Here is a 268,697-nt window from a genome sequence, read left to right as displayed (position 1 = left end):
ACATGAATACCAGAGGTACAGGAAACAGGGAGAATCTCTTGTCCTGGCTCAGAGGCACTTTAGCAATATTGGGCATCGCTTGTACCAGTAAATCAGCAAGCGAGACCGCCACTCCTGTGTAGCCTCCACAGAAGCCCTGCCTGTATGTAGTCTGAATTATAAACAAGTCTTTCCTTCTGTCCAAACTTTGTACTTCATAAAATACTTATTCAAACCTTACTAAAGTTTATATGGTCACTGGATGTATTTTAAAGATGTTTGATTCTTCTGTTTGATTTGTTTTTGTTGATGGACTCTGATCCACAGTGCTTATTGAAAATGAAGGAGACATTAATGCCGTTATCTGTAATGTGGTGTTTCCAAGAAAGAGATAAAGGCAGGAAAAGTATTTTCATTTTCTATTTGTGACATTTACAGCTTTAAAACTTGCGGTTATTCACACTAACTGGCAAATTAATACACAATTAAGAATGATACAAAGCCGGGGTGAGGCCGTAATGGATTACATATAATCTAGATAATGTAAAATGGGTAATGATAATCAACTCAAATTACATTATTTAAATGATGTTATTATATAGTTACTTTGTCAAGAATGAGATTTTTGCTTGCGTCTTCAAAATACGGCAATTTTAAAACCATTAAACTTGTTCTTGTCATAATAACCAGTGGTTTATTAGCTCGTGAAAATTGCATCTGACGTACGAGATTTCGTAGACAATTGCCTCATCTTTTAGAGAATAAAATAAACTTTATTGTTTATAAATTGTTTTTTGTCTCACCCAGGAACAAAAAAACAACAATCTTTTAACGAATTATAAAATTTGCCACGTAATTTGCATTAAGTAAATGACAACATTTCAGAGTAATCTAAATCCTGTACGCAGCATCAGGGATGTTGGACCAGGGGGGTTTTGGTGAGGTGGTGGAGGGTGGCCATGTACAGGGCCCAGAATTTTTCGGCTACGCCCCTGCACTTAATATACTTCATATAATTAGTCATATAAATCTGTGTCAGCCAGATGGTGATGATCGTTCTTAAATCAGAATGAGACACTTGAGCTCTAAACCATCCTTGACTATTCACAGTAAGCCGTTCTATCCCTTCAGACAGAGTTGACACTACAAGAGAGAAATGGGGCAACGGAGTGAAAGCTATAAACAAAGTGAATAAAAGATGTCGAGAGAGCGAGGAGGTGTGCGACTGAAACCTGAGCAGTCACCCAGAAGTAGAGCACGCTGGTAGCTTCATCATAAATACATGTAGCCACTACACGGCTCCCTGCTGCGCTGCTATTTAAAGATCGGGTGATTGACCACCTGTACGGAGTTAAAGCGGTTTTGGCCTACACAATTCAGTTCAACTCAGCTTTCTCTGTCCCCGGGGTGCACTTGGTTTAATGGCATAAAAGCTTGCAAAACACACAGCAGGACCTCACCGAAGCTGACGACACATTCCTCCAAGGTCTCTGTTCCCTGCATGCATTTCAAAATATATCTGCAATACATCTCAGTATGCGGTTATTTCACAGAGGAAATCCAGCAAAGACATTTTGGAAATTAAGTTTCAGAATTCACATTTATTCAGTCGACGAAAGGTGATCCCAGAGAGGCACAGATAATGTCACGCAGCTGTAACATCTTGTCTTTTTTTTCTTAGTTTCGTTGCTGTTTTATATCTTTGAAAACTTATCTCAGATTTATATTAGTCAGTACAAAATAACCGATGAAATGTTTACACCACAAGCACACCAGCAACATTCATAATTTATCGTTTCTTCCGAGAGAGACACAATGTCAGAGAGATTTTTAATTTGTCACTTGCGAAACAAATCTTACACTTCAAGTGAAATCGCGAGCACTTCGCTTCCTAGACACAGATCAACTCGCAGCTCAGTCATTTTCTTCCTGCGCAGGATACTACTAAAGGGAATTTTCAGGCCAGTCACAGATGGTTGAAATAAACAGCATACTACTTCCACTTCCATCTCTCATTACAGCCACACTGAACGATGCCAGGCCTAAGATGGGAAATCTGCAAGTGCAGCAGGCAGACATTCAATGCATAAATTCAGTTGACTCAGAGCATATTTACCAAAATGACTTTCTATGTAAGCCTCCGCTATCCCTCAAACTTGGACGTTAGCTATTTTTTATTTAAACTTGGTCAGCTATTTATAATTTGCAAAAGTTAAGACGGGGAAGAAACTTCCGATGTAAGTCGAGATTTTGGAAGAAAAAAGCACACACGGGAGGATTCAGTTGGAAATGAGAGAAACCACCACCAAACCAATCAGCGGAGAGGAAAATTAGGGAGAATGAGGCGTCTGTCAGGTAGGATGTGGTGTTTGGGCAAAGTGATTACAGGTGACATGGCGAAGACACCGCTGATGGCATTATGCCGATTTGATTTGCTGCCAATAGGGAGCCATCAAGTAAAGTGAGTCACTGTGTGATTAGATGGTCTGAAGGCAAGCTGGAAGGGTTTTGTGTGTGTGTGTGTGTGTGTGTGTGTGTGTGTGTGTGTGTGTGTGTGGTTGTTTTGCATAAGAGTTTTGAGAGGAGTGCAGAGAGAGAGAGTGAGCAGTCATCAGTTATATCAGTATGTTGTTTATTCCATATTTGTCACATTTAGCTCTGGTGTCTATATTTAACTAAAAGATCATCGACGTCAGCCCCGTCACGTACTGCAGCATCTCTGCGCTCACGATACAACTGTTATAGTTTGCACAAAGGTGACGACCAAAATGCAGACACAACGGCAGGCAGGTTTAAGAAACAAAAGCGAGCCTTAATAACATACTAAGCTGAAGTCCAAACATCAAAATCCAAAATGCAAGCGACAAAACCGAACAAGGAGAATCCAAGAAGAGTCATACAGAAACAGAGGACAAACCAAGTCCACGGGGAACATGTGAGGACCGGGGAACAGACACAGGAGCTCAGAAGATGCAGGATGAAGACAAACTGACAATGAGTAAGGGGAAAAAAACAGGCTAAGGGCGAATGAACAGATGAAACACAGGGGTACACAGAAAAAAGGGCAAGAAAAAGACAAAGACAGGAAGTGGAAAGTCACAACAAGACAAGAAAGAAGACAGGAAGTGACTAACCAAAAACCCAAACCATGACAACATGTAACTCTCCCTGTGTTGTTACTCGGCAACCTATACTGTATTATTTCACTCATTTAGAATAACGACTGACTGAGCTAAACGGCTAACAGCAGCTACACTAAGCAGCATTTAGCCATTACTCTGGTGATATGCTGCCCCCTATTTGTTTTTAGTATGAATTCGACAGGTGGTCAACTCTTACATATTGCACCTTTAATGCATAAATGTTGCATATAATATCTTTAACTTAATGTTCAAATCCACTCCGTGTGCGAGTATGATGTGTGAAGTGAACAAAACACATTCAAGAAAAAAAGGTGAATATGAAAAAATATCTAATATCTCAAGCTTAGAGAGGCAGGTTGCTGGTGCGATCCCCTGACAAGCAGGATATAACTAAGAGGGTGAAAAAGAGTTGCCCTTGAGCAATGCACTTAATTCCTCCTGCTCCAGTGGAGCCATCAGTATGAGAGTGGGGTTGCACAGCTTCTAGCTATCAATGAGTGTGTCATCAGAAAAGTCCTGCAAAAGGGAAAACTTCTGTGAGGAAAGCAGCAAAATTTGTTAAAAATAATATATATATATATATAATAAAGTTGAGTAAACCATTAAAACAATATGAATAAATACATCAGATATCTCTTAATGGTGCACAGCCTTACTAAGGGCAGATAGAGTTCTTGTGTCCGTGAATGAACCCCACATCTTTTCTTGAAAAATAGATTAGTCTTTTGGAATCATTTATTAATTTATTCAGTCTTTGCGTGAGTACAAAAACAGCCTGCTGATGCTGATGCCGAGTGTCTCAGGAGATCACGGTGAACTCTACTGTCCTACTGAGCAGCCACACTCCAACACCTTCCGATTCTAATGCAATGAGTCATCAATCTTACATGTGTCTTCAAAGACGGCACGGCAAGGTTGTCAGCTTATTACAGACGTCTGCCGATGAACTCATCGTAATTAAGCAACTGGAATGTCTCCGCGATGTTGATCTTCAAATGTAAACTCGTGTGAAGTCCTTGTGGGAATCGGCAACAAGTCCCAACACCCCAGATTTAGTATCAAAACAAGATATTTTTAGCTGATCCCAACAAACACAGAGCCTCTTTCCACTTTTCACTCACATTTGCTACGGGAGTCAGTTAAACTGAGGAAGTAGATCCGGTTGCCTCAAAATCGTCACGTCTCAAACGATACCATCAATATTATGATCTTCAGACAATTGTTTGCTAGAAAGTAATTTCCTCCGTGGCTCAAAACACAGACTAAATGCCAGCAGACTGACAAATTGGGGGCATATTTCTTGTGAATGTTAGAGTGCGATATTCTCTTGGCTACTGAGCAATAAAATTACAAAAAGTTCTGGATTTCTGCCCGTTTCAGCAGGTCAAAAAATGAGTTCCTCTTCGCATTGTGTCGCTTCTCTGCTCTGCTCCTCAACCCCCTCCTCGTCCACTCTCTGCACAGGCCGAGGCAGCTTTCCCTGCTAAACTGGGTCCACTGCTCTCCCTGGAGACGAGGCTATTTAACAGGAAGCCCACTAAACATTACGGGCTTTGGCAGCCGGAGCAGAGCAGGGTGTTGAGGGACGGACCAGCGACTCCTGGAGCCAGGATAAGTACAACCCTGCAAGACACCAGTGAGAGCCAGGAAGTTGAACGTCTCAGCTTGTCTTCTGGCCAGCAGCACAGCAGCAGAGCTGTCATCCCACTCACTAACACTGACTCTGCAGGTGTCTGTGTGTGTGCATTGTGCTGTGTACGGGTTGAAGGCATCAAGAGAGCGGCTGTATCCTTGAAGCCAAGTCTAAATAGAGCAGGGGAGTATGGATCCAAAGTTATTTTGGATGCAGCCAGCCGAGCCAGTAGTTACTCTTGTGTTTATATGTTACTTGTAGTTTGTGGAGCTGAAAAGAGGAATAATGGGCGATGATGGCACAACATAAAGCGCAGACTGTTTCTACAATGTTGTGGTTTGTTTGTGGATTTAGATCAATTTACAAATTTGTTTGGACATAAACAGTGTTTGTTTGACAAGAATGCATTCATGTGTTTTCTTCTTTTTCATTTAAAAATATTTGAAAATTACATAAAAAATATACCATTGTAGACCAAGTGCACCCAGTCATGGAAACAGCACTTCTCGATGGGAGTGATCCACCCCAGTAGGACAGTGTGTCCTGCCACACCGCAAAACCGACTCGGGAAAATGGGCCGAGGATTGCGACAAAGAGGTCAAGTCATCGACATGGCCTCAAAATCCCCCAGATTGTTATCTGATTTGATCGTTGGGAAGTATCGAATCAAATGTGATCAATGGAGGTCCAACCATTGATTGGACTTTGCTCTGACTCGTCGAGGCACGTAAACAGGACCTCTGGAGGTGTCCTGTGGAGCGTGTTGGCGGTGGATCCATGGATGCATCCAAAACGTTTTCTATTCTTTATTTTGTACTTACATTTTTAGACATTCAATTAAAGGGCAGTCGGAATTGGTTATTATGTTCAGTCTTTTACTTATAGCAAAATTATGGAGTAATTGGCATTTTGTGTGATTTGGCGCCCCTGTGTGGTTATTTTTTATTCTTTTTTCACTTCTCAGTTTTGTATTTGCTGGTGTGATGTGGACTAAATGCTGGAAATGCTATCCATTATGAATGACTTCTCTATGCACTCAGACAATTGATCTAAATCAGACTTCCCAACCACTGGGCTTTAGAGCAGTGCTGGGTCTTGGGTAACTCAGCACCGGTTTGCAAAAAACCCAATAGGACGCATGGGGGCTGATGTTATTGCCATATACTGTGTTTAGGCTACTGCGTTGTGTTTTGTCATTTATTTTCCTGGAAATGACAACCTCTTATTACATAGGCTATCACGAAAATGTCCAAGAAACTGATTTTATTGTTGAAAAGTTTAAATGTGACAATGAAAACACTTGTTACATTACGTGTGGGGACTGTTGAAAAAAGGCCCATAGATAGAGAGTCCAGGTGCTTTATCGCAGGCAACTGGACTTACAGTTTCTTGAAGACTCTCATCCAAGGGGCTTCTCCTGGATGAGAGGTTAAATGTCTGACCTGGATGACTGGGAATCTTTGTCAACATAGACAGTAAAAAATAACGTAGACAGTAAGCAGAAAAAAGCTAAATCCAACCGAAAATATGACGACAACTACACAAAATTTGGTTTCTTGGCGACTGGGGATGCAAAGGCTCCAAATCCCTCTAATTACAGCTACTAAAACAGCAACTGGTAATTCATCCATCCATCAATTTTCTAAACAGCTCATCCTGACAAGGGTTGCGGGGGAGCTGGAGCCGATCCAGGCGTGCACTGGGTCGGAGGTGGGTTACGTTTAGGTCACCACCCTGCCACAGGCACAGCTGATTAAGCGGAGGAAAATTACCATTAAAAATCCCTTTACTACGTGCCTTTATTTTTCACTGATATCAGTCCTGTGTGTGTGGGCACATGGTGCTTGAGTCATGATGAGGAAGAAACAAGTAAAGTCATTATCGTCTTTGCAAATCATTTTCTGACAGCTAGCATTTATGTTTTTGCATTCATAATCAAATACCCGACTGTGGCATAAAAAACTATCCGGGGCTGTTAAATGACTTGGTAGAAATAACAAGAACGTGATTGTGCGGAATGATTGCAATGCCCATGGGAGATGGATTGTCACGCAATGATTTTGCCTTCGAGGCTCAGAGATTTGTCTTCAAAGTGTTGGAAATATCAGCAATCAACCGAATGTTATAATAATGTTGTTCAGATTTACTCTTCATTTCTGCAGCAAGATAATTATGGGTTCTAGAAATAAAAGAGAATTGATTAACCGGCAAAATAAGTCTTCATTTCCACATGGAGACAAACAATAATGCTGCTGGAAAGTGATGATTACAGCCAGACCTCTCGTCTTGTTCTTTGCCACTTATTGCCCATTTGCACGCGCGGAGACAATCAAACTTGTAACCGGTGTTTAAACCAGGAGCTTTTTGTGTGTGTCTTACAGTAGCTGGCGTTTGATTCAATTTTCACCATGTGGGACTCGGAAAGCAGTTGGCCAAGATCAAGTTGTGGGTGTAGTGAAAGGATGGGAGGGGGCGGAGGATCTGACAGCTCCGTGAAAAAAAAGAAAAATCTCTCTTCATTTGTTAAAATAAAACATCCATTGAGTCAGAGCGTGTAAGTGTGTACTGACTCATCTTTCTATGTGGACTGGATCAGACACAGATGAGCCGTGATGAGCATGTATGGAGTAACCATTCAGTCAGATCCTTGTCAAATCGTATATACTCAGCGGGTGTTAAACTCTTCCGCCAAAGGACATTTTGTGGTCTCCAGTTCATGAACATGTCACATACTGAAATAAAACACAGTGTACGCGTAATAATGTCTACGTGGGTGCTTTAGGATTCATTTAATATTGAACTCGCTCCACCGTTATTTGTCATTGTGTTGTGTTTGCTGGTGTCTCATTGGAAATTACCTTTGAGCTGTGTTTTTCAGCTGTTGTGGAAATATGGTGACGATGACTCATTTCCACTGTCTCTCATTCAGTCTCGCTTTGGGGATTTAAGCAATCTACGACTATGTGTGGTGCTGACTGATTTATACTTGAACCCAATTAGTTAAATTAACCCAAAATTATAATTAAGAAGAGTGAACTAGCTGGGGAAAAAATCATCTGTCTTTGATCTCTTATTGAGTCCTCGAGTCTTATTTTCTTAAAGGAGATCTATCATGTTTTGGTTTTTTTTGTCTCTCTTTCAGTGTTTTGTGTATGTTCTTGCACGTAAAAGGTCTTGGAAGTTAAAAAGGTCAAAGTCTGCACCAACGGAAGCTCCTCTCTCCAAAAGAAAACACTGCTCCTGAATGCCTCATCAGCAGTCGCGCCTTTAGTTCCCTGACTTTGTGGCATCACACTTCGTCACCATAGGACACATATTTACGCCTGGTGGCTAGTTTGGCACTTAAGATTTAATTTAGCACAGCTGCTCTGTTGTTAGTTAGCGGTGCTGGCAAGGTGTGAGCTGACCAATCAGAGCAGACTGGGTATTCACGCTTTGAATACATTCCCTCAAGTATCAGTTGATATTAAAATTGCCTTGATGCAGGCTGCAATCTGACTTTTAAATCAGAATTTTGACACCACAATTCCTAAAACGAAGAGAAACTGCACTTGAAAGCGGTGCACGGATCACTTCACACTGGCATCCTTTTCCCTGATTTAAGAAGAATAAATCCTGAAGGCTGCAGACTGAGACCAAAAAGGGATTTTTGCCAAGAAGAGATTCGGCCGGCCCGTATGCGTGCCATCCTCTCCATCTCTGAGGCCGCTCCTCGGGGGTGCACAGCACAGTCGAGTTCTCCAAGCCTTCAGGGATCTTGACCCTGTTGATTTGGCGAACCATGCAGATGAGATGTTGCTAAGCACCAGCTCTCCCTCTGCCAGCGTAAAGGCCATGTGGGAACACTGTGAAGGGGTAGATAGCTGTGCTAGTTTACTGCCATAGTCAGCTCTCCTGCGGTGTGTGTTTGCATCTCCGTGAGTGTGTAGGAGTGTGTGTTGGTGTGTGTGTGTGTGTGTGTGTGTGTGTGTGTGTGTGCATGTGTGTGTTACAGCTCAACATCACCTCTCCCCCTCCCTCTCGTATTTTCCGTGCTTCAGTCCCTGGCTCTTGGGATTAAAGGGTGATTTCTGCAGGTCCTCAATGTGTGACAAACCTCTTGATGGGGCCAAATCTCCAAAAGTCCTTACAACTGTAAAACCCCTTTAAAGGTGTAGTATCCAATTTTGCTCTTCAGCTAACACCATCAGCAATTTGTTGTAAAAGCTTTAAAGGATGTTCAGCATACTGGAGGTCTAATGCTGCAAATGTGTTGCTGAATCACGTGTAAACTTAAACACACAATAAACACTCGCCGAATATTGTGTGGGGAGAAGTGGGCAGAGCTGGGGGTCAAAGCCGCTGCCCAGCTGCTCAGAGCCAACCCCACCTTGATGAGAGAGCGGAGTGCAGAGTCAGACTTTCTGGAGAAATAAACACCCAGGATCACATCGCATTCTGCTCTAACTCGGAGCATTTACTGACAGGAGAAGAGGTCGACTCCAGACCGGAGCTGGAGGGGAAATGTATTTATGAACGTAATGTCACAGAGAGAGAACCAGAGTCTCTGGTGAGTGCTGAGTTCAGCGAGAGGTTGAGGTCCATTCAAACACGCAGACACACGCCCTCAGTGCGTGCCGTTGCTTGCTTACGGCTAATGTACAGTAAAGTAATCTGACTGTCTGGAGCAAATAAACACCTGTGCAAGTAACGTAAAGAAACATAAATGAAACATCTCTCTGGGATGTTATAGCAACAGGTGACCAAATGAAACAAACTCATTTTAATGCAGAAATGTTGCACAATATATATTTTATTTAATCTTTTTTCTCTTCATCTGAAATGAATGTGTATGCACTGCTCTACAGATCCTCCTGCTTTTGATCCCTGTTTCTTCTTCACCACTGTCAAACCGAGATACATTACAGCATAAAGTAAAATGAATAAAGTGAGACATCAAGAACTGTATGAAGCTCTCTGCACACACAGTCAGAATTAATAATTTGTAAGTATGAGAAAGTGAAGGCGAAGACGTCGTGAGTCGAAGATGTATAATTGAGCGTGTGGTGGGTCTCTGTTCGCCCCTGCCATCAGTAATTTAATCAGGAAAGCAGAACGTCCAGTGGGGTGTCACCCCAAACAAAGACGAGCGGCGACAGGAATTACAAGTCTCGGTTGTGCTTGATGTTACATTTGCACTTTGAAGTACCTGTGTGCACTGTCAGCAATTCTGAATATCTTCTTTACCCGCGAGGATCATTTTGTGATAATCTTTTTCATCTGTAGTCTCATTTCCTTCTTTTATCTAATCGTCATTGATGGTGTGACATCTCACTGAAATATTACCAGTGCAGCTGGTGTTTATTTGCAGAAAATCTTCCAGTCATCTATTTGTAAAGACAAAAAAGGAAACTTGGTTTCGTGTAATTCCCACATCCTTCTGCAGTGATCTTATACAGTCATTCAGGGAAAAATCCATCATTAAAGGACAGGTATTTAGTCCTCCGTTGACAGTAACCTTAATAATGCAACAATGCAATTCAATTCAAGACAAGACATGTGCATCCAGTGAAAGACACACTGACATGGTTAAGAGAAAAAAAACCACAGCTACAGGCAACGAGATCATACCTTTTCCCGAAGGATTGTCGAAGGGCATTCTGGGAAATAAAGAACAAAGTATAGATAATAGAGGAGGCAGTTTGAGGGAAAGCGGGCAGGCCTACAAAATTGCAACACTTCATCATAACTTGTGAAACTTGTGAAACTGAAATGCGTTAAACATCATTAACCGATGATATAAAACCATGTGAGAGCGTCGGAGGGAGGGTTATCTGGCACTGAAGAGCCAGTCTGACGATCAGATAACGTAAGCTGGCAATTCCACTCGAATCCCCAAGGAAATCTTTGCCTCTTAGTCTTAGACCGACTCTTACCTCTGTCGAATCGTTAGTTTCACTTGGGTGGAAAAACACACTTGGAGAAGATAGGAATATTTCAGATGGTGAGCTTTACAACTAGACTGATAACACTGGCCTTTAATCAGCCTGTACAGATTGATTGAATGTTAATTTATATTAATCACGTGAATGAACATGTTATTGATATTCCTGTTGTTTTAAATAGCAGTAGCACTACAGCAGATGTACTTATGGATTGCAGTATTTTAGATTATGAAAGGAAAATATGGGGGAGACTAAAACCATGCGAGTTTAAAGATATGACATCTTATTCGCTTATTAGCAGCGATCTATCCAAACACATTGATCCTGGCATCAACCTTGACACCGAAATCAATCTCAATTGATCCTTGCATCAACAATTAAAGAACTATGGCATTTTAATTCGAAGATGTTGATACTGCAACCTGGAAATGATATAAACAGCAAACCCCAAGTTGCTGTCTTGTCGAAAAAATATCGACTTTCAACCACATTAGCGAAATACTGCGGCGTAAAAGCCCACTGGACCAAAACTAATTTATGTCCAGCACGACATATCTTATAGTGAGAGGAATCAGTTTGTCCAAACCATGTAACAGAAGTTAGGAGGGCAGGGAAAGTGAAAAGTTGGCAGAGTGGCTGTCGGGGCATAGGATGGAAGAAAAAGGAGAGCCAAGGCCATGCTACTGTTTATAATATGTGACTTATTTTAGGAGCCTCTAAATCTGTTTTGACAGGTAGAACACTCTGTGGGTTGACTGCGTGCTGTCCCTGATGCCAAACAGAGGGAGATAAGACAAGGATGGCAAAACTCCACGGTGCACTCCATCATAAAGCATAGGTCCTGCAACAGGGCGTACTATTTCGGGGTATGAATGAAATTCGACTTATTTACTGCTGCGTGTGTTAATTTTACCTGAAAGATAGACTAAGAAAGGAAGCACGAACATTTTGACCCTGGCCGTTCAAAACATGCTGTTCGGCAAAGATTAGGCGGTATTGTGAGGGGTTTACACATCCAGTTTTAAGCCTCCTGAACTGCTCACATTCCTGGAAATTTATGTAAAATCAGCCTAAAACACCTATCCCAGTCTGGCTCAAGGTACATTCAAAGCTGTTGTTGAACCACTTGGAGTACAGGCATGGTTTTGGGCTCTTTTAAAAGGTTATAAGCTGATTTTTTTTTTTTCCAAGCTGACAGAGGCTCTGTAATCTATAGCCGTTTGAACACACTGAATTATTTATTTTTCTCGCCTAAATATATAAACTTGCATAATTCCCTAGTTTAGTGCTTTAAAAACTAATATAAACCATATATTGCTGGATTTTAAACCTCATTGGCTACATGATGCAGCAACCACCAAGAAGCTGGCGTGTGAGTGGCTTAGGAGAGAGGACAAAGACGAGAGAGTAGGTCACTTGCCATGCGATCACTCGTTGGCTGTTGTAGGCTCTAGGGCGGGCATAGAATCTCATATCTGCTCTAGTGAGCTGTCAATCAAACGGCTGCCGGTGTAGAGACATAGTGGCATCTCCTGTGAAATGAGAGGAGTCTCAAGGCAATAATATCTGTGGAATCTCTTCTTATGTGTGTGACACAACCCGATTTCAAAATGGGTTAGGGTTTTTAAAGTCCTGTGAGCTCAGCTTCAGTCTGCAGAGCCATGAAGCCAGAGCGCTGGAGCCACGCCGCCACTGTTGCACAGAGCGGTGTTCACTGTTTACTGAAACGTTATTAATGTTGAACGTGTTGCATGCACTGCACTTCCAGGGGTCCTCAGCAACACACCTGCGTAGTATGAAGTAGATCGGATGAATGGTTCTTGAGATATGTGAAGGACAGACAGACAGACGGGCACAGAGATTCCCTCGCTGCATAGTTATTCTTTTAATTTAGTGTAGTGTGTATTTGCACATGCTTTTTATCTCTGTTGAGTAGTGCCTCCATTCCAGCACAAATTGCTCAAACTGGTATGATAGCTGAAGAAAACAAAACCACATTTATTTTGAAGGGCAAATGTAGTCTGATTTCAGTCCAACACAGAGTCACAAATGATCATTTGCACCCAAATATAACATTTGTGTCTTGTAGTATCATCACTAGAATGAGATGCATTTTCATGTTGACTATCATTTTGTCGGGAGCTGCTGAATATCAAGTGGGTGGAAATCTCATTTTGGAACAAACAAACTCTTCACAAACTCTTCAGCTGCCGATTGTTATTTTAGTGCTCATGCAGCTCGCTCAGAGTGGAGAAAGGACCCCGCGAGTACCAGATGTCTAATAATTTATGATCTGAGCAGCCGTCATATCAACGGGGTGGCAGGAAATTGAATTAGACGAATTACAGGAATTTATTTGGTCTTGCAAATGCTCTCCTAAAAATACAGCTCTGTGTGTGTGTGTGTGTGTGTGTGTGTGTGTGTGTGTGTGTGTGTGTGTTCGGTGCTCATTCACATGTTCAATTTGTTATGTGCAGAAGGAGCAAAGTCATCTCCCATCTGCGTGTTTGTAGAGGAACATGTAAGATAGCTCGCTTTTTTCCGCTCCCCTCGAGCCTGGAGAGGTGGAGAGAGAAATCTTAATTGAGGGTTCAGTAGGTGGTTGGAGAGGAGGGGTTGCTGCGGTTAAGGAAATTCAGTAGTTTTAATCCACTCATCCACCCAGGCAGTGACAGCAGGATTACAGCAGAGACTTTATAAAAGAAGGCAATTATGACAGCATATGGCAATACACTGCCCTAAATTCAATTACCCTCTCTGGCACTTTTCAATTTTCCTTCATTAAGTGGATTAAGAAGAAAGACATGTTCTTCAAGTTTAGAAATGATTAAAAGTCCAAAGGAGGATGAGAGGCAATGGAGGGGGTGGTCCACTAATCTCTGTACATGATTGGTCATGGGTGTGTGCTGTAGGAATCCATGTTGTGTGTACATTCAATTGATTTTGTTCATCGTGAGCCAGATAAATGATCCATGTCGGTCTTCACAGCTGAAAGGTTTATTAATGATGTTTTTGTTTACAGGGTTTTTTCATATTTTTCTCCCTCCTCAATTTTTCACGTTTAGGAATTTCTTTGTCTGTCCTTCAGCATAACAAGGCACCTGTCATAGGATTGTCTTAGAACAAGCGATTCAACATAAAGGCCGGACTCTGGCTGCCTGGATTGCCTTCAACGGGAAACAAAATGTGACAGATGGCCACAAAGTTTCCCAGCCAGAAATTGTCCTCCTAACTCACGCAACCTTGTTGAGGAGCGGCTTTGTGCAACACTGGCCCAAAGGTTTCTCTTTGTACTTTTTCCCTGAGAGCCATAACTCAATCAGTTTCTCTGTCAAAGAAGGAGGAGGCTGAATATGTCTCCTCTGAATAATGACGATGCTTTCCTCCACGCCGTTCTCCCACTGTATTATTTTCCCCATTTCTCATTCTGTAAAGATTCTGTAACTCCAGGCTGCTGGGAGCAGAGCCAAGTCTGTGTACTTTAGTTCCTTTTCACACGACACCAGTTAATCTACGGCTAAAATACAAACACTTTATCGTTACGGGTGCCGGAGGTGTTTTTGTTTCAGCACTGAGGCAGAAATATTTTCAATAAACTCTCGGTAAGATGCCAAGATAATAGTTTCTACAGATATGACAGAGGTGTGAATTTTCTAGTTTTCATAAAAAGCCAATTTGATCATTCTTTGTTTATCTTCGTCATCTGAATATTTATCTACTTTGTTGTCCCCGTTGGGCTATTCCTTCTGTGCTCCCCTGACTCTCAAAAGATTAAATAGTAGGACAAATCAACAGTGTTTTCTTTTTCTCTTACTCCTCCACATTTGCTCTCTTCCATTCATTACAGGTCAAACTCACATCTGTGATGCTCTCCCTGCCTCCCGTTCCCTACCGTCCCTGTTTCCTCTCGGCAGAGGTCATCAGCCTATTACTCCACATTATCTATCATCATCAAAGAGGATGGATCCTCCCGCAGTATTTGGTTTCGGTGCACTTCTCCCGCACGGGCAGAGTGATTGATCTGCTCCTCTGCCTCCTAATGAAAGAGACTACCTTTGTTCTTGCCGGAAGCTTAGCGCTTGTCCTGTTAAATCACTGTCCGCTCTCTGTCTCTATTTGTTACCATTAGACGCTGGTTTTCACACTCAGCCATGGGTCTCATATCTACATGTTGTGGGCAAAACAGGCAGGAGTTTGAGATGTCAAACAATATCGCTTTGTGTCTAGTATTTGCTTATTAATCATAATCATAAGGAACATTGGACATTTCTAATAAGGACTTATTATGTGTCTTTACACAGCTGCATATGACCTTTAAGTGCTTCATTGATACTTTAATTCCATTGTGTATGCATCACTTTAAAGTCACTTAATAGCCTAGTCCTGTGATATTTGCACAGCATCCGTGGTCTGTACTGCAGGCTAATGCTTTTTTCATGAGGTTAATCCATAACACGAGAACGTCCAAGCACTTCCAAGTGTTTTGACCTTTTAGAAATAGAATATTGCTCCTTCCATAACGTCTCCACACTCTCTGCATAAAAATCAGCATTCAAAATCAGGGAAAAGGACTGCATAAGGACTTTTCTCAAGCACAAGCCTATAACAGTCAGCACTGCAATTATTTCAACCATGAAACTGTACCACGGCGCATACAAATCACGGTACTATTTTTATACATCCAGGCCTCTCCTGTAATGCCACCAGTCGTCTGTAGAATGCGCCAGACCTTTTAGCAAAGTGCAGTTTGTCAGTGTCCCTAACGGCTTCCCGTCGGCTCCTTACCAATCCGGAAGTTGTACCTTTCTCCTGACACGTAGCAACCGCGACCAAGTTGGCAGGGCTGTGGTTTGACTCGTCAAACAACACAGGTATGTCTCAGCTTTTGTGATGCTTTTACATCCCTAGAATAATGATGATGTGATCAAAGTTGAATAGGATATTGGAGACACCGCTGACATGTTGCACAAGATCAGCGAGCGTCCACAGCTGTTGTAGCTAGCATCAGCTAACCAGCTAGCTGCAGAGATAACGGTGCATTAGCCACCCAGAGATTATAAGCTTTTGTTATATAGGTTAATTTATCCTTTAAGGTGATTGTTTCGAGTCATTTGATGCTTAGTGTTAACAGACTTACATTACAACAACGACATCCTTTTTTACGTTTGCTATTTATATGTGGAGCGACGTTAGCTAGCTTGCTTTAGCTAACAGTTGTATTTTTTTTTTTTTCTTACGGAGGTAGCGTTACTGTTATCCCAGCTCGGTGGCGAGTAAATAGTAAGTTAGTGCAGTAAATATTAGTATTACCACTCTCTTAAGATAACGTTAGCTAGTAATTGTATATTATATATAGCCTTAGGCATTTCAATGGTTCACAAGAGACAACGACGTATGTCACGTAACTTGTTAACATGAGCTAAGCTAGCTAATATTTTTGCCACGGACTGCAAGTTTATGAGATGTAACAGGAAACTGTTCCAGATAGATATATATAACGGGATTTAAGCTGTTGATGACCAACTGGACTGTCCTCACGGAGCATAGTTGTTCTATAAAACAGCACTCAAAATTTAAAGTGTAAAAGTAATGCATGTTTATGTTGATTGCCACTGTCGACCAACATAATCACCCTAACTGACGAGTTGTGTTCCTGTTTTTTCCTGTCCCTGTGTCTCTAACAGAGTGAGAGATGTCAGGGTTTGACAACTTCAACACAGACTTCTACCAGTCCAGCTACAGTGTAGATGACCAAAACCAGGCCGGCTATGGCTACAACAATGCTGAAACCCCCTACAAACAGTAAGTGACGAAAGCTGTCCTTACTTTTCTACATTTATATTCTTTTACGTGCCATTTCAGCTGATGGAAACTAACCTACATAACATTTTGTTGCTTGACTGAACACGTTATTTGATTTGACATCTTTTAAGAGAGATTAATCCGATAACCTGATGAAGGTCCGCGTGCCGAAGCGTTGTTATTAAAGTTTTTGATTGCAAAACAGGAGTGCTTGTTTAAAATGAGTTAGAAAAATTTCGTAAGATGAGGAAGTCTTGCAGTGGTTTAATGCTTTTCATAAGTGTATATTACTGCTGACTAACTGTAACAACATGCTTGGTCAGCAACTTGCAATTGTAAGTTGTCATTTCCCTTCACTGAAAAAGTTCTATTAAACACCATTACTCTGTTTTTCCCAGGCCATATGGTCAGTACGACTACTCCCAGCCTATGGCTTACTCTTCCCCGGGGATGATGCAGCCCCAGCAGCCATACACAGGACAAATCTTCCAGCCCACACAGACCTACACTCCATCCGCTTCACAGTCTATGTACAGCAGCAGCTTCGATGACGAGCCGCCACTGCTAGAAGGTAGGTGAACTGCAACCTGGAGGTTATGACTTGCACCGGCCTCATTGGCTTGTATTCAGCTCCTCTCATATCTCTTATAATATTTATTATTTAAGAGAGAGTAGGAATATTGCAAGGGAACTGCCTAGCCCTGCACAGTTTAGCACAGTCAACAATACACCAAGTATGTTTTTCTTAGTCTGTTGTTTACAGTGCTAAAATTGTTGGTTGGTTATTATTTTAACAGTTAATTGGTAGTGAAGTTTTTTATAATGAGTAAAAAGTTTAAGTCATAGTTAGTCACAGCTTTTGAGAAGTGAGGATTTATTTTCGTTTCATATCACTGCAAATTTAATACCATTGTTTGCTCAGCTAATGTGGAGAAATAATCAGTGAATGAACGTAATCAGTAGTTGTTCTGTGAACCAGCTTTTGGAATAATTGCAAGTCACTTTTAAAAGGTTGAATTGCTAGAATATGAAATTATAGTGTTCCTGTTGAAATCGGTCTGCAGAATCACTTCCAGGACATGAACTTAATATCTGCTCTTAAGGCGTGAAATTAAAGTTTCACTCGCCTGTTGCAGTCACTCGCAGAGTCAAAGGTTCATAGCTGCAAGAAAGTTTTGATGGAATAGTAAGGCTGATAGATGAGAAGTTGGCTGCCTGACAAAGTGACTGCAAAATTGACAGTTCTGACATTTCCAAACTTTAGTACTATTTTCCCTCAACCTTATGCACATTCCAAACTTTTCATCGGCATACATGTGGCAAACTAACCAGCTCTGAGGAAAAGATATTCAGTTGAAGCTTAAGAGATGATGGCAGCCCTTAAATAATATAATCTGTTTTTCACTTTTACTGTATGCTTTTTTTTGCTACTGCAGTTAAAATGTATAATTCAAAAAGCTGAACAATGAAGGCATTTTAAATATGTTAAATAAACTGCCTCTATAGAGATATAAGCTCACACAGATGTAAATTATGTAACATGTAATGTTGCTTTACCTTACAGTACATTGGGAGCTCATGAAAAGAGACTCTGTCTGCAAGGATTTGACGCTCCTCATTGTCAACCTCATCATTATAGTAATTCTTTATGTCAAATCTATACTTATGTTCTTATTTTGCAAACACAGTTTTTTGTGTGTAGCCAAATTACCCACTCAAGTTTATTGTCACGCTTTTGCAGAGTATTTTCAGATTCCTTCTCTTATCTGTACACCCTGTATTTATGTTCTAAACTCGAGACTCAAAATTGTTTTTATTCCTGAAACTTGAGTAGACGGAGTAGATTCAACTGAGACTTGATGTGTGCCTTGGTGCAGGTGGAGCTTCACCTGTGTGTGATGTTGAGGGACTATGTCCTTGTTTTTTAGGTTTTGCTACATGCTCATTTGGAGGAAAGGGCTTACAAGTAGGATTTTCTTTGAAAAAAAGCGACAAGAGTGAATATCATGAACTGCGACTGAGGATATAACATGTTAGCAGCCTTGTGTGGAGCACAAACACTGCTGCTTATCAAGTTGTATTCAGTGGTGCTGAAATAATAATTAACCAATTAAAGATATTCTTGATATAAAACACAAATAATTAGAATAGCCTCTTCCAGCTTGCCGTATGCATGTAGCGTGCTGTGTTTCTGTATTGTGTTTGAAAATATTATGAATCGAACATCTTTGAATGTGAAACTGTTGGACTGAGAAAAGAAGCACATTCAAGAAGTCACTGTGGGCTCTGGGAAGAGTGGCATCCTGTAATAGAATCACTCCCCTTGAGACTATAATGAGTGTGACCTAGACAGGTAAAGACACACCTCAGGGCTAGAGACGAAATCACTTTCATCACAGTGGGAGTCTTTTCTGCCTTCATTCTCATGCAAAGGGCTGATTGAAGTCTGACTATTCCTGGAACAAAGATGTTTCTAAACCATCTCTTGGGGCAAAGCGTTGATATAGCAAGCCAGTGCCAGTTTCCCATACAAGTTTGTGTCACCTTTTCCTACCAACTGTGTTTGACCAGATTAAAGTTCTGTTGTGCAGTTTGTCTGATGTGCGTTTTCTCCGTCTCAGAATTAGGAATCAACTTTGACCACATCTGGCAGAAGACCCTGACGGTGCTCCATCCGATGAAGGTAGCAGATGGCAGCATCATGAACGAGACAGACCTGGCTGGCCCCATGGTCTTCTGTTTGGCCTTTGGAGCGACGCTTCTCCTGGTAAATCATTTAGTTTTACATCAGTACCAATATGTATCTGGACAGCTGTCAATATGTAGGTGTATATGTCTGACTGTGCGGATGTTTTATTTTTCCTTTCCATTCACAGTCAGGTAAGATCCAGTTTGGCTACGTGTATGGTATCAGTGCAATCGGCTGCCTTGGTATGTACTGCCTACTCAACCTTATGAGTATGACGGGCGTCTCTTTCGGCTGTGTGGCCAGCGTGCTGGGATACTGCCTCCTCCCAATGATCCTCCTCTCCAGCTTTGGCGTTCTCTTCTCTTTACAGTAAGTACACAGGAAACAGTGAAGTTTATTGATGTTAATACAACCTATAAATTGGAGTTGGGCAAAAAATAAGTATTATGGCAAAATCATTATATAAGATCCAGATATTGTTTTGAAATTCAGATATTGTTATAAGTTATGTAAGTTATGTTTTCCTGTTTTTAAGGGCTGCATTACAGTAAAGTGATGTAATTTGAAGAGCAGCTTATTCATTGTATCCACATTGCTGATGATTATTTAACAGAACTCCTTGGCAGCTTGGCTAAAGTGTGATATTTATGTGTAGGACTGTAACTTTTGTTTCATTTTTCACAAATATCCGTACATTTCACTTAACTGTATGAATGCTGTTTTCATACCAGCATCTGCTAAAATCATCAAAGCTAACTTCCTACTTCCTTCTTCTCCTCTTTAGGGGCATGATGGGAATTATACTAACAGCAGCAATCATTGGCTGGTGCAGTTTCTCAGCCTCAAAGATCTTCATCTCGGCGTTGGCCATGGATGGCCAGCAGCTGCTGGTTGCTTACCCCTGCGCTCTCCTATATGGGGTCTTTGCGCTCATCTCTGTCTTCTAAAAACATAATTGAGTAGAAATTAGTAACTGCGCCTCAGTTTCTGTTATTTCAGTATAATTAGCAACAGTGTAATTAGTGTAATTATTAGCTAATTATACTGTCATTACAGAAGAGTGGGAGCTCCTGTCTAAAATGGCACCAAGGGTTTTTTTTTTTTTTGTTTTTTTTTATATATATAAAAAATGTCTCCACCTCTCACTACATTCTGACTCGACCATCTGCAGGCTGGAGTGTACCGTCTCACTCATGTCGTCTCTCCACCGTGCTCCCCCTCATACTAAAAGGAGAGGACTGTCAAATAAACCTGGTGAAAAATAACTCTCCTGTGGACCATTTCGAGCCTTAAACGACCTGCTACAGTCCTGTGATTTTAAGGGCACGAAGGGGAAGGAAGCAAGCATCTAGTTCACACTATGGAAACCCGAGGAGACAATTGTTTTGGACACAGATGGGAAAAGTACCAATAACCAACCCCGCTGCCAAATTTGGAGCTAATGGAAACAACACGTATCATGATTTCTGCAAAAGCTGTTGTGAGCCATTTTTGGTCTAACAACCTATAAAATCTACAGCTGCAAGACTACTGGAAACACCCACTTTCCTTCTGCACAAGACTACCGATCATTCTTCTCCTCCACCCACATAGGGCGGAGGAAAATGGGAGGGATCTCCTCCCCTTTTTTTTTTCCAGGACTGAGGACCCATAGATCGAATCATTTGCTCATCACAGCAGGGATTTTGATCTTTGTAAAAAACAGCAGCTGTGCTAGATATTCTCATGTATGGTTTTATTATATTCTCTTGAAATTCATTTGATGCCTTTCAAGAAGACAAAAATACAGTTTGCACAATAGCATTGTCTCTAATTTTCCAAACCAAACAAATTTGATTGTTAAGTATTAATAGTCTGAGAGATACTGTATGTTAATAGGTACAGGCATGTCTCTAGGTTGTTGCTATAGTTTGCATTCTTTACATTTTCCTAATCTTTATTTTGCAGTTGACTCACTTTGTATGCTTTGATGTGTCATCTGTTGTTCATGTCTTCTCATGCACATTAAAGTTGTCTTTGAAGGTTATCCGCCTTGTGGTATTAAAAGGTCAAGCAGATAATTTTAAGAAGTGGTTTAAACTTTATTAAAGAGAGCCAGAAACATTTGGCCTGCGGGCCAGTGGCTGGCGTCCGTGTGGCAGAAGAAAAGCTGGCGAGCGGTGGAAAAAGTGGGTGTATGATACATAATGATAGTTTTCAACAACCTGGGAGATTTTATCACAGTTGGGTGGTAGATCAAAGGAAATAATGTGCATACTTTGAGCCTTACTGTTGTCATTTTTATTGTGTCTTAGGCCTGGAAGACCTTCAACGTTTAAAAGGGTTTGCAATTGTAGGAAAAGGTGAGTGTGGACATGTTTGAACTTCCAGCACAGTTAGTCAAGTGAGGGCAGCATTAACCACACACCGCCTTTCCTGACTCACCCGTTGGAATATTTCCCATCCCAGTCGCCAAATTGAACCACAGATGTATTGGAGCTTAGTGTTATTTATATTAAAGCACATTGTTTTGGTTACCTGGTTCTATCCCCACAAACACTGCTGCAAATTGTCCCAACGTTAAAAATCTTCGGATTTGTTGCTACTACAGGGCTTGAAAATGACTTAAAATATCCATTAGTTTGGGGCTTACGATATGAAATGCTGTGTCTGACTTGGAAGCCGTCTTGCCAAGCTGCTGGGGGAAAAAAACTGATTGTGCTTTGGCTACAGTTGTTCCAGTTTCTGCAAAAGCTTTTAGAGTTGCATGCACTGCCCCTATAATAATAATAATAATTTGACTTTTAAAACTTTCATTTACTTTTATGAATCCTTAAACTTTCTGATTATTTCTATATGACAATATTGTAGAATTTCAATGTGGTATATTCATTCATACAACTATTCATATGACACATATGAAGGTCTGGTGTGTAGGGTTGAGTGGCATCTAGCAGTTTGGTTACAGATTGCAACCAACTGAATACCTGTTGTCTTGTGATTGTTCCATTTCTGCCAATAGCTCCCCTTAAAACCTACGCACTGTACCCTTAAGTAACCAGCTGCAAGCCATTACATTTTTCTGTCAATAGTTAATCTGTATATATCTGTATATTATTATATTCAACTCAAGAGTAGCAACCGGCACACCCGCAAATGATACAAGTGCTACTTATTCACAAGCTATCATAAAACGACTGTAATACATATGCTGGCATGATTTTTCTGTCATGGTGTAACGCGATACAACATCAGGATTAACTCTTAAACAGACCAACTTCCTGGTATTACTGAAAATCACAGACAGGACTCTGCAGAGATTACTGTTGCACATTTGTCTAATTTTGTCATCTGGTTTTGTGAAGCCACAGGCCCTCGAGGTCAGTTGTTTTTGGCAGAATTAAAAAACCACAAGTCCCAAAAGCTGGTGGTGTGTGGAGGGAGATTGGCCAACATACAGTAGAACCGCACGGGTTGACTTCCTTTTCTCAGTAAAGCTTTCAAATGCAACAACCCACGTAATCTAAACAGAAGGTTGACAAGAAGAAATACTGAGTTTTATGGTTACAACACAACCCTCTGTTTTTTTCCTTCTCCCTGCTGGGTTTTCTTTGCACTAACATACACAAAACGCATACACAGGGGGGGCCCTTAAATGGACGGTAACCCACTTAGGAGGAATGAATAATTCAAAAATGAAAATGTGGTGCTTTTTCTATTCCAACAAACTCGACATCAAGGAGATACTTTGCATTTCAAGCAAACCCAACAGGAGCAGTTTGCTCTCACGGGCCACTCTCTCATATGGCCATATAAGTGTTTACATAAGCGTCTTCTGTATGTACAAACTGTGTATCAATTTAAAGAGAAAGCAAAATCGACCTGTAATTTCGTGTTGATAACGTTCCTTTTTTCATTCCTTGTTGGTAGTGTTGCACTTTAATCCGGATTCCTCTCGAGATAAGACGTCGCTCGGATGTGTCACAAACTGCTATTTCCACTAATTTCATTCACAAACACAAACTGGCGAGAGTCTGGAGGCTTTCAAATCATTGCAGTTTTGCATCCTCTCAGCTCTTGGGATCTCAGAAACAGTCAAAGGCATTCTGGGTAAGATAGAAGTGAGCAGGATGTTGACATTCTTGCACCACTCGTGTGTGTACAGTATCTGGTCTCAGCCATTTTGCAAACTGGTTTCAGTATCTTGCATCGGAGTTCATTCAGGGGCATCTCATGTTCACACATTTTCCCTCTTGGGCCCAGAGGAGGAATTCATTCCACAATTCCATGTTTTGTTCCTTTTAAAAGAGACCTTTCAAGTCTCCTCACCAGCTGGTTGTCCTAACCTTGGAGTTCATAACGGCTCAGGTGCTGAAGTGAGAAAACTCTTACAACTCTTAATGTGGAAATGTTCGGGGAAGGAAGTCAGGCGGACTCATTCTGTCTGTGTACAATAGTTGGAATCTGTTGAATTTTTAATTTGACTTGAAACTCAAACCACAGCCAAAGTTTGGTTAGCTTTTTCTGCTGTTTTTCATATGAGCAACTTGACTCGACAGAAAATAAATGACTTGAGACTTGGAAGTTAAAGACTTGTGTCTTAAGTAAAATTAAAAAGCTGGCTACAGTGATGTGATCGCTATTCACCACGATGGAAACAACAATCTCCTTTCAATGCCAAGATGAAGGTCTTTGAGTCTGACAAGTGCACCAGCCAGTGATTGCTGCCATTAGTAAAGAAGGAGGCAGGAAGTTAGCTGTGATACCCATCCTTAACTTAGCCATGAAGAGGTTTCGTAAAGTATCTAAAGCTGTGGTGTAGAGACCATTTCTCGCTAACATGCAGTGGTTTTAAGTGATAGTGTATTTACAATACAGTAAAAAATGGACTAGACTGTTTTTGATATACTGACTTGGCCAAAGCACAATTTTTAGAAATAATTTTTAGTGCTGTATTTAAGAGTAGTGCTACATCTGTGAACAAAACTGTCTTAATTAGGCAAATAATATGATTAGCAAAGCTTGTTATCGCTGTCAGTAGAGAGCCTTGATGACTCATTTTCACAGCTATTGCTCTTTAGTATTTTATCCTGCCACGGGGCCAATATAGTTTCAGAATTTGCTGAATGTGCTGCTCTAAGCAAGTCTTTGGCAGCTGCAGGACTTCTTATCCACAGTGTTTTGACAGCATTACCCCTGAAACACCCCCGGTTATTTTTGTTCAACTTAGCTGGATTTCATGGGGTTGACTCATCATCCGATCTTATGATGAGTCAGAGATTCTGCAGTTGTGTTCGCAGCACAGATTTAAAATCATAAAAGAGGCTAGAATAATAAAAGAATGAAGCCAGAACCTCAAAGTAGTTGAAGCGAGGGAAGGGCCGTGTCGCCTCCCGGATCATTTACACCCAGTCGCCTCCAGATGACAGTGTTGAGTTGCAAACTGTGTCTCCTCTTGGCCGGCTGAATATTATTTGTGCTGTGTTCACCGGCTGCAGCCTTGACATTTCCCCTGGAGCAATGACTACATCCCCACTTCTTTTTTTTAAAACTTCCTTGCAGTCATTATCAGGGAAATTTATGGCTCACTGAGGCCCAGATCAGCATCTATGAGGAGCTTCAGCCCCGATCCCACCCAGCTCACTACTCAGCTTGGGTTGTTTGTTTACACATTTGCTTAGCTCTTCTTCTTTTCTTTTTTTTTTTTTTACAGTGCTTAGTTTATAGGCTAACCGCTCATTTTACATAACATCACATCAAGTGGACACACTTATTCAAGTGCCTCAAGTATCCTGAATAGACGTACTGTATTTTTATCATCGGTGGACCCTGGGAAATCCCCAACAGTCCCAACGTTTGTCCCTGTGAACTTCTATTGCATGATATAAGACCATTACGGAGAACATTTGAGTGAGACGAATGGGAAACTATGTTGAAAGCATAAAACAATTCTAACTCATTTTACACCCTGGGAAAAAAAGTTTTATTAATATGAGTCATCATTGGAATAGTATGCTCCTGCTGCTACCACTGTCCCTCCAACCCTGCTAATGCAACTAATCATTAAAGTTATTCTTACCATCAGCTCCAAACTGTTTTAGGAATAGCTGACTAGTTGACTGGTCCGCTTGTCTCCGGGGAATAAGGGCCACCGAACCATCATGTTATCTAATGGAGGATAATCTCACCTCCATCTGGCCGGCCTGAGCCGCAGTCTGTTCTGCCCAGCAAGCTGGCTCAGCTGACTGGTGAGTAGCAGCTAATGATGAAACCGTCTCCTGCTCTGCTAGAGACAGATACATGGAGCGAGGCAAGCTGGAGGGATGGAGGCAGAGGGGAGGAGAGGAAGGAAACAGGCAGGAGTTGTGCTGAAGACTAAAAAAGAAAAAATACAACTTAGATTCTTAGATAGAACAGCATAAAATGAGATGGTGACACTTATTACATAACGAATGGCAAATTTAGTTAATTAAACTCAAGTTATGTCACTTAACAAACGCGTTCTAACCCATTGCTAATGATGGTTGTTATAAGATGTTGCGTTGCACAATAACTGCATTAGAAAATGTGATGAATCGTGAATCTAGCACACGCAGGTTGCCGGTGCCCCCTCCACATAAATAACAAAATATATCATGTCTTTAATGTGTGCATCATACATTAGTCACGAGCTTATCATATAACATAAAGTTATACACCACACCATCACTCCAAATACAAGCCTGTTTATGCTCCAGTGTTAACAAATACAAAATGTAATCATAAATCATATATGCGTATATACATAACTAAAGGAATATAACTAATTATGCTTCTAATAATTAGTCCTTAGAAGTAGTTTGCATTAAGAAATGTCATCTACCAAATGAGAAATACTAATTAATGTTGATCTCAATGTTCTCCCTGCCGTGATTATCTACTCGTTGTTGAAGATCTTTTAAAAAATGTTTCTTCATCTTTGCCCTCATGTCTCCACCACTTCTTTAATGAATGCACAGATTACCATCCATCCTAATATTGTGACTCTTAGTGCAATCTCAATATCTGTCAAACGAATAATTAATGTTTACTGTCACAACAAATTACTTAGAAGTATGTCACAGTTCATCGCGGACATATTGCTTCGAGCATCGTTATATTAAGTACATCGTTATAAGCAAGTCGTGGCTCATTTTAATTTCCATTATAGTACAGTATTTTCTATCAGGTCTTTAGATCTGCATTCATGCACTGAGATTTTTAAAAAAGTTTTTTAATTTATCGAATGCATACATATAATAATGGGCTTGGCAATATTTAAGATGCACTAATCAGTACCGTATATTAGAAATTAATAAAAACTACTGTTCACAGTGAAAGATGTGACTAGTGTCGACAAACCCACATTGAATTGTCACCCAGCGCTGCATTGTTCCACAGTCAGATGGACCTTTCTAGTCTCATTTAGCACACTGTTAGGATTTCCATCCCACAAGCCTTATATGATGACACCATCAGTCTTGTTTCCAGACAGATGTAGTATTTTTAGCCTTTTTTCCTCTGCCTCCAAGTGGCCAAAAAGAATTAATACAGCTGTGGAAAAAAAAGTCACTATCTGTAAAGAAAATTGCTACATATAAAATGAATGGGTTGTAAAACATTGTGGTGCTGTGGGTGTAATTCCTGTCAGTACTGTACATGCTGCTTTATAAAATATAGGGGGTTAATATGTCACACTTGCGTTAAGCTATTATAAAAGAGTAAAGATTCAGTCAGATCTTCTTCTGCAGGGTTTCCAGGTTAGCCCATAACTACAGCACAATCATTTGGTTGGTTAGTATGAGCATGAACTACAAGAAGCTTTTAGCTGGTCATGAAACAGTCTTGTTTTAATACTGATGCATCTACAGTATATAGAAGAAGTCATATAAAATATACTATTTTTTTGCTGAGGATGAAATTGAACCTCTCCTGCAGAATTAACAAAGAAAATAAAGTTCTTTGTCGAGGCTTTAACAGTTTTGCTCACTTGTGTCTCAGAATTAATCCATTGACTTGTTAAAGCCCACTATGTGTATCATGGAATATTTGTGACTTTAGTAACTCGTAGTATCAAAATGTGTAAGAAAAATTGATTTTTGAATCTCACCCCCCGACTTGTCAAGAACTGACGCTTTGGGAGGGGGGCCATCCCGTCCCATAATCCCAAAGCCTCCCAAAAGTTTTTGACGAGTTGGTGAATGAGACTCAAATATCAACTTTTCTTACAAAAAGCACCTTTAACAAAGAAATAATACCATGCCAAAATGCTCAGACATTTTCACAGGGATTGTCTAATATTTCCACGCTTACATGCTATAAAATACTTTAAAAATAACAGACATGAAGGGATTTGACTTTTAAAAAATAATAATTTTAACAGGAGTGATGCATTCACGGTCCAATCTATTCTGTCCTTGTTCTGTGTCTTAATTGTTTTGTTAAAGGTGAAAAGGTGTCTCTGTTTTTAATGGCAAACAGCCGCAGATGCAGCTGGGTAGATTAATAGATGCGGCCTGTGTATGCGATGCACTCCAAAAAGCCTCGCGGCGATGAGGCTGATTAGGATGTTATCTTCACTGAGGGAGCAGACGAGCGACAGGTGGAAATGTAACGATTGGTATTCAGCAACGCAGCGCCGACTTTTAATGCATCTGCAAAGCCAACAGCACATGAATATTCACTGAGCAACTGTTAGCACAGCACTGAGTGTGATTTGCTCCTGCACCTCATTAGGCTAATTGTCCCTCCTCATTGCACTGCGGACTCTTCTAACAGTTGATTCAGAACTCAATGAACTAACGCAAACACTGCAAGGGACGATCAGCAGAGTCCAGATGAGGGAACCGGTGTTTTGTGTGTGTGTGTGTGTACACGAATGCATGCTCATGTGTATTCATGGGTGGGTGTGTATGTAATGTCTGTACTGCTGTACAAGCATTAAATGTTATGTACGTGCTGCTTTGTACAAACAGTATGTCTGGGTGTTTCCGGGTGTGGGTGCACACAGGAAATAATAATAAGAATGTGCAGCTTGTCAGATTATTTTAATGATGTTGATCTTATTCAAAAACAAATATGTGCATGAGCTAAACATGTTAAAAGACACAAAAATGCACGTATGACACATATGTCCAGTGCTTTGCTGTATGCGCAACACAACAGGGGTTGACCAAATGATGGCCCAGCCATATTGATTTCAGATCATCAGTGTACGGTTGCCTGAGCCTGCCATCATGTTGCTCCACTGGTGCGTTCCAGTCACAGCTGGAGGTCGGAATTAGTTGAAATTTCCGACCACGGCAAAAATAAAAAAATCAAACTCTGTGCAGCCTCCTCGCACATGTAGACGAAATAGAGGAACAGACGCCAATTTACATTTAATTTTACGGCACTTTTATTTTTGGAAACGTATCTAAATATTCCACTGTCACCTACAAAAATGAGTTTACAAGTAGAATTTCCAACTTCAAGTGGCGCTCAGTCGCACTTTTTTAGTAGGAGGTTGGAAATGTTCGAGTCATCTGGAATGCAGCATGACTACAGCTGCACCCTACACGCTCTGCACATGGAGGTTTAAGAACAAAAACCCTGCATATGTGGAAAAAAAAACAGAATGGTTGTATTTCTGAACTGACAGCGAAGAAACGGTGCAGCTGTTTGCTCTGCAGATTCATTCATCACAGTTTAGAACTAATCAGACTGCAAAGTGGATGTTTCCTGGAAGCGTTTTTCACAGCAGGCCGTGTGATGCGTCCTAACGGGAAAAAACAGACTCGTGGCTAATAATTTTATCGATGGCTGCATTTAGTTAAGGTGTTTCAGGGGCCCTGTCATTATGACTCACTGGCATTGCTCACTAGGACGTTTAAATGGTATATAATGGTCCTAAGCGCTGTTGCCTTTACACGTGTTTTCCTACTATGTGGTGTCAGAATGACCATCACACAACGTTAGCTTCTGCTGCTCTTCTGTCGCGTCCTTCACAAAGAAATCCCTAATCCACACAGCGTTTAACAACTTAGACAAGTCGTCCACAGACTTGTATAGGCAACTGAGAGAGACGGGAAGGTTCTGATTTTTCACATCACGTTGCAATTCACTCACATACGGCCAATAAAAAAGTGATTAGTACATGTAAACTGCTACAAAATGTGACATCCCTTTAAATCAAACCACAACACCAATTATATAAAATTGGGAAGAGAATATAAACTTTATAAGAAAGAATTGTTGCAGGCAGCACAAAACATATTAAATTATTGATGATTTACCACAAAAACAAACTTTAAGGATGTACTAAGTTTGGAAGGGATTTTTCTAACTGATGAATTCATGCACCAGCTGAATTTCTAAACTCTCAAGAGAAATTCTGAGCAAAAAATGCACTTTTGATTAAGCAAACGAGCACGTCGAAAACATCACTGCACAGGTTCGAAGCCGCAGATCTGTAGCCGTAGTCGGTTCACCTGGACACGTTTTCAGGTGCTCACTCTGCCTTCTGAGGGAGAAATAACAGCGTTTGAGTCTTCACTCCTGAGACACCACTCCTTGAAAGTACTTTCTCTTTCAACTCCGTGTGCCGCCTGGAACCACCTACTTCAGCCCAGGAGAAGAGATACTTCACTGCTTTTGTCAATTCCCAAACCAACATCTCTGCTGCCTACTTTTGATTCTTCACAGGATGTGTTTACGGAGCCTCTGTGTTTGTGTATGTGTGGAAGTGCTCTCCTCCTCGCAAGAGGAAAAGCAAAGAATTATGAAGTGACCATGAACAGATTTTGAATGGATCATTATTTACTCCTTACATAGGAATAAAACCCAAACAGAGGAATAAACAAGGATGGACTAGAGCGCTGTGTACTGTGAGCTGATGCTGAGTAAGCCAAGCAGCGTCTGGTGGATGACAAAGGAATAATTTAAGCACAGTATTACATAATAATTTGTGTAATATAGCTGTATCGTTATGTAATAGCTTTACCCGTAACAATTTATCTTTGACATACATAATGCTAAGTATTCAGTATGAATGACAATAATTCCCCCGTCATTGTCAGTATTTTCCGCTTAACCTCTCATTAATCGGCCTGAATGCCTTTATAAAAGGATTTCACTGCACACTTCGGGCAGTGAAATTGTGTGCAGAGACTGGAAACCCATATGGACTTGCCGGGGGGCGTTCTTATTCAATATGCATGACATAAGCATAATAATTCAGAACATCAGCTTACCACAGCAAGCAGCGACTCAGCTGACATCGTTCCATATTTGTGCTTTCATTAGTGGGAATGTGACTCATCCTTTACATTCCTGTTTTTCTCCCCAACTTTTAGTCTCATGCTCACACCAATGTGAGAAAGTGGCTTGAAGGAAATCAGACGAGCCAAACGTCCAAAATGATTTTATCTCAGGATTTGTATGAGAATAAAGCGCTGCACATGCATATTTTGAAGATAGCGTCTCTATTTTAACTTTATAAGCCACAAATGTCAGCACTATTCATGCCTGCGCCGCTTTTTTCTTGCGCTACACCACGGAATAAAATATAAATTTACTTAATCATCTTGCCTATTTATTTATTAATGGAAGCTATTGCGTCCTATTTATAGACAGGGTTGTGTTTCTCTGTAAATTATGTAACAGCCCCATACCATTACAGCTGAACGATCAAAATCTCAGATACATGCACCGGCTAAACATGTGTCCGGGCAGAACTCACCACTAGTGCACAATCACTTAAGCTTCTGAAGTTAGAAGCAGTCCATAATACATTTCAACATGCCGATGCATCATAACATAATACAGTTTTCATTAACCACATCATACTCATTACGGTATTGGTGTATATGACCCTGAATTAATGTCAAGAGCGTAAGCTATAATGCATCTGCTCTGCGAAGGCTCATAAATGAAATGAATCGCAAAGCACAGAAATTGTATAAAGCACTAAAATTCAGAGCATAAAGCTTTTTTATTCTCTCGATGAATTACTTTTTGTCATTGCCTGTCCATCAATTAGCAGTCTGATTAATTTCTATGCTGCTCAGTGAGGTAAGGATAACAGCATAATTATGAGTCATCGGCTCAGTAGTTAAAAGTAGCACATGCGATGGCAGCAGCAGCAGCAGCAGTAGATTGAGCCACTCCCTCTTCCCCTCCAGGACCCTGGAAGTAATTGGCAGCATGTCAGAGAGCTGCAGAGGGATCTATGGACCTTATTGCAACTAAAAGGGAAGAGCTCAGGCAGAAGAAAAAAATCCTGACAGGGCCTCGTATAACCTTGTGGCTTTTAATTATTTATAAAACGGCCGGCAACAAACTAGCTGGACGAAGGCACATGGCAGGCAGAGAGGAAAAAGACAGAACATAACTCCAAGACCCAACAGGCCCCTTTAATTTCTTTGCAGTGATGTTTACGATTCAGCCTAAGCCAATATCAAATAAAACATGTTTAAATTATTTCGATTTTTTTATTTTGATCTGCATGAAATTGTAGATACCAGCCACCCAGAAACACCAGATTCTTTAACCAAGATTCATGAATTATTCACAAAAACACTATATCTCACAATGTTAAAGAAAAATTCCTGGACCTGTCCCTTTATTCCGATCTGCACCAAAAGTTAAGGGGGTCTATTCTGGGCTGAGACTCATCCTCCATCCAAATTACATGGAAATCCATTCATTAGTTTTTGTGTAATCCTGCTAACAAACCAACCAACCAATAAACAAGCAAACAGACATGGGTGAAAACAGCCTATGGCAAAAAGAGGCGACAAAAACATACTTTTGAGTTTTGAATAATACAGAAAACAGCAATTTAGACTCAACCATCTAGCTCATGCTCTTCCTTGATAGACGTCCCATCACAGCTGTGCAGAAATTAATTTAGAGGGTCAGCAGGGAGAAGGTACAGAGGGTACAGTCAGACCTGCTGCAACTCCATTTTGTCATTCAGCTGATAATAAACAGTATTTCATTCCTCATATTAGTCATTGCTCTGGGGTCCTCAGTTCAGAGCGTGGTAAATCTTGTGGGCATATCACACGGATAGGACCCCTTCACACCTGTCACTGCGTGTCTTTCAAATCCAGATTCCTGTAAATATCATTTAACTAAATAACCTGCACACCTACGCTGGTTGCATATTCCCATTTAAAAAATATCATATTTTTTAATATCAGGAAACCTCATATAGCCGTTAACAAGCACAGCAGCAGGCATTATGGAAATATGACAACCAGTCAAAGTACGTGCTCTGCAGCACTACTACTGAGATACAGACACTACTGAGTTTCCATACTGGAGTGGAAACAGCTCACCGTGCCAGGCAGTTGGCATCCACTGGACTGCTGTGCACCTTGTTTCAGCTTGTTAAGAATTTGTTAAAGGAGACCTATTATGCTTTCTCGTTTTTTCATGTCCCTCAGTGTTTTATATAGTTTCCTTTTCATGTAAAAGATCTTGAAAGTTAAAAAGCTCTAAGTCCGCCCCAACAGAGGCTCCTCTTTAAACACCTCGTCAGTAGTCTCGCCTTTAATTCTGTGACTTTGTGACATCACACAACATCAGTGTCTCACTCATTTGCGTAATTTATGCCTCGCGGCTAGTAAGAATTGATTTAACACAGCTGCTCTGTTGTCGTTAGCTGGGTCAGGCATGTGTGAGCTGGCAAATCAGATGAGACGGGATATTCAGGAGTGGTTGCCTTAAAGAGACAGGAGCTAAAACAGAGTTTCAGACAGAGAGGGAATTACAGTGCTGCAGGAATGGACAGTATGAGAGCACTGGTGTGCTTTTGAGCATTAGAGCATGTAAATCTATTCTAGTACGAACCTAAAATAAAATGAGGAACCTGAAAATAGGCGTAATACGTCTCCTTTAATAGACTTTATGTAATCAGTTGAGTTTTTGGATGAGTTGACTTGTGTACTTGGTGGTATGCTGTTGGACAAGACATTTGTGAAAACAAAATGTATACTACTCAGTATGTATATAAAATGCACACAGATCTACTCTCCATTGACACTGTTAGCTCAATAATACAAGTAAAAAGCCTTTGTTATTGAGCAGATTGCACCGCGTTCATCCCACAGAGAGTTATTCTTCTCCCTGCATTCCACTCAACGTGTGAGGGACTGTGCAAGGTCACTAATTAATGAGGAGAGACAGTGCTGAATAAATGCCTGGTGTTTAGTGAGTAATATAATGTACTAAAATACAAACCAATTATACTTCCTGTTCAGCAGGTTACATGCTTGTCAGGATCTTAGCAAGTAATGTGCTCATGGTGTTTTTTGTTGTTGTTGTTATTGTTTGTGACATGGATGTAACCGACACATGTATATGTTGTACAAGCACCTTTTACTAATATGGTTCCAGATCTGTTAAATGGTCTGGTTAACAGTAAATGTAACACATTTTTTGTCGCAAACAACAAAAAAAGGACAACACAGTGAAATGCTTTTGAAGAAAACAGAGTCGAATACTTATCCAACCAGATTGGCAAGCAAATTTACTTTCGGGCACCAAACTGTGACACAAAATAGATAAAAGTCTTGGGCCAGGAGCTTCCATCCCCTGAGGACATCCACACCATTAGACTCAGGAAAAAGGGTAACAATATTCCCCCTACCTGCTAACCATCGTTTTAGCTTCCTCCATTCTTTTAAAAGACTGAAAAGTACCAGAACCAGGACAGCCAGTTTCTGCACCGACATCTCTTAACTCTTAAATCATTGATGTGCTGCTGTTATTCCTGTCTGTGACACACTATAAGGGTTTGTATACACCATAGCTGGTTGAGGTACTGATAGCTTCCCCATGGGAGGTTAATTATTTACTATTATTACTACCACTTACATTACTTTTATGTCCTAAGGTGTTCGTATAATGTGAGTGGGTTCTCGTTCTTTTTGTTCATAGTTCATTCCTATGTATTGAAATTAGACCTGCAGCGATTGGTTGATTAATCAATTAGTCTTTCAAAATAACATTGTTGCCAACTATTTTAATAATGGTTTAATCATTTCTCGAGTAAAAATGTTTAACATTTGCCGGTTTCAGCTTCTTGCATGTAAGGATTCTCCGCTGATCTTTGTCCGTTATGAAAGTAAAGACTCTTTGGGCTTTGGGACCGTTGGTTGGACGAAAGAAGCAATTTGAAGATGTAATTTTAGGCTCTGGGAAATTGCATTAGACATTTTTGGCATTTTCATGGCTCTATTCGACAGGACAGCCCGGGAAGATGACACGAAATGGAATGAGAGAGGGGATGACATGCAGTAAATGGCCACAGGTCGGATCCGAACCCTGCAGTAAGGACCCAGCTCCTGCACATCAAATGTAAAACATTTTTTACATTTTATGGACTAAATGATTAATCCAAAAATGCCCTATCTCACAACTTTAAAGAAAGTTAGAAAATATTCCTGGATCCAACCCTTTTACCAAATCTGTTCCAGAAGTTAATGGGGTCTCTTCTGGGCCGAGACCCATCCTCCATCCAAGTTTCATGGAAATTCATTCAGTACAGTGTGTGTGTGTGTATACATATATATATATATATATATATATATAGGTGCCCTAAAGTTTAACATTAGCTTGACAAAACATTTACTACCACCGTCTTGCTCTTATAAATGAGGTAACTTTAGATTCAATCTACAACAGCTTAGTGTTGAACTTGCTCTTAATATTCGTCTTAATCCACAAATGCAATCATGGCAATCATTTGACTGTTTTCCTTCCTCATCATTACCACTGTCTCTCTCAGTGCCGTCTCCTCACAGTACTGTACAGGCAGTGCCTGTCTCTGTCTTCAGCCATGCATGCATGATGCACAGCTTAATAGCAAATTAGATCATTGTGCTCTAATTGTTGAGGCACTGATCATCCAGAGAAGAGAACTACTGCCTCTCTAAGATCACAGAAGGCTATTACATGTCCCATGGTACCAGAGTGGTGGACAGTAGGCCACATTGCAACTCCAAAAACTCACTTTTATTGTGCTTGTTTACGGGACTTTTGTATAAAACTACACATGAATGGAGGCAAGTTGAGGGTTGAGGTGAACAAGTTCACTGCACTGACACACTCACACATGACATACTACTTTCAACATATATCCAATGCACCCTTTACTATCTGGCAAGCTATTTAAGATGTTAACGCCCTGTCAAGTCCTATGCTCTGCCGTGTTACGCTGCTGCCGCACTGGTTCTTCCCCAGCTGCGTCTGCTACTGGATACTTGTTGCATTTCAAACGCAAGCTCGTCTGCCAGCAGTCTGATGGTGTTGCTCCAGGAGGGCTTTGAGGAGACAGTATTCTCGCTCGTGCTCCACAGCTATGTCTGTCATATCAGCTGTCGGCCTCTTCAAGCGCTGTGCAGCGAAGATTTCCTGTGCTGCTGTGGGCAGTTTGGGACGACAGTGACAAAGGGTTTATTCTTCGCCGAGTTGTGAGGGGCCGCTGCTTCACTCCACCAAGCTGCTGTCAGTGTCGGTGTTTGTCCTGTTATGCACATTGTGAATCGATGCCTTGGCTCTGTTGATGTTTCTGTTGGTGTGCTTGGCAATGGAAATTGGAAATAAGCTAACACTGCTGCAGGCTGTATTATTGAACTGTTTGGATAGTCTTGGTGTCTGCTGGCTCTTCGTGTTGGCTCTTGTTGTTTTTACACTGGAATTAAAGTATTTTATGTGATGTTGGCTGACTTTTTATTTTATTTAGAATTAATTGCCCCCTTGGTTGTAGCCTTTGTTTGGTGGTGGCGGTTGCTCTTGGTTGTTTCATCAGCTTTCTATTAGAGCGTAATGTAATGTTCCTCTGGGATCACATAGGCAATCTCAGTGTTTAAAACTCATTTTCGTAAAATAGATTTGAACTTGTTTTTATTGTCTGTTATTTATTTATTTATTTATTTATTTATTTACTTCAAACGTGACGTGAAACTTTCTTTTGACAAATGTACTTACTGTAAGTCGCTTTTGACAAAAGCGTCTGCTCAATGCCCTAAATGTAAATGTAAATGTAAATGTAAATGTAATGAATAAAACTTTCATACATTACCTTGTCCCTGAACATTTCTCAATCCAACCGGCAGAATAAATGTTGGCAAAGTACGCTTCTGCAAAACCACAGATATTCTCTCTCTTCTTACAGTCTCTTGTCACAATGCTGTGCTTATGCTCTGGTTATGTTAAGGCACAAAAACGACTTGGTTAGGGTGACGAAAAGATTATGTTTTGGCTTTTAACACCAGTTTTGGTTGCCCCAACAAACTCGGCTGTAAATTGTCCCAAGCTCTCTTTTTATTAAAGATCCAGTGGTGTCACGCTTACAAATGTTGAAACTTGGGAGCTTTTGTCGACTCTAACATCAAGAGATAAGGCTTTTTTCCATTTTGTTAATTTCTCAGTGAATAAAGCATCTTGAAGAAAAAACTCAGGTCTACTTGGCTGTTATCTAAAAGTGAATACAAAAGGGGTCTGTCGGGCCTTTGCGGAGGCATGTGCCTTGCCGAGTGCCACTCCAGGTTAACAATGAAGACAACAACTCCCGTGCTCCCACGCTACTTCACGACCTCATCAAACTCTGTCTCTTGTGTTCATCCTTTTGAATGAGAGACCCCAGTACATACAACAGTCATGTTCACATGACATTCATACACTGTAATTATTCCACTGTTATTTTGCCTGAATAGAATGGCTTTTGCCACGAACAGGAGATTTAATCACATTCAATGTGACATGATTCATGTGAAGAAACTGTCTGCTGCACGACATGATCCTGTGACATAAAAAGTCACTGCTGCTGCTGCTCTACAGTATAGCGGATAAATTGCCGAATTCACCAGGTGTATATTCCCCACCATCGTTGGAGGTGCCTTGTTAGGAATGGCCACATGGCGGCTGGTGTTGTGTGAAATGTACACATACGTATGCCGTATTCACATAGTGCTTTCTTTCTGTTAATATTTGGATTAAGCGCAATAATATCTTCCCCGTCCACTTAACACTCAGATTAGAAGCACTCATCTTTCTATCTTGGGGCAAATTGTGCAACACATCCTTCATAATAGCCGTGTCCAACCTGGAGTAGGCATGGGAACATTCTCTCTGGCTGCATCCTAATGGCAGATTAAAACACCATGGGCCTAATTGATGCTAATTGACACATCTAATTACTCCTCCTAGATAAACAAGCCTCTCATTAGCGCAACAATTAGCCAGGTAATGAAACCCTTGTTTTTGGATGACTTCTCAATGTCATAAATGCAAAAAGGGAAGGGACAGATCAAGATCAAATACTTAGGAAACAGGGACATCTCTGAACAAAGGGCACATGAGGAACATGTAACCTCCAGGGGCCTTAATTGCAAAGCAGGGGTGTTCACTCTTAGACTAAACCCATTTTCAAGAAGATTTCTAAATAAACAGATTCGCCTGCTCGATTTTGCTTGAGTCAACAGAGAGTGTTATATTTAAAATGTTATCTTCTGTGCACCCAGAAATTCTACCTCTGACACAAACATATCAAAGTCCAGAGTCACATCGACAGAATATTTTTGTTTGTTTGTTTTCTGGTGCAAATACGCCCTGACTGCGGCTGGTGTGACCTTCCCCCGTCAGATAAATCATACTGTGTGTTCCTAGAGTATACTTTGCTGATGCTGACTTGAATGAATCATTTTGTTCCGATAAATGTTCTTTAGTAATATCTGGCTGTTGGTTTGCAAAATCAAGGTTCAGCAGTTCACAGTGAAATGCTGTGGTAGCCCTCGCCAAGCTTCACACGCACATGTCCAAACAAATATCAACACTTTTCAATTAAAATAGAAATAAACAAATTGTATAAAATATATAAAAGTAGCACTAAAGGAACAAATTAAAAGAAAAGTAAATTATATTTACAAAGCAGTTAGACAGTTGTGTATCGGTATACACATAGAGAATATGTACAGTGTGTGCAATACCACTGTAATGTGAGTAATTGAAGGTTTGCTGCAAATAAAAAACTTTGGCTTTAGTGGGACTGAAGAACGATGCAATAGATGCAGTATGACAGCTGTTTGATTTGTTTTTCTGTGCTGTTAGCAGAGATTGATTTCAGTTTGTGTTTCCTCTTTAAAGGACATCGTTTTCAGTCTCTTGAGTGTCTTTGTTGTCCTTACACTCTCAAGACATTGACCAACACATAAGAAGAATCAGAGTTATCACTGAGAGACGATCACACTCTGGACCGACCTGACCATTTTTCTATCCATTCATGTTTCATTATTGTCATTTACTGTTTCCATGTCCATAAGAATTTGAAAGTAAAATGGACAATTCTTTGTGTCTGAATTACGGTTGATGACTAAGATATACTGTAATCACCAGCGACAAGTATGCTTTAAGTTTAGTGATTCCACAGATTTTATATGAGACATGTGAGTAGGTTTTCAAAGATCAACCTCTGGTCTACTGAACAAATAGTTAAATTTTAAAGTATTCACAGTTAAATGTAGTTTTAAGGCAGAACTAAGGTGGCTTGTATTGTGGGAAAAAAAAATCACTTCAATCAATGTTGGCCCTTGTGGAGAATCATTTGCCACCAGTATAGAAAGTAAACAGTCGCTAAGAGATGCATGGATTTAGCATTTATCCCTCACATCATGTTTCTCAGAGCTTATCCATTGTAACAGATTTGCCAACATAATCATCTTTACAAATAACCCGCTGAGGGGATGCTCAATTGGAAATAATCTGTTGTGATTATTGTTCTGGTTGTTGTACCGAAATTGTCCAGTGAGCAGGCAAACAATGTGGATATCACTGTACATGAACAGGGTTCATCAATAACAACAGATATCCCTGTTTTTTTAATTATTTTCGTAAATAATAATGTTTTTGTGTGTTTTCAGCAGTGTATCAGTCAAACTGGCGTTGGCATGTACCGATAAGATATCTCTTTTTTTTTGTATTTTCATAAATCGTGTTTTTGTGCATTCAAAGGAGGATCAATCAAAGTGGCTTCGATTTTTTAAGTTTAATGGCGCAATTTGTTGAATATGTCCAGAATTCAAAGGCAGTTCCAAAAATACAGGGGAAAGCATAACACTGCTGGACACCAGACCAGGACTAGGATCAAGTGAGACCAGTTTGATGACAGAGGATACATGTACAGTGCTGAGGTGATCCACAGCGCCTCCATTCAGGACTATGACTCTGTGGATGAGAAGTTACGGAAGTCGAGGCGTGCAGCGGGAGAGTAGTGAGTTTGACAGCAGCTGCGGGTGTAAATGGAGGATTTAATTTGACAAACGCAGAGGAGATTTTTGAAAGACCTTTGAGCTTTATTTCATTCGTGTCAAGTTCGAATGAAGCGTGTTTTACGGTAAGTTAACAAGGCAATTAAGCAAGTCTAAAAGAGAGAGACTTGAATCTTTTGGGTGTTTTAATGGCCATATTTTAATGATTTAACCTTCTTTAAAGGATAAGTACCGTTTTTTACAACCTGGACCTTATTTCTGGCAAAACATATGGTCATTTACTCACCCAGATAACTTTGGTGTCATTCGGCGTCGTTCGGACGAAATTAGATCCAGTGTAGCGGCGATATATCCATATAATGGGAGAGACGGGGCAGCGACACACAGCCTCTATATAACGCATTATCTGCCACGAAACTAGTTCATTTCATCAATATTTTGTTATGAAATGCTAGCGCTATTCCCCTCTGAGTCCGGGCTCGTCCGTTATCAACATCCGGGGTCAAACTAGCAGTAGCAGCTACAGGTAAACAAACCGCGCTGTCGCGGGTGCGCGCGCAGCTCAGAGACGACATCTTCCAGGTCAGAGGTAGTAGATCAGCCTACAGACCCCGGATGTTGACAATAGACGAGCCCGGACTCAGAGGCTAATAGCGCTAGCATTTCATAACAAAATATTGATGAAATGAACTAGTTTCGTGGCAGATAATGCGTTATATAGAGGCTGTGTGTCGCTGCCCCGTCTCTCCCATTATATGGATATATCGCCGCTACACTGGATCTAATTTCGTCCGAACGACGCCGAATGACACCAAAGTTATCTGGGTGAGTAAATGACCATATGTTTTGCCAGAAATAAGGTCCAGGTTGTAAAAAACGGTACTTATCCTTTAACCCCGTTAAGAATGCCATTCATGTGTTTTGGCAAACCAACTCTTATTAGGAATGCATTCAATCCTACAACCCTGTTAAAGGTCAGTCCCTCCCTCGGCTGAAGGACACAGACTGGTGTGACAGGTTTTTTGTCTTGTGGTCCGATTACACTTTCATGCACACTACATTATATACATGCCTATATATTGATTCTGTATGTTGTTGTTGTTCAACATTGCTGTTTAGCTCGAGGCTTCATGAATAAAAGTCATTAACTTATGAAGAGAAGGGACAGAGTCTGGAGGAAACACAGACACATGCACACTCATTTCAGTATTTCCTTCCATTGCTAGCTAGCTCAGCTAATGCATGTGCTGTTGGTATATAGGCTGAACAAAGTCAATAAAGTGGCCGAATTTGCACAGAGGAAACCTGGACAAAGGGAACAAACAAGAAAAAAACAAAAAAAAAACAATTTAAAAGATTACACAACAGAGTCAGGTTGGAAAGCAGTGTGTGATTACCTCATTTAATCCACAGCTGCAGATGAAAAGGACATGTGAATGTATGGGACTGGTGGAGTGTGAGAACAGTTTGATCAATGATGGAAACTGTGGTGTAAAGTTTCAGTTGCGGCGGGTTGGCCACTAGTCTGAGTCATCACAACACATCACCATCATCCCAGAATACCGTTTTCCCATTTGAGTGTGTGCATGCGTGGGCCTGTCTATTTCTGTGACCACCACCAACACCAACCCCTCCCTCCAGCCTGAGTCCCACTCTCTCTTTGATGACTAATATATGAGATCTGCACATTCATAATGGAAAAGATAGCATGGGGGGGGGGACTGTGACATACATAGATCGTTACGAATTTAAGAAATAGGACAAGAGATGCTGCTGCCTCATTACATGATCGTTTAAAAAGATGTTTTCATAATGCGCTGAGTAAAGTTCCTAAAAACTTACATCATGAAGGTGCAGATGAATTAGAACAAGTGTTATGAAAACCCACTCCGATGAAAACAAAAGTAATTACAGAAATCTAACAAGAAAGTAGGTGTTCATAGTTCAGGCACCAAAATAGGACTGCCGTATCGTTCTGTTTCTCAAGGTTTTATTTTCTACGAATTTCAATACACCGCTGAGATGAAAGCTGACTCATTAATACACAATCACAGCTCAGTTTTACCTTTTTGAAGGAATATTCTCTATGTGAACCAACACCCACCTCTTTCCTTTCAGTCGACCCTTCAATGGCACCGAGCTCTTTCAACTACCTCTCATCCTCCTAGCATTAGATGTAGGCAGTGATGTAGAAGAGAATATATATATATATGAGGGTTAGTAAATTGGCCTGAGTGGATGATCAGAAAAGGAAAAGCAATCAAGAGCACAGTTTTAGAAGTATGAATGTAAGATTTACAATGGCAGGATAGCTGTATTTTACTGGGCTGCAACTGATTAAAGATTTTTTTTTTTTAAGCGCTTAATATATAAAATCAAAATATTATTGTAGGGGGCATCCTCAGAGAGTTCAAATGTTGTGTGTGTGTGTGTGTTTCTGTGTCTATTGGAAGTCCAATATTCACTTTCCTTTTAGCTTTGTTTTGGTCTCCACCAACTACTGGGGAAATGAATCTGTAGCTGCTAAATGCTGAGCTAAAGACAGTAAAGTAGGATGCCATCAAACCAAAACAACAAGCTGAAAGAAACTGAAACGCCCAGAGGGACTTGGACGGTAACAGATAATTCTCTGTGGGTTCATCACCATGAGTGACCTTCATTTCAACATTTGTAGACGTGACACCACTGGAAATTTTTAACGAGATGTCGCAAACATTTTCTAGCCAAATAAGCAGGAAAAGCAAAAAAATGTTGGACATAACATCAGGACATTTTCCAGGTCAGTGTCGACAGAACCAAAATATGTTCTTTTATTTCCCAACATTCAACGCCTAAAGTGGCCTAAAGTGTTCCTTGACCCAACCAGACCATGAGCGCAGTGTTTGTCACAACATAAAATTGAAAATTGAGGTGAAGAAACAAAGTTGCAGTTTATTGCAGCAGTTGGTTCCAGTGCATCCATGTTTGTGGCTCAGAATCAGCAGATGCCGAGCTGTCCACCCAAAACTCCTCCAGGGATGAGTATTGAAAAAGTCAGTCCTCTCTCTTTCATTTTGTTTTTTAACATCAAGTCATCTCCTTTGCACACACACACACACACACACACACACCTCTTGTTACATAACTGAAACAGGTTTTTTTTCTAAAATCTGTTTGGTTGTTTGGTTTGGGATTTCTTATAGTTCTTGTGAAGCACGTAGGCTGCATTTTGTAGCCAGTGTTTTTATGTTTCAGAGTCGAGACAAATGCCTCTGACAGAATGCAGTCAACTCGGATCCTTTATTTGGAAACAGTTGTGATCTTTTGTGTCATTTTGTTGTGAAACCTTAGGTTTGCGCTTCTTAAAGGTGCAATATGTGAGATTTTTAGTTAAAAAAATTAAATTATCAACAGAATGTTAAGAAATAAGAGTTATGATGTTATTTTAAAGACGTCTATGTATTGTGTTGCAGAGGTGTCTACTTACGTTAGCAGGATAACCAGCCTGCCCCGGCCCATCCTGTCTTGTAATACCATTTTGAGCTCCCATTTTGGACCACTGCTGCTAACTTTAGCTGCAATCAGATAGTTAGCTGAGTTAGCCATGCAGCTAGTGGCTACTATAATATGTTGCCCCATTTTTGTATGAGTAGGAATTCAAGAGGTGGCCATTTGTTACATATTGCACCTTTAAACTAAATTTGATGGTTTTCAGATAACATCCTGTTGCTTCAACGTCACCGGAAACATTAGTATACAAGGATGACGGTTTACGTTTTTTGCCTACATGATGTTGCTGCAATTGTCCATCTTAATGGAAGCATGTTAGTTAATTAAAACTACTTATTTAGCCTATTAAAACTAAAACAATGAGGTAATGAATGACATCACAACAACCAGGTGCGCTTACAAGCTTGTACAAAACAGGTCATCAGATACTGACGTTTTGGGTCGGTGGCCGGTCCAACCCACCAACCCAAGATATCAGTATTTGTAGACCTGGGAATGAGACTCAACAATCTGCTTTCTTTCTCCAGAACTGCTCTTTGCACCTTTAAACGGATATTTTACTTTTTTGAGTTGCCTAAATATGTTACATCCTTGGTTCCGGTAGTCCTGCCTTCTTCACCAAGGTGGGGGCATGCCAACCTCCATCTACTGTGTGTAACTCATTGACTATGTAGTACCTCATACAACCCCACTTCACAAAACCTGAACTATCCCTTTAAAGCCTGACCTATCTGTGCATCTGTGCATGTGTGTGTGTGTTCCCTTTAGTGTGAACACAACTCTGCACTAAGCCATGTCCTCAGCGCTCAGTGTATACCAGCCACTTAGCACATGATAGGTCGACCCCGAAAGGTCACAACACAGCATGTATCCATGGTGACCGCTTTGCCAGTAGAAAAATGAGCTGGGATCAGAGCTGCAAACTGAACCAAATGAGCACACAAATGTACGTGTGCATCCAAATAAACACAAACATGTGCGCATGCGCGCTGCTGTCAGGAGGGGAGGACATTGAAAACACGGGAGAAGATAGAAGACGGAGGAGAGGAAGATGGAGGAGGCTTCAAGTGGCTGACACTGAAGACCCTGCTGGGATTCATTCTTCACTTTTATCCGGAGCTGCACAGAGTAGAGGCGCTTCGCATCATAGCCACATGGTTTTTTATAGACTTAGGTAATTGAAAAGACATGTCAGTAGCTCCCCAAAATGCTCTTATTCAAGAATAATTTTGCTGTTCCCCTTCGTGATCTCACCAACTGGCCAAGCTTAGCCATCAGACTGGATACACACTGTAGAAGGTTGTTGAGACAGAGAGACAAAGATAGACTCAATTTTCAGGCTTGCTCTTCGCGATGAACGTGCATTATGTTTCCATGGTTACAATTAACTGCTTGGCTTTTATGGTCCCGATCCTGCGGGAAGAGAAAGGTGCAGATCTGCTCAAATAATGTTCACGTTTAGATTGATTTTAAATCCTGGCTGTGTACCATGAAACTGCACAGATTATATTCATATATGCCTTCACTTTCCATGAATTTTCTTTATTTCTTTGCAGATAACTGACAGCGGTTTATTCACCAGCTATCACGTCGCAACAACCTGCTTTTGTCACTGAATCTGGATCATAATTTATCTCTTCATAGTCTCTGGAGGAGACTTATGTGTTGTCAGTAGAAAAGGTCACGCAGGAAATATTTCATCTTAAGCCAGTAAAATCTTCCTACGACGAGGGCAACACATTGAGGATTGCTGTAAATGAAGGCAATGGTGTTTATACAGGCACATTCATCAGAGGAAGTCGCAATACACTTGAAGTTAGCAGAAATCACACAAGCTGATTTCATCCAAATAATTTGCTTTGAAACGCGCACAAGCTCTCCTGTATCTACAGCTCTCTAACAAACACGTCCCTTCCACATCATTTTTTGAGGTCGGTGTTTTGAAAGGATCGTCTTTTTTTAGACGCAGTGGCTGTGAAACCTCTATAATCCATTTACATCGAACTGAGGATTTGTTACCTGATCCTGTTTCACTCTTTCTCTCTTGCATAAAAGAACGAGTGAGTGGGATCTTTCTGTCTCCCTCTTTCTCTCTGTCTCTCTGTCTGTCTCTCAGCTCGCCAGGTGAATGAGTCATCCTGTTAAATAGAACATCTGTGCACCACATATCAGATGTGAAAACAACAGCTGGCTCAACCCTAAAAACAAAATAAGGAGAGGGTTGCACATGTGCGATGGGATCATCTAAGTTATCACGTTTCCTCCTGACGTTATATACACAATCTGTGGATATTTTAGAGAAAACGGATCATTTATTACAAGTATACTTTGTCTTTTCTGTCTTACACAATGCCAGTTTGTTTGCTAGCAAATTACCATAGTTAATATACCGGTGGCCATTTCCAGACACAATGTCCCAAATGACTAATGACAAATTAACTTGTTAGTTCATTGCTCACTGTGCAATACATCAGACAGAACTCTTCTGACATCTGAAACAATGTTTGTCCTGATGAGAAACACCCAGTACTTTGTCTGGATTTAGTTATGCATTAAAAAAACAAGTTGGTAAAACAAATACAGTTGAAACACGTATGTATGTATGTATGTGTGTGTGTGTGTGTATGTATGTATGTACTCATACCTTAACCTCTTGGTTTCTTCCCTGACATGCATCCTGATACAGGTAGGCCTACTTAAGTATCAACACCCTGTATACTAATCACTGATCCTTTTCTCAGTTTCTAATCACAGTTTTCTTGAAATCATTCATTTAGACAACACAATTCCATAAATAGGATGACATGAAAGTCAATTAAACAGTAACATCGACTTGTCAGCCAGCCTTTTGAAATATTACACATTTTGAAAAATTAACACATATTCAGCGAGGACGCCACCCGGTAAGTCTGGATGAGCGTTTGCAGAAAGTGGTTAGTAGAGTAAGTAATCATAACTGACTATTGACACATGAAGCACGTCATTTGTTTTTGGTTTTGCGAGCTGGCGGACGTGCCAGTTGCCACACTGCCAAAACCCAACTGTCAGTTTTGTTTTCACGTCATGTTTTGGTAAAGCAGGCACGCTGAAACCTCTGAAGGCTGTAACGGGTATTGAAGACTGTCAAGCTGAATCTGTTCAGTCATAAACTGCAGTACATCAAAAAGGAAAAAAAAGATAAGTGATGTTTTCTTTGAAGGCATTCCTGTCGTATCTCTGTGAGATTTGTAAAGCAGTCCCTTTAGATTTCCATTTCTCTAGATGACTCGAGGGGATTTTTGACCAGCTAATTTTATGCTGGCCAGAACACAGATGGAAAAAAGTGAATGCACTTCCCAGGGAGCAGTTCACATATTGAAAAGTGCCCAGGGTTTCCCCTCAGAAAGTCTGGTCCTAATAGATAATCAGGTCAAGTAAAACGTAGAGAAAAGTATAAAGTTACTGAAGCTTTACAATAAGGGAGAAATTCAAAGAGGGTCAGGCTGACATCAGGTTTCATTGCTTCATTCATTGTTCATCACATGGAGCTTTAAGCTACAACCTAGAAAGAAGATCAGATAACCAGGCTGAACAACATTTACACTCCAGTATCTCTCCTGTATGGTCATTTAAGCCCAGCATCCAGGTCATCAAGAACGTCTAATGGTTCAAACTGAACGTTTACGACCTCGTATGTGCAAATAATTCATCATTTGATAAACAAAATGCCAGAAACACCAAACTGTGTGGAGAAGATGTGGACTGAAAGCGTGTATTGAAAATTAGGCCCACATCTATTCATCTTTTATAATTTGTATCAACTGTGTAATTACTGTAGGCCTGAATATGGGTCATATACTTTTCTGTTTTGTGCAGCTGATTCTAAAAAAAAGCATATATTACTCACATTTACTCCTACAGACTGGAAGCTCACTTAATAATAATTCGACACGTGTTTTTTAGAGCAGATCCTAAAAGACATATTCTGATGAAGTCCATGCTGCTTGACCCTTCCAAAGGGCCACTATCATATCACCTTTATAGAGTATTTTTTTGTCGCCCTATTAGACAGTTCACAATGAAAAGAAAAGAAAGAATTAAGATGTGAGAATGTAAAGGAGATGATCTCCTGGATTATTAAAGTGACTACATTATTAAGGGCTCTTAAAAGCTGGCTTGCCCTGATTGTGTTGGAGCGAGTACAGGCAAGCTTTTAAGAGCCCGCTAGAGGGATAACGGTGTGAAAAGGGAACACGAAACTTGCACAGCAAAGTCTGTATACAGGTGTGCATAGGCATACTGCATGTGGACAATATGTCGCATAAAAAAGCCTTCTGCAGCTCCAGAGGTTTTGATTTTGCCTCAAGTGATGTCACCTGAGGCAAAATCAGTTGGGGAAGACTGCAAGATCGAAAAAGAAAAACATTTGTGAGCTTACCAGACCTCGGTACCCCGCTACTCATCTCTGCCTATAGCTTGCAGCTCAAGGCTACATTACCTTCCACTAGAAATGAAACACCAGAATCTCCAACTGAACTGTCATTGGCTGAGTTGCATTGTGGTTAATGTAGGCGGCAAGATTTGACAAGGAGGAAGAATGCATGGAATAAAAAAGTTTGAATCGTTGGTTCTGCCGAGCCTGCCCTCATCGGAAAAATGACCATATAGGTCGAAAATGAAAGCAGCTTATTACAACCCATATTTATGTTTATTTTTAGACGGCGACCTCTAGCGGCTTTAGTGGTTATTACAGCTGCAAAAGTGGAAGCGGTGAAGTTCTGTTTTTTGTGTTGATATAATGGTCATATACGCTGTATAGGTACAGGTAGCTGTAATGTATAGGTATGAGGATGTGTTGCTATTTTTTTTTTTTTTTTTTTTTTTTTTTTTGGCTCACCGAACAGGTTCAGTAAGTAAAATGTCCCCTGAAAGACTAATAAAATGGTTCCTTTGACATATATCACTGCAGATGACCGTGCAGCTATTGACACTAGTATCTGTGGCTGTTTTGCTCCACTGAAGGCTCTAAATCCGACCTAACCACAAATAAAATCCTTTGGGGAAATTTCGCCAACAGTCTCTTACTCAACGGGGCTGTTTTGAATGTGCAGCAGCACTGGCAGTTGACTGTTTTTCCCCTCCGGATGCTTCTAATGGTACAGTAGGCATACCAGACTCATTCTTATCTTTTATGTGTTTACCTGCTCACACACTTACCGCTCTGTCGCACTCCCCAGCGGGTGTTTGTGTGTCAGCCTTACGTCACATTTGTATGTTGTTGTTGTTTGCAAATAATTGCGTAGATGCAATTGCAAGAACATGCAAGAACTTTCACAACAATCACATGCATTTCCATTCATAGTCAGATATCAGTAAGGACAAATTGTGTTTTCTTGTTTAGGGGAGTAGAATGGGTGTAACAATTTTGTTCTGATCGAGTTTGATACACTCTTCCTTCTCACTACCTGTTAACTGGCTTCATGCAGACGTGCCACACAGGCCACACTGAGACTGAAACTCATTTTTTTCTTCCTGCTGATGTCACTGCCTCTCTGTCCCTCTTTTGAAGTCTCTTTCTATTTTTTGGCTGTACATCATATCAGATTGAACGTTACACTGGCAGTGGATTCAGTGGTTTGCTCACGGGGAATGTAAACAGCCTCTCCACCTCAGCTAAGGTGACTGGGTGGATAAAACACTTGAGTATTAACCGTGGGGTCGACAAATATAATGATAATAGACCATTTAAGATGTTATTGCATTGTTTTAAAAGCCATTTAGACATACAGCACATGAATGCTGTTGTGATATTGATTTACACTCTTAATCAAATGTGCAGCTCATGATCTTTGCAGCTTTCTTATTCACCTGCAAATTGTTTTCTTTCTTCATTCAATTCACACAAACCCAAAGGGATATGCAGAGAGAAAGATGTGTCCTGGATGCTCTGTGGGTCAATACAGTTTCGACACAACGAGTGTTGACATCAAATAAGATAATCCTGCTTGTGTTGAATCACTAAATGCTGATGACACGTTTTTTTATCATCGGGATTGCATAGTGGAGCAGCAAGAAGCAAAATGCTGGCAAATCAGGCTGGAGATGGTAAAGCTGTCCACTCCGCAGCCACCTTGTTGTCAGCTTGTTGGTGTTTGTGATGATGATCTCTTCTAAAACCCTCTTTTGCCGCCAATATATCATATTGCCTTTTCAACTGTTGAATCCAAAGGTCGCTGTTGTCAGCTGACTTGAAGGTTAGCTTCATGCCTTGCTCGCTGTGCAAAGCAGATACTGAAGATCTAAATCTTTAGACCTTGCTTTTGATGTGTCAAAAGCAAAGTCGCGCTTTGGCGCACTACTGGAACATCTGTTGGAGGGTTGTGGTTTGTGCGGTGACCTTTGCGCCGATGTGGGGCAGATATGTCACAAGAGCAACATACAAAAAAACAAATAAATGAGTGGATCAAAGACTTTGACACTTGGCTGGGTTCATTTACTATATTAGAGTCAGTAGGCGATAGACTATATCTGACTATATCTGTAGTCGTGTCTCCCCTAAAACATTTTGTGACAGAGGTGGTCTGGTCTGTGGGTGTATTTTCAGCATTGCAGATGCCAATGAATGATCAGAGAAAATCAGAATACCACAGTGATACTACAGGCAGCAGTATGTCTCTATGACCCCAATACTCTTCCATGGCCACTAAGTGCTACTTGCCACTTTGATCATGAAGGTGACACTACTCTAACTTAATGATGGGCCACGGGCCAAAATCATACATCAGGTGTCCATTTTTAAGTGACTCTGCCTCCCATGGTGCCCCCATGTTTGAAAAAATGCAGCAGAAGTGCCCCTTGGATGCCCCCAAGGTAGATAAAACATAATAACGTCAGGGTGCCCTCTCTACTATAAATGGTGCCCCACTGCATACAGCTGGTGCCCTTTATATGTGTTTTTCGCCCCTGCCCCTCAAACATCCTGAGTCCGCCACTGGTTTCCTTCTGTCTGGATTATTTTAACACACCCCAATCTATCCATCATGTTTAATAAAAAATTAAATGCTGTTGTACAGGAATCGAAAGCCACACTGACGTCTAGCCATCAGACAAAACACTCAGCTCCCCCTCTGAAAGAAGTTAACTTGTTTTGCTCAGAGAAATCCCTGAAACACTATAACCATCAATTTCTGAGGGATATTATTATAATCCATGTTTTGTGGTTTTTCTTAAGAATGGCCTTGAGTCAGCGGCGGTTAAAGAAGCACGAAGATCTTTTATGAGTAAAAATAGCAACACCACAATAATAAAAAAAATTCTCCAATACAAGTATGTGAAAGTAAAAATATGGAATCTGCAGCAAAATGTAAAACATATAAGTTCCTATTGTGCAAAAGGGAGGCTTGTGTATACATAACAAATGGAAATAAAGTACCTAAAACTTCTACTTGAGTAAAACCATATAGTTACATTCCACCACTGTTTGGAGAAACTTTACCTGAAACAGATTTCCTCCAATTGTCCAAACTTTGTGACACTCGCTGTTAGTCCCTATTTGGCACACCCATCTCATGCCTCCTGTATCTCAGCTTCACAAAACATTTGCAATTACAGTTTTATCCAGATAAGATGAACAGACACTTCCTGTAGCCGTAGAACTGTCTATGGACGCACTTAAGCACTTATATAAGCATAAGTACACTTTTCTTTTGTATGGCAAGGCAGAAATAGGGACAAATGCCAAATGCCATCCAGGAATGGTAACTTATCATCCTGGCTTCCTGTCTGAAAAGGGGCGGTGTCGCTGTGTCAACTATATAAGAACTATAGTACAGAATGTACAAGACTAAATCCGCAGAATACACGAGCAAATTAAAGACATGATTTTTCATTCATTTACACATGTAAATGGCAAATCTTAATGTACATATTGTGTCTACTTCAGGCCCTCGATGCAGATGTTTGTTTATTCTTAAATCGGACATGTGGCCGACAAAATACATCATCCAGTATAAATAAGAGCTCAGTACATGGATCAGCTTTCATACGGCCTTGATTTGGGTCCGATGAGTTCCAGACATTTTATTCCAAGGCGGTACGCTCTTTGGATGATGCTTTCTTCTGCTTCTGTGTTTTTTGGGCTGTTTCTTTTTTTTGCACACACACAAACACAGACTCACACAACGCACAGAGCAATGACTTGTTTGTTTTCAGTCTGTCTAGAAATCTGTCATTTCCATCCTTCCTCCTTTGAATGTTTCCTCCTCATTGTCTTACTCTTACTCAAAGAAGAAATACTGAAGGGTGTGAACTGCCTGTTCAACTTTAAAAAAGAAATCCTTCCTTCCTTTCTGTACTTCCTTCTCAAAAGAAACTCTTCCTTCCGCGCTGCGCTTCCTCCACAACGTCTTACATAACTCAATTGTGTTAGGAAAGTCCTGCTGTGTGAATGTTGTAATCCTATAGGGGGAGAATGTTCTAAATTAACACGACGAAGGTGGGTGAGAAAAATATACTTAATTAATAATTTAGTGCTGTTAGAAGAGCAGTTTCACTTATGTATTAAGTCAATCAATTTAGATTTAAATGGGAGCTCAGCACCAGGGGAGAGTTGGTGTTGTTTACTGCCGGACTGTCACCTCTTGAGGTTGGCTAGGGGCTAGCTGGTTAGCATGCTGACTTTAATAAATATCCCTGCAACAAAATACATAGACATCTTTGAGTTAACGTCAAAACTGGTATTTCTTCACATTCTGTATATAATTTTAGTTAATTTTTGAATGTTTTAAAGGTGCAATATGTAAAAATTGGCCACCTGTTGAACTCAAATGAATAGAGGGGCAGCATATAAGCAGAATGACCCGTGACTGCTGCTAACTGTAGCTGCCGTTAGCTAGTTAGCACAGTTAGCCGTGCAGCTAGCGATCCGGACTGGGTGTTTGGCACACCAGGTGTGTTTACACTGCTAGCACAAGAGCTTTGGACAAGGACAGGCTGGGGCTATCTGACTAGCATGCTAACCTCAGTAGATAACACAATATATAGACTTCATAATGTCAATACTGTTATTTCTTCAGATTTTGTTGATAACTTTGGTTTATTGTTTTTACCAAAGTTCTTACATATTGCACCTTCTGCAATGAGTCAGCTATAGCGACAAATTTCACAAAATTGTTGGTGCAACATTACAAAGACTGAAGATTAATGGGTACAAGGCACTGAAGACAACACCAAACAGCAGTATTCAAAGCTGTGACAGTTGGGGACTAAATGGTCATTTAACAGTAGTTTTGGGCAAAAACACAAATTAATCATGTTGATGATAAAGGGCAAACAAATTACCAACAGAGTGTCCATTTCTGTGCAAAGAAAGACAAAAAAGGAAGGGGGAGGAGGAAATCCAATTCAGTCACTGAATGAAATAAATAAATGTGGACATATAATTTTTCATTAAACACTTGGCAATAATAGCTTTATGAATAACAGCAGCAGCTGCAACAACAAAAACAATAATATTGCCATAATATTTATTTATTTGTTCTAGAGTGGAAACTTACATAATAAAGGGGGGAAAGCTTGAGCCTCAGTGCTCGATCTGCACGTCCCTGCACGTCCCCGCTGCCCAGTTCCAAATCAGGTCTTGAACAAAAGGCCTGTGGACTCACCAGTTGCTTGTTCATTGGGACAGAGCTTGGCAGCCTGTGAGGTTAGAGATTTTTGGCAGAGGAAGGAGTAAAAACAAGTCCAATTCCAACCACCAACATGCACACTTCAAATTAAGTCCATTGACATTAACAAAAAAATTAGTTGGGAAATGTCTCTACCCTCATTTCCTGTCGACCCTCTAAAGTTTTTCTGAGTTGAAATTAATTAACATTTTCAGTGAAAGGATCAGCCTCCATTAATTAACAAAACAACATCCCCATACAAAAATGTTTTACATCTTTTGTGTCTGGAGCACATTGCTATTTAGTTTTATGAAGAATTTCTTAAAGCTGTGAGCACCTCAGATATACTTTTCACATCCAATTTTTATTTGACTGGTGGCAGAAATCTCAGCAATCAATATTTCAAAGCTGCTCAAAAAGCAAACGGGCAGCCAACAGTGTGTGTCTGCTTGGGTCCAGTGACTCTTGAGCCAAAAGTTTAATCCAGGGTTGTTGGTTTTACTTTTTTTTCCAAAGATACAAAGAACATTTGAAACCCAGATTTCAGCCTCTGTCAGTTCCCAGCCCACGTGAGTGCACATCGATCAATGAATATTCACATGCAGTTGCCTCTGCAGTGGCACATTCATGGAAACTGGTGTAACCTACTCTGCATACATAGCGGAGTGTATTACACAAACACGCTAACATACTTTTCCGTGAATACCCAGTTGCTCATACGTGCACATGTAGTGTCACATGTCCAGTGTTTTTATTATTTATTGGTAAATAGGATCGCCCATTGTTACCCGGCATTAAAAACTCACAGTGTTCTCTGAGATGTTTTGAGAACAGTGTGGTTTTCTCTGGCCCTGGGGAGCTCCTGCCTCTCTCCAGCCACGCTAGCTCTTAATGAGACATCCACATGCACAGGACACTCTCTGCTCCCTCTAATCGAACAGCTTGCATGGAGGGCCACACCTGCCCCCTCCCTTTTTCCCCCTCTTTCCCTCCGCCCCTTTACCTTCTCGCTTCTCCTGGCTGTTGGTTTCGCGTCTGCCCATCTTCATTTTTTTTTCTTGCGGATGGAACGGCATGGGCGTCTGCACCTGTCTGCACAGCCTGGACTGTCCACTTCCCTCCTCTTCCCTTCCTCCCCTCTTCGTCTTTACCCTTACCTGACACCGCTGAACAAATTAGTCGTTGCTCTGGTCCGCCGAAGAGCCGTCAGGAAAATGAATTTATAACGAAAGACCTTGTCTGCTGAAGGTGACCGTTGGAGTTGTATAAGTGTTGTAGTCACTGAAAGGTCACTTGTCAGTTCGTGTAGTACTCAAGTCGGCCCTTTAAATGGATAAAATAAGGAATTTCGAACTACATTAAAGGGTAACTCCACCAGTTTTATAAAGTAAAGTGTGTTTATAGGTCTTGGGGAGTATTACTGCATATGTGAGAAAAGTGGTATATAGACTTTTGTGGCTCCAGAGGAAGCTCCATGTAAGTGGGCAAGTTGCATTGTGGGTAAAAACAAATGATCAATATGGATACAACAGAACCACCTTTTTTATTCCATGCATTCTTCTTTTCAAAACCTGACGCCTACATTACCCACAATGCAACTTAGCCAATGAGTGACAGGCAGGCAGTTTATCAAATGACATGCAGCATCCTCTTTATGCTACTTATCCACATATACAGTAGCGCTCCCCATGACCTGTAAACACACTTCATTGTGTGAAATTGGTGGATTTACCCTTTAAAGACATTAGCAAAATCCTTTGTGTTTTATGTCATTGTTAAAAAAAGAATTATCTTTGGCTTAAGGCCTTTCTCATGTAAGAGATTGTAAATCGGGTTTAGCCCTCAGGTCTCTGCAGAGCTGCCCTTTGACCCATCACTCTCCGCTGTATAGTGAAAGGCACTACGCCCAATTACAAATCTGCTTTGTTGAGAGTAGAGAAGGAGCTGGCCAGAGGAATGATTAATGCTCCTGATGTGAAAGTGCTGAAGGCAGTTTTGTTTAGAGGTCCCTGCCTCGAAAAGTTTGCACAAAGCACCGGACTGATGCTGCCCCCTCTTTCTGGAACCATCTCTCCCAACACATCAGACTTTCTCCCCCATTCTGCACTTCAACCCACCTATTAGAATCCACTTTTAACATATGATCCATTAGTCATGCCCTCCTTTTTCCTGTTTGATTGTTGTAGTTGTTGTTTTATAGTATACAGTATATATAAATATACGTTAAATTATGAATATAATTAGTTGATGAGTTATTATGTGTATATAGGATTAAGAAAATGAATGAGTGTATATATTTACGTATAGCCGACGGATATAAGATAGTTAAAGCAACATTATGTAGAAAATGGCATTTTGTGTGATTTGGCACCCCCCACAGTTTCTGAGCGCAACAGCACTGTCGTAAACACAGATCCCAGGTCTGCCAGACCTACCAGTAGGCCAGTACATGCTAACTACAAACAAAACTCATCACGTCATAACAAGGTTATGTGTTAAAGAACATGCATCTTGAAGTAAACATGTTACAGAGTGCAGAAACAAGTGAGTGGCTGTGACAGAGACACCATTCATCATATTACAAATCACCGTACTGTCAAAAAAGCTGTTATTTAAGGTTAAAAAGAGACATAATGTTGCTTTAAATATGTATATAATAAAGATCACTAGTAATTGTTGTATGTATGTGAAGGTATATGTGTAAATAAGACTGAATAAAAAGAGAATTTCATATTTTTGTATACACATTTTTAACTAGTGAGGTGGTGAAAAAGGGGTAGGATTTAGTAAGTGTGTTCTTTCTTCTCCTTTTCAAGCGTGTAAACTGTTTTTTATTGTTTCTTTTTAGAATTTCTTTATTCAATTTGTTTTGTTTTGCTGTTCTTAAATCGTTTTACCCAACAAGCTTTTCTTTCACAGTTTGCTTTCTTTTTGTTTTTACATGTTCAAAATAAAAATAAAAAATCACTCAATGAAACAAACTGTCTCTGTTACTGTCTTTTCCCCCTTTTACCGTGTGAAGTTTCTTCCATTACACAATAAAACGAGGGGTGTAGAATGATGTAACAGTGTTTTGACTCTGGCTTCCTCTTTTCTTCAACAGCTTCATTTTTATCTCTCAATCTCAGTGTGATTCTCAGTCGCTGAAAGTCAATTATGATAATAACAACAATTTTTTTTTTTTTTTTTTACTTACATTTAATACTGTGACTACCACGTGTCTAATAATCATCAGCAGCCAGAGGTCAAAACAATTTAACTTGTCAGTGTGTTGGGAGTGTGGAACCTGGCCTCGTCATGATAAGCTATATGTTTTGGTTGGGGGGGGGGGGGGGATAAACAGACTCCACCTTTTTCTTTTTCCTTTTTTTTTCTGCTCAGGACCTTATTTGACCCCCTAAAGGCGCCCCACATGAGACTTAAACGCTATAAGGGGACTTTGCACGGATGACCCGTGGTTTTGTGGTCGGAGCTGCTGCAGGTCACAGCCTAGAAATGACTCCTCGGCCCCGCCATGCCTGAAGGTTAGCGATCGTGGCCGACGAAGACACGTTTTGACAGATTCCCCAGCAGTGAGAGTTTCACTGGGGAAAGGGGCGTTCACCTGCAAGTGTCAAACTAACAGCTGCGCCAAGCTGTCAGATGTGGACGGACGGTGACAGGAAGCTGGGATATTGCGGCGTAAAGTAAAAGCCGGAGTGAATAAAAAGTGAAGTTAGGCGATCTGTTTTGGCTGAACTTACAATCAATGTGCGTAAATCTGTTTTGAATGAGCCTCCGATGTGCGTTTTCCATCTGTGAGATAACTATGTAAAACATCTTTATCGCAGATGCGTCAACGAGGCTTTTGTTCTGAAAGGACGCGCCGGAAGCGCTCCTCTTGTCCCATTTACTTTGACGCCGTTTCACTAACTGTCCGCCATGCCCTGCCTGAGTTTGCAGTTGAGTGCGCCAGGGCAGCACGGCTGTCTTATATAACTTTAATATTCTCACGGGTTTAATGGCGCTGGAGCGCAACATCGCGCCGCAGATCTGTCCAATCATCGCGGATTTATCGTGATTTTTTTTTTTGTTGCGAGGGATCGATCACTTCTCTCTCTCCCCCCCCCTCCACCACCACCGCCACCCCTCCTGCTGGCGTTAAAAAGTTATCGACAGATCGGCGACACGGGCGCACACGGTGGATCTCTCCCTGCTCCAGATATGTCAGCGGCGCTCGTTGGCTGAAGTTAGAAAATAGTTGATATTTCGGACGATGTTTCGCCGCCGCACGGGGAGAGAGGCGGCAAGAAATCCAGCTGACATTTCACCACGCAACACCGCTGCAAGGAAGGGGTTTATCTGAGGGCTTCACTCACTGGACATTGCGTTATTTCTCACGGGTTTTTTTTTTTTTCGCCCCCCAACTTGGACCGACGGGAGATGACCTAACCGGTGGAGCGCATCCTTCTTTCACTACAGGTACGGTTTACTTTTAGATGCAGCCACTTGTCTTGAGATTTTACTGAGAGAGAGGGTGTGTGTGGTGGTGGTGGTGGTGGTGGTGGGGGAGCTGGCTGTGCCCCCGAGGTAGGCCGACGATGAGCGTCCCCGGCGCCGCGCGTTACAGGCGCGTTGACAGCCGTGCGCCCTGTGACGCGCGTAAAAAATAAAATGACATGTATCACCGCGATCGCTCGGAGGAAGCGTTTTTATTTATGTGCTTGGATGAAAAAATGTTGCACAAACTTGTACGTGACGGCTTCTTATCAGCTTCGTCGGCTGTAGGCGGTGTGATCGCTGCAGTTTCCCATCGCAGCCAACAGGTTGCACTAATGCTGTAATGATGCGCTGAGCCGCTGTTGCGTCGGAAAAGTACAGGAGACTGTGGCAAGTCAGGAAAGCCCAAACTTCTCCAACTTTAACGCGCAGTATCCCCCGTGGACTGAACTCAGTCAACAAACTCGAGTGGACTTGATGATGTCCTGGTCGAGCCGAGTGTTGGTCACACTTCAGAGCCTTCCGTACAGTACTGTGGGCGGGGGGAGGAGGAGGGGTGGGTGACATGTCGAAACCCAAAACGGAAACCTTTCAAACTCCCAATCAGGAGAGTGCGATAAAAACAAAAATCATCCCTCATTGTCGTAGAGAAACTCCGCCAAAGCCCCTCCAGGACCGCCACAGGAGCCCGGACCTCACTTTCAGCCCCACACTGCTGCAAAGGAAGTGCTGCAGGCTAAACCGCTGCCCATATAGCGCCGTATATCCTCTCCTGTATATTTCTATAAGGAGTTGGATGTCTTCTAGGGCGCATGTGACGCACGCTGCCTCAGGCAAACAACAACAACAACAACAGATCAAATACAGCTGATCTGAGAGTCGCATGCATAAGAAAAAAATCACAGGAAACGACCCTGTCGTCATTAACTGCTCAGCAATGCTTTATTTCAAGGTGACAGTCATTTATTTATTTGGCACGAGTTGCGTTCAAGCGCCAGACGAAGTTCCGAATCCGCCGGCCTATTCGTGCGTGTGTGACAGGAGTTTATCTGCCCCCCTCCAGATGTGGCCGTCATTGTTAAAGATTGACAGATGATTTAACCGCCGAATTGCCACATGCAGAAGGCTTTTCTCCGCAGAGCCTCCACATGATTCCACTTGACTCGCATTAGCGTGATTTCAGTACATTTCGTTAAAATGTATCATTTCGTTAATGTAATTTTGACTTGCCCTCCCTCGCGAATGGAGATAGACAGTTATTGGTGACTGCTGCAGTTGCCCTGGAGGCCCATTGTGGGTTATAATCTCTCTCCGCAGATGCATGTTGTTGCACACAGGCTCGCTCGGTAAAGTGAGGCGACTGTCACTGGCAGTGCCTACAACACAAGTTATGCCTGAGCATGCCCTGCACTACTTGACGCTTGAGTTGAGAGGAGGGCATAGTTCACAGAAATAACATGAGCATTATAGGCGTTTATGTTATGTAATGGCTGTGGTCTCCTGTGTTTCTGTACTGATTATTTTTTTCCCCCAGTACTGCTCGGTGCCGTTTGTGCCTCTGCCATATTGTTGCAGTGTGGGTGTGAGGGGATGAGGTGGCCTGTTTGATTCGGCTGCTGTCGTTCCTTGAATCGAAACAATTAATTGAGGAAAGCGTAGGCACGGGAGCAGACGCGAGACTTGCGCTGTGCTTTTTGAGCTGCGCCGTGACACGTTTTTAATACAGATGTTTCAAAACACCTGTAACTTTTTAAGCTCTTTAAATTTGACTGCTCTACTTCTCTGCTGTGTTTGTCATCTTATCTAGCTGTAAAATCAGAGTTTTAAAGCCTGACCTTGTCTCTTTTCTCTCTAACTCTCTGTGTGTTGTGAACTCTTTGTCTCACCCTCACTGTCCTGTCAGGATAAAGAAATGGATCAGGGTGGACTGAAGCGTAACGGTAATCGAGACGACAGTCTGACATTTGGGAAGGCAGCAGCCGGAGTCGGCAGAGATACAGGTGACACAGCTGGTCCGCTGCTCCAGTCTGCGATGCACCTGCCTGGCCCTGGGTCTCTGCCCCTGCCCACAGTGTCCCCAAACGGACAGGGTGGAACCAAAGACCAGGGGGAGCTTGAAGGCCTCTTTGAACCCCCTCAGCATCAGGTCCTGCCAGACATGAAGGAGGGTAAAATAATCATGATGCAGAAACAACAACACCAGGATATAGATTTATTCAACATAGACGACACCTTGCCGTTGTTGAAGCAGAGTATTTCCGAGCTCACCCGGACGTCCACCTCTGTCATCAGCACCTCCGACAGCTCCGTCCTGGGCAACCTTCCTCTGCCCGACCTTTTTCCCCAGCACATCAAGCAGGAGGGGAGTTTTTCTCTGGATAAAGACTTGGAAACTTACAGCGGACACACAGGCGCTGGTCCTAGCGATCTGGATGGCAACAGCGGTCGCATGATCGAGGATACCGAGATTTGGCAAGACCTTGACCTTCCGAGCTCTCTGCCAGAAATCAGTGATTCTGAGTTGAATTCAGAAATGGCACACTTGGATGACATCCTCCATGACAGCAGCGGTGGTGGTGGTCCTGTCAGCGGCTTGCTAAAGGAAACAAAACCTCTCGTGGGTAACGGAATAAACTGTACCAGCGTGAACGGCACGGACCCCCCCATCCAGCATCATCCTCACCAGCAGCAGCAGCACCACCACCTTCTCCAGCACCAGCAGCATCAGCTTCATCATCAGCTTCATCATCAACAGCAGCAGCAGCAGCAGCAGCAGCCCGCGTCGCTTCTCTCCAGCGTTATGATCAAGGAAGAGAAGGATCCCGACAGCTCTTTCATCCACATCCGCACCCCCGGTGTGGTCAAACAGGAGAAGCAGGACAACGCTGGGTTCTGCCAGGCGCAGTGTCTCCAGGGCAGCATGAGCTCTCTACACGGAGGAGGCCCCATGTCCTCGCCCATGGGCTACCACTACAGAGCCAACCCGTCCTCCACAGTGGGCCTACAAGACCAGAAGCCTTTTGGCATGTACTCAGGCCTGCCTCTCGGGGAGGGCTGGGCCAGGGGGAGCAGATATGGAGAGTCGTCCGGGATACAGAGGGGTGACGACGGGCTCCCTTCCGCCGCAGCCTTGGCAACTTTTTCACACAGCTTCTCCAGGTAGGTCTCATGGAATTACTTTACCCTGCGGTTTACTTTGTCCCCTGTGAGTTATTTGGTGCTTGCTTTCATTCATGGTATTTTCTTTTAAAAATATGCAAAAAATGTCTGCGCAAGGAACAGCAGAGTTGAAGATGATTCACACTCTGTCGCTGTCGTAGCTGTGAGAAGTTTTCTCAAGAGTACAAACTGCGATCGAACTCGCTGACTTGTTTTGGGCTTTTGTGGGGCCATTTCTGCTGCTTTTTCTAAACTCAGAACACTTCCAGAACACATCTATCAGCACAGAAGCGGTGCAGTATGAGCCTCAGGGCCGAACTCAGTGGATGTCACCTCTTGATTCAGCTTGTTTGTTGTTCACCACAGTACTCGTAAAAATTAACACACCTTTTTTAAAGAGGCGATGAATGATTGACTGTGAATTACAGATTGTGTTACGAGTATGGGAATCATTGGCTCGGTAATCGATATTCATATTGCTTTTTCTTTTTGCACATACGTGCTGGTCTGTATTGATGCTCCTGAAATCAAATCAAGCTCGGCACAGTGCATCAGGGCACTTCAGCTCCCTGCGGGACACGCTGAGTGTGCGCTTGGGAAATGAAAGCAGTTGTTGCTTTTCACAGCATTTATGACAGAGTATCTGGTGTGACTGAAACATCACTTCAGTAAAAAAAAAAAAAAAAAAAAAAAAGACTGCTCAGGTGTTGTGTGTTCTGTCTGACAGTTTTTTTTGGTCTGGAAATTGCTACAGCTCCTGAGACGGGAGGCATCTGGTGCTTATCATCTACAGTGGGCAGACGCAGCAGGGCACACATTCCTCCAATTTATCCACATTGCATCACAATTTAGGAACGCCATGCATGACATGTGTAGGAATACATTCCGCTTTATTTACGGGATTATTGTCCGAGGAAGCAGATGAGAGGTTGCGGATTGCAACGAGGCAGGAGGGAAAGGAGAAACTGTTGAATATGGAAGTGAAAAAAATGAATTGAGATGCTGTTAAAGGGGCACTACGTAGTTTTCAGACATATTTACAATATCAATGAGGTTTTAATACAAACTCAGAAATATGTATGTTTTTCATAACTGAATAAACAAGATGTTCTCAGAGGAAAATAAGGCCCCAGAACACCATTTGAAGCTAGAAAGGTGGCAGGGTCCGCCAAATATTAACAAAGTAAAACAGTATGAATTTGTGTTGCCCTTTAAGGTCAGTTTGTGTATTCAGTTTATTAAATCATGAAAACAAAAAGAGGTTGTTTATTTAGTTTTTTCAGTCAACGAAGATCTTTCTCTTCTGATTAGAAGTTCTTCCCCAAAGGTACAGAGTGCTCCTTTAATCACCCAGAAGAGATAAAATCATTTGTAATCTTGCATTTTTTCCGTATATCAGCTTTGGTGATTCCATAACTCACAGCAGTTACTGGAAATCAATTTATTTTTGGAAGAAAACAATTGTGAAACGCTTAACTCATCATTATTTGTTCATGCCTCGCCCTCTGGTATTTTTCCAAAACGGTGCTGTGAGACGGCGCTTGTTATAAAGATATCACAGACTCGCTTAAAATGTGTCATCCCAAAGGAAGTGAATCATCGAGAAAACACGATGTTAATGTTTAGTTGATGTTTAATGTGAGGGGGGAAAACGAGTCCTGTGACAAAGTTGCATTCGTGTCTGGTGGACACGCCTCACTTGAGCTTGGAAGCGCTATACCATTCTATATTATATACTGTGACGACTGAATAGGCTGCGAGCGGGAGATCGAGATTGGTTTGCCGTTATATGAGCTGCTTTGTGAACACGGCTTGAATGTGCAGATAGCAAGATGGTGTTTGATTAATGCAAGGTAATAATGTGAGTCAGCATTGTCCCTCTGAAAGAGCCATTGAGGTGATTGGCTCAGTGTCGCTTGCAAACAAGTCAAAGATGAACATGTCAGCCACTGTTATCGCCCCTGCTGTCAGACTGATATGCTCCTGGGCTGTTGTGCTGTTTATACTTTGGTGGAGTCTCTTTGTCATGATGAAATATACAGATGGCAGCCCAATAAGCTGCTATTTTTTTTGTTATTTTCCTTTCCTGCGCAGGCTAATTTGGCAACAACACAGTGTTTGTATCACCTGCTTATTTAGCCAAACAACAATCAGTGTTGTTCTTTGTTTTTTTAAAACTACATGTGGTAATGCCAAGAACCTGTGCCACAGCGCTGACGTGCACAGGCTACTTCCTGGTATGTTACTGCACACTTGCATGGTGTGTGTTTCCATACTGTGCGCCCGTGATGCAGGGCACGCTCTGCATGGTCGAAACAGAAACGGCGCAAAAGCCCTTACAAACAGTTCAACACACAAACAGACTGATGTGCAGAAGGACCAACTGTCAAACATAGTTTCTCAAACTGTCACGTTCTCTGAATTTACCATGATGCACAACGATTTAAATGAATTATTCATAACCAAATATCCCACAGTATAATGTGATGATGCAATAATCAGACTTATTACCGTGCAGCTCAGTTTCACTAACATCAAGTTGATTCATTTAAATGCAATTTTGCAAGATTTATTTCAAAGTAAAATCAGACTTTTGTCACAGTAAGAGTGCAATCAATGATCATTTTCATCATGGATTAATTATTTGAATTTTAAAATGTCAGGAAATGGTGACAAATGGCCATCGCAATTTCCTGAATTTCAGTTACATCTGCAAATTACTTGTTTCGTCAGACCAAAAGCCCAGAGCCCAAATTCATTCAGTTTGCTGTCACACAAAGAAAAGGCAAGAAAAACTGAACTGAAACTGAGGTGAATTAGAACAAGAGCATGTGAAGGGTTTTTGCTTAAAGGGGACCTATTATGCTTTTTTTTCCCTTTCCTTCCGTGTTTTCTATACGTTCTTCTGCATGTAAAAGATCTTGAAAAAGGCCACTTACTGAAGGTCCTCTCTCCCATAGAAAACACTGCTCTTCAAATGCCTCGTCAGTAGTCTCACCTAATTCTGTGACTTTGTGACATCACACCATGTCATCATGTCACATGTTTGCATAATTTATGCCCAGCGGTTAGTTTGGCAGGAAAGATTTGATATAGCGCAGCTGCTATGTTGTTGTTAGTGGTGCTGTGGTCAGGCATGTGTGAACTGACCAATCAGAGGAGACTGGGTATTCGAGAGGGGGGCCTTTAAAGAGACAGGAGCTCTAACAGAGCGTCTCTGGCAGAGGGGGAATACAGTGCTGCTGCACTCGACGGTGGACCTGAACCTGAAAATAAGCGTAATATGTCTTCTTTAAAAAAAATGACAAATGATGAATCATGAAAATAGAGAGAGATTCATTTTCTTCAGATTAATTATTTGATAGATGAATTGTTTCAGTTTTGCAGGAAGAAACAATTGTGTGTAAGTTTCAAGTGTGGACTGTGAACTTCACTGTAATCATAGCAATTGCAATAATAAATATGCATACTACATATTTGCATAAAATATAATAATATATAATTCATAATATTGCAATGTAGTATACCAAGCAAAGGTGAATGTGCTTTACTGTACAATATAAGCTGCTAAAAGCAGTGTTTGGTTGCTCTGCAGTTGCACAAGATTGCGTTATATGATGTATACACATGATGCTGGGTGTATCTCGAAGTATGAATGAAAAATGACCGGCTGCCTGGTTACCACACGAGTAAGCATAGCAACCGACTCCATGTACTGTGCAGTATATCAGTGAGCCCACCTAGCTGTTCTATGGGAATTTTCAGCACACTTGGAACACAAAGTGGCTCCATCACGTTGCTTGGCTCAAGCCTCCAGTTATATAACCGATAATCAAATAGACAAATGTTGTTGCCTCATGCTCAGGGTGAACGAGGCCCCTGAAACATTCTTTGAAATTCTTGAAACAGCATGATACTCCTTTGATTAAGCAGACACTCAGTTTTGTTTAATTGTGCTTTATATACTGCTTCACATCTTTTATACATTGAGCAGATCCTAGTTTAAGATACATAACAACATAATTACTTTCTGAATGTTAGGCTTGTTAATCTTTTCATCTTTTTGGTTGTAAATTTAAAGTCTCATCGTAATTTCTCATTAAATTCGTTCTTGTAAGTTCTTAGTCATACTGACAGTGAAAAGGTTAAAAAGTTAGTGTTAACTGTTCGCTGTTACTGAGCTGCGTGCGTCAGTGTGTGCCAGAGCCGAGCTGCGAATGGCAAGACAGACTGTGTGTGTGTGTGTGTGTGTGTGCGTGTGTGCGTGTGTGTGTGTGTTTGTGTGTACACACAGGGATGCTGGAAGGCCACGTGTACAGATCTGCTCTGGGGTGCTGCTGCCTCTCTCTCCTCTCCTTAAACTGTCATTCAGCCTCTTCTTTATTCTCACCTACTCACCCCTGATGGGCCCCTCAGAGCTCTCCATATTTCACAGAGGCATGTAAAAGCTTCACACACGAAGATGTCACGCAAACACACACACACACACACACACACACGCTCTTATGCCAGAAGTGTGCTGCAGATTAAGGGTGTCAAAGGAGACACTCACAGACGTGTGCATCTACTTTAAGGGATGATTGTGCTTTTCGTTTGATGTTATGAGGGTGAATTGTGTTGAATGCCAAATGAACACCTTTTGCTAATGGTTTATTAAGTGTTAAACATAGAGGTAGGGCTTTGCTGATGCTTGGTGGTAAAACTGGTGATTCAGTCAAAGACTTCATGCTCCTTTTCAAATAACTTTCCAGCATATGTCAGCTTGGCAGTAATTTACATTTCCTCAGGCCCGTCTGTTATTCTGTGTCCTCTGGGTGCAATTAACAACTTTTCATTTAAAGCCAAACCTAACATTGATAGAGGCATCTTAGCACATGAGCAGCTTTAACATTAAATGACACATTATGCTAATTTTCAAGTTTTATTTTGGGTTACTACTAGAAAAGTTTTACATGCTTTTTCTCATACTGTCCAGTGCTGCAGCACTGTATTCCCCCTCTGTATGAAACTCTCTGTTTTAGCTCCTGTCTCTTTAAGGCCCCCCCTTCTCCGGATTACCTAGTCTGCTCTGATTGGTGAGCTCACACATGCCTGAGTGAGCACCACTAACAATAACAGAGCAGCTCTGCTAAACCATTTTTATGTGTCAAACTAGCTGCTAGGCATTAAGTTATGCAAATACGACTCGGTGATGTAGTTTGATGTCACAAAGTCACGGAATCAAAGGCGAGACTACCGATGAGACGTTTCAGGGACAGTGTTTTCCGTGGGAGAGAGGAGCTTCTGTTGGTGCGGATCATGACCTTTTAAACTTTCAAGACCTTTTACATGCACAAGAACATATACAGTATAACGCACCGAAGGAAAGGACCAAAACAAAAAAGCGCAACAGGTCTCCTTTAATATCAAGATGGCAAGATTCTGCAACTACACTATGCATGTATTGTTTGAACATTTAAAAAGTGTTTTGAATTTAGATTGGCTAGACTACAACAATGTGAATATTTGAAGGATATTTCTATGAAGCATTTTATTTCAAAGTGAGTTGTTTACCTTTTGGCGGGAAAACAGCAAAAGAACCAGTGCACAGAAGAGTGCAAGGCACATCTGGACTTCCTCCTGGATAGTTCTGGAGACTGATCCAAGGGGCCGGTAGAAGGGAGAACCTATGCAGCAGAAATATAAACATGAGTTGTTGTGATGGATTCTAGCACCGGAAGGGTCCGTAACTGAGAATTAGCGAGTTAATGAAGATGGTGATTATAATGAAGCATTGGATGAGGAGTATTATTATAATTTCCCCTTAGCTACACTCAGCTAGGTTTGAGTGTAGCTCTCTCGCCTGGCTTAATTCATTGCCACATTTCTTTACATGTCGTTGCTTGTGGAAACTGTAGGTAACAGAAACATCATCATTAATGTCGCTGACAGTTGCGACTATATTGTTTGAGTTGTGGGTGTTATTTTACTGATGAGAAAACACCCTCAAGCAAGACTGGGTGACTCGATTGAGTTGAAACATGATCTGTCACTTAGACATTTGTGAAGACATAATTCTCTAGAAACCACGAGCTGTCATGCTGTGATAATTCCACATTATCGTTCATTTACATTTCAGTGGAGCTGCATCATGACGATGATATTATCGTTAAAATTAATGGACCCAAACCAACTGTAATCAATGCTGATCAGAAATAGTTTTTGGAGGGTTTTCTTGTACATTTGTGAAGACCTTTGTCTGATGTAATTAATAGTATATATTATTTTATTTGTATGGAAACATATACATTTATAAATATATAAATAATACCTTTATTTTGCATTTGTTTATGTGATACTATTTTTTTCCATTAAAATAACAGCAAAACAATTACAGTAAAACTTTGAATCTTACAAAAATGTACATGATTTTCAGAGTATATTCGTTTTTGTATGTCTCCCTATTGCTTAAATGAGAGCATGTGTTCGAGCCTGCATGGACTCCACAAGTTTGTGCTAAACCTGATGACTCACGTTATCCCAGCATTATGTGAGAACGCAGCAAGCTTTGTGGAAGACTCTCACATCATGCTAGGAGTCATCAGGTTTTGAACAAACTTGTGGAGTCCGTGCCGGCTCGATTGCCTGCTGTGATTAAAGCAAAAGGGGGAAATACCAAATACTACTACTACTATTACTACTAATCTTCAGCATCAGTCCTCCTCTTTGATTTCCATTATTTTACAGAAAGTTTCACAACACCAAATAAAAATCACTGCTTTTTTTAACATGCATATAAATGCCTCCAGGGAATTTCAGCTGTCCTACTGTAGGTGTCCTCGACAGTCATTTCAAAACAGGTAGTCGAGCAAAATGCAGATAAAACAAACTGAAGCCAAACTAGGTCAGACTCATGTCTGTTGACTCAGTTTCCTGGATTTGTAATCTCTAAGATTATGCCAACCTCAATCCACATTGTTTGTGTGAGTTCCTGTTGCTTAATAGGCTTAACCTTTTTCTGTATGCAAGGTTACATTTCACTGCTCTTTACCTGTCACTGCATCTTCCTGTTCAGTTACCACTTCGTCGTTCATATCCCCCTTCCTTCGTCAGTAGCAAACACTCAGTTGACTCAGTTTTTTTTTCTTAGGAATAGCCAGTCAGGCATCACATGTTCACATGGGACGTAAACATCTAAACTACATGTTGTATGTTGACAAGCTGTTCTGGAATGATCCGAGCCCTGTGTAAAGTGAGATTCGAAGAGTCTCCAACTTGGTCTTCATTGTCGAACTGAAAGGTCAGGCTGATTCCATATTGGTGCTTCGCCTTTAAAGAGGCTTTATACATGCGGCCTGGAGTCACAGCGGACATGTCAGCTCTGATCATCAGCCAAGACGCTAACAAGATGCTCTTTCATTGACTCAATCTTGTAGCTCTTCTTCCTTCTCCCCGCCTGGGTCACTCTGCCCTCTTTGCAGCCTACTGTACTGAGCCCTTTGATGTAGGTCTCAGTTGGGGTCAGTGCAGTGTAGAGGGCCAAAGGAGGTCTAGGCCTCTTAGCAGCCAAGCTGTTTCTTTTTTAAGGTGCTGTTTTGGTGGCTGCCGGCATGTTTACGCTGGTGTTGGGTGTCGTGAACATATCCAAGGCCACATGATGGATTTAACCTCTTTGCAGGACAAAGGTTGTCTTTTTATTCACTGCAAAGCATGAAAACACGGGCAATAGCCCTGCAATAAGAACTATTTTTGCAAATCTTTGCAGGAAGCTGTGGGATCAGCGCAATTTTCTTACTACAGAAATAAGAAAACTATTCTTTGAAATATCTTTATTTATTTATACAGTGATCAGACACTGCTTAGCTCGCTTCGATTTATTTCAATTCTGTATTTTCTCCACACACACATTAGCTGTATGTAACATATACACACTACACCCACATACTGTGCGCTATGAACAAACAAACATATGCACTCACAAATGCTTCATTGCACATCATGTGATGCCTGTGTATGGTCGCCGGAGCGAGCTGGAAGGCATTTCTTGGTATGGACTAGCAATACTCAGAATAGAGTAAGAGATCCTTGAAGGATAACTCGAGCAGGATTCTTTCTAAACCGTCCTTGTCTGATGAATTATGTGATGGCCATCGGCACTACGCTTTAAAGTTCCTGTGAGTGCATGCATACTGTGTCTTTGCTCAAGTCATATACGCAGGGGCTTACTTAGCAGTGTACCCACGCTCAGCTTGCAACAATTGAACCAGAAATTGACAGCGAGAAGGCGTTAATGGGGTGTGTTTGTTATGGCAGCGGTCCATGTCTTTCTCACTGATGCTTCGCCGGCTCCGTTCATATGAAAAATTCTTCGAGCAAACTGACGGATATGTCAGGAGTGAGCTTCACTGACTTACTGTACTTCATAAACAGAGGATTGTACCTGTTATGTTTGGCATCAGCTTTATCAGGAGACAGGAAGTGCAAAGTCTAGTGGCCATAATGCCCTCTTTGGCTGAAGCACCTTACTGCAATAGAGATATTGTTTTTATTTTCTCGGTGTTTTGCTCAGAGGTTCTGACTGACATGTTTGTTTACCTGAATTCAGAACAATTAACACTCAATTAGCATATGGAGCATCGCTGTCTTGCCTTGTGGTCAGTGTGTTGTCAGTCTCATTCTTCTTGAGCAGTTGCGCTGTTTCTTTCTGTCATGTGACCGTGCACCGAATGGCTTTTTTTCTAGGAAATATTGTGCTTAGCGGAAGTAAAGTAGAAAGAATCCTAAAGAAAGAGAAAAGCAGCAACTCCCCAGCATGTTTAAAAAAAAAAAAAATCAAATTCAAACCCAAACAAAAAGCATAAACGTGTACGCAATTTGCATGAGCTAGCACAGCACATGTCAGGGGTTTCCCCAGGAAATTGGTTAGTGGAGGTGGTAAGCTATGCCCTCCACCGCACACCCCCCCCCAAAAAGAAACATAAAGAAAAACAAACACTTCATTTTCTGCCCTTTGTCTCCTGCATGCACAGATCATCTCCCTATCATTCGATCTTACATTTGGGTGATGAATTAAAGAAAGAAAAACAGAGCCTCCGGTTAGCGTCGAAGCTAGTGATAATCATAACGATGATGGTGGAGAGGGCATGTTGATCCCATAGGTGTTCGTTTGGGTGGAGATCTGGTGAATGTAAATGCCGTAGCATATGATTTGCATCATTTTCATACTCGTCAAACCAGTCAGTGAGGCCTGTATGTACGCATCTACATTTTAACCTTTTCTTTCTTTTTTTTACCTTATTTGTAACCCATCTGTACATCATTGAGCTTAATCCATGGACTCTGTCGACAGAAGTAATGAAATATTCTAAATAAAACAATGTTAAATTAATAAATCATTAATTACAAATGAATTCAAACTCTGAATTTTAATATTTACAATAATAATGCAAACTCAGAAATATTTATCTTTTCCATAACTGAATAAACAAACTGCTCACAGAGGAAAAATAAGGTCTCTGGAAAACTCTCTGAAGCTAGAAAGGTGGCAGGGTCCGCCAAATATAAACAAAGTAAATCAGTATGAAATTGTGTTGTCCTTTAAGGTCAGTTTGTTTATTCAGTCATGGAAACAAAGAGAGTTTGTTTGTTTACTCCATTGGGTCAATGAAGATTGTCCTCCTCTGATTGGAATTTCTTCTTCTTCTTCTCCTCCAGCATCTCTGTGTCCAGTTGTTGTTTTTTGATTCAGTACCAAGCGCCGACACTTTGATGATTTTGTCTTGTTGTTGCTGCGGGAAAACAAAGCGAAATCTCCTGCAGGAGCACAAACAGTATAACAAGTCTCTGGTAGTGCTGTGTTTCACTGCAAGTCCGTAAATATCTCTGATGTGTCACGACTTGTTTTTCGATCGATGAATCAAGTTGGTGGAATTTCCTGCCTTCGCTGCTTTTATTTTCCTGTGCTCTTTACTGTTGCTCTGTTCTTCTGTGTCTGCGCTGTGAGATATTTCAATGCTCTGTTTGCGTTGTGCAGCCCGTCTGCCTGCCTGTCTGCTTGTGGGTCACCATCGCTTTTCCTCCTCTCATCTGACACAGATGCGATCGTCTTTAATTCCTCCGTCTCGAGTCAGCAAGGAGGGGAATGCCCTTAATCTGTAGGAGGGATACACACACATCGTTATGTCCGTGCATCTCTCACCCTGTCAGTGTCCCTGATTGGGCTAGAGGAAGAGTAGTCTGGGCATGCCAGGGATTGACTGCCAAGGTTTAGGGATCACTCTTAGTTCATGTGGTTATCCCGCCCACAAACGGAAGTGGGAAGTTTGGATGCTTAGTCATTTTTGTCTGATTTACTAATCGTCTGTGATTTCAATCCTACTCAAATATTCAGTTATCTGTGTTTTGCGTAGTAAAAATGCCTATCAACGTGATCCAAATCCAAAAATTGGATACTAGTCTATACAAATATTGGGGGAAAGGGGAAAGAACATGTAATGCCTCTGCTCCTCAACTCGGTTACTCCTCAAGAATCTCGAGTGAAGAGCTCTCGCTCTACCTGATCAGTGTCAGCAGGGTGGCAGAGTAACCACGGAGACTGTCAGCAGGAGGCCGCAGGGTCAGACCCCTCCGGCAGCAAGCGTCCAACCTGTTGAAGTGTGAGCCACCTGATGAATCTTCCCAGTCCCAGAGCTGCTGTTCTTTTTGATTTGCTGAGTGCCCTTTAGTTACAGCTAATGTACAATATCACAGACCTGCCAGCTATTGAAGCCTGGAGGTTAGAGGTGCTTGAGAAATACAGGTTAGCCTCCCATTTGAAATACAACAAGTATGTTTTCAGTGCAGTTTCTTTCAAAGACGAGGTCGGAAAGGAGAGGGTGGGGGTTGAATAACTGAGATAAAACAAAATTATTTGTCTTCAGATAACCAAAAAAAGTGTTTTTGGTCCTTCAAAGGGGAAAGAGTTGAATTCACTTTGGACCTTGGGTTGCAACGGTGTGAGATTTTCATGTTACGATAATGTCTCGCTAATGTTAGCGCTGTGTACAGTGTTACACAACTGCTATTATGAGTTACATTGACACTTAAAGGGTTGAACAAACACTTAATTATAATTTCACAAAATGTTGCGTCCCGACTAGAGATGGGACAATAAAAAAATTGATCGCAGCTGATGATAAAAACACTCAAGAAGAGTTGATCGTGGTGAAATTCCATTATTGGGATAATCGTGAATCTGGATAATTGTGAGTATCCTCATGTGAATGGCTTGAAAATATCTGTCCAGCTCAATAATGAATGGTCCTGTCCCAAATGGACCTATGGCAGAAATGAAATCTTAAGCCTGTCACCATGCCTGAAGACACAGCTTTTAAAAATTAAAATTGGGTGTGTTGAACTACTGTGGTTTCCAAACTTAATAATGAAAGGGAGATGTGGTGCCTGCTTGTAGAGGAAGGAGGAAGCTGTCTTCTCCAATACCTCTGTCACCACCATCCAGCTCCATACTCTGCAAAGGATTCTGATTTAAAAAGATGTTTATGCTATCTGTGATGCAATAAAAATATTTATTTCTAAACAAAACGTAAGGTAAAATGATTCCTTTCATATTGTCCCATACCTAGTCCTGACAGACATGAAACTTGACACTAAATACAGTAGATAACTGCCAATTTTCATACGATGGTACACTGTGAAGCTGCAACCCTGTTTGGAACGATGAGATTTTGAGAAGCATCTATAGCAGAAGTGACAGTTTTTGTGGTCGTCAACCCCTGACGGAGGCCTGAGCCATACATTTCACACGACAAGTTGCTCAGCAATGATCACTGGGAGCTATTTGTTTACGATAAGTTTATTCAATATTTGTCATTGAGCTGCTTTTAAGAGCTGTTGTATAATGACACTTGTCCTTGAGGACCCAGGCAGTAGATTCTGTCTTTTTCAGTTGTCAATGCTAATGATGTGAAAGTGGGTGGATTATTATGCTGCCAAGTCAAGCTGAATAGAAAACGCTTGGCAAAATGTACTTGTGTAACATGGTTGATTAGTATAGCGTTACACAGAATCACATTTTATTGCATCAGACCTATTAATGAGCCCTTTTCTTGCCTGAGTATGTGTAGATATGCACCGATGTACACACACGGGGATAATCCTCACTATGCATTTGCAGCCCTGATTGCTGCATGTGTACAGCTGGCTATGTTATAGGTTGTCACCAGACAACGCAGAGGACCTTGTGCCATAGCCCGGTCAATAATTTACCTGACCAAGGTTACTGTACATGTGGAGGCAAACATTCACCCCCCGAAGCTGTCGTTCAGACTTGCACCTTGTGTAATCCTACGATCCATGCCAGCTGGTTCAAGGGAAAAACTTCATAATGGCCTCATTTTGCCTCAGTCAAAACACCATTAATGAGATTCAGTACAGATTCGGCTTTTATAGTCCAAGGTGCCCCACTTCTTGTTGTGTGTCTGCTGAGCGACTGCTGCTCACTTAAATCAAGCGTCATCCAGATATTAAAATACGCTGCTATTAAAAGCTGGTGGCAGGATGTTTTCAGCTCTGTCAGTTGTCAGCAGCGCTGTCATTAATTGTTGGTTACAAAATGACTTTACGAGACATTTTGTTATCTCTTAAAACATTTTTTTTTTTCTAAAGGTCCAGTCTGGAGGATCGAGAGGGATTTGGGGACAGAAATTGAATATAATGTAGGCTAAAAAATATTTACATTGAAGAAGCCGGAGCCATCTAATTCCATCTAAATCTAATCTCAACTCATTCATTTTTTTAATCAAAAACGTTGGCAATATTGGAAAATTTCATTAAAAAAATGTGTTTTTCTCACCTTAGAATTGGCCTTTTATCTACAGAGGGACTGGGCCCTGTTCCACAGGGTGTGCCATGTTAAAGCGCCATGTTTCTGTAGCAATCTTTATCATTTGTAGTGGGAGGGTGGAGACGAGGGGTATCAGTTGGCTGTAATCTGCACCTTCTCTGGCTAGATGCCACTAAAACCTACACACTGGACCTTTGAATTTTTAAAGAAAACTTCAAAAATGGCCTCTTCCCCAGGCATGGCTACACAGCCACCAGGCAGTTTGCTGTAAATATAACTGGCACTGACGGACAAGGCCCATTTTGGTTTTGAAAAGTCAACAGTGGGGAAACACACGAGATGTTGTGGTTTGCTGTGAAAGCACTTTCTCATTTTGCCTGGCATTATAATGCTCCTCCAGTGACTGCACGTTACAGTGTCCACTTGATTCTGCACCTATTTAAATAGCAACAGAAGAAATGGCACATCAAGTAGAAAAACTATGCTACGAGATCACAAAGCGCAGAAGCCTCATGAAGTCATTTGAACTGGCTGAATTTGATTCCAGTTTGAGCAAATGTGAACGCTGCCCTATAAAGATGATGAAGTACAGAATCAAACAACAGATGTTCCTTTTGAAAAGAAGGAATTTTAAAAGAACACAGACTGTGGCTGCACATAGCAGCAGAGTTTGTGAATGGAAAAATGCTCTGTATGTCATGCTGGTCCAGCATGCACCGGTATCAACACTGCCTGAGGTAGAACAGGCATGGACTGTGTTTATCATCCGACTAAGCAGGCATCTGGTTGACAGGAAGGTTGGTGCGTCTATCACTGGCTGGTGTCTGCGTAGGTTAACTGAGGTTGGCTGCAGAGATGCTACAGTGTTGGATCCGTCTGTCTTGACCCATTTCTTTCTCTCTCTGCTGATTTCTCTCATGTTCCTCCTTCTCTATACACCAGAGTATGAAATCAGTGCTCCAAAGTAGAGCTCTTATTTTCGACAATCTTGTATATTGATGTTTTTCTTTTCAGTCCTTGCATCGACCGAAGTGAAAGTAAATTGACCCTGTTCATTTGTGTGGCAATATTGACCCACCTCTCAGCCACCGTGCTGTCATTCTTCAAAATAGAAGCCCCTCTGTGTCTGGAGCTTGTCTATTTTCAGCCGAGCTAATGCTAAGGCCAAACCACTATTTTTAAAGTCGCTTTAGCTCATGATGATAATACGTCGCTGCGAGGCACAGTGGGCCAGCTTTTGTCCCGCCAAAGCGATGTTGGAAATAGACCAGTATGGTGGAAGAGGCAGTGTGTCAGCTAGATTATATGTATTGCTTATTTACCGGGGGGATAATGGATGATTGGCCCACCTCTTTGGTCCAGACTGAAATATCTCAACATCTCGTGGATGGAGGGCTGTTATATGTATTATGCCTGGTGTCCAGAGGACGAATCCTGACATGGACGAGCCCCAGACTTTTTATGTAGCACCACCATCAGGTCAAAGTTTTCACTTATCCAGTTAAATACCACACTGGATGGATTGGCCCAATATTTGCGCACTCAACGATGGTTCCCAGACAATGTATCCCAGTTCCTTCGGCGATGCTCTGACCTGCCAGCAGCAGGTTGACACTTGATTATAAGTGAAATATTATGACAACCATTGGATGCATTACCGTGAACTTTGGTGGTGTCGACATCCATTGTCAAAACCAAAAACAATAGCATGTTTTGTGTATGTTTGTAACCTCTACCAAATTCTAGGTACTGGTCTCAGTATCGGTTTAAATGTGAAAGGTACCCGACCGCACTACTTGGCACATGTGAGCAGGCTAACTTGATAAATTAAGATGGAAATATGCTTAACACAATCGCTGCTACACATCAACAACATGTTAGCATGTAGCTCTAAGTACCACTGTGTCTAATTACAGCCTCACTGATCCGCTAGCATGGCTTTAGACTATCTTGTTCAATTTGTCATTGTTCTCAACATTTTACAAGCCAAACCTTTCTTTTAAAAGCTCTACATGTCACCAACACTCTGCTCCAAGTTGTTTCTGTAAGTATTAGGGCCCCTTGTGTAATGGTTAGATACCTGTCACATCCTCCGCTCATACCCTGGACTCTCTATCTTCTGTGCCTGTTAGAAACAGAGAGGAATTAACACGAGTGTAGGGCTGTGTAACCAACACCCACCCACACACCTTACCCTGCTTCTTTTCCTCCAGACTCCCTTTGATGTCTCCTGCTTAGACTATCTTCCTCTCTAAATGTCTCTTCAAGTATCTCTCTGCTTCATTGCCTTCGGTGACTCCGTCTCTCTCTGCTGCAGCCCTGGCACTGCACTAGAACTCCTCCACTGCTCACAGCTGGGAATAGTGCCCATGTCACTGCCTGCGTCGGTCTGCTTGTCTTTAGTGATGTAGTGGTAAATTGAAAAGTGGGCAAAAAGCGCTCGAGCCTTGAGTTTGATGCTCTGCGTGAGTCAGTGAAAGGAGCGGGGACTTTTTCTTTCACCGCTGAAACTTTCTGTCAAACATGCCGAACGGGTTCACAGATTGCGGGCAATAAATCACACCACATGACATTAACTGCAACAGTACGGTATGGACAGTTTACCCTCCCCACCCCCTCTGTTTTCTTCCTGTAATTTTCATGTGATAAGAAGGAGAGAGCAGGCCCGCGTGAGAGAACGTTGTCAAGTGGAGAACTTTTAGTTAAGTAGGACGCAACTAAAAATGGGATTTTTGGGTCAGATACTGACAGTGAATTGGGCTAGAAAAAAAGCCCAATTTCCTTATTGAAATGCTTTCATGTATTGTATTTTGGATGTAATATTTCCTGCTATGTGCCGGGGCAGTAATGGCTGCCCTGTTGTGTAAATGGTTCAAATGGAAGTAAATATATCCTGAGCTGCTTTGAAGTGGTGCTAGGCCACTGCAACAGGAAAAAACCCACGCATCATTGCGGTCATCACTCCTCTCGCTGGCTCTGTCACCACCTCTAAACTCAGACTCCCATTTGAATAGTGGCCTCGGTTCAGGGACGGACAGGGAATGAAAAATGGCCCTGGACTCTTTGACTCAGCCCCTCCAGTGATACACTAACACCCACACAACCCATGCCACAAGTTATGTAAACAGGATTATTGAATAATGTTCATAACAATAACTTTATTCAAAGAGGTGTGAAATGGAACAGGCCGAACGTGTTGCTCTCAGGTAATGGTGATACAGAAATATCGATAGATCCGACTAATTAAGGGTAAATGTGGATTTTACCATCAACAGGAACACACGAGAAAGTAACTCTGCAATGAACAGAATCTAGTCTTAATAATACCCAGATGACAGGAACTGCTTCTCCTTTAGACTGTGATGTTTTTTCAGTCCTCAGAACAACAGCGAGGCTGCATCATTCGGTGTGTTTGTGAGGACTGTGACGTACTGTGGCAAGAAGCATCTGAGATTGAATCAAAATGAAGAATACGATGAAGTTATGCAGCGATGGTCAGGAGAAGAGGAGACGAAAGGTGCTGGGAAGTCGAGGCAGACTTAATTCAGAGTTTGGGGACTTTTAGTTGTTCTGGCCCTTTGAGACTGTGATTGGTCGGGTCACGAAAAGTGACAATTATTATTGACTTTATTAAAAGTTGAACGTTTCAGCTAGGGCCTTAAAATAATATTGCTATATATTTGTAGGCAACGCAATACACATTGCATTTTAAAATCTTCTCAAACTGGGAAAAGACAGCACTTGTGTCATATCATGATATATTGATATCAAAAATCTTAGATGATATCTAAATTCATGTTATCATAACATGAATCATTATAAGATTCATGTTATCATAACATGGATCTAGATGTGTTGACATAACTTCCAGCCGTAGTTTAATCAAAAGCACAATATAGCTAAATAGCCAGCCAGCCTGCCAAACCCAAAACCTCGTTATTGTTGTCTTACTGCCTCGGCTGCACAACCTGACTGGCTGACAGTTGAACTGGTATCGCTCAGTCGGCTCTCTCCTCTTCTCTGCTCTGCTGTCAGAGCCTTCAGGCTCACTAGGCTAGGCTGATTGACGAGCAAAGGTGCCAAATTAATGATTTATTATCTTCTAACATTTGGTTGCTTCAGCCTCAGGGGACTTCGGCATACTCTCACTCCGATTTTCCGCACCACCTTACTTTCTTTTCTCTTTTTGTTTGTTTATTTTGGACCACTCCACTTTTTACCCAAACTAATAGAGACGGTGCATGTACAGTAGAATCGACTCGACCAAAAGTAATCGGCTGGGAGAGAGAGGCTGACGCATGTAAAATGCGACCACAGGCAGCCCACTTGCTTGCGCCTTTCAGCCACACAGCACTTGGCCATTTTAATGTAGCGTATTACAGGCTGGAGTTATTTAAAGTATGCATTTGCATTGCATCTGCCCCAATTGTCAAACTGCCCAGCCCTTGCCCCAGATGGCCAGAGCGTCATTGGTTATACGCCTGACCTCTGATATAAGCTAATTTGGTCACAGGTGATTTGCTGTCGACAGCAGACTATGCCTCGGTTTCTCAGGCGCTGTAATTACAATGATTTAATTGCAACACAGCAGCTATGCATCAGCTCTCTCTCTCTCTCTCTCTCTCTCTTTCTTTACTCTGTCGTTTTATATCTTTCTCCTCGTTACTCTCATGCTTTCTCTCTTTTGAGAAGGGTATCCTGATTTGGACCGCTGCCCAGCTCTGCTTTGTGTTGTGTAACCCTGGCACATTTCAGGCATCCAGCAGCTAGACGGGTTACCTCGATAGCCCTTAGCTGGTGACCCCAAAGGACCTCATAGGACCTCATTTTCCCCAAGCTTCAATGGGAAAAAATCTAGAGTTAGGCTTTTTCCATTCAATCATGCAAAGTGAAGGCTATATTTGGATATAGTGGTGTTTTTGACTTGCTGTGAGTTGGTTCCTGTTACTTCTCACTTGTTCATCCTCATCCTGCAGCTGAGCAGAAGGCCATTTTTTGAGAAGATTGATGCTTCAGACAGTTTGGACGGAGTTTGATTCCACTGGTTTGGTGTTATTCAAACTTGAAGATGTAAAGATAAGTGAAATCTGCTTTTATTCATCTGTCACGACTGAAGCACATTTACAGAAAAGCTACGGCTACAATTCGATTGAGGATACTGAGAAACGGTTGATTGTTTGGTTGGAACTGTTTGCTAGGAGTTTGGTCACGGACAACAGCTCCGCCATATCTGTTTTTTCACGGGCTTTTTCTCAGGCTTGGAGGCTAGCCAGCAGTGTTATGTAACAGCCATCAGCTGTATTCAAGCAGAATGGAGCAGCTAATTCTTGGAGGCAACATTACCTTGCATGCACCACAGAAGGCCCAGACGGGTCCTTAAATCATAAATGAATAATGTTTTTTTCCAAATGTACTGTAATGTGACTGTGAGGCTTGTAGTGAGTTATGCGCCATAAAAACAATAACTGCTGTATGCACGTCAGTGACTGGCATTTTGCCTCCTAATGAGTAAATAACTCGCTAGTTATTTACAGGAGGTTCTCCTCCTCCTCCTGCCTCCTACCCTACCCAACCCCAACCAGGCCCGGCCCGGCCTGTTGGGTCCAGATAAACATTTTTAAATGACGACATGATGCTTTCTATTATTTATTTTTAGAGAAAACGGTAGTGTAAAAATAGATAAAAGTAGTATATATAAGTATGTATATAGTGGTTAACTCATGGGACTACTCTGTGTTGTGCTGGGGGTTGTTATTTATGTGACAGTGGTATTAGCACAACACAGAGACTGTGTGTTCACTTTCCAGGCGGCAAACACTCATTCCAGTGTCTTTCCGAAGGAAGAAAGTTGATGTTTGGGTCTCATTCTCAGGTTGTCTGTGGTGTTAAGTTTCCTCTCTAATGTGGCTTGAGAAATACTGTTAAAGTATCAGTCAGCTGCCTGAGGCCCCTCTATGGTAAATAAAAGACCGTCAGGCTGCTTAATTCGCTATTTGTCACATGCATACTGAGTGAACTCTTAAAGGCCCACACTGTATAATGCTATTGTATGTACTGCATGATGGCACTAGAAACAAAGTTGTAGTTGTTAAGCGTTCTTGTCAGGAAGTGTCACTGTATCATGCTAAATTAAAACTAATCAGATGGAAAGAAAGTACATTTTCTCATTGTAAAGGTCACAGGATTTCATCTTTGTCTCAGAGGTGGATCATGGGACTTGTGTGGTGTGAAATAGCAGCTTTTCACATTTTCACAGTGTTGGTGGTATCAAGTATATGCTGCTAAACGAAGACGAGAAACTGTCTCCTCTTTTGCTCTCTGCTTTTGAGAAGGGGATCCTGGTTTGGACGGCGTCCCAGCGCTGCTTTGCGGTGTGAAACCTTGGCACATTTCAAGCATCCAGCAGCTAGACTTGCATTGGTTACCTTGATAGATAGCCCCTTTAGCTGTTCACCCCAGAGGACCTCATCTTCCCTCAGCCACAATGGGAATCATCTAGAATGACGGCTATTCCCTTAATCATTTAGAGTGAAAGCTGCATGTTTTGTTGGATTAAGTGTTCTGTGTCTGGCTATCAGTTGGTTCGTGTTACTTCTCACTTGTTCATCCTCGTCCTGCAGCTGAGCTGAAGCTTGATATGCAAGAACCAGGTCATAATGGTGACAATTGATCCTGATGACAGTTTAGACCGTGTCCGGGATGGAATCCCCTGTTAAGAAGGGTATGATCTCACTCAAACTTAAAGGCTTACATATTTACAGAAAGCTCCTCTCACTGTTTGACTCAGGATTCTGAGACGTGGCACTCTGCCTTACTTACTGATTGTGCGGATCTGTTTGCAAGGATTTGGTCACGGATAATTTACCGCGGCCCCAAATCTGGTTTTTCATGTTCTTTCTGTCAGAGTTGGAACCCCGCCAGCTGCGTTATGTAACAACTTCTGCAGCTGTATTTAAGCCAACTGTAAGAGCAAAGGGTACCTTGAATGCACCACAACAGGCGATTAAACTTCAGCTGAAAGGGGCACATGATCACAAATAAACATGTAGTTGGATTATTCTCTTAAGTGGGTAAAGGCAAGTGTTAGGAAAAAGTAGGACGGTCTGGTAAGTGCAGAAAATGACATCACTTTACTGTAATGCAGCCTTTAAAACCAGGAAAAGACAACACTCGTGACACATAGTACGTGATATGACAATATTGAAAATCTCGGGATGGTTTATAGTCTCACATCACGATAACGACACACATTGTTAACATTGCCCAGCCCTCCATAGGACACAACACTGACCCATACTTCAACCTCAGTCTCCTTATACCTTATACTATGTCACATGACATTTATTGGGCACGGTATTTAAAGGGATCTGTTTTCTTCGACTAGCTGCGAGGGTAGCAAGGGCAGGCGTATCACCCTTGTCCTACTTTGGCGCATGTACTGCAAGGTCTAAAGTCAGATTGATGTGACTGGGCTGGTTACTAAGTCGATGAATGTGATGGAACCTTGACTGCCCGATGCTGACAAGTGGTGGTAATGGTGTGATTTTATTAAAACAAACCTACTGTATCCCAGGCTGCCTTGCACACCCTGAAAATCTCTGGCAGTGGACTCCTGTTACACTACTCCTGTTTTTCACACTGATAAATTGATGTGGGATATTTTTAAATGAAAGCAGAGTCCAGGGCAGAGCCTACAGCTGTTCATCAGACTGACATCGAGCTGCCAGCAGCGGGACTGACTGCAGTGAGTCTGTCGCTGTGACACTGACGCAACTGAGAAGAATGAATTATTTTGGTGAAAGAGAAAGCCTCTGGTTTAGCAGTTTTGACTAAATATAACTAATGTCATGTTAAGAGATAGCCAGATTAAAAATATATGTTTTTCAGCTAAAAAAACTTGAAATATTTTAACCATAACAGAATTACTATAACGGCATGCGGCCTTTTCTCTCTAATGCGGCTTGAAAAACAATGTCAAAGTAACAGTCAGCTGCCTGAAGCCCCTCCACGGTCGATAAAGCGATGTTAGGCTGCTTTATTTCCTATTTGTCACATACATACTGAAGCAACACTTTGCGGCCTAGATTGCATAACACCATAATACATTTAATCGCGTGAGAAACAAAGTGTTCAGTTGTGTGTGTGTGTTCCCTGTCAGTGGGCCTGATCACCGTTAATGAACATGAATCGGTAACATGCAAAAGAAAGTACATTTTCCTGTCGTATAGCTCATGTGGTTTCTTTCATATTCACAGTGATGCTGGTGTGACGGGCTGTATGTGCTGCTGCATGAAAACTAGAAATCATTTGTGGACAACCACGGCGGTGACCTCTTAGCTCTGCATGACATCAAATCCAGCAGGCACCGTTGAGTAACAACAGCAGAAATGGTCTAGCCGTGACTATATACAGTATAATGTATATATAATACAGTGACCCAGCCAGTGGTCACAGTTTGCTGACAGTCTTGGCTCCAATGAAGACAAATTCTTCCTAGTTCCGCCTGTAACCGCCGTCAGTCTTGGAGAGGAAGAAGGAGGAGGAGGAGGAGGAGGAGCCCGACAAGCTCTACTGTAAATGAGCCATAATCCAGCTGGGCCAAAGTCTCTCTGTATCTGTCTTCCACTCTTTCTGGAGTTTTCTTTTTCTTTTTTCTCACTCTCCAGCAAGGCGTCCCTTTGAACTGCTTCTTATCTGTCATTTCAGTTTGTTTGTAGCCGGTGTCATTTTTCTGTGAAGCTCCTGTGTACCCTTTGTATCAGACTTTGTTGTCTTTGTTCCCTCAGCAGCTGAAAGTCGGCCAAAGCCCGCCTGTGGAAGGCTCAGTCTTGTTTGTGTACCGCGCTGTGTTTCGTTTGAGAGGCTGCTCTAACTTTGTTGTTGTTCTAAAGCTGCAGACCTGGGCTGATCTCCCCGAGATTCCTGGCAAGCTTTGTATTCGCCACGGTCGGGTCACATTTGTACTCGCAAGCACAGAGGAAAAGACGGTGCACTTTTCTGAGATGATGACCTCGAGGGCTGCACAATTGATCTCAATGTTATCGAAAATAGCAATAAGGCCGAATCACAATAAGCTGCAATGTTCTGATAAAGGTAAAACCTGTTTTCCAGGTGTTTGGTAAAGACCACAACAAATGCCCCATCATCATGATTCTGATTTCTTCAGTCAAAATGATCAAATATGATTTTTTTTTTTTTTTTGAAGAGCCAAGCGAGTGCTCTAGAGGTCCAGGAGGAGGAGTAGAACAACAGTATTACCTACTGTAAATAATGTGGGAAGCAGTGAGTGGTGTGAAAGACTGCTGCAGACCTTTAAAAAAAAAATGGACCTGTGTTAAGAGTTATTGTCTTCTCTAGAGCTGCTTATCGTATAAAATATCAGAATAGATGCGAATGAAACAGGTCCATCACAATTTTGCTGAGCCAAACGTTAACGTCGTCTAGAACGAAAAGAAGAAATTGGGCTTTCAAGTTCAAGTTTTTAATTTGTCACTCTCATAATACACACTTGGCATGTGTGAGCGAAATATTGTTCTCCACGGCAACAACATTCAGCAGACGAGGCCATTAAAAAGGTGTCACTAAAGGAAAGTGAGAGTCCTTCGACATCCTCAGATGTCTTTAACGACATGAAACAAAAAACACGGCAAATCCCGATATTTAGGAAACTCGGCCCAACAGATGTTTGGCCGTTTTATCTGATAAATGACTAACTGAAATGATTATTTGATTATCACATGGTCATTTATGTCGATTGACTGGATTTAAGATTAACTGTCATCTTGCAGAAGTACACCAGTTTCAAGGTATACCGTGGTATGACAACTGATAGTCACCATACCTTGTACATTTTCTTGTCTGCAGTATTGAATTCTTCTGTGTTAGTGTTGTTTAAATATAATATAATATTGTCTGTTTTTCGTTCCTTTAAGAGTCATTGTAAAATGGTAATAATGATAATAATTGTGTAATAACATACCACAATTTTTTTCTGATTTTGAACAATACATTATTTTAACTCTCTACTAGGGATGTTGATGATTAAGTATTGATCGCCAGATAATAATAAAAAATGTGTTACCAGCAATCGAAGATGGGCACAGACACATCGAAAAAAATATATATCTTGTTACAAATTGCAAACATTTGCGTATAAAATATATCAAAATGAAATACTTACTATTACATTTAAATACAATACTAGTAATTTGTAAGTTAAGAAACAGATATAATTGCATTTTAACCGTCTAATAGCCTCAGTATGGGTCGGATTTAGTTGAATAGCAGCAGACAGCAGCTCCACAATTAAAAATTGAGTCAGTGTTTTGTGCTATTGAGTTTCTCATTAAGGTAAATTGGTGTTCAGTTTATCCTCATGTAACCTGCTCTGATTCATCATCACACATAAAAAACGGTAAAAAACGGGTATCTACCGGAAAAACATTTCACATATTCCATTTTCGAGGCAGTCGACTATCAATTAAAGAAATTGCTTAAAAAATGCATCTCTACTCTCTACATCCTGGGGTGACCTGATCAGACCTCCACGGCTGTGTTGACTTGATAATAAATATTGTGTGCGGCCTTTCAAACATAAGACGCAGCTCGAATGCTCTACTGCATCTAGAAATCACAAGCATTAATCAGACCCGCTCAGCTGTGTGTGTCTCACTTTTACAAGTTTGGACTTGGCTGTTTTGTGTCTTTCATGATTAATGGTGCGCCTGCTCACCAATGAGTTTAACTCCTTCTGAGATGGTCTGAGGCCTCGTTCTAACGCCTGCTGTTCCCTTTCCTCCACATTTCCCTCCTCGCTGGTATATCAAGCCTTTTAACCATTAATTACAGATGACACTCTCTCCCCTTTTTCATCAGTCAGCTCTCCACAGTGCTCTCTCACCGCTTTTTGGTCAGTCTTTACTCTCTCTCCACTTCCCTCTTGCATTAGCCTTCGGTCAGCTTCATTCTGCGTGATTTTAGCCGATGAAATGCTTTTACTGAGAAAAAGGTTTCATTTTCTGAACATCATTAACAAGACATCAGCGAAGGACATTGATTTAGAAGGTTTGTAGGTGCTTGGAAAGAATAAAGTTTCCAGGTGCCTCACTTACTGTACATACAGTAGTGATATTCTACATACTCCGAGCTTCACCTCCCAATATTCTTATTTAAAGTAAGGCAGAATAAGATAAATGCCTCAAATATGGTGCCGAATCCTACTCTGAGTGACACGGTGCCAAGCTGATGAGCCGAAGTCATAATTGGTTAGCAGAGATTGTTGTGCTCTCAGACCGCTGGACGTCTGAAGGCTGATGCTGGTGCAAAACACAACACCGCGAGTGCGACAGCTTCGCTGCACTTAGTCATGCTGTTCTCTCAGTGCCGTTGCCATGGAGCTGAACTACAGGGTCAAGTTTTTCACTATAATTCTGAAATCTGATGCATTTCGAGCTGAAGTGAGCACTGAACCATTCAGAATGAGACAGTGATCATTGAATCTTTTTCGTATCTCTGAGGAGGAATCAACGGCGCCGGCCAGCAGCAAAAATTAGTCAGCTGTCTGCGGGCGTAGAGACGCACCAATCCACTTTCATCAGCAGTGATGATTAGCATGATTATTTATGTTTATTACAACTGTGCCTATGTGTTTATTGACCCAAAAGAGCCAGATTACATTATTGTATATTAGCTGTAAACTAGAGAGCAATTGCTTGGTGTTTGTGTGTCTGAATTCAGGTCAACCGCACACTAAACTCGGCACTCACCACTCACTCTCTCTCTTCTTTTTCTCCTCTCTATAAAATGAATTAAAGTTCATTTCCCCTCCGGCTCCAGATTTAAACGAGGCAGGGTCGAGAACACATTAGAGGAAAAGTACATCCAGTCTGTGTTACATCAATAGAAATGCTGTTTGAAACTGTTTCACGAAATTGGAATTTGGAAATCCACCAAGTTTTGGTGCTCTCACTTACTGTTGAAACAGTGAGTACATGCAGACTCTGTTAAACAAATCACGCCGGCTTAGAGGCGACACCTTTTGATTTCCTTCTTCAGTAAGAACATTATTTGGCTGATGAGTCTGCCAAGTGATGTAAGAGGAGAGCTCGCTTATCTGTAGCCGGCCAGATGTGAGAAGGTGTAGGCGGCAGCTGCATTTGGGGAGACATCTGAATACCATGAGGAATTAGACATAAATGCAACGCTGATAACCAGGATATCTGATAACACGTGGGGTGAAATGGCGTTAAGCAGTGTAATAAATACTTGAATGAATGAATGAAGTGTTGACTCAGTCAGGTGGGTGTGTAAGATTAAAGACCTACTTAGTCAATGATTAATATATTAGTTGACGAGTTGTCAGCTGCAAAATAATCTTCGACTTATTTAATAATCGATTAATCGAAGAAAAAATTATCCGATTCCATCTTAAAACTGAGTGTTTTCTGGTTTCTTTACTCCTTTTATGACAATAAACTGACTGTCATTTGGGTCGGCGAGTAAACAAGACATTTGAGCACGTCGGATTGATTTTTGGGGAATACTGCTCAACATTTTACACCATTTTTGAACAGTTCAATCCAGAAAAAAACAGATGAACCGCCAATGAAAATAAGCCTCAGCTGCAGCCCCAGTCACACACTATTGCTTCTCACGCTGTCGATTAAAACCCCCGCTCCAGCATTTCATCATTTTTTAGCTCTATTCAGCTGTGAACGGGTTTAACGGCATGGAAAACAAGTTTTTGATGAGGAGGGGAGGACACAGAATCATTCATTTTTATTCCATCCTTGTCACATTGTTGTAAACACTGTTGCGTGCAAAAAGGTCTGCGCAGGCTGATACTGAAATGTCAAAAAGGGTACACAGAAGCAAAGTGTTAAGATGACGATCTATCAGTAGCCTGGTCTTTATGCCGGCATATCTTCAAAGGTAGATCTGAATCAGTCAGTCACAGCACCTGAGTTACTGCAGTCGGTAGATAAGCCTGATTTGCGGGGTTTCACTTCGGGTTATACGTCACTTTCTCCGATGGATCATCTGCAAATTCTTCCTGAAGGTGCTAGATGTTTTGCAGTTCTCAGTGCACTGTAAGGACCTCGTCTGGTCCCTTTTTAGACCTGAAGCACGCGGTTCGCATTAGACGTCTACGCTTTTGTGCGGCTGCTTTGTGATCTATTTTTAATGGTACAGTATCATCCCAGAAAACACTGCGAAAGCTGACCAAAAACACCCACCGGCGCTCGCTGAGGTCACCTGATGTCAGGAAATAAAGTGCAGCCTGAAAGAAGAAAAAGGCAACTTAACTTTGATCCCACCTGTCATCTATTAAAGTTCAGTCAAATGGAAAAAAAGGATTACGAAACGATAACCCGGTGCTTGTCATTTCTACAAAAAAATTCTCAGTGGGCTGCGGTTAAGGAGCGAGGAGTGGGAGGTTTGGCCTTAAAAGATCTTTACTTGGCCGACATGTCTTGAGTGTGCGCTGAAACGAAAAGAGCACACAGGTGAGCTCCGGTGGTTTCGTCTGAGCATCAGCATGGGAAAAATAGGCGTAAGAAGTGTGTGTGTGTATGAATTAGCACACACATCCTCTCTCGAGCTCACCTCCGTTGCAGTGCTTTATTGTGGTTGCTCCATTAACGCTGACCTGTGGTGAAAAATGCTACTCTTACCACTAATGGTTTTGTTTACTTCCATTAAATCAATGCCGCGGATGCCGTTTTCACTGCTGCTCGGCCTGCAGGAAGACATTTGTGGAGATGAGGACCATCACGTGTATCTAATATTTCCTTTTTCACGTTATTTTTGAAGCTGCCCGTCCGTTCTTCATGTTTCAGCACACATCTGAAACCACTGTCTTTGTGTACTGTATGTTAGCTCTTGCCATTAGGTTTTTGAGCGAGCGCCAACCTTGGGAATCTAATATCGGACCAATCATGTTTTGGTTCTGTTCCAGCAAACATGCACTATTCTTTGCGCTGTTGACAGAGTGGAAGGTAATTTCCCCCCTACATGTTGTACGCCTGTTGTTTGTGCTCGGTCTGCGGTTGTTTGGGTAACAATAATAGGAGGAGGGAACTGAATCACCTCTCCAGAGCTCTTATCAAGCTCTTTATCCTGGCCTGCTCTTTTTATATCAGTCAATGAGTTCACCTGAGTGAAAGCCAACATCTGGAGGATCCCTCCCATCCTCAGGCACGGCCAAAGGCCAGCGTTGAGGTTCATGTTCCACTGGCCTTCTGACAAGGGAACTGAAATGTTGGGGAGAGAGGGCAGTGACCACAGGTTCCTGCCTTTTAGGCCCGTCATAATAATTACATTAGCCACTTATCGTAGATATCTTATCGACATATACTTGACCTTGATATTGCCTGTTGTGTTTACATGTGGTTTTGGTTAACAAAGCCTGGGAGCCAATTTTTTTCTTTATTTTATTGTTTTGATTTTTTTGTAGAGCTGAGTTACATGGCCTTTAAAGGGTAACTCCACCAATTTGAGACATTTAAGTGTCTCTATGACTGTCTTAAGCCTTTTGTGGCTCCGGCAGAAACTGTGTGTAATCTGATCAATTTCCTCTAGTGATGTCACTCTGTGTCTAAGTTGCATTGTGGGTAATGTAGGCACCAGTTTGAAAGCATTCGACTGGTCTAGCTGTAACGATATTGTACTCCTTGTGGGCAGTTGAAATATACTTCATACACGTCATAAATACTAGGACTGGGCGACAAAGTCATATATCACAATATTTTTGCCCAGACATCTCGATGTTCACGGGATGACTATTTGTACTTTAACAAAATGTAATGTGTAATGTGGACATGATGACTAAGTTGGTCAGGACGAGGATTAGAACAAGACGAGCAGTCTGGAGAGTTCAGAAAATTACATCACTAAGACTAAAAGGTTTTTTATTAGGTTGTACTTGCATTATAATGCTATCATGATTATATCAGTGGCATAAAAATGGTCCCTCACTATCATTGAACAAAGTTTATGAAATCTCCAGTTGTGAAATCAGGGAAAAAGTGTGTGCAATCCTGTCCTTTTCCCCTCTAATTTATTTATCTATTCTTATCTTACTGAGTGTTTCACTCTCTCTACTCCTCCCTCTCATCTCCCTTCTGCTTTCTCTCCTGTCATGGAAGAATTTTCCCCTGGTACGATTTCACCTGAGGGAGGAATGTGTGAGGGGTTTCATGAAAAGATATTTAACCTACTTCTCCGGGTTAATGATTGGCCTCTTTCATCGTATGTGGGTGTGTCCCGTGTGCGTGTGTGATAGCGGGAGAGAGGGCAACCTTATGTGCATTAAACCCTGGACAGCCAAATAAAAGCAGTGTTGTGCCCTCATGGACTCAGGGAGAAAGTCTGCTGTGCCTCTGTGATATGGCAGGAGGGTAAAGTTGTGCCAACAGGAGCTGCAGGCAGCTCGGGTCAAACTCAGAGCCCATAAAAATGTAACTGTTTTGCAAAAATATTATAGAGATAATTATTTTTTATTAGGGTGTTGGATTCATGTGTGCGTATGGTTGCTTCTTTATCCTTTAACTGGTATAACTTTCTGAAACGTTTGCTTTTGCAGTTGAAAACAAACATCCCTTCAATTTTGTACTAACTGTTCAATATTTAACAGAGCTGTACTGTTTGCAGTACAACTTGGGCCAAAGTAGAATCAAGTCAAATACTCATGCATACATACCAAGCATACAATTTGCATGCTTTTCTGTCGAGGACAGGTTGTATTTTAGGAGGAGAACGACCTTTTTTAGGCCTGACCTCGACCACATTTCTCCGTTTCATTAGTGGTTTCATTTCTGCCGCGCAGCTTCGCCTGCCTGCAGCACTGTTTTGTTTTGTTTCTGTTATGGTTTGACTGCTCAGCCACTTTGGCCTATATTACTGGCAGCTATAAATAAGTCTGTTACAGATGAGATGACAGTAAAAAATTCATGATTAGTCATGAAAATAGAGAGTTGCCAGAAGGAAAGTACATTTGAGAAGTAGATTGTGTCAGTTTTAGGATTTTGATAATGATCAATGTCATTGTTTTTTTTGAAGGAAATTACATTTCAACATTTCATAGTGTTTTTACATAACAAAGGTATGTCCTGAATTTCTGGGTATGATTCCTGAACTGAGAGGTTTAGATTGCTGTTTTATCATCAATGTGAAGGCTTTACAGATCCAGTATGAAGCGTCTTTAACTGCTCACAGACTCATAGGGGCCACCGTGATAACATCAAACATGTCTGATATTTAAGATATTTTATGTAAATCTGGATGATTACATCGGTACTTTCCAAAGCCGGACCATAACAAACAATGCAAGAGGCGTCTCGGAGCAGCTGACGGTGCTGCAAAGCAATATTCCAGCCTTTGAGGCTAACGTTAGCTAGCATAATTCTGTTGAAAGAAACTTAAAATCTCACCTCCAGTTCTCGCTGAAGAATAGAAAACCAGTGTTGACCACTTATCCAGACTCATGTAACCTTCTAAGCTTTTGTTTTTTTCTCACTGCCAGGCATTACAGCAAGTTGTCGCACCACGCTAATCTCCATTTTGTTTATGTCTGCTTCCCCATGAGATTACATGAGCAGCATCGCGTGTGAGCCCAGCTTCAGTCTGCAGAGCCATGAAGCTGTTTCTGTTCCTTCAGTTCTCAAGACATTTAAATGACATGCAGACAGACAGAGATTCCTTGCTTTACATTTTAGATGCTGTAAGGGTATATTTGTATGTATTGTTGAGGACTTTGATATTTTGTCACCAACTGGTCAAAGAAGTTAACAAAACAAATACACGTGACAGCTTGTGGACAACAAAAGTAAACACCACCTCTGTAGTTGCACTTCAGCAGGCAGCTCGATACATTAGTAGTGTTGTCCCTGTGGTACATCAGTACATTTGAAAGCTGCAGCGATGCAGAAGCTTTTTTTTTTTTTCTTTTTTGTTTTTAGAAAAACCAATAGTTGGGATTTTTGGGTTCATTGCTCCAGTCAATCTCATATCTGCAATGTTTACTTGCATGTTTCCACATCTGTATCATAAGAACCATTACTAACGTCAAGAACATTACCAGAAGTGATGCTCATGTTTACTTGATTTTTTTAATTCAGTGTGACATTTGCTAAGCGCTTTATAGGGAACCGTCACAGGATAAAAAAAAAAAAAGCCATGTGTAATTGAGAGACCCAGTATTTGCTCATGGACTGAAACCTTTCATGCTCATGAGGACATCACAATGCAAAACTTTAGATAAGCAGTACTTCCACGTACATTTTGTAATTTGAGCTTTATTTGGTAACAACGCAGCTGCTCGCCTGAGCTAACATGCCAACTATGTGCTGTATACTGCCTGTGAATATACTTCTCATAAATACAGAAGCCAGCACTGAGAGGCTGCAAAAACAGAATTGCATTTCGATGCTAAATGCTGATAACCAATCAGGAAGGAAGTACAGTTGGGGGGGGGGGGGGGCTTATTCCAATCTACAGTTGCACTTGAATACATCATTCAGTGAGACCCATCAATCAGTCTTCACTTTCAGCTGCATTTACCTGCAGAACTTTGAACAAAAGAAATACAGGAAATTTAGCCTTCTACACCTGCTGCAGTTGTACCACATCGACGTTATTTGATGGCAAACTGAAGCTGATTACCACCTTCCTCTGCTCGGCCGTTGATAAGAGATAAATCTCAGTGTTGGAGGGAAATCATATTGGGCAAAAGGATGAAGTATGGATCAGCTGTTAGGAGAGTTCTAGCTTGTGTATCACAACCGCACAGGGATGTTTAGATTGTGGAGATTCTTATTGACATTCTGCTTATTGATTGTGGTAAATAACATTTTATTTTGGCAGAGTTAGGCTGCCATACACATAACCCAATTCTAATGAGTCACAATGATATGGTAAAATAATGAAAAAATGCAAATATTCATTGTCATTCTCCACCTGGACGTGTTTGCGCTAACTACTTCCGTGCCGTTTGGCTGCATACAGCGCCGCCATCTCCGTCCATGCTGCAGTAAGTGATCTTTCATCTTAGACAGACTTCTGCATGACAGGAAACTAGTTTGGCAAAGGGATTACATTACACAGTAGCGCCGTTCAGAGACACGCTGAGCACTGCCACTGTTCCACTGTATTAAACCTGCGCTGGCACACACATCACAGGCGAGAGAATAAACAAAAATGAGAAGCATGCCCCCGAACAAATGTCCGGTTCTAGTAAATCTGGAACCTGCCCCAATTCAGATCTGGTCTCCTGCTCTCTCATTTCTATCTCCCTGTCTGTCTGTCTGTCTGTCTGTCTGTCTGTATGCATCTACAGCTTCATTAATCTTTTTGCAGACAGAGATGGTGGGCGTATGTAAATTTAACCCTCCATTAGTCAGCTTAAGCCGTCACAGCTCTCCTTTGCCAATCTTGCTGCCGCCGCTGCTGAACATTTTCTCTGCATTCTTGCCTATTAGCTCTGCATGCCCACTTGCCGCCCTGCCTGCCTGTATGCGTGACCTGTTTTTCACCATGAAGAAGCAATACTGACTATAGCAGGGTGAGGCTCAGGGGACACATCTCTGACTACACACTTTGGGGTCTGCATAATACAGAGATACAGTACGGGGGGAGAGAGATACATTTAAACCACAGGTCAGTACCAATTCTATGCATCGGTTGCTGGCGGGCAGGCAGCGATATAATGCCAATTCAATAATGGGACTCAACGGCGTCCGTTTGTTCGATGCGAGCAGCCAGTAATGTTAGCTAGCTGTCGTCTATTTCTCCATTTCCTAGGTCACAAACGCCTATTTTCTTAAGCTTAGTCAGGTCCGACCTCAGGGTGATACCGGGTGCACATATCGAGTTTCAGCCTCTACTGTATTTTGTTTATAGTGGGCTGACATTCAACACTTTGTCAGCTCCAGCCCGCATTCTCTGCTGTGTGTTATGTTTAAACCGCTTATGTGCTTTAGTCCAGTTAATGTAGGCCAAACAGTGGAATGGGTTGTGGACTTTTTTTCTTCTAGCCACAGCAGGGCACTCCTTCCCATTAACTTTATCTTTATTTAGCCTCAATGGCAGATATCCAAATGCTTTAAAAAAGTGTTTTCATTGAAAACTGATTCGCACTGATTCAATATTATTGTCTTTATTGCCTTTTCTTTTTGGAAACAGACTTTGAGTTTTATCCCAGACTGTTGGACGTGATTTTCAGCAGGTAGAAAGCTTTCCCCTCCAACAGTAGGCTGTTTATGTCATTGTGATTTACATGTTTATGGCCTTGATAAATATTTATATAGCCGTGGGCTTTCTGTTACATGATCGCTGTTGGCTCGCAATGCTGCATGTCGCTGCTTCTTGTTCGCAGCAACAAGAAATAAAGTGACAATGCGAGCTAACGGTTACACGCCCTGTCAGATGCCACTTCGACAGCGATAGGATTGATAGTGATATTTATGGAAATAAATGATGAAGTGTTGAAAGAGGAAAGGGGTCGTTTCTGTCAGGGGACGGAGAGAGAGTGGGTGAAAGGGGAGAGAAGACTTTCTTGTGGATAATTTGTGGGGGCCCAAAGCATTAAGGTGCTAAATGAAAGCTAATTACATAAGGGCACCAGGGGAAATGGGTGCTGTGTGCCCTCAGGCCCCGGCCATCTATCTGATTTAAGATACACAATGTGTCAGCAGCAAATCGAATCTGCAGGGAGCAATTGAAGTTTCCCTTCACACACACACACACACACACACTCGGACAGAAACACACACACAGGCTTTATTGCAGCAGTGTTAGACCCATCCTCCCAGGTAGTGGATAAGGGTCCCCACTCACCCACGCAGGATGGGTCAGCATAGTCCCTCCTCATGTTATAAATTAGACGCTGACAGAAGATGAGCTGCAGGTTATGCTGAGCACATGTTCTAACCTCAGTGCTGTGGACAGATGGGATTTACAGCCTCGGTACAAACCAGAAAATGTCCCCTTTTAATGAATGGAAAGTCCAAGTTTAAATGATTGCTTAACTGATCAGTGTCAGTTAATTAATTATCCCACTGCTGTTCTGTCTATCATAATCAAGGAAGATGATCATTTGTTCATTTAGGAAAGAAAATGTCTGCTAGATTTTAGCGGCTGCGCTGAGGAGACTTTGTATTAATTTAGCTGATAATGAGAGTAAGGGATGGGCACTGGTCTTCATTTTTGTATTTGATTATTTTATGGGTCCTTTTGATTAAACAATCAAAGTAATTTCATAAAAAAACATGAATATCTCAGTCAGTAATAATGGTAAAACTATGGTTGGTTGGGAATAAGGCTGCAACCAAAAATGTTCCCTTTAATGTGACAGTGTCTTGATTTTTCTGGAAATGACTGCAGTGACTTAATTGATTACTAAAGTAGTTACCATTAGAATTTCCGGTTGAACAGCCATTAGAACAGATGAGTAATAGTTTCAGTTGAAGTTGCGGTTTGCAAATCAGTCATTTCTTGGTGAGTGTTACCGTCAGTGTCGGCAAAAGCTACTTTGAAAAGCAAAGCTGTGAAAGCCAATCACTTCACACAGGAAGACGCTGAACTAAAGCAAAGCTTCCCGAAGGAGAAACCTAGTTCGGTTAACGAAAGCTACTTTCATAGAATACATAGACATGAAGTTATAACAAACTATGATGCAAAAAATGCCACTCAAGTGAGTTTATTGCAAGTGCCCACTAGTTCACAGATCATACCCGGGGCTTCAGACTTACTACTTTTTACAGTGACTGAACAGGTGCATTTTAATTCACTTTAATGACATATTATGTAAGCGGTTGTAAACGTGAACAAAGTTGCAAAGACGAGAAATTGCGATAACCTCACTTGTTTAAAAAATACACTGCCAAATTTTAGGCACACTGGTGCAATCAATGACAGATTTTTGGGGGCATGTGCGACCAAAATAGTCGCACCCTGGAGCCCTGAAACCAGAAAGTTAGAATATCCCACTGTGGGAAAGTTCAAGGAATGTGAATTAAATTAGCCATGGTAAAATAAATACATACGGTCTAACATTGTTTGTTTGTTTCAGTCGTTAACCACACAGATATACAAACATGAATGTAGTTGAACTACCAGCAGGCTACAGTAGAGCAAAATATGGTTAAACTACTAGTTTAATTAAATGTGAACTACTCCCCAACACTTGTTTCCCTTCTGCCTGCTCACAACAATTAATAAGTCTTTTACAGCATTTCCACAATTTGAGGGTATTTTGGTTAAAGTAACTAAAACCGACACACAACAGGTTGAAATAGCGACAGGACGTATATACACTTGAGTTCAGACAACTCAGAAAGTCTATATTTTCCCAAACTCCACGATGAGCGTGCACTTACAGCGCTGCAGAACAGAAGTGACATTGACTAAAACAGGGATAAACTTGAAAGACTGTGCCATTGCCCTTCATTCTGCTCCCTGTGGTCCGCACCATGTGGCCCAATTTCCTGTAAAGCTCCACATTCCAATACAGCAGAGCTATACACTGGGGATTTAACATGTGACCTCATCTAGCCTAAACCGTACCCTTCTCAGAGAGGAACAGTGGAAGTTGTGTCTCCCGTTTAGCTGCCCTCAACTGCTCTCTCCTGCTCAGGACATCATCAAAGTCACAGAAAAAGGCCTCGCTGTCTGTCCCGTTAACACACTTTCCAAGTTGATTGTCTCTTAAAGTGTCATCTGTTCTTTTTCTGGGCTGATCTGCTTTGCCTACACACGCTCTCTATATATAACTGAAGCTGTGCAAAGAGACAACTGAGCCGCGTGATGCTGTATGCCTGAAATCAATATCACAGTAATGATTTTTATATCATAATACTACGCACACGCACTCGTTAAATAATCACACCGATGTCCATAAAACAGCAAGATAACGTTATATGATGTCGAGCAATCCTCAAATATCGCTTATCAGGGTTCATAACCCCGTACTGTCACTTCCTAAATACAATGCACTTGTTATCGTGTGTTTTGACAGCATAATCGTACATCACAATATCCTCATATCCACAATTTCCTCTGACCTTCACAGCATGGTTCCACTGAAAGAAAATAAACAGAGATATTAAATTATTGTGCAGCCTTGAGGCCAGGTCACTCACAGTTATGAAGCTTCATCTTCTTTCTACTTTTGCGTCTTCTTCTACTTCTTTGCTTCCAGGAAGGGTTGCATATTGGATCCCCAAGCAGTTTTCTAGGTAGTTTATTTATGTTCAGCTGCTCTTATTCGCCCTTAAACAGCAGTTATAGATTCAAATTCGCGCATTTTCAACTTGACTTGTCATGCGTCTTAATGTATTTGTCACGTCCTGTGGGTTGTGTTCATCGTAGATTAGCTTTATTAAGTAACTGGTGAAACTGGGCTATTTGTAAATTTTGAGTTCCTAATGGCAAAATGGCTAACATAACAGGAGCACAGCCTGAAAGGAATAAACGTTTTTGCAGTAACTGTAATGACAACTGTCAGAGGGATGTGTATCATGTTTTGTTTGATTGATAAAATAGCCAGAGTTTGACGCTGTAGGTATCTCTGTAGCATCGCTTGAAGCGGCCTCTCTAGTGCAATAGCACAATGAGCGAGAAAGATCTTTTCCTAACCCTAACTAAGTAGTTTTTGGGGTTTTTTTTTAGTACAATTAGCCAAACTGCGACAGTTTAAAAGTGTTAATAACATTGCAAAAGTCATAATATGCCTTAGAATTACAACCGTTTTTCATCACGCTTTAATTTGAAAGTGTAACCAGATGTTGTGTAATACACATTGTTGCTAACTTGATCGCTGGGCCGTTATTTTAAAAAGTCTAATCAGATGTTGGGTATAATGTATCAGTGTTAACTTGACTGTGGAGCCTTTCACATCCAAAACTGATGCTAGAGGAGCAGGTTGAGCGTCACGGTTTGAAGCTGAAGGCTAAATTTGACGAGCTGGGAGTGAGAACGTGTTTGAAGAAAACGCATGCAGTGTCGAGGACGCAAAGAAGTACCTGTCAAAATGTTAGAAACCATCCGTTTGTGTTTATATTATTATTACAAACAGATAAACCGAGGATAGCACGTAGACTAGGTGTGTTTTTGAGTAATGTTCTGCCTCTCGTCAAAGGACTTCATTTGTGCTCTCTGAACCATTGTACTGCTGTTCGGTTTTACGTTTGCACTTCATGCCACGACGTGTGGTCTAGAGTAAATAAAATCTGAATCTGAGTCAAAAAACGGAAAACTGTGCTCAGGCCAGATGAAAAGAAGGCAGCGGAGCAGAATCTGAATTAACAGTTCCCCAGTTCACTGCCAGTCACAGTGGAAATTGCCATTAATGAGACGTCACCGCGGCTGCTTTGCTAATGATTCTTTATGAGCACCTCTGCCTGCATGTTTCCGGACACAAATAAAACCGAGAGAGAGAGATGCAATACTAATTCTTATAAAAGCAATAGTGAGATGGCGCAGTCATTAACTGTCACTTTGTGCACGAGGGGAAGTCAAAGAGCTCGGCTGAATTATGAAGTTGTTTTTGTTTTTTTCCCCTTTCTGAGCTTTCACTTCTGCTGCAGTATGATTCACCTCATTCGCTCCGGCCTTCAGGGCTCGAAAGAGACCCAGCGGACAAACTCGCTGCTCGGGGGTTGAAAAGATTCTAGTTTGGATTATGAGACTCTATTCGCATCATGTTGTCAAATAAGATGGAATGGAGGAATTTGTATCGCCTTGACCAACGAGTCCTCCAAACCAAGATGACAAAATACTCCAGGCAGTTTCTCGGCGCTGTTGCCCCCGGCGGCATGACAGCATCGTTTGTCAGTCGTTTTTTTTTTTATCTGCCCATGACTAGGGTTCATTTTGAATATGGTAAAGCACAAACACTGCTCGGTTAAGGTTAAAGGAAGGTTGAGCTCCTGCTGAAAAGATACCAAAGTTGACTCATAAGATGTCCAAGTCACATTATTTCCAGTGACGTCTCATCGCTCCAGCCTCACTAACAGCGTTTCTTCTGCCTCTGCTTCTGACAGGCAACGATCATAAATCGATGGCAACAAGGTCCCAGTCAGGTAGTTTTTTTCAGTGAGTCACGCCTGACCGTTGACTCCGCGGGAGAAAATACATTGTGTCGATGGCTACAAACAACTCAAACTGTAGAGAATAAAGAAGGCCGGCGCTGTGAAATGATGATTGAAGTGACAGCGCTCACTGTGTGGGAGACGGAGACACTCGGATGTGAGGACGGGTGGGTGTGTGTGTGTGGGTGGGTGGAGTTTAGCGGGAGAAAAAGGGAGAGAGAGAAGAAAAGAGGGAGCCGTCACACAATCACATGATGATTTCTGAAACAAGGGTAGCTTTATAACTGTGCCCCTCTCTAGCAACCAAAAAGCTCCACTGAGTAATGCAAAGAGCAAATCGACCCAGACACACACACACACACACACACACACACTCGCAGGCAGGGTTCCTATTAGTGACACACATGCAGAAAACGCACACATACGCTGTGCGCGCTTGTCTCCGGGTAGGTGAGTTGGATAATCCCATGACTCGCCTGACCTCCTCCATACTTCTGCCAGTAGTGACACTCGATTGGCTGAGAGGCTGAGCGCGGGGAGGGGAGAGGGAGAGGGAGAGGGGGAGGGAGAGGGAGAGGGAGAGGGAGAGGGAGGAGGCGTCTGCCCCAGCAGCAGTAATACGAATATTATATAACCTTGGCAGATGAGGCGGTGTGAGGGGAAGAGGAAGAGGGGGAATGAGCAACGAGAGAGAGAGAGAGAGGGAGGGTGAGAGAGACGGATGCGATTGAGAGAGAGGAAGTGAGAGTGGAGAAAGGCAGGAAGGGAACAAAGTACAGTAAAACAGTGAAATTACACAATAAAGATTATAAAGTCAGCGAACAGATTTAAAAATATATGTTTTACATAATGGGTAGATAGGCGACAGAGTGTTATATAATTCTACTGCATTTATTTTGTTGCATTTTTATTAAAGAAAAGAAACAATATGAAGAATTTGACTCATTAATGCAGTGGGACTATCAATACTATGAAGGTTAATCAGCAACCATTTATTAATTTATTAATCTTTCATTCTTTAAGTCATTTTTTTTTAAGCTAAAATGCCAAATATTTGCTTGTTCCAGCTGCTCCAAAGTGAGGACTTATTGGGGGGGTTTGTGTTTTGTATCACTGTAAACTGAATACTTTTGGGTCTTGGACTGCTGGTTGGACAAAACAAGATATTTAAAGACTTGGACTCGGTCACGGGGAAGGGAAGTTTTCTGACATTTATGGATTAATATGGGAAACAATCTGCTGAATCTGTGAATATAACTGTTAGTAGAGCTGCAATGATTAAATGAGACCTGTTTTGTTGCTTTTAGAGGTGAGACAAACAATATCACTCAATATTGATAAAAAAATATATATTGTGTAAGCGAAGACTAAGCACCCAGTCCAGTGAATATCAGTTGTGCGGGCAGACCAGGTGAATACGTGTTATATCATCGTCAGTTTTGCTTTTTTGAATGTAGATCACACCACCTCCTCTACGGGTCCCCGATAATGGTCGGCCTTTCAGAGAGCCCACTCACTATCAGTGAGTAGGCAGAACGTGGAGGATGTTTACTGAGGTTGCCATAAAAAAAGGTGGAATTGCATATTTTTGCAGAAACTAGCATGCATTACAATTCATCTCAGATAAATGTGCTTGGAGTATTTAATAAAAAATGTAAATTTATCATTTCTGCCCACTCAGGCTTTATCACCGCATTCAGGCTTTAAAAAGAACTGCCAATTAGAAACAGAAACAATAGATTTCTATTCCAAGACGATGTATTTTTACAACTTTATCCAACGGTTTAAGACAGTTCCCACCAAAATTAAAACGTTAAACAGCTACAGTGGGCGAGACTTTTTACCCAAGAAAGCAAGTCAGAAATTACGCCAAAGCTTACATTAGTTTCCCCCAAATGTCTACTATAATGTGTCTGGCAAAGCAGATCTGTTTCCATGTTTGCGTCACGCCTCTGCGTTATAAATGTTCTCACACTCTGCATGTCTCTGCCGAAAGAAACCACCGCTCTCCCACCGCCCGTCTCATACCGTCTTGCTCCCACATATTGGCCTAAAAAAGCTTTGATCTGAATGGAAAAAGAGCTGTCCTCTCATCGGTTCCCACTGCAGTCACTGGTATATGAGTCCCCTAGCGACACAGCAGGTCAGCCCAGTTCAGTTCTGCCTCCGTAGTTGCTACAGCCGCTTTGTTTGTTGTGGACTGTCATTAGTGCTGATCTGTCTTTTCCACCGCCTCGTCATGTAACGTTCCTCGTTAAGGAAAGGTATAACACATTTATGACTTGTAGCTGCTGCGGTTTGATTGAATAAACAGTCGTCGTGCTCTTGTGATTAATTGAAAATCAACATCCTGGTTGTTGTCAAAACTGATTACAACTTGTCTTGTGAATATGCCGTTTGTGAGGCTTCTTGATAAAATCCTGCAGGCGCGCACTGTCTGTCGCGGCAGGAATTCATTTAATTTATTGTTTCTCTCGAGTCATGTTGCCAAGGCGCTCCAATATACGCTATGCGCCGTCTCTCAGGATTGACACATGCTGCTAGCATGTGCTCACACTCAGGAAGAGATGTTTATAGGTGCTAGAACGCTGATTGGCAGCATGTCTCAGGATGTAAACAGTGTCTGTCCTGGTCAGATTTTTGTTACATTTGCCTTTTATAAGTGCAGTGCAGTAACACACACACACACACACACACACACACAGACACAAATGAGTGCACATGAAGAACAGTGTGGGCGGAGAAAGAGCAGCAAAGGGCAGTGAGCTGCAGCCTGCTTTTATGTGTTTTTTTATTTTTTTATAATTGTGTGCGCAGGTGTGTTTGTTACGCTTCTATTTTCTGCACGTATGTACCAGACTGTTAAACACACGCTGCTCAAACACAAGTCACTTTTGCTGTGTGTGTGTGTGTTTGCAAGAGAGGGAGATCGACAGAGAGAGAGAGAAAGTGCACATGTTTATTGCACTCTGGTCCAGTATGCAGGCGTTCCTAATGAGGCTTGAATCTGCGCTGCATGGCTCAGAGCCACACTTGTTGGCTCAGCGATGGGAGGAGCATGTGAGTTGGAGCAGGAGTAGGGGGGGGGGATTATGAGTGCTTAATTCAAACACCACCCTGTGGCCATTTTACATTACCAGCATTTTAGAATACAATTGTGTATCATGACCTTTTCAAACTCATTTCAAAGAACCAAAAATGGCAATCAAAAAGAAGATGTAGATGTAGATCAACTCTTTCGGTGCAGTTGTAGCTAATACAACCTCAGATGATCTGAAAAAAACCCCAAGTTGCTAAAGCAAACACTGTGCGAATGCCTACACGGGCTTCAATTGGCGTCATGTGATCTCCCGCTTCACTTGGCGGTCTGTCTTTCTTTCCGGTGGCTGAACAAACCTCGAGAGAGCCATCGCAGGTCAAGCGCTGCCCGATAATGAGTGTTCACAGCATCTTCACTCAAATCCAGCCATAGCTGCTTTAAGTTGACAAGTAATGAGAGAGCCAGAAAGATGAGCACATAGCAGGAGGACACCATACTCCTCATAACAGGGGGTGGGAGGGGTGGGTTCAAAGAGGACGGTCCTCTTCTATTAATACCCTACTACTGCCAGACCGACAATCCAGAGTTAAGACCGGTACATATTAGAAAGTATCTGCCAAAATTTGAGGAGTGATAGTGTTGCATTTAAAGTTCAAGCAGAGTGTAGTGTGTACATGTCATGAAGAAGACTGAGCTGAATTTGTTAATTTGTATTTTTTAAAGTTAACAGTGTGTACAGGATCCATCGCACAGCAAGGTGAAAATGACAGTTGGGCACATATCTGGGTTTGAATACAGGTTTTCGTGTCAAATTTGGGTCACAGTTTTGTTGAGGTTACTGTACGTCTATCATATACAGTAAAAAACAGTCATAAGTTGTGGGTTTGATATGTTTCGGAATGAGCCGCGCTTAGTCATTTAGGTGTTAGTCATGCAACCTTGAAGGTCTGTGGTTGAGTTGTGTATTTGTTGTTTGAATAAACTTTTTTGCCTCGCTGTGTTTTTCACCACATTTTTATTCAAGTTCGACTGAGTTGAATTTTCTCTCATGGGGCGAAAATGCACCGGCCAATTTTCAGGGTTTCTGGGCTGTCTGCTTCCATAACATGTTGTGCATATTTAAAGCTGCTGAACAGCAGTAAACTATGTCAGTAAATTCTCTCTGTAAGAACCTTTTACTCTAATATGTCAACTAGAGCACGACCGATATATCGACTGACTGATATTATTGGTCTATATCGGCCTATCAAAGCTATATCTGTATCTGCGTATCTGTCTTTTGATATGATTTTGAACAATAAAGTTTATTGTTAAACTGTAAAATATCCTGCCTGCATTACATATCTCTGTCAGGCTGTTTGATAACCTAATTTCTTTGTATAAAGTCTGAATTTTAAACTCTCTGATATCAGTATTGGCCTTCCTGAATTGTTATTGCAGCATGGTCAATTTATTTTTTTTCTCAAAATTGATGAAATACCAATAAATAATGAAACGTATTATTGGATCCTTGACTTTATACGGTATTATTTTGTTCCGACAATGCACATCTTTTACAGACTATGTCACGCTCCCCTTCCCAGGCTCTGGGAACAAGCTCCCAGCTCTCCCTTCACCCTGTCTGTTTATGCCATCTGCAAAACAGTGTGGTCGTCTACTTTTGACTGCCAAAAGCTAAGATGGCATCGCTTTCTAAATCCCGCTACTATCTTAACCTGTCTGCATGTGTCAGGAATGAGTGTTAAGCTATGGCTAAACTCCTTAGCTGGTCGTCCTCCAAGGATCCACCACCTCTACTCCACCTTGGTCGCTGTCCAATCTGCATAAGCAAGTGTCGTCTTTCCAATGACCATGAAGCACCCGCATGAATTTAAGTCGCGCTTGTATGTGGAGACGGGGGTGGCTCCAGATCTCTGAGATGGACACTAACAAGTTTCACTTATATCCTCTCCCCGCTCTTGTCTCGAGAGCTCAGCAGGAGCAACACTTGGAGAATTAGTCGGCAGCACCACCAGCAGGGGCTAAGATATCTATAGGCCTGAATGTAAAGTCATTATCAAGCTTAGCGAGCCAACTCTGTTACATAATGCCCTCATTCAAACCAGTGTGCTGCCAAAACAAACAAGAGAGAAAAGATTTAAGCCCTTCTAATGCGGTCAAATTCTTGTCATGGATTACACAGCCGTGTCAGTCTAACACTAGTCTGGAGTCTGCTTGGCTGCAGCACGCCCCGTAAACTAACACACTCCCAACATACACGCTGGCACTCTGCCTGCAACATATCTGTCCACTTGGTGTTGGTTGCCAGACTCAGGTGTGACCATTACTTTAAGTCTAATTATAGACTGTGGTCTCTGTAGGTTAATGACATCATTTCATCACGAGAGATTTAGTGATAGGCTCCGTTGGGTTTGTCTTTGTGTGATTACACATTAAGCATTAATGAAGAAATGATCAGGGAGCTCTCCGAGGGACGAGCTGATGACGGACATTCAACGTTCTTTCTCATAGAGTGGGGGGTGTGGCTAGTAGTTTAGTAACAGCATGGACATTAGCAGGAATAGTGATAGCGGCCACTCTAACATGAGTTTTTCGCGTGTACCACCATTTCAATTTAGCCAATGGCTTTTGTAAGACACTTTGTAATGCACCAAGCTTGGAGGACGACGACTTGCAGATTCCACTGTTGTCATAAGTCATTGATCAATTTCAGCGACATCTTAATTTTGTTTTTTCTCAACCTGATTGGCTAGTTGATCTGTGCTATGTGGACGTGATGTGTCCCAATAGATGGCTTTGCTGGTTGAATGTATTATTTCACATCCTCTTCCTTGGTTGATGTTTTGTAAATGATCAGTCCCTCCATGACTGCGCTGTATTTTTTAGACTGTTGCCGCTGAAATTTTTTTTTTGTTTTGTTATTGCAACGATTTGCAAATGAGAATCGCAAAAGATTTTGATTGTATTTGCAGTTTTATTTTTTGGGATTACGAGGAAATTACGAGGCTACGCGGAATTCACAGGGATCGGTTGAATTTCCACCAATTGTTGCAATCACAACATCGCATTTTCAACATCCTGGAGGGTTGTTGAATAATGCAACATGAGTTATATCCGGCAACGGGGCAGATGAGGAGCTTGTACCAAAATCTTTAATGCAGTCTGTCTATGATGCAAATGGGGAAAAAAAGAAATCATAGGCTTTATCAAGTGTGGCTGGAGTCTACGGGGCATTATGGAATAAAGAAAAAAAGAAAATTAGATCATGGATCATGCTTGTGATTAAACAGATTGGGATTATTTTTTTTTTTAGGGCCAGATCAGTCACCCTTGTAAGCTCATCAACGTGAACAAACCATCAACTATATCACATCAGAGAGCTTAATCTGAGGACAACCTCCCAGTCAGTTACAGTGAGGTCACTGTGCTGTATTACATCTTTGTGGTACAGTACAGTAAATACTTTTGTTGTTTCAGTTAGCTGCTTCTTTTCCCTGTAGGATATTTTTTGGGGTGTAAATTACAGTTTTATTCTTTGAGCAATACTACTTTTATTCTGAACATTCATTCATCTGATTTCTATTCATGACCGTAGAAAAAGTCTCAGAGAAAACAGCGGCACAATCAGACTGATTATCTGTTCTCAGTTCAGATATTTCCCATAGCCGGCCAAATTTGTCTACAGGGTTTTCACATCTCCTAGCAACAGCACAACATACCACTGAGACCGTCAATACCCGTAAACCAGCCCTCTGCAGCCTACCTTGACTTTGTGACAAACGCCTTTATAACTGGATGCAGCTCATTAATCTTAACGTACTGTTCTCTCTTCCTTGCTTTCTCTGTACGCTTCTCAGCTCGTCACCCAGAGCCGGAGAGACCAGCAGTTCTGCGTTGCCGGGCCAATCCAAGCCAAGCGGGCAGACGCACAAGATCTGTTTGGTGTGTTCAGACGAGGCCTCGGGATGCCACTACGGGGTCGTAACCTGCGGCAGCTGCAAGGTGTTCTTTAAGAGGGCCGTCGAAGGTTGGTCTCACACACCCCGACATCCATTCACGCCCTCACTCAGAAACGACGCTACCGGCAGAAGTCGAATGATGTAATCTCCACACATTTTTGAGAGGATTTTATTTCCCCCTCAACGTTTCTCATTTTGAACCGATACATTGTGGCCGCATTTACACCAGGTCATAATCAGATTTGCATATTCATGTCCATGTATTCGACATTATGCAGCCACAACCTTGTGCATGTGCACCTAATAGCGATGGTTAGCGTCCATTAACTTCGTACATCTTGTCCCAAAGATTCTCAGTCATTGGACTTACATAAGATCTGCTCTTGAAGCTGTTGCGCAACTGCGAAACATCTCAGAAAACTAGATTATTCTGCAAAAAATCCAAGGTCAGAGTAAAATGTCGGGGCTTTAGAAGCCATGCGTCACATACTTGCATTTCTGTGGGTTTGAGTCTTAGTCCTGACCTTGCATGTCAACACCTCCTCTTCTCCTGCCTTTCCTGTTCGTCCTGTATCAAAGCGGAGGTGCCTTGCTAAGTCATATTGATTGACAGCTAACATATTGGGAACTTAACCATTAACATGTCATACAGTATACTCATAGAGGATTAATAAGACATGAGCCTGCAAGACAGCCATTCTTCTGCTTTGCTTTCGCTTGCAGTCGGGCCTCTTTTGATAATGTATTCAGGTGTTGTCTCACAGGCAAACAGCTCGAGCGCTAATTGCCTTGACAAAGTCTTGAGATGGGAGGGCCGGAATGCACCTGACAAACAGAAAGTAATTTGTGTTAAAGGCTTTCTGCCATGCATTCCATCTCCCCCCGCTTCTCTCTGCTTCTCCGTCCTCTTCCTGTGTACATCTGTCTCTGCAGATGTGTAATTAGTTTGAAAAGGCTTTCTGAGGAGTATGTAACTGTGAATTGATTATTGCATTCATGAACAACAGACAATAAATAAACCAGTCTGTATTTATTATTGACTCAACGCTGGTGCTAAATGAACAGAAATGACCCACACTAATCTCTTCCAGTTTGCAGAGTGCCATCTTTGTCCTTTTCTTTCATCTCTACCTGTCACTCTCCTCTATATCTGTAACTAACATTGCTGGTGAAACAAATACAGCTGGTGACCAAACTTGCTGCAGGGGAAGCATTACTCTAAATGTAATTACTTCTGCAACAGTTCAGGAATAAATCATGGCTGGTGGTTGATTATGAAACCTTAGTCTCCTGCATTCAATCAAACATTTCAGAAAATATGTGTAAAAACATTAATAAAGATGAATTGTGCTGCTACAGTTAAAGGGTAACTCCTCCAATTTTACACATTGAAGTGTGTTCACAGGTCTCGGGGAGTACTACTGCATGTGTGAAAGAAAGTAGTATAACGTTTTGTGGCTCCAGAGGAAGCTGCATATAATCTGACAAAATACCTCCAGTGATGTCACTCGGTGGCTGCTGCATTGTGGGTAATGTAGGCGCCACTTTGTTAAAAATAGGAAGAAGAATGCATGGAATTAAAAAAGGTGCCGTATGAGTACAAATCGATACAGCAGAACAATATCAGCGTTTTTATTCCACACATTCTTCTTGTGCCTACGTTACCCACAATGCAGCTTAGCCACTGAGTGACACCACTGGAGGCAATTTTCCAGATTACGTGCAGCTTCCTATGGACTGGAACAAGAGAGTATTTCTCATGTTTTTCTTTTCACTGTACCGACACAAGAATGTTTTTGGTTTGATGAAGCCAACTTTCTATAAATAGGAATTTAAGATGGATGTTGACGTAAGTATGTTTTGATGTGGCTTTGTATGTTAGTCAAGATAAGATGGAGATATCATGCTGTATATTATACAACTATTTATTATTTTTGTGAAATTCCATATTCATAAGAGATAAATGACAGAATCCAAGCCAACTTTCCTGCACTTTATCATGAACTTAAACAGTTTAGCACCTCCTTCTCTATATCTAACCTTAAAAAGAAAAAAGACATAGAAGTCATTAAATGATTATATAATATGCTTCTGACATGAAAACTCCAGCATTGTGAATAAGATCATCTTTTGTTTGGCTTTGTGTTGTTAGATTTTTTTGTTATGTATTGTCAATGTGTCTGTATGTACAATAAAGTGTTGAGAGAAAGAAATGCAGCGTCCTCTGCAGCCACAAAAAGGCTTTATACTACTTTTTCACAAATGCAGTAGTACTCTTTAATTGGTAAACACACTTTAAGGTGTAAAATTGGTGGCGTTACCCTTTAAGAGTTGTATGATTGTTGACTGTTTTCTAGCATAATATCATTTTTTAATTCTGTGGTGCTGGAGTAAATGCCAAGCACGCAAACTGAAGTTTTACAGTAGCACTGAAAGAGTTATATCTGTTATTTTTTGTTTTTCTCCCCCCTCTCTATTCTCCGTCCGTTGTCTCTATGGTGAAGGATGGAGAGCACGACAAAACACAGATGGTAAATAAATGCACTTTCAATAACAACAATGACAACTATGATGATGATTATGATGGTAATACTATCACCTCTGATTTGCCCATGTGCCTGTACTCCTTCAGCACTGAAATATGACCAGACTGCCTCGACACATGCGTAGCCTCCTCTGCCAGCTATCTGTTAATGCATGCAAATGTTCTGATTTGGTAATTCAAGTCAGCGTAAATTGCCTGTGAGTGATTTTGTGCTCCTTAGTTTCTTCTCCTTGAATGCTCCACCTCATCACAGGTGGTAGATCCAATAATTGCAATCACTACCCCTGTCTCTAATTAGGGTTATTCTTCTGCACTTGACACACATTAACATCCATAGACCTGATGTCAAAAATCACCTCTCGACTTTTTTTCCCCCCTCACTTGTGCTGTTCATGTGTTTTATTTGCTTTATGTGTTTCACGGTTTCTACTGATAACTGTTTTTAGGCCACGTGCAGGTTTCTGCTCTTAAACACATCCTGCTGGACTCACTGTTAACTGATGTCAGTGTATTTTGAGTTTAAAATGTGAATTGTACCTACAAACCTTTTGCTTTTTATGCTTTTCAGCTTTATGATTATGCTTATTTTAGATCATTCACTTGGCTTTTAAATTGTGTACTTCTAATTAACTTACAAACAAATCAATTAATGACACATATTGTTGCCTATTGCTTGATTGACATCAGAGTGCATAGATTGATCATTGCTCCCACACTGTTGGCCATCAGAGACGAGCTCAGGCTCACCAGAAAATAATACATAAGTAAATACTAACTTTAAAAAATGAAGAAATTAATAAAAGTAAGGGAAAAGTAAACAAGTAAGGGATTTATACAAAGGTAAATAAACACAGAACATAAATATAAGTTAATTATTGCCCACATTTACTTTTATTATTCTCTTTGGTGCATTTAATGGCATAATAATTTATATATTGATTCATATATCTATTTATTTATTTGTAATTTTGGCAGTATTGGTCCTCCACCAAACAATCTCAGATGCAGGTGCGTAAAAAAAGTATCACTCTAGTCTTGAGATGAAAAAAGGCCCCTCTCTAGTTTTCCGAACTTCAGTAAATCTAAATAACTAGAAAAGAGGAACTCACTCAGCTGGTGATGAGCGGTTATTGGTGGGGCATAAAAAAAAACTTTGTAAAGTGATTAATAAAAAGATTTCAGGAGTGTCAGCTTTATTTCCCACTGTAAACTTTCACACCCTCTTAAATGAATAAATAATGGGCTGTAAGTGCTTAAGATACCTGCAAGTTTTTCAATGAACACATTTTTTAGGAAACACATCAACAGACTGGCTATTTTTAGTTTTGATTTTAGTCACTTTTATATTTATGAGTATTCAAATGTGACTTTCACAGGTTATCAGGTTGTAATTTAATGTATTTGGTTAATGAGGAAGCTGAAATACCGAACACTTGCTGGTCATAGCTTCACACATTCATGAGTTGCTTCCCTTTTAAGTTACAGACTATCAGATTAAGTAACAAGTCATTATTTCTGAAAAGGAAAGGAAGTGGTCAGGTTCAGACTCCTGACCTCCTTGCTATGAGCTGACAGCACTAACCACTGAGTAAACAGTCATTAGCTGCAGCCCTACATGCTGATCTTAACTACGGCCGGGCAGAGAGAAGATATCGGTGAGATTCAGCTGGCACTTTTAACACCACAGATGGCTGTTTACGCCATTGTTTGCGATGACTTCCTGTGATATCAGCGATGGCTGCAACTGGCAGAACCCAGGCTGCTATCTTGTCATCACACCAGTAACCCTGCAGATTAATTTTTCCAGTCTCTGTGGAATGCGATTATTCGTAGTTTCCAAAGGTGAATCTTTCTGTTATTTTGGTAAATGTCTGGAGAAACACTGCATTTCCCACTAATATAGATAAAACCTAATTCATACGTACTGTGAATGATTACAGTTACAGTACATTATTCCATATACAGTACTGACACCTGCTCGCTCCATCTTGAGAATGTATTTAGCTTCAGCCACCGTCATGCAGGGCGCTGCAGTGCTGAAACATCGTTAAGCTGAGCTAATCATTTGCTCGGTGGCCCAGATTCACTGTTTGCCCGAGCTCATAAATGTGCATTTAGGTTTCTGTATCAGTGTTCACCTACTTGTGAGCATGCAGCAGGAGGGCAGTGTAATGCAAAGCTCTGCATGAGAAAGGAAACTAAATATGAACTGACTCACTGTTATAAAAGTAACTCCACAGGCCAGTGTTACCAAAGTCTGACAGCCAGCAGTATACAATATATAGTCGAGAGCCTGATCAATGTATTGGCTGGCTGATATTGGCCTCTCACAGATATACTGATATGTATATTGTACGATATGCATCAATATGAAAACTTTCCCTTTACTTTTTTTTTTTCTTTTAAGAACATAAAGCAAGAAAAGATGCTTGGTGTAATTTCTAATAATTCAATTCCCAGTGAAGGGTGTATTACTTTAGTAACTAGTAACTAAAGTTATCAAATAAATGTAGTGGAGTAAAAAGTATAACATTTGCATCCGAAATGTTTTGGAGAGAAATGCCTCAAAGTTCAACATAAACACAGTACTGAAGAGTAAATGTACTTAGTTACATTTCATTACTGCTTAAACTTTAAAAATCCTTGTGTTTGGTAACCATTTGAGGGATCATTCCTTAAAAATTGGAATATTTATTTATTTTCCCTATAGTATAATCCTTTACAGGAAGTAAAATGTTGAAGTTAGAATACTGATATTACCTGAGCATGAGCGTATTAAATGTTGGACATTTTGATAGGTGACAGCCCACATTAATCCTACAGTCATTCCCACATGTAGCAAACACAATAGATGGCCAGCTAAAAGTAACTTTAACGTTATATCCACATCCACAGAACCCCACTAATGTTATGTTTGCTTAGTGTAAGGATCTGTTTTCATGGTTTGATCCATTAAAGGTTGTAGCTGACATTACTGGCAGGTTAAAGTAGGTCAAGGAGGCATTCAGCCTTTGGAGGCATAAGATCTTTTCAGTCAGGATAAGAAAGAAGCTTTTAAAATGTGTTTCTTTCTACTTTCTGCAGTTCCTGTTTTCAAAGGCTGCTTTAATTAAATTCTCGTCTTATTTTCATCATGGAAAAACTGTTGGTTAGCAAATATTTTTCATCGGCACACTTAACACGAATGCTTTCTAAGGAATGATACTGAGGCCAGACAGCACGGCCAGCCAACTACTGATGTCTTGGTTTAATTATTGCACTGTGTGGTCATGAACTGGCTAGGGATCACAAGACATTTTTATTGGATTTATTGGTAGACACGTACTGTGGCCAAACACATGTTCAGAACCTGGTACAAAGGCAGCTCTATTGTTGGTTTCAGAGATATCGCGGATGTAGAGTTAAAGGAAAACAAACAGTATTGTTTTGGCTTTTTTTATGTGGCGTCAGCAGTATTATTGAATGCCCTTTAGTTCAAAAAGCTGCATCAAACACATGATATTTCAAAGATCACTAACGATATTTATGCTCCCAAAGGGCATTTTGTCAGGGCACTATTGACTTTGGATAAGATGGTTTCAGCCGTGGATATATGTATAATGAGTGATGCTATGATACCCAAGTGAGTAATGAGCAGGACTTTCACCTTACCTCTCAAAGTCCACACTAATTTGTTATGGGGGAGAACACTATGATTGTGCCCTCCAGTCGTCCAGAAAGTGCAGATGCTCATAAATTAGACGTGCTTTTGAACTCTGAAGGCTGAAAAAGTTGAAAATAGTCCCACCTTAGGCAAGATGCAGCACAGATAACTAGTCAGTAGAGTAAACAATGAGCCACTTTTCTCAGGCTAATCTCATCTCCTTCTAAGCCCTTTTTGCAACTAGCATAGTGTCTTCATTGTGCTTCATTTCTCTGTTGGACCAGGATCTCACAAGGTCAGCATTTTTTGGAAACCAATAGTTGAAAGGAAGACGTTAATCCAGGCCTTGACAAGAGCAGAAACCTAGCTGTAAAACCTGTGGATGGTTTGTTTTAAGAGGCAGCTTCAATAGATTTGCATTATCAGTTAATCTGCAGATTATTTTCACAAGTAATCCATCAATTGCTTCATCTATTAAATGTGAAAAAGCCTGATACAACTTCCCAGAGCCTGAAGTGACGTTTTTAGATTGCTTATTTTGTCCAAAACCCAAAGACTCTTCTCTTTATCTTTTATCATCATAAATGAAGCTGGAACCTGCAAATATTTGACATTGTTGCTTGAAAAAATAACTAAAACAATTAATCGATTATCAAAGTAGTTCACCGGATTGACTAATCAACTAATCGACTAATTGTTGCAACTCTAGTGTTAGCATCTTTGAACTAGATTGGCACTCAGTAGAGCGCATACCTCCGCCAAGGCCCAACAGGCACTTTAATTCAATCAAGCCTCATCCAATATCAAATAAAACATATGTACATTTTCTAGATCTGGATTTTTATTTGCATCTGCATCATATTGCACTCACTCGTAGACACCAGCCACCTTAAATATGCCAGATTTCATCGAGAACCATTATTTATTACCTGAGAAATTAACAAAAAAATCTTGGATTCATCTGTTTTGTGGAAATTCGTTCAGTAGTTTTTGTGTAATCATGCTGACAAAAACCAACCAACCAACCCATAAAACAGACACGAGTGAAAACGAAACCTCCTGGATGGATGTAATTACATGTAAATCTCTTTAAATACGTGATACCTTCCATCACTCAATAGTTTTTTCCATTTCTGCCATGACCTTTTAACTGAAGGATGTGGCAAATAAAACCAACCAGAATCATTTTCTCTGAAAGAAAACTTTGGTGTCGAGTCTTTCTAAATCACTACCTACGGTCTGTTTCCCATGATGTGATGTTCTTTGTTGGTTAGTGACTCATCTGGCACATCAGAGGTCATTCTAGTTAATCGTGACGGTTGGATTTCATAGGAAGGCTGTCATAGTGAAACTTAAAGATGACCACGGCATCGTAAGGAACATCGCCCTTGTTAATTTTGTCAATTTGATTATGCCTCAGTCTGAATTTAAAGGAATGTGTTGATGGTGTAAAGATGAGATTCATGTGACACTCCTCAGGCTCTGCCTCACAAGTACTGTATGTGTTAAAGCACACTGTTACTGTAGCCAGGGCTGCGTATGCTAAGTGGCAAGACATCGCCACGTCAAATAAATCCTCCTGGCTTTAGGTGGCAACAGTAACCACAGCCTGATTTAATTACGGAGGTGACAAGGTGAAACAGCGTTGCTCAGAAATGGCACAGTGAACATACCAGGAACCCGTGGGCATTGGGCTGAGAACCACAGGAAGGGTAATCAAGAGATTCAGAAAGTATTGAGAGATGCATGGTTGGTTTTGTCTTTTTATCAGATCTGTTTCATACAACAGAAACGGCGAGTATTGCCAGCTTTATCCTTTGACATCCAAAACTATTTAAGTCATCGTCAAGCCGGTTTCATACGCGTACAGTTGCTTGCATACGACTGACAAACATTTATCCTAAAAAATGTTTGGGGCCGGCAAATAATTTCTCCCTTCCGGTCTACAAGACAGCAGCAATAGATATTGGATATATAAAAAGTTAAAGGAGACTTATTCTGCTCATGTTCAGGTTCATAATTTTTATTTTGTCTTACATGCTTCGATGCTTAAAAAACACATCAGTTTTTCTCACACTGTCCAATGCAGCCGTCCTGTACTACCCCTCCGTCTGAAGCCCTCTATCTTAGCGCCTGTCTCTTTAAGACCCCCCTCTCGAATACAGAGTCTGCCCTGACTGGTCGGCTCACACACGCCTGAGCTAGCAACGCTCCCCATGTCTTAAATATAGGTGTGTATATATAATTGAAGAAGTCACAGAATTAAAGGCGGGGCTACTGGCGAGGTGTTTGAGGAGCAGTGTTTTCTGTGGGAGACAGGAGCTCCTGTCGGCGCAGACTTTGGGCTTTTTAACTTTGACTGAAGGAAAGGGAAAACAAAACAAAAGAGCATAATAGGTCTCCTTTAAATCTCCGTTTTATCTTTTGTTTATTTTCCCAAATCCTAATCATGTCCGGCATTTATACACAGATTGTGAAAGAGTTATCATGAGGGACAGCTATCACCATCCGAAAACAAATTCGAACCATTTAGACTCTAGCACGTGGACCGTGATATGAATGTGGACCACGTCTAATTGTTGGGCCATGTGTTTTCCAAGTGCCGGCTAAAGGAAGTGGCGCTTTCGACAACTGAGGGATGCAACAGGCTTGTCAGGCTTACAGTAGAATCAGCAGGTGGTTAGGTTGGTCATAATACATACTGCTCAGGGTAATCCTTCTCAAACCTTCTTAGCTAGCTAATATGTCTCTTTCTCTTTCCTCTTCCTCTTCCTCCTCTCCTCTGTACAGGCCAGCACAACTACCTGTGCGCAGGGAGAAACGACTGCATCATCGATAAGATCCGAAGGAAGAACTGTCCGGCCTGCCGCTTCAGGAAATGTCTTCAAGCCGGAATGAACTTGGAAGGTATATAGTCTGACCGTGTTAAAAACAGGCCGGCCCTCATTAAAATCGACTTCAAAGTCAGAGTGAAGCAGCAGTTAGAGTGGATCGTAGCTGCCACCCATACCTCCCTCGCCCACACTGGTAGGTCAAGAGGCAGAGGATGAGGATAAAATTAGACACTTAGTTTTAGCTGACTAAAAAATTCACACCTCCTGCCATGCTAACTACTATGGCCCACAAGCTAACAGTCAAGAGCTGTTGCAAGTGATGGGTGGGTAAGATCAAGTTCATCACTGGCCTACATACAGCCATTGAGAAAAAAGCCCCCATAAAGTGCTGAATGCATTTTTTTGATCGTTTTAACCCCCACAAAATGACTCAGATAATCACCAGAATGTGATCTGTTCAGTCCAGTTACATTTAAAAATGTGTAAAATTGCTGTATGATTCAATTATTTCTGTCTGTCATGTGGGTGTGAAGCCAACAGGAAGTCATTGAAAGTCTAGGGTGCACGAGCTCTCAGCCGCCTGGGCTGGAGAAGGATGTTAGTGGGCATGCTCTGTGTGCCCAAAACTGTACAAAAAAAAAAAGGAAAAAAGATATGAGGAAGCCCTGCGGAGACTTTTGGTAAATTTGGACTGGGAAGTCAGATTTTCCAACTTCTCCGTTGACAATTTCAACTGGAATTCCTCCTGAATTCAGATTTTTGACATGGAAACAGTGTTATTTGATAGGAACGAGGCCATCGTCAAACACTGTATCCAGTTCTCCTTAATACATCCACGGGTTCCCTGGTTGCTACAAAGCACATTTGATTCAAGTATTTTATCTTCAAATTGAAACTTTATTGACATATATTTGACATTGAATGCCCACCATGAGATACTTGTTTATTTTGTTGTCTCTTTAAGAGGGGTTTTTTTTAAATTCCCCTCCATTGAAGGTCACGTCATTCGCCCTGTGACCTCCAATATGTACGGTTTTTACTCAATCCACCCTCACGCCATCAAGTTATGGAAATGGGCAGTCGCATTCAAATGCAATGTCACCAGACCTCATGCTTGAATTAGGAGAAAAGTCTAATAAGAAAACACAGCTATGGGATGATGAAACTTTGCAGTGTTTCAAGTCATGCTTGTAGCTTTACACTTGCAAACTATACTGAATTGAATTCAGTATTATAATAGACTTATTCAGTATAATTCCATAATTACTTTATACATTTTTTGTCATTTGTTATTTAGCACTCTGGCTATTTGGAAACTATCCAACTGTAACCAGAAATAATCAAGGCTGTAGCCTTTTAGGCCCAATCACAAGACAACATCACATTTCAGCATATCACTTTCACAATATTCAATGCCAGGATTTGTTCACAGATGTCATCGAGAGTAGAGTCTTATTAACCATGTTAAATCAAATATGCTGTGCAAATGTATTTTGGCGTCTAGCTTTTTGAAAAAAAAAGAAAGAAAAGAAAACCCCCAGTGTGTCCGTTTGTGAGAAAAAATTGGAAAAGACGATAGATTATTTTTTTAATTGCAGAAACATGACAGGCTACAAAATGGACATGAGAGAGCGCCGCCTCTCTCACACACATCGATCAGTGCATAATCCACTGTCAAGTCCACAGTCTCGGATCACCTGCTGATCTTTCACCAGATTCTGCTTCAAGGGGTGAATGTTTAAGGACACGGTGACACCATTAAGCTTGGTTGAGGGTTTAGAAGATGGACATGGGAAGCACAAACCACTGCATGAGTGCTTGGAACTTGGTCATTGTGTCACTCCAGCTGATGCTCCCTTAGGGCATGAAATAGCTGTCAGGGGTTTGTATAAGTGAGTGTTGAGTGAGATTACCTGTAAACAGCCCAGTGTTTGTCACACAGAGGTGAAAGTAGCTTCACAAAGAGAGACAGAAAAGACGGAGAGAGGGATTTGATGAACGTCAGCACATCGGCAGACAGACTCCCAACAGAAAGGCTCTTAGTTGCCATAGAAACGGTGGGAGAGGATATTAAAAAAGGTAGAGTAGAAAAAAAACATGTTTTTTTCATGGTAACCTCTCAACCCCTGACATGTTTTGCACATTTAGTGAAATGCCCAAATGATCTACATACAGTTCTGTCTGCAAAAACACAGCAATTTGCTATCGCTCTTAGTGCCCATCTGCAAAAAAGAATAAAATGTTAAAAATAATGTTCCTCTGAGAAATGGAAGAGTTGTTATCACAGGAAAGTGAAGACTTTATGACTCATTACTGGGCAGAAAGCAGCATGTTGCATGTAAAGTAAAGTGCAGCAGGTGTAGAGATCTGGTGAGATGGGGCTGAAGTCCTGTTTAATCAGGGAATGTTAAGATTATATATATTAATATTGTGCGTGTACATGCATGCTCTGCACATCAACTTCCTAAACAGTCTCATTGTGCAACAAAATCTAAATGTAAACAAATTAAAATGGCCATGGAAAAAAAAAAACGTAAATTTACTGTGTGAATACCTGTCAAAGGTAAAAAAAATCACTAAAGAAACTGCTAACTGTTGCTAAGTGTAGCTGCCGTTAGCCTCAGCTAGCAGCGCGCAGCACAGACTGGGAGCTCGGAGTGGTATTGTGAGACAGAATGGCCCGAGGCTAGCTGGTTAGCATGCTAACTTCCGTAAATATTGCTGCAAAAAGTACATAGACATCTTTGTCATAACGTCAAAACATTTCTTAAATGTTTTCTTGGACATCGCACCTTTAATTATAATAATAATTATAATAACATTTGGTGGACAGCTCCAAAGTTAGTTATGTCTTTTGATGTTTGGTGATGATTCTTGATTTAAGACACAATGGTGCGTTGATCACACAGGCAGTGTGATTTTTATTATGTGTAGTGTTCTGTAAGGCTGTTTATTTCTTTATTTATGTGATGTTTAGAGCCAAAGTTGTCTCTCTTTTATTGTTGTGAATTTAATATCCTTGGTTCACCCTGGGTTCTGGAAAACTGATGGACTTTCTTTACTTTCACTACTTTATGACACTTTATAGACCAAATGATTCATCATTGATGAAAAAACTTGAGATGAATAATTCCTGGAATTTGGTATTTTTTTCAGTCCTCGTGATGGTTGTGTCTTCTGATAGCCTGCTAGGTTGAACATCTGTCTGGCTGTTTCTCCTCGTTCTGCCAGCTGTCTGTACATTTGTACCATACAGCACATGCCTCTCAAAAACTCATGACACGAGAGGAAAAAAACTAATGACTCCCCATAAAAATCATTCCTATGATGACCCTAATGTAAGTGTATTAAATTATCAACTAATAATCTCTGACAAACTTGAACTTTAACTTGTCCTTCTGTGTGGTGGGGGCTGTACGTTGCCTCTAAAATCACATGATTTGCTGAAGAATGGAACATCTGCTTAATGCATAAAAACTAAAATAACCACTGCTCACTGGTTCCTCGTTTTCATGTCTCCTTCTTTCCTTCTCGACTCCTCTATCCCTCCCCGTCCCCCAGCGAGGAAAAACAAGAAGCTGATCAAGATGAAAGTGCAGCAGCGCCCTGGACCATCAGAGCCTATCAGCAGCATGCCTGTTCCAGTGATCCCCAGGTGCATGCCCCAACTTGTGCCCACCATGCTGTCTGTGCTCAAGGCCATCGAGCCGGAGGTCATCTACTCGGGCTATGACAGCACGTTGCCTGACACCTCCTCGCGGCTCATGACCACTCTCAACAGGCTGGGGGGACAGCAGGTCATCTCTGCAGTCAAGTGGGCCAAGTCACTGCCAGGTAACAAAAAAAACTCCTCAACCATGTGTTGCCTTTGGTTTGGTTTGGATGTATACCGCCGCTACAGAAAAGTGTGTCACTGGCAGTATTTCCATTTCGTAAATGAGACCAGTGTGTCATGGAAAATCAAGTCATCTGTTGCTTTTATTGCATGCAGCTTGTCAAGGGTGATGCACCGCTTCATCAAACATTTAGATAAAGAAAAAGGAAAAGTAGTTTAACGAGACATTTAGTACACAGTGACAACGTTTTCTTTTTTGCCCTCCAGTCAGCGGTGTCAGCATTCTTCAGTAAAACGAAAAAAACACAAGTACCTGCAAGTCACCCTGTGAAGATATACGCAAAACAAGATGTTCCTGTCACAATCTTCATTTAGCGGTTAGGGCAGGTGTTCAGACCTTTCTCTAGTCAGATGTACTACAGACTACAGCTTCAAGCACAGAAGGAGCCATTGTATAGCTGAAGTTAGCAATTTGGCTGATCTAATCATGGTTAGGCTGGTAGCCAGATAGCTGTCTTAACCAGTGCAATGAAAGTCTCCATGTCTCTTACTTAAATGTCCAAAAGACAGATTTTTATTTCATGTTTTAGGGTAATAAGATAGATCTAATAATGATAATTTCTTGGCCCTGTTGTATAAAGCAATAAACGTTTTATGCAAATATGTTGTTTCGCTTATGCTCTGGTTAGGTTTAGACACTAAAACCACATTGTTGAGGTGAGGGAGAAGATCATGTTGAGGCTTGAAATGACTTCTTTGTCGCCACAAACACAGTTGGAGTTGTCCCAACTTCCCATCAGGTGAAAAATCCCTGTCGTGCATCACTGTAATGACTTCCTCTCGTCAGGGGAGTGAAAGAAAAACACGTTTAGCAACCCTGTAATAAAAAGCGTGACCTCAGTAATGGCTTATGTATTACTGGCTTATGAAAGAGCAGTTCACCTTGTAAACCCAGCCTCTTCAAGTGGTTTGAGTTTGATAAGGTCATGACCAAGGTTAACATCTTCTGGAATATGTTTAAAGATGTTCCTACAGCCCACTATATTATTATCTCTGTAAAGGCAGTTTTCCTAGAAGCAGAAATTCCCCTTTCTGTTCAAACCACTGCAGTTATTGACAGTTTCATTTAGACTTCAGCATAGCATTACTACTCTGTTGACCGTGGCTCAGGTCATACAGGGATATATGCACTACTATTTTACTGTTGTCCCTGATAACTCATGTTCGTGGTATAAATATGAATGTAAGGGCCACAAAACTGAAAACTCAAAACAGGAATTTTAACTCCTCATGCTACTGTAGTTTCTAATCATGAGAAAGGTGGCACATGACTTGATAATCGCTTCAGGTATTTGCTTGGAGATTTTCTCTCCTCACTCGAATTGTAGCCATTGGTCACACGAAAGATTTAAGATTTCTCTGAGAAAACCTCGAAAAGGCTTTTTAAAAAAAAATAAAAAATAAAGATTTTTTTTTTTGCTGGCTGTCGTCTCTGTGTGTGACAGTATGATGAGGGACAAATCTGGCTCCAATCTTGTGTGTGCATTGTTCGCAGCTGGCAGCCGGCCAAGGTGATAGTGAGGGAAAGCTCTTACATAACAAAGCCCTGGTTTAAAACAAATGTAATGTGAAAGGACTGTTCATGTGCGGTTTATTGTTTGTTTTTTGTTTTACAGTTTTGACAGTGTGGAAACGACCGAACTGCAATTTTATCCCAATTTGAACATCGACTTAACTGGACCTATTTTGTCCGTCTGTACGCCGGCGCAGTAATCATGTTTTAATGATGTATCGGGCAATTGCTTTTTGTTTTGTTCAATCTTTCTGTGTCTCTCTGCTGTGCATTTTGATAATACAGACAGAATAGGTGAATTGTATGGCAGGCAGCATACACAATCACCCAGTACATCATTATCCTCCAGGCTGCAATTATTTTGAAATTATATGCAGCTATAATAATTACAACTCTGTCTAAAGAACAACTAAATGCTTAACCTTGATTACCATCATCACTGGCATTTCATTTGTGATTTTATGTGTTTTGACTGTTATGTGTTTTCTTCATTTGACTTGTTCAGGCTTCCGTAACCTGCACCTAGATGACCAGATGACATTGCTGCAGTGCTCCTGGCTCTTCCTCATGTCCTTCAGTCTCGGCTGGAGGTCGTACGAGCAGTGTAACGGCAGCATGCTCTGCTTCGCCCCCGACCTCGTCATCAACAAGTGCGTACCACGGCCAGCTGTTATATGTCATATTTATGTTGTTTTTCTTCTGCACAGCGTTTCGTCAGCCAATTTTGTTTTGCTCATTTCAGAGTGTCAGTCTCACTCGGATCACACGCTCATCCATCCGTCTATGAAAGAGATTTGGCAGTTTCTCTGCGTTAAGGTTGTTTAATCAGGTGAAAAGAAGCAGCCGGTGGCACCCCGTTTATCTGCACATGGCCCTCTGCACCCTACAACACGCCAACAGTGACTGAGACTGTGGTGCAGGGGAATTGAATATCGAAAAACCGCTACAAACAGGTTTAAAGAAATAAAAACTGGAAGCAGGGGCAAACAGGTTGCATGGCTCCCCCCAAAGTTTAGAAACAAGCCTACAAGCACATTATTAACATGCAGGAACACAAGTGTTTAATCCCTAAAAACTACACATGGGGTTTTTATGGCGAGTAGCTTGCCATGTTGATTGTTTGCTACTAATTCTTGCTGGCTTAAGACAGAGCTGGCTAGCTTTTCTCCCTTGTTTCCAGTCGTCGTACTGAGCTAAGCTAATTGCCCCTCGTGTCGATCTTCTTATCTAATTCTCGAAAAGAAAGCAAAAAAAAAACCCACACATTTTCCAAAAGAACTACAACTATTCCTTTTTCGCAGATATATTACATAATGTATCACTTTCTGAGAAGCAACTGTACACAAGTACTCCATTTCAAAAGCTAAGGGAACTGCTGGTTTGTGTTGCAGGAGTGAAATGAAACATCTTAATAAATACGAGAGTATTAGTGGAGAAACACCTCTCACAGTTTGTAATACACACATTTGGGAAAGTGCATTCCTCACACGGACAGAAGCGAATACATCAATTACACAGCCTTCTGAGGCGTACAGTAAATAACACTCCGTGCTCCCTCGAAGCCACAGAGAGAGGGCTCGGGTACGACTGCAGTATGTTAATTACAAAGACACGTTACTTAAAGAATCACAAATTGGTTGTGCCTAGAAGTCTCTGTGCTTACCACAGTGTTTGTAGTCCCTGGAGGACACAGAACAGGCAGAGGGGCTCATTTACAGTTAGCTTGTCTCTTCCTATAGCGCTGTTTTCTAGTGATTGAAGGTCAACTTTCAATACTTAAGGCGGTAAGACAGCCTTGTCCCATTTCATCCATTATCTTTGATATTCATTTGTTAAACCTCCTCACGCCTTAGTGAGCTGTGGCTGCTTGTTTCCCACAACTAGACTTTCTTTTTGTTTTAGCCATTGACGTCACGCTCTCTCTGCTGGCTAGTCTCTGTTCTGCTAGCTGTTTCTGGAAAGCTAGCATGTTGGTGTTTCAGTGTTGGAGTTTCATGTCTGTATTTTAAGATAAATATGTAACAAATTGTGCACCGGATAGTTAGATTTAATCACGGAATAATTTAAGCAAGAAAAAATGTATCGCTTCATCACCATGTCGAACATTTTCATAATTTACACCTACCGTATATTCTTGGTAGAAGTGACGCTAACTGGAAGCTGAAAACACGACAGAGCCAACCTGGAAAAATGGTGAGCTGGGCTGGCTCAGACATGTGTGAGCTGACCAACCAGAGCAGACTGGGTATTCAGCAGGGCGGGCCTTAAAGAGACAGGAGCTAAAAACAGAGCGTCTCAGACAGAAGGGGAATACAGTGCTGCTGTATGAGATAAAATTATGAATCTGAAAAATGAGCATAATATTTCTCCTTTAATACTTGATGGGAGTTCTGGTCATAGCTCTTGTTTTTAGACAACCACTGACCTCTTTGAAGCGCTGCGTTCTTGTAGTGAAAGTGTAAATGCTTTTCACTTTGCCGTGAACGGCAAGGGTGCTACGAGCACTGAGCTCTCGACACCATAACAACCCACAAACAGCTTATTCTCGACGCAGAAAGCGAGGACTGAGCTGTGAGGAGTTGCTCCCAGTGGACTCGTAAACTCATAGAGGGGTAAAAATAGATGTGAAAGGTGAAGAAGGCACTGTCGGTAGCACGCCAGTTGGTCAGAATGAACACATAGCTCTAAAGCTAAGGCTCCACGATGAATCTGGTGAATGTGCCGCATTGATTTTTTCGAGGTAGAAAGTAATGTAGGCTGTGTGTTACTGGAAGTGAGGTGTAAAAATCCATCAGGACTGATTTCACAGTCCAGTTTTCTCCTGCGCGACTGTAGTGGCATCCCTGCTGGGGCTGTTTATTGAGAATTAAATAACAGGATGAGTTAAAGAGCTTCGAAGCTAACATTTATGTCTCTCTCTTCCCTCTGTTTTCCTCTGTTTCTTCCCCCACTGTCTCCTGTTCCACGCTTCTCCCCTCTCTTTTCCCCTTAATCTCTACCTCCTTCCTCTCCCTCCTCTCAGAGAGCGTATGAAGTTGCCCTTCATGACCGACCAGTGCGAACAGATGCTGAAGATCTGTAATGAGTTTGTCAGACTCCAGGTGTCATACGACGAGTACCTGTGCATGAAGGTCCTGTTGCTGCTCAGTACAGGTAACGGTGCACATTACTCTTTCAAAAAAATCACAGCAGTGCTTTTCATAACCTCAGGAAATGCAGTTATTCTGGGATTAAAACAGGATTCAAACTCTCTTTTCAAATGTACCAGTTATCTTACACCTCTGCAGCCTTTTCAATGAAACGCGAGGTCGGCTCAGTTTGTCACAGCAGGGTAGTATAGTGAGTCGAATGCCGACAAACTGCATTGTAAATGCTATCTTCTAATCATCGTTCAGCATTATTGATGAGAATGTTTGACTGAATGCATCTGTATTTGATTTTCAGGGCTGATGCCGATATATATACTCAATACTGATATTCCAATACTGATAGATTGGTTGATATACACACATTTTTGGCAGTGACCCCTCAAATATGGTTATCAAACATTGACAGAGATGTGAGCGGAGGCAGGATATTTTACAGTTTAACACATTTTTTTTCAAAAAGCGCCTATTTGGCAATATATTGGATTAAACCCCAATGCAAATAGGGAACCTGATAATGTCAGTGAGGGAAAAGGAGTTAGTTACCACACTGAGAAGTTGGAGGTGTGCAGCCTATCCCCTGCTTCATCTAACAGCTCCTTCTTGCTTCAGTACTCCCACGGACTGTATAAAGCTGCTCCCTGACATATTTCAAACTGATCCACTGTCAACAAAATGCAGAAAATGACCGCCGTTTTGCTCTGTAGATGAATTTTTGATGATCGATAGTGGTAAGAGCTAAACTCAGTGAACACATTGCATTTGCTGTCCCTAGCCTACTTTGTTATAAAAGTCAACTCATGCTTTGTCAGTTAGATGCTTTTAATGTGAAGCTGCAGCTGTTAGAAACATTTTGGTTTGCATTAGCAGTAAATGAATATAAAGTTCACGACAGGCTGAGGAATGTTGCAGGTTTTGTTCAGGTGTCACCTCAGGTTTCTGTTAGGTTGATTAGAGTACTGAAGTACTTTTTGGACTTACTTTACTTGTTTTCCAGGAGACATCAGATATTCAGTGCTACATCTGCCATTTTTCTCTCAAGTGTTTTATTTCACCCATAATTCTAAGCTCTGTTAAAATGCTAACCTCAGTGGGGCTTTCCTTTTTGTTTACATTGGTACTGAGGGAGGCACATTTTCACATTTTAAACACCGTCTCTTTTTATCGCCCTGTCTAAGCTGTCCAAGTTTACAGTTCTATCAAGGCTCTTCTTGTTGCACTAAAAATTCAACAGTCGCACAGGGAAACATTTTTTTTCACAAGAGGCAGACACATCAACGCAAAATAAAAATCCATAAACAAGATTGCGGCACAAATTCTCACTGTCTGTTTTCTGGTCGTCATCTGAAGGCGTTTATTTGGTGATTTGCTGTGATCTACAACCTGGAGGGTGAAAAGGTGACATTTTCCTTCTGGTGCTATTCAGAACAACTTTATCACATTTTTCTGTGAAAGTACAGTGTGTTCATCTTCTGTAGTCACTGTCTCAGGTGAAAAGATCTTCAAGTGTCCAACATGTACTTAAACTCTGGAGAAAGCTATTTTTTTTCTCCCCTTTCACAGAAACGGTTGCAGCTTTGATTTGGCTTCCAAAGTTTGTTTGAACAATGATAAAATGGTCATCTAAGAGTCAAATGAGTATAACTTTCTGTGTCTTATCTATGAGAGGATAACATGGAGCTTTCTGTTTGGTTTGTTCTGTAATCACCACCATCACAAATTGCCTGCATAATGAAAAAAACCTCATTACAACAAAATATCTCTCCCAAATTGATTGTCTCCATTTTGCTGAGTGCAAATTGGATTCAGCGGAGATCTATTCTTATAATTTAAATTTGTCCCGAATGCATTTTGAGTTGTTGGCAGATATTTTCTTGATTTACTTCAAAATGTACAAATAAGTGACGGTCATGAGAGGACAGACTAAAAAAGACAAGCTTTCCTTTTGTTCTGAGGAGGTAAAATAATCGACATACTGTAAAAGCAGTGAGCTACCGGTCAAGCTGTGTAATTATCTCCCCTTAAATCTCCAGAAAAACACTACACAACATGAAAAAAACAGTATTACTAAATAAAACGTTTTCCCTTTTATGTAAATGTCTCTTTGCTGAGGAGGAGAGTGTTCTTCCTTCCGCCTCACTCTCTGTGACTGGCAGGGGAAAGGATGCACTTTAGAGGCGATTTGCTCGTTATGCAGAGGAAATGACATTTCCATACGGAGCCTCGGTTGCATTTTCGTACCTGAGAGCTATTTCCATCTGTTCCCCTCAGGGATGGAAACACTATCAGTTCAGGACAGCCAGTTTGAGCTGTTTTAATCATTTCTCATGCACATGCGTGAAAATTAAAGTCACCTGTGGGACACTTTGATTTACTGTATAGCGTATATTTTAACTTCAAAAGGCAGCAGAGTTGACGTTTGCACCACAAAAATGTAATAATTATTAAAAAAAAACACACTAATGGGTCATAGTAGCTATTTTCAACTACCACCCAAAGCTCTGTTAGATAAATATGATACATTAATCTGCAATAGAGAGCAAAAAAAAGGCAATCTGTTCTCACTCTTTTGAAAAATGGTCTCTTGGCCAAAGCTGAACCTGCATAATGAAGAGACCAGAGAGCACTTGCACTGCTGTATCTCCCATTTATCTGATTATGTAAATCGGACAGTATTTCACCCCCATCCTGCCCTCTGTGGCTTTGCATAATCTCTAGGCCAGTTACTGTGGTTTTGTCTGGGCCCACTGCCAGCGACCAGACTGACAAGGAGTCTGTGATGTGTTGGCATGGTCGTTATGACAACTGCATGGAGATGTTATTTTTTTGCTGTTTGTGTATAAATGTAAATATTTCTTGTTATAATAGAGTTTAGACCTGTTATGCTTTTTAGTTTTTTTCCTTTCCTTGAGTGTTTTATATTCAGTAGGTTCTTGTGCTTGTAAAAGATCTTGAAAGTTAAAAAGGTCAGACCAACAGAAGCTCCTCTCTCCCACAGAAAACACTGCTCCTGCAACGCCTCATCAGTAGTCCCTCCTTTAATTCTGTGACTTTGTGACATCATACTACATCAGCACGTCATATTTTTTTCATAATTCATGCCTAGCTGCTTTTTTGGCAGTTGATTTAGCACAGCTGCTCAGTTGTTGTTAGCACTGCTGGTTCAGGCGTGTGTGAGCTGACCAATCAGAGGAGACTGCGCATTCGGGAGGGGGGGCTTTAAAGAGACAGGAGCTAAAACGGAGCATTTCAGACAGAGGGGGAATACGGTGCTGCAGCACTGGACAGTATGAGAAAACTAATGTGTTTTTTGAGCATTAAAGCGTGTAAACCTATTCTAGAAGTAACCCAAAATAAAATGATGACCCTGAAAATTATCATGATATCTCTCCTTTAATAGAAATAAACAATATATGTGTATTTTAAAGTATTACAAAAATATTTAGGTTTTGTTAGATTTATGTACTGACAGTTGAACCAGTCTTGACCTCTTTAGACATTTTCCCATTTCCATGCACCTTGGAAGCAGGTGAAGTTATGCCAGAAACCCCTTACCTGCTTCTACAATTATTTGTAGCCTATCAGATGTGTACTTTCTTCTCAACCAGTGACATAAGAATAAATGTGTGGGTGTGATTGAATGTGATCATAGCATTACTTCTGCGCAGTTTGCAATGTGATTACATATTTTAGCAGTGACCGGCACAGTCAAAACCCTCAGTGTGTGTTCATTAAAATACACTGTACACGCCGAGTTTATAATTTTAATGAGATGTCCAAATCACCTTGTAGATTCTTATCCAGGTCACACCAGTTGGTAACATGGATAGCTACTGTGCTGCCTGTTTCCTGTTAGTTTTGCATATTTTCCACTGCCTACAGCCTTCTGGTAAGAAGTTGCATGCATTCATCTGTGTATGTTTAGCCAGCAGCTCCTTAGGGTCCTCGTCAGGGTCCCACACAGACGTTTGAATGAAGTTTTAATGTCCTGTGCTGCTCTTTGCTGCAGCAGGGAACAGGATAAAGAAGAGACAAAGAAAAATACCAACATTAATGATGGATTCCCAGTTTGAGACAGATGTTTAAATGTGCATAACCAGCTGTTCACATCGACAGCTGTTCAGATGGCAGAGCAGATACATAAAAACGTGTCTGGGTGCAAATTACTTGAGTGTATGGTAAGGTATTCAGCACTCTTACAGTCCCTTTTTTTATTTCGTTTAAGATGAGACATAAAGATAAGTACTGTGTAAGACTGCTCTCACTCCCTCAACTGTTATCTTCTCACCAACAGCAGAGGCACGGTTGTTTTGTAGACATAATCATAAGTCATATCCTCTTAGAAAAGCCAGCAAGGTTGTGTTCTCGCTTTAATGTGGATCTATCTGAAGTTGTTGACAGGAAAACCTGTGGCTGCTTCTGTGTTAACTGCCATCCTAATATAACAAAAGTGTCCTGATGGGATTTTAAACCAGTTCATTGGATGTGACCTGGGGCCCAAACTGCAGATTAAAAAATCCCTTTAACTGTGTGCCACTAATTAACAATGATTATTTTTTTTCATTTTACTTTACGAGTCACAATCCCGCTATTGCCACCTAACTCACACACTGATGTGTCCCTGGATATCTGTCTTTGTGCTGATGTGTGTTTAGTACCGAAAGATGGCCTGAAGAGCCAGGCAGTGTTTGACGAAATCAGGATGACGTACATCAAGGAGCTGGGAAAAGCCATCGTCAAGAGAGAGGAGAACGCTAGTCAGAACTGGCAGCGCTTCTATCAACTAACTAAGCTACTGGACTCAATGCAGGAGGTCAGAGAAACACACACACACACACACACACAAATGTATACTGCATTTGTAGGATTTACCCTAAGGAACAACCATGTTGCCATATATGGAAAAATATATTGTGATACATTAAAAATACATGTTAATATATAGAAGGAGCCCACAATATTGTCAATGAATGTCAATATATTGTTATTTTGCTTCAAGAATATATAACAACATGTAATGAATGTGCATTTTGCCAACATATCACTAATTTATATTGATATACTCAAAATATATCTGGAATATAATACAAGATAATATATGTCCGGTATATTTGTCAATATATGGGGAATATATCACGATATATATATTCTTATATTTTAAGAATATATTACAAAATATAATGAATTTTGATAAAGTATCACTAATGCTGCTCCCTATTTGTTTGGAGTATGAATTCAACAGGTGGCCGATTCTTAAATATTTCACCTTTAATAATGAAAAAAAAGTGTACTGTGGCTTCCTCCATCAGCCAGGCTTTTCTTTCATATCTTATGGTTCAAGAGCATCAGTAACTTGAAGGTCTGCTGAGTTCCCTGCACCATGCTGATTGGTGTAAAACCCTGAAGAAAACACTCAGAGATCCTTCTAAGTGCACTGTGTTAGACTCAAATCTGTTAAAGGCACTACCAACTTCTTGCTCTCTGCTCTCTCTTCTTATTGCTGAAGTAAGCCTACACCCAAGGGCTAATTCAAAGATAATCCTGCAAATTAAAAAAGAAAAAAAAAAAGACATGAAAAGGTTTTTAACATCTAATACATTCTCACTGATCTGTCTGTGTCTCTGCTCCCCCTCATACAGATGGTCGAGGGTCTTCTCCAGATCTGTTTCTACACCTTTGTGAATAAAACCCTCAGTGTGGAATTCCCGGAGATGCTGGCGGAGATCATCACCAACCAGATACCAAAATTCAAAGATGGGAGTGTCAAGCCTCTGCTGTTTCATCAGAAGTGACTGCCTTAAACTGTGAAGCAATGCCTTAAATTCTGCCCTCCCCGCATACCTCTCCTGGGCCCCAAGCTTTCGCCCCGAGCCCTAAGCCTTTGCTTGTCCTGCAGCCCCAACCATCGCTCTTGATTCGATTCCTCGGTTTTTCCAGGCCCCCTCTAGGAATTCTGCCACTCCCCTCCAGGCCTCAGCCATTCGGCCTAATCTCGGAGCACAAAACCTGTGGCCTCGCGCCTCCTAATCCGGTCCCGGGTTTGGTTAAACTGCGGGAGGACATCGACCCACCGACCTGTAGCCCTTCCTGTTGGCTAACCAAGAAGAATTTGTCCTCCAGGGGGGATTTGTTGGCTCTGAATGTCTCGTGGGCAGGATGCGTTTTGGGCAATCTGTTTTTTCCCTCAGCCTCCTCATCCCCTCCTCCGTCCACGGCCCTGTCCTCAGGTTTCTGACGCTGTTTATTTGGCGGCCGCCTGCCTCTTAAGCTCTACTGCCTCCATTGATTTATTGCTGTTTTCAATGACAAGCCAACACCTAGAAACACCTTTTCCTCCCTCAACTTGAGATACTGTCCAACCTGCCGGATTAGCAGCCTACTGACGCTCAACCCCAAGCTCAGGCCTTCTGTTCCTCTGCTCACCTGCCTAGCTTGTCTCCGTTTGCCCCTCCCAGCTCCACTGCGCAGAGAATGTAGTGAGTGTTCACTTGTTGTGGTTTCCCTAGGACTGTCGGCAATGAAGGGGGATAAACTTAAACACGGAAAAAATCAGAAACATACTCCGTCATGAGAGAATCTTTTATTCTTCTGGACCTGAGGACATCGATGACGAACTGTTTTCAGCTGTGAATCAGTTATCTTTTATGAAATTATATGAATCAGATTTATATATCCCATAGATGGAAGAAGAAAAAACGGCTAGAGGAATATTTGTTTATTTTTTGCAGTCATGCATTTCACACGCTTACACACAGGAACACAGAAAAACACAAAGTATAGGCAGACGCACATTCACTCAGCAAAATGTTTACACATGATGTATCTGAGAAGGGAAAAACAGTGCCTTTTAGCTTTTAAAGCTCTTCATAGCCATCCTCTCTGAGAATCTAACCTTGACATCCTTCCATATATTCTTTCTCTTTTAGTTTTTCCATGCTGGCAATTTCTGTTTTCTTTCCAAGCCACCATTTTGTTGTTTTTAATGTGGGCAGCTCTCTCAGTTCTGGTCCCCAGACATGCACGTAAGGAAGACAGCTAATGGTACAGATTTGAAAAATGCAGAGCAGTGTGAAATATTAAGATCTGAGAGTCACATAGGAAAAGTATCAAAAATGTTCAAGGCCCAAAACACATTTCATGTGTGTCTTTTTTTTTTTTCCCCATGTAAAGTATATTTGATAAATATAGAGCATCTCCCAGACACCATCACAACATTTTTAAAGTGACAGTACCCAGATTATATTACAAATATAATGCTGAATACATCCAAATACTTTCTTTTAACAAGCTTGTGACAAACTTGGTGCTTTTAACGGATGCCACTGGAATTTTAACGAGGCATATCTAATATTTTGTAATATTAAGGAGCAGATTTGGAATAATCAGAGTTGCTAATTGGAATGAAATTTGTTTACAAACCTTTTCGATGTATTCAGGTGCAATCACACACACGAGGTGTCCGTGTGTGTGGGTAAACAGCCGCAATGGTGATCAAGCAAACCTGGCTTGAAGTCCGTCCTGTCGTTGCCAGCTGCGTTCGCGCTGAGGTTTCTAATCACAACTTTATCTTCAAATGTGGTTTCATGGAGCTCCACTCAGAGAGACTTACCTGGCCAGACTGCCTGTTCCAGCATCAGAAATCACAGCACGATCGAATAAGAATGAAAGAGTTCCTCATGTTTGTTGTAAGCCAGTGGTTTCAAATTAGACCACAGACCCCTGATTTAATAGCATCGTGTCCCTCATCTGATTAGAGTTTTGCTTTTAGATGATTCATTACAGAAAGTTACAGATTGATCACACATCCTGTCAAAGTGTTACTTATGGATATGAAATTATGCTGGGGACCCCCTCAAGAATCACTGTTGTAACTTAACGGGCATACTAGACTGGCTGATTTTTTTATTCTAGATAAGGTACACAGCAGGTGCTACACAATTATCAAACCTCTAAAGTCTGACTTTATTTTCCAGACAAGATTACATAACCTCACCATGCAGTACTACTTATATGGGGACAAAAAAAACACATTATTTATTAAAAAAGTATTGACTCAATATACCATTTTAGATGAAATATGCCCTTTAATCAACTTCATCTCAAAGCGTTGCACAAGCAGGAAGTGGGGCTATATATTAAATTCTTATGCTCAACTCTACTGAAAAGGTAAATTAATATATTTACGTATTTCTATTGTACATGACGTGTAAAAAAAAAAGAGAAAAAAAATAGACACCCATAACCAATCAGCACAGGCTTTCATCTCTAAAGTTGAACTATTTTTGGAAGAAGATGCAGTTTGGTCCAAATATTTATTCAGTTAAAGCTCAGGCTATGAGTGACTACATCACTTGGATGTGTTCCACTAGTGCCAAATGTAATAAGTTTTTTTATACGTTTTTTGCTGGGAGATGTGAACGAGCGATTATTCAGTTGGTATTCGACATTATGTGGTTTTTGTAACTTTGCTTAAGCGGAAGATCTCAGTTCAGAGTCACACCTACACCAGCTTAAACGTACTGATTGTTATCATTCGACTAAGTATATATGATAGATGACACTTTGTTTTGTTTTGGAGATGCACAAAATATTGTATTTTTGAAATTGAAACTTAAGGCAGTTACATGCACTGCTGTCAAACAGGCGGCGGTCAGAGATTTGGTACACTTGTAATGTGAAAACATGTTCGTACCAGCTTATGTGATGGCCAAAGTGAAATACATCGACAGAGCGGCTGTACATTGGCTTCGGCTGGATGTGCAAACACACAACACACACCCCCTCACGGCAGACGCAGCTCTGTTTTCCCTCAGTGTTTTCTTGTAACTGCCAGGCCTCTCTGCCTAAAATATCTACTGTACAGATTTTCAGCTGTTTTACTCTGAATGGTACTCGTCCCTCCGCTGCGGCGCATAACTCTGAATGACAGTTGACAGCCCAGGTAGCAGGTTGCCATGGAGATGGGTAATTTGTACGTTACTTACAGCGAGCAGCACAGCAGGCTGTGGACGCGTACACGCCACTATTCAATAAGAGCCATCATGTTCGTAATCAGCCATTCTGCTAAAGGATGGTCACTCCCAGCAGGGTTGTTTCATGTACAGTGCAGGCTTTTCAGCTTCGCCCGCTCACTCGGTCTCGCGGCCTTGTGCTGTAAACAACATGGGCTTAATGCCGCTCACGTCACGGGGGAAGATTTGACTTAAACTGTCTATTTGTTTGGGTAACTTTTGCATACAGTATTACAGTTGTTTCCAGGTGGTGGTGCTTCAGAAAACCAGCTTTAATGTGTAGATGTTAACCATATCCCTGCTCATTTCTAAATGGCCATAGGTGTATATAGCAGCGCCGACATATCCAGTGCAATGTAAACAGTGTCTATTATTACAAAAATATTTTTACATGGACATAACCTCTATACTCCTATACGTTTTTCCTCTTACCTTTTCAACTACATGTTTGACTAAAGGCCTTGCGAAAGGGAGACAGAGAGCCATAGAAATAAGATTTCAAATCAGGAAATAGATAAACCCTTAACAAATATCAATGCTTTTGGAGAATGATCTATTGTAAAGAGAAAAAAAAAAAAAAAGATGATATTTTCTGCGATTTTGAATACATCAGCTTGATCCTCTTTGATATGAATAATTTTACCCGATCCTTTTTGTACATTGAACGAGTTGAGAAAGTAAATATTTTTCTGTTTGTTGGTTTGTGTTTGATAAAGGTAGACGTGTTGAATACATTAGGAAGTGTTAAACATGTTTGTCTTGTGAAGTAAATGTAAATTCTACGAGTCAATGGGGAAGTCTACATGGATGCTCACTGTGTTTTAAAAAGTTATAAGGAAACGAGGGAGGGAGGGGAGAGGGGGAGGGAGGGAAGGAAGGTGAGATGGACAGGAGGGTTTTTGAGATATATATAAGAGTGACCAAAGCAGAGGAGTTTAAAAAAAAAAAAAAGATTTTAACAAACAGAAGTATTCAAGCAGTTACATTTTAAGTAGCACTTATTATCCAACTTCTAGTACTTCTTATTTTATTTGAAAGGTATCTTTTTGTAAAGGTCCAGGCTTTGGATCCCATGTACATTGCTGTGAGGATTTACTGGTCACGTTAAAATAGAAAACGAAACAAAAAAAAAAAAAAAAAAGTTGAATCTCGAGTGAAAGTAAACCTACCAGAGCCTGACGGAATTGCACTACCCTCATACTGGTTGATAAAGTCTATTTTGTATAAAATACATGCAAATATTATCTTTAAAGATTAAGGGCAGATCATGTTTCACTGGTACATATGGCTATGGCTTTCATTGAAGTCTGTTTTGTTCGTATTTCAGTTATGTAAATGTAATCCGATGTAAAAAACAAAACAAAAAGTATAAAATGTTTGTTTAAAAAAAAAACAATAGTTTGTTTTACTTCTGTATTACACCTCCTCTGTAGTCAGTGTCGATATTTTCACCTATTTGATTAAATGTTGAATTAAGTTATCTGTGTTGTTCTTTGACATTGGATTTTGGCATCGGGTGGGTAACAACTTGGATGATGTTTATGCTGATGTCGTCGCTGGTTTCAAAGTGAAAAATTCAGAAGAACTGATTTCTTTTTAGTTCAAACATCTTACACAATAAAGTTTCCTGTTTTTCAACGCTCAGCTCCACTGGCTTTATTTTTTTTTCTCTCGGATCTCAGTAGTTGAAAATCATCTCGAACTCTTGGTGATTACACAAACTTAAGTGCTTAGCATTAGGTAAGAAGATCAACTCCACTCAATGTGCGTGTATTAAAGGGCAATTCTGTTATTTTTAAAACCTGGGCCCTATATTTACTTGTTTCAGTGTGTAAATGATTCATTCTTATCAAAAGTTTTGGAATCAGTCCAGTAGATGGCCTTAGCTACGATGGCTGCAGTGTAATCCTTTGGGGCAACTCTTACCGTCAAAGTCACGTCCACTGACAGGCTGAAGTTGTTACTCTGTCTTACAACATTATGGAAATTATTCAAATGGAGATGGACCTTTTTGTTAAATAATAAGATACTTTTTGCATCCAGAAACCAGAAGTCTCACTCTGAAATTTTTTCAAAATTTTTACTGGAATACTGGAATTTCCCTTTCAGTTTGGAGCTCGAGTCAGTAGGCATGAAGACTGGAAAGGGGGAAAACTGTTAGCCTTCAAAGTTCAAAATTACATTTCCTCAGACGTGTAAGGCTCAGTGAATAACAGATTGTATCTCATTCATTTAATCTGTGCACAAACAAAAGTTTGAAAATGCCAATTTGTGGTCGTGCGGGCAGTTATGTGCTGGAACTGTTTCTTGGCAAAGAACAGCTGAGCAAAGTGACTTCAAACGGTCTCTGAGTCATCGTGAGCAGGGGCGAAAATCAAAAGGGGAGAGCTACATGAAATGTTCTCAAGAGCAGAGGAAGTGCTGTAACTCTGCTAACGAAGACTCGGTCAGGCTGCCAGCTAAGGAAAACTACATTACTACCTTTGCCACGGCAAACACTGGTTAATGTTATAGTGGCTTGCTAGCTGATGTCAGCTAACCACTAGCTAACACAAAGATTGGCCTGTAATTCAGTGCAGAGGAAATGAACACTGGTGACAATTATAAATGTTTTAATTGTATTCAATGAGAGAGGTAATTAAAGACACGTCTAACTTTGTTTGCATCTTGTGACACTGCGGAGGACTGAAGAGGCAAAAGTGCTTTTATTACGTGATAATTAATATACTTGAAATTAGTTGTGTTTACAGTGATATACCGGGGCGGAAAAATCGTATTTTCCCAGAATGAGGGGGTCGTGCCCCCCCTTGTTCCCCCTGGGATTTACGCCCACGATCATTAGGCTGCCGGGCAGGGAACAGTTACAGCACGCAGCCCCTTCTAAAATGCAAAATTGTTGTTTTTACTTTCCGTTTGTTTCAAAAATGAACAAGCGAGATACAACATGTTAACTAATAAAATTTAATGGGTGTTCATGGGTGTGTATTTGAACTTTCCTCCTACTCACCTCCTACTCACCTCCTAATCTCTACCTGATTCAACGCACACTTATGAGTTCAGTATCGACCTTCTAATATAAAATTGACAGCAAGACAGAAAAATACCTTTCTTTTGCATAGCGTGTGGCTGAAGCTTTGTGATGTGATTTGAGGATAGTGCAGCATAATATGGTAGTGAAATAAAAGTGAGCACCAACAGGACAGTTGACAATTGAAGTTGAAGCAAACCTCACAAATTTCTGTAACTCTGTAATGGTGTGCCGCAAGCTAATCCATTTTTTTGCTACAACTCACTGTTGCCGTGTAGATGCTGCCGTGCCTTCTTAAACACAGCAGTCACATTAAAATACAAAAGAAGCACTGCAACATGTGTGAATACAACCACAGTATAAATATTCAGGCCGAGCACTGACTCAAAGAGAGGAATCAAAGACCGCCGCTGCAGCTGTTGAACACTTTTATTCTGCACAATCTTGTCAATTCACCAAAACATCTGGAGGAATATTTAAGGCTGTAGATAGACTTAAATGATACAAAAAATCTGGGCAACAAAGGAGGAATTAAGGAATTAAGTTAGTAGGCTAAAAATACAAAATATAAAATTTCATACTTAAAAAAAATTATACCTTATCAAACGCTGTGTATTTATTTACAATGTTGATAAAACACCTCAAAATGAATACAGTTCAGGATCGCGCCTTTAAGAAACTCTCATAAATAAGAAGTTCAGGTATGAACAAAGTAGTCTCATTTCACATTTAAGTTGTTTTTCTACTCTCCCATTTAATTTTTTTTTTTTTGTTAAAATGATAAAATGTTCTTTCAATAGTCTGTCCTAAAAGAGAAAACAAAAAAAAGCTTTTCAAAGAAGTTCACCGAGCGGTTCAAGCAAAAAAAGTTCAGCTTTGACTCATGAAATGACGACATCCGTTGGAGCCCCGGAGCAGACCGGCTTTTGTACACATACCTGAACAATCCTGAAAATTAATTTCACTTTCATTCAAATGTCTGAGCGCCTATGAAAAACATTTCATTCACTTATGAGCAATAGCCTTGGCTGTAAACTAAACTGAATCCAAATCTAAATGTCTGTCCTCTTCAGATAATTACGTTGTTAGCTTCGTCTTTGTGACTTTACATAAAAACAAAATGACCTTGGCTCGGGTGACTATGTCTTTGACTTTGAAATGATTTCGGTTGTTTTCTCACTGCATGCTGCTGAAGATTAAAGCATCTACAGTAAAGCCACTGGTAGCTTTGCATGATGGTTAAAACCAGGAGAAAAATATCCATATTGTCAACATAAGGTCTTTCAAAATCTGATGGTTTGGAGCATCAACATCCTGATTGATGAGAATTCCCAGAATTGTTTTCAATAGTGCAAATATGACTCAACACTGTATACACTGTGGATCCAATTATTTCCAACAATCAAAGAATATCTAACCTGGGGAAGCAGAGTGAGGCATCGCAGCTGGGCTTGTTTTAACCAGCAGGAATCAGATGTTACTCCTACGCCGCTTAGTAAACCGCTGATCTGCTTGTGGAGCTTGTTTGAAATTTTTCACATTTTTCATGAGGGCTCTGCAGGGAGAGGCATCATAAATACGGATAATTCCAGCGCTGACCTTTTGGCGAACTGTTTTTCAAGGCGACACCATCCTGGGCTGATCTGCCCCGGGGCTCCTGCTGCTGAACTGGGGCTCTGCAACATTAGCCAGGTTGTGTCTTGTCCTGGGGAATTACCGGACCGCCACAGCGAGTGCTCACAAACACATTTACAGCTGTACAACACAACCCAATCATTTAAATTGGCTTTAAAAGCTCTGGTTCCCCAATGCGATTAGCCGTCATTCAGACAGCGCACAGTGAGGAGGTGAACTAGCAAGTCCAAAGTTAAAGGCCACTTGCTTTGTTTAATGTTCCCTGTCATCATTTCAATCATCTCCGCAGCTAGATCTCTCACTGTCTGGCTGATAAAAAAAAACAGGAGATGCTGAAGCAGTGGCAGTGCAGGCCATAGTATTAAAGCAAGGGCTGAAAAATCACAAGCCTCACAGCTCAGAAAGTTCAACTCATACAGGTCAAACACACACACACACACACACACACACACACACACACACACACACACACACACACACACACACACACACACACACACACACACACACACACACACACACACACACACACACACACACACATTCCAGGGTCATTACCACATCATCTTCACCAGATCTTGGGAAGTCATCCACACTAATCCAATAACAGCTAGAACCACAGTGGGACTTTTTTTTTTTTTTTTTTTTCCAGTGCAATACATGGTTCTCCCCCCCAGTCCACTCCGTTTCCTGCGTCATATCCATTAGATATGGTTCTGCTTGGTCCAGTTTCAATTCCCAGTCCGGTCAACAGAAGAGCGGTCTCTACAACGATGGTTCAGTCCAGTATAGTAAACGATCTAACAGAGTCTGTTCAGTCTTGTGCAGTCAAATCTAGTCCTCTACAGTCCAGTTTTGGTCAACTCCAGTCCAGTCTCGTCCGGTTCGAGTCGTCTTCTGGACTATAAAAACTCCACATAGTTTTCTGGTATTAGTCCTGTCCGGCCGTCCAGCGTCCCTTCCAGCCAACCGGGCTCCCTGGAGGCATGAACTGGAGAAAAAGAAAGAGGAATTTATGATCAAGAGAAAAGAAAAACCATAAATATGTGGTGCCTAAACATGTGCACAAACACGTGAACTGTGTGGAGGAACGGGGGTTTAAAGACGGATTAAAAATAACTGAGAACAATTTCACATGTTTCTCATTATCTAAGTGTTTCATATCTAAATATTTTGAGCAGGTATCTCTGGCAGCAACATCAAACATCAAAAGCTGCTAATAAATTAGCATTAAATAGAAGAGATGACTCCAGACAGAGGTGTTTTTGCACTGAAGCTACAGTAGCTAACTACTTAAATGATATTTTGGTAAAAAGTGTAAAAACCCTAAAAATGTGATATGAGCGACATGTTAGCAAGGTAATGCTTAATCACACACCTAGCAGACGTAGTGCAACATTAGCGTTAACTTGGAGTCGCAATGTTCGCTTTTCTTTTAGCTCCTTTTTGGTCTCCACCATCTCCAAAAGGAAATATCTACGTTTTACCCACTTCCGCTGTTTTCACCAGCTAGTAAATAACTTTCTCTGTCTACCGAGTCGGCGTTGATGGGAGGGGTGAGGCTGAATTAGGAAAGTTTAGTGCCGTCAAACCAAAACAAGGAGCTAAGAGATGCTATGAAGCAGTGACAGGGTAGGATCACAGCGTTACATACCTGTTTACTTCAAGATACAGGTTTTCAAGACATAACATTGTTATGACGTTATGAGTTTTGTTTGTAGTTAGCACCTACAATACGTCTGTCAAGTTGTTACAGACCTGGGATTTGTATTTACGACAGTCGTGTTGCACTGAAAAACTGCGGGGGGCGCTAAATCCCAAGAAATGCCAATTTCTACATAATGTGACTTTAACTTGAAAGGAAGATTGAAAGTTCAAAGTAATTTGCGAATACAAATGTAATAATTTGTGCACAGGATCATCAAATGTGAGGCGTGAAGACTGGATGTAAACACATCGCAGATGCAAGATGTCAATTTGAAGCTGGAGCTGAAGCTTGACGTCTTTGAAATACAATGATATGGCGATTTTTAGGAAACAACATTACTGAATTAACTGCGTGTTCCCGTTGCGTGCAGTATAATGTGATGTTCTGGTTAGAGATCTACTCAACAACAGGACCATTGGCAAGATATGGTTCAACACAGGAAGTTAAAAGGAACACTGACCAGAAATAAATGGTGTGTTCACCACATTTTTGTGCTCAAAGGAAATCTAAATCAGAAATTCTGCAGACCATATCATCAAAGACAGGAACCAAATGTGAACAGGGAACAAGTCTGTCCTTGATTGTCATGGATCTGCCTGATTTAAACAAATGTTAAAAAAGGTTCAGAGATCGTATTGAAACAGAATTCTTATGACCACCAAAAAGGAAATTTTGAGGCTGTAGTATGAGGTCCAAAGGGACAGCTGAGATGCTCGGTCCTTGGCTAGCCATGAGCAAGCTGGGGTGTTGAGATACCACCGTCGGGATTACATGTCCCCAAGGTCACATTTTGGCCCAAAGGGCTCCGATGACACTGCGCGGCGTTACATAACACGCAATAGTCTTAACACAGCTAACTCTATTTAGGGTCTCGGGGTCTGAAGGACCATGTGTCAACTGCCATGACCAAAAAAGTGAATCCCTCCCAATCCTGAGTGTCTGTTTGCCAACAGGGATTTACGACGTAGCACTATCACTGCACAGTTCCACTGTTATTCTGTCTGATAACAAGTGAAGCAACGTAAGTACTGCATAAGTAGTTTTATTATCTTTAAATATGTGCAAACCTAGCTCTCATTAGGAGAAAATCATTTAGTGATTTAAAGTTTTGGAGCTTCAGGGTAGAGGGACTGAAGTCAGGCTTGAGAGGACCTGTGTTGCAGAGAGGCAGAACGAAAAGAAAAAGTTCAGATCTGAAAGTTATTACGTTCTTGGCTGCTTGCAAAAGTAATTCCTTGCACTTGACTGCGTCTGTTACACTCTAGTCTGCTTGCCAGCCTCTAATATTCTCTTGAGAAGTGTGCAATAAGAGCAAGTGCACATCCAAGCTTATCTTACAGCCAGGTGCTGGATAAAAATACATTAACAAACGGAATAATATATTATTTTCCCTATGGATTCAGGCAGTAATTTACTGCAAGGAGGAAAGTATCTTCATACAACTCCAGCGCCCTTTTCTCCTTCCTCCAACATGATCACCAGACTTTACTGAAAGGGAGAAATGGCATGGAGGCCATTAAATTTCTTTACAAAAAATGGTGTCATCATTTTTGTGGCAAAATCCCTCAACAACATATTTCCTACCCCAAAGATGATATCCAAACGACAAGGCTTACTTAAGTCCAGCAACCTCCCAAGGCCGACTTTCCCTTTCGACAGTGATTGTTTGTTTCACGACAAACACCAACCCACATTCTTTCCCTTTTCCTCTCTGCTGGCAAGTTCAGAGCCTGACTCACCGTTCTCAAAGATGGTCCCGGCGATGAAGGACAGCTCCGAGTCATGCTCTGCCTTGCAGGCATACAGCGCCCGAGCCTTCCTGCCCACAATACTGCAGACAAGAAGAGAGTGACGGTGAGGCAGTAGGTTGATTCAGGAAGAAAAACAGACAGCTTTTGATTTGAAACCATGCTTCATTTAGGTACGTCCAACGAGACCTAAAGAGACTCCTTAAGCTACGCAAATCACAGACAGGTCATTACATTATGCAAGCTGTTTCATAAGTACCAAGCGGCTATATTTGCAAATGATGGATTATTTCGAGCATGAGTCAAACTTTACAGAAGTTATCTTTTATCACCCACATATTTCAAATTTAAAGAACTACTATTTTTCCTCTGTTACAGAACATTTTCTGTCTTCCTGTTGCTCATACAGAACCAGGACCAGCCACAGAGGTTTTGATGGGTAAAAATCTTGGAAGACACAACAGGACATTTGAAACTTGAACTGGAAGCCTGTTATATAGTAAAAGACACTGTAAGTCTGCCAAGGTTGAGCTGAGGTGCATTTTTATTCCATTTTAGATAAGAAATGACTGCCATTTAACTGACCACTGCCTGCGTAAAAATAGTCGAGAGTGCATCATTGATTACAGATGCTATATTAGCTTTTATATTCCCTCCTTTCATTGGAAATGTCAGCGGTCACGGTCCACTGGGGGCTCCTTGCACTCACAGCAAAAAGCTGTTTTTATCTTGAAATACCTTCAATAGTCCAAGCATGAGTAACAATGTACTTCAAGGAGCTACTTGCGCAAATAAGAGTGTATTAGCATATTGCTAACAGCAATACAATAATTTACTGGATTGTACTTAATGCATGCTTGAATGAAATCTCCAGGCACTCCAACACCTCCAGAAGTCAAACGCCTTGTATGGAAGAAAAACACAGCGTTTCTTTCTTTCCCCCTCTTTACTGCATCACCTGCAGTTTCCCAGAACAACACTCTCTTGACGCTTCCCTGTGATTAGTGACGAGCTGCGGTTAAATTATGAGACAGCAATGTGGACCAACCTGATTGGGGACGAGTCACTGGAGGCAGAGGATATCGGTTGAGGACTCGAGGGTGCTGAGAACATCGGCCAGGAGGGGGAACGTGGCGAGGTCGGGCTTGGAGACGTTGCACTGATGGGCACATACACACAAAATGCCCAATTTACAGCATTTGCAGTGTCATACAGGTTTCAGAGAAACAGTCATTTACATATGCATACAGTTCTGGACATTATCAGCTGTGACCAGTGTGACATTCTTTAATTAAAGACATTTTTCGTACCTGGTTGGTATGCTGCTACGACTCTTCGGGTTCAGCCTGGAAACACAAGATTTGAAAAAAAAAGAAACAAGATGAAGTAATCCGTGAGTAATCAATGAGCCATAAGGTTAAAGGTGGGGCAGGCAATTCTGGAGAAAGATAGTCGACTCTCATTCCCAGGTCGTCATATGCCGATGCTTTGGGTTGGTATTTAGCCCAAAAATGTAAACCACCTGGAAATGAGACTCAATCAACTGTCTTTCTACAGAATCACCTTCACTACCTTTAAGTACTAAAATGTTTCTGAACATGATATAATTGAAACATTCTGCCTCAAGAAAGGGATTTGTTACTGAGGGGTTATCTCTTCCGACTGAGGTCTTCCTGCATTAGCTTCTAGCACACAAGGAGCAATGACAAGTATGCAGAGAAGACCTCTAAGCTTGCTGACCAAAAAATGTGTTAAGATAAGAACCAAATCAATTAACTAAAGGAGAAATGTAGCCCCAAGATGAAGGCAGCTTTCAAAGGAATGAATGGGGCGCCATCTCCAATGCTGTAACTGTAAGATCCATGGGTAACAGGCACCATCAGATATCGCCATTTTTGCATTGTCATTGCAACTGGCCCATCACATTTTTTATGAAGTCATAGCTTGGCGATCGAGTAACCCTAACCCGTCACGCACTGACCCTAGCCCTGGATTGGGGTTGTGAAGGGGTCTATTTTAACCCAAACCATCTTTCCTAAACCTAACCTTAAGTATTTTTGTTGCCTAAACCAAACCAAACTGTGACAAATTACAGAAACAAAAAAAAGTATAAGTGAACTTGGTGTAAAAATAAAGTCAACAGTACAACAATGTGTTCAAAAGGGAACACAGTCCTGTGCATAACACGTTTAGCCGCAACATTTCGCTCAAAATGCGATCTTTGTTGCTTTCTGCTCAGGTGCAATCATGGTATTTGAGCTACGTTAATTTTGATGTTCTCGGAAAAACACCCTGGTAATATTAAGATAAACCCTGGGGACATTGTGTCACATCAACATCAATAAGACCAACATGGCTGCACTCAACATTAATATTAAGATTTGATTCATTTATCTACTCTTAGTGGGACTCTTTCCAAGCTTTCCAAGGTCGAGTGTGTATCCACAGGGATCTAATCCAATTTCTAAATGGTCAGCCCACACGATGCTGTAAAATATAATTCAGCCTTCTGTCTGACCAAGCTGTGTGCCTTCATCAATCCATTTGTCATCCCAACCATCTAATCTCTTGCTTCAAGATGCTGGTATATTGACACTCAGCAGCCAAACACACACACACACGCACACACGGTGACCATGTTCATCATTCAAGTCTCAGTTTCTCTCTCAGAAATGACAGACATCCATCACAGGCTGCCCTTAAGGATAAATGATGGTCTAGAATGAGAGACGGTGAGAGACCAACAGCGAGGCACGTTGAATATTGAAGTGAGGAAACGACGCGAGGTGTAATAAAGCAAAGAAAATGTATTCATAGTCAATCAAATTACATAAAGGCAAGGGCAGGTTTCGCAACAATCTTTGAAATAATATTTTAAGTGTCTGATGTATACGTAGATCATTATGCAGCCACCACAAAAAGAAAACATATATCCGTCATGCACAAGGCCAGAAGAGAGAACGCCCACCACCTTCCATTCACGCAGCAGCACTGACAAAACTCAGCCAGGCTGTTGTGCATCGTGACTGACAACATGTGTCTCAGGCAAAGAGGTTTTCTGCTTCCCCATTATTTCACTGCTCTGCCCATTATGAATCGTAATAATACTGAAAAGGCCTTAAAAGGCTGGATTATGCAGGCATGGTTTAGCTTAATGTTCAGTGTCGATTGTCTGAAGGCTTCAGAACTGCTCCTTGAGCCCGTTTCTCCCAGTTTCTTCACCAGCAATTAAAATACACTTAATACCACTGAGACAGCTTCTATAATCACTGACATGCTGTTGAAGGAATTTAGTTAAATGGTGCGAATGAAGCTAAAACTGCTAACACAGTATTATGTCTGTATTATTATGTAGTACGTTTTTGCTTTTGAAGGTGGTCAAAGACTTTGAGTGCTAGATCTGACTATAAATTATCCTGCTATTATCAAACACTGCTAAAGCCACATGGGTTTCAAACCATTTCAGCAAACACAGTCTTTCTATGCCTCTGTGTTGGAGACAAGGTACAAGGTAGATTTATTTGTGATTATTTAAACAGTGTTTAAAATGAAATGAAGGTTTCATCTATTCACGGCCTGAGGAATGAAGCTACTCAGTAGTCTGGTAGCAGATACTGCTGTATCTTTTGCCAGATGGCAGCAGTGTGAACAGACTGTGGCTGGGTTGGGTGTTGTCCTTTAGTATCCTTTGGGCTCTATCCAAACATCTCACTTCTCACTTCATCTCACGTCACCGATGCCCTGTAGATGGGTACCAGTAATGTTCTGGGCGGTTTTAATCACCCGCTGTAGAACCTTCCTGTCCTGGACCAGGCATGAACCATGCCAGTTCGTGATGTTTCCAGTGAGTATGCTTTCTAAATATGGCCAATGATGTCTTGGTTTGAATGTTTTATGTTTTGATTATGTCTTTATTTTTAAATTTAAAAAGCATATGGTAAAATTTGGGGAGGCTGAAAAATTAGGTTACCCAGCAGACGCAGGGAAACACTACCTGTCATTTGGAGTGTTTCTGGCCTGCTACTGTTGAATGCAAATGCAGTAGGCTCTCTCACTTTTAGTTATGGTTAGATCTCCACCATCTCTAGAGAAAAAATGTCTTGCTATCTAGCAAGCTGCTACATTTGTCTGTAGAGAAACAGTCGTGAAGCTGCAGGCTGTAGAACCGAAACAAACTGAAAGATACTAAAAAGGTCTGAACTGCAGCAAGTTGGCTAATAACTCTCTGTGGTTGTGTATACACAGTAATTTCATCCAATGTTAAAAACAAACATTACTTAGAGCAGCTTTACGATGTATCATTTGAAAACAAATGAGCATGATGTGCAGGCAGGATATGACTTTACATCTACCAGTGTCAGACAGTTCACTGTGTATTCACCGTCCTTTACAGCATGTACTGTAGGTGGGTCAGGGAATTACTGCTTTTTTCTCTTAACCACCTGTCTGCACATGAAATCAAACCATTCAGAACAAGGCATGTTTTTTTTCAAACATAGATTTTCCCCTTTTGATGACGTGAAATGTGGTTGCCATAGTGACACTGCTATATCCTAAGGCGAGATTTGGACTATTCATGGTCTGTCTCTATGTAGGAGCAAGCATCTGCTTCACTGACTACCGTCACTGCTGTCACTCATTTTATAGCATTAAGAGGAGACGTAATAAATGTACGTCTGTGCACATGTTTTAAGAAGTCCATCTGCCAACAATGCACTTCAGTAGATAATAGGGTTGGGCAGATGAACCATGCCATCATCCAAGGCCGATGGCTGACAGCCATAGAGACTACTAATCCCTGACCGTCGTAACATCGTGATTCAAAAGGCTTCCCACCAGAGAGCACAATTAAGAGGCGTGTCCCCTCAGAGTTGCTGTAGGGCAAAGTTGTTGTTGTTTGTGATACGTGGGGAGAGGAAATGAAAAGAAGTATGTTACTGCTCAGTGCACTAACATTACGTCAGGAGAACCCAAGGAACTCAGTTAAATTTGTTTCCTTTATAAAACTCCGTTTGGAGTTTGAGTAGTATTGACCAATCATGTTTGAGCAGGCTTTGGTTGCATGCAGGGTAACAATTCAAATGGAGAACAAAAGAGGCAAAACACATTGGCCCAAAAGCAATCTCTGAACCCAGTGGCTATTGTCTGTCGATGATTTATATTTTCTTACAATATACTTGTGAAACAATTCGGCCGTAGATGTCATCACTAGTTGCTAATCAAACTGTAAACAATGACCAGAAGAGGAAATCTTCACCTGAATATACTCTGAATATATCTGGATATCGCTGTTGGACAATTGCTGATGGGTTCCAAGATCTCCTTGAAACTGACCCGTTTTAAATTATTTGGTTATTTATTTTTGCCCCTGAAATATTAGCAGAAAGTTCTGCTCTGGATCTGTTCCTAATTTATTTATTAAACTGTCAGCTTGAGTGACTGTCTCAACAATCCACCTTCTATCTCCATTTGTCACTCACTGTCTGTCAATGCGCTCCCTCTCATCTGCTTTCTCTGTTTCAATTTCTTTCCGTGCTATCTGGCCCCTTCTAACCGATTTCTTCTTCCCTCCTCCCTCCAGCAGAGCTACTGGAAGAGACGAGGAGGAATGATTTCCAGCTGACAATCAAGAAACTTTGATTGAGGACTTAAGTCAATAGCATTTTCTCCCCTCTGCTTGAGAATTTTGCTCTTTCTCTGATAAGACTTCACATTTGTCGGCATACTACATAAAACTATGATAAATATGACAGGTTACAAAGTGAAACATCTTGTTTGCAGCTGAAAGTAGTCACCCCATTACACGCACAGCACGTTTGACAGCTGATTTAATTAAACTGATGTCTTGTCTCTCCCTCCTGCACCTGACAGGCCATCAATTCACAAAGACCCATGTGAAAGCTGCCTTTGATGACAGCATGCACCTAAAACTTAAAGACAAGGTATCTGTTGTCTTCAAGGCTGTAAAAATGCTGATCAAGGCTCAATCCCAAATCAAAGTATACAATGTTTGCCACCAAAATGAGGAGCGTGTGTCTGTATTTACTCGAATCTTCTTGTCTTAAACCTGAGTTGAATCTTTCATGAGTGACTGCCAGTGCACACTGTAATTATCAGAAGATCTGAAAGCGTGACAGCGAGTGTTACGCTGAAGGCTTGAAAAAAAGGGGAAGGAAAATAAAGGGGTAAAAGCAGTAGAGGCAGACACATGTAACTGTGTTACTGCCATCGCATGTCTCTGTGTGTGTGTGTGTGTGTGTGTGTGTGTGTGTGTGTGTGTGTGTGTGTGTGTGTGTGTGCATAATTGGGTGTTATATTGCAGAAGGAAATATTTCTTTGATAGATTTCCTAGAAAACATTTTAGTCACAATGGAGCAGCTTCTCACGGGTTGCATGTCTTTTATCTGTGGGTGTCTCTTTATCTCTTTTTTCTCTCTTTATCTCTAATCTTGCTCCATCCATTTCTTGCTCTTCACTTTTTTTTTTTTTTTTTTACTTTTACCGATTTTCTCTCAAATGCCAAGCAGAGCGGGGGGAAAAGATAAAAATTCATGACTTTCCCTGAGGAGCACAAGAAAGACAGAAAGAGACGTTTTGCCATTTATACTTTCACCTCAGTGTGTACATCAGATGTCCGAGACTCGGTTAACCTTGGGAAGATCCCTTAAGTAGGAATGTATCGTCTTCTGCTTAAGGGCCATTTACAACGTAAATCTGCATGACCCGCAAATGTCAAGTTCAGACTACAGAAAAAACACAAGGGTGTAAAAAGCTGTCAGGAATATTTCAATAATGAGCATCATAAATTTCAGATGCTGCTGTTGTCATAGAGGTGTCATTGAGCCCTACACTTTCCATCATGGCTTTTCCATGCACACGTGCTAACTTGGTATTTGCATCTCCACAACAGGGATACTGTGTCCTCGCACTCCCAAATGTCAAGTAGATTCACATCAGTAACATGTTTAGTCCAAAACACAGTATTCCATTATTACATCTGTAAAGAAAGGCTCTCTCATCTCACAGCAGACATCATCATCCCTTTGCATCAGCTAGATCCTGAGATGGCAGCCTTTTTTTGACAGCTCATTTGAGCAAATATGGTCATCTATGCCCGCTCTAGAGCCCACAACAGCCAATGTGTGATCGTGTAGACAAGCGACCTACTGTCGTCTCTTTCTCCTCTCTACTGAGCCAATTACATGCAAGCCTCCGGATGATTGACGCATCATATAGTCAATGAGATGTCAAATCCAGCAATTTATAGTTTTTTTTTCAGCAATTTCATGCATTTTGCTCTTCCAATAGGCTGTTTTTCCACCTCAGCACTTGTTTTTGACTCTAATTTCCCATACATTTTTCACAATAAAAGCACCCTGTTGTGTTTTATCTAAAAGTTTAACATAACTAACTTGTTGATATTTTTCCCTACTTACAAACTATAATTTTGACTGCTGATGTGATTTCATCACTGCAACGCTCATAATCATCCAAACACATCAACTTGCTTCACGCAACCACACTCATGACTGTATGGCCTGAGGTGCTGTTCGGCTCATATGTCATCGATTAAATTAACAGCAGAGAAGACGGGAGGGTTAGCTGGCGAAGAAGGCAGCGAACCGAAAATGCCAGAGAGAGGAAGTCTACCAGGAACTTCAACATTAAAAATATACAGTACTATCGGGTTGCAGCATTGAAACACAATTGAAAACTTGAGTTGAATCTTTCATGAGCGACTGCCAGGGCTCACTGCAATTATTGGAAGATCTAAGAGCGTGACAGCGAGTGTTACGCTGAAGGCATAAAAAAACGGGAAAAAGCAGTAGAAGCAGACACATGTAACTGGGTTACTGCCACCGCATGTCTGTGTGTGTGTGTGTGTGTGTGTGCGTGTGTGTGCATAATTGGGTAATATATTTCGGGAAGAAATATTTCTTTGACAGGTTTCCTAGAAAACACTCTAGTCACGATGGACCAGCTTCTCATGCATCACATGCATTTTAATCTTTTATCAAGTTTACATCTCTCTTTTGTCTCTTTATCTTTAATCTTGCTCCATGCATTTCTTGCTCTTCAATTTTTTCCTTACTTTCACTGCTTTTCTCTCAAATGCCAAACAGAGCAGAGATATAAATAAAAATTCATGACTTTCTCTGAGGAACACAGGGAAGACAGAAAGAGACGTTTTGCCATTTATACTTTCACCTTAGTACGTACATCAGATTCGAAGTCAAGTCCACAGGGTCAGCAATCGTATTAATCACATGTGCGAGTCGACAGTGTGTTACAGAGGTCAGACGGTAAACTTCTCACTTGTCTTATATTTGCACACTAGTCTCATTTGCCGAATTGACTTTTTTTTTTACGTTTCGGCATTAAGAGAAAGAGTTGTGGGGGTGTGATTTGTTTCTGAGAAAGCTTTAAAGAAATATTTTGAAATAGGTGTGAGGAAACATCCAGGCATTTCTCACCTGAAAAGCAACCCACGCACAGTAGTCAGAGTGCTAGAACTGAAAATAACATCCGCCTCAGGGGAATGCAGGGCTTCTGAAGGCCCAGCTGTTAACCCCTGACCTTTGTACCTCTCTCTTGTCTGTGATGAGGGTGCAGCCTGGCTTTTCTTGGATATTCAGGACGCCTGGCTCTTGGGAGTTTGAGAAAACACGGTCTGGGCTGGGATCCAATGACTCTCTTTGCTGATTGTTAAAAATGTAGTATTTTATGTTGTAAATGGACTTTAATAAATGTGATGTTGGTGTTGGCAGCTGTAGGTTATTGGATAAGCTTACTTGTTCATAGGAGAACCTTTGAGCCTTAAATTTGCAAATCAATCATTGTCGCAGGGATTTAAAAGGGAACTTAGTATTTGCACTTGCATTACAGTGCATTGGTGGACTGGCAAGATACAGGTTGACATGAGAAAAGCCAAAATCAAAGCAAAAGAGATATCCTGACATCTAATTCCTCGTATAAGTGAAGCTCCAAAAACACTGGATACTACACTACCCACAATGAAACTCCATATCGTCTCTTTGGACATGTGTCTTTGAAATGTCACACCCTCAGTTTGTAATCCAAGGCTGTAGAAGAACAATCTTTAGTCCCTCTGTCCAAGCGGAGATAACCTTAATGACATCACTTTGACTGCATCAGGGTTAGCTTTTCAAAGATATTGCAACTGCAGCGGCTGTGTAGCACTCCAAAACTGATGCTAATGTGTACATAACATCAGTGGAGTGCCCCTTTAACTGGTCAAACTTTAGATGGACAGACAAGTACTGGTGAACTTTTATTACAAAGAGACTAATGTGTAACTACTAACATTTTGTTTTTTTGGAGCATTTCAACAGTCAAAATGTCTATCCGTATTTACATTATGTATCATTGCTTCAGCTGATTTGAGTTTCCTCTGTCTAATTTCATTATAGTTAATGTTTCATTCTATTAACTGTATAAAAGCCTTATTGAGAACCAACGTATGGTTTCTAATCATCTAAATAACCCAAAAAAAAAAGGCTCTCTACCTCAATTAAACTCTGAGAATGATATGGTGGAAATTATATTACAATACTGTGCTGTTGTTTTTTTCTATACTAAAAAGATCTAATAAAACCTAAGTTACATCAAAAAATAAACTTAGGATAGGATTTAGTAGCATCAATATTGCATATTGCAACCAACTGAACACACCTCGTCTCACCCTCTCCTTTCTAGAGTCAGTGTTTGGTTTGTCTGTTCTGGGATAGTGTAGAAACATGCCGGTGCTGCGTAGAAGAGGACCTGTTCCCTATTTAGATGTAAAAAGGTAGGTAAGGTAACAAATTCACAACAATTCAGGTGATTATACACTAATGAAAACATAACTACATAATTATGTATACAAAAGTCCACACTTCCTACACTTTAACTCCATTATAAACATAATTTTGGGACTCCAACTTGCATTTTGTTGTGCAACCCTGTGTTGTAGAATGATAAACAAATGAACCTTGAACTGATGTTTAGGCTCTATATTTTTAGAAAACTCATACTGCGCCCTTGGCCAAGTTGTATGACTATTTATGGTTGGTATGTCATAATTGTCTCATCAGGTTTCACTGCTGCAGAGGAGAATGGAGGTTTTTGTCAAACAAAATCTCAACTGTTATGACAGAGAGTGTGTGTTTGCAGGAGCACGTCTTCAAACATGCTCACATAAAGTTAAATCCGTTTGCTATAATCTATGACCGGCGGGTCTAGACTGCCTCCTGACCTGAGAGTGAATGTAGATCAGAGAGAGCTTTCAGAAGCCCAGAATGTTGCTTCTTTTATCCTGCTTAACCCTGTGTTTGCTTGATTTTAAAGGGCAATTTCGATGGAGCTACATAACGTGCAGCGATTCAAAGAGCCACACATAATCTCATTCAATAAAATGCTAAATGATTCTGTCCTCTATCCTGTATTCATCCTTTAGTTACAGGTTTCAAGGACAACATGGCCATTGCATAATATGTAATGCAGATTCTCTTCTAACTTTATAAACAGGAGGTTTGCTATTGCCGTCCTTGTCAAGAGTATCCTGGCAACAACATGTTAATAAAATAAGAAATGCACTCTAGGTAAAGCTTGTTTTCTTTGTGAACATTTTTGATGACATATTATCTTTTTTTTTTTTTTTTTTAATAAAGACTTCAAATGTTATCACATTCTTCGCTGTTTGATCCTGTAGGTAATGACAGCAATGAAAATTATAAGTAAGAAAACACGTGTTTATATGAAAGTGGCTTATTACATCAACCAGCATTTGAACTAATTCTGTTAGTACTTTCAAGAGGAATTTAATGTTATTTATCTTTGCTTTCAAGTTTGATTGATTTCATTACTCTTTCTTGGCGTCACCATAGGCTAGACTTAACTTTGTACTGAAAACACACAAAGATTGAAATCATTATCAAGGATTTGCATCCTTACATTTGAGTCTGAGCAAGATGACACGCACTGGTCCAAATTCCCTGAAATTTGGACCAGTTGCTTTAAAAAGGATAACTTCGCAGAGTCTAAGAGTCTAACCATATCTTTCTTGGCCTTGGCAGCTCCTTTGAGATTCCCACTTCATTCACTTCAGCACATTACATGGTGTGTTTTTTTTTCTTTTTGCGTAGTTGTCGAGTCTCAACAGCTTAGATATATATATATATATAACATTTCGTGTAACATTTCTGGATTAAATTATCTAAAAACAATTAGACCTTTGTTATATATGTCGTTGAGTTGTTTAGTTACACAATCCCAAATGTTTCCAACGATGTTCAAACCCAGAGAAATCTGTCATTTTACTCGCAAGGTCACAGCTTGTTTAATTTGGTCGTCTGTCGTCATAGCTTATAAAACAGTCAGAGTGAGGAAGGAAGTCGGCGTGACTAGTCATAGGTAATAAATTACATATTATGTGTTTTAATCTGGAGGAAAAAGCTGTTCGTATGCTATCTGGTTATTCTGGTACACTTTTGACCAAACAATTCTCTTCTTCCGTGCAGGGAAATAAAATGTAGCCATTACCCAAGTGCAAGGAGCGTTAGGCTTTCCGTCTGACAAAGTGCAAGATGCTTTAGCGACTAAATTGGCTGGAGCCGAGTTAATGAAGGCAAATCTATTTCACCTCTCACACATGCATATATACGTACAACACGTACAGTAAAGTGCCAAAAGTATGAAACACTCGATAGGACTGGATCCATACAAGGCAGAAAATAAGGGTAGAAGCTTGTGAACATGTCATTTTAATGCACCATTTGGCCGTATCATGTTACACAGGTTGTTCACCTCAGACGTTTAATGCCTCTTTAATGTGACTCATAATGGGAAAACCATCCAAAAAAAAAAAAAAACGATTTTCTGTTTCCCTTCTTCTCTCAGTGCTCTTGACTATCTCTTTCAGGCCCTTCATATTTATGGATGACCTATCTCTTCTATCTTTGCATAACACCTTGAAATAGACCCTGGCCTCGGTTTACAAAATGTAAAAAAAGGTATATATATATATATCCTAACTGTAAGTATAATAAAAACGCAACAATAATAGTTCAGACTTTCCACTTTGTGAAGCACAGCTCACACACACCACATTTGAAAGGATCATAAACTTTCAACTTATGTGAAAATTGTGTAACATTTGGAGGATGAAGCTGCTTTACAATACATATACACATTTTAAGATTTATAATATACATTAGGGGCAGCCGCAAAAAACCGCAGTTAAACGCAGGTTTTTCATTTCACCGTGTGATTGCAGGGCTCGTTCAGAGGCAGAAACAAAGTCGCGACTGTTCTTCTACACAGTAATTGCATGTGGGTTCACAATATAAGTGTGTGTAAGTGTACAGTTGTGGTCTGTGGTCATACTGTCATGTGATTGTCTTGTCAGTCTGAAGTCTTCAAACACAAAATAGAAGATAATATGATTTCCGCAGGGGAACAATCATATACAAGACGGGGCGGCTGAGGCTCAGGAGGCAAAGTGGTCATCCACCAATCAGAGAGTCGGTGGCTCGATTCCTGTAGTCTACATGTCGAAGTGTCCTTGGGCAAGATACTGAATCAAAATTTGTCTTGCATGGTACTGTAGTTTCTGCCAACAGTGTATGTGTAACAGTGTGTGAATGGGTGAATGCTGACTTGTGTTGCACAAGTTTACAACAGACTCAGGACTACCGTTCAGCAAGTGTAGACTGCAGGTTTTACTACACAATATTCACTCCATTCACATATTGTAAGAAAAACTTAAGTAATATGTGAGCATTATTTTAGAGTCTTTGAATAATGTTGAAGAGCACTAACACAGATTTGGCCTAAAGGTTATCACAGTGTTGCAAAAAGTTCTCGGCTTGCCAAGATTTGAAGTCTAAGATTTGGAAATATGAGATTAGTCATCATGTTTTAAAAGTTTTTTTGTTTTTTTTAATAAATGGAACATTCTTAAATTTATCACAAACATGTCTTATACGCCTCAATTAGTCAGGAAATGTCACAGTTGTGTAATTTACTGTCAATACAAACTACATTAGATTGAGTGAAGTCTCATACTGTTACCTTTAAAGGCTAAATGTCTTCTTTTTTCAATTAAGAATGCAAAAATCTCAAAGTAATAATTATTTGCTAATATTCTGGGTATATTTTTACTTATTACTGTGCTGGAGCAAGTCTGACTTGAAGTAATTTGATCTTTCCACTTAATTCAAACCTTTTAACACTTATCAGAGCCGACTAAATACAAAATGTCTCGTCAAGTTGAAGGAACTTGCTGCATGGACAGAATTTCACCACCATTTCATCGTTTATTTTTTTACATTTTGGCTTTCCTTTTTCCCCAGTCGGGATCTCCACAGTTGCTGCCACCGTAAAGAACTGCAACAGTGACACAACAGTTATCTGTGAGTGGGAGATTAGAAGGGTGAAGATGAAGGAGAGTGAGAGAGCAAAGGAGATGAAATGGCAGTGGGAAGACGGAGGGGGAAAAATAATCAGCAGTGACGCGCAATCGACTTGGTGACAGGCTGCGCTTGAAGCTCTTTCACCGTTGTGTCAGTAATAAGATGATTGGTCGTGTGTGTCTTCTCTTTGGTCTAACAATGAGTATGTCAACACCAGAGTGGCTTGTAGAGAGGACGTGATGGAACAGATGATGACTGACAGGAGAATGAAGACACCGAGAGTGTGCGTGTGTACATTATGTCTGTGTGTGCTCAGCCTCGTGTCGCTGTGAATTCCATATGCAGGCGTCTGTTAATAACCTCAGGATGGGCTTGTCCAGTGTTTATATGAAGATATACAGTACCTCTCTCAGGGAGAGGGGCTGGTTCAGACCTGCACAAATATTTTTGTTTAAGTTAAGTCTTTAGATTTCAGTTGTGTAAACTGCTGCTCAGACACCGAGACAGCCGGAGAGGTTGGGAGACTATGTGAGAAACATCCAAGATATACACGGCAGGTACTTTTTATAGTTTGATTATATTCAAAACTTACTAAACTAGATTATCAAACTGCTACATGATATTTTTATGTGTGCATGCATGAGAATGGGATCTTGAGTCCTTTTCCCTCATCCAGGGGAAAAACACACAGTCTTCCCTTGTTGGGGTAGTTGGAGGTCAATTCCTTTTGTACACATGGTCCAGCTTGGACACTTTTGGGATTTAAACCGACAACCCGTCAGTCACAAGACTACTTCTCTAAGCTCTCAGCTGCCACATATACATACGTGGGTGTGTGTGTGTGTGTGTGTGTGTGTGTGTGTGACAACATGTGTCCATATGTGCTAATGCATTCCTGCACCTGTGAATTCCTTTGTGCATGAAAACAAGTAGATGTGTACATTCTTGAATCCATGTGTTTGTGTGTGCATCTGAATTGAATATTTGCACTATGTCTCTTTGTGCAAACAACTGGGTGCAAACTCTCTGCCCCACAATCACAAACACTGTTGAGCTGTAAAGCTTTTATTTATTTTGCTTTTCTAGCCATTTCTCTGACTTTTTTATCTTTACATGTGCCCTCTTGACCAGGACTCCCTGAAGATCTTGTAACACAACGGGATCTTCCTGACTAATAAAGGATAAACTAATTCAATCTGTCTTGATGGGGAAAGCATTTTGGGCAAGTAATATATGTAATAATAGAGCCTACAGTATCTATGAGGAACTACACAGGTTAAGTTCAGCATCATCTTCTGATCACTCTACTCACAGAGAGCTGGGTCGGATCTGCCGGGTGTCGTGCTCTCCGTCGTTGCTGGTCAGGCTGTGTCTCGGGGTTCGACCTTGGCTGCTGCTGTTGCTGCTGCTGCTGCTGTTACAGTTGGCAGAGGAGGACACGGGCTGCAGCTCAGCTGCAGTTCCTACACTGTTCCTCTTTTCACCTACAAGAATAAAGAAAGATTTTACAAGTCTTGAGTGTTTTCAGACGCTCTGCATGTCTTGCTTCATGTGGCCACGTTTGTACTGGTAAGCCTTTTCCTGTTTTAAAACCAAACATCTGTTGACTGTGCGTGCTCTCTGATCATAAGCTAAACAAATCAAAGCATAACTGACCGCTGACAGCCTGATGTTTATACTTTCCAACAAAGAGTTGTGGTTATAGAGACTCCATTCAAGTTTACCCTACAGCCACACATAGAGTCAACTTTAATGAAAAAATGGAGGCAATCGATACATTGTATTATTTTTAATAGGCTAATTACACGGTTCAGCTCACCTTTCTGGGAATGTGTTGGTGTGTGGAAGAGTGTTAGTGGCCTCTCGCTGCACGACGGGGCTTTGCTCTCGGTGCTTCTCCTCCTGGGCAGGTTGAGCTGCATGTTGGTCGGCCCGCTCGCAGAACTCGGCACGTCCCTGAATATCTGCGCGAAACAGGACAGACGGCGTGCGTGGAAGATAAGAAACAATACAGACATTTACAAAACAAACATGCCAGTGAAAAGGAACATCGTTTTTGTTTTCTCTGTTAAAGTGGAAATAGGAAAAAATGTTTCCAAATTCCAATCAAGGATGATCAACACCACTTTTCGAAATAGAATAGAGAAGAAATGAGCATTTTCACTAGAGCGAAATCTAAAATGGAGAAAAGATAAGAGGAAAAACAGTTTATTCACCCATGTACAAGTCTATAATAGAGACATGAAAGCAGATAGTGGTGAAATGATAGCAATTTGTCAGATTCCCTCCATTTATACAACCTGGGACCTGTAACACAGCAGGATGACACAGGAAAATGGCTGCTGTGTGCATACGGCCTGTGGTGTAATTACTCTAAAGACTGTTGTATCGTGCTATCAGCATCAACTTCATACTGATGAGTTAGAGCAAAACAGTTGTCTGTCGCCAGTTTAAACATGTGCACAGCATGTTCTTACTGCTGTCCAGCTATTTATGTAACTGCAGGGCGACATCACTCATGCTTCAGTGCAACATATTGCAAAATATTGTGACTTGATAGAGAAAACGGTACTAAAAAAAGCAGCATGACACAATACAAAGATCTGCTTAACCAACTGTGGACCTATGACTCACTTTATGCCCAGTTAATGATTCTTGCCTTCCTGCTCTCTACTGAATAAAGAGTCGGTCTCAAATAGGAGCTAATAGGGTAAATCTGATATTAATTCCTGGAGTTATGTTTCAGAATTGCAGCCTTTGCAGACTAGACTCTCTTACACATAGCAACAGAGCTGCTGGCTGCCGTTTCAAAAACGTCTTTTAACTGGGAATAATTACATGTGCAGAAGCTTAACACCAGGGAAACATTATGTGCTTCAGTCTGCGATTTCGTGGCACGGATCGTGACACTGCTGAAATTTATTTCTGCTTTTTCAAGCACAATTAGGCAAGATTCAGAAAATACCCCGCCGAGATAAAAATATAGTATAGTAATCGCCAATTACGTATCACTCTTCCAGCTTGATGGTTTTTTCCACAGCTAATGCCGCTCCGCTCGTATTAGTTTGTTATTTCAGCCAAAGACAAATGTCATCATGGCTTCAACCATTTATCTGTCAGCCCATTTTTTTCTGCTTTGCTGCCAGCTCCACACCCAGAGCTCCGCTCAAGATGGAAAACAGAAAAAAAAAACATATTTGAGTGCAGGAGAAGCCGTTTTAACACAGTGAATGCGTTGTTTTGGAGTTGCATAAGCAGGATCACATGAAACCTACCAATACTTCTGCAACTCTGGAAACCCCTTGAGGCTAACTGGGATGTGTGACACCGGGCTTTATAAATAAAAATGACCCGATTTGACTCGTAGCTCGAGGAAATCATTTCAAAACATTTTCCACCAAAATGAAATATTTTTCATTTAAGTAGATATTGTCGAGGAAGGAGAATAAGAAAGGCTCCAGACGAGCTTCAGGCGGACTGCAGCAAACAAAATGAACAAAAATGTTTTGACCTAATCATCATTTTATTTGTCATGGGAGGGCAGATGTGTGACGTGCGGACTGTCTTCAGAGGACTGAGAGGGCTACCGTGTCTCGTGTGTGTGAGTCATTGTTTCGTCCGTGCGTGAATTCATGCATGCACACATGTTCTATTTGTCTGTGTGTCTCACCCTTTATTTACTTCACAGGCTGAACATACTGTGTGCACAATGCTAGGGTCTCAACCAGCTGATTTGTCTGTTGCCATGGTGACGTGTAAGCAGCTTGGCCTGCCAATAAGCTGCTTGGGTCTAAAGGGGAAAGTGGCTTTGAAGTGTGTAGATTATATACATGTGCGTCAGGTGCTCGTTCAGATATAAATGATTAGGTGTGTTAATTTCTGTTTTAATTGCGCAATTACACAAAAGTCAATCCCCTCAACAATGCCACGGGATTCATTTAGTGCTCGACCACGGATTCTGCTGTTTGTGTCACACACACACACACAAACACTCTCACCTTCTCATGGTGCTCTATGAGGATCTCTACTACAATGTTCTGAAACTTGATGTCCATGATGGCTGCGACCGTCTCCTCCTGTGGGCGGAGCAGAGTTGGCCCGAAGACCACACCAAGGTTGGCGACGGTCATCAGGTTCTGCTGGTGGTGGCTGGCCACACTGTTCAGGTGGGAAAGACAGAGAGACAGAGAGAAAATACGATCGTTCAGCTCCTTGTTTTGGTTTTTACACCCTGTGACTCGCGAGTATCTACTGTAGCGGCCACAAAGCCAGACTGTTGTATTTGACTGCCCTCATTTCAGCTGAGTCTGCCAAATGAACTGGCAGCCGAGTGTATTTTCTGGATTGACAGAAGAACCTTTAAGGCAATTTTGTTTTCACAGGGCACCGATCCCGATAAACCTTCCGATCTGATCTGAACTGAATGAGACAAAGACCCGAGGTGTGTTTATTCAACAATTCAACCTATAAGACAGGTGTAATCCACTAAGCTCAGGTAATGATGTGCATGCTCACAAAAATACCTGCATTCGCACTCGCCTACATGCTGTACAAACATGGCTGATGTCCCATTTGACACACATTATATCATGCAGCTATTGCTGAAGAAAATCCCAATAAAGCCACAGGGCTTAGATGCGGGTTTAGAGTGAAAACACAATGCTAGTAGGCTGCATTAGAGGAATAACTGCACATAAGCCAACAGTGTCATGCCCTGCTTTTTTGCTTATGGGCTGCAGCAGCTTGTGGTTATGTAAACTACAGACAGACAGCCTGTCTGACTCACAAATGAACCCGTCTTTACAGTAAAATGTTCCTCACCTACTGTATAAAAACATCACAAAGGTGGGAGAAACTAAAAAATGAAGAGGCAAGCAATTGTCAGGGAATGTACTTCTTATAAAAAAAATAGATCTTTGCAGGAGACTTGCAACTTAATCATCTGGAGTGCTCATCAGCATCTGCCCTGATGAAATGTCCTTGAGCAAAATGTTGAGTTCCAATCAGTTCGAAGGGGTAAGTAGCATCCTATTATCCTGCAGTAAGCACTGATTTGGTGATTTGCAGGTCAAAAGACATGACAGACGCTGAGGGTAAAAAAGGGACACATGACTTTATTTCAATGTGGAGTTAATACCTGCTTCAGACTGAGATATAGCAATTTAAGTCCTATTAAAAGGTGATTATGTAAAAATGTAGCCCTACTTTAACCTAACGGTGGCTTCAAGGGGTAAGTGAGGAAATAGATTTGGCCCGATGACTGCTGGATGGGTTTCTATTTTCAGCACACGCCGCCTTAATGCATGTGGTCAAGAGATTACACGGAGCCCTAATCCACCTCGAGGATGGACAATAACAACAATCACGCTAAGGAGTGTTACAGCGAAGTGGGCACAGAAATAGAGAAACCGCTAAAATTAACCACTGTGCTGTTTCGGTTTCCTCTGTGCACATTGTCTGATGCAGCATAAGAAATAAAAGACTGCAGTCGTCCAGGTGTGTGATATTCTCCACCTACTTGCCCAGGTGTTTCATCAGCAGCTCCAGCATCTGTCGGTTCTTTTCAGGGAGCCGATGCACCAGAGCATGGATCTCCGTCACCCTGGCCTCTGGGTTGTCCAACTCTGGACAGAGACAGATGAGAGGACAGAAAGAGCGAGAGACTGTTAAAGAAACAAAAGACTTCAGCATGAGGTGTCACATTTGATGACTTCCTTACAAGACCAGACAAAAAAAGGCAGGGTGATGCGAGTCAGACACTCATGAAAAGATAGTTTTTGTCACTCTGCTGCAAATTTGGAAAACTTTGTGTCCTGGTGAGTAACAGGTAGACAGGCAGGGAAGACAGACAGGTAGGCAGAGAGACCTTTCTGTTGATGAATAACTATAAATCAGTCACGGCTGCAGAGTCAGTCGATAGAACGGTGACAGCAGTCTCACACTAGATCAACCCTCGGGTCCTTGCTGTCAGCGCCAGGCAATACACAACGAGCAGAGCATCTCCCACACAGAGACACATTTTATTTATTTTTTTGCCAACTAACAGAGCTGACAAGCTAAGACACACACACACACACACACACACCAAAACACTCAAATATACAGTGAACACAGACCAAATATTTGCAAGCACTTATACACAGGCATGCAGAGAGAAAATCCCTAAAAGCATACTTATTACGTATTAAGCAGAAAGACGCAGAACAAACACTAACAACAAAAACATGTAACCAGCCAGTCACACACACACACACACACACACACTAAATGAAAAGCCTATGACATAAACATGCATGTGCACGTCCAGTACACCCACACATACCTCCAAACAGATGCATGCACATGAAAACACTTAACACTCATCGCTCTCTATTAGGCAATCTATGGTATCCACCACCTCACAGAGATTATGCTGAAGCACACACTTTTCTCTTAGTTTAACACTCCTGAAACTGTATTAGCTCTATCCAGGGGGAGGTCCATCCATCTATCAGTAGCTCAATACATACTGTAGATACTAGCTCTGCACATACCAGCATCTGTAAGGAGCACTGACAAACACTTCAATCATCTCACCGCAAACACAGACTTGGAAAAACAAATTCAAAGGCAGTGATATTGGATAGACATCGGCTCCACCACATAGTCCAAGATCGAGCTGTTGAACTCGACAGGCGGGAGAGGTGTTATATCATTGATGCTGGGTGCTGAAACGCAGTCAAAGTGGACAGATCATACAGTATTCTCCACGTCAAACTTTTAATGTGAGGATGAAAACCACATCATTACGATATTGTTGCTGCTGTTATTTCCTAGCTGTTTACATGCTTATGTATATATGTACTGTATATAAATAATTCTATGTTCTTCGTGTTTGCAGTCCTTGCACTATGCCATGCCTAACACTCTCTGGCTCTTCCATGCGCTTGATCTTCTCCTTTAACTGTCGGCATGACAGTGAATCAAAGGCTTACCAAAAACAATCACTACTTATCAAAAACTATTCATTTAATATAAATGTTGTCATGTATTTGGATTGTTGTGTGTTGTGTTCGAGCAACTGAAAGTGCATGAAATGACAGATGACTAGAAATACGGGCTAATATATACAGTAGTATATAAATATCCTCAAATTCATTGCTTGGATTTAATGGATTACAACACAAAATGTCAAGAAACTGCAAGGAATCCATCTCACATCAGAAGAAATCAATTAAAGGGACACCCACACACACCGAGGTCTGAATGTCGACTGTGCGGTCAGTAGCCGTGGTGCTGAGTCACAAGTGATTACACCAACAGGAGTCATTTATCACAGCAGCCTCCGCCACAGCCATCACTTAACAGACGACTTTTTAAGTCACTTTGAATCTTAGACAAAAGAATAAATACACTACTGTCTTAGTATTCGAGTACTGTCGTTCATGTAGCCACACACATGCAATAATCCATCAGGATTAGTGCCCATCCTCTCTCATTGTCGTACAATTCTTTCTTTCTTCCACATGAATTTTGTTGAAACACTTGACAACATGGTGACCATACAGGGTTGAGACAGCACATCACATAAAAATTTTGCAATTATAAAAGAAACAGTCAGTTTCCGTTCACATTGCAATATTACAGACAGCAGTGGGTAAAATGACTCATCGCACTTTAGAGAGCATGAAACCTGCTTTATTCTGCAAGTGAATTGTGCTGCCTGGATGATATTGCAGCTGTGTTTAGCCCGAACACCGACCTGCACATTTCAGTACGAATATAATTTCCTTGAGGATTCTCTGAAGGTTGATTTGTGAAACCTTTTCAGAACCTTTGAGGAAACATTCCCTGAAGGTTCTCTGAGGGTTATTTTTGTGAATCTTCAAAGGACCTTTGGGGATCGTTCCATCAAGTTTCTCTGAAAGTTTTACAATAATAACCTTTAGACAACATCCAAGGAACGTTCTATAAATGTCTGTGAAGGATTTTTCAAAAACTAACCTTCTGGGAAAGTTTCCTTCAAGTTCCCAGGTTATATTTCCGTAACCAACAACTTAATAAAACTCTATAGAGAACCTTTAGGGAGCATTCTCTGAAGGTTTTTTAAAGATTTCACTAAAATGACCCTCAGAGAACGTATTTCTCTTTGAAGGTATTTCAAAGAGTATATAACCTTCAGGGAACTTTAAGGGAATGTTCCCCGAAGGTTAGTTTTTTGAAAAATCCTTTATGGACATTAATGTAATGTCCCTTACATGTTGTCTAAAGATTATTGTGAAAAACCTTCAGAGAAAGGTCGTTCTCTCAAGGTTCATCAACAATAACAATGAGGATCTTTGTTGATGAAGGTTCTCAGTCATCCAGGTCACGGTAATTGTAAGCGTTGTATCATGGGTAACTGGACTTGTTTCAGTTTCTTGAAGACGTTTGTGACACATCTTCAAAAAACTGAAACACGTCCAGTTGCCTACGAAACAGTGCTTAGAGTAAGGATCTTTACCTCAAGGTCCTTGAAAGATTTCACAAAAACAACCCTCAGAGAACCTTCAGGCTTCCCTCAGAGATGTCTAAGGGTTTTTTGAAAAAAAGGAGAAAGAAAGAAAATGATTTGACAGTCACAAAAATATGACCTTCAGGGAACTTTTAGGGAACTTTCTCCGATGGGTTTTTTAATTAAACATTTGAGATGGAGACTTTAAGACATCAGAACTAAAAACCCCTTAAATTTTTGATCACCTGTAAGGACTGTAAGTATGCACAATACAGCAGGCGACTCACTTTTTTCTACTCCCTCAACAGTAATTAAACATTTACGCAAATGTTACATGAGCAATACCTTATCTCCACGCAGCTAGCTTGTTAAGCAGTAAGCTGATCAGAGAAAAACTAAGCTCGACTAAATCACAAAAAAGCTGTGATTTGGGCCGTTGCCAGTTATACAGACGCTTTTGTTTTTGTACTTAAAATATAAAAGGAATGATTTCCATAAAATACCACAATCTTGACAGGCCCTGGCTCGGAAAAAGCCCTGAAGACATGTCTGGGTCTCACCTCATCAAAACTGCATAGTGCATCTCTTTAGTAAGGGAGGATTTTTGATTATGTATGGAGTACATACTTTTACAATCAAAGTCAGGAAACCAAACATGTTCACACGCACTTATGGAAAATGAAGCGTGCATTTCTACAGGAAGATTGCCACATCTGCTGACCATCAGCTGATCCTTAACTAACTCCAGCACCACCACCTGGTCTACTTTCTTATCATTCATTATTCATACTTGACATCTCGAAGCCTGTGCAGTGTGTGCAGCTCTGTATATTCATACAGCTATGTGGTAGAAGGGACAGAACTATACAAATACATAAGATCTACAGTTTTTACAGGGCAGTCTTTGTTTTTCATTGTCAACCAAACCACTATTTTGAGAACATGTAAAGTGAGTGTTTCACATTCGACGTATTTGGCTGCAAATATGAGAGACCACATGATCTTAATTTATCTGGAGCGTGACTGATAAAATCTATGGAACGTAAGGTCATGCGTCCTTTATTTCACCAAAGATTCAATGGACTGATAGTGATTAAAGTTTTTTTGAGGCTTCGTTTGAAAAGTTGCAACTTCCTGAGTTGTCTCAGAAATCGGCAGAAACAAGCGTACAGTGAATGCACACATTATCTTTAAAGCTGCACACGCTCATCAATATTTTAACATTAGCAACTGGCCTTGTAATAGCAGTGACAAACCCACACAGAATTATCTCCAGACTCCCTCGTCTTTCCCTTTATGAGGTGGTTAAAAACAATGTGTTTACAGCTGGCTCTGCTTTCTCAAGTGGCCAATTAAGTCAATCAATACTGACATTCTCATCTACCGACGATCACCTGTTACTTTATGACTAATGTTCATAAAATCCTGAGAAGAAACAGATTTAGGCCTTGTCCACAAATATCTGGATGTTTTTCTAAACGACAGAAATTTCCCCTCCTTTTAAAAAAAAAAATATCTCTTTACAACTGAGAGCAAAAAAACTATTACAAATACTCGAACAAGCATGCAGGCCAGTAGGTGGCGATAAAGTCTATGTCAACGATACACCAAACACCGGAGAAGCATATTATGAGCATGCAAAGTCATAAACCCACTGAGTCAAGTTTTAAACGTCCAATAGACCATATTCACATGGCGGCCTTTTTCCTCTGACGTCAAGCTCAGGGTGGAAAGCTCAAAATGCCTGTGTTCCAGCTTGCAAGTCAAACAAAGATAGGTAACCTGTCAACTTGTTATCATTCACAAATTCACCCTATCATTGATCAGCACCTGAAAAGACAGCGGATAGTAAAAATCCAGAGGGACATCGGGACATTTTTCAAGGTAAAACAACACGTTTGATAACCCGTTAGCTAACATTAGACAACAGCTAACATTATTGTTAGGTAGTGTTACACGATACAATATGAAAATCCTAAAATAATCCAAAGACATCAACGCACATCTTCCACACATTTGCTCGGAAGTGGCTGAATGCTAACATTAGCTAACAGGTTATCAAATATGTTGCGGATCCAGATTTTCACTATCATCGTCATTTTTTAGTTTCTGATCAATGTGGAAGTGGTAAAATGACAACAATTCGTCACATTCCCTACCCAAAAACAGCAGCATAAAATTATCCAAGCATTAGAGCTTCCCACCCTGAATGTGACGTCAGAGGAAAATGGCCGCCGTGTGAATATGGTCTACTAGACCTGGTAGTGCTAACAAAGACTTACACTGGTGCTAACCGAACGTAAACCAACCTGTAGTCCACAGTTGTTGCTGCACATGCAACATTATTACCATCATTACGCAAAACATAAATGGCATGATCAAAATAAAGGTGATGATGTCATAATTTCCTGAAAAATCTGCAGTTTCAAAGCTTATTAAAAAACCTCTGACCTAAAATGTTGCTCACGTTTACATGAGACGCCAAAACATGGAGGAAAATGTTAGTTTTGCTTAATATCCATATGTGTGGACAAGGTCTTAGCTTAATTCTCAACTAGCCCGTAAAGGCTCGAAAAGGCTACTTTAGTTTGCATCAGCCCAAAAAAAAAAAAAAAAAATCATTTGAACAGCTGCAGGCGAACCAGAGGGGTTATGATGTGTTTACTGACAGCAAGATTTGCATGCGAAGACGCATTCATTTTAATAACAGGCATCAAAATTAATGGGCCGAGTGTCAAAAAATCTGTATGGGAAATGATGAGGAGGAGGTGTCTGAAGAAGGAGTAGACAACAGGTGTTTGTCTCTCACTTAATAAATCTCCAGTTTTCCTCCTGTTCTGCTGTTTTACATAACCTGTTTCTTGTCAAAATGAAAGACATGCTGCGAGCTGCCTGGCAATCGCCGGCCTGAACTATTACGTGGGAGAACAGAAAACATCATGTCTGATCACTGTTTAAGATGCAGGCTGCAACCACAGCACCTAGCTGGAAGCGACGTAAAACTGCTTATATTCATACATGCACACAAAGCAGTCTAAATTATTAACAACAGTATTTTCCACTATATTTAAGAAAGCCATGTCAGTCTTTTTTTAGTGAAAGCAGGATAATGTGGTGATGCAGAAGGGGATGTTTCTGGAAACAATGTAACAAGAAAACAGAAGAGGAAACATGAGATGAAGAGGAAGTGTGAGGTCAACAGGTGGATCACTACAGTGTGCACCGCTCTACACCCACATTACTAATCAGACTGTCAAGGTGACGACAGAGCTAAGCATGCAGGTGAAACTTTTGAATTACCGGTCGATCTACATACCGATGCGAACTCAGGGTCATGGGCTTTGAACAGGTGCTTAAAGACTTGGATTACATAATCAAGGAGGAGTTCCTTCTTAGAGAAAGGGCAACGAGTTCACACCTCTGAGAGCTTTTGAACCCACTGCTTCTTTGCTTTTAAAAAGAGCCAGTTGAGGTGGTTTAGGCCTCTGATCAGGGTGTCACCCGAAAATCCATCTACCTGTGGTGGCAGGCAATGGACAGTAGAACCTGGGCTAGACCTAAACCACACATGAAGTAGTTTATCTGTCTCATCTGGCCCGGTAATACCTGGAGGATCTTGCTCCTGAGCATAGCAACACTTTGGGGTACGCATAAGTGCTTATTCACGTATCCTGCGTCCGTTTCGAGCATCAGTAGCGCACGTCCTTAAAAATAAACGCAGTAGGAGCAGTGTAGTGCCAGTCTAGGGATGGGACAGGGTGAGGAATGAGCAGAGACAACAATTGGACATCAAGCTAACATGTGGCATCTAGTGGTATCTGCCAGTAACACGCATAGTATACAGGCAAGTATGTGAACAACTATGTTCACACGGTTGTATACGTCAACGTGTGGTTAAAAAGCAAATGTGCATATACCTGTCCACACTTTAAGGTAAGGTGAAAAGCCTGTTGTCATAAGAGGTGAGGTGAGAGGTGATGAATCATACAAATGGGGATAATGGCTCGCAATGGAGAATGACAAAAAAGAGCTTAAGAGAGAAGCTGCCTGAACCATGTTGCTTAACAGGTTTGTTGGTTTCATAAGTTACAAAAGTTGCCAGGTGCAGCCACCTCAACTCCGACGTCTAAAAGGTGTTGGGGAAACGGGGTTTCGGACCCCGTTCAACAATCCAACAACAACTTTGTTCGGAGCGTACCGATGCCTATACTTATTATAGCTTGTAATAAAGAAATCTTGCGTTCAAAGAGCAGGCATTTGTCCTGTTCAGCTGAAGTCTTTACTTGTCCTTTGTTCGTCCATGTAATAATCAGTTTTACCTCCAAATCCAAAATGCCCAATAACCCCCTTATGTAATTTGTTCTGATCTGCAGCTAAACAATATGATTACTGTACTGCCTGCAGAACAAGCAGCATACACATCACTGATCAGGAATTATAGGCTTGAAAAACCCTTTGGTAAATTAGATACATAAATATGTATCAATATGTGGCTGCTTGAAAAGAGGCATAGTATCTTTTTAAAGTCTGTAGCGAGCAGGTTAGACTCTCAATGTCAAACTGTGCATTAGCATTATACTCAACTCATGTTCATCATCTTTCACCCCTGCATTACCCCTCATTTTTTCATCTCTTTTATGTACGAGGTTATAAAGCATGAATTATAGTGATGGTAAAAGTGAAAAATGTTTGGTCGTGATATGTAGAACCTTCACCTTGCAGGGCTGAAAAAAAGGCTCATTGAAAAGGGAGCTGAAGGAATTCAGGCATTTGAACCGAAAATGTGAGAAAGTTACAAAGGGTAAGATATAGCAAGAAAAAGAGAGATGGAAATATGAGCAGAAAACTGATCAATTAATGAGAAAGAAATAGTGCAAGCACAGCCTAATAACTGGAGACAGCAGGGTAATTACTGTATGTGTGTTTACTTGCTGGTACAAGCCTGAGGTAGGCAGGTATCTGAAATCCAGGTGGCATGCAACCTTCACCCATTCCCCTCCTCCTCCTCTGTCTCTCAAAGTCTCCATTTCCTTGCCTAAACCAGTTAGTGGTCAGGAAACTTTATAATGTAGTGTAGGAGCCACATGAGAAGGATCTAACACACTGAAATGATTGCAGTGACTGTTGGAGAGTTGAGGCAATCTGTCTTCAAGACAGCTGAGTGTTGTTTCAAAATGAAATCATTCATCCTGCCCCAATTCGGCGCACCCATCAGGTGTAAATGGAAAACTTTGCAGCTGCTGAAAAACACTAAGCCCTCCACTTAAACCAGATATCTAACACCAGACTAGCATGGGATGGGAGAGAGTAATCCGAGATGAAACTAAAAGAGGAGGGAGAAGATGAGGTTTGCGAGCAGTGCAGTGGGAGGAGCCGGGGAGGACGAGTGAAAGAGAGGAGGAGAGAGGGCAGAGCCGAAAGAGAGAGTTCATCTTAGGACGCTGTCCTTAAAACACCCCGCTGCTCGGGCAAAATCATTGCCTTGGAAAAAATACAAAAGCGCGCTCTCACAGGCAGACGCGCATTCTTGCACTTATTCATTCACACAAAAATTAATGACATGCAAATGCAGACACCCACACAAACAGCAACTGATGGAGGGCATGAGGGGAAGTTTAACAGAACGGAGGAGCCTCGGCGCGATGAGACATATAAATCTGTAATCTTACACAAACAGTTGGCAAGCTCGCGTTGTGTTTTATGATTATTGCAAAACCGTGAATTCATGAGTTAGGCTATAGCGCGGGTGGTCGGAGTTGGTATCAAACCAGCTACCCTGGCATTCTCAAGTGCCACGCTCTACTCCTCTCTCCAAACACACACTCAAACACACTTTTCTCATTCTCTTTCCAGTTGGCCTCACTATGGAGCCATTTCCTGGTGGCGTTGCCAGAGACACACGGTAATTTCCTGCAGTTCCTTCCCCTGTCAGCTCAGCTTTCTAGAGGAATTAGCTACAGACAAACAAAGAAAACAGGTCACTGACGCATCCTGTAATACAAGCACACCAGACTGGACCGGACTGGGCTGCACCTGGCCTTGTTGGGATGAGCCCACTTTCCAAAAAATCTGGGAGAAGCTGATACAGTAGCAACACAGAAATGGTCCACACGGTAAAAGCAACCCTTAAGAGCCCTAACGAAACGATACTACTGTAAACTGTACTGTAAAAGTACTGTAAAAACTAAAGAGTCCTCATGCAGAGTCTCTTATTTAATGATCTAAATCAGTCGGTGTTGACAAAACTTTATTTTGTCGTCTTGGAGCCTCGTGAGAAGGATCTACGTATCTATCAATCTATCTATTGCAATAGACAATATAATTGTCGCACAAACTGCACTGGGTTGACGCCGCAAATTTGTGGTGTTGCCCTGTTTAGTTAAAGCCTGCTTCAGCAAAGATGACGTGTGGCCTCATTGAAAGCCCTTGACTCGCCAAAACCCGAAATATTGCCAAATCGGAGAGGCTGTGCGCCCAGAAAGTCCTCTGTGTCTGTATGTTAAAGCGCTGCATGCATGCTGCTAAATTAGGCCAATTCACCTGTAGTAGCCTCGCAAATACCGGCGTTTCCGTTGCCATGACAGTTTCGTGTGCATTTTTCTTTTCAAAATAAAAGCCTGGAGATGATGTAACAGCTGTTCGATATGTTGAGAAATATCGCATAGCGAGGCAAATTACACGATATTTGATTATATTTAATATTAGCCCAAACCTAACACTGACTCACTACACACACACTCATCAGGTGCTGGAATCATCAAACAAGTTGAACATTTTGCAGCTGCTGTTTGACCAGCCTTAAAAGGCTGAGCTGTTACTAAATCGTCCAGCTCCCCAGGCTTTTCCTCTTCATGTGGAATATGAAAAAGTGCTTCACACACAGGTCAGCGACATACTGTGTGAACACAGACACTGCATAAAGCGGTACAGTCGGGGGGCTCAGCTACCCGGGCAAACAGGCTGTTGGCCCAGTGGGGCGTCCTGGCGTCTCAGTAGGTGAACCGCTTATTTGTACCGTGCATGTCATGACCTCATTCACATGAGGATTCAGATGATGGTCTCACTGTCCAAATTAGACTGAGTTGGAATGCTCAAGAAACAGGCATCCATTAGGAGAGGAAAAAGGGAAGAATGAATGTTTATCTGAAGTATACATTCATAAACTGTACGTATCAGCATGAGAGGAGTCACAGGATCTCAGCTTAAAGCAATAATAAACCAAAGGTTACTTATAGATTCTCCTGCTCGGCACAGTAAACAGTACGGTTCTTTATTTAGCGCGGCTTGTTCTATGAATCCAAGGCTGTCCAAGAATAGCTGTTTGCAGTGTTTTTATATAAGACACCTCGAACAACCTCAAATGGCAGGAGAGTCTAAGAGTGTGTGTTCTGCTGAGTGTTTGAGGGACAGAATTTAGATAGCTGTTTTTACATGTCACACACACAAAATAAAAAACTGTTGTGTGCTTTCTTCTGTTACTCCACCGTGATGTGTCGAAGCACAGTGAACAAAATAACAGGTTTGCTGTTGCAGATCTTTAAAAAAGGTGGTAGAAATAAAGTGCTGCGAGTACTCGACCAATCAAAAATGATCAGTTCTCCAAGTCCCAAAGTTCCCAGACTCTCGGGAAGTACAACCCCCAGAGCAGGGACTTTTTTGGCTGTAAAATACTGTCCCTGAAACTTAATTCAGACCCTGGTCCCTGCGGTGGAAATTCACTGAGTTCCTCCAATGATTCCTCGTCTCCAGGGATAAAAAAATGCAGATAAATAAGACACAGAAAAGTAAAACACTCACTGGCAGCTTTGATGAAGCTCCTCTGGTACTGGTATGTCATGAGAGGCGCGGGCAGCATTCTGCGAACAGGAGATTGAGACGTCAGATTGTAAAATGTAACACGAGTTCAGGGCTGGCTGCTCTGCACAAATCAATACATGTGAATAGTTGTGAATGATGTCTCTTTTTTTCCCTCCGCCATGCCTGTTTGCACACCTGGACATCAGTTTAATCACGGCTGCCTGAGGAGCGTAATGGCTCCTGCTGGTTCTCAGTGAGGCCTGCACTGATGCTGTGAATGTGTGTGTGTGGATGTGAACTGTAGGTCTTCTCTCTGAAGCCGTCCATTTTTGTGCCAGTGAAGTGCATGTGTGTGTGTGTATGTGAGTGAAACATCTGTGTGTTGTAATTCAGGTACAGTAGACTGAGCACAGCTTGAACACAATTACTCCTCTCTTTCCCATCATGCATCTCTCCTTTGACTTAGTCGCCTATTCCTGGCCTCCCACAGTCTAAATCCCTCCCTAATTACCGATGGCTGTGGCGCTCTTGAGGAAATCATTTAGCCCATGTGTGATTGTGTGTAACTGTGTGCATATGAAATGCAAAAGATCATCTGCGCTACGATCAAAAACATATGTGGGTACATAAAGGTTTAAAAATACATAAAACAGATTTAAGCAGATACAGCAAATGCTGCATGAATAAACAGGGAAATTAACTATTTATTGAGATGGATCCAGAGCAGAGAAGCTGTTTATACAAGAGGCTGAAAGCAGCAATATGCATTTATTCCAGCAGTGAATGAAAAGAGCAGAAAAGTGCTGTCATTTCAGAATAAGAGCATTAAAAGGAGTCCTGAAGAAGCAGCGAGTCCTTTTTTCCACGGCTCTTCAAGGTTCAAACACTTTCCTCAATCTTTTAATATAAAACTAACTTCTCAGTAGAACTTTGTGCAGCTGTTTAACTACATTTTCTATTTCCATGACTTGTATGTGCACTAAGAGGCCTTGTCACACAAACCTGAGATAGTGCTTGATAGCACTTGTGATGGTCTTAATCTCCCACTCGGGGTTTTCCAGCTCCACGTCAGCACACGTCTTAGGATCTGATGGAGACAAATGTGAAGATTACAAAAAAAAGATGAGGAAATGTGTTTTTATTTTCAGTTTTGACAAAATCTGTGTGTTTCTGTGTTTACCCATGGCGAGGCCCAGTAGTTTCTGTACTCTGGAGCTGACGCCGACTATTCTGTACAAGCCCTGCTCATCAATACCTGGAGGAGGGAGTGTAGAGGAGAAGAGCGGTTACCTCCTGATCTCGTTCCATGGAAGTTTTGAACCAACGAAACGTAATATTTATTTCAGTGGCTCCTCATTCTGAGTACTGTACACCTGCTGCACTTGGCATGGCCAAAGATAAAGGTAGAGTACATCAGCAAGAGTATTCAAATGTTAATTCATCCACTTAGAAACAGTACTAAAAAAGATGGAGAGGGAGAAAAAAACAAAAAAACAGCTGGCACTATTCAAGGCTGCCAGTCAATTAAACTGTTACAGATAATGTGATTGCTGAATTTAAAAGGCAGCTAGCCAGGGCTACTGGAAACATAAACAGAGAGTTAATGTGCAAAAATAGATAAATTCTTAATAGAATAAACAAACACCAGTTTTATTTTCCAGGAGAAGGAGAAAAACAAGTAGAAGACGAAGAAGAGGAACAAGGAGAGGACCAAGAAGAGGAAGAAGAAGAAGGAAGAAGAGAAAGAAGAAGAAGAAGAAGAAGAAGAAGGAAGAAGAAGAAAGAAGAGAAAGAAGAAGAAGAAGAAGAAGAAGAAGGAAGAAGAAGAAAGAAGGAAGAAGAGGAAGAGGAAGAAGGACAAAGGAAGAAGGAAGAACAAGAACAAGAAGACGAACAGGCAGAGGAAGAAGAAGAAGAAGGGATTCTTGCAGAAAAGGCTAAAATGAATGATTTCTTTATTAATCGTTTGGTCTCTAAATTGTCAGAAAATATATGAAAATATCTGTGATAATATCCTACAGCCTGAGTTGACCTCTTCAAATCACTTGTTTTGTTTGACCAACAAACCAAAACCCTTAGATCATCAATTTATTGTCATGTTAGAGAAATAAAGTAGCAAATTCTTGCAATTGAGGAGCTTTATCAGGGTACATATTTAGTTTTTGCTTAGAAAATTATTCAAACAGTTATCAAAACAGTAGCTGACTTTCTGTTGATGGAAAAAACGATTAGATGTTTAATCATTTCAGCTCTATGACAGTTTGCAAAACACTAGCGTCTATTCCTGATGGACCCAATTACGGAAAAAGACAGCTTTTCTGTAGTATAAATATATGTGTAGTATGCTGTGTATATTTCTAAATGAGCAGTGAGAACACTGTAAGACGCTGTACCAATGTGGTGGGACATAAAAAAACAGATCTAAACTTAAAACTAAATTTACTGCAGTGTATCACACAGGAATCTGATTTAACACTGCACCTCGAGTGTCCACAGCGTAGATGAATTTCTTCATCACGTTGAACCCGGTCACATCCAGCTGGGCCACTGATGGAGAGGAACAGAATGAGTGTGAGCCGTCACAGTAAAATCAGTCAAAAAGGGGGGTTTTACATTGGTTTCAAATCCTAAAATGAGATAAAAATTTATTTGAAAACAGCGACAGAACATTAAACATTGAGGTTTTTTTTAACATTTATATATAAATGATAAAATCTAACATTAACCCTGTTGATACAGAAAGTTAGATGATAAAGATAAATGATAATGTAACCTTGAATAAACAGGGAATTGATACCCATTAAAAGTACTTACTGCCTTCAGCCTGGTTGTCTTTGTTCAGATTGTACACCTGCAGATTAAACAATAGAGCTCCTTTAGCTGGAAAATGATTCACAACTAAGTCTAATAATGGCAGGATATATTTGTTTGTTACCTTTATAACCAACATATAAAAACAGCAGCTCATTAAATGTTTGTCTGCATGTGTCTTCATGCAACTTCAGTCTCCACGGTAATGATGAGAACATTTCGTTTAGGTTGGGTGGTTGTGTGAACTTTCAAGCCTGAGCTTAATTAACACACACACATGTTTACAGCATGAAGATGGAATTGCACATTAAAATAACAATAATCTGACTTGCGTAGAAAAATCAGCAAATCTAAATCCATCAGTGACTGTGTGTATTCAAGCTTGGATGTGAGCCTTGACCTGGCGTGGTTGGATTGCATGGCTGCTGTCAGTGGTGACTTTATATAGACTATAGAGGTGGAGGTGCAGTAGCAGCCACAGAAGAGGGAAGTCTAACAACATCAACAAAGGTAGGATGAGCTCCAGTGAAACACAAACGTCAACATGTCTTGTTTCATTTCGGATCGTCTGAGCTCAGCAACTGCTTGTTCGAGCTTGCGGTGGCTTTCTGAACTCGATTACCTTTGCACGATTGAATGTAGACACGAGGATGAGGGAGGTGTTTGGACATGACCGTGACTAAATAGTATGCAGAGTGTTGAAAGCAGCGCTGACATACTCTTCCAGCCTCGGGGTGAAAAAAAGCTGCATATTAAGGAGGCTTAAAGAAAGTGTTGAGACTGGCTGTCAGTCAACATTCCTATTAGGGACATAATTGCATACAGTTTGTCAAGAGTCACTGTGGCAGCTCAAAGGTCTCAGCCTTGCTACCAATTGTTCCCACTAGCCAATAGAGGTGAAGCATTTTCCCCATTGACCACCACTGTAAAAGAGACATCTCTGAAATTGTTGACAGGACACCTCCAGCTATTAATATAGTCAGTTATTATTACTTTCTGTATTGTTTATTTTTAAGCCAAGTTGGTTTAATCTTTGTGAAACTTTCAAGGCCACATACCCTGAAGTAACCAGGAAGCTAGACTCTTATTTGAGGTATGCATTAGCCGAGCAATTGGCTGAATAGGCGCAATCTTTGGGTACAGTGTCCCAACCCAGTCGCCAGAATAAATGTTGACAGTGTACGTTTCAAACCATGGATATGTCAAAACTTTATATTCCTTTATGCTTGAACTTGTTTCTTATGGGGAAATTTGCTATTTTATGTTGTAAGAATGCTGTTCTTATGATCTGGTTATGTTTAGGCACAAAACCTCTCGGTCAGGGTTAGGAAAACATCATGTTTTGGCTTAAAACACCTAACTTAAGCCACTTGGTTTTGTAGCCATGAACATGAACACTGGAGATGTCCCAGCATTCTATCAAAAAAATCTTACCCCGAAGTCTCCTTAAAGATATTCAGTGGTTTCACACTTACAAATGTTGAAACACAGCCTTGAACCTCGGTCACTACATTGGCAGCTTTGTTGCCTAACTCCACCACCGTTCCCTTCACCTCACAATATGAAGGGCAGGGTCAGTCGCCTATGTTTGACATGTGAAAATAGGAGCACATTTTGTTTTATTCTGGTGATAGGACTGGGTTGTTTAATCCATGGAGCTCCACCACACATTGATTTTCTCTGCTAACCTTCTCACATTCTTTTATTTTTAACATGCTAACATGTCATCCCTCTCTTCCCGTCTTTCTCTCTCGCACACTTAAGGACAAACTGGTAACCGTGGTAACCTACCGGTTCTCTCCCATCCATGGCCTCCATCCACAACCTGCGGTCTTCTTCAGACAGAGCCTGCATGGTGATCACTCCCGACCTTCACACACAGACACACACACACGCGAGGCACGTTAGCCTCACATTATCAAATATCAAGATCAGTGGCAGACATTGTCCGGTAAATGCCAAACGCAGCGAGATAAGAACGCAAACATGTACACAACTGAGATATTTGTCCATTAAAAAAGCAAAAATCCCGACTTAATTGAAAATACTCACAAAGCATATTCATTTAGAAGTGGCAGAAGTGTGACTTCTGTATCAGCAGTTTTTATAAATGGATCGTTAAAAAAACAACAAATTAAGCCTGAAAACTCACCAAGTAAGATAAAGCACATTTACTCGAGTACTGTAGTGAAGTATGTGTTTGAGGAACTTGAATACTTTCAACTCATGCTACTCTATACTTGTGAAAATACCAGAATTTGCACTCCACTACACTCATCTGACATCTGTAGTTGCTAGTAACTCCACCAATTAAAAGTTTGCTTGCAAAAAAACAAAAAAGGGCTTACAAAACATGACGCGCTGCTGTGGATTAAACTAATCCACTGTAGATGAAATTAGAGATGAAATGATTAGTTGTTCAACTGATTAGTTGTCGACAACAAAATGTAGGGTTAGGGTTAGTTAACTAATTTGATCACTGATTATTCTTCTTCTATTCTTTATCTTCAACTATTTAAGTTGAATAACAATGTCCCCAACACCAAGTGGTGGACCCCAAAAGTCTTTTTGTATCTTTTTTTTCCAATAAGGTGTTTTATCCAGATTTTAATAACATTTTTATCATACATTTTTTCTGTGACTGAAAATACATCTGCTGTGCACCAAAGGGTATATTTGGCCTTTTTAGATTCTCCCTTATTTTGTGACTTTAATTTAAAATTATGATGAATGTACTTGCATAGTGTAATTAGACAGCAATATGTAATAGTCTCTAGATTTTTACTAAATATAAGACCATTTTATATAAACATGGGCCCAGTAGGCATCAGCATATTATGTCCACTGGAATGGACAGGTGTATTTTTTAGTCTTTTATCATTTTACCTGCCCGGCTATCTGTAAATAAAAGGATTTATCAGTTATTCCAGAATCACTTTTTAAAGTGTTGATGTAAAGTAGATTAACCGAGAAAATCAGGTGCAGATTAATCCATAATGAAAACTGTCATTAGTTGACTGATGACTGATGACGCAACTGATGGTACTTTTATACGTAGCATTTTAGAAGCAGGACTTTAATTTGTAATGCAGTATTTTTTTACAGTGTGGTATTACTTTCATAGGCAACCTCCAGTATACACACACACACACACACACACACACAGTCTTCTATAGGTTTCCAATCCTTCCTATATAGTCCATCACTCTTTCCCTGCCCCTCTCCCCGGCACTACAACCTCCTCCACACACACACACACACACACACACACACACACACACACACACACACACACACACACACACACACACACACACACACACACACACACACACACACACACACACACACACACACACACACACACACAGATCTACAAACTATCCTTCAATCCTGGCGGACTACCCGGCATGCAATCACACTCATTCAAACACACTCATGTACAGTATGTATGGCCACATTCTTTACATGAGTAGATACACACACACACACACACACACAGCAACACAAACGTTTACTAAAGCGACCTCATCACAGGTATTTATGCAAATCTGTGCAACAGCAACCCTCAGAGGGAAGTCTATGCTTGCTTTTGCATTCCCTTCTACCACTTTAGAGACAGACAAACAGCGCCAGATGCTCACGCACACCAGGAATATAAATAAAGGCACAATGGGGGAATGGGAAACAAGAGGAGGGGATGATGCCAAGGTGAGCTGATTGTATGGGGGAAGGCTGAAGTTGAGGAGGAGTGTAAAGGGAAGGAAGAGGAGGAAAGAGGAGGAGGAGGGAAGGAAGTGAAGCACCACAGGGGGGAGAGCCTGTGAGGACACACAGCCATGATGTCCCATCTTCAGGTCCAACCACCCCCCCATGTGGCTGTTAGCTGTAATTACACTATACGTAAAAACTGATGGCTGATCAGAGCAGTGTAGCTGTAATTTGTTGCATGAAGATGGATTCACTGCTGATATTCCCTTGACTTTTTATAACAAAGACAGTATTTCAGTATATATTACTTCATTTCAATCTTTTCTGGCTACATTCCCTAGAATTCAACAATATTCTGGAGATGTGAGAATCAAGCAGAAAAGCTGCAAATGAAATGCCTTTAAACATAGACACAGGAGCGCATGGCTGTTGATTTACACCCATTAAGGGCTAATAGACGACACAGTTTGGACCCTGAATAAGAGATAAAGTGAGATAAAGTACCACATTGTATAAACAAAGACAAATGCAGTACAATGACACACTCACTGACCTGTCCACTGCCTCCACATCAAAACAAAACCTCTTTTCGATCGAGTCGGTCTTCCTCCTGGTGCACGACTTCAGGACGAAGCTCTCCTCGTCTCCCTGACAAAGAGAGAGTAAAAGAGAAAAAAAAAATCATCATTGTAGTAATTAGTATATAGTATTTTGATACATGCAGTACAGCATGTAGGGTGTAAACCTGCATGTAAATCTACTGTTCTGCATACAACAAGACTGAGAACTTTGACAGATTAACCAAAACTTAAAGGTCAGTTTTTTGCATGTTTATAATAATGAGCACATTAAGATCGTTTTGGCAACGACACGAATCACCACAGGAACTGAACAAGAAACAAGCTTGAAACTAAGAAAATGTGTATAAATAGGAAGATCGTTGGTGTTACATCCTGTCGTTTTATAAGCACTTGAAACGATTTGAACTTTGCCTGATCACAGACTGAACACTGTTCAGCTTCAAGTGACTGTCTTTGTACATGTAGGTGGATTTCGTTTGCAGTAGAAGACAAGGTTTCTATCTTGGAAACATCAACAAAGGCAACATTCAAACATGATAGAAGTTCCCAAGGCTTTAATAATCAAGGACTAATAAAGAAAAGATCATTTTAAAAAAACACAGCACAAAAAAAAATATGAACAAATCACACAGTCGACACACACTGTCCATGAAACACTAGTAAACAAGTAAACAAATAGTCAAGTCTTTCTTTATGGGAAAATATAAGTGACCTGTGCTGTCTCTTGTAATGTTAGCCTCTTCACAAATGTGGTTAAGGTTATATTCACGTCCACATGGACAATTTGGGTCATGCCACAGGTTGTATAACAGAAAAAAATAATATTAAAGAAGGCTCAAATTGATTCTCAGGAAAATGTCTTAAATCTGAGGCCCTCATAATACTTTAGTGAGAGCAACCGATGAATATTTAGTAAGTTTTTGTACACAAAGTATGTCATTTCTGCTTCTAGGGGTCCCTCAAAACAAAAGACCTAAGTAGCATGGGATTGTGGGAGTTGTTGTTTTCATCGTTCAACAACCACCAAATGCTAATGTACATCTATTTACTCAGGCAGCAGTGTTCACGGACGAAGTAGCGTTTAAAAGTTTTCTCCACGTTGTGTTTAGTCACATCTGCCAACCGTCTCCCTCACTCCCCGACTCTCTCCCTGAAGTTACAGCGACAGGCGACGGTAAAAACAGAAGGTCACCACATTTGAACTAATGTTGAGTTAAATTCACCACGCACATGTCAAAGCCCCAGAAGACCACAACATGTTGGCAGGAACTGAACTTAACTTCGCTCTGACACAAAAGCTCACACAGTATTTTCATCCCACACTCAGGGGTGTGTGGGTTCCTACAGAAGCCTTTCAGAACACGTGTTACTTTATGCATGTGTTTTTTACAGATGCTGTGATAAAAGCACAATGTTTACCATCCGACATACACTCATCATGCTGATCTTTCTGCGATGTTAAGTGTTTCTACTTTTACCTCAGTTAACCACTCAAAACGCTCCTTCAGAGAACAGGCCTGAACTTGCATCAGCTTATGCAGTATGTAGGCGGAGAGAGGGTGATAACAGATAACACTTTCGAGAAAATAGTTGGAGTCACGCTGCTTGCTCACAACATCTTCGGCGACGCTGCGCTCTCAGCTATCCTGGCTGCCCTTGTGGGAGAAACTGTTTTTCTCCCCCTCTCCGTGTATGAGTGTGCGCTGCCGTGACACGGAGTCAAAATCGCTCCTCATCTCGATGCTGAAGGAGTGACGCAAAACTTGACATTTTCGGCTGATTATTTAAAACTGTTTTCTGCTCTCCCTGGAAATGTCTCTTGACATCAAGTTGTGTAATGGGGGAAAACACACAAAATATACTGGAGTGTGGGGCGAGAGCTTGTGGAGCTCAGCGGTGAGCGGAGCGTGTTAATAAGAGCTGGAGAGCGGCACAGTGGGATGAACTGTGTGAGAAGCAACTGCAATCAGACAACATGATGATAGGCTGAAGTGACACACAAAATAAGTGTGTGTCTGTGTGTTTAAGGCATGTGGCGTGCGCTTGACTGTGTGTGTTTACGCTGGTATAAAGATCAACACATGTCTTGTTTTTTTTAGTAACATTGTAAGAATTTACAAGAGGGTGTGCTCAGGAATATTATGCTACACGGAGACCATTTTTAAACGATATAGAAAAAATAAAACATTGATATTCTAGTTTTGTACTCCTGACCCCATATTACAGAATATATAGTTTACTTATATGTTTACGTATTTGTAACTTACATTTAACATATTTTGTGTATGTTTTTCTTCCTAACACTCATTTATTATGATTTATTTCTATTGTTTTTTGATTGTTTATCATATTATTATTATTTTTGTTGTGTCTCACCAACGATTTCTGTCACATTACATATGTTTATGTGTATGTACGTTAGCGATGTGGGGCTCTGGAGGATCAGGAACATGGTTTGGCGTTGGGTTTAATGTGTTTACGCAACTGTGTGTTTGATTTGTTTGCATTTTGTCTGAGTTGTCTGGTAGAATTAAATAAATAAAATAATTCATTTAAAAGACCTTGAGCGAGTAAAAGAGATACAAAAAAAATAAAATTGTAAGAAATTATATAAAGTGCTTGTATTACCAGCATACAGTATGCCGGTCAGTGGCCAAGGATAGCGTCAAGTGTGTCGTACCATCTGGTTGTTGAGGTTTATGCTGCTTTACCTTCTTGATTTTCTTTCGAAATTGCTTGCTAGTGAAGATTTTTATTTTTTGCTTCATGTTTTACTACCCCCATCACATATACGCATAATAAAGACTGAACTTTTGGTTCATTCGTTTATGTTTGGTTCCATTTTTAAGGCTGTCTGCACATGCTATTGTATACAGAGAATTTTTTTTACACATTTTTAAAAATGGCGGTTGCTGCCATACATTGTCTCGTGTTCAATCAGTCAACATACACATGACAGCTCCCCAAAGTGAAGCCATAACATGTCGATTGCCCCCCTTGTGCCAAACTCAAAGCTCAAAGTACACATCAAATATCACAAAAGACAGAAATCAACGGCGCTCTTTTGGCAAAAAATAGTTAAAAAGCCTTTATTTAGATGGCTTTTTCATGTTGAAATACTGGAAAACATTGACATTGCATGTTTAAAATTAGCTGAGTAGCAACCCGTGCCGGTTTTCGGTCGTTCTTATCACACTAATGTATGTTCAAGTGCTCATCTTGGTTTTAATTTGTCATTGGATGCCATAAAAGGGGAGTTGGACATCGTTATTAACGAATCGGGTGGATTTATGGGCGGGATCTCGATACCATGGCTCATGGTGCATATGTGTGGGGAATGGTGTCCTCCAACTGACCTTAGAGCTATGAAAAACCTCCTCCTGTCTGAAAATTGTAACCTCTGTCAGTGTTTTAAATGGCCAAACCCACTCACCATTTTCCCTCCAGATTTCGGGTCAAACAGCACCATGGTGACCCTCTTGGGCTCTCGATGGTATGTGCAGTAGTACTTCACCCAGGTAGATACGAATGAGCCTGAGGGGGAGAAAGAGAGGGAGCAAGAAAAGGACACAGATGAAGAGGGAGAAGGTTTAAAACAAAAAGACAAGAGGAAACGATGATGTCAAGTGGTCAGAGAACATCAGAGACAGACGCAGGAGGGGGAGACAGGGTTAAAGGAAAAAAAAAAAAGATGAGTCTTAGTCATGCCTGCTTTAGTGCTCGGTGTTACCATGGTAACCACACGTGGTCAGAGCTCCTGTCACGTCTCCAACGGATCAGACTTGACTTCATCAACGGCAGGTTCATTATGGTTTGTTTGTTCTGCCGCTCTGACAGTGTGTGTTTGCATGTGTGTGTGTGTGTGTGTGTGAGCCAGCACGTACTGGTCCTCACACACACACACACACATGCACACACACGCACACACCCACCCACTCATGTAGTCATTCATGTTTCCGTGCTGCAGCAACACTGTTAACGTCTGCTGAATTGTGCCCTCGTTTGTAAGATGTAACAGACGCACAGAGGCGGGCAGATGATACGTACGCTTCTCCTGGACAAACAGGTATCCCTCCATGGTGTGCTGGCTCACACTCTTGTGTTCGTGGGGATTCTCCTTCATCTTCCTCATCAGACACTCCACCTCCGACCGGGTGCTCTCAAAGCGGTTCCTTGTCTGTAAACACGAGCAGAGAAGCACACGCCTTAGGCCTTTCTGTCTGATCCTGAGTGTGCTGAACAAACAACAGCAGTACATATACCAACCTGTAATCCAGCAAAATTAGAAATATACGTTTTTAAAAAGCAAGAGATGCAACTACTGTATACTGCGCATAGTTATAATATTTAAAGGTGCAATATGTAATAAATATGTAAGAATTTTAGTTTAAAAGCTAAAACAAGGTGTGATGAATCTTTTTACTAACTCAAATTAAAATAAATAAACCAACTGAAGCATCAGTGTATTCATTAGGCCACTAAACACCTATCAATCTTTTATTATTGTGTCATTCTATATGTTCTGTATATGTCACTACTGGTTTTACTTTTCTTAACAACTGTCCATCCTTTCCCAATTATAAAAACTGCATTCCCTGTGTTATTTTGTTTTGTTTTTTGTGTTTTCCCTTTTGCTTTGTGGTATTTTAGGAAGCCTTTTTAACACTCAGCCATGGCACTACAAACGGTAACAGCCTTTTGTCTAATTCTGGCATTTTTCCTCGTGTATTACCATGTGTTCAATAATTTGCACCGTCCCTTCTTAAATACACTAAACTGAACAAAACGACTTTGTTCTAAATCTGCTTATCATTTTAATTCCTCTGTCAGATGTGATGCCGTCTTCTTATCGTCCTTTATTATTATTATTTATTGATTTATTTATCGCTACCTTTTTTTGTGATTGTGCCAGTTTTATCACTTTAATTCCTTTTACTTGTACGTACTAATATTGACATTTTGTATTTGCATTTTGCTTTGCCTTCTTGTTTTAACTTCTCCTTACACGTGGCTTCCTGGTTTGGCTCGACTGTTTTGTCTTCAAAGCTCTTTGTGAACTGTTTTTAAATGTGCAATAGTCAAATTTATCAACACAACACGCCTGAGGAGGCACTGGTGCATACATACATATATATATATATACATATATGTTTATTGAGACTGGGATGTCTACATGACTGTAAGTCAAGTGATGATAATAAGACCCAAGTAAAGTCTGGACACTAACTAAAACCAAAATCACTTGAAAACAAAATTACAAACTCGCGTTCAGCCTCAGAAGTGTTTTTGTGTCCTCTCGGTATCAAACAGAATTTCAGATGACACTGTGAGTAACTCTTTGACCTTTGAATTCCTTTCAGCCTGTGGCCTTTTCACATTTGGAGGATTATTTCCCTCCGAGACATCTTCTACCTTCTGAAATGTTTCCTGTCTGCTAATGAGGCCGACCTGAACGACCCCGGATTTGGACGGCCTTTGAACTTTCAACATGGACGCTTCAAAATATCATTTTGGGTGAACCGGCCTTTTCAGGTAAAGATTACAATTAAGAAAGTGAAGCCCCAAGTCTGCAATTTTGACAATTTTATTCATAGTTTTTATTTCTAAAGAACATTTTTTAAATTTCTTTTGAGGCATTGATGTATACAGTATTTATGTGCGGTGCTGAAGATTATGCTGAGACCTCATGCTTTGTGTATGTGTGTCCTTACATTCTGTATGCTGATGGTGAGATCAGTCTTGAAGTGGTTGAAGTCCTTTGCGAGCTCATAGCCGTGGTGATAGTAGGTGAACAGGCCTTGGAGAAACGCCAACAACTGAGGGAGACAAAAACAGCAAGAAAGTAACGTCGGTGACGGAAGAATAGGCGGAGATGACGATCAGGAAAAAGAGAAGGGGTGGCAAGTTTTGAAAAGGAAGAAGAATGCATGGAATAAAGACTAGAAATCAGGCAAATATACTAAGATTTTGAGTTTTAGCAGGGCACTGAAGACACAGAGGCAGTGAATTAGACTACGTTGTACTTTCCTGGTCTGGTTTGTGTGGTGTATGTGCAACCAATTGACTTAATTTCCCCAACAACTACCACTGAGGTGCCCTCAAGCAAGACACCAAAGCCTCCAAACCACCATTTGTCAACAACAGAAGACTCTGGTTGTAGTGAGGAGCTACTGGGTGTGTACGTGTAATACAGACCTCCTCTGAATCAAAGCATGTCTGCAACTTCGGGAAAAAGTCAAGTGTACAAAGGACATAAAAGAAAAAGAAGAAAAAAAACAAGATCTTACAGGCTCCACAAAGTCAAACATCTTCCTCTCTTGGACCTCCTGCACCTTGAAGACGTACTCCAGAGACACCTCGTAGAAATGCTGCCGTACGTTATCTACCTGATTGTCCGCCTGCAACGTGGAGAGGAAATCGAGGAAACTGACAGACTGACACTCACGGGAAAACTTGAGAAATATCATCAATCTGTGTTTACTCTGACACAACATCTCACCTCATGTAGATGTGACTCTTTCTTCCTCGCTGAGAGGCTAAGATGCTTCTCCAGCACTGCACAGTACTTCTCGGTCTCTTTGTCATATTTTTTCTTGGCTTCCTGTAACAAATGAAACAAAAAACAATTAACGCGACAGAATAATCACGGTTCATCTCCGCCGATTCCACTCCTGTGCATTAGTAGACCGATAGTCATCATCTTTACGTGGTGTTTACAGGTAATTTGTCAGTGATTGCCATCTGCAATTAACCTCAGCCGTCGAGTAGTTGGAAGAAAAAAAACTGAATGAGCCGAAGAAAGCGAGGCAGACGTCACTTAATGTGAATTTCTTTTAGCGTTCACATAATATTTTTCTAAGAGAGTCCAGCAGGAAATTGTTTCCCGGGTAGCACAGCTGCCTATTAAACAACAGACTGTTTCATCAGAGCTGAGATCACGGACATCAGAGACAGACAGACAGATAGACGGATGATTAACCAGGGACAGATAGAGCAGGGTGTGTGTTTCTTAAGACTGCTGGGCTGGAAAACACTAAGAAAAAATGTGTTCGTGGGATCATTTAACTTTAAACGGATTCAAGCCAGCTGAAGGGGGAGATACGGATATCAGTAAAGACAGACAGAGACGGAGACAAGAGTGGAAAGTTGAACACATAAACAGAGGAGGGGCAGATCAGGGTGGGAGGCCCTGGGGTATTATTACTGTACATCTGCCCCTGCCTGTTAACATTATTGCATTTCTTTATCCCAGACTTATATTGTAACCCTGGAGCTTCTGGAGCTTCACACAGAAGCTCAAAAACAGTGGACGTGTTGACAAATTCAGACAATCAACTGTATAAGATTACTAACAAATTAACTTTTTCATTTAAGTGAATGAAGTCTTTTACCAAGTAGGCAACTTCTCTGTTTAATATAAATGTAAAGTTTTGAAATTGTGGTACATTTTTGACTATTTTCTGACATTTACCCTCACACTAGGGCTGCAACTGACAATTATTTCCATTATCGATTGGTCCGTTTATCGTTTTCTCCATTATAGGTTAGTCTATAAAATGGCAGAAAATGGTGAAAAATGTTGATCAGTTTTTCCCAAAGCCCGAGGTTACGTCCTCAAATGTCTTGCTTTAATCCACAATCCAAAGATAATCCATTTACTGTCGCAGAAGAGTGGAGAAACCAGGAAATATTCACATTTGAGAAGCTGAAATCAAAATTTTTGCAAATGTTTCCTAAAAAATGAATAAAAAAGGATTAATCCATTAACAAAGTAGTTGCCTATCAATTTAATAGTTGATATTTTCATTATATCAATGTACAATATTTCATTGCTTAACAATAATAATAATAATAATGATAATAAACTTTATTTATATAGCATTTTTCTAAACAAGGTTACAGCATTTTGCAGAAAAAGACCGATACAGCGTCTTCATCCGTCACGTATTCAATTCACTGCATTTGCTAGTCTTCCTGTCTGGTTATGTGAGTTTGTGTGAATTCATTTTTCCAACTCATCTCGGAAATAAAACTCCCCGAAGAGAGAAAACAACAAATTATTGCCTCGTCAGTCTGAGCTCATAACGTCGACCCCTGGAGCTGTCACATGACACAGGTGCCTCATTGCCAAGCCAGTTTCAACAGCAAGAAGAGTCCTCAGGGCCAGAAGAGGAATAGACAGCAGCTGCAGAACGCATCAGAGATGATGAACGTCCCTCTAAACAACAAGGCCTCTGTTAAAAGTCTGCCTAATACTCTTCACTGAGAACATCATGTCTGAAAAGACTGCTGCTTGCAGCTCTCTCCTGTGTGACCTTTGTTTGGGGTTTCATGATGTAATTTAAACTAAAACACGACACAAACATCACAAAACATTTGAAAAATCAACTAAAGGAAGCATACTTCCTCTATTTACATTTACAAATCACACAGACGGTATAAATGTTGTGTTTTCTGTCTTTCATTGTTGTTTTATTTACCAAATCTTTTGGTGAAAAAGTTGAAGGGGCATTCAAATGTTTATTTTAAGTAACTTCCATCCTCGGCCAGCAGGTGGCAATCTCCCCCCAGTATGTTTACAAACTGATGATTTCTCTTTTTTCCAGCAGAGTTAAAGTGATGAAATGTTTTGATACAGGATCATGCCCCATCACCACACTGACTCATCACAGCTACAAACAAGTTTGACTCCTCGCTCCACTGCTCCGTCATGTCAACAGTAACTCGGAGGTCCCATTGAAACTTGAAGCCAAACAACTCATCATCACTCCCTGCCTGCTCCCTCGAGCAGCACATGGCATGAAACGTTTTGTAAACATTCACTTTATCTGTGCTTTTTTTTTTTTTTTTTTTAGCTTCCCACTGTATCAAAGTTTACTAACAGGAAGGAAATACACTGTATTATTATCCTTCAGAGACGCAGCATCAACAAAGTGACCAAATCACAATATTATCACTATTTTCTAAAAAGTTACATTTAGTTTTGAATGTAAGGAATTCATTTTGCTCATATGTATGTGTTTATTTATTAAAACCATCATTAATGAGAGTTAATTAAACAGTTATTTCACTGTTAACACACTTATTAAACCATTCATTAGGCAACTGTTTATTGTAAAGTTGCCACTGCTGTTTATAATACTTGTAAATGGTTGACAAATACTGTGTCACTCATCTATCAACATGACTCAGATTTCCATTATAAAGATGCAACTGATGTTTATAAACCTTTAAAATTCCAAGTTTTTCAAGGATTTCATTGTTCGTTAACTGTGAAATAACTTAAGTTAAATTAACTACAAATTGACCATTTATTAATGATGGTTATTACAAAATGTTGCCATAGAGTCTTCATGACACGTCTCTCAAATCATTGGGAGACTTTACGTTGGACGTATTTGTTCAGGAAGGGTTTTATTGTTGTTGCAGGACTGATGTATTTGCTTTTCTTTTACAAACAGGCCTCACATCGGCAGCTCTCAGTTCTTTATAGTCGCCAGCTTCACGTTGGTCTTAGAAGCAACTGTTCCCTTTTTAGGCTTTCAGTGTGCAGTGAAAGCTGAAGGGTTTGAATCACTTGTGCGATACTTTTCTGAGACTTCCACAGAAGTCCTCCCGTTTGCTGCTGTGATTGGTGATTACCGCTGTGCTTTCACATGGTGATGTAGAGAGGACAGAGGGGACTGCATTGGGACAAGGTGAAACTGTGCCAGCCGAAGATGCAGTCAGTTCTTTTAGGGCTAAACTGGGATTAGGACATCGCTCATGGTGACCTGACCGCACAGATTATGCGTTCACTTCTTAATCTGGCCACCATGTTACAATCAAACCGTGACCTGCTATAAGGGGATGGATTACCAGAGTGTACACTGATACAACATGTTTAATACTGCATGTATCAGGGGAACCCCCGCGGCTACTCATCTAGGTCCTATGGCTAATGACTGCAGAGGGTAAATGCACTATGATCTGCTGCTGTAAGGAGATTTGAATATTGAAACATGGGATATTTTTCACGAGGCAAGGGATTACCCAAAAACTACAGTACACAGTATAATACTTATCCTTTAACTTTAAATGTTGCAAAATATGTCATTAAAAGCCTCAAATGCAAAAAAAAAAGTGTTTCCACACCCTCCTGTGCCTTCAGTCAAGGTACAAAAAGATTTATACACACTGACACACTAAAACAACACTGGCCGTGCCACGAGGGAGCCCCGCTGGCCTGTGAGACCCCCCAGCAGGAGTCAGTGATTGATGGCAGGATTATGTATTCCTCTAATCTCCTATCCAGGTCATGTAGTGGTGGGTCAGACCTTGATAGACATTCACGGACCATCACTGGAGAGGAAGGAGACCTTGAGACAAGCACTAGATATTCTCTATATGTATTTATACTATAGCTTGTTATTACATGCCGATCTTGAAATGACTTTCCCAAATGATCCTGGTGCAGGGTCAATATGAGAAAAATCTTGTTTTCCAGATGTATGAAAACATTGTGAAAACACAGTGGAAATGAAAATTGCGATGCAAAAAATGATCACTCACACTAATCATGAATCCTGTTGCAATCGGAACGTCTGTCAAAGTAATTGCAATCTGATACTATCAAGGATTTACTGTAATTATCCTGCATTAAGGAGGATTTCACTGGAACTTCAATATGTGCCAAGAGTTTAATAAAAGCCAGGTGAGAAGTACAAAAACCTAATTTCAAGGGAAATTATAAAATGCAGTGACCACACACTGTACGGGTTATTTAACCCAGATGTGCAGATATAATATTTGTCACTGCCTAACAGTGAAATGGGACGGTGTTCCTCTAACAGCTGCATCAGCACTAACAGGGTTTTTATTGATTTACTGATTTATGTTTCCCTGCCAGAATATCAATACTGACGCACAGCGCACGTGTACATTAAGTCATTTCTGTCACCAGCGCTGCAGCTGTACACGATCATCTCCTCACCTTGGCTGCGCTGATCTGTTCTTTCCTGAACCGCTCCAGAGGCATAATCAGCACATCGTTGGCGTTCTCGATCTGGAGACACACACGTAACATCACACACCAGCAAGTAAACATCACTGCTTTAGAGACATTTTTTAAATTCAAACATTATTCATATCATTTTCTCTTAAATTATAATGAATACTCAGGATATTCCAATAAAATGGCAAACTAGAACCGTTCCCCGGGTCATTTGCTGAGTAATGACTTGGGATGAGCGAGCACACCATTATCTGTATCTCTGTTCACACAACTAAATCATCTGTCCCCCAGAGCTCTTAAGCAGAGAGAGTAATATCATCCCTGTTTACTCCATTGGACCATTTTTTAAAGCGATGGAGGATCGTGGAGCCTCTCAGCAGTTCAAGGAAGATGGCTCCAAATACTGACTCGATCAATAAATCATGTATTAACTAAGAAGTGCCAAACAGCCCTCTCTGTAATCATGCATTTAAATTGCCCACTTAGAACCTCCTGGTATGATCTGAAGTTTCCGTGAATCACATGATGATCAGCGTTTTGAACTTCCATTGTCGCGACTCTCCCTACTCAAGGGCTCTGGGCAGGACTAACCAGAAGCCCTTAATTTAAGCCTGAAATTATGGGTCAGAAGTTGCTGTAGAGAATGATTTACGAATGTTTTTACGGTTTTGATTAAGTTAAATGACTAAACTTCAGTCAGCTAACCAGTGAGGATTTCCCTTCATCACATGCGCGCACATTGACACATTGTACCCGGCCGATACTCTGTTTCTGATCCGTTTCCGTTCCTTCCACCCGTCAACCTATAATATGTCTTTCAATTTCTTGGGTCACTTACCATCCGTGTCCTCTCATCCTCCAGGTTCTGCAGGACAGCTGCAAACTCCTGCAGAGACTTGGCTGAGGACGCACGTTCGAGAAAAAAAAAGGAGACACATAAAAGAGATTATTGGAAAGAGGGACAGACAGTTGGTATTTCCAATTGCTATGATGAGAGACACACAAGTACATGCAGACAGAAACAGGGAGTGTTTGAAGAAAAGCTGGCACGAGGCGGCGGGGATGAAGCTTTGTTTCTGCTCTTGGACGTCTCACAAATTGTTCTAAACTCATGACACAGCAGAGTAATTAACTGGAAATGAAACCGCAATTTATATGGTTCGTTTCTATGGTGCTTTCACAGCGAGCACAGCTCGGTGCTCGTTTCCCCGCTCGCTGGCAGGCGAGGCACGGCTACATTGTTTCGGGTCAGAGTTTCCACTTCAATTGCCTCCAGCCCTGTCCAACACTTCACACACACACATACACACACACACACACACACAGTTTTCAGACACAGTGAGGGCACATACATGGTGAGCACGTGCAGCATGTGCACTGGCATGTTAAAAGAAAAAATTATACATAGCGGAGCTCGAGTTTATTCCTTAGTCATCATACAAAAAAAAACACACAATTAAACTCTCCCTGCTTTTTAACATTAAACTTCAGGCTACAGGAGCTTGTTCTTTAAAGTTAGGTCCAACTATAAAGGATCAGAACCTCAGGACTATTCAAGGAATGCACTAAAAACAGCACAATCCTTTCATGAACCTTTCAGCGAGCTCAATCACACATTCTCAGAATAATAAAAACGTGATCTCTAGAGAGTAACAGACGACCACATACGATATCGACCTACTTAATCTATCAGAGGCTATTTAGGGACACATTTCATTTCTTATTTCAGGAAATAAAAGTAATTTGATTTGTTGTGGATCCCTTTGGAGTGAAATCATTATTGTGTCAGAGAGAAGAAATTAGTTTTGATATGAATGTAACTATGAATATCCTGAGAACAACAGTGCCTGCCGTCGTGCAGCCCGGTTCAGCTGCAAGCTGTTCAGGAAAGATAGCTGGTGTTAGTTAAACAACAGCAGTGGGTGGGTCAGGCCAGTGAAGAGCTGCAGCCTGCACAGACACAGCCAGGCAGCATGAGAGGGTGTGGTGACCGCCGCTTGTTTCACAGCAAACGGTTTGGATGGCGACAGAGAGATCTCCGCAAGGCCTGCATGAGTTCATGGAGTTAAGAATCACGTTCTCATGAACTATGAAACTAATATTACAACAATGTTTGAATATGTTAAGTTAGGTTTGGGTCGACATGAAGTTTATAAAACTAGTTAGCAATTGGTAGTGGGGGTAGTTAAAGGGTAACCCCACCGATTTCACACATTGGTCTACTGCATACGTGAAAAAAGTACTTCTCTCACAAAAAAAAGCGACTTATTTATAGACGAATAATCACAGCATAATTTGATTTCCCCCAAGTGGGAAAGTTTGAAATTTGCTGAATTTGTTTCGGCTTACTGCCAACAAACAACATGTCTCACTTTGGTCAGTTTCACCACCACTTAACTGTTAAGTGGTTGCTGAAAAAGGCTTTAAATGCGTCTCCTTTTTAACTCTTCTTCAGGCAAAGTCAGGGAATAGACTGGCACTAAAACCCACTTTTCATATGATTTTCGTAATAAGCTTAGAGACCAAAAAATAAAAACCATAATGAACAGATTCGAGGCAGAGGCATAATTTGAGACTGATATTTATGGCTTCCGATGTAACAGCACTGAAAACAAAGCTGGCCATTGAGTCATCGCTGATACGACCGTTCTATTTCAGGGACTGTAAACGAGAGAGCATTGTCTGATGTCTATTTACAGGCCCTCCTCCTCCTCCTCTGTCAGTACAGACAATATATCGGATTTCATATCAGCGAGCTCACCTATGCATATCTCATCGTCCGTCTCGGCGTCTCCGATGCACTGGAATTTAAACTCGTTGAGAGAGTCGGCAAACTTCCTCTTGGCCGTTGACAGACCTGAGAGAACAGAGAGAAAAGAAAAAGAGGTCGTTAGGTTTAGAGACAGCAGGCTCTCGTAGCAAAAGCAATTTTTCATCCTTGAGTGCAACTTCGCATCACCTTCTTACTTTGAACTTTAGTTACCAGGTCTAAGACACGCCCATGTAAAAAAAATATGAATCTCAGTCTGGATTTTTATGCAGCAACTGGAAGGGAGAGTGAGTGGAAAGAGGCTAAATGTGGACAAGCGGGTAAGTGAGTGGATCCCCAGTGGCGTTAGTGATGAAGGCTGACAGCTCCTACGTTTGTGTGGAGGCTTTCTTGTGTGTGTGCGCCTGTGAAAAGTGCAAAAAAGTTCCATTTAACTTGAGGCACATTAGCCAAGTGAAGCAGTGAAGAGCCTCGGACAGATGGACGCCTTTCGAATAATACATGAGGCGCTAAGAGCTCCTAGGAGACGCACACTCGCGGCGAGTTCTGCTTCCCTTCCATTTAAACTCAAGGAAGGGTCACCTTCACGACTGCATTTCCTATTGCTGGACTCTGAGAAGCAACAACCGGGAACATGCATGTTATCCTGACACTTAGACGGAATGAATCAAGGAGTTACGTCAACTTTAAAATGATGAGTTATTCCTTTACTCCCATGTCAAAAAAGAAAGAAAAATCCAGACAAAGATGCAGAGAAGAAAGGAAAGAAAAGGGATGATGGATCAAGAGTCTCATGGAAATACAGATGGAAGTCAAGGAAAAGACAGGGAGTGTAGAGAGAGAAGACAGACGGAGTGACAGAGTGTAATTGGCCATGTTTATGTAAATACCACAGGTCCTCCGTGCAGATCTGTGTGTGTGTGTGTGCGTTTGGAAAGAGCCGCTGCAGCCTGCCAGTCGGAGACATAAAACACCGGCCTAGCAGCTCCTGCATGTGCTGCCAAAAACACACACACACACATGCTGGCATACACACACATATACACTTCCTTCTCTCTTGGGACTGACTCAGAAAGACTCAGGACGTCAGTCGGCAGTGAGTCATGGTGGCTCCGAAGTGTCAGAATATCTGAAGTATGACCAAACTGAGACCACACTTGAACCTGAGGGATAAACGGTGGCTTTTCAGAACCAGTGTCCATTAAAGAAAAAAATACTTTAAGATCCTATCCACACGTGCATTAAAGCATATATATAAAAAAAAACACTAATATACAGTATGTCTGACATGTTTTTTTAGGAAGAAAAATAAGTAATTACCACATTAAAATCCTTAAAGAAGCAACAACTCCTTACTGTACAAAACACAACTCCTCATCAGTAGTCCCGCCATTAATTCCAAGACTTGTTGACATCCCACTACATCACCATGTCACACATTTGCATAATTTATGTCGGTTTTTACAGAGTAATTTATATATTCTATATATATATACTATATATATATATATACATATATATATATACATATATATACATATATATATATATATATATATATATATATATACATATATATATACATATATATACATATATACATATATATACATATATACATATATATATACATATATATACATATATACATATATACATATATATACATATATACATATATATGTGTATATATATATATATATATATATATATATATATATATATATATATATATATATTCACAGTAGAAGTGAATCTTACTGGAAGCTGAAAACACGACACATCTGACCGGAGTCACAGTGAGCTGTGCTGGCTCAGGCGTGTGTGAGCTGACCAATCAGAGCAGACTGGGTATTCGGGAGAGGGGCCTTTAAGTGACAGGAGCTAAAACAGAGCATCTCAGACAGAGGAGGAATACAGTGCTGCAGCACTGGACAGTATGAGAAAACTGATGCATGTTTTGAGCTTTTAAGCATCTAAAGCTATTCTGTTAGCACCCAAAATAAAAATATTAACCTGAAAATGAGCATAATGTCGCCTTTAATTGCTAGACACAAAATGTCCATGCTCAGTGTATGTGAACTAGGGTTTTAAGCTTGCACAACACACATTGGGACAAGATTGACTTCCAAACTATTTCTGCTTGTAAGCACACCACTGACAATCATATTTTCAATGAGCACAGAGAAAATTTCAGCATTTCAACAGCTTTTTAGTGTCAAACTCTACACAGCGAAGCTCAAACGTTCAGCTGTAGGAACTAGAATGGAAACAGATCTTTGACTGGAGGGGGGACTTTTTCTAATATTCCCAGAACACTGTATTCATTCAACAAAAGTAGGCATAGGTTGTGACACATTAGAACAAAATGAAAACTATCACAAAGTGGGGGAACGAAAACTCATAAGTGAGATTAAAACAATATGGACTGTGCTGGAAATCATAAAATCCTACTATTGTTCCCACTGCATTAAAAAAAAATATGGATTTATCAATCTTAGCCAGCAAAACAAGAAAGTACCACAAGTCTGACACAGCTTTCATGTGGCCTGGTTATTCTGAGGAGTTACAGCAATGAGCCAAATAGCAAATTACACAACAACAGGTTCTGTTCACTTGCTCTCCACTGCTAAGCAAATTAAATTGTGTCCCTGTCTGAGACAGCATGTTCTTGTTCTCAAAGCAGAGTTTGTCCTTTGAAGCTGTTCCCTGTGCATCCACAGCTTTGAAAGCCAGACATGTCAGCACCTGGCAAAGTCATCTGTGAGAAACTAGCAGTGACTCAACAACCGAGTGGAAGCTCTGCAGACATATCAGGGTGTACTTGTACGGTACTTGTTAATAATCATTCAGTGTAGCTGAATGTTTGGGACCCCGACTGAAGATGGAGAATCATCATTTCAAAAGTTGCTGTGGACGCACCACTCTCATCATCAAAACCAGCCGCCTTACGTAGGAATATTAGCAAATGAGGTTGCGCTGACAACAGGTATAAACAGGCATGATGTCCTGCTCGGACTGCCCTCCTCCCTCCTGCCTCAATGCCCTCTTATTTTTGGCCTCCTTCTGCTTTCTGCCACCGACAGTTCCTCTCAGCACCTTGTGAGTGAAACGTGCCTGTCGTTGTTAATTTCTTCACTCTGGCTCCAGACACACTCTACACGCTCTCCATCATAAACATCAAAAACCAACCACAGACCAAAGAGTAGGAAAACAGAAGGCCTCAGATATACTTACACTGTCATATATCATCAGTTTGTGTGATCAGATGTGTATTGTAATAGTAACCGTGCGACCCGCTTCGGCTTCGCTTAATCGTTTCATACATTTTGTTCTGCCAACAGCAGTTGGGTTCAGTTTTGTTGTAGCAACCCACAGTTCCCTGTTCGACTTTGTTACATCCGCTATTTTGTCAGATCTCTGACCAAGACATCTTTGATCTCCACCTCAGAAGCCCTCGCTGGATCATTATGTTTTTACTCTCTTATTACAGGTGTGATGTGATTTAGTGGAGTTATTTTTTCTATGATTAGCTTATAGATTAAGATTATATGTTGCCAACATTTTAGTAACTGTGAAAAAAGTGAGGTTCCAGTCTGTATCGTGCATGTGATGACTTTAAAGTGTTCGTTTTTAAAAAAACGGCTCAACAAAACCCATAAATAGTCTTTAAGGATTATCAATACTTACATTTTTTGTTAAATTCTGATGTCTCAAAGTATTTGTCTCACATGCTTTAAAGAAAAATCAGAAATATACCTTTTCTTAATCATTTACACATGTTGCTGTGGACATTTTGTTTCTTGCATAACCCAGTTTCATTACCCGCTGGCCTGGCTGTGGTTGTGCTGCCTATTTCGGTGCTGCCCACCAGCAAGTTCACACTTTTATTTTGGGTGTCTACTAGAAAATGTTGACATGCTTTAATGTTAAAAAAATATACATACTGTGAAATGCTGCAGCACCTTTAGTCATCCTCTGTCTGAACCCTCTGACATCTTGTGTCTAGCAGTTAAAGGAGACATATCGTGCTCATTTTCAGGTTCATAAGTTTATTTTTCAGTTGCTACTAGAATAGCTTTACATGCTTTAATTCTCAAAAAAACATTCATTTCTCTTTCTGTCCCATGAAGCAGCAGATCTGTATTCCCCCCCTGCCTGAGACGCTCTGTTTTCGCTACTGTCTCTTTAAGGGCCCCCTCCCTCCCTGTTCTGATTGGTCAGTTTTCACAGGCCTGAGCGTTTTGAGCCTCATTTTAAAATGTTTGCACTTCATTCTAGATATGGTTTGTATTAATTTGCAGAGCCTTGTTGCATCATAATACAACCCATTCGACACTATGAGTAATAATATATACAAGGCTGATTTGTTCTTTGTTCCTTCCTTCCTTCCTGTTGCAGTGTGTGCAGAAACTATTAAGATTGCATTACTGTTCATATCGTTGTTTGTCATTTATGTGACAGTGTTGCTAACAAGACAATACCCTTTCAAATTTCACAAGGTCAAAGTTTAATTCATATACCACAAGTACTTACACTGTTCATCTCTATTTCTGCTGGCACTCTCAGTAAATACCCAGATCACTGTGAAATATGACTTTATCCCACTTTTCGAAAACAATTACTGCAAAACCGCAATGAAGAACAAACTCACAAGCGTGCATCTGTGTTTAGCTTACTCGCCCCTGGAGGACGCCTCACTGTACATTTTGGCCAAAGATGTGATGAGGTAACATTAGAAGTTTTCTGGCTCATACATGCAGATACATCATGCATGTTATATCGCTCCCCGTAGCCACTCTCTCAATAGATGCTGGCAACAGCGCCGCAATCGTACAAACACGTTCGTTCATACGTCTGTGCACACATCGGCCCAAAGCAGGGCTCTCGGCTCACTCCAACTGTGTTTCTAAATTAAAAGCACATTGTTGGCGTTCGTGATTCTGTAAGATGTTGCCAACACAAATGAACTGACATAAAACAAAGAAGGAATTACATGCCACAACAAGTACATTGTCCAGAAAAGCTTTTGTGTAAGAGAATGTCAACTTACAGATGTACCGAGCACACTTTACCATTTATGGTAGTTATTTTAATGCAGTGATTCAAGCCCTGGGTTAACTAGAGCTGTGATGATTAGTTGATTAGTCAATCAAAAGATCATTAGTTTCATTTTCACACAAAAGTGTCAAACGTTTGCTGGTTCCAGCTTCTCAAATGTAAGGATTTGCTGCTTCACTTTGTCATTTATGATAGTGAATGAAAAGTCTGTGGGTTTTGGACTGTTGGTTGGACAAAAGAAGCATAATTTGAAGACGTCACTGTCACATTGGGCATTTCTCATTATTTATTTGATATTATATGGATGATTTATCTTGAAAGTAAAGTTGTTGCAGCCCTACGCATCACTGATCATCTCAAAGGCATACATCTGATATCCACTAATTGCAGCAGCCATTTCTGTCTTTAAGTGATAAAGGGTCGGTTCGTCTAAATCCCAGAAACTGCACCTAAGGATATTTATTATAAGTACCTTTTTGGGCCTTTATTGCAGACAATAGCAGAGAGATAACAGGAAATGAGGGAGAGATAGATGCATCAAAGGTTCCCAGTTGCACTCAAACCGTGGAGACAGCAGCTCGTGGTCAGTGTCTTAACCCGAAGGCAACAGACATTGGCTATTTTTGACTAGCCCATTTAGACTTAGGCATATTTATCAATGTGCACAGTTCATGTGAGTAAACGTACAAACAAAAGTGAATTATATGTTATCTTGCCCCTGCTGCGACAGAGGCATTCCATCACTGGTATCGCTGCGTAGGTCTGTTGTTTAAGTGATAAAAATCAACCAGTTACATGGAAAACATTTGAAATATCTTGAATATGCAATATCAGATTTGCAGCTGAAAGATAAAAGACACATTGTCGGGGGTTCCCAGATGCAAGATGCTGTGGTGTCACTGCTATTTGAGCGTGCATGCATTTGTATCTGTGCAGGAAGGACAGCTAAGGACAGTGACAGCTATAAATAAATGACCCTGTTGACACTCGCCTCACTGTCCTCTTCCCCTCTTCTCTCACACTTGTAGCACAAAATTCCCCCCATTCTTCCTTCTTTCGCTTCCTCCTGAGCTCACGACAAAACCCAATGGACACGCACACACACACATAAACAAACAGTGTCAAGTCCAACACAGGAACTTGAGACCTGAATGAATGAGTAAGTTCTCTTGCACTCATATACACTCACTTTTGTCACTTTTGCCTCAACGACTGCAGCAATAAGATCCAAGTTGTAAAACACAGGTACTGCATCCTTCAACAATGTCACAGACCGGGGTCGTCAACTACAATAATCACCTCCATCTACTAGAAATGCAAGAAATGTCGTGACTTAACTGAAAATTAAAGCAAAAAATGACTTTTCCTCCTGAACCCATTGAACTGTGATGTGTCTTAAAGAGGGTTTGCTCGCATGTGTAGCAACACTGACGAGGGGAATCCTGTCAGCCTTGAATATGCCAGTCACATGCTCTGTCCGCAATTTCATTATGACATTTGAGGGACAGTGGCTTGGATGCTGCTGGAATGAGGCGTCCTGCTCACAAAAGCACAGGGAAAAACACACACACATACACAGTACACACACACACACACAGCACTGTATGCAACACAAAAGGAATCTGTAATTAACCACAGCCATGCTTCGGCACTGTACAACGGCTGCTATGTGTATTAACTCACAAACGCACACACACATACACAGTCGAAAGAATGGGCCTGTGTGATATCAACAGGATATCCAGCAGTAGCCTGGACTCTGCAGTAGCTTTGTTCCACGAGCATGTGAATAGAAACCCTATTCATCATGTCGGACAAACACACACCATCACACACATTCATCTGCGGGGACAAAGACAGATTTCAGTCTCCTCATCTGATTCTTTATATGACCCAGCAGCCGAGCAAAGGAAAGGAATTTTGTGAACTCAATCATACAGAAAAAGACTATAAAATTCATCAGAGTATGAATTAACTTTTGTGAAATTGTCCGTCTCATAAAAGTCCTGTAATTTAACGGGATGTTTCTTCCTAGACTGGCTATATTTAAAGAACAATGGATCGGCATATTCCAAGTCTCAGGCCAGATGAAATGATTCTAGTGTAGTGTTTGTTACTTTTGATCTCAAAGATATTTATGGCGCAGTGTACGTATTGCTTTGCGGTTGCCATTGTTCCTCGACAGACTGAAAAATGTGGCGTTTGAGTTGGATTTCATTCATGTGGCTTCAGACTACGTCTTTGAGTCCGTAAAGATGTTGTTCGCACAGTTCCACCTACAGTGCGTTTCATGTTAGCCGAGCTCCAGTCCTGTGGGTGAGGACAGCGCTCATCGGAGCTGTGAAAAGTGCTCGTCATGTTTTATTATAAGCAAAAAAAAACGATGTCCTTTGGGTGGAATATTTGACATGTGACAGATTTCCAGAGACATGTGTCACCGTGTCATCCACAAATTCAATCTAATGGGCTTAACAACACCGCACTGCTGCCAAAAAATCCTGTGAAACTGACCCCGATATCTGACAGCCAACGACCTGCCCCTTGGCCAAATACTCGTGTTTTCTTGTACAGCAAGGATCTGTGTGTGTGCATGTATGTACGTGTGTGAAAGATCAAGAGACAGGGACACACTGTACTGTACACAGAGAGAGAGAGTGGCCGATACAGGAAAGGTCAACACTGTCAAACTTAAATATCATCACAGTGGCATCTCGATAGCTTTATGCTGAAAGAAAACACAGTCTAATTGAAACCTTGTGAGTTGTAACCTAATAAAATCTTTGTTCTGTCTCATTCCTGCCTCAACAAAAAAAGCAGGAACCGCAAGAGAACAACCTTTAAAAGGGAAAAAACAGAGAAAACCCAATGTACAGTGAGCGAACAGTGTGAAACATGTAACATATAGTACGTGGCCGGGCTTCAACAGAGAACACAAGGTCAGTCTGACATTTAGCAAGGAGGAAACGCCACTTTCACTGCAACAATGAGCCATAGAAGCAGGGAAAGTGTGAGAGCGAGAGAGAAAAGGCGAGGAAGTGGAGATGGCTTCTTTCAGGCGTTGCCGTGGTGAGTGCAGGTTTGCAGGGGGTCAAAGGTCACCACTCGTCTGTCCACTCTGCTCGGTTAGCTTTATGGGAAGCAGAGCAGGTCGCCGCACATTGACGCACAACGTATACGTGTCTCATCGCTCTTCTCGTGTCGGAGTGGAGCATAAATGGGTGATTAAGGTCAAATCTGGCCATGAATGCAGATCCTGTTACAGACCCACATTTCAGGCCCATCATCCGCCTGTAATACGATCCAGCAACACAGCTGGCGGACAGTAGAAAAATGGCTCACCGCTGTCCGGCAACATTAAGTCTATACCAGCTAATACCTCGTCATACAGTCCCTACGGGCTGTGTAAAGTAGGTTAATGTTAAGGGGTTAAAGGTGGATTACTAATCGCATTGGAATGATGCACCATAAATGGTGTTAATTGTATGACTGACTTAAAAAAAAAGTGGTATGCAAGCGTGTGTTTCCAACTGCATGCAAACAGTCAATTTTTAATGTTTTGTTATGGAACAAGATAAATCATATCCAAGAGTGTTTTAACACTGTGTGAGTTTAAGTTGGACGCAGCAGCAATAACGTCACTTCAGAGTTCGAAAGAGAGAAAAGAGAGCGAGACACTGGCAGAGAAAACAGGGAGAAAGAGAGAATTAACCGCTCAGGGTTGTATTTTATCTCATCACCTTCCTGGGGCCGAGCTGGCGGCCTGTACAGTAAGTATGTCACCAGGACGAGCTGCTGCCAAGTTGCTCGAGACAACCTTCAGGCTGCGGGGTAACCCTTCAGACAAACATCCCCGCACGCATGCAGGAGACACATACTGTAGCTGTTCATACACGATGGACTTGGAAACATCTACAGATAACACACCTAAAAGTAGTGCTGAAACAATTTGTTCAAGAGCCATTATTGGGGCTCAAGGCATTTACGATCTATGGTTGCAAACTTAATACACTTTTTAATGACAATGTGCAGCAGTGAAACACTTCCCCTCAAATCCGATCTTCTACCTTACTGAAATCGTTTAGGAGGTTCAAGGTGATCTCGCGTACATCCTTCCTACTCCACTTCCCATTACCAGCATGGTCACCAGGAACATGTGCTCCAGGGCAATCCAAAAACGTGCTCTACCACATCAACTATAGCCGTTTCAAAAGACAAAATGTTCAAGAACACACACACACGCACACACACATCTGTGCACTCACACAGTTTCTACATACCTCTCAATCACACGCTAATTGCCGCCACTTGTATAAATATCCCTGCTGGTGGTTTAACTACAGGCTGACACACAGACCTGAGGTCCAATACCTCAGTCATACCCCTCACCGACCCCCAACGCCAGCTACGCGCTGTCAGTTTTATTTTTAACCACAGAGGGCAACGAGGGAGGGAATGAAGTTTTATTAAAGCCATGATTTAGTACTTAAATGTGACTGTGGTTCAAAATATTTGTCCAGATTATAACATAGTGAATGAAAGTACAGTATAGAGCTGTTAGGTTTCCAGTGTATGACGTAAACCAAAATGCTTGGTTTAGGTTCTTCGGCTCACAACTTTAATTTGCTTTACCTTCAATCTCATGAATCCCAAAGATTGATTCGTTTTTTATGTTTTCTACTACAATGTTGTGAAAACCTTTGTGTGTTAGCCAGCAGCAGCTCTTTGGACCATAAACACCACTAAACTGTGATGGGACTTAGGTCTGTCTCTACAGTAATCCATTTTACAAATGGCAAGCTAGCCAATTTACCAACAAGATCAGCGCTGGGCGCCTGGATGAATTACCTGACATTATTCACTCAAGACAGAATTTGCTATGCTAGATAGCGAATTACATGTCTGTGTTAATAAGCAAGATAAAATTAGCCAACTTTAGCCACCGTGAACCACAATGCCACGTTTTAGCTTCAGGTTTTAGACTGTTGTTTAACCTTCCATGTCGTAAATCTCTAAAACGTGTATATTTCCATGAACAGATTACCAACATTTGTTTCTTTAATTTACTACGATAATATTGGGAAAATCTTTGTGTGTTTGCCAGCAGCAAACTCTGTGGACCATAAACACCATTAAACTGTGATGGAGTCATGACAGTAAACACACACAAACACACACACACATACACACACACACACACACACACACACACACACACACACACAGACACATTAACACACACACACACACACAGGAACTACAGGGGCACTCACTGGCCTGCATTTGGAAGCACTTATGAAAGCAAACATGGGCCAACACATGACACAGCAGCGGGGTTGACAAAGCAGAGCGAGCACACACACTGGAAACACTCCCTTTGTCTATCTCAGCAGATGGCTTTCATCACATCTGAATGTGTCAGTGCAGCGACTGAGGGTACAAGTGTTTGTGTGTGCGAGAGAGAGTGTGCGCATTGTGAAAGTACACTGTAATTAGCCAAGAACAGTCAGAACCTTTTCATTTTCCCATATGGCGAGTGGGTCGAACTTTACATGGAGCTGAACACACACAGCGGACACACACCCCACTTGCATCTTCATTCCTGTTTAATGAGCGTCACACTGCCCATCCCGAGGAGGAACCCCATGGAAGGAATTTTAAAGGAGCAAGAGAGAGGAAAAAGAAAAATCCTCCAAATCTCACAGAGATTATAAAGTTAATGAAGCTCTGTGTTAGTTTATCATGGCTTTTCATTGCCCTGTAATAGCACTGTGCTCATCAGAAACTGGCTGAATGGTGGTCAGAGGCCAAACAAAGTGTTTAACAATGGCTAAATAAAGCCTGGGAACAAAAAAGAAACCCAACAATGAGACACAAACTGCCGACCAGAATGAACTGAGAGTGGCGTTGTGGAGAGGGGGCAGGAAGAGTTGGGGGGAAACGGAGAAGCCAGAGGAAGAAAGTCGTATAGTTTTAGTGAGGGATAGGGGGAACTGAGCTGAGAAACAGCTGGAGAAGGAGGAGATGTGAACGGTTTCCGGCTGGATTTGAGGCATCAGAGAGGAAGAGGGATAACAACATATTTTTTGGGTGAGGGCATGTTAAGAAAAGGACGGAAGAGGAAGTTATCTACATCGTGGTTTTTTGTTTTTTTTCAATATCACAAATAAGATTTTTTTTAAACGCTCACTCAGGGCTGCAACTATTGATCATTTCCTGTATTAATTCAACTGTTAGTTAAAAAAATTGATTGATCATTTAGTCTCCTAAAATATCAATTGATTCAATCAACTGTTTGAAACAAAAATTCTTACATACAGCTCTTTTAAAACATTCAAAAGTTACCTAAAACTATCAAGATCTACTGTAGTTAGCATGCTAACCAGCTAGCCCTGGCCCATCCTGTCTCATAATACCACTCCAAGCCCCCAGTCTGGACTGCTTGGTGCACGGTTAACTGAGCTAACAGCAGCAGTTAGCAGCAGTTAGCGGTTCCTCTGGTGAAATGCTGCCCCCTGTTTGTTTGGAGCATTGATTTGACATGTGGCCAATTTCTACATATTGCATCTTTAAGTGACCGATTGCTTATCAAAACTGTGTCAACCATCTAAATGATTCATCAACTATTGTTTCAGCACAACTCCCAAATATTGATATATTGCCTATATCCTCCTCAAAATCTCCTACTGGTCAAGCTCTCAGACTTGCATTAAGCGTAAATGTAAAAAATATCTGACAAGTCACTTTATATCTTCACCAAGACATCGAACTTCCACAACACTTTCCAGTGTCTGTGGATGAAATTATATTACTGACCGTATGATTGACTCTAATAGTTGGAAATTATCTGTGTGGCTTGGGGAATAAAAGGGAGAAACACTGTACATCATTGAGTCTTTCACGTTTTCCCCTCCTCTTGTCCCGGGCCACATAGCGATGGTATCCTAGCAACAGGCACAAAGAAGCCAGGCCACCACAAGGAGCAGGAAGTTCACTTTCTCCGTCTCTCCGGTTTTTAGTGTCTTGCATTTCTCCCGCTGTCTTCGTCTTTCATTTGTATTTCTTTTAGACTTTCCCCTCTCTCTCTGTGGCCGATTCTGTTTAACATCTATCAGCTTCTCTCGGTTTAATGCTCGTTCACCCTCTTCACCCCTTCTCCCTCCCTCGCTGACTCTCTGTAACCCTCTTTCAACCTCTCTCCCGCTCTCGTTTTGGCACTGCCACGCCTGCTGCTGACACAGCGAACAGAGACAACCGGGGAGGTTTTCCTCTCTCTCTCTCTCTCTTTTTTTTTTTTTTAAAAAGGAGCGTCTGTGGGGTGAAATCATCCAGCGGACTGCTGGCTGCCGCTGGAAAAGTCTGCAGCAGGAATGTGGGACAATCTCGACTTGGAATCCGAACGGAGGACACGGGGCCAGAAATGCCCTGCTCTGGATAAAAGTGACCTTGTAATTTCAAGGAAATCACCAAGTTTTGCGCCAGTTTTAAAACATTCCTGTGAAGTGAGGAGAAGACGGATGCCGCAAGTATCCATGAGACCCAGACTAGTATTATAAAAAGTGAAGATTAAACAAGCAGAGTCAATTGAGATTATTTATGTATTATTGGGGGGATGAGCAACCACAGTACGATCATCTGTGTAATGAGTTGAGGCTACACACAGTCGCCACTTACTTACTTTGTAAGTTTTTCTTACTTAGCTACACTTCATGGATCTGTAATTTGCTTGCTCAAGCTGGCCAATTTTATGAGCCAGATCAGCCCCAGGAGTCTAGATGAATAAGCTGTCATATCAGAGACCTCATAAGAGAGGAGACAAACCACTTAAAACATTTTTTAAGTGAAAAGACTGTAACATCAGAGAAGATTGTTGTATGACACATATCCCGCCCCTTCCCCCCAAAAGCTAATCAGCTGCTTTATCACAGCCGAACCAGGAGGCATCGGCCCATCATGCATCGTCACTAGTGCATTTTTGAGACAGAGGAGGAGAATGTCACCCTAAAGCACAGGATTACCAAGAAAGGGGAGGTTATCCAAACATTTGACATTAAGTGTGCAATTGTTCAAGAGCTCTGGTGGGATGAGCTGACAACGTCAAGTCACGGCAATCTGGATTGAGACAAAAAAGAAGGATCCTGAAACCGCACATATGTCTGGTAGAAGTATTTATCAGATTTGATATGCAGTTATTCTAAATGGCTGCCGAGTGGGAAAACAAAAGGATATTATCCAATCAAGACAGTATCTTCCTAGTATTACTTTTTTGTCTGCATTAGCAAGCAAGCTAACGTTAGCTAACATGAGCCAGTTAAAAGTTAAAATCATTACAGATTTCACATGCTTTGCAGTTACTGGTTTTTACTTAGGACTTTGTGTTGGATAGTTGTTGCTCGGTGACGATCGCAAACTCCAAAGAGCCTCCTAAGAGCTCACATAAACGTCACATCTTTTGGATTTAGGCAACCAAGAATGTAGGGAAAGGTCTCATTTTTTACGTTACGTTACAATTTGTTCACAAATTGTCAATACAAAGCAATTAATACATGTAAAATGTCTTTACATTCTTGTACCTTTAAGTGTCTCAAATGTGAAGATTTTCAGCTGCTCTTCATTTTATCATTTATAAATGCAATTTGAAGACAACTTAGGCTCTGAGAAATTGTAATGGTCACTTACAGTGTTTTTAACAAATGTATAGACATGAAAAGCATAGTTAGACACTTATCTTTGTACCATTTGTTGCATACCTTATTTCACTTCTGAGACAACATTAGTCAGCAGGCCCTCAGTGTATTGTATCATAGAGTTCTCTTGTCACAGCAGAGATAAGATGTCTTTAGCTGAATAATTAGTCAGTTAATAGAGTCAACCAACAAAAATGTATCTGTGACTGTTTTGATAGTTCTTGATGCCAAACGTTAAGCATATCTTTTGGTTGGACTGTTGTTTGACCAAATAAAGGAAACTAAAGACGTCACTCTGTGCCTTAGAAAGTTGTGATGGGCATGTTTCCCTATCATCTAACATGTTATAGACCCAACTATGATCGAATAAACAAGAAAATGAATGATAGTCTAATTTGTGACAGCGGTTTGTTACAGCGCTGAGGCTGACAGACGGCCCAATACGCCCTAATATGACAGCCATGACTTTACTTTGAGCCCAGGCGTCCTCTTAAAAACAGGAAATGTAAGAGAATATATGACCTTCCCTCTACACGGAGCTGACAGCGAGTGCGGAGAACCCGGGATGATAGAAATAGATAGTCACAGAAGGAAACAAGAGCCAGCGGATGAAACAGTCGCTTTCCTTCTGTTATGGCTTGTTGTAGTTTTTCTGCGCTGCCTTTTTCTGGCAGACTCTGTTGTCCCACTTGAGGTCAGCGCTGGTAGAGGACAAACTAAATGCCTATTCCAACACAAACAGTGGAAAAAGAACATTCAGTCTTTATCATTATGTCAGAAGGTTGTTGTGAATAAATCATGTTAAAGCAACAATGCTGAGGCAGCTTTGTTCACACGTTTCCATCAGCTTTGCCCAAAAAACACCCTGAACACAGTATTCTTGAATAATGAACCAAACAATTCAACTACTTGACCTGGAGTCCAGCTCCAGAGAAAAACACTTAAAAGCCTTTGAAAGCCATTTTCTCTTAAAATATGCAATGTCCGAGCAGCAGTCGACGGTTTAAAAGCACCGTTGGGCACATGACTCGTCGGACCAGAATGGCAGGAGTGGTGATAGGAGAAAGAGAAAGGAGAGAGGGTGGAAACCTCACTAACCAGATTAGTGTTAGTCTCCAAATAGCCTCCTTCCACTTCCTCCTCTACGCCCAACACAAACCTGACCTCTGTTCCAGACAACAGCACAAACATATAAATAAATAAAAAACACTGCCTACGCTCACCGAGAGCCAAACCGTGACCTCGTGAACTCACTTATACGACAGGCTTTGTTGACTGCTGGGTACTCTGAAGCTGGAAATCCGACGCATTGGCACCGAGTCGTACATTACCTGTCTTTTGTTTGACGCTCTAAACTCACCCCAGGTCCTTTCTGTGTCCATTTTATATTAAATATTTATTCACTGAGTTTGAAAAAAGGTGTGCCATATCGTTATTGGATATATCAGGATGATCTTTCAGTTTTTTTCCTGCATCGGTCAATAAAAAGTCCTGAAATCCTTCAAGCTTTAATAAAAGCCCTCAGAGGACGTACTCAGGGGACGCTGTCGTCATTGTAGATGCAGCACTGACAAGTCCTACATAAGTGGAATTTATTACAACTATAATACCCATTATGTCTGCCAGTCTCAGACACATTACACGGTTAATGGAGTCTCCTTCAGATTCCAGCTCTACAAGGTGGCAACTTGCCTTCTGTGGATGCCAACCTCACTTACATGTGAATGCTTGGAGAAAATGCCAGTGAAGTAGCTGCCAACGCGCTGCAGCTCGAGCGCCAGCGCTGACTGCACCGAGGCCGTCTGAACAAATGCCAGTCTTCTCGGTCTAAGAAGACACAGGACAGCAGCTCTACGCACGGACTCAGTGAGACATTAACCGGGAAGTAAATCCGATGTCTCCTCCAGGATTGGCTGAAATCCTCCCTGACCTCATTCCTTCACCTCCTCAGAGACAGATGAAGGAAAGGGAGAAGCCAAAGAGAGTGAAAGTCATAAATGAAGGAAAACTGGGAAGCAGCGTCAACATTTGATTTGTGTATAGCAATTCTGATATTGTTACTGCCAGGTTTTTGTTTAATGTAGCCACTGTGGCAGGTAACCCATCCGACTAACAGTGTGGCTTGTGGTCATAAAACTGCTGCGCTGAATCAGTAAGCCTACAGTTTGAACGAAGGCTCAGTCTAATCACGACTGATGAAAAATTTGCATTCTTCACTCACTGAGGAAAAAGCTGGAAAGTGTATCATGGACTCAAGATTAAATTCAGAGCTGAAACAAGTAATCCATTACTTGAATATGATAATTTACTGAATATTTGGGGGGTTTTCAAATGTTGGTCAGACGATCCGAAGATGTCGTCGAGGATTTTTCACAATTTTTTCGGATATTTTGTGGATAAACAGTTGATCTGTAGAGAAAATAATTCAGAAACATTATACACATAGTATGAAAAACATGCACAGCTGTCAAACTTAGCAAACTGCATTAAAAGTGTTCCCAGGCTCACAGTGGCAGCCTTTGTTGTAGCTCTGGGAAGTTTGAAACAGGAAGTGCCAAACAAGAACAGGAAGAGGAAGTAGGCTCTATATCCAGTTTTCCAGCCAGAAAAGCTAAACCCAAACTTTGGAATGTTTTTTTTTTTTTAATTTTAGCACAGGACATATCTTGTGTCCGGTGGTTTTAAAGCATTTATTCAGAATATATAGAATCATAAAACAGGCGACTCTGAATGGACTGCTGCATTCACTGACCTCTTCTCATTCCTAGAAAACTGATTTGGCTGTTTTTGATTTCACTGAAAGATAAAACTGATGGTCACTCGCAGTCAGCTCCATAAGACTGACATTTACAACCTCTTTTAAGGGGAAACAGCAAATCTTAATCAATTAAAACAATTAATCGGTCATCAAAACGACCAATCAACCAATCGACTACCTGTTTCTGCCCCAACTGATAAATGCTTGCAGTTAAGGGTTGTGGCATAAAAGAAAAGCATTTCACAGTTTATTCAGCTGTTGAAAATGCATGATTTTATTTTAAAAAATATATAAATAAGTAAAAACATCTACACTTAAATGTCCTTCCTGCATTCACAAACCCACCTGACCTAAATATTTTCCACACTATGGATATATGGGCTTGATGTATAACCAGTTTGCTTAAAACAAAACAAAAAAACAGCGCGATCCCTTTTACTTTTCTGACCCGGTGAACACTTACACGCAGTCTGAATGGCCGCCACATGCTAACCTTTAACTGGGCCGGGGACCAGTTATCCACTGAGCAGATACAGAGGAGTCTTCTCCTTGTGTATCCAATGCCATCTGACATTTGCCAGCGAGCCTAGCAACCCTGCACCCCCTCCTCTCACCTCACTGCCTTTTATCTGCTGTGGCAGCGGAAAGAAATTTGCTGGAGGTATCTAAGGTATTCAGGAAAATCCAGCTTCAAACAGAATCTGGGAGAAGGAATAAGAAATTACACTTTGATCTCTCTCTGGACGTGAAGTCTAGCCTGCTAGTCTGCCTCCAAACATCTCTCTCTGCCTCCCCAGACACCAGAGAAATATGCATTTAAATTAATATTCGTTTGCCTCCATGAATGAGCCTCCAGGTCATTACCACCAACACCCGACCCCCACAGCAGCACCGCAACCTCAACCTTGAGCAGACTCGGCACCTCCAAGCTGTAATCTCCCTTTCCTCTCCTCTCTTTCTCCCCTAATTAATACCTCCTTCTCCCGTTCACTCCTTTCCTGTCAAGATGTTAGCAGGTTATCAGGGCAATCCTATTAATTCACCAAGCTTTAGGTGTTAATTTTGATCCCTTGAGCGCTCATTTCCTAACACACATCTGCGCCCGGGCGAGAAGGAAACTCCGGGGCATCGCATGTCGTTTGTAAATTTGTAGACCCGCTGGATTCTTGTGTGACCGTAGCTACGAGGCAGACTTAATGGGGCAAGTGTGTGTCTCAGCGTGCATGTGTTCACGCCGCTGTGGGTACGCATGCATGTGTGAGCAAGCTGTCTCTGACACCTGCTGCAGCCTCGAGCAAGCTGCTGTGAGGTTAAGAGAGGCCGAGAGCCAAGTCACGACATAATGGCAGAGTAATGTTGCAATAACATTATGATGTATGTGACTGGAACTGGCAGTAGACAACTTTAAGTTATCATTGTGAAGTATGTTGATTGCACAATGTAATGGCTATTGAATGATGACACAACCAGCGTTTAGATTGGTTCGCTATGAACTTCACTTTGATTTCACCGTGCTTCCATGAAAATGCAGCCTGGCATCCTTTCTATCTACTTTCACGTCACCATTATAGACTAAATGAATGAATAAACGCACATATTACTAAATATGGGGATAATGGCACACATTTTCATACAGTGTTTAACGTGGTTGTTCACGCGAGAAGCGACAGAAAGAGTTGTGTCAAGGATCTAAAAAAGAAACCTAGAGAGAGAAGTTCAAACCCAGGCTGCTCACTCACTTCTAATCACGGCGAAAAGTGGGTGTGAATGTTGGATTGTCATTTTCAGAAAAGTTGCATACACAAGACCACCTAATCCAAAATTGGAAAGGTGAGGGGACAGCGGGTTTCCAAAGCTCGAAACTCTCACATGAACCGTCAGTGCACTCAGCCACTGCAGGAAATCAAATGTTTAGAACAAGTCGTGATCTCGGCCGGTCAGACGGAGGACAGAACGTTTGGGGTGGTAAGGCGAGAGTGTGCAGAGATAACATGCAGCGAGTGAATCGCTTATAATGGCAATTTCAATGATGACAAAACGGCTGTTATGTGGACGGATCTCTGATGAAGCTCCGTCAAGACATTTAGGGATGAACTCTAATGAAAACTGTGCTGTGCATCTTTTGCACAGCACAGCACAGACAGAAATAGACGCGCCAAGTGTTTTTACACTTGGCGCGTCTATTTCTGTCTTTCCATCTATCATTCACACCATCTCTTTCGCAGGAAAGGTGGCAAATGGGTGCAAAATCCTACCGATCAAAGAAATGAAGCAGAGAAAAGATACACAAATTATTTTTGGACATGAAAAACACCAAAAAAAAGTCACATAAATTTGGGTCAATAATGAGAAAAACAACTTAATTTCATCTATAGAAAGAACATTAATTCCATTTAATCTATATTTAGTAAAACAAAGAGAAAAGAGTGACAAACTAAACAAAATTTTCAATAGAAATGCAAGAAAAAAACCTTGTACAACTATCTGGAAGATGAGTTTTGATTGATCAGACAAAGTACAGAAACTACAGTAGAGTCCAGAAGCTTACAGCGCTGCACATTAACAGTTACAAAAGCTCTACTGCTCTACTTCTACCCCCACTTTCACCTCCTTCTCCCTCCCTGTTGGAGACTAAAAGCAGCCCTGAAGGCATCATCACACGCTTTATTAGTGTCCAACCACACACATAGACTCTTACACAGAGAGTCTCATTTTCTGTTCATTGGCTATTACATTGTGCACAGACAAAACAGATAAAAAGTAAGTGCATGCTCTGTCCTCTGAGTCTGCTAAAGGCTTTTTGAAAGTGAAGCCATTACTCCCATTCTCTCTCTCTCTCTCCCTCTCTCTCTGTGCCCTTCTTCTTCACCCTCTTTTCTGTCTGTGTCTCTCTTTCTGTCAGGATGGATCACTGCAGCCTGAGGGATGTGTGGCCGAGTGGCTGCCGCTCGGTGGCCTGTCAGCTTAAAAAAGTCCTTCCTCTGAGGCCAGCGTGACACAAAGAGAGATGAGAGCAACGCAAAGAAGAAGAGAGAAGGCTGGCGATTCAGAAAGAAGCCAGACAACAAATCAAATGCCACACACAGAATTCGGGATGAAGAACTGGAACCTCAAAGACATGATATATGCTTTTTGCCTTGAGGCAGCTAAGTAATATATTACAAATTCCTTTTTGTCAGGCAGGCTCATGCTTAGCTGGCTTTTGTTCTTACTATCGAGTGTTTTAACCACTACAGCCTCATCGTGAGGAAAACATGCTACATTCTGTATTGTGAAAGCCAATACACTTTTTGTAACGTTGGCGGCAGAACAAACATCAATACAACAGATTTCTCGAGTTTTTATGCTCTGCCAGGCAAAAACGTCTCTCTTTTGTTTAAGTCCTTGTAAAGCAGTAATTAAAATGTGTGTCACACCACAGAAAGATGTGTTTTGAACCACTCAGCCAAATCTGCACGCCAAGAATGTAAAAGAAGGTTTCAAAATCCTGAAAACATTCAGTATTCTCTGCTCTCAAACGCTCTCGAGCCTCAACAACATAGAACCAAGTCACTGAACACACATCAACACATTTATAATAATGTCAACATTTCATATATATATGGTTTTTTTTTTAATAGCTCGGTAGTTTCAATACTATCAAATGCAGATATTGGATAATTTTAAACACATGGTACTATATAAGGTTGTCACCATTTTGATTTTAAATAGAAAATCGATTGAAATAAGCTTTCGGTTTCAACCACTGACATCAGAGGCAGATGTTATTTACATCCTTTTTAAGACATGTTGAGCCAAAAGCACGTATCCTGTACAATACATTTTAAAACAACTCCTCATCTACTGTGATTGTTGATTACGAAACTCCACCCAACTTTACATCGACTTGAGGGTGGGTGGATAGCGACTGAGTTTTCCTTTACACATTTGCACAGACTCCGAGACTGACAATAACAAAATACAAGCCATTCACATACAGTATATGTTACTGTGCAAAAGTTGGATCTTTTATATTGCACAAACTCTCAAGCTGTGGGTACAAATAAAGCTCCTGCACATTGATTATCTACCCCGTATCTCTTATCTATTTACCATCTATCTTATGAACTGTATAAATACCAGCCCATTCACGTAGAATGACCTAAAAAATCATTCACAACTTTTATCAAAACAAAGCTAAAGGGGGAAAAATCTGTCTAGAAATGATACCTGACAATCTACAGAGGAGACAGAGGACTGGTTTAAGGAGAAGCTGAAAGGGGAATTCCACACAATTTACCATTTTAACATGTTATTTGTTGTGTTTAGAACGATCTAATCAATCGCCACTTAAAGAAACTCCAATTAGCTGGAAATCAGATGGAGAGTCCAACATGTGATGGTCTGTTGAAGGTCGATGGGAGTTTATGGGACCTCCAGCGTACAGGCAGACAAATGAGATTTACGTTGTTGTGGTTTTGGTGGTTCAGTTCTGGGCCAGAAAATGTGCTTTTATCACCATCTGACTCTCTGCAGTGTTCGTTGAACGTCTCTTGATGTTGTGTCTCCGATTTGAAAGATGGATTTTTCTTTTATTGGAGTGATGGTAATGATTTACTGCTGTACAAACGAAAATGAACGACAATGTCATAATATAACAAACTGAGGATGTTTAAATTGTGTATAGATAAAGTATATGACTTTAAATGCAAGATATTAGGAAATATGCTCTTTTGAAGTGTTGACAGCTTCCAGTCATTTTTTACTTTTGCTGATTACTCTCTCCGTCTTCTATTTATTTACATTTTGTCAGAGCCTTGCTTGGCTTGTGTTCTCATTTTCCTCTTCAAAAGGAAGCCACAAGAAAACCAATCACTTTTGGAAAGATTGTGTCAGCTTATATAAAGGCTCTAAATTTAGTCGAGAGAAGAATTTGTTCTGCACAAACTCGCCGACATAATGAGAATTTTACATCTTTCTGGATGAGACGAGTCATCTGTCATGACAATGAAAAGCAGACAAGTCAATCTGGCTCTCTGTGTCAGCACAAGAGATGCTGAAACCACAATATCTTGTGTTAAAACGCAGCTGCGAGATACTACGTGTTACTCACCGACTTCTCCAACTGGGAATATTGTCAATAAAACAAACGTAATTTTCTGGAGCGTGTTAAAAGTCATGTTGGGATAGTAAAAAAACATAACGAGATTAAGATTTGGCTTCAACATCTCCATCAGTGCAGTTAGATGCAAATATGCTTTCAGTTTTCATCTTAAAATATCGCTAGAAGTCATCCAGCTGCAAAAAAAAAGCACAATAACTGCACAATTTCTGCTTAACGAGACTAACAGAGGCGCTGCTTATTCAGCTCAATGGGCTATTATCACCCAGGCAAACAAAAATCTGGGGCAGACAGAGCCAGCTCCACAGACAGACCTAAACTCAGCTATCTATCCAGACGAGTGAATCTTCTTTGACCTCAATTTCAACTTGCAAGTCGGGGAACAACCTTGGAGCAGTAATTGCTGAGTTAGATAGACCTGACTGTAGATAACAATGCCGAAGAAGAGGGAAAGTTTCAGTCGTCCATCTACCCGGAGGAGAAATGTTGTTTTTACTTTGAAAGAACGACCCAGGAGCCAATCGTGACAGCCAAAGAAATAACAATAAAGACTCACAGTAATAGCCAGGGTTAAAACTACAAACTACAGTATATCTCTGAGCTTCGAGATGTTCTTGACTAAAATCTGCATAAAACTGTTAGGTAGTTAAACAAGTTAGGTAAAAATTTAAGTCTAACAGGCCTGAGCTCTGCTGTCATTTCTGCAACCACGACCGTGCTGAGGCACCTAGGCCTGCTTTATAATCAAAAAAGACAGAAATCTCACTTTCTATGATATAGGACCTTAAAGTAAAGCTGATTAAATAACCGGATATCTCGATACGGCTGCCTTCCTGACTTCCTGACTTCCTGACTCAGGTCTGTCTGGATGCTCATTGATCGCAGCTTCAACCTGCAGGTCACAAATGACCTTGAACCCTGCAGACGCCGCACCACACATCATCACCAACCTGCAGTCTGGCCTCGAACGGAGCTCAAGCTAAGCATCATCGCGCCTCATCAACTCACAACCTCAGCTACCTCTTAACAGAATCGCAGCCAACCCAAACTAATCCTAGATCTGTCACTGGCCTTCCATAAATATCCTCGGAAAAATTTCAAGTGTGTCCTGTAAAAGGGGCCCACCTTCATCACATTTGACAAATTATATCTTGAAGTGAAGCATAAACCTGACAGTCAAAACCTCTGCAAATATTAGTGTTGGTCTTCCAGCGGAGCGCCCCACCCTCTGCCACCAGCATCAACCACAAGCCACCCCATAAACAGTCTGTTTGCTATAATTTCCTGCAGAGATGGACATAAATCCCTGCCCCCCAAACTCAATCCTCTCCCACCTACGATGCTCATAGCCCCCCTCCACTCTGGAGCATTAATCTCGGCTTGTCCTCCTGACCCTGAGTCCCATTAGCGCCACAGTCTGACCCTGTAAGATGTGATCCCGAGGACCAAGTAGGAGAAGAAAGATCTACAACTAAAAATACAGTTTTCCTGAGGAAGTCAAATAAATAAATAAATGACAAGAGATTCCCTCATCCGAGAGTAATCTCTAGACCGGAGGCAGGCCAATACTCCTTCACCCCCGACAATGACACCAGACGCATGAAAACGGATAGAATAAACCAAACACGCTCTACCGCAGATTACCCCGACTAAGCCAGAGTTTGGCTGGCTTTACACCAGGAGACCCACCCCCCACGCCAACCCTCCATATGTGTGTGGGTGAGTGTGCGCTGAAAATGTGTGAGGGTGTGATAAAGAGCAAGAAATAAAGGGATGAGAGAGCGGCAACCTGCGGATTAAATATTCTTAGCAGGGGGTTATTTTTGGAGCAGGATGGGAGCTGAACCCAGACACGCACACTGCTAAACCCACACACACACACACACACACACACACACACACACACACACTCCCTCGCTCTCCATGCCAGTGGACTGTGGTTTGTTTGGGTTGGCTCTCGGCAGCAGCAGAGACGAGTCTTCCCCTCAGCCCACCCCTGCACGTGCTCTGTCTCTTACACTCCCACACACACACACACACAGAGCGAGTTAAACATCAAATATGGGGTTCACGTCGATGTGGGGTAAAGTGGGGCGGCGTGGCATCAACACTTTTAAATTATTTGTATTATATGTATAATAGGTTGTGACTGGAGGGCTGCCAGTTCAAATCCCTCAACCCGCTGGGAAAATCTAGGTGGCGGAAGTTGAGCAGTAGCACGCTTCCTATTCCCAACAAACACTGCTGAAGGGCTGCATGGAAAAGGAAGAAGTACAACATAATAGGCAGAGCTGGTTCTCTAACTTTAGGGAATGTAAAAGTTGGGAAAGAAGCTGTAGAAAAGTAAAACCAGAACATTATTGGATGTAATGAATGACTTGAATGAAACGCACACAGCTAAACCAGGTTTCTATGTTAGTCTTCGTTAGCAGATCATTCATTGCCAGTTTCTCAGCTGTCACGTTGCTGATGACTATAATATAATGGATGTGTTCCCATACATATGTAGAGATGTATGGGAACAGTTGCCTGAGACTCGAAAATCTACTTTTCTCACAAATGGGGCCTTTAAGAGCCGCCCAGGTAGATCAAATCCAAATTCCGACTTTATTTTTTAGTAAAAATGAAACAGAAGCAAAACATCCTTCTCTTCATAATTTCTTTATTTGCGATGCATTGTTTTACGTTTTATTTCACGTGGCTCCATCACTGCAAGTGACTTAATCATGCCCGTCTGGCAAGGCAACATATTTAGTCCATGGCACCCAAAAAAAAAAAGTTAAGGCACTAATCCTCAATGCCTTTTATCAAGTTGCACGTCCGCTGACTTTGCATGCATGTCCACCACCTCCAGATGTTTTCCAGTATATATTTTGAACATACAGTAGGATTTATCCGATGTATAGCATAGCGTGGTTTCTTTGACCAAACAGGTCAACCATACCGTCCCTCAGCTCTCTTACTATAAGTCTTTATTTACTTGCTCTCCTTTGTTGCTGCAGCTTCCATCTCTCTACCTCCACGTCTCCGACTCCCGACTCTCCACTACATAGGGCAGCAGTAGTTAGAGAAAAGGCCCGCCTCAGCTCGGGTCACTGCGTCGTGTTCAATAATTCAGAGCGTCCGTGCCTTTTTGAGATCATTTTGCAATTCCACCACAGCTTCCCATGCAGTACATTACCATAACATAAACAGAAAGGCTCTGGCTGGGGGAGCTCACACATCAGCTTGTACCGTTTACTCGTTTGGACTTTACAATATGTGCGTGTCACAGTCAGAAATGCTATCAACAGTTGACGATTTACCGACTGCTCGTAGTCACAGCATTACACTAGCCCACTGTGTTTGTTTGGTGCTGATGCCCGGCATGATCACTTCACCACAGCGCAGCGGGGGTTCGCCTGACGTCTCGTCATTATAAAAATAACACAACCTCTGGCAAAAAACGCATCATAAGGCCTGGCCAGCGAGCCGTCACGTCTGCTGAAACAATGGGAGTGATGGAGAGAGTTAGAGGCTCCTGCACTTCATTTAACACGCACTCCCTCACTCGTCCGCCGCGCCATTTCCAATAACGGCCAAGTCAGGTCTCTCTGCAAGCACTTATCCCAGTTTAATAACAAGAAACAGAGTCACGTCGAGCAGGGGAACAGGATGAGAGAGGCTGCAGGAGAGGAGACGAGTACCAGGCGCTACCATGTCAGACTGACAAAAGGAAATGAGGAGGGACGGGAGGATGAGAAAAATAAGGTGAAGGAGGATGAGGTTAATATGTGCACAACTACAGCTCGGAGGAAAGGAGGAAGGAAGAGGAAGAGGAGGGGAAGGGGAAAGTAGAAGCATTGTTCTGGAAGGTCAACTGTCTCCTTCAATGCCAGTCTGAAAAACACAATTGAGAGCCTCAGAGGCTTATTCCTCTTTCATTCATGACTTGTTTAAAAGTTTCCTGATTAAGCTGTGATAAAGAGGAGTAGGATGTTCACATCACATTTTACATGTTAATCATTGCCTGTTCTGACGCCATAGTTCAAAACCTTTATCAAAAATATTTATTAAGGAAGGGCTGGTGAGGGAAAATTGTGTTGTCATTTGTAACACGTTAAAATGATCTCATGCTGGTGAGGGACATAAGAAGGAAGGAAGTCACGTCTTTGCCAGTCAGGAAGATATATTAGTTGTTTCTGAGGAGATAAGGTTGAAATTCTGGCTAAAGCACTAAAATGAACAGTGTGAGAATTTTTGCAGCATTTTCCCACAGATCATTACTTATCTTTAAACAAAAGCTTGATTGTCCTTGATAACCATGGAAATTAATGGTGTGGGTTCACCTTTTCCTGGAAAGGCTGTACAAAAAAAAAAAGATGTTCGTTTCCTGGAAACAACAATGAATCAGCTGATTGTACAGTTGGTAAACACATATATGTTTTTATCAATCTTGAAATGTGGAAACAAAACCTGTGTTCTTCATGCTTTAGCTTGAGCCTCACAATTTCACGGAAAATAATAATAGATGACAAAGACAGACTGTGTGTGTTAAAGGGTGTCCTGGTAGAGCAGCAGGCTGTAGGCATACACCGCAATCTCAAAACTCATTGAGCTTAAATGGAGCGTGACCCCGTGTCCCATCAGTCGTGGATACATCTGTGAATAACTGAGGAGTAAACTAATCTAGAGATGTGCTGCCTCCATTAGATGCCCAAGTCCTAAATGGTTACTAAATTATTAACAAAATTACATTTAAGCAACAAAAGTAAAAGTACTCATTATTCTCAATCACTCATTGAAAGCGCTGTAGCTCTTTGTGTGGTTTAATGGGTTGTCTGTGAAGGACATAAATAGCCTAAATGGTGTTGTGAAAGTACGTTTCAAGATAATTGGAGCCCAGCGATGAGACTTGTTGATGGAGGAGGCGAAGAGGGAGAGTAAAAGAAACCAAAGTAAGACAAGAGTCAATGGACGGGCATTCGCTCAATGGAGAGCAACGGTGTTGTGTCTGCTCCCCTGTTGATGTGTTCAAAGTTCTTCAGCAAGTAACACAACCTGCCTATTTATTAATACAACCAGATGTTAAACTCTGGTTTTTCATAGCACTGAGATCAGGGTTTTGATTTTGTGTTGAACAGTAGCCATGTTGCTAACGCTGTCTTCTCTACAGCGGCGCCAACAGTGATACCGCAGGGAAACACTAGGAGGGGGGAATTTGAAGTACTGGGCTTGAATAGATGTACTTAGTTAAATTTTTTCCACCAGTGACTTCAGCATAATGTCAGGTGGCCGCTGGAAAATAAAACTTGTTTTCTCCTTTGTGCCCACAAGGAAGTGGGCTTTCACTGCACATCTGTAGAAACTTTAAACTGAAACCCTGCAGCTCAACACCGAGTCACAACAAAGAGGGATTGTTCTCTCCTGTATCGAAGACAATATCCTCCCTCCTGGACACAACAACCTGCTTTCACCTCACAGACCTCCAGACTCTCGGTTCACAGGCTGGATATTACAAACCAGCTTCTGACTTGTAACACTGGCTCTTCTCCTCCGGTTGCTCTGACTCACTTTAAGAGCTTTGAAGTGGGAGGAAAATAGCCTTTTTATCAACAACATGTGTCAGCATGTGTGTGTGTGTGTATGTGTGTGGGTGCATTTGTGTATTTCTGCCTGATTTGAGCCACACCTGTCAGACTAAATCTCCTGTAAGTGTTCCCAGTAACAGTTCAAGAAATCAGAGCAAAGATCCTCACCTGTTGCAAGTCTGGGCACCGATACAGCGGCCTCAGGTTTTGACTCAGAGCCGCACCTTTTCTGCACCGCGGGCTCAGAGTTTCTAGTTCATTATCGCACACGTCTTGAATGCAGGACTGACAGCTCAACACTGCAGGCAATGGAGTGAATGATAACATTGAGTTAAAGATGCAGTTTTAAGAGGTTTCGAGGGTTCGATAAATCTCCTTGTGTAAATTCTCTTTCCTCTAGGACAGCAAAAAAATACAACATTGGTGTTCACGGTACTTGAGTCAGTCGCTTTGTTTGTATAACGATTATTTTCATGATTAAAAATCAGCTAATTATTTTTATAATCAATTGTTTAGTCTATAACACGTCAAACATTTTTGAAAAATCCTCATTACAATTTCCTAGAGGTGAAAAAATGCTTCTTTTGTCCAACCAACAGTCTAAAACCCAAAGACACTTTGTTCACTATACCACATTTATGAAAATGACAAAGAAAAGCAGCACCCATGTCACCCAAAAAACACTGCAGAAGAGCCCTCTAGGGTGCCCTTCCTGTGCCTTTCTTGCAAGCTGGTGTCATAGCAGGTGCCCTTTTAATCCACCACTGGCTCTTTTTGATAACCAGGGCATTATCGCAGCATATTTTCCTTCTCAACCATCGTAAAATTCTGCAAAGTCATGCAGGTCTTGTAAAACGTTATGAACAGCAACAACATCCACGAGTGTCAATGAAAATATGGCTCATTCCCACTAAACCAATAAGACCAAAAGTGCCTGCGATAGGTCAGATCTACAGAGAATACACACACTCAAACACACAAATGAGCTCAGATAGTTTGTATGTAACCTTTGACTCTTCCAGGGGTCTACTGGCAGTCAAATTTACCAGATTTCCATTTAAATTTGCAGTAAAATCAGGTTTTATTAGATCATCTGTAAAATCCTGCATCTTGAAATAGATAACAGGCCTTCTCTGGGTCTAAGTTTGCAGTAAATTTTTCAAGTGAATCACAAACGGCTGCTGGTGGTCGATGACGGGGTGTCACATACTCAATTCTACTCCTAAAACAGCTCAAATTAAACAATTTGCGTCCACAGCCACCTGTAGTAAAAGCAGCTTTTTAAACAGCTGTGAAAAGCGAAGCCGTCTCTTTTATGACCCAACGGCAGCGATCAGGTGGCTGTTTGTGGAAAGTTAAAGAGCATTCCTCAGAGTTCACTTTCCCTCCCCTCTTCCTGCTCCAGTCCTGCTGCTTTATGATCTTAAGAGTTCAGTAATGTGATCAAATTAGTGTGCAGCCAGCAAAACTGTGCCCGTGTCCCCAAGCGTCAAATGTACTCCCGGAGTAATATTTGTCTAAAATCAATCACATATTGCCGTGTTTCCTGCTTTTACTGAACCGTTCCTGTCTGTGAGGGAGAACAAGGCAGACAGCTGCAAGTAAGAAGAAACTGAGGCTCAGCTCAAGAACATTCTTGAATCAAGTTGGTTTTCATTGGATTATACGCGACTTTAAATCACCTGAAAGGCAGGCTGCTTCATTTCTTTAAAAGGAAAGTAACCTGTTGTGACTGAGCTGTGTTTATGAATATCTTAGTCCGACTTGTTAAGATGGCTGTTGCTTCCATGCAGCTGCAAAAGGACAAAGTCCACGCAGTCAGGTGGCAGACGCTGCAGTTGGGATGAAGTCACAGGTGACCTTTTTTACACAGACATTTTATTCCCCTCACGATTACTGATGTTGGATTTCTTTTTTCCATTCCAGCTTTTCTGTCTTAACTTAATGCCTCAGTATAAATAATCTGTTACATTTTTATTAACATTTACAACTTAGGGCCTGTGTCCACGTAACGTTTTTTTCCAGACAGGAACTTCCACAAAAGAGGAATAAAAGTCCAGTTGTTGGGAGCAGATGCGCTTTTATCACCATACGTGTTGCAGCCTCCCATGTCCAGCGCTTTTCCACCAGAAAAGGGCTGGACATGTGGACATCGCCCTCGTTTACGTTTCCATTTAGCAACGCAGGTGTTTAACTATAATCAAAATGTGTTTTGCTTATTGTAACTTCACTTGGAAGTTTGATCCAGACTGATGTCTGTGCAGAGTTTGACACTGGAAGGCTGTCTGGAGGGGAACTTTAAGACAGTCTTGGTTGTGAGGCCTCAGTTGTTAAGCTAACGATGCTGCAACATTTCACAACTTCGACATTTGATAACGCTGCTTGATTGAGGCCAGTGCAACAAAAGGCAACACAATCTCTTCCACAGCAGGTTAATTTGAAACATTTCAGTATTCAGGTTATTTGGCAGAGCTTCGTGTGAAGCTTTATCGCACTGTTGGTGCATTTTAGTCGAGGCGGATCTGTTCTGTAGGGATTTCACCGAACAACAAACTCGATTTTCTATTTCGATAATAATCAGCATTAATTCAAACTGTCTCAGGGTTGTGTTTAAATAGAACCGTCACTCTGGGACTGACCACAGCATGAGTCATTTGTGCATTCACGACATCTGCCGCTTCACGGTTCTGCAAATATACAACTAAATGTGTCAGGCACCACTCAAGGTGTTAAAGTGGTTGTGCCGCAGCTTGCTAGATATACATTTGTGAATCCAACTTCCTTCTGTACAGTTTCATGTTCTCTTAAACGTTGACATTTGAATTGAAATGAATTACTGTTCTGGTGTATTAATACCTGTGTCATGAGAAAACTCACTAACTGTGTTTCAGTTCTCCTTTCAGTTCCTCCGGTGACTCATTATTCTACCTTCGAAAATCTCTAAAACTTTCCTGAACGGTCTGAGATCTACAATCCTCTCACACTGACATATCACTGCAAGTATTTTGGTTGCACGTGCACCCAAAAATTGGTCAAGTGTGTTCAGTCGGTCAGCCAAAGAGACTGATTTATCAGGTCTGATAATGCTCTATAGTATACAGTTTAAATGTTTGTATCAATGAATGTTTCTTACAATACCCCAATGCTATTTTAGGTTAATTTATCATTTGAGTTTCTCGAATCTTTTTAAACATCAACACTCTGATAAGTTTTTACAATTCTTGAGTAACTGAGGTTATCACAATTTCTTGTTGCGTGTGCTGTAATTTAAATGAAGAAAAACATGTATCTGCACCTTTATACTTATTTACAACCATGTATAAAATGTGTTAAGGATAAAAGTAAATTGGATTACTCGGCGCACCTAAATCATGTGCTGGTGCACCTACATGCCACCAGAGTAAAAAGTTAGTCTGGAGCCCTGAAAATGCATTTATTTTATTTATTCAGTTTATTTCTCAGGGACAGTGCATATTAATGGACATTACTGCAAATATGCCAGAATTAGTCAAGAGGCTAGTTTTCATCTGCAGTCTGCGGACAGGCGTCAAGTTGACAACCTAAAACCAAGAAACGATTTTAAACCAACAATCACATCTTCTACAAGACACCTTCAGATATCTGACGACTGCCTGACAAAACATGAAAAGAGTAACCTGTAGCTATATAAGCCCACCCAAGGTGTTGCATGTGCAACGCTTAAAGGAAATATGTAATCTTGTTGCATCTGCATGTGTCTGTGCATGTGCATGCATCTCTGGGGCCTATAGAGAAGGTGGCATTCCGGCAAAATAAGACCCATATTGTCATGGGAGAAAAATACATGAGTAAGTAATACCACAGTGCATCGAGGGGCTGAGTCACCGTATCATTGCCGGGCAGTGTAACTAAATAAGTCCCCGAGCTAAAATATTTACCAGCTTCAGTCCAGCTGGAGTCCAGGGCCAATACTCCACATCAAACATTCAACTGATGAGATGAGGAGGCACGAAGCAGGAGACCTACGTCTGTGGTGGTTGTCATGAGTTTTACCACTATGTGAATGCTGTTTCTGCCACAAATGTTTGCTTGGAAGTACATTATACAAATAACACTTGATGACCTTAATAGATTTTTAATGATGAGATTATTGAGTTCAGATGTACAAGGCGTTCCTGATGTTTTCAATTAATGCTACCTGTTGAGGAAACATAAGGAGTTTTCCCATCCTAGCTCACATGTGCACATGTATCATGCAGCATGCTAATGTGCAAGAACAAAAGATCTGAAAAACACATTTTGTCCTCATGGGGTGATGCATGCTAACTCCACACGGAAAGGCCAATGCCAGTCATCTGTTAAGCTAAAATGCCAAACATCCACTGGTTACAGCTTCTTACATTTTAGGCTTTTATATCATTGTGAATTGATCATCTTTGGCCTTGGTCGACAAACAAGAACATTAAAGAAATCACCTTGGGCTCCTTTTGTTTTCAGTTCCCTTTAAATTACTTGAAAAATAGAACTGAGCAATTCTCTAAGAAATGTGTGAGGAGCTGAAGTGTCGACATGCGTTGCTGTATAGCGCTTTATTCTTACCAAAAAACCCAGCATGTTGAAACAAACGATCAGTTACACAAGGGAGAAGAAATCGTTGAACGGTTCTGTTGCAAAATACTCAACGTGGGTGTTGCTGCTCCTTCCCTATTCTTAGGAACAAATATACACAATTTTGATTCGGAGTGATGTTAAAAGTCAGCGACTGCATTTAGGGCGTGTATGCGTGTGAGTGTGTGAGTGTGTGTGTGAGAGTGTGTGTGTCAGACAGTCTGCCACTGACAAAAGCGAGGCAACAATAGCACCAGAGCTGGGCTGAGTCGTGCCCTAATTTCCTTCTCCTCCACGCTACGTCATAGCTAGAGGAAGACCCCCAACCCCCACCGTGCTGTACTGCAGTGGCAACACAGACACACACACACACATATATACAGGAATGTACATGTTCACTGGGCACACACATGTTCTCATGAGCAGAAATGCACAGGTTTAATGGGAAACATGCATGTTTATGATCTCTGTGATGTATTCATAAATGCAGACAATATGCTGAAGGCACACACACACACACACACACACACACACACACACACACACACACACACACACACACACACACACACACACACACACACACACACACACACACACACACACACACACACACAGCCCTCTCTCTCCTCTTTGTTTCTATGTGACGTATGCACAGGAATGCCTTCAGACAGTGACACCCCGTCTCGCTTTCCTCTTTCCTCCTCCATCCTCTCTACCCTCATCTCTCCACAACCTAGATTACTCTCCTCCGAGCTCTTCCATAGGCGGGTAGAGAATAAGGCCATGTCGGCTTTTAAAAGCTATTGTGACAACAACACCCCAACCTCCTCTTTCTCTCACACGCACTCTTTTTCTTTTGCCCCTTGGCGGCACATACTCTCCCTTTGCTCTGGTCCTTTTAAAAAGGAGGGTTCCCTCCCTCCATCGACCATAATTGAGAATTAGTTATGGTGCGGGGTGGGTTTGTGTGTGTGTGACCCTCATCTATCAGCACAGTTGACAGTTGAGCCACCAGATGACTGCTATTACCCTTCTTATTACTCACTAACAGCACAGTGGGTGGCTGCACAAAAACAAAGACAGAAGGTAAAGAGAGAGCAAAGGATTGCAACAGTGCGTGGTCCAACAGAGGGGATTCCCACCTCTTCTTCTTCTTCTTCTTCTTCCTTGGGACATTTACACACTAGTCCTCTTAGCCAGCGGCTTGTTTGTGAGGTTGCTAGGGGCAGTTAAAAGTTCAATGTGAAGTCAGAGTAAACGCCTCAAAATGAAGCCATTATCAAGACAGTGCTAATGGGTGGAGGGCTGTTTTTAAGCGGTAACAGGCTACACATGCCTGAACAACATGTGCCCTTTCAGGCTCGAGCCTTTGATATGTACTGTATTTTTTAGAACGGGACAATCAATCTCTCTGGTTTACTACATAATAGTGGTTCTTGGAGAGTAACTTCAGTTTTGGGCTATTTCTATAAAAGTTTAAATATCAACTGGCCGGCTTCCACAGCCATTGTTTTATTGGTTAGATCTGGTCAATTATATAGGGCTAAAATAGTAGCTGAGAACTTTATGGTTCAGTCTGCTCATTTTTGTACAGATGAAACCAGAGTGGGACTTCTGCTTCAAGCTCTTGCTATTGATAAACTGACAAACCATTTCAAGTGAACTTTGTCTTGCTTTGCTTTAAGCTCCTGTCAGTAGGACGATTCGTTTTAGAGTCTCATTCCCAACTCGTCACATATTGATGCTTTTGGATGGCGGCCGACTCGACCTGCAATCCCAAAGCGTCGAGTTGGGAAATTCAAAACGTCAGTCTTTGATGAAGTTTGGAATGAGACTCAAAAATCAACTATCTTAACAAACAGGAGCTTTAAATAGACCATAAGTAATTATTTAAACTAACTCAGAAGACGTCTTCCTAATGTACAGTATGAGTAGTCATCACATAGAAGCTGTCCTTTCAACATCTTCTTTATCGGCTGATGCTGATAAATCAATACATCATTATATCGGCCTATATCCACACATTTTTGCAATGATCCCACAAATGTGGTAGTTAAACACTTATGTCAAAAATAAATAACAGAGGCAGGATATTTGACAGTTTTAAAATTAACTTTATTTTCTAAAATGAACTGAAACAGTTCACTTCACTCCAAATTTAATAATTTTAAATCACCCCCAATATGTGCACGCAAGTCTTCCACAAACTTTGGTCAAACATGTATGTTTCTATATAACTGTACAGTGCATCTGTGTCAGTCCTCCTGACATGCTGATGCTCCATCAGTAAGCATCATCTCATGAGTTCTTTGAAGTTCAGGTCACACACACTCTCAGATTACACACTGTAGGCCATATAGAGTGCACACAGAAGTCACCCAGCCATATAAATGAAGTCAAAGAACCAGCCTACATCCATATTCACGCACAAATATGCATAAGATCACACAAACACACACACACACACACAGCAAACACTAACAGGGCACTATAACAAACCAGCTGCACTGAGCTTCCTCTCATGTTTCAGGCCTCCACAGCCTAAAAGCTTTAACGAAATGGCTAAGATAAATGATTATTATGACAGAATGATGTTTTCACTTTTCACTGTGTGTGTGTGTGCTCAACAGTGGATGACAATGTGATGATTACACGTCTTAAGGAGATGACTCTCAGACTAAAACATTCCTCGCTCCAGGACGCAGCACTGTCAAAGCAGCGGACAATGACCTCATTGTGAAAAACTAGCTCATGACAGCTGAACTGGCATGCAATGTGTACAGTTACAGGATTAATTATTGTTTTGTCACTGCAATCACAGGCTATTCAATGGATTTTTTTTGGTTAAAGATCTACTGACCACGGATTACAGATTAGAAGTGTAATGTTTGCCTTTTGGTTGAACTGCTGAGGTGTTTTGAAAGCTGACCAAAAAAGGTGTATACACATATTCACTGTCTTAAAATATGTAAATTTTCATGTCAAAAAGTTCCATAAATTACAAAAACTATGTCTTTTACCGAGATTTTTTTTTTAAATGAAGGTTTAAAAAGCAGCTAAAACATAATATAAACAATTGAAACGTAAGGTAATACAGAACATTTGATATCATAATGACAATAAAACCTATTTTTATCCATACCTGTAACACAAAACGGATCTGGATGATGTTTGTGCAACATTTCATAGCAAGATGACACTTAAAACAGATAACAGGCAACATACACTACTGAGCCAAGTGACGTGATCTTAAAAAATAACTCCATTACTCTTTAAACTTTCAGCTGAAAACATGGCAACATCATGTGTCGGTGTCACATAAACTGTCTAAACACGGTGTCTTGTTTCCCCTCGCAGCACCAGTGAATGCCCAGATGGTAATTAGGGTTTGTTTGGCTGATTGAACCATGTGCTGTTAGAGGTGGAGCAGAGAACCAAACATTTCTACAGTCTCCGTAATGACAAGCTACATCTGCCCTTAAATGACATCTGGCTAACACACACTTGAACTCACACACATTTGTGCATCTGTGTGCGTGCATATGCATCTGCCATCTTAGTTTGTGTACGTCTCAGAAGTAGTTATCCGAGGGAGACTTTGTGGTTTTCAAAGTCTATACTGAAACAGAGTTTGTGTACGCGTGTTCAGGCATTTGCTGAATGCGTCTACATGTCTAATTGCTACATAAACCAGTCCGACACCCACAAACAGGAAGAAACTGCTGTAAATTTGCTGTCTTGGTGATCAAATCTGTGTGTGAGAAACCCTCATCTATTTGAAAGTTTACACTAATGAGCACTGACATGTCAAAACCTCAAACACTCATCAGACGAGAACAAGAGGACGAGAGAAGAAGATGATTACAATGCCTGGGGAGCCTGGAGCCAACAATCACATGACTGTTGCAACTGTCATCAAAATGCAAATAACTTTTTTTGCTTTTTATTTAAAATGATTCAAAATCTAGTCATATTTTATTTATAGTTATATTTGCTGTTAGTGTGAGCAGATTATAACACATTATACAGCGCACCACAAATGCTTTCTATGCAATTTACTACCATGCTCTTGGCACTTGGCAACATTAATTATTAAGATACCAACATTGTCAGAAATATGGTGTACAGTCTGGAGGTTGGTAATATGGATACTTGCTCAGTTGCCAGTTTATTAGGGACACCTAGCTAACAGTAATACATTTTACTATAACAGCCATGCGACAAATCTTTCCTTAGTGATCTTTCCTTGTATTGATTAGTTTTTGTTAAAGAGGTGTTGAGTCAACTGTATGGTCATGTTTTTTTACATTATACCAAAGTCTTGCGACACGGGAGCCATCTTAGCACGGCAATTTTAGGCTACCAAGACAAGGCTCCTATCTAAATGAAAGAGGAGAGAGCCAGAACTTCACTTGTGATGGTCAGCAGACATAAAAACTGCATGTATAGAACCACCAGTCCAATCCGATAAAAGAAACTCCTAAAAAGTTCAGTGACTTTGCCCCGAATTAAGGTTTCAACTATTTTTCCCACAGGTTGTACTGGTACTGCACATTATTACGGTTTCACGACACCAACTTCTTTTACGCTTCAATCCAGACTGCTTTGGCATGACGCCATCAGCTCATCAACCAGAGCACCTGAACAAATGCAAGTTTAATGTTTACCTCTTCTTTCTTAGTAATCCTGTGCATTAGCGTGATATCCTCCTCTTCCATGCTTATTAAAAGTCTGTCTGCAGCCACACCGACTGCCGTAAAGCTCAACTGTGTGCCCACGTCAGTGCAACATCACAACTAACTGACAAGTTGATTGTTTTATGCAGAAAGTTTAACTCAGATTTAAACAAAAATTAAATCCAGTATTTCTATAAAGCAGTCCTGCTCATTGCATTGGAAGATTGCAACAGGTAAGCTTCAACGGTATACAGAAGTCTCTGACAACAGTCACATTTTATTGGCTCACCAGTCTATAATCATCATCATCATCACCATTAAGTCATTACACAATACTGAAAACCCAGAGAAGACAGACATGACAAGATGCTTCAGTACATCCACAGTAGCACTGTATAAGTCCTGAGCATCATGGCCCATGTGGCTGTAAATGTTTCCCTTTCTCTTTCTGCGGTAAAATGTATGTAGTCATTAGAACAAAAACACATGTGAAAGCTGTCAAGAGACTCGGGGCCTCCTCCTCCTCCTCCAGCAGCAGCAATTAGTAACAAACGAAACATTTAGGGGCTTCCCAGGACAGTCACACATCCTCTCCCCGCCTCAGGAGGAGCAGAGGGGGCTGAGGTGCGATTTCAGATGGGGCAGAGAGAGATTTACAGTTCAGCTGCGTGGAGCTGTCAGGAAAGACCTGCTGCAACTGATTGATCTCACGCGCCAGCAAAAGCAAACAATACAGTGTGGTACAGGTATAAAAAGATTAACTAGGAACATTTGCTGACTCGCCCTTTGTTCGCCAGCACCCGGCTACAATGGCACAGAACAAGCGAATGACTCCCACTCTCACCGCAACCTCAGTGAATCAGGCCCTGCTGTTTGATTTCTAGACCTCACCAACGGACAAAAGCAGAATTGTCTTTATAGCAACACATCAGCTGACAGGGCTTTGTGGTGACAGAGGGCCGAGCCGGTTTGTTTTTAAAGGTACAGCCGATAACACCGGGGTGGAAAGTTCAGGTTAAACGACAGGCTGGTCTGCCCTGGACTTTCCACGATTTGCCTATCTGGATATGGGCAACATGGATAATACATTATGGTCCAAAACACATTATTAACTAGAGTATTGTGTGTGTGTATGTGTACAGTGCTGCACTATCCAAACGCACAAAGTTGAAACAGCTGCCGCTTGTGTTACTGCAAAAGACAAAAGACCAGTAACTATATGACTTCTGATCCATGTAGACTCAGAAGTTGTGATCTCAACTTTTAATCTTTTTGTAGCTCAACTTGCTGTGAAAGATGGTGGGAGAGAAGAGGAGGGCCGCGACTAAATGGACTTTGAGGTAAGACTGTTTTAGAGACTTCTGTTTCCGAAATCAACCTCAATCACAACATCATTTCTGATTCTTGGAGACCTGGCCACTGTAGCAAGTGTCATTTTCTCAGAAGTTCATATGATATCTGACATCTCATTGCTCTTTCATGACTCAAGACTAAAAAACTGAATAAACTCTGTGTTTTCCCCTGTGTTTGCTGTTGTTGCTACTCTGATGAAAACATGAAGTGATCCAGTTTTCTTTGTAACCATTGAAACCACTTGGAAACGCGAGGGTTGGGAAAGTTGTGTTTGCACTTCAAGGTTACCGTCAGGTTTTGGTTATGGGCCATTCCTCATGAGTTGACAAAAATCACCATTTGAATATTGGACGTTAATTTACATACAAATGCAAATTGGTCATGAGAATAGCTTGTGAAGAGGTAAGGCAAGCAGCAAACCCTGCCATGAAATGAACTTACTGTTCTTGGAACTGTGTGCAAGTACATGAAGACTCGACAGCCAATGAAACTGGATTTAAATCTCGCCAACACAACAAAGTATAAAGCAAACCCAATGGAAGTTTCTCTTGGCAAACTGACAATCACACGACTTCATAAGCTGATGTTGCGTATGACGCCATACATACCTGTCTCCTAATACCACATTGGATATACACAGGTGGATACACATAAGGTAGCATTTTTTCGATAGAGTAGGCTATTGATTCACGCTACAGTAGCAAATTTTCACAAGGCAGCATAAATCATCAGGAGACTAGCCCAGACGAATTCTAGGGTCACTGGCTAATTAGCGAACAGTAGAGCTACAAGTAGCAAAGAGCAGCAGTTGCTGGTTAATGCCGCCCCCTTTGTTTTTGGAGCTACCTACAAATTACACCTTTGAAAGGAGCAATTGTTAGCTTAGCATCATATCTGTATTTACCACTTTGCTGGATGTCAAAGAACAACTTGCAATTTGACAAACTGTGATGTTTTTGGCTTTAAGCATCTGCCTTCATTTAGCAAGCTTCTGACAGTGTCTCAGCCTATGACCCTGGTAACCACCAAGGAACCTAAAAAAAGAAGGGTCAGCACTAACTATCTCACTCTGGTGTTAATGGGTTGTGCTTGTGGTTTTCTCGCAGTTGATCTGTGAAATACTACCGAAATACAGCAGTGGCGCTGGTGCGGCATATTGTTGCCTCCGTGGTCGCGCCAACGCAGCAGCAGTGTCTCTGGGCTCCGTACAAAACAGGCCACCGCTGCTCCACCACCCGGCCTGTTTGTTCTGCCTAACGTGCCCGGAGACACTCCTGCAGGATGAGCGACAGAGGACGGGAATGGAGGCCGAAGAGGCCGTTGTGTTTGCTGGTGGGGCTGCGGTTTGTCGCAAGGAAAGCAGACATTACCACAGCCACTGTGAGACCCAATAGCGCCTCACTACACACTCTTCTGTTGTTGTCAGCCATACGGCGATGGTGCAACCAAACTACACACCTGTTAAATGATTGGCTATTTGTGGCACCTAGGGATTTGATAGGCTGTTTAAATGATGAAGGGAGTGAGCATACGTGGGATTAGTCTGTGAAATGATTGGCTGTTCTTACTTCATCAAGGATTTGTTTATTATAAGCCTCATTTAAGCCTATATCTCATTTTCTGGAGACTGCCTTCAATATAAGTCATACAGCATCGACATGTTGGGTTTAACTGTGTCAACGCAGTCTGGTACCAAGCGAGATTCAGTGACATAATGACCCCTCCTTCTTCTCTAGGCTCTTTGGTCACCACCTGTCCAGGCTTGCGGTTTTTGGCTTTTACTTTCAGACTCACCTCATTACAATCAGGAGGACAGAGAGTTATCCCTCTTCTCAACATCAAACAGCACAGCCTTTAACATATTCACACACATGCCAGCACTCATCAGTGTGAGCATAAAATACACACTCTCACACCTCTCTCTCCCTCTTAAATGCCTCATAATGTGAGCTGATGGGTACAAATGTGCTGACAGCTTCAGAGCACACTCAAATTCACCCGCCTTGGCTCTTAACTTCTTATCAGCAACACACACACATAAAGAAAGAGTGAGTTTTGCACACACACACACCTCCTGGAGGCATCTCAGCTTTGGGCAGCATGCATACACACTTACATTTCAAAGCCTGGATCAGCGCCTTGCCATCTTTAATCAGCTCCTTGATGAACTTGTTGGTCTTGTCCAGCTCCAGCTCGTGGGACTTGAGCCTCTCCCTGAACTGAGGGCTGTCCAGGTAGCAGTCACTGAACTCCAGAGCAGGTAGTCCCATCTTCATACCACCACTTCCAACCTGGACGACCAACCCGGCAAAAAAAAAAAAAACAGGAGAGAGGGAGGAACAAGAGCAGGAGGAGAAGGAGGAGGGAGGAAAGCCTGAGCTACTACTGCTGCTGCTGCTGCTGCTGGAAATGATGGAAAATCCAATTACAACATGTAAACACCGGGGCTGGAGAGGTATCCGAGAAGAGTGCCTACCTACATAACCTTAAAGGTGGTAACGCTCAAGTTGACAGAAGCAAGAGTCCAGCAGCAGCAGCAGCAGCAGCAGCAACAGTCCGACACGGCATCCAATTGCAATGAAAAAAGAAGTCAGAGTGAGTGTTGCTGGTGGGCTTCAAAGAAAACACTTGCTCAGGTAAACCGGTGCTGCATTCCTCGCGACCAAGTCATCGTGGAGCGGACAGAGGAGGGCAGGAGGGAGGGAGGAGGCATAGAGAGAAAAAAAACACACACACACAACTAGGCTCCTCGTAAATGCGGTGTCTTCCCTGGGCGGTTTTAAACACACTGCCCTCTCTGCAGACCCGCTCGAGCTCAGCGCTGCAGGCCGACACCAACCTACCCGGACGCGGATAATCCCACGATGGACGGCGCCGTCGGCCAATCAGACGGCCGCGCTGCTGCTGAGATGACTCGTCTCGGGGGCGGGTGTGCGGTGAGCTACTCCAGATCAGAGATGGAGGAAATGAAGAGAGGAGGTCTCACTCTGATCTTTTTTTTTTTTTTTTTTTTCTAGAAACGCTGTTGTTTGGCTTTGACCTCTGCATCCCTGCAACCCCATCAAAACTGAAGATGTTGTATTGTAGAAGTGAAATCCAAATTTCATGACTGTCTAGTTATATTTTTAAACTGGGACAACAGCACATATGTTGTGTTTTTATTTCTCTATTAACACAACCAACTACTGTTATTTCTATCAATACAAAATATTATATTTGTGAGAGACTTTTCATTTTGAATTTTATCATATTTGTCTTAAATCCAGCTCCATTATAGCAGGTAAAGCACATCCTGACCGCTTGGAGTATTACTGTCAGATACTGTTCCCCCTCTGTTCAATATGAAAGGAGGCTCACACATCTTTCAAATTCATACTGCCGACTTCTTTCCCCACAACAGATAAGTCCTGTGATTTTCAGGCTGATATCATTAAATTTGACCGTTTACAACAGGGGGAACGCATCCTGAATGGTGATGGATGAATAGTCAGGTGATCAACAACGTCATTAGAATTTAAATCCTCTAGAGACTTTGAGTATAGGTTGCAATTTCATGCCAATTCACATTTATGAAGCTCTTTCAAAACCAACAAGGTGAAGTTCAAATGTTCAAGAGCAACTCGCTGGTGACAAACTTGGATGTTTTTGACTTATGAATCTCATTTTGGAAATGGGTGCAGCTTCTGCCTCACACTCAAATCCCCCTTAAATAGGAAATACAAGTGTATACAGAAAGATAAAGTGGCAGTCAAGCTAGATAAACAACCCTTAGCCACGAGAGAGTAATAATGTGTGCCTTTAACTGTCCTTTCTAAGGCCTAGTCCACACGTACACAGGTATTTTAAAAAAAAGAAAAGATTCCCGTCCACACAATGGTATGAAAACACAAATGCAGGCTGTCGAGCGCACGCCAAACAACATGCGGCCATATAACCTCTACCTACAAGGCCACGTTGGCCAATCAGAAGACTGCCAAACAAAGGACACAACCCCAAAAAAAACCTGTCTACACATGAAAACAGCGTTTCTTGGCAGGAGTTTTCTATAAGATCTGTTTTCAGTGACGTGAAACGCCCTTTACGTGTTTACGAATCCCAAAACGCATAGAAAAAGCATAGTTTTAAGAAGTGTGTACAGGGGCCTAAAATATGTCCAATACTATGTCCATTAAGTGGAGACTGAGAGCTAACATTGACCCGGTAGGATCAAATGGAGTATGACATCTTACCAAGCATAGACAATCTGTGCACGCAGCGGGCTGGGAGCCTGGTTGGTGGGAGGATGCAGTGATGTCATTTCAGCCAGAGCGGGGAATTTCTGTGGAGAGGGATCTGCCTTGGATTAAAGCGACCATCACTCTCTGGCGCCCTCTGTTGGCAAGGTGCTGCCCCACAGGACACTTTTATATACATATGTCAACTTTTACTGACTTCTTTCAGGCTAAAATTATTTTTGTTCATATTTAAATTAAGAATCAGATTTATTTTAGCTTCAGTTGTTATTCTAGTCGCTGCCACTGCTGCCATATCATTTAAATTATGACACATTTTTTCTTTAAAGGGGCACTTTGTAATTTTGGAGAAGAAATTCAAACAGTAGGTTAAATATTTTATATATAACACAAAGTCAGAAATGTTTACTTTTTCCATAACTGAATAAACAAGCTGTTTCTCAGAGGAAAATAAGGTCCCCAGAACACCGTTTGAAGCTAGAAAGGTGGCAGGGTCCGCCACATATAAACAAAGTAAAACAGTGTGAAATTGTGCTTTAAGGTCAGTTTGTTTATTCAGTTTATTCAGTCATGAAAGAGAAAAGAGTTTGTTTATTTAGTTTGTTGAGGCAGTCAGTGATGATTAAAATTTCTTCCCCAAAACTACATAGCGCACCTTTAACATACACAAACTGTGCATGTGTGAATGACTTGTGTGTACATCTCATTGACACAGTTTGTGTTTGTGGTTATTGCGTGAAAACAGCTTGGATGTAGCCGTGTCATTTCCTCTGCCAAAGCGCGGTACAGCGTCTGGTCGCTTGCTCGTTTCTCCATCTGTCACACTGTGGTGAACAATGATGGCCATTCACAGGAAGTCAGAGCCTGTTGTTTGTGTATGAAGTATAAGATGCAGAGGGTTAGTTTGAGAACCAGAATGAACCAGTTTATAGTCAGAAACACAGACTTTAACTCCATCACACAGTCACACTGGCTTCTATGAGCTCATGTACTGTAGCTGATTTACGTTCGAAAGAAATTGTTTCCAATCCTACAACATAGTCTGCAGTGAGAGGATGGAGAGGGGTAAATATAAAAAGACTTTCCGCTCACATCAGTATCACTGAATGTATTTAAAGATGCTATCAGTGCTAATGTGCTTTATGGCCATCAAGATGTTGTTAATTAGATTGTTCTGGTCTCTCTCTAATTTCATCCTTCAAAGCTTCCTGTTGAGGGAACAGTAACCTAATTATCGACTCGACGGCTAAAAATATATGTGCATGTTTCCATTTCCTCTTGATAAGCATGAAGCAAATGACAGCTGACAGCCGGAGTTCTTCAGCTCTTCACAACTCCAACGTCCTCCGGAAGTTACAACTTAAATCAGCCTAAAGCTAGAAAATATCCATCTCGTAGAACAACCTCACATTTACTGTTGCAAACACCGTCTACGTCTGTTCCTATCAGATCTATTTCTGTATCCATTTGATTGATTGCATTTCAGAAACCTTGGGATCTTGGCTGCAATCTACAGTCTGCAGCTTTAATGCAGCTGCTGCTGGATCTGGTGTGGTTCAAGAGGTTCCCTTTTACTCAGACGAGGTGCCAGTCATACCAATCTCCTTCCTCCTCACAGTCTTATTTCTTCTTTTCTAAAGTGCTTCATCATCCCCATCCAGTATTTTATTACTTTCGCTCCCCTGGACAGTGAAGCCAGAGACCCACTTATATCTCTACTCTGAATGCTTTGATTGATTTGATTATTTCAGCAGCAAGAACATAGTGAGACTGAAGTCTGTTTTTCAGGGGGGGCCTACGGCCACACACATGAATAAATCTACATATGCACAGTTATACACATTTATCGTCTAGACAGATGGCGGTCCACCACTGAGTCCGGTTCTGCTTGAGGTTAAAGGCCTTTTTTTCTCGCCACTGTTGCCAAAATGCCTGCCCATGGGCAAAATGTTCGGCCTCTGTAAATTAATGAATTAAAGAGTATGGTCTAGACCTGCTCAGTTTGGAAAGTGGCATGAGATTACTTATTTTGCTGCTTGATTTCCACACACATACAGTACATGTACATATATATACATGCAGGCTCATCCCTCTACCCATGTGTGCACAATTAAAAGCAACTGCAAGTATTTTTTTCAAGAAGTTCAGTCACAAGTCAAGTACACAGGGAGTTCACATTTAGTGCTTTATAAAGTCAAAGAATGCGGTGTGTGTTGATATGCAGAGTGCACTCCTGTACATTGGTATGCAAGAACATCAAGAGCTTGTGGAAATAAACAAAAACTCCAGCAGGAAGCATTAATTGAAGTGGTTAGAGCACAACGCAGGGAGACATTGGGGACAATATAATAAATAATACAGATAAATGAAGCAATCAAAGAGGAAGTGATGAGAGCATGTGTATATACACAAAGAGGAAGGTTGAAAAGGGGGAGGCTATGTTTGATTTAGAAGGTGTTAAAGTGTTCAGATCACCTCACTGTACTAGTATAGCCCGGGCAAGACTCCATCTTTTAATATATACATCTTCATCTTCTCAAGGAGCACGTTATTTGTTCCATCTGGTAAATTTCCCACACCTTCTCAGTCCAAATAATGTATGTTGCTTATATACTGCACATCTCCCCAACAAAAGTAAAAGAACAACAGATTGTCTTCCAATAATGTGCAAAGTGAAATTTAGCCACATATATAGTGTGACTGGAATTTTACACTTTTCAATTGTTTTGTGATTGTTTGTGTTGCGTTAGACTACAACAGGCGCACAACAGAGCTATTCTGCCATCTCCTGGTAAAAAGAGGTAAAGCAGCTATTTTCAAAAGACAAATCTCAGAAGCTCAGTCTGAACAGGTGAGAGAAAAGTAGGTCAGACTCTCCACTCTTTGGCCGTGTAGTCCCTCTTTTTTTCTCTCCACGTGTCTCACGATCATAAACTTAGAAAGTCTGAGTGTTTTTCGATGCAGATGTGCTGCACGGTATGAATTATAGAGCGAAGAGCTTGAAGTATCCATTAGAAGAAGACAGACACGATCTAACCACTGTGAATAATTCACCCGGCCTGCACACTACTGCTGCTCATCGTCGTGCAGGTGCGAGACAGACGTGCAAAAATAGATACTGAGATCGCTTCGTTCTTGGAAGCTATTTCCACCATTTTGAGAAGAGTCAAGACCTCACAGAAAATAGTGAAATATATCTTTGTTCAGCTGAGGGAATTCACTTAGAAAGTTACCAGGATGTAGATGGCAGAGCTTTGGGAACCATCATTTATCCTCACGTTTCTGTGATCATGTTAAAGGTTTGTATTCTCTTTCGTCTTCCTACATTAACGCTGCCCTCTCTCTGCTTTTTTTCTTGCCAGGAGCCGTTTGGATGTGAGTTCAGCATCTTTTTTTTACAGACGGGAACTATCTAGAAAGAGTGTCAGTGCTCCTGTTCGCTCATTCCTGTTGGGCCCCGGCTTCAAAACTGGAATCTGAGAGGTGCAGTGACACTTGATGATGATCAGTTACTTCTTTAAAAATAGACAGTGCTGGAGGAAGTATTCAGATACTTTCCTCTGTTACTCTGTGACAAAAAAGTAAGTGTACCAGGAAAATGTCCCATGTGCACCTCAAAATCTGTATTCTATAAAGTGTATTTGTCTAATTTCTAGTCAAAGTAACATATTGCACTTAATATAAGACAGTCACATAGAAAGCAGGATTTAAGTGAGACACAGGACACGTTTTTAGACGACTTTCACTTGTTCCATTGGCCAATTTTGTTTATTATTACAAGCAAGCAATCATTTTTAACCAAACACAACATGACTAAGACTCTAAAACATGACCTCATCACGAACACTTCTCCCTGAGTCATGTACTTAGATCTTCATCAGCAACGGTGGTTGCTTAACAATAAAGACAACATCTCCCATGATCCCACACTTCTCATTCTTTTCTTTTGATTGAGAGACCCCTAGTTGCAGGAATTACATACAGTGCCTTTAAATCATTAGATAATTATTATTACTATAATTGTGTTTTTTTCTCATTATGGATTGATCTGCCGAATATACCTTTGATTAATTGATTAATTGGTTTGTAAAAATCTAGAAAATAGTGAAAAATGTCATCATAATTACCCGGAGCCCACACTGACACCTTCACAATGCTTGTTTTGTCCAACCAACAGTGCAGACCTCACAAATTATTACAAAGGACATTCAAATTATTAAAATAATTTAAAGAAAGAGATGAAAATCTTCACATTTGTGAACCTTGAACCATGAAATGTCAGGTATTTTTGATTTAAAACTGACTTTCGATAACTAACAATTGACTAATTGATTAATCGACAAATCGTCTCTGCTGTATTCTCTAATATTTGTGTATTTTAAGTTATAACAGGCTCTTCATATGATCTGAATGAAGAAATGTTTATTTGTAAAGTAACTTAAGGTGTTAGTTAAGTAGAAAGTAAAAGGTAACATATTTCCCTCTAAAATGCAGTGGTAGTAGAGTACAAGTACTTCAAATTTGTACCCAAGTACAGTACTCGAATAAATGTACTTAGTTACATTCCACCACTGAAAATAGAAAACTGCATCTGCCTTACGTTTATGAAGTAATTCATCTGAATATAAACAGCATCCTCCCCTGACCTCATGCTTCTGTGACTAAAACCATTTACTGTATGTGTTGGTTACGTATTGTCAGAGTGTGTTTTTACTTTTGATGACTGGCACATGTTTTCACTTTGCAGGAATGTGAGCCTGTACTCCTGTAAGGTGACCCCAGCTCTGTCCCTCGCTGCGCCACCTCTGGTCTGAGGCGCTGCCATTATGTAAGATTAATCCTGAGAGCTGAAGTCACCCTCCTTTGAGTCTTTTGTAAATGTTTGTATTGTGTCTCCAGGAGGACGCCGCTGTAAGAATGTATCAGAGCTCAGTCAGACGGGCAGCTCTGTCATTTCCAGGCTCTGGCTGGATCCCACGGCCCGGACACTTGCGTCACTCTGTCTCGGTCTCTCTCTCTATTCTAGTGCGGTAATTTTAGTCCTGACGTCGGCCTGTTAAAATGAGTCCTCTGACGCTGCTAGGAGGGTGGTGGGGAGAGAAAGAGGGGTAGAGAGGGTACAAATACAGACATGCACACTTAAGTCTCTCCTTCACGAGTGGAGACGGCGAAGAAAGTTTGGCACGAAAAGTTACGAGGAGCTTGTTTCACCTAGACCTCTTAAAAAAGAGGAACAGATGAGGATATGCTGGCTCATCACTGTCACCTGACTTTCTCACAGGTAGGTGACTGATTCACTCCACCAGGGAGAGTCTCGCTGTTTGTCCGGGAGCGTAGCTAACTAATAATCACCCCTGCTGACTCACGTATGGCAGGAGAGCAAGTTGATACTGATCGTGCTTTTATTAGGGGAATTAATTCAGGTGATCTGGCTTGCGTGTGTTTGTGCATGTTTTGTGGAAAATGCTGTTGTGAAAAAGTTGCATTGTGGGTAATGTAGGCACCAGGTTTTGATAAACAGCCCTCTGGTCTGCATTGCTCTCCTACAACACTTATTGTGGGCAGCAAAAAAAACATGATCCACATATTCTTCTTCCAGTGCAACTTAGCCACTGAGCGACATCACTGGAGGCAGTTTATCAGATTACTGGCAGCTTCCTCTGGAGCCACAAAAGGCTTTGGACCACACTTTTCAGATATGCAGTAGCACTCCCCTAAGACCTTTAAAAAAAATGTGTAAAATTGGTGGAATTACCCTTTAATGCTAATGGTGTATGATCATGCCCTCGCTTAAAGCAAGTTATCGAAGATTTGCCGACTAATTTAGCTGTTAAAGACATAAAAATGATCAATCTAAGAGTCGAGGTGAAGATGGAAACTAGTAAACAACTTTGGAAACAAGATCATTAATCTCATGTTTCCAAACCTTGGTGAGCACAGAACTTTCTGCAGTATTCCCAGCAGAACTTTCTGCAGTATTCCCAGCAGAACTTTCTGCAGTGTTCCCAGCAGAACTTTCTACGGCTTTTGCCCGGACATCATCCCTTTCCACTATCAGGTTCAGGCTCTCCTCCCACGCATTTGCACTCCGACTCGGTCAACGATTAGACTTTTGACGTCATTCCCCCCCGTCAGCCCTGTCCGAAGGTCCCCGAGGACCAGTCTGCCACTAACTTACTTCTCATATCCCGTAATAGGACATTCTGCTCCAGGTCCTGTTCCTAGGAAAAAACAACTGCGAGTGGGTAGGCCTTAAATTCCTCTTGTGGCTTTGCACTACTCTGTCTTTCGCTTTCCTTCTCCCTCTTCCTCCCTCTGTTTCTCAAGCCTCTTCAAGACATTCCAGATGTGGGCTAGCCTGTCTCTATTTCACTTATACTCTACCTCTGGCTGCAAATGATAACAAAGACCAGAGTTGCACAGTGACACTGCTGGCTCGGTCCGCTTCCCCGCTCACTTTTACATTTGACAGACTTTATGACAGCCGCTGCTGCTCTGGGATCTCTACCCTCCAGGATGTTGAGATTACACTGACATTGTGGCTTTAAAATGGGCTTGATTGTTTTCTGGAGTGAGGGTAAGACAGACAGGGCTGGATGGGCTCGAGTTTCACAGGCGGAAAGATTTCAAGTAGCTGCTGGAGATTTTTTCTGTCTGAACACAAGGTGTCAAAACATCTTTGCTTCAAGCAGCGTGAGGAAAACGGCTCCTGTGTTTCATTTGCTCATGTGTTAAACTGTTGCGTGTTCTTGTGAGACTGTTGCCTGCATTTCCGGCAGGGAGTAAAAAAACATTACGGCAAATTTTATCTGCACTTGGTCATTCCCACGTGCTTATTTTGTTTCACGATTTCAGGTGAAAGTTACATCACCGCAACATCTGGAAGCTATTTCCACAAAGACAGAATCAAAGTGATGTTCAGTCGGAAAACAAGTTTAGTCATGTTGCTCTGCTTGGCCTCCGTCCAGATCTGATTCCCTGGCTGGTTTCATCACTTCATGAGTACCTTAAAAGGTTGACAGAGAGAAAGAGAGAAGCAGAGAGAAGGCGAAAGTGATAGAGGAGGGCTGGGGAGGAGAGCATTTCCCGTAATCATCATGAAGGCGGCGTTGTCCTCCACTTCCTGTTTTCTCCCGTGTCTCAGACACAGTCCAGGTGACACAAGTAGCGAACGAAGTGGATCTGCTCTGTCGTTGCAGACACAGGGACAACACTCTGCTTCGTCCAAGCCTCAAACTCTGTGCAGGATGTCTGAGGGAGATGTTACAGTGCTGCCGTTTGGACCTGCGTCTCTGGACCTGTCAAGACAGGAGCAGCGGACGCTGACCAGACTGTACAGCCGGAACGGAGGATATCACCTCAGGATTTTGGCAGATGGGACTGTGAATGGTGGCAGGCAGGAAAATGACCCATATGGTGAGAAAGGAATGTATGAAGCTGATGTATGATTGGTTGTTGCATCTTAAAGATTTTGTGAAAACATTTTGATGAATGAAATGAAGCTGAACATATTCTGTACATCATATCTACTTTTAACTTTACTGATGATTAAAAGTCTTCAGGGTTGTTAGAATAAAGATAAGAAAGAGAAGAGTTTTGGTTGGAAGGAAACAGAACTGGACTTGTAATAAAGGAAGAATGTTAAGGCTCATGAGTGAGTTAATTACTTGAGCAAACAGTTAAAGTCCTCTTGAGCAAGGTATGTAATCGCAGACGTTCTGGTGATTAATAAGTACTTACCGCTGCGCATACTGGGACGAAAGGGCCTATGAAGGGCCAATATCTATTTCAGTGGAAACATGATGGTTACTTTGTGTTTGATTAAGTTTACCGTCCAAAAGCGGTGTTATGTTGAACAGTGTCACGTGTTTGTGTTGCAGACGTACTGAGGCTGAAGGCTGTGAGTGTAGGAGTGGTGGTCATCAAGGGCGAGATGTCGGGGAGGTACCTGGCCATGAACAAAAATGGACGCCTCTATGGATCAGTGAGTTTTTTTGAAACAGTTTCAAACTCTAAACATAGCACGGATGCCCAAAAGAGTGACTTTAAAGGTGCACTATGTAGTTTTCGACACATGGGCAACACAATTTCTTGCCATTTTGCTTTGTTTATATTTGCGGGATCCTTCTAAGTAAGTATCTTCCTAGCTTCAAACACACCTAATTCCCATCAGAGGATGGCTGTTTATGAAGGACATATATCAAATAAATAGTTCTGAGTTTGTATCATTATCTTATTAATATCGTAAATATAAACTTTCTGCGTTCAAATTTCTTTCCCAAAACTTCATAGTGCCCCTTTAAGTATTTCAATTACATGTAAATGATCCATTTAATTTAATTACATAAGTTCAATGTAAAGTGTCGCATTAAATGCAAAGTTCTTCTATCATGTTGAGTCAATGTGAACAAATTAAATAACCAGATGTGTGATTTATTACAAGTCAACGTTTTCATCATGATGAAATTAGATCCTGTTTCTGTCTCTAACTGTTGCCTAATAGTTTTCGGAGCCGTTTCATTGGAACTACTTTCGTCACATCACATAATACTTATTAACTTGTCCGACCGTTTTGAAATAGCCGTGGTTATTTCCACGACTACGAAACACTGGAAAACCACAGTGCCAACGGCTGGCGAGCAGATTTTAGCAAAAATTAGTTAATGGGACGTATGAAACAGCTGACGATTTGTCATGTAGATTCTGTAGATTTCAGCAGATTTTTTGCAGTGTGTATATGAAGAATCAAAACATTTGCTATGAAACAAACTCTCCTCTTCTCTTTTCTCCCCCCTCTTATTATTTTCCTGTCTCAGCAAGCACTGAACGATGAGTGTTACTTCCTGGAAAAGTACGAAGAGAACGACTACAACACATATCGCTCTCAGAAGTACAACTGGTATGTCGGGCTGAAGAGGAACGGCCAACCCAAAGCAGGACCAGACACCCACCAGGGTCAGAAGGCCGTCTTATTCCTGCCGAGGCCTGCGGCCAGCGTGTAAAGCAAGACGGCACCAGGAACCATGGACACGCTCACTGAAGTCTTTAAATGCACATTAAAGGTGCAGTTTTACGCTGGGAGAAGTATCCCATTTGAAGGTCACTCAAAATCACAGCGAAAGCCTGAGGCGAACATATAATGCTGTTAGTTCGAGCTCTGTTAATAACCTCAGTGTTCTCTGGTTTATGAAGGGAATACGTCATGAAGGCTCGTACTGCTCATACTGCATGTGATCCTCACAGGTATACGAGCTAATGTCCAGAATACTTTCTTCTCACTGCAGACAGAAAATGTGTTTGGTATCAGTGCGTGTCAGTGTTGATAAATGGGTGTTCACTTTGAACCCTAGTATGAAATACCACTGCTGGAAGACAGCGACGGACCGCTTTTACACATAAATAGTTTCACGATTCATCACGTCTGGTACAAAGGAAACTAACAAGGCAGAAAATAAAAAAAGCTGAACATCTGGCAGTAAACACAAACTCCAGTAAACAAAGTCTGCAGCGCAGGGAACTATAGTTAATTCAGTGCCTTGCTTAACTTTACTTTGTAGTAAGAGAACGGTGGATGTTTGCTGACTTCTTAATCTTCCTGGTAACTATCTTTAGTCTGCTTGAACCTGTTTGATGCCCATTTCTGTAACCATTTGTGTGCTTTATGGATAGTGAGCAACTTTCAAAAGGTCAGCAAAGTTGATACGAGGCAATTTTGTGCTAAAATGTTGCTCTCGAAAGCGGCACCCTTGTTTATGACGTGGTCAGCCAAGCCAAAAGTGAAACATTTGTAAGATTGTATAACTTTATACGGTGTTATTTTATTGTTATCATGTGCCCATATCGGTTGACAGTCTTCAAGGCTGATGTGAAAAACTTTGTTTCAGTAATTATTGTTGAAGAGAGTCAAAGTTCCTATTTGTAAGAAAGTGAAAATTTGAGTCCCAATCGTCAAATACTGACGCCAGGGACTGTAAGTCGGGTCGGCTGCCGTCCCAAAAGCAGTCCAAAAAAAAACGTTCTTACAAATTGGACACTTTAACATCTTGGTGACACCAAAAGCTCAAGTGTGAATTATTTGATTCTGGTTGGGACCAAATACCGACCATTCTGTACTGGACCACAGAAGTCGTGAAACGTTTCCTTTCACATGCGAAATGGCTCAGCTTCACAGCCCAGCAGATCTTTCTTAATACTGTTTATTGTCATTGTTGAAACACATGTTACTGTCACACTATACTAGGTTGCATTACTATTGTGAATATTTATTTTTAAAGTGTTACTGCTAATGAAATTTAATTGCACTTAACATTGTAATGGAAGTTTCAGAACAATAATTTAAAGGCCTACATACGCAGTGAAGGAGCAAAAAGGTATCGTGACCACCTTTTGACAAAGTAATACATATTGTATTAAGTATATTAAAATGTATGAAACAAAGCCTGATTTATTATCCATAAAAACAAATACTATATGTGAATAAAAGTTTATAACTGTACATACACCATTAAAGAAACATGTTGTGTTAAGTGTCCAATACATGTGTTGCTTATCAGCTTGTATGAGTGTGTTGTTAACGTCTGTGTTGTGTGAAAAACACTGTTTGGCCACAAGATGGCAGCATTGTTTAAGGTTCAGAGGTGTTTTGCTCAGGCAGGCGCTGACGGCTTTTAGTCTCAGTTTTTATTAATCCACTTGAGGGTCTGGCCAAATACCAGTAGAAAGAAATCATATAATGGTAAAGCTAAGAAACCACACAGGAAATGCCAATAGTATGTGTTTAGATGGCTGTAGGCACAATGTATGGGTTATTACAGATACCAGACCAGATGTACCAGCAAGTCCTCCATTATTGAATAAAGAAAATGTCATGGGATTGAGAGTATCGGAATAATAGTTACACAGATGTTGTACATTATTTTACGGAGGCTAGAAATCACCATGTGAGGTTAATTTTAAGTCGATTCAGATCCCACTTTCTTCATACTTAACTTTCCTGATTGTTTCGACATTTACTACAACAAACTTTGACCAAGAAAATCAAAACTTACAGTGTTTAATTCTGTTTTTTGTCTTACCAAGGCAGCATTACAAAAAACTTTGCCTGAATAAAATGCAGTGTCACATGAATGAAATCACAATTTCACATTTAGACATCGTAAAATACTTTTATTTTTCATTTTTATATCATAAAATATCTGATCAAAGAAGCTGAGCCAAGCATCTGACCAAACATCCAGTGCCAGCTTCCTGCACTTGGCAGATTTTTATATATTTAATGAAAGTATCACGCTTTGATCTTTCTGTGAGGCTGTTGCTAAGTTAATGTATCCAATGTCCTTTACGACAAACACATTTTTTTGTTGCTGCTTTCCAGAAAAAAAAAAAAAGAAAGAAAAAGATCCACAGACAGATGACACCAGCACAGCGCTGGAGAAAGACCTCCATTCACCCCGATCAGGCATTCTCACCACATTTTTGGAAGCAGCGACATTATTCATCTAATCCACGCTTAATGTGTAACGGCTGAAACAGAACATGGCCTGAAATGCTGTTTCAGAGGCCGCCGTGCCAGGAAAAAGATCCTGGAGGAAACACTGGAACGTGGTTTAAGATGTTTGGGAGGACTGGAGCTGATTCATCACTCCAACAAGTTCCATATTATTGTGGGATTTAAACAGAGCTGGCAAGCAGCATTACAGTACGGTTATTACTTTTCCAAGAGTGTGACAAATTACTATTTCAAATTGAGCAATAATTCGGCATTTTCCGAATTAAGAAATTACTTCCTGGTGACCCTTGTGTCAGATCAGAGCTGAATTATCCTACTTATGATTGTGCTTTCCATACTCGATTTGTTTCCCTGATAGCATGTCATTAGCTGTGTTTACATAGACCATAATATTCCACTAATAATCAGAATATAAAGTAGCCCAATCAGAATAAAAATGCCTCATGTAACCACTGCAATCAAAAGAGACTGATCTGATCCGGCCCCATCTGAAGGAATTCTCAATCAGACCGAACGAAAATGGAAATATTAGTGCCTGATAACCATGTTAACGCTTAATCCGGTCTCTCTGCACATGTTAGCCTGACGTAGGGCTCTCAAGAAGTGACGTTTGTGGCTGAAGCAGCTGTTTTTGTACAGAGATATTCAAAAGATTTTTGAATGCCTCAATGGTCGAAAGGCTCGAAAACAATGAATTATTCAAACATCGACGATGAACGATGCCAGAATCCAACAAACCAGAAACTACAAATGTTGTTACTCTGACACGAAAATAAATATTGTACTAACAGGCGCAGTGAACGAGTGAATGAATGAATGTTTGAGAACCAACAAACACATAATGAAATCAAAACAAAAATGTACTTGTTGCATCCAAGAAGGTAATCTGTCTTCTTTCCCAAGAGCATTTGGTCTGCAAACAAAACAAAAAAACAGGTAGGTCTGTCCGACTTGAGGACACTGACCGGACACATGGCTGTTGGTGGACAAACATTGACTATTGCGCAACCTGTGACCTCTCATTTACAGGACAGTCTCTCTCCTTCTTTTCACCAGGCCACCCTATGAAGCAGCACAACACACACACACACACACACACAAACCTGGTTGGCCATTGGCCTGCAGGGCTGAGCAGGGCAGGAAGGGAATCATTCACTGTAAACTGAACAAGGACTGGCTTCCTCTGGGAGTCCCCTAGCCTGACAGCAGCCAAGATCCCTGCAACACAAACCACTCCGGCAAGCAAACACACACACACACACACACACACACACACACACACATACGCACAGATCAACGCGTACACACCCTGGAACTGGGACACATTGTCTCATCTGTTACTCCTCTCTCTTTCCTAAATGTTGTCTTTCTTTACTTTCCCTTCCTGCCTGTCTCTCTATTTCCAGCCTCCATTAACCTCCGTCTCTGTCTTACTGCTTTCTCCTCATCATGTTCCTTCTCTCTTCGTTTCTTTGCTCCTCACTGCAAGTATTCGTCGACACTTTCTACCACCATACATGTTATAAACGTTAGCAAACCACTGACACTTCCAAATCTGTATCATCTGTATCTGTGCCATATTGACATTTGTACAAAACGTGTCATATCATGTTAAGAGTACATGTTTATTATCTTTCGGGAGGAGGAGGAGGACCGCAGTTCCAGTGTACATTTCAGCATTTCTAAGTGCGAAACCACTGGATATTTTTTGATGAGGGACTGTGGCGTTTCAACACTCGTAAGTGAGACGCCACTGGACATTTTTAGGGAGACAGACAATGTCCAGCCGTGTTTGTGGTGACAAAAAAACCAGATACTTTTGATGGGAAGTCGAGCCACCTGCTGCCATGTTTTCAGTGACGAACAGGGTGTTTTTTAAGGAGACTCCAGGACAATTTCCACCTGTGTTTTTTGACCAGAAGTCAGGACATCTCCAGTTGTGTTTGCGCCGACAAAACTGGGTGTCTTCGACGGGAAGTCAGGACTTATCGGTTTGTTTTTTGTGGTGATTAAAAACAGGTATTTTAAAACCATACCATGATGTTTTCCAAATCCCAACCAAGTGTTTTTTGTGCCTCAACCTAAGCAGAGCATAAACACAGAGTGAGAGAGAGAAACCTAAAGAAACGTCAAGTGGAAACATAAAGAAACGTACAGTTTTAAAGTATCTGTGGTTTTCTATATGAGTTGATTTTCTCATTTGGAGGAGTGTTGCAGCAGATGGCTCGAGACGGATCACTATTCGAGACCACCTTGACATTTTTCTGTCAATGAAAAGAGAAAATTCTACCGAGATGTCGGGACATTTTGCAGAGACAATACAGGGTATTTGAACCCAAACCAGGATCTTTTCCTAACCCTAACCAAATGTTTGTGCCAAAGCATAACCAGACTGACCTTAACCCCTGCAGCGTTTGCAGAAGATTATATTAAAGCGCAGAAACTTACAGTGGCAACACTCTTTTATATATCCACATCCACATAACCCTTTCCAGATCAGTTTTATTAACCTATTTTCTAGAAGACATTAAGACATACAGTATAATGGAGATCCACTGGGCAAAACCTTGTGAATCCACAGTCAGTGAACCCCTGTGGTTGCTCTGCTCTGCCCCTCTGCGCTCCTCCTCTGCTCTCATCCTGTTCTGGTGGCCTCATCATGAAAACAGAGATGCTTTGTCAACGTTACTGTACGCATGCTATTCCCTTCACCTCTCTCCTCCGCACAAGCAAACCACTCACACACCAACAGGATGGGAAACAGGGGATGCATATCCGTCAGCTGATCCAACTGGAAATGCTGACACCGGTCTCCCCATCTGCTACTGCTCTCTGAGACAAGATGGGAGGACGGCAAGGGAAGGGGGGGGGGGGGAGGAAGAGAGGGAAAGAAAATAGGGGGACAGAGAAAGAGGGAGGGAGCATTTTGACAACCCAGAGAATTGCCCGGATGCTTGTGGTTGGCCCTACAGCAACTGTTTTCCTAATAGATGATTTGTGCTGGATAGACACATTCTGCTGGGGCTCCAAACATGCAGCTTTTCCTCAACGTTTAGCATTTGTCAACCAATAAACCCCTTTAGGATTTAGCCACAGAACACAGCAAAGGGAAACCTACACAGCTACAACTGCAAAGATAAAGATGTGTGCACGTCCCTGTTCACGTGGAGCTCATTTAGGAGTATGTAAGCTAAAAGTTGCTGCGCTGTTTTCGGTGAAACAAAGCAAAATGAGACAACGAGCCCAAAGGGACTGAAAGGTTCATCACAGATACCACACTAGATGTTTTAGCCACTTACTGACAGGCAGTGGTGTGCTCGCAATTGAAGTAGTGGGTATAGCAGTGGAAGGAGCCAAAACAATGATCGCTTTATTTTAGTACTAACACCGCTGCTGCTAAAAACATCACATCTGCGTACCAAAACAGCTAAATAGGTCTGTTGTCGGCGTTCCCGAAAACTACATCTATCACCGTTGCAGCGTAACGGCAACGTTGTTTGGTCAGGTTGAGGAAAATATCATGGTTTTGGTTAAAATCACTAAGTTACACTGTGTTTGTAAATTCTGTTATATCAGTACCTTCATTAGTTAACATAGCTGTTGGTTATTATTCACAGCTTTTTAAAGATTTTTCATAAGAAGCTGCTTCCGTAGTGGCCAAACCATGTAATTACAACGTCATGTGATTCACTGGGACCCAAAAAGACTTCTTTGCTTTACATTGTGAAAGAAGCAGCTGTATGTAAGTGTTGGTGAGCGTTACAATGTGTCGTAATTTGAGCCATATGGTCCTATAAAGTTTGTAAAGTCTAGCAGAGCCTCAAGATTAAATAATTTTATTTTTATTCAAGTTAGACGGGCGCTAAACCGCAAGTTAGCAGGCTCGGTCAGCAGAAGTCACTAGCGCTATGGGCCCCACAACGCGGAAGAAGGAGTAAGTAACCATTAACCATTTTGCCACGTGAAGATATTATAGAAAGCGAGAAATTTAATAACATTGGCAGTGGACGCGAAAAAAAGTTGTGTAATTGTATAAAATGTAGGTTTTTGTTTGACTTGTGTGGAGATAAGTGACGCGTCCCCGGATGGACCTCCATCGTCAGACTCTGCCCGTGATCCTACACATGTCCTAAAAACTGAGTGATGGAGGATAAAAGACGGGGTGATTGTTTTCCCTGTCACACCTGCACTCAGCACAGCTCGTACCCACACACTATCTCACACATACACACACAGTCTTCACCCCAGAGTCTCACACGTTTAAGTGTGACTCTCTAAATCACTGCTTGTGCTTCCGCAAATATGGGAGAACTGTCATCCTTTGTTTCAGTTGAGTAGGCACACACACACACACACACACACACGGGCACGCACACCTTGTCGAGACCGGAAGCTGGCCTGTCTTCTCAGCTGCGATGTCTCACATACACAAACACACTCTCACACGCGGACCAACTGCAGTGATGACGCCTGTGATGGTCAAAAATATCCTGAATAGAATGGTTAGCAGTGAAGTCATACCTCGTTCTGCTTGCTTTTATCCTTTCGACATCCTGGGAATTTACTCTACTGACACTGACGCTGCAGCTCGACATCAAAGATTATTTTAACACACACCCACACTCATCCACAGACAGACACACTATATGATTAAAGACAGGATATTAGTTTCCATGACCCTTTGTGAATATCGTGGCAGCTGATGTCTTGACATATTACTCAGCATCCTACGGGAAACTGAGCTCTGGTTCCTTCAGCTGGAAACATCTTTTATTAGTGCGTCTTTCAAAGTATCCGTGACGTTTTGGACTTCCTGATGACGTTCAGAGCACAGGAAATGGCCCACTGTTCGAAAAATATTGTATTGTTCAGAAATATTATTCACTTCTGTCCCATTATAACATCAAAATAGGGACCAGAACTTCAGGAAAGGAAAGGAAGCTGACAATATTCCAGGAAATTAAGTCAATGACGACGACGATGATGATTATTGCTACATAGCCTACAAGAAAAAATAGGAAATCATAAGTGATGTTTTTGTAGGAGGAATTCATACTCTCCACTTGCACAATGTAGTGTGACGTAGATCTGCTTTACAAACTGCATGTCCTTTTACTTCTAGTGCCCACTCTACAGTATACGTCTGTAGTTATCATAGTTTTTCATCTGTAACTTAGTTAAAATACTACACTTTTCACAGTTCCCTTTGTATATATTGTTAATAGTTTACCGTTCGTTTTTGTATGTCTTGTTTTTAACATTTTTGATCCTTTAGATAGATAGATAACCGTTAGCGAGGTTAGGTAGCCACATGCGAACGTTACTTCGCTATGGTGCATTTTTACACTCAGTGCTTGAAGGAGCTGCCAAAAAATTAAAGTTAAAGCGAGCAGTAAAGCTCTGGCCTCATTGCTGGATAAGGGCAGTATTTGGATGGTATGGTATCATGGATGGAAAAGCACCAAGATAACTACACATATTTACTGCAGATACAGACCTGTCAGATACCTGTCAGCGATGTTAGCTAGCCACACAGTAACGTTGGTGCTTAGAAGAGCTGGATAAAGGATTTAAATCACAGATCGGAGAGAAGGGTGACTGGTCCTACTGTTGTCTATATGCAGAGGTTTCTAGGAAGCCAGCTAGGCTAGCTGACAGGCCATTGTCACTAGTTAAAAGCACCTATGTGACTATCTAAATGATCCAAAATATTAAAAACGCGATATAAAAAAATGAATAACTATATTTACAAAGCAAACTGTGAGAAGTGAAGTATTTTAACTAAGTTAGGGATGAAAAAGCACTGAGATAAGATGTATTTGATATCTTTATATCACTTGAAGCCATTTTGCAGTTGAAGCCAATCACAATAAATCCCATCTTCAGTCTTACTGTCTTCTTCAGATAAATTCATCTTAAAACAAACGCTCTGGTTTTTTTTTTTTTTATGTACAAGCTGAAGCAGATAGCCCACTCCACCTCCTGCAAAAAAAATAAAAAATAAATAAAAGCATGACTGCACTTGTGTCAAGGACATGATGCAAAAGGCATTACAGTATCCTCTTTTCATTTCCCTGGAAGTCGTCATGGAATAATTCTTATTCTGGCACTGAATGCGTAAGCAAAGCCATTACACCCACTCTTCTCTGCATCTCTGCCCAGTCTCCTCTCTGGGAAAGAAACGTCCAAGTTTAACCTCTTATCTCTTCCTCTTCCCTTTCCCCTTCCTGTCATTCAGAACATGAAAATAGAGGACTTGTCCGACTGAGGGAAAAATAGCTCCTTAAAACAAACGTCGAGGCCTATTCACGGCGAATGCTTCACATTCCACACATCCCAGATATCTCATACTGTTTGGTTGCGGCCGTGGCCGTGTCATTGCAGGATACTGTGGCTTCCTCTCTCTTTCTTTCTGTCTCACTCACTCCCCCATTTTATTCTGTCCCCGCTTCCTTTCCTTTCTGTTTTTAGGCAACATCCTTTTTTTGTGTGCGCCCGGACCAGAGGAGCAGCTATAATTGTTCTCTCGTTCTCCAGAAAGAATGTCTAAAGCAAACTGAGCCTTTTGAAGTGGCCCATTGTCTGCTGACCTCAGAAGGTGAGGAGGTGGTGGACGGGGGAGGCGAGGGAGGGGTGGAAAAGCAGCGACTAATGGAAAGGTGAGCAAGTAGGACAGAGATGGAGAGAGAAATGACGACAGATGAGAGAAAGTTGTGTAATCCCTTAAACGCATTGATGATTAAGACTATAGAGCCGTGTCTTTTAAAGTGTTGCTAAAGAGTCAAACGTTTGTATTTCTACTCCAGCATTTTGAGATTGATCTCCAGTTCATTGCCCACATTGTAATACCGAAATAAAAGATACTTCCAACCATGTCTCCTTAAAAATTCTGTTAATATAGAACTAGATGGATTAACTATAAGTCAAAATGTTGACGTTCACTGGCGACTGTTTCACCAGACCAGGAAGTGCTGCCTATCATCTAAAACGTGTTTCGAAAGCCTGGAGTTAGGTATTATGGTCATCGTCATCTGGTTGTTTTAGGGCCAGAAGTGACCATATTTGGACGAGAGGGTGGAGCTGCGAAGGATTGGATCTGACTAGGAACCCAAGAACACACTGTTGTAGTGATTTATCAATCGCAAGACAACCATTGTCCTGAACCATACCCCGCTTTATCGTCAGTTTTACTCTGAATGGAACCGTAATTTACTAAATGAATATCATGCCGTGTTAAAGAAGTCTTGAAACTAGGGAATAAGACTGTGAATTTATCAGGAAACTGATTATTGAGGTCATAAATCAAGTGAGAAGTAGCATAATTTTTTCATACGCTTACATACATGTGAACCTTGTTTGGAAACAAGTGGAGTCGTCCCCTGCTGGCCAACAGAAATAATGCAAGACCTTTTCAGACCTGGAAGCTTTGTCCATATCATATAGTCAATGGATGATGGACATTTTAATCCCAGCGTTTTGCCTCAAGGTTTCAGGGTTTATGTCCTACAGCCCAGTGTTTTAATAGGTTCAGGCTTCATGAACATTTTGGTCAGGAAACGTATTACATTTTGAAAAGTGTGAAAACTAATTAAACAAATAATGATGATGATTCAGGCACTAAAGGATAAACTTTCATTTATAACAAAAACTGAAATGAAGTACAACAGAATATTCATTTTTAAATGATTTGCACAGATGTGGATGACATCTTGTCTTGGCAATTTTTGGGGTTGTCAGATGATTTAAGCAGTAATTCAGAATCAGAAATACTTGTTATGTAATATGTAATTGCAGAGCTGCTGAGGATATCAGTGATTGGTGATACGGTCTTTGTGTGTTTCGCTGCGTCTGATAACCTACTCAACCAATCAAAAACCTAGATATAGTTCCTGGTTCAATGAAACACCTGAATGCATACACTGGTGTGAAAACGCAAGTAATCACAGTTAAAACAGCTGAATAAGAACAGTCACACCAGAAAAATGGGAGAAATTTGACAAAAAAAAGAAGAATTCTGACTAGTGGCAACTGGTATAAATGGCAGGAAAAGCTTCCTCAACTCTGCTGAACATGTCAGACAGGACCAGCAATATAAAAGATTGGTACAAGCTTAAAACAACATGGTTTTATCCTTTTAAGTGCACCATTTAGGCTGAACGCAGCTCATCTGAGGTGAAAGCGCCATGTGATCACGGTTCAAAGTGCTGCTCTTGCGCCCAGATGGACTGCAGCGCCAGCACGGTTTTATGTTTGATTTATAAGGGAACCGCTTCAAGCGCACACTCAACATTGTTTTACAGCTTCATGCTGCCGCCGAGCGTATACATGCCCCGGGCTCCGGGCACAGGCACGTCTTACAGGGACAACAGGAGGAGGAGGGAATCTCTTTTTCCACTCCTTTAGTTATTTTCAGGCTCCCTCTCTTCCGGCCTGTTCTCCTCCCAGAGATTTTCTGTGTAATTTTACTAAAAATGACGGCCAAGAGCTCCTCGCTTAAAATAGGCGTCTGTTACTGTAACCTAACAGTGGGAGGGTTATTCAGCTGTCCAACAACAAGGATGGAACTGGGCTGTATTTCATTTAAAGCAGTTGAGAACACAAAGCTGTCTGTCATTTATTTATCATTTCCTAACTGCGTTTTTCACGAGCCAGTGATGTCAATTAGTTGAAACTTCTGTGCAGTTCACAGTAATTTTCAGCGTAATGTTGACATAAGAAAGTGTTCAGCATTTACTCAGTTCTGAGGGCGACGGGTAACCTGCGTTCATTCTCATGGACTGAACTCACCTTCCACAAATGAGAGTGCTCAGAGCACACAAATAAAACCACAAGGCCACAGATAAGAGACAGGATTTAAATGGTCCAATCTAGTTCACACAGGTCTGTATCATGTTTCTGTATCTATAGGCTGGGAGCTGCCCGACATCATGGAGAAGGACTAATATAAAGGAAATGCCAATCAATTAATATATTGTTTTTAGCAGTGGTTTCCAAATGGGCATCATTTATATAATTGAAAACTTCCAATCCAAAGCTGAAGACAGTGCTGGTGCTGCAAACAACAGAAATATGTGGTACTAAAATCTAGTTAAACGTGCAATTGCTGAGTTTTTGGTCACTTGGGGGCGGCACAAACAAGCTGTAAACCCTGTCAGCTGACGGCTGACATCATCTTTGTACATGACTACGCAGAAAAGGTATCCTTCGGTACAAAATGAAAGAGTAAGTGTATAACATGCAGCTTTCCAACAGCAGCCTGGTCAGTGACCCAACGCTTCTAATTTATAATTCAGTTTTTCAGCGTAAAGAGCAAAAGAAACTGTCCAAGTTATGTGTGGTACTCTCGTAAACCAAACCAAATTTTTTTTTTTGCCTAAACCTAACCAAACCATGACAGTTTCACAATGTTACTAACAGTCCAAAAGTCATAACATGTAAACTGTCAGCAAGCTTTGTTTGAAACTCAAAGCAACACAATGTAACTTCCCGGAGAAAGATCGTTGAGACTGTCGAGTCTCATCCGCAGGTCGTCAAATACTGACATCTTGGGTTGGCACCCGACCTGAGCTGCCGACCTAAAGCATCAGTATTTGATGATCTTCTGCTTTGAGGTTACCTGACCATGCAGCTGTATTTGACAAGGACATGTTGGGTATGATCTATTTTGATATTGTGAATGACACCGTCAACCCAGATGTAATGTATGACTCGAAGAAACGTTGAAGAATAAAGAAGAAATGAACATGAACTAGCTCTAGCTTACCCTTGAAGTGTGAACTATAAACACATACTGAATGTGCATGTAGTCATAAAAGCACAATATAAATTTTGAGTGTGTGACGTTTTAGTACGATTGTGTCACAGACAAAGGAAAGGAGGCTTTCAACGATCACTGGAAAACATTTTGACCAGGCAGCGTTTGCAGTCTTTCCACCACTGACTCCTCTCCTCTTCTCCCTATTTGACTCTCTCTCATTCAGAAAAACACAAACTACTTGCTACTCACACTCACACAAACACACTCCCTGCCATGGCCCAAGGCACACAGTGTACAGTTACTCACATCCCCAGGAAGCGGAGGTATGACATCACCTTATCATCTCCTCTGGGCCCATGGGAAGACCGGAGGGGGGAGAGACTGAGAGAGAGGGAGGGAGGGAGGGAGGAAGAGGAAGAGACAACAGAACGGAGTCTGGAAAAAAAAAAAGACAGAGAAAGAGAGATAAGTGGAAGTAAGGAGAGAGAAAAAAGAAAGATGAGGGCACAGAGAGACGGGATGTTTGAGAATGTGACGAAAGTGATTCTGGCATCACGGCGAAATATGATGAATGGACTGTTTTTCCTCTTCCACTATTTGCTGCATTAAAGCTGTTACTGTCAATCACACACACACACACACACACACACACACAGAGAGACACACACACACACAGTACACATGACTTACTTTAGATGGCATGTGTTAAAAACAGAGACCTCTGAAAACAATCACTGCGGTCGGTGTAATAATCCTCGTTATGCGTGCCCTGAAAAGAGGTCAGGTTGAGGAAATAAACAGTGTGCTGGGTTTTATTACTCACACATGACCAAGAATCACTCATTATCAGGACTGACAGTGCACTTGAATGCAGTGTTTCCTCTTGGATAAGAAATGTTACTGATATGAGGATACGTGTTCTAGAGTATTTTTACAATCACACCACAGAAAATGTTGTTTATCCATCAGTCCAGTGGGACTGTAACTCTATAACTGAGTACTATTTCTTTATTTTTTCCACTCATAGACAGGTGATAAAGATATTCGCCAAAGCAGTCTGCATCCTTGAACTCTATTCTGTTATAAGGCTAAAAAAATATATATATACAAAGTTCCCCCAGTGCTGCGCTACACCAAGACCTGCCTTGACTCCAGGTCTTGTGAGTCTTACATTTTTGTCCTGAAAAGACAGATTGCTCGCACTTCCCTTTGCCTTGAACCTGAAAATGACTTCTTTCAGATGGGTCAAATCTTCTCAAAGCTGAGAAATCACAATTTTTGAGTTGAAAAGAACTTCCTCTAAGCATTTTCTCATTGCTGTGAACCTCCAAGTTCTTTTAGAAAAGCTTCTTTGAGACAGAGATGAGGAACAATAAAAAGTTGGAAATTTGGGGAAATGGAAAGACGGTATTTATGTCAAGACAATCTCACAGAGATAGATAAAGTATTAAACTTACTAATCAGGGCTCAACAAGTGTTGCACAACAGTTATCTGTGCTTAACCTTCAGCTGACAACACGTTAACAGTTTAAAAATAGCTTTGATTAACGTCACTTGGGTGGAAATAGACATCAAACACAAGTTCAGTGGAAAATTCATCATCTACAGTTGTTGTGTGTGAATGTGTGTGTTTGAATCGGAGACAATGAGAGGAAATAACTGTTTGAACATTGAGTCAGTCCAGCTCTCTCGTCTAAACTGGGTGGCAAAGACCTAAAAAAAAAAGTCAGTTACGATAAATAAAAAAAAAATTCCCTCCACCTTAGTCTTCATATTTTCATCTTTCTGCTTTGCATGTGGAAGTAAACGTAATTCAACAGAAGGGAAAGTACACACCCTTTGTTTTAAATGCTGACCAGATTCTTGATTTTGATTAACATTTACTGTAATGGTGTAAATCATTATAATCTTTATTTAAAACATAGAAGGCCACAGAGAGCGGACTCTCTTTTGCAATGTCGCCCTGATAACAACACATTGAAAACAAATTACAATACATTTAATGCAATAGTGGTACACAACAAACAGGCCAAGGACAAGATTATAAGACACAATAAAAAGAGGTCTTCTTGTCAATGAGCGACAGAGAATAAACTTCAAGAACCTCGTCAGCACTGACAACACCTCTGATGTTTCCAGTCAGATAAAATTAGTGCTGCTTGAGTATCGTCATGCAAACCATCACAAACCACTTTATTTTACAGTATCACTCTACCCAAACCCTCGTCAGTGGTATGAAAGTCCTGTGAACGAACCAACCCCAGGTCCCACTGTCTGTGAATCTTTGGTGACAAACTCATTAAGTAAGCAGATGTTTGTTGTTGATGAATATTTATGAACGCAATTTGTCGATGACATATCAAATACACAGGAGAATACTGTGGAGTTGATATGATAAAACTGTTGTAAGGATTTTGGGAATAGGGCAGTGACAAATTCAAAGGTAATCAGCAGTATGTAATTGTACATTTCTGCCACTAGGGGTCTGCCGATCGAAACAAAACCAAAGATGTAAGTAGCACGGGATCACGACTCAGGCAGTATTTAATCGTGTTATGTTTAATCTTGTTTGCTGTCTTCCTTCCTCACCCATTGACTGTTATTGAATGCAAGTACACAACTCTACAAAATATGAAACAAAGGTCTAGTCGTTACAGACATTTTAATGGCGACGTGCAGGACTCTCACCCAGGAGGCATACCTTTGTATCCTATTTAAAACATATTACTATAATGTTCATTTATTATTTTTACAACAAGTATTTTTGCCTGTTTTTTCTTTGTTTTTTGTGGCCTCTCACGGGTTGGGTAAGTTTAGGCAAAAACATACTGGTTGGGTTTAGGAACAAATGGTCTGGGTTAAAATATATCCTTTCACAACGTTTACAATGGCAATATGTATTTTTCTGATCTTTTTCCCCGAGTCGCAAAACCGTAACATTACGAAAATGTGGTTGATCAGTCAGTTGCAAAAACAGTTTAATGAGGGAATACATCAATGAGAGGTAGGGACATTTTCTCGTAAGCTTACATACTTCTTTTTGAAACCAGTGGATTCACCTGCCACTGGCTATTAGAAAGGATGCAGGTTTAAGCCACTTCTATACGTACAGGGAAGCTTCATCCACCTATTATACCACAGACGAAAATTAGAAGATGAAATGAAAAACGTACTCCTCTTTGAAGATGCACCCTGGGATCAGGGTGACCTCTGGCACACACACAGAGAAACCTATTTAAAGGTCCTATTAGCGCTACTAAAAGGTCACAGGTTTGATTCTATAACAACCAGCGTGGACAGCCATGTGGCCTTTCTGAGCGAAGCAGTAGGTATAAACAGTAACTGTAACGAAGCGAAGAAATGTGAGAAAGGTCAGTGTGAAGTAAATATTGTATGCATTCTAAAATACATGACTGTTTTAAATATATTTTCAAATGACCGTAGGTTCATGTACACTACGAGGCTATCACTGAGAGATAATCCTATTGTCCAGTCCTCATATTGACTGAGACATGTCATCCAGTTAGTATAAAAGCAGCACTCGGGCATCACAATGTGGCATTGGTGGCTATAAATGGCTCCAGGTCTATTTATAGATTAATGGATGGATGGATGTGCTGTAACGCCCTTCAATGTCACCGCACTGACATAACAAGCGCCGCTGTCATTGTGCTAGATATCAAGGAGGACGCCTTCCAAAATAGCAGCTGTTTGTAAAAAAGAAAGCAAGCACCTGAGGACCAGATTCTGACCCACATTTCTTCCCTGTGGTAATATAATATTTTTTGCAGCGAGGTCACCCGTCAGCGATGAGTCCATTTCATCATCTACATCTCGCTGCTGACTGAATTCAACATAACAATTTAACTTAAGCGAGCAGGTCGGTGCGGCATCTGACTCAGTAGGATGTGGTTCTTTTTTCATGTTTACGTGGGAGTTCAACCCGGGGAGTTTGTGTCCACACTCATGCATGCATTTATGTGTGTGTGTGTGTGTGTGTGTGTGTGTGTGTTTTACTAAATATAGCTTTGTTTCCCTGGTAACACCTGAGGATCATACTAATACCTTCAGCACATCAACTCCCCTGAACATTTTTGTCAATGAAAACAGAATATTTCTGAGCCCATTCAGCAAGACTCGCCTTTATTTGCCAAGATGTAAGATAAAAGTGCATTCCTCCTTTCTCCTCCTTGCTTTCATAAATACACACACACTCACACACACACACACGCACGCACACTCCCCCTCCACCTCCCAACACGCATTTGTGATCACATAAAGTCAGATACGCTCCGGAGGGGGTGTGTGGAAAAGAGATCCATTATTTTAGCTTCTGCCTGCCGCTTTTGTGTGCAGCTCAGGAGCTGAAAGGGAGCGATCAGCCAACCATAACAATCCATAATGGCTTTTCTGCCTCATCCACAAGTCTAGAAGCGTGCCTCCGGTCGGGGCTATCCCCATGTGCCCCCCTCCCTGCCCTCCCCGTCCCCCTGGCTCCAGCTTCTGCCACCCCTGATGCCTGTGAGTGTGTGTGCACGTGCGACTGGATGGGCAGGGACTGTTTATGTGTGTGTGTGTGTACGGGTATTCAGGGCCATGGCTGTGACTGTGACAGCGGAAGACCCCATTGAAAAGGAGTGGAGTCAGCCAGTGCAACCGGGGGCCCCTGAGCCTGTCTGATCACGCAACCAACGGGGGGCAGCGGGCTGGGTGGATGTGCGTGAGGATCAGCCCGGAGTTTGGGGCAGAAAATCTCCTTGTAGACTCAACGACAGAATCAAAGTGCAAGAGCTTCTTTCATTAATCATCATTACGTACAGATCGGAAAACAGCAACACATGTATCCAACAACAGTTTGTCTAAATGGACCAAAATGTAATGCAACTTCCTGACATGTGGAGCTTTAAAGGTGCACTACGTAGTTTTGGGAAATAATTTTTAACCAACACAGGCAGTTCTTCAGTGACTGATTTTTTATTTTTCTGCCTAAACAAACAAACTCTCTCCGTTTTTGTGACGGAATAAACAGGACAACAGAATTTCATACTCTTCCACTTTGTTTATATTTGGCGGACCCTGCCACCTTTCTAGTTTCAAACAGTGTTCTGGGGACCTTATTTTCCTCTGAGAACAGCTTGTTTATTCAAGAATGGAAACAATAAATATTTCTGAGGTTGTTTTATCACCTCATTATTATTATTATTATTATTATTATTATTATTATTATTGTTATTATTATTGTATTATTTCTTCTCTAAAACTACACAGTGCTGCTTCAAGTAGCAGGTTTTTTGTTGGGTGTCTGTTTTTCTCACATGGAGAACTTAAAGGAGTGCATTGAATCACTATGACTACATGCTAGCTAAATCTGAAAAGGCTAAACACATTTTCAGGCTGTTTCCAATACTGTTTACATTTAAATGACTAAACAATAGAAACATGGCTAATTCTCCTGTTTGTTAGCTAAATTGATAACTAAGGCTGTCATCCCAGCAGATTAAACCTTCTTTACATCATCACTTTTATTGTGTTTGAATGCAGCCACACTCTAGTTCAGCACTTTCACAGCTATGCGAATTTAAACTGCGAATCTAAATCTAAAACGAATCTAAAGCGAATCTAAAACCCAAACAGCGAGATCTTCAAATATGCTCACCAGGAGAAGGTGGATACCAAAGTTATTCTACTTGTGCCATTCACAGTATCTAACAAGAGAAACAGAAAGAGTCCTTGCATAATAACATACATTTCTGTCTGCGTGCAGCCTAGAATTTAAAAAGTCTGTGGACCCGTCGTATGTAGACACCCACTGTGGTATAAATAAACTATACAGTGCACGTGGATGCAGTTCTGTTGATACTATGTTGGGTGTCTGCTACATGTACATATAGTTATCAACAATGGCAAAGGGTACAATTAAGGTAAAAACACAGATGTGTGCACTATATTTGGCTCTTTGCTGTAGACATGGTCTACCTGAAATAGATGAGACATGTTGATGGCAAGCTGGTGAACACACGCAAACACAAAATGTAAACTCACAAATTTTCATCCTGAACATTTAATCCCAACAGGTTGAGGATACACAGCGATGTACAAAAAAACAGAAGGTGGATTTTCCACTTCAAATCCAAAAACTCAAAACCGAGAGCGCTGGAAACAAACTTTTATAGTTAGTTTAGAACATAAATTATAGAAGGTGCACTTCCTTCTATAAACCTCTGCCTGAGTGCTGGTAAAAACCACAAACCGGCTTCCATAAAAGATTTACCTGCCAAAATTCCTGCGCTCTTTACAACTGGGCCAATCACGGAGACAGGCCTGTGGCTTTTTAAGGTATCACTTGGTAGTTTCCAGTCCCTGTGAACCCTGCAGGAGGTGATCTGGTATAGAAATAGTAATAGATTGATGGATTGATGGATGATTGGGTGATTTGTTCTATGACTTTTATGAGGTTCCTCGACAGATTATAGGACTCTGGACTGTAAAGGGTCAAATGTCACAGCCATCTTGTTTGACATGAGGTAGTAAGTATACTCAAATATGTGTGAATGAGGGCTTTCAAAGGACATATTAATAAATAATAAATAAAGAAATAAAGAGTAAAAAATATTGTGGTTCAGATGTAATCGAGTTGAATATCACAAACTGTGTTAATCGGTTTTAATTAAGAGACAGGAAGTACATCTCTCTTCATCCTTAACTGCCAACTCATAATACCTCCATGAATTAACAGCCTCCTTTTACAGGAGCATCAGTGTTTAGGCACCAGTTCTGGCTCTACGGTAAGTGCCTCCTCCTTCCCCTGCTCTCTGCTGACCACTCCCAGGGGAACAGCATCCATTTTAGGGAGGAAAAGAGAAACGGAAGAAAAGGCAAAATGATGGAGGAGGAGAAAAAGGAGAGGGAGGACTGAGAGAATTAAGGTTACATGTCGGGGTGGGGGAGCTGGAGAGCGGCGGAGGGGTCGAGAAAGTGAAAATAGGAGGAGATGAGAGGAAGGGAGGAAAGGAGAGTAGACAGAGAAAAAGAGAGGGAAATCAAGTAGCCATCCGGTGATCATTTTACAGGCTGAGGGGAAGTGTTCCTGGAGAGGGGATGGAGCCAGACAAATGACTGAATGAGAGCTAAGTGGGTGGCAACACTGGCCTATTACAGAGCTACCGGCCTTCATCAGTCCTACAGGTAGAGGCGAACTGGGACTCACAGGCAAAGATACCAGCAGAAATAGCAGTCAGGCACTGAAAGCGTTCACCTCTCAAGAGAGAGAGAGAGGCATTTTCAACAATCTGTCATTTCATGATGAAATTTAAGCTTTGCAAACTGTTTTGAGATGATGTAAGGAAAACTTTCAGAGCTTCAGATTTCATGAAGATGAGCTATTCAAGCCATTTACCCTGGACTTCTGACTTTTGAAGTGATACGGGCGACATACTGAAGGAACTTAAGATTAAGATGGACAAACGTCCATGTATAGGCATGGAAAAGGTCATGTCAGAGCAAAGGAAATTAATTGCATTTAAGCTTCTTTTGCTGTGTTTGAACAAGAGTGGACAACCTGTTGAAAGTACATGAAACGCTTTGCTGCACATGCTCATGTTTAGCAGCGTGTTTATCACGATCACCATCATAGTTTAATGTGTTAGCACGCTAGGGCAGCTAAGGCAAACAAGTATGACTTCATGATAGAGCTACATGAAAAGTGAAGTGAAACACAAAGCAGCTATAATTCATCCAAATGTCATGGGCCATCAATCCAGTTGTTGAGACAGAAATCTGTAGGAATCATTGTCTGGGAGCCATAAATGTCTGTGCCAATCCGTCAACAGATGTGGATATACTGTATCTCTTTGGATAAATGAGAACTCATCTGACCTGCTGCTGGTGCTACGTGAAAAGTCAGAGGATCGTCAAAGTCGTTGTGCATCCTCTAGGTGTCAGGAATATCGGTAAGTTTATATTTAAACCACAGTTTAATGGACTGGCCAACCAAACGATTTGGCCTTACAGGCGTGGTATCAATAAAAACTTCATTGTAGATTCTTAAAATGATTTTTCAAGTCATTTGACTGAAACAGAAGAGGAAACAAAACCCTTCTCGTCTCCTCCACTATCATCTTCTGTCCCTTAAGTCTCTGTCCACTATCATAAAGACCTCCCCCCGTCAGCTCTCCCTTCGTTCAGTCTGTTATAAACAGTGACTGCATTAGACAGCCCTGTGCATTGACATGAAATATCAAGCCTGTGGGGCACTTTGAGGTCAGAAGAAATCTCAGGGCTTGCTTGAGAATTGAATGCTGTAAAACAAAACGGCCCAAATGACTGTAAGCCAAAAGGCAGATGGCAACGCAAAGGAGGTGAGTTTACATATGCAGAGCAAGACGAATACGAGGCAGATGGTCATTTGTTGACTAATGTCTCACCGAGCACCTTTTGCACATTTACACTAAGAACCCAACTCACTTTTCCTAATGCGGCTCCACACCTCCGTCCGAATAGATTTTTTTTAAAATACGACCATATTTCTTGACGCCATCAACAGATTTCATGCCCCCAAGGGTATCATAAACGTCAGAATCTTCTGGATGTAGTCGATATCTTATACAGCTCCCCCCAAAAGTTCAAAAATCGGATGAAACCAAATGAGGTGTGATGATGATGAGAACACTGAGCACCAGGTGTCCCTGTCTCTCCTCTGTCTGCCCCCACTTAAAAACAGACACACTCACCTCTCCTTCTCCCTCCCCCACCTGGTCTCCTGGCAGCCTCACAGTCATGGGAAGAAAGCGAGGGATACTGGAGAGCATTTGGTTTCAATGCTGAACAGATATCATAAACTTCTGTTGAGAATCTAATAAAGAAAGTGCTCTCTTCTTCGAGCTCAGGAAGCCGGAATCGTGCAGGAAGACATCAGAAAATAGTATTACTTGTCTTTCTGTCTGCGCTTGGGGGAAAAAAAAAAAAATTCGGGTTACGACTCATGTTGTTCGTGCACGATGTGACGCTCTCTCAACTTGTGAATGAGAAAAGTCCAAAATCTGATTTACAAGTCGAACAAGTGTATCCATTTGTGTCTCTGCCTGTCAGCGTGCCAATTCTTGTTTGTATCTGTGGCTTTGCTTGTGCGTGCATGTGTGTGTGAGCGCATGTGAGTGCCTGTGTGTGTGTGTGTGTGTGTGTGTGTGTGTGTGTGTGTGTTCTGGAGTCCTGTAAGGCCCCTGCAGAGGAATGCAGCAGTCTCTTGAAAAGTAGTTATCAGCTAATGAGAATTCCACTCGGAGCAGGAAGGAAGGGCTTAGAATGCGTGTCCCTCAGCGAATTGGGGCGAATGTTAATCACGATGCCTTTAAGTGCACACACACGCACGCACTCGCGCGCACGCGCTTGCATGCATGCTCACACAGGAGTCTAGACCGAGCAGAGAGCTGCAGCAGAGCCTGACACATGAATGGACGGGAGGGAGGGAGGGAAGGAGGGAGGGAGAGAGAGAGAGAAAGAGAGAGAGAAAAAGAGGATGTTTGTAAAAACTAGGCTTGGTGTTGTCTTCGTGGTTTGGAACTAATTGGTTTCAGATGAAAATCAGCGTGCACAAACTTGAGAAGGCCTTAATGTTCTTTGCCTTGCACTCCATCACCCTTTCACAAAAAAACCCCTCCACCTCTCTCCCTCACTTTCTCTTCCTCCTGCCGTCCTGACCGGTCGATTCAAAAACTTCGTCTTGTTTTAGTGTTGCAGTGTCACGGAGGTCGTGGCTCAAGAAAAAAAACACACAAAGTTTAAATGAGTTTGGATATGATAAGAGGAGATCCCTGGCCACTTCACTTCTCTCTCTCTCTCTCTCTCTCTCTCTTTCAATCTCTCCTTCAATCCATCTCTCTCTCTCCCCGTTACGCCGTGAAGGACACCAGGCCTCTGGAGATGCCGTCCCTCAGGAAGAAAGCAAGCGTCCCCCTCCCTCCTACTGTTTTTTCATAACCTATTATTTATGTCTGACAGACCTCCTCCAGACAAATGGCTGCCATATGGAGAAAGAGAGGCAGAGGAGAAGGAAGGCAGAAAGGAAGGAAGGAAAAACTCTTGAGTTTTTCTTTGGGGCTTTTGAAATTTCGATCAGTTTGTGCTTCGAGAGTCGTGCTGATATTTCGTGCCGGATGGCTTCGCGTCTCGTGCCACGCGAGAGGCGCCGCATACGTCCGAGCCGCCTGCTGTCTCCTCGAGCTGATGGAGATATCAATCCTGTCTCATTGTAAAGAGATGTACAGCCTCTGTGGGCTGTAAACCACGACCGCACTCACACGTATCTGCGGTCCACAGGGACACATTTCTCTGCCATGTACATGTGAAGCCTTAGCGTGACTAAATGTTCAAAGGAAGAGTTCACGGTGTTTGAGATAATGTGGGATCACCGTTACTCACGAGTAGTGACACTGTTGCTTTGATATATTTAGTGCAGCGCCAACATTGAACTCTAACATAAGAGTCTTTTAGTGTACTGACATCACATTTAGTCATGTTTAGTTATGTTTTCACCCACGTCCGTTTGTTGGTTTGTCAGCAGGATTTCCACGAAACCCTTACAAAACGGATGTTGGACCACAACCTAACGTTTGGTGTGGGTCCAGATAAAGAAACAGATCCAGCAATGTCTTTCTTTCTTTCTTCAACCTTACGAGATGTTGGGTGTTTGCCGACATTTTCCTTAATTTCTCACGGAATAATGCATAGATCTTGATGAAACAAACCATAATCAAATTATAGTTAAGTACTGTAGTTATGGGTGGTGACAGGGCTATTGAATCTGATATCAGGTTAGGTTTGATCGAAAGGGAACTGATGGGCCTTGGTGGAGGTATGCTCTCTACATTCCCATTCTAGTTTTTTTTCAATGTTTTCTCAATAGTTTTTTATCATTAAATAGAAGAATAAAGGTCTTTGGGAAAGCAGAATCTGTAGGGATCGGACAATTACGATTGAGCGGGCTTTGGTTGCACACAGGTAAACAATCTGTCTGGAAAGCAAAGAGGTGGAGCACATTGGCCAAAATGCAATCTCGGACAATTAAGCTATTTATTAGCTTTTTTTTATAAAGTATTTGCATTATATGCAGATATCTGTTTAAAGACAGTGTAGAGTTACACTCAATTCCACCTCCATTTTTGCATCTCAAGTTGCTAATCAATGACGGGTGCACGGGTGAGGAAGGCTTGGCCCGGATATCCGTTGTCCACTGGCAACACCGGAAGCCCTGGAACGCTAAATGTAAATTATTGTTAGCCAATATTTGAAGGCTTCGGAAATGGCTCCATAGGGAACGAGCGACAAAGTTAAGAAACATAAATGTCATGGATAGACACCTCATTGTTGAAGATGTTGTTGAAGAGTAAGGACCACACCAGCATCAAACTGACTTGCAGAATGAAAACACAGTGGATAATCATTGAAAAAGCTAATTAATTGGCTAAGGTGGCACAAAAGAGAAGACAAAGAAGAAGAAGGTTGATTTAAACATATTTTCAAACGCACACTGGCATAGCAGTCCCTGCCTCGGGAGTGTGTAGACCTCCTTCCGAGCATCCCGTTCAGGGGCCCTTGTTCCAGGTCACCCCTTCCTTTTCTGTCTCCATGCAGGACTGAAATCTGAGGATGTATCAGACCCGTTGGTGCCTGATTAATTTGTCTCATACTATTGTACAGGTTCCTGCTAATAGAATAGACACCTTCAATGACGCCTCATCCCTTCCCTTTTCACTACACTTCCTCTATTCCTCTGCTTCTTCGTCATTCTTTGTTGCATATGCCCTTCTGTTGTTCCTCCTCTGCCTTATTTAATGTGTGTCCTTCTTCAGTTATTCTTCCTGTCTCTTCTTCATTGCTCCCTGGAGTCACTCTTCCTGTCAGAATAAAAGTCTCTGTCATGTCTGGTCCCTGAGGGAGCAGCTGGCCAGCTAATCCCCGATGGGGCCTTCTCCTCCTCCTTCTTCTTCTTCTCTTCCACCCGCCACCCCCTCCTTGAATCCTCCTTCCTTCCTTCCTTCCTTCCTCCCTCCATCTCTTGGGTAATAGCTCCCTTGTTCCTGTCGGACAAAACAGCACCTTTGTGGCCTCCCTGCCTCTCTCTCCATCTCTTATAACACCCACCCCACCCTGTTTTCTCCCTCGCAGTGAGGCAACATTTAAAGCAGGAATAGGGAAATTGTAAACAGCAGGTTTTTTGGGCCTGGAGGCCAAGGCAGAGTCCGGCAGGGCTCAGAGTCCAGCAGAGCAGAGAAGCAGGCCTTTGTTATTGTGGGATTAGTTAGGGAGGTGAGGGCAGGGTTGCCACCTCCAACACCATACCCCCACACCTCCGACTCTAATCACCACCACCAGGACAACACACCCTGTTACACACACACACACACACACGCACACACACACATACAATTAAGAAAATGTCCACTGTCTGAAGTTTAAGATGCTTTCCAGGTCTTAAAAGCAGAAACCTAAGTAAAGGCCACAGATGTTGTCCTTGTTTGACCTAACATGTGCAAATCAGTATAAGTTGTTGCATTAGTTGTTCATTATAGTGCTCTAGTCACTGTTACAGACCTCTTGGGGGAGTGACCATCTGTGTTTAACATTGTGATTCAATAAGGAAGGCAACATTTTTCTCCATAATGAATAATGAATGAGCCATTACCTGCCGTCTGTCTCCAGTCTCTCCCTGTCTTTGTTTCATTGTGTTGATTAGTTTCACTCCCTATTAGTCTCTTCTGAATAGATTCTGTAATTACGACTGTAGTAGTCCACACATTTTGTACCACGACATTATCAGAGAAGCTTAAAGTTTGCTATGTGCTGCAGCGCTTGAAGCGCTTAAAAAAGAAAAATCGGTGCCAGTACTCCCCTTGTTCACATGTTGACGTGGGAGCTGCCAAAGGGAGCACCGGGATTTCCCCCAATGCTCCAGATGGCCGGTCCGACTATGTTGGCATGTGTGCCCGGGACACTGTCTCTGCCTTTGGCGTGACACACAAAAGAAGCACTTCAAGCAGGACAGAGAAAGGCAGGCAGGTGAGAACCAGAAGGTAGGCGTCACATATTGTCCCCTGGTAATGCAGGTAATTTAGGGCCAGAATTGTCCAGAGAACCTAATATGGAGGGCAGAGAAGGGTACCGGAAGCTTGTGACAAGAGCTGGGAAGCTCAAAAGGAGTCACAGTATGCCACAGAGTAAAGTTTTAAGCTCTGTATAAACTTATATCTGCATCAATCCAGCAATGCATGTACAAGTATCTAATAATTGCCTTATACAAAGGTAACATATATGGCAGCACCACTCATTTCTCATGTCATATATTACATTTCTGCATGGGCACAAATACACATTTGTAAGTTTCAGATGTATTATATCAGCATTGATGCAGCATGTGTCAAATCGTGTTCGCATATGGGCCGACTTTAACGCCCGACGGCAGCCAAGCCAGAGACCGCTGTTCGATACAACGCTTAAGCATTTGTAAGCATGTTTCACCGAAGACATCTGAATTGAATCAGCTTGTATATCTGAACATGGACCACATTGGGTGGATTCAAAGCAATTTCGAGCACAAATGTTGTTTGATAGCTTTGATTTGCAGCCATTAATTAAAAACACAGTAGGTGTCTGCCTTCGTGCCAGACGATTCAGCTCAGGCTTTAAATCTTTGCACTGCAGTTGATAGGTGCACAAAAGGGCAGTCCATCATCATTGACCATTCGTCCTATTTTAACCACCCATCAATACCTCACTGTAAATCACAAAATAACATTTCCTGTCTTTTGAGGAAATTCCCGGCATGTGGCTGGAAGGTGTGTGCCCTAAAAAAAAAAAAAGGAAAAAACACGTGCAAACCGGTGAGATCGATCAAACGGCGCGGCTGGGCTTGATGTTCGTCGGCCGTGGAGAGAATGACAACCTCATGTTGAAGATTTAGCGTCGAGCTAGAAATGTAAAGTGAGGCAGGTTAGCATCGCTCTTTGATGAGAGATATCAAATGGCTTTTGAGGGTTTTCCTCTCCTCTCCTTTTATGTTTCCCCCCTCTCTCTCCCTCTTCCATCCTCTGTCTCACTCTTGGTTTTGCGCTGAACTTTCCATCCACAGCCTGCCTCTCCCTGTGTGTGTGCTTTGAACTCCTCACACTGTTCTTTTGAAGGGCAGAGTCATAAAACGTCCTTTTATGCAGGCCTGGTCTCTTTGATGGGGTTGTCACTTTGTACAATGCGCCGCTCTAAGCCTCAGAAACTTCAGACAGGCATGACCACACCCACGCAGACGGACAGACAGATGGACAGACAGACAGATAGACAGACCCCACGAATGACTGTCAGATTTGGTGCCTTTTACTCCCCCACCCCCCCTTAAGTTTGTGCAGAAACTAGGGTTGAAACCAGGAAATTAAGATTCTGCCTGACTACAAACACTCAGGCTTTAGAAGGGCATTGACAAGATCTTGAGACTCCAATGTTTTTTTGATTTAAAGCCATTTAAGAACTGCTTAAGTTAAGTTTTGTTCATAAGTTTACTAGGTTATATCCTTCATTTCAGCAGCATTTGATCTACAGGAACCTCTGAACAGATTTCTAGAAAGAAGACGCTTACAAAATGAAATCCCTTCTATACGTTACAGTGTTCAACAGCAATATTTGTGATCAAGAGTTCGTGAAACAACCACTCATATTATCACGTTACAACATTTGCGTTTGCTTATTGTTTATCTCCATGGTTTTTGACCTCCCGAAGAACTCGTGAAAGCAACAGCCAAATCTCAAATGTCCATTTCTGTAACTGCTCCACCGAGGATTAAAACAAATCCTGCTTGCAGCTGCACGATAATTATGTAACTGTGACCGGAAACAGCCTGATAAATGTCCACTGTGATGGATCGGGCATCTCAAGACACTTTTCTTGTCTCTGTAATTGTAAATTTGCACAATGAACTGACATGAGCTAGCACTTTTTTGGATTTTTAAGTACATGATTTGTTGTTAATTGGCTTTGTTATACCCCTGTGGTGTCATCTGAGAACTGTCTGTTTCCTGTGGTGTCATCTTGGAGGTGTGTCTCCATCTAAGCTGTGCTGCTCCCTTGCAGGTAGCTGCAGTAACTCAGTGCACCTGGGCCCAGTGTGCTGAACTTTCTCAAACTGCTGCAGTTGACTCTCTCTCTCTATCTCTCTGCTCTGGTACTCTCTGCAGGCACACCACGTTCTGGTTTTACTTGTGCTTTGTTTTGCATATGACAACACCTGCGCACACATTTTTCACTCATACACAACTGACTTCACTGATTTCCACATCCCATTATGTATTTATTAATTTGATCATTTAATTTGGTCTGATTTGGTTTGATTGATTTAATGAAGCATTCTTTAAACGTTAACCATATTGTTGTCTCACTTTTTGTTGTGACCTTCTGAGCCAGGTCATGACAGCTCAAACATTAAAATCCCTTAAGGTTCTGTATAACGCTAATTTTCAGCGTCATACTTTTTATTTTGTGGTTTTGCTGCAGCACCTCTATTCACCCCGTCTTGAACATTTTAGTGCCTGTCTTTTTAAGGCCCACCTCGCTAAAGCCCAGTCTGTTCTGATTGGTCAGCTCTAACAGGCCTGACTAGGCATTGCCCACTTTGTTTCCACATCAGCTTTGGCTAAATCCATTTCCACCCTCTGGACTTGCGGACTGAGCCCTCAGACTTCAGTCATACATACGGTGACGTGTTCACTGTCATCACGTCAAGTCTGTGAGTGCGTGAGACTGCAAAGCAAATATAAGCGGCTGATAGACAGGCCTAAACACTTACGTCTCTAAAAATGTACTTCTTCATATCTCTGTATCATGATGTGGTCAAATACTTTTCTTTCCTACACAATTCAAGTAACTTAAGCAGTTGTTTTAAACATTCATAAAACAACGTCACGTCTGCATCGCAATGAATTGTGGATAATTAAAATCAGTGAAGTCCGGTAAAGCCTCACAGACTTCCTGCAAATGCGCCCGCAAAGTCTGCAAGTCTACACGTGCGGTAAAGTC

The 268,697-nt window shown here is 41.3% G+C and overlaps 4 protein-coding genes across 13 annotated transcripts; 3 read left to right on the top strand and 1 right to left on the bottom strand.

The window, feature by feature from the left end:
• Positions 1–15,457: 15,457 nt before the first annotated feature.
• On the top strand, positions 15,458–21,196 carry yipf5 (Yip1 domain family, member 5). Its single transcript, XM_084374662.1, has 6 exons — positions 15,458–15,550; positions 16,364–16,481; positions 16,880–17,052; positions 19,103–19,248; positions 19,358–19,539; positions 19,955–21,196. The coding sequence occupies exons 2-6, from the start codon at positions 16,372–16,374 to the stop codon at positions 20,115–20,117; spliced, it is 774 nt and encodes a 257-aa protein (XP_084230788.1). The 5' UTR covers positions 15,458–15,550; positions 16,364–16,371; the 3' UTR covers positions 20,118–21,196.
• Positions 21,197–56,475: 35,279 nt separating this feature from the next.
• On the top strand, positions 56,476–132,329 carry LOC311269580 (glucocorticoid receptor-like). 3 transcript variants are annotated; one of them, XM_084373795.1, is made up of 10 exons: positions 56,476–57,016; positions 58,945–60,193; positions 103,997–104,166; positions 106,603–106,629; positions 113,077–113,193; positions 116,682–116,954; positions 119,034–119,178; positions 121,551–121,681; positions 126,330–126,487; positions 127,314–132,329. In XM_084373795.1, exons 2-10 carry the CDS (start codon positions 58,947–58,949, stop codon positions 127,464–127,466), a joined length of 2,421 nt encoding a protein of 806 aa, XP_084229921.1. In that variant the 5' UTR covers positions 56,476–57,016; positions 58,945–58,946; the 3' UTR covers positions 127,467–132,329. The 3 variants fall into 3 exon arrangements, with proteins under 3 accessions (XP_084229921.1, XP_084229920.1, XP_084229922.1); XM_084373794.1 differs by having other exon boundaries at positions 58,938–60,193; XM_084373796.1 differs by lacking the exon at positions 106,603–106,629 and having other exon boundaries at positions 58,938–60,193.
• Positions 132,330–134,124: 1,795 nt separating this feature from the next.
• On the bottom strand, positions 134,125–229,982 carry LOC311269762 (rho GTPase-activating protein 26-like). Of its 2 annotated transcripts, XM_084374155.1 has the most exons (25): positions 229,622–229,982; positions 229,262–229,436; positions 189,344–189,439; positions 187,421–187,482; positions 186,562–186,633; positions 182,089–182,190; positions 181,877–181,987; positions 181,301–181,405; positions 179,637–179,766; positions 179,023–179,123; positions 175,562–175,656; positions 173,089–173,167; positions 171,301–171,337; positions 170,968–171,033; positions 169,667–169,741; positions 169,489–169,573; positions 168,487–168,545; positions 157,735–157,840; positions 156,215–156,374; positions 154,036–154,180; positions 153,529–153,700; positions 140,115–140,150; positions 139,853–139,963; positions 138,796–138,887; positions 134,125–136,339 (listed from the first exon to the last, which is right to left on the bottom strand). In XM_084374155.1, the coding sequence occupies exons 2-25, from the start codon at positions 229,419–229,421 to the stop codon at positions 136,251–136,253; spliced, it is 2,346 nt and encodes a 781-aa protein (XP_084230281.1). In that variant the 5' UTR covers positions 229,422–229,436; positions 229,622–229,982; the 3' UTR covers positions 134,125–136,250. The 2 variants fall into 2 exon arrangements, with proteins under 2 accessions (XP_084230281.1, XP_084230280.1); XM_084374154.1 differs by having other exon boundaries at positions 229,262–229,982.
• A 4,921-nt stretch (positions 229,983–234,903) lies between these two features.
• On the top strand, positions 234,904–241,872 carry LOC311268855 (putative fibroblast growth factor 1). Of its 7 annotated transcripts, XM_084372782.1 has the most exons (5): positions 234,904–234,958; positions 236,125–236,205; positions 238,577–238,793; positions 239,258–239,361; positions 240,194–241,872. In XM_084372782.1, the coding sequence occupies exons 3-5, from the start codon at positions 238,625–238,627 to the stop codon at positions 240,377–240,379; spliced, it is 459 nt and encodes a 152-aa protein (XP_084228908.1). In that variant the 5' UTR covers positions 234,904–234,958; positions 236,125–236,205; positions 238,577–238,624; the 3' UTR covers positions 240,380–241,872. The 7 variants fall into 7 exon arrangements, with proteins under 7 accessions (XP_084228908.1, XP_084228906.1, XP_084228904.1 ...); XM_084372780.1 differs by lacking the exons at positions 234,904–234,958; positions 236,125–236,205 and adding an exon at positions 236,522–236,658; XM_084372778.1 differs by lacking the exons at positions 234,904–234,958; positions 236,125–236,205 and adding an exon at positions 236,529–236,658 and having other exon boundaries at positions 238,233–238,793.
• The last annotated feature ends 26,825 nt before the right edge of the window (positions 241,873–268,697 follow it).

The sequence above is a fragment of the Pagrus pagrus genome (assembly GCF_965226575.1).
Source record: "Pagrus pagrus genome assembly, chromosome: 14".
NCBI classification, from domain to species: Eukaryota; Metazoa; Chordata; class Actinopteri; order Spariformes; family Sparidae; genus Pagrus; species Pagrus pagrus.
The sequence above is the reverse complement of the archived record's forward strand: the minus strand, read 5'-3'. Positions and strand labels throughout refer to the sequence as shown.

Coding starts and splice junctions, on each gene's coding strand:
- LOC311268855 (XM_084372778.1), top strand. CDS start 238,475: ATGAAGGCGGCGTTGTCCTCCACTTCCTGTTTTCTCCCGTGTCTCAGA. Junction 238,794..239,257: donor GCAGGAAAATGACCCATATG/GTGAGAAAGGAA, acceptor TTTGTGTTGCAG/ACGTACTGAGGCTGAAGGCT. Junction 239,362..240,193: donor ATGGACGCCTCTATGGATCA/GTGAGTTTTTTT, acceptor TTCCTGTCTCAG/CAAGCACTGAACGATGAGTG.
- LOC311269762 (XM_084374154.1), bottom strand. CDS start 229,421: ATGAAGATGGGACTACCTGCTCTGGAGTTCAGTGACTGCTACCTGGAC. Junction 181,988..182,088: donor AAGAGTCACATCTACATGAG/GTGAGATGTTGT, acceptor TCCACGTTGCAG/GCGGACAATCAGGTAGATAA. Junction 153,701..154,035: donor ACCAACACATTCCCAGAAAG/GTGAGCTGAACC, acceptor TTATTCTTGTAG/GTGAAAAGAGGAACAGTGTA.
- LOC311269580 (XM_084373795.1), top strand. CDS start 58,947: ATGGATCAGGGTGGACTGAAGCGTAACGGTAATCGAGACGACAGTCTG. Junction 60,194..103,996: donor TTTTCACACAGCTTCTCCAG/GTAGGTCTCATG, acceptor TACGCTTCTCAG/CTCGTCACCCAGAGCCGGAG. Junction 104,167..106,602: donor CTTTAAGAGGGCCGTCGAAG/GTTGGTCTCACA, acceptor TCTATGGTGAAG/GATGGAGAGCACGACAAAAC.
- yipf5 (XM_084374662.1), top strand. CDS start 16,372: ATGTCAGGGTTTGACAACTTCAACACAGACTTCTACCAGTCCAGCTAC. Junction 17,053..19,102: donor CGAGCCGCCACTGCTAGAAG/GTAGGTGAACTG, acceptor TCTCCGTCTCAG/AATTAGGAATCAACTTTGAC. Junction 19,540..19,954: donor GGCGTTCTCTTCTCTTTACA/GTAAGTACACAG, acceptor TCTCCTCTTTAG/GGGCATGATGGGAATTATAC.